This window comes from Marmota monax, unplaced genomic scaffold (assembly GCF_021218885.2).
Source record: "Marmota monax isolate L192 unplaced genomic scaffold, Marmota_monax_Labrador192_F-V1.1 WCK01_AAM20220418_F8-fsc00031, whole genome shotgun sequence".
Classification (NCBI taxonomy): Eukaryota; Metazoa; Chordata; class Mammalia; order Rodentia; family Sciuridae; genus Marmota; species Marmota monax.
The window spans coordinates 8759069-9047426 of NW_026695197.1; positions in this window are offsets into that span (position 1 = coordinate 8759069).

The following is a 288358-nucleotide window of genomic DNA, read 5'->3' on the forward strand; positions in this document are numbered from 1 at the left end:
ACAGACTCTTTCATACACCCTCATGTTTTGTGAGAATAAACAGTAACTCATCTGGCCATAGCATTCATTACACATGGTTTGTGTAGCATCTGAAGTTAGTGATTGAAGAAGGAGAATTTGATTACTCCAGAGCATGAGAACCTTTCAACCGATAATAATTTACTGTCTCTACTAAGTACCTCTGGATGCTTACTGTTGGTGGCGAGGGAATGGGGGGAGAACTACACTATGTTATATACAAGCAGCAAAACCCATTCCTATGAGATCATGTGATCAGGGAGTCAGCTATGTCTGCCACATTGGAGTAGAAGGAGGGCAAAGTTTTCCTTTCCCAATAAGGTCATAGTTTTATTTTTCTTCTTCCACAGTATAAGGCAAGGCACAAGGGAAGGAGCTGTACTTGATGAGGTCATGGGGAAGAGGGCACAGTTATTGGCTATAGGGAGCTTGGAGACCAAAATTAGCATTCTGAGGTTCAGAATGTCCAAATAAGCTTGTGTGTATGTGTTTGTGTGCATGCTTGTGGGAATGAGTGCATATGCTCACATGGTGTTTATATGTGCATGTGTGTGAGTCTACAGGTACATATGTACATGCATGTGCATGCATATATAATAAACATGTTTGTGCATGCACAAATGTTCTGTGTGTAATATTTTATTCTCTCTTATATGATTCTCTGTTCCTTTATCTTCTGTTGGGCAACTATCTGTCTCTACCTATTTAATCTCTATTTTTATAGTCACACTTTAATGAAAACATTGTGTCAGGCACCCAGTTAAGTGCATCTGTGTAATGATTCTCTGAGGTTGCTTTTATAATTCCAGGTTACCTTGAGGGAATCAAAACTTAAGAAGTTGACTGATTTGCCCAAGGTCAGCCAGCTTGTGAGTGGCCCATCAGGGGACCAAATTCAAGCAGACACAGCTTTCTACATACAGTTTGCTTTTAAAGACTTTACTTCAGGGCCAGCGTGTCTTCTTTGCAACACTCTCACGTTTTCCAACATCCCTTTTCAGCACTGCATCCAGAACCTGGCCATGTTCCTCACTGTGTGGTTTATCCAACTAGTGTCCAGTTCTACCATTGGGTCACCATCCTTCTTCCAATGTAGCTTCAGGCAGCATTTTTAATACCTGCTTTAGAACACTGGGTTTCTATTTCCCTGACCTAGTACAGAGCTCATTGATTTTAGACCTGGACTCCACTGTCCTTAGGAATGAACAGGTGTATGTGATACTGGACTTCTTGGGTGCTTCAGTTCAGCCTAAAGCCAAAAGAGGGCCCAGACCTCCTAGGAGGAGCTTCTGAGCCAACAGCTGTCTATCATGTCCACAAACACCTGCAGAGAGAAACCCGTGGCGAAGCTGATGGAGTATGGAGAATTTCAGAGGGTAATGGGAATTTTATATGCAGAATTCCACTCACCAATTCTGCCTGAAATGTCAGACAATTTCACCCTGCCCATGTAGTTGCTCTGCAAGAGAAGCTGCCTTGGAATGTGTAAATTCCCTAAGTGAAGATATTATCTGAGAGGTCTGATACAGAAAACAATGCTTAACTATTAGAAATTTAGGATGAAGCAGTTCATTGGACTAACATTTGACATCAGGTTTAAAATGAGCCCACAAATTCAGAAGGTACAATAACTGGCCTCAAGCTCTATGCCATCTCCTCTTAGGAGATGGTAGCCTGAGAGGATAAAACTACAGACTGGTGACTACCAAACCAAGTTGCCTAATATGGTAGCCATTAGCCGTATGCAGATATTGAACACTTGGAATGTGGCTAGTCTGAATTGAGTGTAAGCGGACAGTACACACTGGGTTTGAAAAAGTATAAGAAAGTGAATGCAAATTATTAATAACTTTCTTTCTATTGATTACATGTTGAAAGGATAAGACTATGAATTTTATGTTAGAGTCTATTGAAATGAATTTTACCTGTTTTTCCTTATTTTGTAAAAATGTGACAACTAGAGAATTTCAAATTACGTGTGGCTTGCATTTATAGCTTTTGTTTCATTTCTATTAGCTAGTGCTGTCCTATAAATACAATACACTGAGGGTCTTCATACTACAGAGAGAGGGTTTTGTAATCATGGGATACCTGTGTGCAGGGTCAATGGTAGGTCACGTGGTATTAGCCTCCCATGGGCAGAACCCACTTGTAATGGTTTCTGGGAGGGGGTCTCTACTGGTGAAGCAATTTGCATTATACATTTGACTTGTCTCTTTCAAATCAGCCATTTGACTTCTAGTCAAGAGTCCATATTCTGTTCTTGAGCCCTATTTCTAAAGTGGTCTGCTTCCCAATTTCTCCCACTCCACGTGTGTACGGATCTCTCTTTTTAACTCCTATTTTCAATTGTTTCTAGACATTTAGCATGATTCAAGGCTCACACAACCTTCCCTGATACATGGAACTTCATACATTCCCGCTCATTGACATTCCTAGGTACTTAGTTACTGAATGATGGTGTTGATCATACCCACTACCCGTTGTTTTTTTTCCTTATGTCACATGTGAAAGTCTTGTATTCTAGGTCATAATTTATCCCCTACCAGGTGGCTAATGCAGAGTTGGTGGTTTAATAAATTCTTTTTTTTAAGAGAGAGAGAGAGAGAGAGAGAGAGAGAGAGAGAGAGAGAGAAAATTTTTTTAATATTTATTATTTTTTAGTTCTCAGCAGACACAACATCTTTGTTTGTATGTGGTGCTGAGGATCGAACCTGGGCCGCATGCATGCCAGGCAAGCACACTACTGCTTGAGCCACATCCCCAGCCTTAATAAATTCTTAATTGATTGCATTAGTGCTTAGCTCCTCCTTGTCAGGTCGTCCTTTTGTACGCCTTCTGGAGCAGGGCAGAGATGGCATAGAGCTTGAGTCCAGTTATTGTACCTTCTGAATTTGTGGGCTCATTTTATACCTGATGTCATTCAGTCAAAATGTATTTAAGCGTTTCATGAAGAAGGGCTCAATAACTTGTGACCTACCTTGACCTGTTGGCTAGCCACCATAAATATGTCCCCTGTGGACCTGACAAGGGACCTGCAATCCTCCAGTAGAGTTGTGTTTCTAATATGCCTTCTCTTTTCCTTTCTTTGTTCTAGAGACTGAGCCCAGGGGTATCTAACCATTGAATCACATACCCAACCCTTTTTATTTTTTTTATTTTGAGACAGGGTCTCACTAAATTGCTTAAGGTCTCACTTAGTTGCTGAGGCTAGCCTTGAATTTGATATCCTCCTTCTTCAGCCTCCAGAGTCAGCCTTGGTTGTCTTTGAACTTGCAAAATCCCTATGAGAAAGTGTGTTTATTACCCCCATGTCTTTGGAAGGAGTGAGGCTATAGGAGAAAAACTGTGAGAAAAAGAAAACTTTAGGGAAATGAGGGATGGGAGCAGCTAAAAATACATTTGGCCTCCTTCCTAAATTTCTTGTGATCTGGCCCTCTCCTGGGTCTAGAAAGAGTTCACATCCCTGCTTTTTCTTTCATCCCCAAAGAGCTGAGGCTGGAGGAATAAACCTTGCGACAGTAAATCAACAGAGCTGAGAGATCAGTCAGTCAGTCAATCTTAAGAGCATTCTTGGATTTGTGGATGCCTTGAGAAGGATGCTTAGAGAAACCGAGGATAGGGTGGTTATTAAAAGAGATTAAAGGGTATTAGCTAGTGCCTCAGCAAGTTATAATTAAAAAAAAAAATGGAATGGAAAGGAAACAGGAGACTAATTTCTCCAGTCACTGAAATTTCAAGGAGGAGTGAGCTGGCCTGTGAACCATTACTGCTTTATATTAATTCTCCTGTATGGTTCAATCTCACCCAAATACATGTCTTTCTCAGTTGGAAATGCCCTAGTCAATTTCCCTATATAATACAAAGAGGAAGCAGCCCGAGAGACAAGTCAGCCACATTCACTTCCTATGGTATTATTCTCTGAAGGATCTTAAATCCTGTTCTGAAAATAAATGACTTGTTTCCAGGACACACCCTTGACATGAAGAAGGGAATTATCACAGTGTCCATCCGGGGAATTTGAGCCCAAAAGAAGTAAAAGACTAGATCCCCCTGGAATACCTGACAGTCAAGTATATTACTAAGTAGCAACTTTGTGGACTGCATTGCAATGATTCAGTCCCTTTTCTGGGAATGAGGACAGCTTAAGAAAAGCAGGAGGACACCTCTCTGATGAGGTTTAACAGAATCTTTCCATCAAAAATCTCACCCACTACAGAAGCTAAATCTCCCCATCAGAGTTTTTGTGTGTGAACTTAAAATATCTCTGTTAACATGCAAACCATCTATGATCAGTGCCACATTTAATTTGTACTATTTATTCACCCTTAAGTAAGGATCAGAGGTCTGAGAACTGATTTTGGAGAAAGAAGTCTAAATCATTAGATTGCTGGGTAACTGATGTCAAAAAAGGATAGTTCTACTTTGCTACTCTGAAATTTTTGCACAAGTTCAACTTTGATTGTTGTTATGTGTGATTTTATTATTTTAAACCATTGGGAAACACGGAGTCTAAAGTTCTTGGCGTTGTCACCCAGAAGAACATATTTTTTTGGAAATAGACACATATCAAGGTTTAGACAAGACAAGCATGGGGTTGAATGGAGGTCTCTGGATTCCTGATTGACGTTTTCCTCTTTAATTCTTATATTCAAGGCTCCATGAATGTGGTATTTCTCACAATGATTTCCTAATCCATAGCAGATTAGCAGCAACATGGGCACAGATAACATGGGCCTGATAGAGGGAGAGAAAAAGGAAAGTTAAAAAATCAAACATAAGATTTTCAAAGGGCACACCAGTCTGAGATCAGCTAAGGTGGGAACTAACAGTGTTTTATGTGTCTGGACTCCCACAGATACCACTATGTGCCTCTGAAACAACCACTGGGTTTCATTTGGGGTGACTGAAAGACAGAAGAAAACATTGCCATTACATTCACCCTCCTAGCCCTAGTTAGGTGCAGAGAGGGAAATGTAGTGGATGGGACTACCAGTAGAGGCAGGAGATTTATGAATATCATCCTTTTAATTCCTCAACATTTCTATGCAAGTAAGCATTATTGTTCCAGTTTTCGAGAAGAGTGAAGTAGGGGCAATGAATGGAGATCAGGCTCATTGGTGTAGGTGCCATAGGAGCGTGTGTGTCTTCCTTCCCCAGTACATTTGCTGTGGGCCACTGGGGTGGTGTCATGGCAGCTTTCTCCCTTCCCACAATCACTCTGTTCTTCACCTCTTTTCGCTCATACTCTCTGCCTCTTTCTGTCCACATTGCAAAGTCATTTCTGTACTGCAAGGTCTAGCTCCAGCTCCATCTCCTCAGGGGGCGTTTCTTACTGCACTTGGCATAACCATTCTGTCTGTCCTATTCCTGCAGCACTGGGGCAACTCTGAGCTCTTGGTGATTGCTCCCCTTATCTTGTGGTATGCATCAAGCTTTATTCTGCACATTGTGCTGGGTTTTGCCTCCTCATCTAAAAGCTTGCTTCCTGAGATCAGAGGCTCTACTTTTTTTCTTCTTTGAGTTCCTAATTCCAGGTGAGACACATTTTTACTTTCATAAGTTCTTGGCTGTTTAGAGAACCCAAAGACAAACATAAGCAGTCTCTGCTGTCCTTGTGGATTTTTAACTAGCTAATGGCCATCTGTGTCCTTGCCTGAGAAACATAAACCCACAAAAGCCTGTTTCAGGAAAGTAAAATCATTTTAAGAGTTCTTTCTATACTCTCTGTTGGCTCTGCTAATGGCACACTTGGCAACCTTCTTGCTTAACCTCTACTGAAGCAGAGGGACATTTTTTTTTCCAAACTTAAAGTCCTCAATGATAGTAAGTATGTTGAACATGCATTGATTAATCTTTGCTGTCCCATAAATTAAGCAGTGCTATCGCAAATTCTTCTCCATATTCTAGCTTCACTCTTCTTTATCTATCCCACCATATCTTTGGCCAGGGTCGTTTTTTTCTTCCCCTTTGTTTCCCTCTCTCTCTCCAGGCACATGCTGAGCCCCACTGGCTGCGTCTCCCTCCACCCCCAGGAGTCACTGTCCTTTGCTAGCATGGACCCTTTACTCCCGTTCTGTGCTGGTAAGGTCACTTGATCAAACTAAAGCTCATTAAAGGAAAAGGCAGAGAAATGATTCAGCATCCTGACCCCAGATATTGTAGCTGAAAAAGCCCTTTGCCTTTTATATTTCAACCTGAATAGGTGTATGACTCAGTAGTGGAAGGATTTGTAGCTGACACTCAATAGAAGCTGCTCTCGAATTTTGACAAATCCCATCTTGAGCCAAGAAGAGAAACAGATATTGATCCTAAGTGTACCTAATTCATCTCTGCACTTGTAATCCCAAAAGAAAATGCCTTCTATGACCAGAGGGCAGTCAATATTTTTTCCATCTTGTAAAATAAATAGCAGTTATTTTGGTGTGTCTTCATGCGTCCGGGGCACCAGAAGTAAACAAAGAGTTGATTTTTCCTCTTTCTACAGTGGAGTTATAATAACTACCGATCCCTTGTTTGGACTAATTAAAACTACATCAAATAATTTGGATTGATGAGTGACTAGGGGCAACTGTATCATACTTTGGCCACATTAACAAGGAAACCTCATTCCCCAGGCTAGGACTGGTATATCTGCTGAGACTCAGCTGGAGACTACGATAAATTGCAAGAGAATTCATTTTAGGGGATTCTCTCTGACTCTGGTAGCATTACAGTTTTAGCCACACCAGGGAGGTGTTCATCCCAGCCAGGGGTCTACTTACAAAGACGGTTTTATTTATTGTCCTCCTTCTTCTTTACCTGTGAGACTAGAGTTAGTTATGGGAGAACTTCCAGAGAGTCAACGGGTCAGGCCAGATAGAGAACAGTTCTGCTTCCACAATCATTCTATATATTCTCAACTCAGATAGAGGGTCACAAGTTGTTGGAAATACTGAAAAACTGATTTGTGTCTATATTGATCTAAGCTCTGCATCATTTCCCAACCACCCCAGGTCAATCCCAAACAACAAACACAAAATCTCTCTGAAATGATGCACATCAAATAATGTGGCCACATGTGGGCAAACCATCTACTCAATTCCACACATTGATAATTATTTTCGTTCTTACACCTGACTAGTTCAATCAGACAAACCATCCTCCCAGCTTCTTGAAGATTAAAAAAAATATCAGAAGTCAAATTTGGGATTACTCAGGACTTTGAAAGGCTATTAGTTTCAAATTACATATCATTTCATTTTGGCAATTTAAAAGAACTATTCAGATTTTCCACAGATTTTCTCTCGGTGCCTTGTCAGAATTATTATTTGAATGCTGAATGCAATGTGAGCCTTACCAAGAGAGGCAATTCTGATTTTCTCATAATCTATCAAAGCTGTTGGGTGCTGGGTATCCCAGTCATCATGACACAACACTGATATGTTTGGAATTTGTGTGCACATTTTTTACTCTCTCACACCTCTCTACCTCCATGGACCACAGACTTTCCCATGAGTATTACTAGTATCGTTGCTGGTTTTCCCAAGCCTCTCATGAGTAGACCTGCAGATTCTGTACCCCAGCTTTAGAAGTCTCCTCTGAATTATAAAAGGTCCAAGGCTTATCCTGCTCATCAAGCAGAAAATTATTAGGTGAAACTAAACACAATTGTTTTTAGTAGTATAACATTTCTTCCTAATATGAATTTAAAACTAAATATTATCAACCTTAGTAAAATTATAAAAGCCCCGAAGCTTTTAAATGTGAATGGGTCAAGTGACATATTTAAATAAAAGTATATAATTTGATGAGGAGTTAGAAGCCCCAATAACTCTCCTTAGCCTTGGCCCAAAGTAACTCTGTGTCCATGGTCAATTCAGATAGTTTTTCAGGGTTTCAGTATCCTCATTGTCAGACAGAGAGTTTGGGACTGGATGGACTCCAAGCCTCCCTGCTGCTTTAATATTCTTTGAATCTATATCTCAAAGGCATGTAAATAAGCCATTTGGGGAGATTTACATTGTTTTCTTTATAACTATAATGCAGAAATTGAGATATTGGGTTTATCATAGCATGGTTAGAACTCAAGAAATATCAAGCTTATTCTGTGAATCTCCTTAGTGGATCAAAGTATTTACCAAGGTTCTTCTTCAATGCTTTTATCTTCTTGGGTCCCCAGGTTGAAAAATGTGGCACATATTTGCAAAACTAACACTCTTACAATATACATTGTCTATGATATTGTATTTCATAACATAGCTGATGCATTGAAGATACTTGAACATATGTACATATTCATGATCATATTCTCATATTATATATATATATATATATATATATATATATATATATATATTTTTTTTTTTTAGAAAAGAACTCAATAGTCTCATCTGATCCCTGTTTTTACAGATGAGACTAAAAATTTCCTGTGAAGAGAAGTTGCCTAAAGCCATCCAAGTAATTAAAAAAAAATGTTTAAATCTGAATGGCTTAGATGCCACTTGTTTAATCCTTGTTTTTTCCCACACTTCCTCATGTAAACTTTTACACTATTGAGATATAAATATATTTTTAGTACCTCTGTTATACACCAATAATTACACCCACCAATAAAAAATGAATTTTAAAGACCTTTACAGATTTACTAAAGATCTTTTAGACTTCAGACCTCCTCTTTAATCTGTCTAGGAGCTGGCATAGCCGGACCCCTTGGTTTGTAACTTATCCAAAGTCACAATGAAAACCCGTGCCAAATCTCCTGTTATTTTCAGAGTTGAGCCTGAAGCAGGGGCTTTTAGAGTTGAGTCTGCATTTGGCCTCTCATAACACGCTGGTGTTATCCAACTTTCTTCACTTTTCCAACCCCTCACTTGGTCTTGGCTTGAATACATTCAATAAATGGAGTCTCCCACTGATGGAAATTGTCAATGCCACCATAAGACTGTTGTTTCTGATTCTAACCCTAAGTCTGATTTCTTGTGACTCCCACTCCTTTGTCTCAATTGGTCCTCTGCTGCGTTGGGTGACACCCACACCACAACACCCTTTTCTTTTTTGAAGACAACCGCAGTGTTCCTGCCACACCAGTCTTCCATCACCAGACACAGCTTTCCTGTTCAATTCTCCCTTTCATTCTTCACATTGTGTTTCCCTCCTTGGGGTATTTCTCATTGTCCTTGGGAAAACATTGTGCTCCAAATGGAACACAACTCCCTAGATGTTCTCTGATCAGTGTAGAGGATAAGGGAACTGCTATTCACCATGAGAAAGATACTACCTTTCCATCAGGCACAGAAACTCATCAGTTTTCACTTATTGCTTTGTTAAGGGGTGATGAATTTGCTCAATCCTTCCCTTGGTTTCTCAGCAGAAGGCAGGCAGAGGAGCAATGGGCTTGATTTCAAGAATCTCTTTTCTGCTAGAACGCTGAAGAGCCTGTCAATATCTTTTCTAGGTGCATTTTGTCAAACCGATATTCCAATAGACAGCCATTAGCACCTCACCCTATGCTTCAGAATCACATTTGGGGGAATTTACTTTGACTGATCACAGCTTGCAGGGATCATTTGGTTCTATGGATCCAATTTTATGTTTCAAAAGCCATTTCCTATCAGTGATGATGTGTGTACCCCTTGCTCATACTGATTTGCAAAGAGCAAGATAGAAATGAGTCCTTTGATTTTCTTTGAGTTTTATCGGAAAAAGAGAACAATCTCTCTCTCCACCTCTCCCCCATCTCAAAAAGAGCCAGTCACTGAAGATAAAAGATATCACACCTCCTAAGAAAACTGATGAGAGTAAATTGTCACCCCATTGACATATCGAGATGGCAAATTGCACAGAGCACTTTCCGGACCCCAGCAATATGGTTGTTTTTCTTTCTAGGAAAGTATCTGATTTGGGAAGTTTATTGTCCCATAGATTGGAATGTGGTGATCCCTCAGATAAAATCATCAAAGGCAGAGTAATTCTGATTCTTATAATAAGCTTCGGAAGTATTTACTTGGGGGCACCAAAAAAAGATAAAATTCCTAAGCAGAGGAGATTCAAGGATATAATTCTGTTGTGCTGGAAGAAGAGTAATATAAGGGAGAAACAGTTTAATAGGCCAAAGGAAACAAAATCCAATTGGTGACAATAACAATAGATTTTACAGGAAAATATGTGATGAGAAAGAAACATGCATTGTTTAGGACACCTGTAGTTAATTATTGCAGCTAAAGACATTAAAATCAGTTTCTTTGCTCATATATCTTCATAGACTGTTTGGCAATATTAAATGACAAAGGCTTAATAATCAAAAGTACTGAGTTAGCAAATGTTTTCTAATTTTAATAACTTCTTGTTGTAATTACCAAGTCTTAGAGTGAAATGATTTAATTAGAAAGTAATCAAGAAGTGTCTACTGTTAATTGAAGGAATTATAAAAGATCTACATTTTTAATATATTTCTGGGGTAATAAAATTAGAGTTTACCATAATTATTTTTAAACCACCCTGATGAGGAATGTTTGATGTGGGAGACAAGTATTTGTTACTCTAAGAGTGACACCCATTGCTGACAATGTGGTGGGTTTACAAGAGCTAATTTTTCTTTCCTGAGAATAATAATAATAATAATAATAATAATAATAATAATAATAATAATGGCTGATATTTATCAAGAACTGCCTACTGTCAGAAAAATGATTCAAAGTAGAAATAACATGTTTTATTCACCAATGTAACTTCTGTGCACAAAACAGGTTCTTAATAGCCAGACATGGTGGTACATAGTTATAGACTGAGCTACTTGGGAGCGTGAGGCAGGAAGATCACTTGAGTCCCTGAGTTCAAAGCTAGCCTGAGCAATATAGTGAGAATTTGCGTTCCCCCCCCCAAAAAAAAAATCCCTAATAAATAATTTGAAATCATTTTAAATGAACACAGATCAGCAACAGTGTGATATGGTCCCCGATCTCACTTTTAACAGAGCTACTTAAACTTACCATGAGAGTCCTGTTGGCACTTGCTCTTCAAGGTGAGTAGACACATTCATACTTGTCCCAAGCTGTATAGTATAGTACACATTTATATTCATATTTGTTCAGTTCAAGTGGCAAAGACCTTGTCACAGACCCTAGAGGACATATTTTCATTATTTGTCTGCTCCTTGCTTGTCCTCATGCTTTCCAAGCACTCAAGCACTCGACAGTCATGGGTATTTGCAGGATGAAAATAAATGTAATAAACCTCCAAAACCAAGGGAGAGGAAAAAAAGAGAAATAAAGAGAAGTTTATGCTAACTCTATGAAAGTAAGAGTGACTTTACTGAATATACAAAGATAAAATCATTCCCTGATGTGGAGTGGAGGAGGTGAGATTTGCCTTTAAGCATCTCGCTGTACAAAACAATCATTATCACAGGCACTGGAAAATTCACCTCTTCTCGGAGATCTCTCATCTCTTGCTGTCCCTCCCAGGCCCATCGTCATAGTATTCCTGCCTCACCATCCACAGTTCTTAGCCACAGTGAATTACCAGGGACTTAATAGTTATCTGGGGTTTAATGACTCTTCGGTGTGTCTTGGACCATCAGCTCCTCCCGGACTCTCATTAATCCCAGGGGCAATGGCTTAGACCATGATCATTATTGCTTTAACAAACACTTCCAGGATACGGGGAGAGTGACTTTCCATTTATCTTCCATGGAAATTCATTCTGCAGGACTGACACTGTCAGCCTAAGAGACACAAGCTATTGTCGCAAGTTAAAAAAAATGGTATTATTACTCTCTGTGCTTATTATATTGAAAGACAAAAGCTAATTAAATGTGAAAGTTCCTGGCTTTCTGGAGACAGAGAAATGCTGGCCAACTTTCTTTTAAAAAGTTTGTTAATACTGTAAGAAAAACTTTGCCATTATACAGGTACAAGCTAGTGAGAGGAAGAGAGGGGTCAGGAGTGAGCAGTGAGAAACTGACAAACTTGAATTAGTATTTCAAAGAATGCAACTTTTAATTGACTAAACTAGTAAGTGAATTAATTAGATAGCTAGTATTTACTCATTAAAAATTCCAATTTGTCATTGAGGGTTTTTTTTAAATTTATATATGACAGAGGAATAATGCATTACAATTCTTATTACAGACATAGAACACATTTTTTTCATATCTCTGGTTGTATACAAAGTATAATCACACCAATTCATGTCTTTATTCATGTACTTAGGATAATAATGATCATCACATTCCACCATCATTATAATCCCATGTCCCCTCCCTTTCCCTCCAACAACTCTGCCCTATCTAGAGTTTGTCTATTCCTCCCATGCTCCCTCTCTCTATCCCATTATGAATCAACCTCCTTATATCAAAGAAAACATTCAGCATTTGGGTTTGGGGGATTGGTTAACTTCATTTAGCATCATCTTCTCTAACTCCATCCATTTACCTGCAAATGCCATGATTTTATTCTCACCTTTTATTTCTGAGTAATATTCCATTGTGTATATATGCCACATTTTTTTTTATCCATTCATCCATTGAAGGGGATCTAGGTTGGCTCCACAGTTTAGCTATTGTGAATTATGCTGCTATAAGCATTGATGTGACTGTGTCCCTGTAGTATTCTGTTTTTAAGACCTTTGAGTATAGACTGAGGAGAGGGATAGCTGGGTCAAATGGTGGTTCCATTCCCAATTTTCCAAGAAATCTCCATACTGCTTTTCATATTGGCCGTCCCAATTTGCAGTCCCACCAGCAGTGTATGAGTGTACCTTTTTCTCTACATCCTCGATAACACTTATTGTTGTTTATATGCATAATAGCTGCCATTCTGGCTGGAATGAGATAAAATCTTAGAGTGGTTTTGATTTGCATTTGGCTAATTGCTAGTGATGATGAACATTTTTTCATGTATTTGTTGATTGACTGTATATCATCTTCTGAGAAGTGTCTCTTTGGGTTCTTGGCCCACTTATTGGTTGGGTTATTTGTTGTTGTTGTTTTTTTATAAAATTTTTTAGTTGTAGATAGACACAGTGCCTTTATTTTATTTATTTATTTTTATGTTGTCCTGAGGATCAAAGCCAGTGCCTCACACATGCTAGGCAAGTGTGCTACCACTGAGCCACAGCCACAGCCTTGTCATTTATTTTTAACTTTAGGTTTGTAGACTCAATCTACAAAAGCTGTTGGCTGTTACTGGTGTAAAAAAAAAAGAAAAGCTAAACTTATGATACATAGATAGAGGTAGTAGGTAGCAAAATTTTTCTCAGTGGAATACACAGTGGTATACACTTGGGATGATCGTCGAAGATCCAGAATGAAATGTTATAGTGTATTATTATTATTAAATAATATGTTAAAATAGATTAATATGAAAAACAGAAAACAAATAGCAATTTAAACATGCTCTTTGAGAGTAACATTAAGCAATAATAAATTCAAGGTATAATTGCATATTTTAAACTATGTCCTAGCATTTACTTCTTTTTTTCTTTTTCTTTTTTTTTTTCTAGCAGGGATTGAACTTAGGGGCATTCGACCACTGAGCCACATCCTCAGCCCTATTTTGTGTTTTATTTAGAGACAGGGTCTTACTGAGTGCTTAGGGCTTCACTTTTGCTAAAGCTGGCTTTGAACTCACAATTCTCCTGTCTTAGCCTCCCGAGTTGCTGGGATTACAGGAATGTCCCACAGAGCCTGGTTAGCATTTACTTCTTAAAAAGAAAATTTCAACCCCCTTTTATAATTCCAGAGTACAAATATCAGGTTTTAGGCTACTCTTATTTTATTTGGAAAAGAAATATTTGCACACATCTTCACAGTCGTTTGTTACAAAGTTTACCCTCAATGTTAGTCTCTCATTTAATAATGGACCAATCTCTGGCTATAAGGGAAAGACTTCTCTTTATTTCCATGTTTTTTTTTCTTTACAAATATTTCTTTATTGATATTGCAGAAACAGGAAGGAAGAATCTATGGAATATCTCCAAGTCTAATTTCTTACCACTGTTGCTCTCAGGAGTCTTGAAACATTTGGAGGAGGCGACATCACAGGATCATTAGGATGCCTATGGCTTAAAGGTACATGAGTCCAGAAGAGAAAGCATGTTTTTCATGTTGCTATTTTTGAAGAGAACCATTTCTCCTTCCCATTTTTTAACATATAAGGCAGATACCACCATAATTTCTTCTTTTTCATAGAATCATGCTTTGAGATAAATCACTAACCTAATCAATTAGTTCTTGATATTGAATTTTTAGAAAATCCTTTTAGAAATTGTTTGCACATAATTTGAGAAATCTGGAGTAAATGTTTCAAGAGGACAGCATGTTTTAAGAATTCAAAGAAACTTTTACAACCTCGAATAAGTATAAGTTTCAATCTCTGTACAATTTTTTTCTAGATGTTTTGTATTAGGACAGCATACTTAATAATTTGATTGTATTTATTTAGTATATGTATGTTTTTCCATATTAATTCAGGACAGTCCTGACTGATTGCTATCAGAACTTAAACTTAGAATGAAATGATCAAATTTATTCATGTTCCAGAATTCCAACCCAAAGAAAAAAAAATAGCCCAAATAACATCATGATGAAAAAAGTATCTGTTTCTCATCTAGTTTTTTAAGGTACTGAAAATAGCTTCTCTGACTCATTTCTACTGTTAATGTTCTGAAGGTCTGTGGATACAAGGTGGAAATCATCATTTATCGACAAGAAAACTGAAGTTGGTGACTTACCCAAGGAGACAAAAGTAAACAGTGATAGTCATCACATGCCTCTTTCGGCATTACCTAAGTTTATTCTATCTATCTCTTGAAAACTGTGGAGTTATCATAAACTCCTTTTGATCTCAGCTGCTTTCAAGGCCTGTTAGATAGATTTACCTCAGATATATGTCCCCCATTTCTCCATAAACATGGCCACTGAATTGTCTCTTCATTTCTTTTCTTAACTATTGTGTTTTCATTGGTCTTCCTGACAATCGACCTTCAATAAACTCCTCAAATATCACCTCAGACCTCTCTTTGAAATTAGGCAACTTACCACCTATCACACATTTCATCTGCGATAGAATGTTTACCTCACATTAGTATGACGATCCATTTATAGGTCTATTTTCTCTAATATTTCTCAAAACATTAGACTAGGTACTATTCTGGTCCTTATAACTGGCAACAAATAAATGTATGGAAGTTGTGTCCATAAACAATTGAAACGAGTAAGATTAACCATTTGAGGATTGGGAAAAGCATGAACTTTCTTACACATTTTCCCAAAAAAATGATTATAAAGGAGTTTTCTTTGCAGCTTGGTGGTCGTCAAAGAAAGAACAACAATAAATGTTGCTTTCATGTTTGAATATAAACTAATGGAAACCATTTCTCAAAAAAAGGTTTCCTAAATGACAGAGTTCTATTTGAGTCTTGAAGAATTGGGGATTGAGGATGAGGAGAAAATCCTTAAAGAGATAATTTCAAGAATTGTCACTCCCATGCACATTCTGTGAGACCTTCCTTTAGGGGTCTAATTCATGACGGAATCCTGGATTGAAGGAAGCACTGGATGTGAACCTGCACAAGAACTGAAGGTGGTTTCTCAGATTTTTCCCATGTCTGTATTTTAACCTACTGGAGATGAGAAAATTCAAGCAATTTTCTCTGTCTTCTAGTCATACCTTTTTATGGTTAATGCTCTTTTTCATTCCTTCTATATCAAATGTGTCCCTGATTTTTCTGGCCACAATATAAGAATTTATGCTTCATTCTCTCCTAGAGATTTTTTTTCTGATCTTCCAAGTCCTTATGCCTGGTAGAACTAGGTAAACTCTTTGTCAAACAGCTTCAAGTTTATCAAGGAAAGCTGTTGTGCAAAAAACATAATTTTAAAACTTTTTGCAAAGAAATTGCTGAAATTTTCTCCCTCTTGTCTAAGTCCAAAGTGGAATGATTGGTGTTTTAAAAGCAAAACGTGTTCAGCTGTCACCAAAGTGATGCAATGTAATCTTCCTGCTTTCAGAAAAGTGTGCACTACAAGATTCATCTGAAATACGGTATGGCTATAATGGAGAACATTTCTCTACATCTAAATTTTTCTGAGAAAAAAAATCATTTTGAATACATTTGGAATAACCCAACAGATATTTGCAAAGTGGGTAGCAACAAACACCTACATTTTAATAATATAAATGAATTGAAAATGACCACATGCAGATGTATGAATTTACATAATTTAGCTTAAAAATATTTATCAAACCTCAGACACCAAAACCAGACCCTTTAATTTTAAAACCAGAGAGATTTCACTGAATGAGCTCCAAGGTTATTGACCTATTCCTAGCTCCATATCTTCCTGGATTGAATTAGTCAGCCACTTGATAGCCACTTGCATGCCTGCTGCTCACACTGACTATGGCCAATGTAAGAGGGTCATTTAGCATGTGAACATGATGACTGACTGGCGTTATGAGGATCAGGATGCCTGGATTCACTGTGGCATAACCTAATTTCCTAGATCTGTGTAGCTTCTTAGAAGCCACCTCAGCTCTGGCCTTCTCAGAGGATAGATGATTAAACTTGTAAGAATAGAATTATAAAGTGTAGTGTGTCTTTTCCATTTTATTACACCAAACATCAGTCCTTGTACCCCATACAACCAATGAGTCCATATTGCTCATTTAACTGTTCAGTTTTTGTGACCATTTTCTTTCTTTTTTTTTCTAAAATTTTTAAATCATTTTTAAAATACATGACAGTGGAATGCATTACAATTCTTACTACACATATAGAGCACAATTTTTCATACCCCTGTTTGTATATAAAGTATGTTCACACCAATTCATGTCTTCATACATGTACTTTGGATAATGATGTCCATCACATTCCATCATCATTGCTAACCCTCTACCCCCTCTCTTCCCCTCCCACCCCTCTGCCCTATCTAGAGTTTGTCTATTCCTCCCATCTCCTCCTCCCTACCCCACTATGAGTCAGTCACCTTATATCAGAGAAAACATTCAGCATTTGTCTTTTTGGTGACCATTTTCTACTGAAAAATCCATATGTCCTGAGGAGCCTGAGAGAAAGACTATTAAACTGAAGCTTCACAGAAGTGGATCTCCCATTCCTTCTAGGCAACATGCTCCGCCCTGGGGTCTATTGCCTCTTGAATTTCTGATTGAGCAGTTTTCCTGTGCTTTACCTATTTTAGGCCCAGGGCACCCTGTGGTTCTTCAAGAGCATCAGGTTGATTGAAACGTCAAGAAGCTCTTTAAGCCACTGTGAACCTCTGGACTGCTCTGATGCTGAATGCCCTTAATTATCCATGCCCCACCTCATAGAGGACAAGGACTCTAGGATACTTCCCCCAACTTTGCCTCCTTTAGGAGGAAGCAGTTTGGAGATGTTGTTGCCCATTTTTCCATAGAAATGGAACATAGAATTTGACAGTGGGGAAATGTAACAGTGGGCTGATTTATGCTTTGATTATAGCCCTTGCTGCTCTGCCACTGTGACTTATTTTTAAAATGGGTAAGTTTTTGTCTCTTCCTTTCCCCCTGATCCTCCCTTATTTCTCCCCTTTTGTAATCTTAGGGGAAAGACATTACTTTTCTTCCCCATTCTAAGCAGAGTTATCTGTCCCTGAGTACACAGTCACCGTAGGAAGGAAGTAATCCTGACTTGGGGATGGTCCCAGAAGATCTCAGAAATGACTATCTCCCAAATTAACAAGTGAATTACAATTCTAGACAGAGAACATGGTGAATGTAGCCTTTGAATCACCTCTTTAAAAGCCCCCAGTTCCTGCTGATAGTCAGAATCACAGACTCCGAAACAGGAGTCCCTATGTTTCTCCTTTACTAACAAAGCAATAAACCATATTTTTCAAAAAATAAGAAGCAGCTCTTTAAGGAAAATATAATTATGCTTTCTCTTGTGGAAGAACATGAGTGAGTCAGATTCATTAGAAAATAGGAGACTTCAATACAGTGAGTCGTCCTCACCAGGGAGCTGAGCTTTGTCAGAGTCCCATGTGCCATTCAGTGAAAGGGTGGAGAGCCCTTGGTGTAAATTCCTTGATGGGGTAACCTGGCACTTAATAGCTTCCATAATTCACTGAGTGTTCTTTAATTACATATTTTTTTAAATGTTTCATCCATTGCTGTGCTAAGCCTGAGCTTTATCCGAAGATAATATGCTCAATTATGTGATGATGAAAATGCCTTACATTTATCTAGATCAGGGTGTTTCAACTTCAGCACTATTGACATTTTGGACTAAATAATTTTGCACTGGGGAAGACTGTCCTAAGCATCACCAGAGGACATTTAACATCCCTAGCACCTACCCACTGGATGCTAGTAATGCCACCTCACACAGAATTGACAATAAAATGAAAGTCACCAGACACAGTCAAATGTCCCTGGCAAGTGTGAGGAGGGGAAAACTTGGTTTAGATCTTTTAACTTTCCAAGCATTCCTGTATTCCACTGGATCTTCACAACAAAGATATGAAAACAAGTTTTGTTATCTTCACTGGAATTCGAAAGAAGAGTTGTAGATAGAAAGAGCTTCCTCAATATCACAATCAACAACCTAGACTTAACTGACATATATAGAATATATCAACCATCATGAAGTGGATATACTTTTTTCTCAGCAGCACATGGATCCTTCTCAAAAATAGACCATATATTATGCCATAGGGCAACCCTCAGTAAATATACAGGGGTAGAGATAATCCCATGCATTTTATCTGATCATAATGGAATGAAACTGGAAATCAATGATAAAAGAAGGAAGGAAAAATCCTACATCACATGGAAAATGAACAATATGTTACTGAATGATCAATGGGTTACATAAGACATAAAGGAGGAAATCAAAAATTTGTTAGAGATAAATGAAAATACAGACACAACATATCGGAATCTATGGGACACAATGAAAGCAGTTTTAAGAGGGAAATTCATCACCTGGAGGTCATTCCTCAAAAAAAGGAAAAACCAACAAATAAATGAGCTCACACTTCATCTCAAAGCCCTAGAAAAGGAAGAGCAAAACAACAGCAAATGTAGCAGAAGGCAAGAAATAATTAAAATCAGAGCAGAAATCAACGAAATTGAAACAAAAGAAACTATTGAAACAATTAACAAAACTAAAAGTTGGTTCTTTGCAAAAATAAATAAGATCGACAGACCCTTAGCCATGCTAACGAAGAGAAGAAGAGAGAGAACTCAAATTACTAACATACGGGATGAAAAAGGCAATATCACAACAGACGCTTCAGAAATACAGAAGACAATTAGAAATTATTTTGAAAACCTATATTCCAATAAAATAGAAGATAGTGAAGACATCGATAAATTCCTTAAGTCATATGATTTGCTCAGACTGAGTCAGGAGGATACTCACAACTTAAACAGACCAATATCAATAGATGAAATAGAAGAAGCCATCAAAAGACTTCCAACCAAGAAAAGCCCAGGACCGGATGGGTATACAGCGGAGTTTTACAAAACCTTTAAGGAAGAATTAATACCAATACTTTTCAAGCTATTTCAGGAAATAGAAAAAGAAGGAGCTCTGCCAAATTCATTCTATGAGGCCAACATCACCCTGATTCCGAAACCAGACAAAGACACCTCAAAGAAAGAAAACTACAGACCAATATCTCTGATGAACCTAGATGCAAAAATCCTCAATAAAATTCTGGCGAATCAGATACAAAGGCACATCAAAAAAATTGTGCACCATGATCAAGTAGGATTCATCCCTGGGATGCAAGGATGGTTCAATATACGGAAATCAACAAATGTTATTCACCACATCAATAGAATTAAAGATAAGAACCATATGATCATCTCAATAGACGCAGAAAAAGCATTTGACAAAGTACAGATCCCTTTATGTTCAAAACATTAGAAAAACTAGGAACAACAGGAACTTACCTCGACATAGTAAAAGCTATCTATGCTAAGCCTCAGGCTAGCATCATTCTCAATGGAGAAAAATTGAAGGCATTCCCCCTAAAATCTGGAACAAGACAGGGATGCCCTCTATCACCACTTCTATTCAATATAGTTCTCGAAACACTGGCCAGAGCAATTAGACAGACGAAAGAAATTAAAGGCATAAAAATAGGAAAGGAAGAACTTAAATTATCACTATTTGCAGAAGACATGATTCTATACCTAGAAGACCTAAAAGGGTCTACAAAAAAACTACTAGAACTAATAAATGAATTCAGCAAAGTGGCAGGACATAAAATCAACACACAAAAATCAAAGGCATTTCTGTATATCAGCGACAAAACTTCTGAAACGGAAATGAGGAAAAACACTCCATTCACAATATCCTCAAAAAAAATAAAATACTTGGGAATCAACCTAACAAAAGAGGTGAAGGATTTATACAATGAAAACTACAAAACCCTAAAAAGAGAAGTAGAAGAAGATCTTAGAAGATGGAAAAATATACCCTGTTCATAGATAGGCAGAACTAACATCATCAAAATGGTGATATTACCAAACATTCTCTATAGGGTTAATGCAATGCCAATCAAAATCCCAACGGCATTTCTTGTAGAAATAGAGAAAGCAATCATGAAATTCATATGGAAAAATAAAAGACCCAGAATAGCAAAAGCAATTCTAAGCAGGAAGTGTGAATCAGGTGGTATAGCGATACCGGATTTAAAACTATATTACAGAGCAATAGTAACAAAAACAGCATGGTACTGGTACCAAAACAGGCAGGTGGACCAATGGTACAGAATAGAGGACACAGAGACTAATCCACAAAGCTACAACTATCTTATATTTGATAAAGGAGCTAAAAGCATGCAATGGAGGAAGGATAGCATCTTCAACAAATGGTGTTGGGAAAACTAGAAATCCATATGCAACAAAATGAAACTGAATCCCCTCCTCTCGCCATGCACAAAAGTTAACTCAAAGTGGATCAAGGAGCTAGATATCAAATCAGAGACTCTACGTCTGATAGAAGAAAAAGTTGGCTCCGATCTACATATTGTGGGGTCGGGCTCCAAATTCCTTAATAGGACACCCATAGCACAAAAGTTAATAACAAGAATCAACAAATGGGACTTACTTAAACTGAAAAGTTTTTTCTCAGCAAGAGAAACAATAAGAGAGGTAAATAGGGAGCCTACATCATGGGAACAAATTTTTACTCCTCACACTTCAGATAGAGCCCTAATATCCAGAGTATACAAAGAACTCAAAAAATTAAACAATAAGAAAACAAATAACCCAATCAACAAATGGGCCAAAGACCTGAACAGACACTTCTCAGAGGAGGACATACAATCAATCAACAAGTACATGAAAAAATGCTCACCATCACTAGCAGTCAGAGAAATGCAAATCAAAACCACCCTAAGATACCATCTCACTCCAGTAAGATTGGCAGCCATTATGAAGTCAAACAACAACAAGTGCTGGAGAGGATGTGGGGAAAAGGGTACTCTTGTACATTGCTGGTGGGACTGCAAACTGGTGCGGCCAATTTGGAAAGCAGTATGGAGATTCCTGGGAAAGCTGGGAATGGAACCACCATTTGACCCAGCTATTGCCCTTCTCAGACTATTCCCTGAAGACCTTAAAAGAGCGTACTATAGGGATACTGCTACATCGATGTTCATAGCAGCACAATTCACAATAGCTAGACTGTGGAACCAACCCAGATGCCCTTCAATAGATGAATGGATAAAAAAATGTGGCATTTATACACAATGGAGTATTATACAGCACTAAAAAATGACAAAATCATGGAATTTGCAGGGAAATGGATGGCACTAGAGCAGATTATGCTAAGTGAAGCTAGCCAATCCCTAAAAAACAAATGCCAAATGTCTTCTTTGATATAATGAGAGCAACTAAGAACAAAGCAGGGAGGAAGAGCAGGAAGAAAAGATTAACATTAAACAGATACATGAGGTTGGAGGGAAAGGGAGAGAAAAGGGAAATTGCATGGTAATGGAGGGAGATCCTCATTGTTATACAAAATTACATATAACAGGTTGTGAGGGGAATGGGAAAATAAACAAGGAGAGAAATGAATTACAGTAGATGGGGTAGAGAGAGAGAAGATGGGAGGGGAGGGGAGGGGAGATAGTAGAGGATAGGAAAGGTAGCAGAATACAACAGTTCCTAATAGGGCATTATGTAAAAATGTGGATGTGTAACGGACGTGATTCTGCAATCTGTATTTGGGGTAAAATTGGGAGTTCATAACCCACTTGAATCTAATGTATGAAATATGATATGTCAAGAGCTTTGTAATGTTTTGAACAACCAATAAAAAAAACTGTACAAAAACGCCAGCCATATCAAATCAAATAAAATTTTCCTCATTTAATGAAAAAACAAAAAGAAAGAGCTTTCATCCCTGACCTCCCTATGAACACTCTTTTGCTTCAGGTATAATAATTGCTCTGTATATGGGCACCAGGTGGAATGCTGACTTAACATACTTCATAATACAGTTGGAATGTAAGCTTAGAAAGGTAAAAGAAAAGAAAAATGGCAATTTGAATATGCCCACACTGAAATCATTTTCCTTCTGTTGAAGACTAGATTGGTATTCCACCTGCTCCACAAGATGTCCCACAGGAAAGAAATGTCATGTACTAATTCATGGTCATGTGACATGTGCCTAAATAAAGTAAACTGCTTAAGTGCTTGTATTATTTTTGAGAGGTTTAAAACCATAAACAATAATCAATAGAAGTAATTTTCTCTAATACTTTGAATTACTATTAACAATTTATAATTTTGTTTTATAATTTTTAAGTAAACAAAATACAAAGAAAGTAATGCACAGGATAAAAGTCTGTTTGCTCCCATATTAGACTTATTCTCCTTCCAGTGTCACTTACTATCATGAATTTGAAACATATTCCTTAGGTCCACATTGACTTTTCTACATAAATATATCTTCCTTTAATCTATACATATACATATGTAAATAGAAACCCACAAATAATATGCACTTTAGCTAAATGTGTATTTTTTTTAACTTGTAGAAGAGCAATCTATTATATATTATGCTTATTTATGACATTTAATGGAGTTAATATTGTGATAGTTATTACAGGGGAGGGGCCTGAACTGGGGCTAAGGCAGCCATGAGAGTACTTTCTCACTTGTTCTTACAATCATGCAGAAAGGTTTCAGACATATTGTTCAGAGTAGGAGGCATGAGTTTATTAGAAGGGATAAGAACAGGGAAAGAGAGACACTATCAAGGGAGGATAAAGTGGGTTTTCTTGGAGAGGAGAACTACAGAACACTCCTCCTGCTCTCCAGTATTATTAGAGGTTCCAGGGAAATTTCCAGATAGTCTTGCCCAAGTCCATCTTGACTTTTGACTGACAGCAGGATAAATTTCCACTGTACATGGTAAAGGTTCAGGGGAACTCTTGGCCACTTCGGTCCATTATGATTGGTTCTAATTGGAAGCTGTTCTTTACAGATTTTATGGTTAGGGGAATTATTCTTATCTCCCTGAGTTTTGGAACCTTTCCTGTCTAAGAGTCACAACCCCTGATCCCACTCCCTTCAGGGTAACTTGTGTTCTTTTCATCAAGCCTGCATTTCTCCTGCAGAGAGCAGGTTATTTGCTGAGGAATGTAACATATCCTATTGACTTAAGCCAGGAAGGGCTACAGTTAAATTGCTTTTTAAAAGAAAGCATGTGGGGGTCAACACAGTGGGCAGGGTTTATAGAATTATCCCTTTAACCTCATGTTCCCACTGCTCATGTCTGTCTGTTACTTATCAGTTGTGAAATCTATCTACTACCTATCTATCTAGTTCATTTTAATTTAATCTCAATTATGGGATCATACTGTAATGTAGGGACTTGTTCATTAATGGTCACCCAGTGTGATAGTAATTTTTCCAGTATTTCAAACAATATTGCAGTATATGTCTTAGAACATAGCTCATGAGACACATATGCTAGGATTTTCAAATGGACATATTTAGAATTACACTTGTTATTTGACCTGAGAATCTAATATAAGGAATAACTGGGACAGAAATTGATGACGACGAGAAAAAATACACATATACATTTTTTGAAAAAATCTTCAGACACAGAGATCCACATTGTGTGTGTGGTGGGGGGGGCACAATGTCCAACAAAGGGAGGATAATATTCCAAAAATCGTTGAAAGTGAAACTAATGTTAGAACCACAGTACATAGAAGGAAAATTGGAACTTGTAACCTTATCAAGTTGACACAGAACTGCAAAAAAGTATCATATCCAATTGAGTTTTATAAAAAAATGCAAGGCCAATTCCTTATTTGCAAATTAATCAATGTAATCTGCTATGGTAATAGTCTAAACAAGAAAAAAACAACAAATACCCATTACTGGGAGTCAAATTATATTTCTTAGCTCTTGTATTCTTGCAGGAGAAAATTTAACCAAGACACAAAATGTAGTGAAGCAAAGTTTATTAGGAAAAAAAAAACACCATCTAAAAAGAGTTCCTTCCCTAGTTTTATTAAGTAGCTTAGGGAAGTTTCCACCCATGCAACACTTCTCAACTTTTTTATTTTTTTTTCCTTTTTTAGATATACATGACAGTAGAGTGTATTTTGGTATATTGTACATACATGGTGTATAATTTATTCTAATTAGAATCCTATTCTTGTGGTTGTACATAATGGGGAATTACCCTGATCCTATATAATTCATATACAAGCAGAAATCCTCAAAATGAAGGAACAAATAAACCTAATCCATTCCTCAACTTTTTACTGAAAGTAGGATTGCATCTGATATTTTAAGTAGCTAGTGCTCATGGTCTTACCCAAGGATATCAAGGTGAAACCCACTGGAGTGGATTTTACTCTTATAATGACATGCTGAAGATCTAAAAGCAAGTCTTAAGTCACCTTGGTCTGCCATAACTGGTTCTAATTAGAACTTATAAAAATTTTATGGTCATTGAACTTTGATTTTAATTATCCTGTTTTTCTAAGTCTTGGAATGTATAAAAGTCCCGTCTTCAGAATACTTGTGTTCTTATTGGTAGGGGGACTCTTATGATCAAGAACCTTGAGAGACTAGCTCTACAGACAACAGGTTGTTTCCAAAGGAATGTAACATATCCTATTGACTTAACCCATTGCAAGGCCAGAATGGCTATAGGTAAATTGCTTTTTAAAAGAAATCATAATGGGCCAACATGTGGTCCAGTTTATAGAATTATCCCCTTAACTTAATGTTCGTACTGCTCAGTCCATCTGCTACTTATCATTACCATTATGATTGATCAAAATTGAAAATAGAGAATGTTTTCATCCTGATGAGGTGAGTTTATAAAAATTCTACAGCTCATTTATCCTTAAAAATAAAAGACTGAATGTTTCCTTTTAAGATTGGAAGCAAGCAGCCATGATGTTCACCAGTCCTATTAACATTTTGCTGGAATTTTTAGCCAGTGTAGGGAAAAGCAAACAAAAACAAGAAAACAAACAAAAACAGAAAGAAAGAGAATACTAAGAGCAAAGGAGTAAGCAAAAGTGTTCTTACTTACATATTACATAACTATTCCTATGGAAACTTTAGAAAATCCTAGGAAACATTTTTTAAATTTCAAGAATTTGAAAGGAGGTTGAATAAACTCACACAGTGCAATGTCAACACACAAAAATAAATTGCATTTATTTGTAGTAGCAGTGTATGACTGGATATTGAAATTTTTTAAAAATACCATTTAAAAGTATTCAATAAAGAAAATTCTTAGGTGTAAATCTAACAATACTTGTATGAACTCTATATGCTGACCCCTGAAAAATCAAGAATCTTCATTTCCTGTACCCAGTTGATGCAAAATGTTGATGAAATATATAAAATATAGCAAAAAAGACCTAATTAAATGGAGTGATAGATCTTGATCATAGATAGAAAGAGGCGATATTGTAAAGATGCTAATTAAGATCCACTTTAGCCATGTAAGGTGGCACACATCCGTAATCCCAGCAGCTGGGGAGGCTGAGACAGGAGGATTGCTAGTTCAAAATCAGTCTCAGTAACTTAGCAAGGCCCTAAGTAACTTGGTGAGATCCTGTCTCTAAATAAAATACAAAAAGGGCTGAGGATGTGGGTCAGTGGTTAAGTGTTCCTGGATAATTCCAAAATTTGTAGAGAAATTTAATAAATCTAGAATAGTTAAAATAGTTCAAAAGAAGTTCAGGGAATTACCTAACATTTTAAGACTAAATATAAAGGTCTGATAATTCAGGCACTGAGGTACTGAGAAAATGATAATCATGTTTATCAATAGTAAAGATTAGAAAGTGAAAACATAAATGTACAAACACAAGACCATTTGATCTTTGACAAAGCCACATAATATATTCAGTGGAGAAATGATAGCATGATAGTCTTTTCAATAAATGACATTGGAATATTAGAAAGTCTGAAGAAATTTACCTTTCCTTGTAGGAAAGTTTGGTGACATATTCACTTAGGTTTAAACGTCTTCATTTTGTTTTTATTGTTGAAAAATACTTTTGCCATTTATGTTACTAAATCCATTAAAAATGTTCTTTAATAATGGAGTATTTATTTTTAGGAACTTTTAACATTTGTTCCACTATCTTTACCCTCTATAGTTTTTGACAAAAGATCAGTTGTTATTCAAATTATTGTTTCCCTTTATCCAAAGTGATTTTTTTTCTTTAGCTGAGTTCAAGATTTTTTTTATTGTTTATTTTTATTATTAGTTGTTCAAAACATTACAAAGCTCCTGACATATCATATTTCATACATTTGATTCAAGCAGATTATGAACTCCCATTTTTACCCCGTATACATATTGCAGATTCACATCGGTTCCACATCCACTTTTTTACATACTGCCATACTAGTGTCTGTTGTATTTTGCTGCCCTTCCTAACCTCTACTATCCCCCCTCATCTCCCCTCCCCTCTCCTTCCATCTTCTCTCTCTACCCCATCTACTGTAATTCATTTCTCTCTCTTGTTATTTTTCCCCATTCCCCTCACTTCCTCTTATATGTAATTTTGTATAACAATGAAGATCTCCTTCCTTTACCATGCAATTTCTCTTCTCTCTCTCTTTCCCTCCCCCCTCTCAACCCTGTTTAATGGTGATCTTCTTCTCATGCTCTTCCTCCCTATTCTGTTCTTAGTTGCTCTCCTTATATCAAAGATGACATTTGGCATTTGTTTTTTTAGGGATTGGCTAGCTTCACTTAGCATAATCTGCTCTAGTGCCATCCATTTCCCTGCAAATTCCATGATTTTGTCATTTTTTAGTGCAGAGTAATACTCCATTGTGTATAAATGCCACATTTTTTAAATCCATTCATCTATTGAAGGGCATCTAGGTTGGTTCCACAGTCTAGCTATTGTGAATTGTGCTGCTATGAACATCGATGTAGCAGTATCCCTATAGTACGCTCTTTTACGGTCTTCAGGGAATAGTCTGAGAAGGGCAATAGCTGGGTCAAATGGTGCTTCCATTCCCAGCTTTCCCAGGAATCTCCACACTGCTTTCCAAATTGGCCGCACCAATTTGCAGTACCACCAGCAATGTACAAGAGTACCCTTTTCCCCACATCCTCTCCAGCACTTGTTGTTGTTTGACTTCATAATGGCTGCCAATCTTACTGGAGTGAGATGGTATCTTAGGGTGGTTTTGATTTGCATTTCTCTGACTGCTAGTGATGGTGAGCATTTTTTCATGTACTTGTTGATTGATTGTATGTCCTCCTCTGAGAAGTGTCTGTTCAAGATTTTGTCTCTTTAATATACCTTAATCTAGTATGCACCTGAAAATATTTTTACTTATAATTATATTTATTGTTAATTATGAAGATTCCTAAATGCATAATTTTGTGCTATGTTTGAATTAGTCTTTAAATTAATTATTCAATTTATAAAAAGAAAGAATAATAGAATGAAACTGCACCTTTAGAAAGTAATAAATTTGATTAACTATGGGATATACCTGTGTAAGCATGAAATATTATTTTTTTCCTTTTCTTTTGATTATTTAAAATACATAAAAGTAGTGGAGCTGTATGTATCTCAGTAGTAGAGCACTTGCCTAGCATGTGTGAGGCACTGTGTTTGATTTTCAGCACCACATACAAATAAAACAAAGAAAGGTTCATCGACAACTAAACAAACAAACATTCTAAAAGTATATAAGGCAAAAATTATAACATTGTGTGTGATAAATGGATTTAGACAATTGCTAAGTTTCAATATTTTAAGTGAAGTGAAATGGATTAAAAATTTAAAGAGGTGTCTCTATTCCTAAAGGAATATTTAAAAAAATAATGCAAAAAGACAAGTACAGATTTCTCCCAAAATTCTAAAATGACACTCAAATAATTTAATAAAAAATAAAAAGTGGAAGAAACGTACTGAGGTCTGCAATTTACTGAACATCAATTTACAAGATGTGTTAATGCATGAATAAAGAATGGATAGGTAGATAGGATGTGATAAAGTAAATAATGTAAATATAAGAACTCCCTATAAAATTATCTCAATTTTGCTATGTAGTGTTTGATAATTTACATAATAAAATGTTTGGAATCACTTCTCCTCCTCAAAATAATCAATAATAATCAATAATCTTCATTTCCTGGACTCAGTATATTTTAAACCCACACACATATTCTGTTCAAACACACATGGCACACTTACAAACATGTGGTGTGTAACAATTCTCAGCCAATTCTTAGTAAAGATCTGATAACTAGTATTATATAGATCAAATTCCCTGACAGCACTGTAATGATATTAGGGATCATTGCAAAAATCTTTAATAATTTTTTTTTTTAATTTCAGAAACTACAATCCACATTTATCAATAAGCTATGTATCAAAAAAGAAACTATAATAGAAATTACAAAATATTCAGAAATTACAAAATATAAAATGTTGTTTTTTTCTTGTTTAGACTATTACCATAGCAGATTACATTGATTAATTTGCAATTAAGGAATTGGCCTTGCATTTTTGTATAAAACTCAATTGGATATGATACTTTTTTGCAGTTCTGTGTCAACTTGATAAGGTTAGAAGTTCCAATTTTCCTTCTATGTACTGTGGTTCTAACATTAGTTTCACTTTCAACGATTTTTGCAATATTATCCTTGATTTGAAACTACAATGTCTTTTAGGAGGAAATTTGAAATCTACAATCTAACATGGATACACAGAAAGAAGAAATAACATCAATGTTCTGAGCACCCCAATTTTTTTTTAAAGTGAAACAAATGAGAAAATAAAGATAAGATCAGAGACTGATTAAATAGAAAACATGAAAAGGAAGGAATCAATCAAATTAAACTTGCTTCTTTGAAAGAAAAACTTACTTCTGCTAAAATTGGTTAAGAATATTAACAAAGACACGCACATGCATATAAAATGGGCACGGGGACATACATAATATGTGTATATATAAAAATGTGAAATACTAGCACATTGAGCAAATCAAGTTAAATTTTTCTGTGGGAAATTGACCAAAAATGAATAATTTTATATAGACAAATACAGTTTACCAAAATTTCATTAATAGACATTTCATACATTTTAAATAATTAACATTTCACCTGCCTAGAAAACAAGCACAGACATAAGTGTTATCAAAATATCTAATATCTATTTTTTAAATAAAAAGCTTTGTAGGAAAAGAATAGAAATAGATATAATCCTTGGCTTACTTTAGGTGTCTAGTATAAATTTATCAATAACATGAATAAAGATAGCATGAAAAAGAAAATTTATAGACCCTAAAATATACATGTAAAAATATCCCAAATAAAATACTAGGAAATCTGATTAATAGCATATAAAAGTTAACAGCTGTGGTAGCAACATCAGTGATAACAACCAAGTAGTTTTTAATCCCAAGACATAAAGAGGGTTCAATTGTAGAATATTTATCAATGCAACTCTCCATATTAATAGTAATAAAATATTTATTACTATTATATTATATAATAATAAAATATCCATGTGATCAATTTAATAGATTAAAGAAAGCATTGAATAAAATTAAAAGCTTGTTCTTAAGTTTAAATAAATATGAACTCTATCAATGGAAATAAACTTCTTCATTTGATCAAGAGGATCCACTAACACCTAGAACAAAGTTAATTTGGGGGGAAGAGAGAGTAAAGCATTCTCATGAAACTCACAACAAACTATCACTGCCAAGTTCTAACTAAAACAATAACAAAAGGAACAGGAGAACGGAAAGAGACGTAAGTATTAGAAAAGAACAAATACATTCTCTTTATTAGTGTATTTTATAAATATCCAGGGAAACTTTAAAAATGTAATTAGTAATGAACTTGTATAGCTAGATGTCACTTTTTAAAACATTTTATGATTTTCATTGTGATTTCCTTCTTAATGTGAAAAGATTGAAAACTTTCTACTTTGGATAGTAATGATTATCACATTCCACCATCATTAATAACCCCATGCCCCCTCCCTTCCCCCCCAACCCCTCTGCCTTATCTGGAGTTTGTCTATTTCTCCCATGCTCCTGCTCCCTATCCCACTATTTAACTAAGAATTTTTAAAATTTTGATTGATTAATGGGGTTTCTTTATTGACTGAAATAGTCATGTCATTTTCTTTCTTTAATCTTTCAATAAACTTAATAAATTCATGTTTCTGATTTTGAGATAATCATGCATTTCTGAGTAAAATGCTGACTGATAATGATAAGATCCTTTCCAATTCACATAAAATTCAAATTTTTTTTGATGGCTCATTTAGGTGTTTTATACTTATACTAATAAGGATGTTTGTCTGCAATGTAATTTTTTAAAAATGTTCTTGTCCAATTCTGGTATCAAAGATATGCTAGAATAGTAAGCAAAACAATAATGGGGCCCTATTCCTGAATTTTCCTATTTCAAATAATTTGCATAGTTGATTATCTCTTTCTTGGCATCTGCATGTTACTTTTACTAGAGTGCTTTCTTATTTTATAGTTCATTTTTTGTTTTTATCATTATGAAGTTTTTAAGTATTATTCTTTCATGGTTCAAAAATCACATTTGCATTTTAATTTATGTATCCTTTATTGTTCAAAATGTTTCTATAAAATCAGACTATTGTTTTTTATCTCATATATCTGTTGATTGATTCTCTAATTAATTACTAATATTGTTTACTTTTGCCTTTTTAATCTTTATTTTTTGATTGTTTCTAGTTAGTTTATTTATCTTATTAATTTTTCCAAAGAAATATCTCTTTTTAATTTTGTTGATACTCTGTATTGTTTCTTTGTTATTTTTTAATTATAAACATTATAAAAGAGCAACTAATTGATTAATTTCTGATCTTATCATTGTTTTTCCTTCTACTTTCTTTGATTTATTCTTTACCTTATCAGTCTTTTGAGTGAAATTTAATTCATTTATTTTCAATCATAATTTTTAATTAATACTTGTATAGCTAAATGTTACTTTTTAAAACATTTTATGATTTCCATTGTGATTTCCTTCTTAACGTGAAAGTTATTTAGCAACCAATTAAAACAATCCAAACATTTTTATTGTCTTGCTCCTGTTAATTTTTAATTTAATGGCCTTGTGGTCAGGCAATATGGGCTTTATGGTATTAAGTGTTTGAAATTGCCTGAGACCAGCTTTCTGACTTCTTTAATATATGGTGACTTAAAACATGCTTTATATGTTCTTGGAAATATTATATAATCTTTATTTTTAATGTAGAATTGGACTAATGTCCATTAAATAACTATTTTTATTTCATTGCTCAAATTTTCCATATTGGTAAAGATTTATTGTCATTTTAATGTTTCAGACCATGATAGATCCATTTAAAAATTTCCTCTATAATTATATATTAGTCATCAGTTCTGAATATTCTGTCAGTTTTAAAATAGCATATTTTTTCATTGAACAACCTTCCCCTCTAACTTATTAATTTAAAACATATTTTTAGTTTTAAAGTAAAGGTTAAATTTATTTATAATTTGTGGCTAATTAAATTTACTCATTTTAAAAATCCATTTCTGTGCTCATCACTGTGAGTCTTACCTCTAAGTACATGTTCTTCTTGCTGAAGTGGATTGTTAATAAGAGTCTATGGGTAATAAACTTGCTTACTATTCATATAACTGAGATTGTCTTTTCAAGAAAACTGGAAAGTGGTCTATGATATTCTGCTCACTTTTCTGACTACTTTCCAGTCAGACTGTGGCTGTTCAAGTCCCTGGGACTTCTCTGAACCTATTCTTATTGATGTCCAGCAATGATCTTCATGGCCAGATGCTATGGAATGTTGTAGTCTTCATCTTCTTTGACCTAGGAACAGCATTTGACAGCTTACGGTCTAATCCTCTTTGAGCTGCATTCCACAGTTCACTTCCATGATACTATGTCTCATTGTATCTGTTGAGCGATCAAAGTCCTGGCCTCAAGAAAATAATGTGTAATCAAGTAAAGTAAGCCAGTTCCAAAAAACAAAAGGTTGAATGTTTTCTCTGATAGGAGGAAAGTAGCAAGCCAAGGAAAGATAGTGGAATGAATCTGACATAGTTTTCCCGTGTATGTGTGTGAAAACAACACAGTGAATCCCACCACATGAACATCCATAATAGAGTCCCACTATCAAAATGGATTCTGTTGACATACATAACTTTAAAAAAAAACAACAAAAAAAGAAAATAATGTGATTCTTTGCTATTTCCCAGGTTGATGGGTGGAAACTTTTAGCCCCATTTCATGGAAAGGAAAGCACTTGACAATTTTTAGCTTTCAGAGCTCAGCTTCTGTTATCACACTGCAGAGGCCTGTGACTACATTACTCCAGTGTAGGTGGCTGACAGGTAATTCTGAATCAGTTCCATCTCCCATTTTGATCTCAAATCCTTACTATGTGTTTCCAAAACACAGAGCTTTTAAGGATACATGTAATGAAATCTCTGAAAATATATTTTAATAAACACTGGATAACAATGAGGGTCTCCTTCCATTTCCATGCAATTTCCCTTCTCTCTCCCTTTCCCTCCCACCTCTCGTCCCTGTTTAATGTTAATCTTCTTCTCCTGCTCTTCCTCCCTGCTCTGTTCTTAGTTGTTCTCCTTATATCAAAGAAAACATTTGGCATTTGTTTTTTAGGGATCGGCTAGCTTCACTTAGCATTGTTATACAAAATTACATATAAGAGGAAGTGAGGGGAAAGGGAAAAAAACAAGGGGGAGAAATGAATTACAGTAGATGGGGTAGAGAGACAAGATGGGAGGGGAGGGGAGGGGAGTTAGTAGAGGATAAGAAAGGCAGCAGAACACATCAGACACTAGTATGGCAATATGTAAAACAGTGGATGTGTAACCGATGTGATTCTGCAATCTGTATACGGGGTAAAAATGGGAGTTCATAACCTACTTGAATCAAATGTATGAAATATGCTATGTCAAGAACTATGTAATGTTTTGAACAACCAATAATAAAAATTAAAAAAAAAACACTGGACAAGACTATGAAGTCGGGGCTTGCTAATCTGTATATCTATAGCCCCAGTGTAATGTCTTGTCCATTGTTTCTTGTGCAAATTTATTAAATAAATCTTAATTTATTCAGATTAAATTTTAGCTTTAATGTAGACTGAGGTGTAAAGAAGATACAGTTGGAATCCATTTTCCTGCAGGTTTTCTTTAGAGTGATTCTATTCTCATTTGTGTAAGTTATGACCATTTGACAAGAGTCCATGAGAAAGAGAATATGATAACCCCTTTGTCAATATCAAGAATGTGTCAATAATGGAAAAACTCTGCTTTGCAGCATGTCCTGGGAACAACAAAGCAGACAATACCCATTATCCATGTGTCATTTCCTGGTTGAGGACATAAAAACAGATCAAGGCAAAACCCAGCACATCTTTAAATTAGTGACACAGATCGATGCCCATATTTCTTAGTGTCATGTTTCATTATGTTGAACTATTTATGTCATCGTAATCCAAAGCATCTTAATGCAACCTGACATCCAGGTTATGTTACATTAAAAAAAAAGAAGAAGCTATTGCAGTTTGTTAATGGGTCAGAAAATATTCTAGGACTCCTTTTCTGCTCAGTAAAGAGTTATCATAAGGGGTTTGTGTGTGTGTGTGTGTGTGTGTGTGTGTGTGCGCGCGCGCGTGATGGGGGGGCAGTCAGCAGGTTGGAGGGATAGTCTGATTTAAAGATTGAAATGTGAGAGACCTTAAATTTGAGTCTGTCAGAAATATCTCCTTAACTTGACCTCTCACCTCTATAGTTTATCTTTGATAGAAGTTTCAAGATTAGTTTTGAGGCAGTAAAATTTTTCCTCATGATAAAGTTTAAAGATGACCAATTAAATTGGGGCAAAGCTCAACTAACTTTTTGAGTGAATGTGTCACACATATTTTAATATTTTACTTAAACACTATACCTTTCAATATACTTTTCATTTTTACCATTTGGTTTTCTTTATTTTCTGAGTTTTCATAACAAATCATCTCTATTACTATGGAATATTTTATATTTTAATAATACTTTATATTTTGGGATATATATGTTGATTCTATTAAAAGTTCTGAATTTCTTCAAGATAGGAACTAACTTATGTCAATTTATTTATTCATAATTGGTGGAATATAATTTCATAGAACAATGAATTTCATTATGTCATATTTGTACATCCAACATAACCATAATTTGGAAACCTTATTCACCTCTATTTTACCTTTATCTCACTTCCTTCCTCTTCTTGATCTGTATGTTATGCTTTACTGATCTACCTTCTATTAAAACTATTATTACTATCTTATGTAATAATGAGTGCATTATAATTACATAAAAACAAATTTCATTGTGGTATGTGTGTACATGGATGTAGCATAAGTTTGGTAGGTTTTGTTCCCAGTGCTTTCCCAATCCCCCCTCTTTTCACAGCCTTTTAATCCCCTTACTCTTTTCTGATGGTCTAAGATAGGGACTATTTTATTGATGTAGTTTCGTGGGTCTCTGAACTTAAGTGTCCATAAATAATAATGTTGTAATATTTAGAAATTTATTACCATGTAATCCTATGATCCTGAATCAGTAATATGCATATGTAACAAATGGAAGAAGTGGAATAACAATATGAAAGATGGTTGATTTTTCATCAGAAACAATGAAGGCCAGAAGACAATGGAAAGACCAGCTTCAAAATATTGTAAGATAAAACAACAACAACAAAAAGCTGTTAACCAAGAACCTATGTGAAGTAAAAGTATCTTTAAAAAACAAGAATAACATAAACTGGGCATGGTGTTGTATGCCTGTAATCCCAGTGATTTGGGAGGCTGAGGCAGGAGGATCCCAAGTTTAAAGTCAACCAGTCATCCTCAGCAAAAGAGAGGTACTAAGCAACTCAGTAAGACTCTGTTTCTAAAAAAAAAAATAATACAAAATAGGGCCAGGAATGTGGCTCAGTGGTCAAGTGCCCCAGAGTTCAATCCCCAATACCAAAAGATAAATAAATAATAAGAACAACATACTTTCACATAAAAAAGTGGAAAATTTCATGCTGAATTTATTGCTAAAATAGAAAATTCATCACACTGAAGGAAAATTATATAAGGTGGATATTTGGTTTTAAAAGAAGGGAGGAAGAAAAACACTGAACATGGTAAATACATAAATTTATAAAAAAGATTAACTTTAAAATTTCTTTTCTTAATTTGTTTAAAGAACAAATGATTCAAAGCAATAATATAATTGTTAGGTAAAGTTACATGTAGAGATAAGAGTATTATGAATTTGTCAGTATGAAGTGAGAAGTGTGAACTGGTAAAATATTAATTCTAAGGACACTGTGAGAAATTAAGTCTACATATGGTGATTCCAAGATCAACAAGGAAAAAGTAATAAAAAGCAATATAGCCAAAAATCCAATAGTGGCAATAAAATAGACTATTAAAACACTCCAAACCAAAAAAAAAATAGATATAGAGTAAGAAAGAGAAATGAAGTAAGAAATAAATGGCGAGGTGATAGATTTAACCTCAACCATGCAAATAATCGCTTTCAATGAAGACGGACTAAATACTCAAAAGGAAAAAATTGCTGGATTGGATAGAAAAGCAAAATATATTCCATTGACAAAAGACAAATGTAAACAGGGTAAAGGCCAAAAAAATGGAAAAAATACATATCAATGCAATAATAGACTAAAGTATTAGCAGCAGTTAATAGAACATAAGCAAAAAAATCATTTAGAATATCAAATCTAAATGATACAATCAACCAACTTGACTTCATTAACATTAACAGAACATTGCAAGCAACAACTGCTGAGTAGACATAATCTTCAACTGTACATTGAACATCACTGAGAAAGATCATATATGGGTTCAAAATATATCTCATAGATGTCAATAAATTAAAATCTTATGTTTTTTGACCACAATAAAATTAAATCATTAAGAATATGGATATATTAAAAACATCCAAATATTTGGAAATTAAACAACATTCCTAAATTACCAATGGGCTAAAAGAAATTATAAAAAAAATAGAAAGTATTTTGAATGAATGATAATGTCAAAATTTAAAATCTGTGTACTTTGTGGACACACTAGCACTATTGTAAAAGAATATTTGCCTTGAAGAGGTGAAGTTAAAAAGCTTAACTATATCACATGAAGATATGGAGCAATTAAACTTTCATGCATTGCTGGTGAGACTAGAAAACAGTACAACCACTTGAGGAAACTAATGGGTCTTATTATTTTTTAAAGTTAAACACGTATGTATACCCTATGGCCCAGCAAGCCTACTCCCATTTAGTTATCCAAGAGGAATCAAGTCATAAAATGATTTATATAATTATGTTTATAATGACTTTAATCACAAAACTGGAAACACTCACAGTGTATTACTAAGACTATGGACCAACAAATCATGGTATATTAATATAATAGAAGAGCATCCAGCAACAGAAAGAACAAATAGCTGATGCTCACAATAGGAGTGAACCTCATCATGTTGTTGAGAAGAAGTTATTCACAAAAAAGTAAATGCATGATCCCATTTATATGAAGTCTACGGAAACTCAAAACTAATCTGTGGATGTTGGAAAGAGATCAGTGGTTACCTGGAGCAGTGGGGAATTGACTACAACGGAGAGCATGAAACATTCTGCAGTGATAGAAATGTCATGTATTTTGATTGGGTAAAGTTTATATGCATGGATATATTTGCTGGGATAAATTTTATGTGAGAGAATATAGTAGAATTTATCATACTAAATGCCTAAAATTTATACAGTTCATTATGTGAAATCTATATAATGATAAAGTCCATTAACAATAATTTGAGAAGCAATTCATGACCTCATTGTAGAAATTCTAATTCAGTAGATCTATGGTTAAGAATCACCTAATCTGAATTTTTAAAACATTTTCCTAGCTGGGTGTGGTGACACATGCCTGTGACCCTAGTAGCTTAGAAGGCTGAGGCAGTAGGATCACAAGTTCAAAGCCAGCCTCAGCAATTTAGCAAGGCCCTAAGCAACCAGCTTAGTGAGACCTTGTCTCAAAATAAAAATAAAAAGGGCTGAGGATGTGGGTCAGTGATTAAGTGCTCCCGGATTCAGTCCCCAGGACCCCAAAAAAGTTGTCCTTAAGCATGTGATGCACCAATGATACACCTAAAAGTACTGACCTGACATAATATCATATGTCCAGAAATGTTGATCACATTTTCTGAAAATAAATGAATTAATCATTAGTTACATAAATTTGTTGCCTCTGAATTATTCTCTTTACTAGGGAAACACATCAACATCTTTTTTTTGCAAAAATGTCAAGTTTTGTGAGCTTCACTCAAACTAGAAAATGGAAATTTATTCCTTCGTCATCTCATGTTCATGCCACAATAATTTCAGCATTCGTTTTTGCCAGTGTGCTCTAGCCGCCTCCCCAAAAAAGCCTCCCCTCAGCTTTCTGTCTGCCTTATTTCCTCTGCAAGCCCAATGACATGAAGCCCTTTCCAACTAGGCTTGTTGCTAGTATCTAACTAATAATGATTTTCCCTTCCCTAAGTCATGTAGCTCTTATTGACTGATCTATTCAGCCTGGCACTTACATACGTACTACACCGCATGGTAGCCACACCCATGTGGCTCTTTTCTCTTCAGTGATATTGCAAGTGCTTATTGAAAACATCTCTGCTTCTCAAACTCTTATAGCCTCTCTTCCTTTCACATATTAATTAAAATTAAAATGCTCAATAATTTTTTTTTTAAATTAAGAATACAGGTTTTTGGGGAAGATTCTAATACCACCACCGACAAAAACTATGTAACTGGAAAACTCGTTTGTCTTCATCCATAAAAGTGGGATTTATAATTCCTTTTACATTGTTACTTTGAGGACTATGAAAGGCAAGAAAGAACATAAATCACTTAGCTGCCTTGTGCCTCTTAAGCAGTTAGTAAATGGTCGTCAGCAGGGTTGTTGTTGTTGACCTGTAATTATTGGGTAGTTGTGACATTAACATTTATATTGTTAAAAAACATATGATTCGAGACTGGAATTTTAAAATTATGTAATCCAATTCATCTGCTACTGTAATTAGGAAACAGGCCAGGGAGGAAGTTGCCTGTCATTGATTATTTTGTCTTAAAATAATTCCAAGCCTTAAAGCTTATATTCTGAGTTACTTATAATGTGCTGCAATGTAATAACATATTGGTTCTATACAGAGAATATTTTCCAGGTAAAATGCTCTGCATTTAGCATGGAAGGAGAACCTCAAAATTTCCTAGCTTTTTTTTTTTAAAATCTGACTTTTTCTTTTAAAAAATAGACCTTAAAAGGTGTAGGAGGTCAAGCCTCTTCTTTCCACTATGCTTTGACAGCACATTAAGATACATAATACATGTGGTCTCAAATAACCATCCATGTTCAGGTCAGCTTCTTTCAGGGAATAAAATAATTTACTTGATTACTTACTGTTCAGTTTGCAGTGCTATTCAACTCTCCAAGTTAAATGCCTCTGACCTATTTTTGTCATGCACTCTCGATCTGCTAAATTCTTGGCCAGCAAATGATATGTCTCACCCAGAAAATGCCAGCTTCCTGATCTGGAAGCCACTACAGCAAATCAGTGAGCCCATTTTCCTCTGCCATCAACTGTGGCACAAGATGCCACGCTGAGTGGAGTTCATACGTGAATTTGCAGATGGTCAGAGAGAAAGGGATGAGAAAGGTGAGATGTGGAATATGAAACAATAGAAATTTTAATATCAAAGCTTTAGGGAGATGATTAGGGCCTATAAAACTGAGCCTTTATGGCATTTGTTGCAATCGTTATATTATCTTTGCTAAAGGGTTGGTCCTGTTATCCTTTGACATACTTTGGGTATACTTTTAAGATCTCTAATCTCCTGGTTGGTTGTTAAGTTACAACCCCCCCCCACTATTTTTATCCCTTGCCTTGGGTTCCCTGGGGTGTCTGTGGTTAAGTGCCCTAAGAGCTGCTGATTATTGTGATTTTAACCAGCTCGATACATTCTTTGCTTTTCAATTTTTGATGTCAGCCCTAATGTGTTGGGCCAAACACTTTGGAACTTGTTAAGATTCTCCAAATAGCTTCTTTGTGCTAGAGAAATCACACCAGTGACAGGCCCTTTGCTCCATCTCCCTGGAGCTTTTATGCATGTGCTATGCCCCCTACTGTCCCCATCACTCTCTCTCACAGAGGAACTGACATTCAGAGCCAGAACCCAGACACCAACAACACTTATTATTTTTTAAAACCTTCATTTCTCTCTGTATTTTTCCCTTATTCCAGTTTGAATGCTGAACATAATAAAGTTGCCAAAACTCTCCCTCCATTGGAGTGAAAACCATTGATTTGTCGTCTCAATTTAAGATTCCTGACTCCAAATAGAAGGATATTCTCTATGGACATAATGGGACATTTAGCAATTCATTCATTTTCTTCACATGCTACTTATTTAGGCGCTCAGCAGTTGGCGGCTTTGATGTGGAGTGGTGAAATTATAAAGACATTACGTATCATAAAAATATAAATGAAAGAAAGCACAGACCCTCTTTTATATCAGGCTAAATTGACTGCTGTCATATTAAGGATATTTTGTTTTATAAATTATACCCGTTTCAAGGTATTCCCTTGCATGAATCACTGCTTTGTCTTTTCTTTCTTTTCTTTTTTTTAAATAAAGCAGGTTTCTTTTCCAATGCATTGAAGTAAAAGAACTCTCAAGGCTTAAGTATTGAAATTAATGTATCTGGTACCAAACCTGACCTGGGATTTGCACTCTTGTGCCAGCAAAGCAATCAAGTCATGTGTGATTTGCCAACTCATGTGTTAAACATAACAAAAGGACTTTGGAATCAAATCTGATTCATGAATTATATTCTTCAACATTTTACTTGCTTGAAAAGTTTCCATAAGTGTAGCTCTCTCTTTAGTATTTGGTCCTGTGGAGCTTAAATTGTTGTTGTAAAAACCTGCTAATCCCTCTAATAACCCATGCTGTGTGTGTCCACCATAAAATGCACTTAATCCTATACCAAGGTTTGGTCTCTGCTGGGTGGGGATGACCAGCAGGAGTAGAGCAGAACTTCCAACCCCAGAACATCAAAGAACCAGAGGTGAGAGTAGTCTGACTGTTGGACAGGTGAGGGAACTTATTGGGTTATTTTGGGAAGGACATGTGACCCTGTGGCCTCATGAAGAGCCACACTGAAGGAAGAGCAGAAGGAGCAAGGCAAGAGGTCGTGGAAGTCAAAGTCCAGAAGAGTTAAGGCAAGAGATTCAGCAGGAAGGTACCATATCATCAGGAACGGTAGGAAGTAGAATAAGACCAGGGCCAGCAGAAGGTCAAATCAGAGCTAGTGGGATTTATTAGGAGTGGTCTGAGAGAGGAAAAGATACAAGATTTCCCCATGACCTGTTATTTCTAAATGTTAGGAAGTCCCTTTCTTATTATTGGCTATTTTGGTTTAAGGTATACTGTGCTTATTGGTCAAGAATAAATATTTAAGAACAAGTACTTCCTAGTATTGTATGATTTGACTGAATAGTGTTTTGTTTAATCTCCCAGAAATGATTGTTGTTAAAATTATTACAATATTCTGTAAAAAAAAAATACATGTTTCCCTCTTCCGTTCTTCATTCCTCCCCTTCTTAGTGGATCATGGTGTTTGTTTTAGTCTCACAACAGAATCCCCTTGACCCCTTGGTCCTTTGAGCTGAGAATTGCTTGGGGTTCCTCAGCCCACACACTGGGACTTGGGGGTAGATTAGCATGAGGAAGTTTCTGCTAATTAGTGATGTATTACCAGATCAGCCCTCTGGCTCCCACCTCTCAGCCTGAGCTCACTCTTCTGCTCCATATTGCCTTCAGTTCAAAGTAGAGCCCATAATGGCTTCGCCACCATTGCCCCTCTCCAGTTGCTCCCTCTTGTCTTGTTAGAGCTTATCCAGTAACTGTGGCACTGATTTTCAAATTATAGTGCAATAAATTCTTAATCCAGTTTTATTTTAACATCTTCATTAATTATGTGGAAGAGGGAGACAACCACCTGCTAATTAAATTTTCAGATGTTGCTAAATTGGGAGGAGTTGCATACCCTGCCAGCAGCCAAAATGCAACATAAAGGAATTTGGAGAAGTTATTGAGGATGTTAAGGGGAAGTAGGTAGGAGGATATTGAGGTTAAGAATGGAAACAAGGACCCTGGGACTCTTGAGAAAGGAAGAATAGCAGCTCCATAATCCCAAGTGCTGGAAGTAGTCTGTACCAGGCCAGTCGTGGGTTGTGATAGAGTCATGACAGGAGGTTCCAGGTGGCAGGGAGACAGCTTTGCATTTTTTTTTCCTTTGAGAAAAGAGCCCTACCCTTTCTCTGGCACCTGTGCCTGATGGTTTGGTTGCAATGACCTTGGAAAGCAATCAGAGTGAGAGTTCTAGCAAGCCAGTGGTCGGAAAAAAAAAAAAAAAAAAAAAAAAAAACTGTAGTTTTCCATCCCTCCAAAACCCAGCCCCCGACTGGACTGGGCATATGGAATTAAATACAGTAAATGGAAGTAGTTTAGACAAAAATAAGAAGAGAAAAATATTTTTTTTCTAGAGAAATGATAATTATTATCAATCTTTGTAAGATAAATTTAACTGAGGTTGATTAGAGGTAAACATGGCATGTGTGAGCAAAGATACTAGAGGAGAATAGCAGCCAAAACAATTAACATGGGTTCTTCCTCTGAGCTGTATTTGCTTCATTTCTTGGAAATTGACTTGGATGGCTTAGTTACTGAGGGCCTTCAGTAACTGATCCATGTCCTAAGAATTAAACACCTTTAGTGGCTTCATTAACTCTCTCAGGGCAGGTTATATGAATTTAGGTGAAAAGAGCAACCACCAAGGCCAAGGCAGTACATTTGAGCACTGTAAATATTGCCACCACTAAGTGGAGAAAGCATTTTCTTCCAGAACTACTGACTGACTCCCTCATACTGATCATGATCTTTCTCTAGTTCCCCTTTAGTCAACTCCATCTTGTAGGCACATAATCTCAGCACTATAAGCTCTATATTTCTTTATTCCTGCTCTCAGCTCCTAATGCCACTGCAGATGCTACTCTAACTCTGCTTCCTTTTGCCTCAACTGTATCTCTGATTATAATGGGGGCTAAGTCAAAGGGTGCAGAGAGATGAGTGTGCAGAGCACAGCATCTCCAGAGTTGGATAAAATCCCATGTCCTGCTAAAAGGGAAAAGATTTCATCACATATGAAAATGTGATCAGTAGCATATTAAGACTTTCTCTTCTGCACCGGCAAGGTAGAGGGAACTGTGACCACGCACAGAGCAGGCCCAGCGGCCTGCTGAGGGGCAGAGCCACCCCCCACCCCCCGTGCCTGCCAGGTGACCACCGACAGAAAAGGCCCAGTGGCCCGCGGTGGGACAGAGCTTCCAATCACTCCTGCAAGGTAGGCGGGCCTGCGACCCACCGGCAGAAGAGGAGCAGCGGCCTGCTGAGAGGCTGAGCCGCCCCCTCCCCCTGCGCCGGCAAAGTAGAGGGAACTGTGACCACCATCAGAACAGGCCAGACCTGCAACAGAGAGACAGAACAGGCCCAGTGGCCTGAGGAAGGGTAGAGCCGCCCCCCCCCCCAGCGCCTGCAAGGTAGGCGGACCTGCGACCCACTGGCAGTACAGCCCCAGAGGCCTGCAGAGGGGCAGTGCCGCTGCCTGCACCTGCAAAGTAGACAGAACTGTGACCACCGACAGAACAAGCCTAGCGGCCCGCAGAGGGACAGAGCCGCCGCCCGCGCCTGCGAGGGAGACGTTGCAACTATACAAGACCAATATAAATATATAGGGGGAAAATTCAATAGCACAACAGTTTCACCAAGTAGAAAGGAACGCGAACAGTATGAAGAGACAAGGAAAGAAAGGACCACAAGCAATGCAGGTCAACTCAACGTTAGAAGAGGTAATAGCTGCAGCAGATGGAATGTCAGATAAAGAATTCAGGATATACGTGCTTCAGATGATCTGGAGTCTCAAGGAAGACATCAGACAGCAAAATCAGACAATGAAAGATCACTTCAACAATGAATTACATAAACAAATCCAAGAAGCAAAAGATCAACTATACAGGGAAATAGAGGTTATAAAAAACAAACAAACAGAAATCCTAGAAATGCAGGAAGCAATAAGCCAACTTAAAAACTCAATTGAGAATACTACCAGCAGAGTAGAACACTTAGAAGACAGAACATCAGACAATGAAGATAAAGTATTTCAACTTGAAAAGAACATAGACAGCTCAGCAAGACTGTTAAGAAACCATGAGCAGAACATCCAAGAAATATGGGATAACATCAAGAGACCAAATTTAAGAGTCAATGGGATACAGGAAGGGACAGAGTTTCAAACCAAAGGAATGAGCAATCTATTCAATGAAATAATACGAGAAAACTTCCCAGACTTGAAGAATGAGACAGAACCCCAAATCCTAGAAGCCTACAGGACGCCGAATGTGCAAAATCATAAGAGACCCACACCTAGACACATTATAATGAAGATGCCCAACATACAGAATAAGGAGAGAATTTTAAAAGCTACAAGAGAAAGGAAGCAGATCACATTTAGGGGTAAGCCAATCAGGATAACAGCTGATCTTTCAACACAGACTCTGAAAGCTAGAAGATCCTGGAATAACATATTTCAAACACTGAAAGAAAATGGGTTCCAACCAAGAATTGTGTTTCCAGCGAAATTAAGCTTCAGGATGGAAGATGAAATTAAAACCTTCCAGGATAAACAAAAGTTAAAAGAATTTGCAGCTAGAAAACCATCTCTTCAAAACATCCTTGGCAAAACATTACAGGAAGAGGAAATGGAAAATAACAATGAAAACCAACAGTGGGAGGTAGGACACTAAAGGGGGGAAAATAATCAAAGAGGAAAACAAACCATGTTTAGTAACATAAATAAACAAATATGGCTGGAAGAACAACCCATATCTCAATAATAACCCTAAATGTTAATGGCTTAAACTCACCAATCAAGAGACACAGGCTAGTAGAATGGATCACAAAACAAGACCCAACAATATGCTGCCTACAGGAGACGCATTTGATAGGAAAAGACATACATAGGCTGAAGGTGAAAGGTTGGGAAAAATCATATCACCCATATGGACTTCGGAAACAAGCAGGAGTATCCATACTCATATCAAATAAAATAGATTTCAAGCCAAAGTTAATCAAAAGGGATAAAGAGGGACACTACATACTGCTCAAGGGAACCATACACCAACAAGACATAACAATCATAAATATATATGCCCCAAACAATGGTGCAGCTATGTTCATCAAACAAACTCTTCTCAAGTTCAAGAGTCTAATAGACCACCATACAATAATCATGGGAGACTTCAACACACCTCTATCACCACTGGACAGATCTTCCAAACAAAAGTTGAATAAGGAAACTATAGAACTCAATAACACAATGAATAACCTAGACTTAATTGACATATATAGAATATACCACCCAACATCAAGCAGTTACACTTTTTTCTCAGCAGCACATGGATCCTTCTCAAAAATAGATCATATATTATGTCACAGGGAAACTCTTAGACAATATAAAGGAGTAGAGATAATACCATGCATCCTATCTGATCATAATGGAATGGAACTGAAAATCAATGATAAAAGAAGGAAGGGAAAAGAATACATCACTTGGAGAATGAACAATAGGTTACTGAACGATCAATGGGTTATAGAAGACATCAAGGAAGAAATTAAAAAATTCTTAGAGATTAATGAAAACACAGACACAACATATCGGAATCTATGGGACACATTGAAAGCAGTTCTAAGAGGAAAATTCATTGCTTGGAGTTCATTCCTTAAAAAAAGAAAAAACCAACAAATAAATGATCTCATACTTCATCTCAAAATCCTAGAAAAAGAAGAGCAAAACAACAGCAAAAGAAGTAGAAGGCAAGAAATAATTAAAATCAGAGCTGAAATTAATGAAATCGAAACAAAAGAAACAATTGAAAAAATTGACAAAACTAAAAGTTGGTTCTTTGAAAAAATAAACAAAATCGACAGACCCTTAGCCATGCTAGCGAAGAGAAGAAGAGAGAGAACTCAAATTACTAACATACGGGATGAAAGAGGCAATATCACAACAGACACTTCAGAAATACAGAAGATAATCAAAAATTATTTTGAATCCTTATACTCCAATAAATTAGAAGATAGTGAAGGCGTAGATAAATTTCTTAAGTCATATGATCTGCCCAGATTGAGTCAGGAGGATATAGACAACCTAAACAGACCAATATCAAGTGAGGAAATAGAAGAAACCATCAAAAGACTACCAACTAAGAAAAGCCCAGGACCGGATGGGTATACAGCAGAGTTTTACAAAACCTTTAAAGAGGAACTAATACCAATACTTTTCAAGCTACTTCGGGAAATAGAAAAAGAGGGAGAACTTCCAAATTCATTCTACGAGGCCAACATCACCCTGATACCTAAACCAGACAAAGACACTTCAAAGAAAGAAAACTACAGACCAATATGTCTAATGAACCTAGATGCAAAAATCCTCAATAAAATTCTGGCCACTCGGATACAAAAACTTATCAAAAAAATTGTGCACCATGATCAAGTAGGATTCATCCCTGGGATGCAAGGCTGGTTCAATATACGGAAATCAATAAATGTTATTCACCACATCAATAGACTTAAAAATAAGAACCATATGATCATCTCGATAGATGCGGAAAAAGCATTCGACAAAGTACAGCATCCCTTTATGTTCAAAACTCTAGAAAAACTAGGGATAACAGGAACATACCTCAATATTGTAAAAGCAATCTATGCTAAGCCTCAGGCTAGCATCATTCTGAATGGAGAAAAATTGAAGGCATTCCCTCTAAAATCTGGAACAAGACAGGGATGCCCTCTCTCACCACTTCTGTTCAACATAGTTCTCGAAACACTGGCCAGAGCAATTAGACAGACGAAAGAAATTAAAGGCATAAAAATAGGAAAAGAAGAACTTAAATTATCACTATTTGCAGATGACATGATTCTATACCTAGCAGACCCAAAAGGGTCTACAAAGAAACTATTAGAGCTAATAAATGAATTCAGCAAAGTGGCAGGATATAAAATCAACACGCATAAATCAAAGGCATTCCTGTATATCAGCGACAAAGCCTCTGAAATGAAAATGAGGACAACCACTCCATTCACAATATCTTCAAAAAAAATAAAATACTTGGGAATCAACCTAACAAAAGAGGTGAAAGACTTATACAATGAAAACTACAGAACCCTAAAGAGAGAAATAGAAGAAGATCTTAGAAGATGGAAAAATATACCCTGTTCATGGATAGGCAGAACTAACATCATCAAAATGGCGATATTACCAAAAGTTCTCTATAGGTTTAATGCAATGCCAATCAAAATCCCAAAGGCATTTCTTGTAGAAATAGAGAAAGCAATCATGAAATTCATATAGATGGAAAAATATACCCTGTTCATGGATAGGCAGAACTAACATCATCAAAATGACGATATTACCAAAAGTTCTCTATAGGTTTAATGCAATGCCAATCAAAATCCCAACGGCATTTCTTGTAGAAATAGAGAAAGCAATCATGAAATTCATATGGAAAAACAAAAGACCCAGAATAGCAAAAACAATGCTAAGCAGGAAGTGTGAATCAGGCGGTATAGCGATACCAGACTTCAAACTATACTACAGAGCCATAGTAACAAAAACAGCATGTTACTTGTACCAAAACAGTCTGGTGGACCAATGGTACAGAATAGAGGACACAGAAACCAATCCACAAAACTACAACTACCTTATATTTGATAAAGGGGCTAAAAGCATGCAATGGAGGAAGGATAGCATCTTCAACAAATGGTGCTGGGAAAACTGGAAATCCATATGCAACAAAATGAAACTGAATCCCTTTCTCTCGCCATGCACAAAAGTTAATTCAAAATGGATCAAGGAGCTTGATATCAAATCAGAGACGCGCCGTCTGATAGAAGAAAAAGTTGGCTACGATCTACATACTGTGGGGTCGGGCTCTAAATTCCTCAATAGGACACCCATAGCACAAAAGTTAATAACTAGAATCAACAAATGGGACTTACTCAAACTAAAATGTTTTTTCTCAGCAAAAGAAACAATAAGAGAGGTAAATAGGGAGCCTACACCCTGGGAACAAATCTTTACTCCTCACACTTCAGATAGAGCCCTAATATCCAGAGTATACAAAGAACTCAAAAAATTAGACAATAAGAGAACAAACAACCCAATCAACAAATGGGCCAAGGACCTGAACAGACACTTCTCAGAGGAGGACATACAATCAATCAACAAGTACATGAAAAAATGCTCACCATCTCTAGCAGTCAGAGAAATGCAAATCAAAACCACCCTAAGATACCATCTCACTCCAGTTAGATTGGCAGCCATTATGAAGTCAAACAACAAGTGCTGGCGAGGATGTGGGGAAAAGGGTACACTTGTACATTGCTGGTGGGACTGCAAATTGGTGCAGCCAATTTGGAAAGCAGTATGGAGATTTCTTGGAAAGCTGGGAATGGAGCCACCATTTGACCCAGCTATTCCCCTTCTCGGTCTATTCCCTAAAGACCTAAAAAGAGCATGCTACAGGGACACTGCTACATCGATGTTCATAGCAGCACAATTCACAATAGCTAGACTGTGGAACCAACCTAGATGCCCTTCAATGGATGAATGGATAAAAAAAAAATGTGGCATTTATACACAATGGAGTATTACTCTGCATTAAAAAATGACAAAATCATAGAATTTACAGGGAAATGGATGGCATTAGAGCAGATTATGCTAAGTGAAGCTAGCCAATCCCTAAAAAACAAATGCCAAATGTCTTCTTTGATATAAGGAGAGTAACTAAGAACAGAGTAGGGTCGAAGAGCATGAGAAGAAGATTAACATTAAACAGGGATGAGAGGTGGGAGGGAAAGGGAGAGAGAAGGGAAAATGCATGGAAATGGAAGGAGACCCTCAGAGTTATACAAAAGTACATACAAGAGGAAGTGAGGGGAAGGGGAAAAATAATATAAGGGGGACAAACGAATGTCAGTAGAGGGAGCAGAGAGAGAAGAGGGGAGGGGAGGGGAGGGGAGGGGGGATAGTAGAGGATAGGAAAGGCAGCAGAATACAACAGACACTAGTATGGCAATATGTAAATCAATGGATGTGTAACTGATGTGATTCTGCAATCTGTATATGGGGTAAAAATGGGAGCTCATAACCCACTTGAATCAAATTGTGAAATATGATATATCAAGAACTATGTAATGTTTTGAACAGCCAACAATAAAAAATTAAAAAAAAAAGACTTTCTCTTCCTACAGCAGAGTTGTATCTATTTTTCTCCCCATACAAGGCTCTAAATCCTGGGAGGATATAGAATATGGCTTCTCTTTTCCTTGTATCTCCCACAATACCTAACTAGGGGTGTACACAAAGCAGGTATCCTGGCTACTGATGGATGATTTGAGAGAAATCCTGCTTCTCCCCACATACCTACTTTCCTTCGTTTAGAAAAACATAGAGACAAATGCATAGACTTCCACTACTCTAATGAAATTAAGGTTGTGGGTTTGTACGGCGTAGTTTTCATCCAGTAAAAGTCAGGTAGCTCTTCCACCAAAAGTACCAGATGGCTCTGCCTAAAAAGCATTGGCTTCTGTCACCTCCCGGCTGCTACCTGGTGAGTCAGGGAGTAGGAGAAATGAAAATAGCCAACCCATAAGTTTAGGATTATATGGAAAGAGGCTAACTGGTTTTTCACCTGATCTTCCCTGTCATTCCTTCAGGGATTAGGCTAAGCCTCTGTATATGTTTCACCGGGGAGTCATTGGGATTACACCTTGCCTTTCTGTCTATCATGCTGACAGCGCCGCAATGTTGACTCGATTTTGATAAGCCCTACCACTCATCATGCAACTCCTTTTAGTCAAAGCAGGTATATAATTTATGGTGCCCAAAGCAGTTGTTAGTGTAAAAGAATTAACTAGGAGGGAGGCATGTGCACCAAGACAGTCCCTGAATCGCTAAGTGGCTATTCCTGCCTGCTTTGTGAGATTTTTTTTTCCCTGTTCCTGTCTCTCTCTAAAGTTCCTAAACAAGGGACAGATACATTTGTCATTCAGATATTGTGTCTTTTCCTGCTTTGGAAAGAGCTTATTTTTTTTTTTAAAGGAGTCTGTTAAATTCAATGTCTGAGTCTCATTGATGGAAGGAACACTGGCGAGGAGGAGCAGGGTTTGGCAAAGACTCAGGAGAGTCAAATTTTGGAGATGCTTGTGAAGTGAGTCAGAGACAAGGGTGAGGGGCAGGTGTTGAGGCAGAAGATAGAGTGAGGCACATCAGGGTTCCAATCTGGTAAAGCTGTCCGGATAACTCATAAGATTCTTTCTCTGGTAATTACAGGCTAAGGTGGAATGAGGAAAATGAGTCAGGCTGAAAGACTGATATCTGTGAAGTTTTCTGTTTTCAAAAATGTTCAGTCTCTAAAGTTCTGCAGCCAAGTGATCTAAGTGTTGTGGCTTGGATCATCCCCCCCACCCCATCCCAATAAAGATATTTTAAATTCTTGACCTCCAGTGTTTCTGAATGTGACTTTGTTTGGAGATATGGTCTTTATAGAAGTAATCAAGTTGTGACCAAATTCTTGGGGTGAGCCTCAATTGAGTATGACTTGTGTCCTTCTAAAAAAGGAAATTGGACACGGACTTGCACACAGGAAGACTGTGTGATAATGGCAGCGAACAGGGTGATGAATCTATAAACCTCAGAGTGCTAAAGATCTCTAGCAGACCACCAGCAGTTAGGAGGTGGGAGATTCTCTTTCACTGCTTCAGAAGTAATCAACCCTGCTGACACCTCGATCTCAGATGCCTGGCTTCCATACGGTAAGACAATACATTTCTATTGTTTAGCCCTAAGTCTGTGTTACTTTGTTATGACAGCCCAGGAAACATTGCCAGGGTAGCTCTACCAGCCCTGTATGGACCCACCCAACCTCTCAGGAAGTCACATTGCCTCAACAGTAACAATTCCCAAAGGGGAATATGATATTCTTCACTTATACAGAAATCTCTATAGAGTTCATCTGAAAAGACAATCAGCCTTGTTCTTTAACTAGGGTTCAGGAGAGGTTAAGTAATTTTGCCCACAGTATACAGTAAATAAATGGTTGTGGTGTGGATAGGATCCAGACCACCTCTTTGATGTACTTTATGATAAAAGCACATTGTTCAGTGGTAGGTCATGATTCACAGTTGCAGGCCGTGAGGGATGTTTCTCTCCTATAACTTCCAACTTTACTCTTCAGCTCTTTTACCTCAATTTGGTCATCTTCTGTCTGCAAGCCCTGTATTCAGCTGCCTTTTCATGTTCTTTGATCCAAAGGCAAAAGTGATTTCTGTGTATAACAATAAATGTTTCGTCTAACTTCCTCAGGGATGAGGTTTCCCAAATAAACCAGTGTTCCAGATTGCTTAAAGTTGCTCTACCAATATTCACCATTTTAACAAATTCAAATGGAATTATGTCTGAAATATATCACACAAGCGTCAGCGGGGTGTTCCTATTTCCTTAAATAGCATTCAAGCCATCATGAGGGCTTAAAATCATTATTAGTATCAGTTGGTACACTGTGCTGTAACACAGACAGTTTCTCACTGCTTTTTCTTCCCAAAGCAGGATCTAAATTGCTTATATTCTGTAAGGTTAGGGTTAGCAGTGAGGGAAAGAATTTTAGATATCCATGGTGACACAAGGAGCTATCTTCAGATGTTGTGGCTTAAAACCATTTCTCCCAAACCTGTGGGTCAGGAACTCAAGCAAAACTCAACTGAGAAGATCTTTGACACCACGTGATGTCAAGTGGGGTCAAATGGGTGGTTCTTCCACCATGAGCTGGATGTGGCTGGGATGTCCAAGATGGCCTCTCATCCCTCCAGGGCTACCCTTGTCTTTGAGCCTCCTTCCTGCATGGCGGTTAGGCTCCAGGACTGAAAAAGCAGATATTGCCAGTCCTTGCAAGTCCTCTAGGGTCAAGAGTTGTAGAAAAGGTCGGGACAGAGAGGTAATCATGGAGCCTTGCCTCTGACCAAAACAAAGTGTCCAAGCTGTGCTTGAAAGGCAGGCTTTTTTTGTCTGTGTGAACAGATGAAGTTAGCACTGGTGGTACCAATTCATTCTTGGCAATGGCAAAATGCACCTTCATTTTTCTCTGGTGGCCATTGCTCCTGAATTTATTGGCATGGTGATTCCTATCTCCTTCTCTTCTTTCCCCTGTTCCCCATTCCTCCTCCTGATCTAGTCCCTCCCCTCCCCTGCCTTTCCTCTCTGCCTTCCTTCTCTTTCTTCTCCTTTTTGTTCTTTCCAGCATTCCCTGATTCAGATGACCAAGTGGATCATGAGAGAGACATATCAGATTTCCAGGCTTAAATTCTGATGCTGGATGCATGTCAGAAATCAGTTTCTTGGTTAATAATGTTTAGCATTTAGAGTAGAGGGCCATGTTGTTGAGGCAGATGTTTAGAAGAGAGTAAGGAGAAGAGGGAGTCGGGGAGTGTGTGTGTGTGTGTGTGCTCGCGCGCACCTGTACGTGTTTGGTGGGAGGACATTGGCTCTTTAATCTGTTGATGTTGACCATAACCCATGAACTCAGAGAATGATAGGCAGAAGGCACCTTGGAAATCACATATGAAGAAAATGGGGACAAGAAGGTAACTTTGCCTTTTCAAGGATCTCAGAAATTTCACAATGGCATCAAAACTAGACCCTAATGCCTCTGCCTAGTAGTCCAGAGCTTTTCCCTCTGCTCTAGTTTATTTCAACTTAAGCACCATCACGTTTAAGAGACATTGAAATTTATCACCCTGCAATAGGGAAAAAAATGGAAGGGAAGAAACAAGGAAGTAACAAGCAAGGAACCACACTAGGTGTCAAGTGCAAAGTATCCCAATGAACCTTCTGTATTTCGAGCATGAACTGAGATGCTGAAATGGAATCATACGATAATATATGAAGTTAGGAATCCACAACGTTTTTCTGTGAAGAACTAGATAGTAAATATTTTAGGTTTTGCAGACCACACAATCTGTTGCCATTAGTCAATTCCACCTTTGTAGAGCCAAAGCAGCCATACACAACTTGTAAATGGATGGTAGAGCTGTGTTCCAATAAAATGTATTTATGAACACTGAGACTTGAATGATTTCCAGGTATCATGAAATATTGCTTTTAAGATTTTTTCTTAATAATAAAATACCCTTCTTAGATAATGGGGTATATAAACCAGGTTGGTAGTTCTACTTGGGCCCAAGGGCCAAATTTTTCTACCTCTATATTATGAAATAATAGAGGAACAAGTGAGTAAAACTGAGAATAAGTTTTGAAATATTAACTTTGTCTAGACTAACTTCTTTTCTCCATCTTTCTAATGTCTAGACTTTCCTGCATGATTCAGCTCAATTTGTACTGTCCTCTAACACACTGTTATCTTTCCTATAAACACATAACTCCCCAAATGTGTACTACTTATTTGTTTTTCTTATCTTCGTTCAGTGGTTACTGTGATATATCTTTGTATTGAGATCTTGAAAAATGTTATCCTTCCTTATTTTATTCCACAGTGCCTAGCACAGTGCTGAATATGTGTCTTGTGGTCTATAAATACTTAATATAATGCATGAAAGAATAAGTACAAGTTGGAGTTAATTCTGCAGTACTCAAATTAATCCTTCTGTAATGATTGTGTACAATGTGTCCCAAAATTATACTAAACTTGCAAGTTAATCAATATAAATTACAGAAGTTTACAATTAAACAATACAAATTAACAGGATTTAGAATGTCGGTGAGCCTATTTACAGTGACACTAGCAAATAAAATAGATCTACATTCAGATTACATTCTAATTAATCAAGTCCTATGTATCATTCAATGTCGTGCTGGGAAAAACACAAACCATTCTAGGTATTGCAAACAGGAGAGTGAAGTTAAAAAGGTAGTTATAGGCTTTCTGTCATCACAGTGAAGAGGGGAATGTTTGGGGGTAAATATGGAGCTGGGGACAAGAGATACTCAGTGGCACAAAGTCACCTCTTTGACTTCTCAGCATCCATATAGACATGCCTCTGGCCTTCTGTTAAATTTTCACATAACAATAATGAAAATATCTTTCTTCCATCTAAAAGATTGCAACTAATCTTCCTACTGACCAAGATTTGCCTGCCCTTTCCAAAAAAAAAGCACAGGCCCAAAATCATATCAATTACTATATATATGCTTGGGTAATGTGAAACTATGTCAGTGACACTTCTGTCTAGCATATTCTGTAGCTTGAAGCTTAAATCCTAAGGCTAAGCATCACCAACACTCTATACAGAAAGATGTAGGGAAAAGAGAATAAGGAATTGATTAACAAATATAAACCTGCACATTAAAAACAATACTTACCATTTCGTTTTTCATTTGAACATGAGCATGAATCTGTATTCAATATTTATAACATCCTCATTTTACTCCCTATCTACTCCACGTTTCATTTGCCCTCAGCTAGGATCACAGTTTGCTAGGGTTCTTCCCCTGGTGGTTAACCCACATTTTACTTCCAATACATCTAAACCTTTGGTCCTGATTCGATTGCCTTGCTGCTGATTTCACTTACTATTAGACTTAGATGTAATAAATGATGCTCCTGAACACCCTGTGGGGCCTGGGAATATTTTATCAGTACCAGCATCCCTTGACTCTCAAACCCCCACCTCCACTTGGCAGAGGGCAAAGAGACTCTCAGTTCCAGGGTCCCACTCCCTCCGCTTTCCCCACTACCCCAACATGTGATAGGTTACTTTTCTTCCCTAATTAAACATTTTGAGCTGCGAGTCATTTGTAATGATTTATGGCAGCTGTGCTTTTGCCAATCTTACACAGTATTTTTCTTATTACTTAATTGTTTTAGCAGTGCTTCAGCCATTAGTTTCTGAGTTCCGAAAACAGGAAACAGAAGTCTTCTATTATAGACGCCTGCCTAATTAGCTCAGAGGCTGTCTAATGGGGGCTATTAAAAATGCAAATGAGGTGTGATCAAACAGTGAAAAGTTTGGTCTTGACAGAATATACTAATGAATTCTCCCCCCTGCAAAATCTACCACCATCCTGAGTGTGGATTCCTCCCTCCCTTCTTGTCCATGGGATATGAATTTTCCTTGGTGACTGATTTCTTCCTTTCTCTCCTGGTCTGGACTACAGCTTAGTGGAGGTTCTTAAGGAAAAGTCCTTATTCCCTAGCCTTTGGGCTAAGGCCATGGATTCACTTCATCAGATTCACACAGAGGTCTTACTTAGTCAGATTCCACCGTCTACTCCCAGAGTTTCCAATTCAGTAAGACTGAGAGTGGCCTGAGAACTAGCATTCTATCAAATTCTTAGAGAATGTTGATGTGCCGATCTAGATTCCCATTTGGAGAACCATTGATGGTGGGCACTATGGTTTCTCGCCTCTACTCTTGACCTTAGAAGCTTCTGTTTTCACTTCCTTCCATGCCATCATTATCCGGACTTTTTATTTTTCTCAGTGCTAGAATCTAACCCAGGACCTTGTGCTTCAGTAGGCACTCTACCACTGAGTAATACCCCCAACCTCCACTCTGAGCTTTTTTTAAAATTAACAATCTAGTGTGGCTTTGTTAAGTCAGATGATGACTCAGTATACCAGCATCATTGTCTAGCACTTTCTCAAGCTCAGTCAGGGTTAAGTGCCCATTCTTTGTGATTACACTGATTTGGTGGAGTATGAAGCTTATTTGGTTGGGGGATCCAATTTAAGACAAAGAATTAAAAAATGAGTATAAATTGAGTGAGGGCCTTGAAATTTCCTAGTTACCATATGCCTATACCACATTATGCTGATTCTCTACATATGCTCCTCAATAGACAGTGAGTTTCTCAGGGTTAGAATTGAAACTTATTTGTCTCCATGGTTCCACATTCTGTGCTGTATCTAGCATGTGGTGGATGCTGAAGACTTGTTTGTTGACTTAATCTGTTTGTGTCCCTTTAAAATCACCATGCTAACTTTGCCCACACCCATCAATTCTTCTCCCTTCCAACAGAGGTGTAGGGTCAAATCTTCCCATGTTACCAGGGCCATTCCTTAGCCACATTCTCTACCATCAACACCATCATTACATGTTGGATCTTCATCAGATTTTTTGATTTGTTGGAGCACTGAAGCCTCTTTCATGCATTTGTATGTTTTCCCTTCATGTCTTAGAGAATCTCTACTCAGTCAACTTCCGTCCCCTTATGGAAATGCCCCCTGAGTCCTTCAGGTAGGAAGAGTCTCATGGTTCACTGTGCAGTCAGTCCTCACTGCACAGCATGCATCAGTCTTTCTTTCTGATATTTCCCTGACAGGTTGGTATGGAAGGATATGTACAAGTTCAACCACGTGGAGTCACTCCCACCTCCTTCTTACTCCTGGCAGTGACCTGGAATTCTACTGCATTTCCTTTCCTTCTTGCACTCTGCTCAGTATCAGATTGAATTCACTCCTGGAAAATAAAACCAACCTGACCTGGCTTTTAGTTCCTGGGACTCCTGCTTTGGTTGTACACTCACCTCCAGAGGACCTGGGAGACTATATGGAGAGCAGAACAAGGAGATGCCATTCTGATTAAAGTGCAGTGTCAGAATCAAAATCCAAACCTTGAAGGAAGCAATTAGAGTCTTCTGCACATTGGGCCTTAAAGAACAGTGTTCTCTAGATTAAAAAAAAAAAAAAGCTGTACCCACGTGCTGTCTTCCTATCTCCTCACTGTGCATTAATGCAAGGGAGACATCCTATTGGCCACAGTTATTATGCTGCTGTCCAAAGCCTGCCCACTGGGTTTGGTTATTTTAAGGTGCCTTGGCAAGTGGCCACCACTCTCCAGGTCTTGCCTCTGGCTGTTCCTTTGCGGCAAGCATGCAAAATGAGATAGGGGCAGTGCAGGCCAGAGTCTGCAAGTACTCGGGGCTCTCTAACAGAAACCCCTGGTCTAAGCGGAAGACCTCTATCAGGCTCCCAAGAGGCAATCTTGCTTTCCTGTCTTCTCACTTTCTCCAGCTGCAAAGTCTGGGCTCCTCAGGGGCAGAGGCTCTACCTCCTTCCTTCACTGCCTCATGCTCAGAATTCTACATCCTCTATCAAATAGAAAGCTGGCCTGGTGAAGTTTTCTTTTCTGTCCTTCTTAGCAGCCATATCTCACAGAGGACCCAAGTTGTGCTTCCATGGCCAGAGCAGAGAGTTCTGAGTCCACGTGTTCACTGCCACTTCGCTCTTCTGGTAAACGGTCTGAGGAGTCTATTGCAGGAGAAACTGGAGCATCAAAGATACAGAGGATGCATCTGCCACCACCCAAGTCATACTGCTTATTCCAGAATAGAGGACCCCATGTGTCCAGTGCTATCCTGGCCTGTCCCATGTAACCCCTCTTCAACTTGCTGCCCTCCATATCCTAAGAACTATGAGACAAGGTGATCCTTTAACCAGACAATTAGCACATCTCTACTGAACAGGATTTATCTTTGTTGGGTGGGAAAGAACTGCATTCAGGGAAAGAGAAAATAACAATGCAGTGTGTAGCAAGCATACAGGGAGGAGGTTTGGTTCCTGTCAAAGGGCAGTGGTGCAGCTGTCAACAGCTCCTGCCGTGCAAGTTCTCTTCCACAGCAGGGGTTGAGATGCAGTCCTAGACAGTTTGCAATCACACAGTGGTTCTTCAGGGCCTTGAGGTGGGAACAGGTGGACACCTCCTGATGACTTGTCCTTCTACCTTCTTTTCCTGTCCCTCTGTAGCCACTGTTCACCACAGGTCTCCTCTGTGTATTCCCAGATCATTTCTTTCCTTAGACTGCCCGCCATTCCTCTCCTTCCCACTCTCTTCTCCCTGGACAAACACTGTCCAGAACTGACAGCCCTAGAGGTGTCAGAATATGGCTCCAAGGCAAGGCATAATCATACAGTGGAGACCCCCTACCTGCGTGGCTCAAGGATGTTGACAATTACAGACCCTCAAGGCCCGAAGGAATCATCTTCTCCAAATGCTTCCAGGGTGAAAAAGACTAGTTTGGCACCTATGTATGGGGATTTAAGAGTTATTTTTGTCCTTGAAGCCTAATAGTGGGTTAGTGGTAATTATAGGAAAAAACAAAGTGGAAATAAAGGGTTTTTTTAAAGATTTTTTTTTCTGGTTCCAGTATTATATTTTGAATTTCCTATTCGGTTAGACACAAGTCCTGAGTTCATGACCTCTATGATTACAGAAGAAAAGGGCCCCTGTGGTCCATGAGCCTATGATTTTCACTTTGTTTCTGTTCCTCTGGCTGGTAGAATTTCTCAGAGACTGTGGAGAAGGGATGGTACCTAAATGCCTGCTTTGCAGGGTGCTGTTTCCATGTCTTGAGTTCAGCTGAGGTCAGGGCACAGGGGGGCCCAGTGGATTTCCCTTCAGCCATGCTTTTCCCAGAGCAGTAGGACCCTGGGACTGTCAGGAACTTTCAGTGGCTCCCTACAGCCAATAGAGAGAAGGCCTCACTGTTCAGACAGACCTTCCATTTTCTCTGCTGAGTGTGTCCCTTCTTTCTCAGCCACTGCATCTTAATCATTCATTCATTTCTCTATTTATTCCATGAACAAGGAGTCACCACCTCCCTCTTTTATTTATTTATTTTTTTAGTTGTAGTTGGACATAATACCTTTATTCCATTCATTTATTTTTATGCGGTGCTGAGGATCGAACCCTGGGCCCTGAGCATGCTAGGCAAGCGCTGTACGCTGAGCCACAATCCCAGCCCCACCACTTCCTCTTTTATGTTCTGGAGGTAGAAACAAGAAGAACAGAGGCTTCTCCTCTCAAAGGTCTAATAATCCAGAAGAGGAACCCAGTAGGTGACGTCTGTGACAAGGTGGTCTGCTCAGAACAGAGGAAGGGCAAGAGAAAGAAGAGATCCATTTCACCAGGAATGGGATGAGAGATGGATGGGCCAGAAAAGTCACAGAGAGAAAGTGACTCTGAGATGCTATTAAAGAAGTGTGAAGGAGCCATTCCAGAAAAAAAAAAAAGCAGTGTCCACTGTGAGGACACAGAGATAATGACCACAGTATACTCAGTAACCACGAGTCAGAAAACAGGTGGCCCAAAAATAAATGTCTAGACAGGAGGGCAAAGGCCAGAGCTTGTAGAGCCACATGTAGGTCTAGGGGAGACATTTGTGGGTGTCAAGTGTGCATGTTTGTAGCTTATAATTGTATGACAAAGAGTATCTTGAATACTTAAAGAAATAGCTCAGCTTTAAAAATTGTTTAAACATGAAAAAGACTAATAGCCTAAAAGACATCCAACTAATGATTTAATAAAAAAAAGTGTAATCTATTTAGAACTTGCCCCACGAGGGACTGCTGATAGTATATGGTAGTACTTTGAACCACCCTGCAATGGTTACTTTTGAGAATCGCAGGGGAGTGACTAATGGGCTAGTGGAGCTCTCACCCCTGCAACACCAGGTGGCTCCTGCTTTGTCCACCTGCCCTGCTGGGATGTTCTTGGGTATGTCCATGCCTGTGATCCCAACCACTGGGGGACACCGGGCTCAGAGACCAGTGTCTGGATTTCCCTGGGCTCCATGTTTCAGAAAGGCAAATCTGAAAAGGACCTCATTTAGAGGCTTGAATATTCCCATTGCAGTTCTGGGTCACAGAAACCCTATAGCAGCTGAGCTGGAAGCAGAGCTTTACAAAGATCTTCAAAAACACCTTACTGAGAAGCTGTGTTTGCTGCTGCCCTTTGCTTCTCCATCCAGAGGTGGCCAGGACCTGCCCTGGGGTGAGAGTATGGGCAGAAGCTATTTCTCCACCTACCTCTCACCCATGACTATCAACACAATTCCTGTCTTCTCTCATTGAACACAAATGCTTTCAGTTTGCTGCTGTTCTGACAATGGTAAACATGGGCTGTTATAGGCACCAAGGAATCTGGCATCCACACAATAGGTGCAGGGGACATGAGGAGCTGAGGAGCTAACTGAAATGACAGAATGGTAGAAATAAGAATGCACAGAAGCTCAAGGTGCAAAAGCCAGGAAATAATTCTTGAAAAAAACGAAGGAGAGATACTGTGGGAATAGTGGGAATTAGTTCAAAATGCATTGATTTTGTCTCAATTTTGATGCTTAGAAGAGAAAGTTAAATGTATACTTGGTTAACTCTCAGAAGTACAAACCATAATTTTTATTTGCAAAGAACCACAGTACACATAGCAGATAGATTACATCTATAGAATTAGCAACAAAGCAAAAGCAGTAATAATAATACTAAAATCGTTGATCGCTTACTAGATGAAATAAGTAGGTCAAGATATGTTACTCCAATAATAATAAATGCCTTAACACCCGATTTTAAAATTGATGACTTTCCTATTGTATGGATAGTAAATCTAAGGGACAGAATCACCTAAGCAAGATGGTAGGGAAAGGAAAGCTAGAAATAAAATACCTGTGGATAAAGATAAAACAGGAAAACACAAAGAAAGGAAATCTAGTCTTGGAAATATTAATATTAATCATGCATAATTAAAGCAAGAAGCATTATGTAATGGTCAGAGAGGGTTTATGAGATGTGAAAGCATTACTTTAAAAGGAATTCCCATAGTGTGAGAAAGCAGATACCATTGCCCTAGTAGAATCTTTTGAAATCAGCTTTGCTCTGAGAGAGAGAGAGAGAGAGAGAGAGAGAGAGAGAGAGAGAGAGAGAGGAGAAAGAAAGCAAAATGAGAAACTAAGATGTTCATCAAGGGAAAGTTAAAAACATAAACTTTATTGTATTCTTTCTTTAAAAACAATACAAATTTTAAGTAGAATGCTTGGAAAATTATTTTAAAAAAGAATGAGAAATTGAAAATACCCCAAGACAGGAGCACCTCCTTTAACAGATTTTCCCCAACAGGGTCCTGAGGACTTGAAGAAGGCTTAACCCTACACAAGGGCTGTGAGGGAGGCAAGAGGGCAGCAGAGGGTGAATATTTGAAGAGAAGACGGGAGCATGGTCATCATCCACTTTTCCCTCACCTAGACCACAATAGCCAGGGATAGGGGTTCTGCCACCTGCCTTGGTTTATCTCCTCAATGTAGCTGAGCAGAGTCCAAGAATTCAATAAGGAAAAGAGAAAACAGAAAAGGAGAAAAGTGCTGCACACAATTCTTGCTCCATTTTTAAGTAATGATTCCATTAGATTTTTAAAACATCGGGTGACATTCGTAACCATCTGAAAAAAGAAATCCAAGGAATTAGCAAAAAAGAAAGGGCTGGGGCTGGGGCTCAGTGGTAGTACACTTGCCTGGCATGTGTGAGGCACTGGGTTCAATTCTCAGCACTATATATATATATATAATATTTAATATATATTTTAAATATATATTATATATTATATATATATATATATATTAAAAGAAAAAAGAAGGGGACGGAGACAAGAAGTGGACAATGCCAAAGTCTCTTTTGTGCCTTTCTCTCCTAACCTCTCCAAGCTCACCTCGGCAAGGATCCTAGACCAATTCCTCAAAGGAAGAAAGAGAGAGCTACCTACATCACTTAAGCCAGGGTAGGCACTTAGCGCTGAGGAGTAAGGTAAAAAGTAAGTTTACTTATTTCAGTGGCTTCCCATTTGTTTAGTCCTGGTTGGGTTACTAAGAGTAACCCCCAAAATAGAGTTAGTCCTGGGGGAGGTATGAGTTGGAATTGGGCACCCTACCTGGAAGGCAAACAAAAAATAAGGCATGTAGGATTTTTTGCATTCATGCAAATCTTCTCAGGCTAGATGTAGATCAATAAATATAGGGAGGAAAAGCCTTTTTAATTTGTGAGTTTTATGCCAGCCATAGCCTTACAGTAACAAAGCCACAACACTCCCGAATGAGTGCTGTTCAGAAAACAAAGTATAGACGTGGTGATAGATGGGAAATATGGCTTAAATATGCTTTTGGCTGTATCTTCCTGATAGTTATGATCGAGTCTGTTTCTCCCCCACCATGCCTGTCATCCTCAGGATTAAATTATGATGAGGATGGTGATTACTGATAATTATCCCTTTCATTTATTTGGCATTTTCTACTTTCAAAAGTGCTTAAACATAGATCCTTTACCACAAGCGAAGAAGACAGGAAGGGTAAATGCTGCTCCACCTATCTTTGAGATGTGGAATGAAGTTATGAGGCAGGGGTCACTCACCCTGGGTCACAGAGCTCATTGAGAGCTCTCAGCTTTTTATCTGTCTCAGGATCTCTCTCTCTCTCTCAATTGCATATATGGTTCATTAGGAGGATGGGCATTTCTTTCCATGTTCATGGATATAATGTGTTTCATTGATCAAAAATTACATTATACTTTAAGTATATAGTGGAATTACCTTTACATCTTTCTGTTTCTGTCTGTATCTCTCACATGCAAATATAGATATGGACATACATATTCAGACATTCTCTTGTGGACTTCAAAGTGTTTTCCAAACAGCAAGACTTCTGATCTTCTTTGTCAGGTATGATGGCTAGAACATTTCATAGGCTTGTCTCTGCTTCCTCTTTCTTCTCTGCATTCTGGATAAAAATTTAGGGATAGAACTGGATGCTGACATTTTATTTAGGAGACTGACTGGGTCTGGAAGTGTGTGCATGTGAGGTGCCACCTGCATTGCGCCTTGGCTGACTGCTGATTATTCTCCATGATCTGGAGCTAATCCCAAGGATTAAGTGAGCATCTGCTCCCCAATGCTGACAGTAGGAAGGGGCCAAGCCATCAGCAGAGCCAGTGGATCAGGTTCCAGCAAAGCAGCCAATGTGGACAGTGCTGCTTCCTTGAGAGTCATGGAGATGTGACCCTGCTGCTCTCTTTCTGCCCTCCTGCATGGTGCTCCGTTTCACCCTCACTGAGTAGAGTGCTGTGCAGAGTGCAAGCCGGGAGATGGGGTCAAACTGCCTAAGCTCATGCTCCTCCTTGCTTCTCTGTATGCACTGTGTGACCTTTGGCAAATACCCATGGTCACTGGGCCTCAGCTCTCTTATGCATAAACTGGAGATCCTAGCAATAACAAGCTGTGGAGAGTCATTGTGCAGGTGGATGTGAGATTCCTCCCAGTACACCTTAGTGACAATGGCTGGTGGGTTGCATACCACTCTGCTTCACCTTTCTTCTTAGTTCTTTGCTCATATTTTCAGTGCAGAAGCTATTGCCATTATTCCAGTACCTAATGATGTTCCCTATCCCCTACTGGACTACTGATTTTTAGTAATAATATCAGGGGGTCACATGCTACTCTGTTTTATGGATCAGAGTCTGCAAACTCCTCCTGGGAAGGTCGTTTCATTCTCTGTAAAGATATACATAGGAAGCAAGAAGAGAGAAAAGGATGAGAAGGAGGGAGGAATTTTTGTTTCCTCCTACCTTCCCTTTGGATGAAGGGGTCTCCTGGAACTAAGGGCTCAGATTCAGCAAAACATCACCAGGGATTCTCTTCAAAAGACCATCATTTGAAAAATAGAAAAAAGACCCTAATTGTGTAATGTGGTTGCAAATCAGAAGGTCAGGCTCCTTAGAAGCAGGAGGTCTTCCACCTCCTTTTGTAGACATAGGGCATTTAACACTACCTGGAGCCTTTTCCTGAGGTGGAGTCATGCATTTCTCTTAACACTCCTGAGAAAGGGAAATTGAAATACAATGCATTGGGAAACTTGGATGATCAGAGTATCTGGAGATTCAGGAAGAGCTGAGGAATGTCATCAACTGGGTCCCAGGTGACTTTCAGAGCACTCAGATACCAACCTGACTCCAGAGCCACAGACCTACCTTGACAGCCTTAGGTGAACTTCCTCACCTGTGTGGCCACAGCACCTCATCTGGACAACTATGGGACATACTGTTTGAACCCAGGGTCTCCTCCAGTCCTGACAGTAGGCGACTTGCCTCAGCCCCTGCAGAGATCTCTGGCTCTGTGCACAAGATAGCAATTGATATTTGCAATTAAAACAGTGAGTCATGTAGAAGGGATGACAAAGGAAGGTTGTTCTGCTTTAGTCACTGCAATAATCCACATATAGGAAGTCCAAGAGCTAAGGAATTCTGCAGAGTTAAGTCTTCCAGATCGCTGAACTCCATGTAATTATAAATAAGAATATCGAATTTTATTCTAAACTTTAAAAATATTAAAGGTATTGTCTTGGCTTTATGGGTCGTATTTATTATTTTATTGTCATTTTTTTCTCTCCTTAGTGAAGAGAGGATGGAGTGAAGAGCTTGGAGATCTCTGGTTGAGCCAGGGCCATCAGGCTGGGCAAGAGCACTGAGGGAGCCAGGGTAGCCTCAGAGCACCTGGGCTGCTTCATAGGTTTTGACTTTTCCCATTGTCCTCCCCCAAGTAACTCCTCACTCCCTCAGACTCTGATGATGCCACTGGGCAGAGAGTGGAAGGGACATGCTATCATGGAAGGAGGCCTGGAGGGGGACAGGGTTTTCCTTCAAGAGAAGGTCAGTTGCAGAGCTGGAGGAGACTAGCTCATTCTCTTTGTGAGTCACACCCTTAGAAGATTCCAGATGCCAGCTTCTCTCATTTGCAATCTCTTATTTTCTTTCTCAGAGGATCTCTAAGCCATTCAATTCAACTTTAAAGGTCAGCTCCTCATAGAGTTGATTGATATTGATACTGATGAAGACTATCCCATCTTAGAACCCACCATACATTATATTTTATAATTCTTCAATCTGGAGAGATTCTGTGCTGAGTGCTAATAAATTAAAAAACATTCGTCTACTGTAGCAATCCAAGATCCTGTTCTTGCTTGGTAACTGAAGACACCTGGCCAGAATCACATATAAATAGTTTATTCCTGGTATAAATTCTACTGGGATGTTGTTCTCATGCAGTGCTCAGCAGATCCAGAACTCTAGGGACCATTCACCTCCTCATAGCCCTTTGCTGACAGTGTCAGGATACATAATCCTAGATGGGTGGTGGAAACTTAATTTGCTAACATGTGGCCCAAACAATGAGATTTCAGCCCAAAGTATGACATGGAATTTATGTCCTTAGACTGTAAAGGAGGCCACATGTACATCATGAAATGACAGTGCCTTCCTTAGAAAGCTTGTATCTGCCTTGCATGGTGTATGACTTTTTGCTGAACTCATGTGGAAATGAAGAATATACCCAGAATATCTCATTATAGGCTATGATGGGATTATAATGTGTTAGCTCAGCTAGACTGAATTCCTTATCCTGTATGTGTTTTCTTAGGTAGTCCACAAAAGAGATTCTTATGGGAGATTTGGAAGGACAAAGGGAAGTAGCAGTCATTTTGTATTTCTCACACATTGTCACCTTCTGTGAACTCATCTTGTTGTGAGACAAGGTGCAGTTGCCCTAAGTCTGGGACTGGATGTGGGTGCTTAGTTCTGGGATAAATGACCCTGCTCTCTGCAGGACATCTTGAAAGTCAGAGGCAATAAGGACTCACATGACCTTCAGTCTGTCCTCAGAATGCAGCTCATGCTTGTGCATCCCAGCTTCTTCTTGCTCCCTATCCCTATGTTAGAGTCTAGCTCACAGGGACTGTTATTGCCCCTTTTTCCCCATAGAACATCACTCTTGTCCATTATGTGTATGGTATTACGCTAGTCAGAGCCAGCAATCGGGAAGTAACCCTTCTCTCTATATGTTACTAAAATACTTGTTTGCGAGAGGGTAGAAAATAAATCCTATAAAAATTCAAGGGCCTGCTGCCTTGATGAAATTTTGAAGTGCCCAGTAGCCTGGACTATGTCAAAATATTCCTTTCAAGATAAAGAACAAGTTGGTGCAACTGATCACAAGAAAGAAGCACAATGGTTATGGCACTCTTTGGAATTTGGAGACAACATTTAGCGCCTCTGTTTGCACTCCTCTGATCATCTACTTAGGGCCAAAAAAAAAAACAAAAAAAAACCTTGAGTTTGGAGGTGAGGCTCAGAATAAAGGATGGCTCTGCAATAGGTCTAGGCTGCCACATTCATGGTGCTGCCACTTGGGTCACATGACCCAGCAGATCTAATGGTGCTTTATGTGTCCATGGAAAATGAAGATGTGTGCGAATATCAGAGTGAAGTTGTTAGGATTTGGGGTTAGAATTATATTCTCTCTCCATGTGTCTTCTTTCCTGTTGAGAGACAGATTTTGAGTTGCTTGTGGGTCTTAGTAGAGACTGAATGTTTAACCCTGGGATACCAAGCTAACCATATGACCTAAATTTCCCATCATAAATTGGGGTTTCTGATATGCTAAGCCATGCGCATGTACAGTATCTACAATTATCAACTACAAGTGATGTTTATGCCATTGGACTAGAACAGGTTTTGAAGACATGAGCCTTAGGAGGTATCTCAGATGCCCATGGCCCCTAGTCCATACTCCTGCTACACTCTTTTCTCTCAGCCTATGACCTCATAGGGAACTGTCTATGACAAGTGAACTGAAGAAGAAAATCATGGCCCTTTGATTTGCAGATGCTCTGCATGGTAAATGCAGCACCCACTACAGTGGGAGTACACTGTAGCTCTATTCCAGGTGGCCCTGAAAGATTATAATGAAGAGAAATCTTCCCAGTGGTACATAATTAAATTATTCCCAGGAGAGACGGCAAGAGTTACATATCTATAACAACTCATACATTATAAATGTCTTAGCTGATATTCAGGAACTTGGAAAGAGCATGAATGGAATATTGGTGACAAGAAGATCTGGGGAAGAGGCATTTTTATTTGAATGTGTACTTAGTGTGAAATATTTGTGCTCCTTGTGAATGATGACTGGAGGTGGATTCTAGCAGGGTAAGATTTTAAAATCACATAGTTAGAAACACCCATTCTGTGGCTACCATTCAACCTCTTTCTCCAGCCACTCCTGTCATTGCCTAATATGTTCATCAACAAAGTGGCCATGGTGGCAGGGATGGACAGTATACATAGGCTCAGCAACATGTACTCCTACTCACAAGGGTGACCTGGCCAGAGTCACTGCTGAGTACCCAATCTGCCAGCAGCAGAGACCAACAATGACATGGCACCATCCTCCAGGGTGACCAGCCAGCTACCTGGAGACAGGTTGATTACATTGGCCTGCTTCCATCCGGAAGGATAGTTCATTGTTTGTGCTGGAAAAAACACTCTTTGTGTGGAATTTCCCTGAATGATACCATAGGTTTTTATTTTTATTTTTTAAATCTAAACATCAACAACAGAGGCCATAAATTTGGTGCATTTTTTATGCATTTTATCCACTGAAAGTTTACTTGCAATGGTTTTATGTACAATTAAAAAAAAATCTAAAGGTTTATGATATTATGTCCAGATTTGTGTTTTATCAGAATGTTCAAATTAAAAACTAGAGAAGCAAATCTCCCAGGACAGGCTAGGTTATACTATTCAAATAGTCTTAAACTTTTGGTTGCATAATGCAACATTTCTTTCTCTCTGCTGTCTGTTTAGGTGGCCAGGGGCTCTGTTTCAAGGTCCAGGTTGACGAAGCAGACACCACTGGAATACTGCCAATCATGATGGCAGAAAAAAAAAAAAAAACACTCATGGAGGCTTATACTTCTAATGACATTGACAGGCCCAAGAGGCTTAAAAAGTTCATAGCTCCCAGAGCCAGAATATTTTGTTGATCAGAACTAATGAGCGCTCCAGAGGTAAGAGAAAGGTATAACTGCGAAGGTCTCTCACCAATGTTAAAGAATGACAGCTGCTTGTAAGAAAAGAGACAAAGGAAAGACTAGAATTTGAGATGGAAGTCTAGGGTTATTTAGTTTAGGGGTAGAGGATCAGTCACACAGTTCTAAGTTTTTCACTGATTTCTAGCACAGATCAGCTTCTGCTCATGGAGCAACAGAAAAATTGTATTCTGTGGATCCTTTAAGAAGGTTTGGTCCTTTAAATTACATTTTATAATGATTTTCAGATCAACTACCTACAATACTGTTGTTTTGTAGGCAAAAAGAACAATCTGTTCAGGTCCCCATTCTGAAAAGACATGTAATAGTAGGGACACAAAGGAATCATTGCAGGCTTTGTTATCATTATAGTCACTATACTCCCAATGGGAGGTCTTTCTAAGTGAATTAAGTCACAAGAAGCAAGGGAGAGAGTCACAGCCTTGCTGGAGAACACCCCACTTATTTAAGTCTGTGTGTTGTCTATTTTCTGCTGTTCCAGAAAAGAATATGTTGGGATGACATGCATCCCTGGATAAGATTGTTTTGAACAATATGAGAAATCAGTGGCATTCAGGCCAAATTAAATCTAATTTACTCTACAAATTGCCAAACTATCAGTCCTATTAAATCTGTTTATTAAAAGGCAGGAGAGTCGGCCTGGGTCGAAAGCTGTGGCTGGGATAATAAGACAAAGATGAAGCCCACTAATGTAGATAAATCATGTTTGATTTCCAGGCCAGAGGTAACCAATGGGAGGGCTTTTGCCTCACCTCCCCTGTCATCGGAGGTGCCTGCAAGATAGTCAGAATGTTCCCAGAGTCAGGCCATCCTGATTGATTCTCATGGCACTGGAAAGCCTATGTCATTGACCTCTATCTGGGGTCATTAATAAAACCAACTTTATTTATCTCTAGTTATCCATTCTATGAAGTGCAATTTGAGCAGGTCTTTATGATTTGTGGTTGTGTGGAATAAGTAGGGTAGAGTGGCAGATAATGGCAGTGGCAGAGGCAAGGCTGAGAGGTTGGGATAGGATACTTTTCATACCAAAGTATAAATAGGGAAGGTAATAGCAGACTGTTAGACCCAAATTATTTGGAGTGATCCATAAAACCTTGTAAGGTTTTATGTGGGATTTCACATGTTAATAATTGAGGTTGTACACATGAGACAAGGGGAAAAGGGCATTGCTAATTAAGGCCTTATTCTTTAAAAAGTCTAAACTTTGTTTATAGCACTCACCTGCTTGGGATGCCCTATCTCAAGGTCTCCAGTTACTAAATCCTACCTCTCATTGGAGGTCAGACCTAAATCATCTCTCCTTTCCAGAAGCCCTCTTTTAATATCCTAGTCCTTACCTCTCCTGTTTTTGAACTTCTGCCCCTGTAGGTATTAAAAGCACTTAGCTTTGTGGTAATCATATCCTTTAACACATTGCACTTTGATGAGACTTTACAAAATATTTCCTTGAAACTTCAAAATACATAATGACCCAGTCACTTGCCCTGGATCACACAATTTTTGTAATCACTCCTGTTTTCCATTGATGTTTTATTCCATTGGAGTAGTTTGATCTTGAAGAAGAAGAAAAGTCACTAAGGTTATGTGTTGGACTGGGTTAGGGGCTGGCTTGAGAACACAGTGTGAACCGTGCTGCTCTTTCTGGGGCTAGAAAAATCACAATCATCTAGTAGGTGCAGGCAGACAGGTTGCCTGAAGCTTCCTGGCTGTGCTTACCAATCCAGAAGAGTGCTCCCCTTCATTGAAATTTGGCCTGCAAGCACCTTCCACAATTCCAGTTCTATGCTGTCCACTTTGTTCCAGGAAGACTTTGGCTCAGACACCTTTATAATGGATACTTTTTTTAAAGCTAGGTATAGGGAAAATGATTGAAAATAAAGGGTGCCCAGTGCAGTGGCCCATGCCTGTTAACTCAGTGACTTGGGAGGCTGAGGCAGGAGGATGGAAAGTTCGAGGCCAGCTTCAGTGACTCAGTGAGGCCCTGTCTCAAAATAAAAAGATAAAAGGGACTGGGGATGTACCTCAGTGGTAGAGCACCCCTGGGTCTAATTCATAGTGACCCCCTCTCTGAAAAAACACAAACAGAAAATAGAGGATAGCCTTGGAGCATAAAGCTTCAAACCCCAGACCTTCATTTTGAGGGATAAACTTGTAGGATTTGGTCACTATTTTGCACGATCTAGTGCTGGGCCCAGGAAACCTCTGGAGGAAAGCTGAGGTGGGAGAAGGGAGGGTAAAAATTGCTCACAGTAATCCAAAGGCTTTATTAGTCTATAATTAGGAGTGATGGGAGGAAGCCAAGTGAGGGAAAATTTAAGCTGAATTGCAAGAAAAAACGAGTCCCTAACAATGAAGAGTATTCAACTGTGGAGGAGGATGACAGAGACAGAGCAGCGGCAGTCACTCATAATTTCTTTATTGGTAATTTGGTCTCTATATTTTGGATGAAATACATATCTGGGAACCATGCCAAGCCATGCAAGGGATGCCCTTTCACCGGAATTCAGGATGAGAGCATTAATGGCTCTGGGAGAAGAAAATGAGATAATCTTGAGAACCAGCTGAGAATGAGAAGTCAAAAGAACAAGATGTTCTCTTAGGTTTGGGTCCTGGTGCTGCACATCATTGGAGCTACTCAGAAATGGAGGCGTGCATCACCAGAGCAGAAACCAGCGATCCTTCTTCTTGCTCCCACTGTCTCTAGAGAGCATCGCTTCCTGCCTCCAACCTCAGAAAAAAAATCTGCGTTCCCAGAGTCTCAGTAGTCCAGGCAATGGGAATTTAAAAAGCTGTTCTAGTCCATGCAGTGCATTTATTTTAAAAGGGAAAAACCAGCAGGGATGGGTTTTTAAAGTAAGGATGCAAAGTAATCAAACTACTTTGCATCACCCTTGTGGTAAGACTTACTTATGAAAACAAACTGTCATTGCTTCTCTCATCTGGTGATTTAAACAGCAGCTTATTCTTTCATGTCTTATGCAGGTGGATTTTTGGGGGGCTGTTTTTTTTTTTCATGTCACCTCTGTTCACAGTTTTTCCAAGAACTTCTACAATCTGTTCTCGACTTAACCATTGTAACCATATCTACACTATTTATTTTCTAATTTAGTTTCCTCAACAGACATGGATACATACATGCCCAAGTATGAACACACTTATCTACACATGCCTTTGCATGCATACACATACGCACTAAAAATACTCTGTGTGTGTAGGGGGCATGGGGTACTTACCATCTTGGAAGTTCAGTGTTTCCGGGAACACCCACAATTTGAGAAAACACTTGTTTTTGTTCAAACTCAATCTACTCATCGTTCTTTAAAAAGAGCCTGTTTTCCCACCTCTGCTAAAGTAGCACATGTGCATTGGTCACTATTTTTACACCTAGAATCCAACTCCACTCCAGTCAGTGCATAAGAAATCCACCTGCCCCAAAAGGCTCAAGTCCAGCACTAATAGAAAATGTCATTCCCAACCACCTCAACAGAAAAGAATCTCACCTTTCTCAGACATTCAAAAATTTGTGGAATAACCAAAGAATGCCAAACACATCTACCTTCTGCTATAGATCTGTGCATTCAGGAGTTATCTCCTTCACTAGGACATACTCATGCTTCACATAGCTTCAATTCCCTAGGATACCCAGCAGGGTCTTCCTCACCTAGGAGATGCTCTTTTTGGAGTACCATTAATAATCAGGTTTAAGATTTTCATCTTATCCCTCCTCTGCTTAGATCATTCCTTCAAGTTTTCATCAGACTGTGATTCCTTTAAAGCTAAGTGTAAGGCCAATGCATTAGGCTGTCACTGATAAGTAACCCTCTCTCCTGCTCTTCCCGAGATCCTTTTGCTGCACCAGTATGTGCTGCTGCTTCCAGTTAGAGTGGTGGCCTCCTGTGACTGGTTCTTCAGGATAATGGACCAAACTCTGCCTTCAAGAAATTTCTCTGGACATCCTAGTTTTGATGAACATTCTGATTCTCCAAGTTTTTATCATAATTGTGATTAAGCTTTACACCATAGCAGATAATTATTTCTGTTTTAAGAATGTTGCTTTTGTTTCTCCAATTAGACCATAAATTCATTGGGGGATACATAAGGCACTGATAAAGGAATTGAACTCTGCATCATCAGCTGGCTACAATCTGACTGGTATTTGTTAGCTGTGGGATCTTGGGCAAACACTAAACCCCTCCCCTCCTCACATTTATCATCTGTAAAATGGGGATAGTGATAGTACATATTTTATAGAATGAAGTGGAAATTAAATGAGTTAATATGTGTTAGTATGTAGATTAGTTTCAGGAGCATAGAAGCTCCTGTGTATGTATACCTCTGTATGCATGTGTACATGTGTATAATGTTATTATCATTATTATTAACAAAGCATAATTTGAATGGGGGTTTTATTTTTTATCTTACCTTCCAAGTATATGGTAGAGTCCCAGATATATAATATATAGTATTTTATGAATATCACTTATTCAATGCCATCAAGGTGCCAAATTAATTCTAAGGTTTAGAAGAGAACAAAAAAAAAGCAATGTTCTGTTTGCAAGGAGCTTATATTTTATTGGCGAAAGATAAATAATAAGTCAATATATTTTTTATATATAACATATAGTATGTTACAATAATTACAATTATATGTGTGTTCTATAGTACCTAGTCATATTGAATATTGCAGTTCTGTATAGATTATGTACAATTATGTACACAGAGTGTGTGATAGTGCGTAATACATTATGATAGAAGTGATTCTATATGCTATAGAAAACATAGCAATGTGAAAGGGAATGAAATGAAGGGGGTTTTTTTTTTTTTTTTTTTTTTTTTTTTTTTTTTTTTTTACAAAGGGTAGTTAGGGAAGACCTGTGTGGTAAGGATTCATTTGATAAGAAATCCAAAGATGGAGCCTGTGGATGTCTGAGAGTAGACTATTCTAGGCAGAGAGAACTGGAAGTGTAAAATCCCTGAGGTTGGAAAGTGTGTTGTCCTATTTGCATAAGAGCAAAGAAGCCAGTGTGGTGTGAGCCCATGAGGGGAAGGAGAAGAGAAGTGAGAAGTGAGGTTATCCCAGAGGGCATCAAAGCATGCCAGGCTTATGGATCATGGCATGAGTTGAACAACAAACCACCTCACATTTACTGGCTGAAATCAGCAACCATATTTCATTATTGCCACAAATCTGCTGATCAGCTGGGAGTTCCAAGGTCCTGCGGGAGGTCAGCTGGGTGTGGCTGATCCTACATGAATGATCCTGGACTGCCTCTCTCTCACAGCATATGATTGGTAGAATGAAGGGTCTCCATGAGCCTCATCTTAAGTCACTCATCTCTTCCAGGTAACCTCTCATCTCTAATAAGACAGACTGGGTTTCTTCACATATTAATCAGGATATATCAATCAACTGGGTCTCTCAAAAACAAAAACAAAAAATAAAAACAAATTAAAACCCCCCAACAAACAAAAGGAAAAGGACAAAGTTTCTGATTTGCAGCATTTGTTGATTTTTGTTGTGCAAGAATTCCTACCATGAATGATTTCAGGTTTCTAGTGGTTGTACAATCCAGATGCAAAATTCCTGAATATTTACCTGATCAACTGTAATTCTATAACTCAGCCAGGCATGCATGTGCTGCTATGCTTTTTACATCTGGGTGCAAAGACATTCCTCAATTATTTCTGCTCCCCATCATAGTTTCCATGTCAATTTTTTCTCTGCAATTTCACTTTTTCTTTCTGAGCTCTTGTCTTCACATTTTGACATTTGATTGTATTTAACAAATTATTTACTTTTATAAATGAGTAGTTCGTTCTGTTTCCTTCATGTGCACATTGAGTTTCATGTGTCTTTTATTTTTTAAGTGTCTCTGGTACATTTAGTATAAGCTAATAAAATTCCTTGGTAAGCCTTATGGTTTCTTAAGTATAAAATTAATTTTAGACATGAAAAAGCTACATTCACAATTCTGTTTAAGATCAATCCCTTTCTATTTGAGGCATGTTGGACTGATGAGGGACACAACCTTTATGTTCCTGAAGATATATGTTCTGCTAGAGAGGATCTATTTGGTGCCACTTGTATCTTTTTGAAGTTTTTTACAAAGGATGTTGTTAGCCACACCCTTCTCTTGTTTTATATAAAGAGGTTGCTGCTTCCTTCTTTGGAGTCCTTGGCTGCAGAAACTGGTGATGAAAGATAGTTTTATTTTCCATTCTGACATATGTCTCCCTCCATATGTCTTTCAAATTTGCTGACAAACAGAATGGTCTCTCTTAAACATATTCCTGTCTTGCAATACATTATACATAGCTAGAAACATCCAACTGGTATTTTTAACATTACATCTGGAGAATTTTTTATTCGGAAACACAAATTCGTTAAGTATGTTTTCTATGTTTCAAATCATTGCCAATGATATATTTTTCCATTGTTCTGACACTGTATGTCATAGGTCTACCTTTATTTTCAGATTCTGCTGACCATTTCCAAAGTCAACGTCGCTGACTGGGCATCATGGTCTTGTCTGGAATCCCAGGTTTTGGAAGGCTGAGAAAGAGGATTGAAAATTCAAGGACAGTCTGGGCAACATAGTGAGATCCTACGTCAAAAACAAAATACAGAAACAAAAACAAACAAACAACAAAAAGAAACCCAAACCAATGTCACATGATTTATTATCTATTATAACGATACCCCACTCGTGGTATTAATTTCACTTTCCATTATCTGTCCTGGTGTAATGAACCACCACAGCACATAATACCTCAAAATAATAGTAGTTTCTATTGATTCTGATTCTGTGGGTCAGAAATTTAGGCTGACATCAAAAAGACATTTATTATACTTGTTTTGCCTGGGAATTCCCATTATGGTTATGGTAATCTGGTGATACAGACAACTTGTCTCAGGTTCTTAGGTTAGGTGATCTTAGATGACCTCTCAAATAGTGGTTGGCTGTGCTTGTCTCCAGGGCGCATGTCTCTGAGGAAAGAAACAGTCTCTTTACATAAGGGTAACAGCATTTCAAGCGAGCAATAAGTAATGCTTCAGCACTTTCCAGTCTCTGCATCATGTACACTGGTATCCTATTGCCCCAAATCTCCCTGCTTCCACCCTTATTTATCTGTAATGTTTTTTCCATGTAATAGCCAGGGAGAAGCTTTTATAACTTAAGTTAGATCATGCCACCATTCAGCTTAAAGTATGAGAGTTAGTTATCCATTACTGTGAAATGAACTACCCCATACCTAGTGGCTTAAATATAAACGAGTTTATATTTGGGTTGGGGTCAACTGAAGGGTTTTCTTCTGGTCTTGCTTCATCTCACTTTTGGCCATAGTCACCTGACAGCTAATGTTCCTACATGACCCAATATGGCCTCTCACATTTATAGTTTGCAGCTGCGATCAGCTGGGCCATGTAACACCAAATACCCTGGGATTCTTCAAATGATGTGGACAGCATTCCAAGAAAGTAAGCCTCAGTTTGCAAGCATTCTAAGGTTCTAGTTATGTCATATTTGTAGATATCCCATTGGCCAAAGAGAATCACATTCTAAATCTAAGAAAAAATACAGGAGGATTCTGTAAAAGGGAAGAATTCAGAAACAAAGAGATTCATAACAGTCCATTACACTCTATCCTCTGGCTCCTGTAATTCATGTCTTTCTCCTACGAAAATAAACCCACTCTTCCCCAGACCTCAAGAGTTTCATTTAATCAAAGAATATGGCTAGAAATCCACCATATCATGATCTTCATTAGGTACAAAAGCCTGTGGGAGCCTGTGGATCTCAGGTGTGTCCTTGATCCAGAGAACTGTGTATTGAAAAGGAAAAAAAATATGCAAATGTCCTCAAAATGCATGCCATATAGTAGGGGCAGAAATACACACATAAAACTAACAGATTACACATCTTGGTCAAGAGAGAACAGAAGACAGAAAGGAGTCCAGGAAGAGAGAGCACAGTGAGAGATCCAGATATTTGGAGTGTTCCAGAAGTCTTGCATTGACTTTTGAGGGGAGCATGTTGTGGAGAAAATTTGAGGATTCTGAGGCCATACTTGATGTGTGCATAGGACTAAAAAGCAGAGGAACTTAACATCATGATTGAGTATGAGTTAGACTAATTATGGGTTTAGGTTAGAGATAAAATAATATTCACTTCCCTGGGCACATTGGAGGCCATTTCTCTTACGGACATTGGTATGCTCTTTCATTCCATATTCTTTGAGTTTTGTTTTATGATCACATAGGATATGGGACATAGTGACTAATCTTGGAAAGCAAATGTGTGATTCCATGTTCAGAGGTATGCCGGGGGCATGGAAAAAAAACTGATAAATCATTTTCAAAGCTGAGAAGAGATTAGAAGTAAGTTCTGTATGTGCAAAAATTATGGCTTAGACACAAGGTAGGAAAAGTAACCCCTTGACGTGCTGTTAGCTGCATTCCTTCAGTGAGTAATCGAAGGATCCAGCAAATGATTTAAAATGAGGAAGGTTGTATACACATTGGGGTAGGCCATGAACCTCATTCCTATCAACACCATGATGTTAAATAGCAATTAGAACATCATGCATTTATTTTCTGCCCCACCCATTGGACCCCTTGAAATCACCCTCTCTTTAGTCTTTATGGCATGTGATAACAGAGCCAAGAATTACAAACCCACCAGATTGTGAAGTTGGAGAACTCTCGGGGGGGGGGGGGGAGTCGCATGAAGGGCACCTTTTTTTTCTGCAGTAACTGACAATTATTTTCAAAGAGGTTTCAAAAACTGCCTCATAAATGTAACATCCCAATCACATACTGATTATTTAATGGGGAGATATGAAAATTCAGTTGACAGAGCTGACACTTCCAGGAGGGTATTTTTCATCTGAAATAGGAAAAGAAAGGCATCTTTGGGAGAAAAGGCCCATGGGAGCACACAGCATTCTGGACTCCACGAGTCTGACTGTGACCCACTGAGCCCCTCACTGACCCCCCACACAGACAAATGGTGCCATAGTCGCTGATTTGCCCTCCTGGAACTGTGTTCCCCTGGCTGGTTTTGCAAATCCTACTCAGCCCTCAAAATCCAGATTAATTTGACCCTCTTCAGGAAAAACATCCCTTGTTTCTCCAGCCCTGTCTTGTGTCTTCTTTTTCTAATTCCTTTGACATTTAAAACTTAAGCCTCGTAATTAAACTCTGAATTCTAAACCAATCTATTGATATTAATAATACGATTTTAACATGGTCTGTGTTATGCACTACTGCTTCAAGTAAACAAAGCTCAGTTCCCAAGGAGAAAAGAATAATGAAAAGAGCTCGTTAAGAATAATTCTGGTGGGAGACATTTCTGACATTGTATCAGGGCTTTAGGGGTTGTGTTTGGGCTAGGGTCCCCTTAGATGACATTTCTGTCATTAGAACAACTTGCCTCTGTACATTGGTTTGTGTATGAGCTTGTGAGCATGTGTTTGAGTTAACCATTCATTACTGCAGAAAGGGCTTTGGATTAAATTTAAATCTAAAATATGTGTTGAATGCATACTAATGGCAGGTTGTTCTTCTAAGTTTGTGTATTTGGCAGGGAGAAGTAGTCAGAGAATGGAAGAAGAAATTACAAAAATGAATCAGGAACCTCATTTGCAATTATCTTACCTGTGTATACATAAGGTGAATGTGTGACATACAAATGGTCCCTTGTGGGCACAGGGGCTGTGCATGGGCATATTTCTAACATGCACATCAGCAGAGTATGGCTATGGTACCTGCATGAGATCTCAAACTCATTGGCTGTTAGATGCCTTACACTCACAACAGGTGCAGAATAGTTGCTTCCAGGGTGATATCTACAATCAGTGGATGAATACCAGAGAGATGTAGGAATAGAATACCAGAATATGTACTAGAAAAATAATTTCTAACATGCAATTTTTGATTTGTCATGGAAGCCTTGTCAGTCTTCAAGCCAGACAGTCACCTGACTCAACTGTGGACTTGAGGTATCTGCAGGGTGAAGATTTTAGAGTTCAGAGGGCTCAGGGGGGCACTATTGTGCTTTTATTCTTTTTTAGTTAATATGTGCTCAGCTAAGTGGATTTGTGAAGGAAAGTGTGGACTGGACAGTGCTAACCATGTGAGCCCAGGCGTTAGAGTACAGTGGACTCAGTCACCACTCCTCTTCCTCAGTCCATTACTAATTGTACAAGAAAAACTACCCAATTAGATCTAAAGAGGGGTCAATCAATGAGCAGGCAAGTAAACTTCATTTTGACAGTGGATAATTAGAGAGGAGTTTTCCACCCCAGTGTGATATTGTTGCCAAAAATGATGATTCAACTTTCACCTGAGCACATTGAAAATTTCAGGAAAAATATTCTGACCTGCTTGACATTTAATAAACTGGAAATTCATTAGAAAAAGTCCAGCAAATATTTTTGCTTAGTAGATACAAGAGATTGAAAAGTTGAGTTTCCTGACAAGATGGCAGAGCCAACTGTGACTGCATTCCTGGGCATTGCATCTTCATGGAGTATTGTTTAAAGCTAGGGCAGCCATAAAAACCTAGGACCATCTCATACTGAAGTCAGCATAAGATGGTAAAATTATTCTATCACAAGATGTTAGAACAAGGCTTTCTGAAATGTGAAGTGTATTCAGTCTCATTGCTTTCACTGAAAATGTTATTATAAACAAAGATTTCAATTTCAGCAAAAAAGTTACTATTAAATCATGATCATAAAATAAAAATGTAAATTTTGGTTATTTCATTTGTTTCTCATATTTTTAAAAGTTATATTTCGGTGCACATTTTTTAATGAATGCAGCATATTAATTTATAATATGTGTGTGCATATCTATGTAAATAGAGCATGCTGTCCCTACATATAAGAAACACACTATATATATATATATATATATATATATATATATATATATGTTTGTAACCAAACACTGTCAGAAGTCACTGAATTTGAAGTCAAGGTTTATAAGGGATGCTATGGCAGATGTGAACCTACTTTTAAAAGTATTTTAAGTGATACAGAATACCATCTGAGGGGTCCAGCACAAGTCTACTGATAAACATGATCAGTTATGACAATTAACTGCAAGCAGATGCCAACAATAGACCTGATTAAAATGAGAATGGTTCAACCTTTCTAGAAGCATGCAATCCAGACTCTTCTCTCTTGAATTCGAGGTCCTACTGCATGACCACTTCCACCTTCCTGCCCATGATCTATTGTATGAACCCTTCTCTCTAACCTGACTGGACATCACTTTGCCTCTCAAATAGACACGGTGCTCACTCACCTCAGACATTTCTTTCCTCTATCCAATCTGAAATGCCCCATTGTGTCCTCCTGACCTTCCCGTTGGATCCAAAACCTACTCATCCTTCAAGACCAAGGTCAGCCCTCTTCTCCTCCTTCAATCTCCTCAGACCACTTTAGCCCACAATTTTCTCTTTCTTTTCTAAACTAATAGCAGTTTCTATCCCTGCCACTCATTTGACAATCAACTATATAATGCATTGTGACAGCTCTGATATTACATTGTGCCATATCGTTATTTCCCTCTTCTGTTTTGAGTTTTTATCTATTTCCCCTCACATTTTGCTTTATAACTGTAACTTCACTCAGACGTCCTTTAATGGCAGGGGTGGCATTTCCCCCTTCTGTTAGATTCTTCCTTAATCTGTGCTCAGCATGCAATTAGATTCAGAGAAAGTGTTTAATAAATATTAGTTGTTCCAATCAAGGTCAGACTGTTCCATCTGATGCTGCATTTCCTCAGAACACATTAGAATAACAAAGTGTCATTACAGGGCTGATATAAGGATCAAATAAACAATATGTATAAAATGCAAGGTGAAGTGACCACCACTTGGTAAATCTTTATAAACTCATATTTCTCAGCATAAGCTCACTAATGAAAATTTTTATGTTCCCAAACTACTTGGTTGTTTTAAAGCAGCAGCCGGATAAGAATGAAGGCATGCTTTATTCCTTCATTCACTCAAATCAGACACTAAAAGAAGAGCTTCTACATTTTTATTTTAGGGTGCCTTCCCTTCTTCTTCTTATATGAATTATTACCTGTCAAGCTATTCTTTCAATGATCAAGAGAAGGGATTGTAATATTCTTGATTCATTGGTAATTGATGTTAATTGAATGATGTTCTGTCTGACAATTCAATACACTGACCACCACGAATTAGAAAAAAAAAAAGACAAATAGACAGACACACCTGCAGTGGCCTTAATCAGACCTGAAGCATCCCACTGACAGATATTTAACTCATTAGTTCTGTTTGGCTGTTGCTCTGACACCATCACTATAATACGATATGAAGTGCTAATTATCACAAAATCCAATGATACAATTTACTGGGAGAGAAAAACCTTTTTTCTCTCTTTATTGGAAGCTGCCTGCTCCCTCTGTTAAATTTGATCAGCATTTACTGTGATAGAAGAGGAGACCACAGCACTACATTTGCCTTGAGCCCTAACTAATGCAAAGAACAGTTCACTCTCAATTCATGTTATTTTGCAGATAATTCGGCACATCACTAGGTGCTTAAGAGTTTCTGTTGGTAATCTAAAAAGACAAAACAAATCTGAGATACCGTATCCTTTCAAATGGGGAGTCTGACGGAGTCCGGTGACAAGTGGGCAGAGGCCAGGGCCTTATTCCTTCCATGGGCTCTGAATCCATTTGTGTGGACAGCACTGAAGACCTGGCCATCCATTCTATTCCATTTCCTAAATTAAATGGGCTGGTCAGTTTCAATATTCGACCCAGGTCCAGATTTCTTAAAAACAAAACCACCATTACTAGGACTTTCCTGAGAGAGTGTGTGTGAACCCTGAAGTCTAGGAACTACTGCCAAGTTCAGGCTGCAGCTCCTGAGCCTACGCCTTTGGAGTGGTGCCAAGGCCTGGCCTCAGAATCCCTGCCTCAACTGGACTTGGGGAGCCTACCCGTAGACCCAGTGACTCAGAAGATTGAGGGAAGAGGATGGCAAGTTCAAGGCCAGCTTCAGTAACTTAATGAGAAAATGTCTTAAAAGGGTCATGGATGTAGCTCAGTGGTAGAACACTTTGCTAGCATGAGGAAGGCCCTGGGTTCAATCCCCATTATGGAAAAAGAGAAATCCTTGCCTCCCCCAAGGGTTAGCATCCTGTGGAAGCTTTAGAAAGTCACCAACTCCTTCTCTTGACCCAGTCAAGATCTGATAACTCTTGAAAAGCATCTCTTTTCCCATGTAGTCAATTAACAATTGAGCAGCCTGTTTGAACCCGAGGGCATCATTAACTTCCTCCATTTCAGCTTTTCTTTGCCAGGAATTCCAGACTCTGTGTTTTCTTCCTGTTTTTCTGCATCTACTTCACTTGGACATGGGATGTGCTCTGAAGTCCTAGACTGGGTGGTAGATGGGGAGTCAAAGACAGAGCGCTGGTGTGTGCAAAGAGACAGCTGGAATGGAGAGGAGGGTGAGAGAGCAGAGCTGCCACAATGCTCCGGCAATGAGCCCCTGTCTCTAGGCCATCCTTCTTACCTCTTTCAATGGCACCCCATTTACTTAATTCCATATTCCTGGAGCTCATAGAATGCAGTCATGGGAGAAGAAAGGCAAGGAAATTTTTCAGGGCACAAACCTCGTTAAAAAGTTCACTTTAACTATGTGCAACGAATGAAATATTGAACAACTGGTATATTATTTTTAAAAGGGATATTAAACAACAGTGCAGGACTGTCTGGTTATATTACAGTGTCTATCTTCTCATGTGTCAGCAACAAGTAACGCTGAAGGAGGCCTAATTATCATATTCACAGTGGTACAGGTAGTAAAACAGTTATGCTTTGCATTGCTCAGGATGTTCAGAGCTGAAATAGATAAACTATGTGGGAGACTAGTAATAGGTAATTATTCTCTACTTACATATTCAGCCTCATAATTCTAAATTAAGGTAAGTGGAAAAAGCTTATAAAATATTCAAAGCTCCTTTATCTTTCCTCCTCCCTCTTATTAGAAACTGTGCATGAATTTGCATAGAATAAACTGAGCTCATAAATCAAAGAAGAAACTGCAAGAATGCTCTTTGTAAGTTATAATTTAAGGTTAACTGTAGCACATTTTGCTTACTGTATTATTAATGACTTTCGTTCACTCATGACAAGATTACATATTAAAAATTGTTGGTAGACAAAACTCAGTTCATAATCAATTTGCTTCTTAATGTGAGCAATCTGCGTGCATCCCTACGGCGGAGGCAGGTTTAGCGAGGATAATGGAAGGAGTGCCTTGGGAAGAACGTGCTCACACTGCTGGGCTCCTTTAGGGGTGTGATTGACAGGCAGCTCCAAGGGGGAATTTAAGGACTGGAGAAGGGCAAGCCCCGATGGCTCAGTCAGGGCTTAGGGCTGCTCCCTGAGGCCCCAGTGACTCCACCCTAAAAGACCTCTTCTCTCCTTCTCCCTGACATCTCATCGTGCTCTCCAGCCACTTGCTGTACTTGACATCTTTTTATCCTCAGAGTCTCATCTTTTTTCTTTTTTTTTTTCTTTCTTTTTTAAAATACAGCACATCTATTTACTAAAATATGTATTGCTGTTCCACTATTAAACCAACCTAAACCTTTTCCAGGTGTTTGTCAAATCAGGTTTTCAGCTACTGTGGTCGCCCTTCTCATTTTCTCCTTCCTCCTTTTCATCTTTGCATTTAGATTTCCAGCCTGTTCCTCTCCTTGCTACTTCCTGGGTCGTGACATTTCTGCTTTTCTTTAGAAATGCTCCTGGTCATTCACTCCCTCCAAGCATTGCCAACAGGCTCCGGTAGCAGCTTTCCGCCACCCCTCCCCACTTCTTGGCCCACCCGAGGGTAAAGTTTTTCATTAGAGCATATTTAGATACCAGCTGCCTTCTAATGCACGAGAGGCAGAAAGACATCTTCTCTCTGGGCTGCAAAAACAGAGAGACAGACACAATGTTTATAAGTATGTTCCTGAAAGTTGGATCTGGTGGGCTTGATACTGGAGTCTTGGATTACATCCCTGGTTCTGCCTTGAACTCATTTTGGTGGGAGAATAATCTGTGACCTGTGCACATTTCTGGGTCTCTTCAAAAGGTATGATAAAAACATGAATAATGTCACATTGAAAGACTACATAGCCTTATTTCATTAGTGATTCCATTCCTAGTATTATAGATTTAGATGATTTGGCATTCATATACCTAGAGAAGGTGTTGGAATTATGTCAAAACCCTTAAGCAAGCTGGAAACACGTGAGTTTTCTGCTTCTGGGGTGGGGAAGCTCTAATGCAGACCCCGTAGTAGCCACAGAGCTGAGAAAGAATTGACAATAGGTTCTAAAACATCTTGGAGGAGGATCCAGGAGGAGAGTTGTTCCTATTTTCATTCTAATTTCTAAGGATTGGATCCATTTCTTGTCTTGGCTTCCATAGCCCAAGAGGCCCCCAACCTCACATCCCCTACACTTGGGAACTGAAAGCCTGCAGAGTGACTTCATGCAAAGCCACAGAAGGCACAAGGAACATTTAAAAGTGTGTCTGGGCAGAACTGGAAAGAATGGAGATGGAGAAACACATCTCTGCATGAGGTTGCATGGGGACTTGGAAAGGGAGGTGACTCAGCTCAGATGTAAAACATCCAGGACATTAATTAAACTTAAATAAAGGAGATGAAATGAGAATCACAAGGGATTCTTTATTTTCTGCTGACCTTTAAATGGAGTGTTCTAGTGTTCTAGTGCATCCTCAATCTTCCTTCACTCTGCTGCTGGGTGGCCTTATGACTCTCACAGCTTCTGTTCCGACTTTTTCCTCCAACAACTCTCCCATCTCTAAGCCTACTCATCTCATCAGAGCTCCAGCCCTGTGCTTTCAATACCCCTTCTCCCCACACCTTATGAATCCACATATTCCCACACAACTCAAAATCACTGTCCCAAACAGAACTCACCTTCAATATCATCTAAACCCTTTGGATTTTTTGTCCTTGCATGACACTGTCATCCTCCCAGCCCTCAAAACACCATCTGCGAATCTTCCTGCTTCACTGCTGCTTCTGCACTCCAGGCCCCCCCAATTCTATCCAGTATCTCCCAGATCAGGCCTCACCTGAAACCCTTGGGCATCACATCAACGAAGGCTCCCAGTCAGGGGTCACTCAGTGGTCTTTTGGTAGTTCTGTTGCTGAAGTTATTAGTCACATGCCTTTCATCTACACTGTCACAGAGTGAGTGACCTAAAAATCAACATTCAATAACATCGTTTTCCTCTTTTAAATCCCTCACTGGCCCTTTGTAGGATACATTCAGATTTTCAGCAACACACAAAAACTTCATGATCATCCTTGGGCTTTCCTTTTTGTTATCTTCTTCTACTTCAAAATTCCAGACTTCCTGAATTCAAATCAAACATTTCTCTCTCTCTTTCCCCTCTACCACTTAAATTTTAGGCAGCAACTCTTTATTTCACATTCAGCCAGAGGCAGAGCTTTTATTTCTGTGATGTTGCTAAAAATGTTAATTTAATTCATTAAAAATGTATTGTGCATCTATTATGAAATTCTAGGAGTTGGGGAAATTGGGGAGTGAAGACAGTTGAGTAAAAGCAGAAAGGATTAGGAAAACAGAGAAGACCCTGAGGACCTGGAGAATCTTCACCAGCGCTCCCCCGCTTCCTTTCTGAGAGCACAGCAATCAGAATCCCCAGGGACTGCTTATGCTGAGCAGAGGCCACTCTGCCCTGGGACCAATTGCAATTCTAGATGGTTTGACCTTCCTTCGAATGAAGACTAAGTAATGGATGTGAACTGATTGGCACTTAAGAGACAGTTTTTTTTTTCAGTTTTGTTAAACTCAGAGGCACTGATACCCAGATCAACACTCGAAACGGAATTCTTGTTACAGTGTTTGTTTTTCCTATGGTTACATAACTCTAGCTGAGCTCACTTCTAAGCTTTTAGGCTCTGTAATTTTCCCAGGTCATTTTGCCATAGGCAGGTGTTTAGTTACTCTATTGCCAAGAGGTCCATCATAGAAAAAGGCCTTCATGTTAATTAAAGTGCCACATTACCTTTGTGCCTTGGGGGGAACTTGAGACTCAGTGAGCTGGGAGAGAGAAGGATCCGTGCTCCACCTAGAAGAGTACTTTGTATTCTCATTTTGCATGGAACCTGCTCAGAATGAGGACAGGGGGAGGAAGAGGGGAATTTGAGAAAAAGGGTACAAGATGGAGAAAATTGGGGAAGAGAATGGGCCTCTGCAATTATGCAACTGGCTGAAGAGTCAGACGAAACTGTAAATATTATGGTGGAGGAATTGCTTAGTGGCTCATTTGTAAGTTACCCCTCCAAAGTCACAAATCATTCATAATTAATTATCAATTGATTGATGCAGACATATGCCATAGGAGTTCTGAGAGGGTGAGATCAATGTATTTTGCGGCAGCACAAAGGGCCCTCAGAGAAGACTAACACTGGGGTGTGGATTAGAAGGCATGGAGGGGTGAAGGTAGGAAGGCAGGGTATGCTCTATGTGATGCAAATTCACAGTTCCCTGATGATCTCCATGGGGTGCTTGCAGACAGCTCCTGAAGCAGAATATGTACCACACTTGTGCATATTCAGGAAACCTTTCTTGAGTGTTGGACTGAAATCTGGATTTAGTCCTCTATTTAGTGTCTAACTCTCTATTTTGTATGGGAGCACATACAGCACCTCTTCATTTCTCCTTCTAACTAATTCCATCCCTCTGGAAGGCACTAACAGCTATGAAAACTTTGTTGAGTGCCCTTCCAGCTCTCTTTGTATGCATTTATATATGGAGGAACTGATATATATTCATGTAGATGCATACATTTATACGCATTTTAAACCCAAATGAGATCATCCACATCTACAGATGGTCCCTGACTTAGGTTGGTTTGACTTATGATTTTTTGACTTTACAATGGTGGAAAAGTATTATGCATTTAGTAGATTCTGTGCTTTTTCAAATTTTGAGCTTTGCCCTGGCTAGCAATATGTGGTACAATTTTCTCTTGTGAGAAAATTGTCCAGCATCAGCGAGCTGCATTTTCCAGTCTACCATGAGGGAAAGAGGTTACCATGAGATTACCAATACTCTTTAGATTGTTGCATTGCTAAGCTATGATGTTTGATAAGTTAAATGTATTAAAATCATTCTTGACTTATGATATTTTCAACTTTTGGGGTATGAAACCTCATTGTAACTTGAGGAGTGTTTACATATGATTCTAATGAGTTGCTTAATTTGTTGTTGCTTTAATGTGTAATTTAATGATTCTTACTTATCAGTTGCCCTCGTCCTTTTTAGTTCTATGGTGTCCAATAATAAGTCTCGGAATGATTTCGCAATATGTTATTGATGGATGTGTAGATTGCTTCCAATTTTTCCCTATAGCAAAAAAAAAAACATTTTGGAACTTATAATTTTAGACAATGTATGTCTTTCTTTATAGGACAGGCTCTTAAAAGTACATTTAATTGTGGGAAAAATTGATTAAATTCTCTAAAGATCTTATGTATAAACTACCAAAATATGTTTGTTAGTGCTTATATTCCCACACTAGTGTTACCTTTTAAATCTGCAAACTTGATGTGTGAACAATGGTATTTAATTATTGTTTTTAAATGCATTTTCTTAGTTACTGGTGAGTTTAAACATCTTCATATTTGATTGTTCACTTTGCTTTTGAAGTTTATTTTTAATACTCCAAAGAAGTCATTTGTCTCCTCTCTACTCCTCATTAATTAGAATTAAGTCAGTTTGACTTTCACTGAATTTTTCCTAAACATCAGATACCTAAGCCGAGTAATGTGAAAGTGTTAAGTGAGTTAAATAATCAATTGATCAATATGTATTCACTAGGCAATTAATGCCTCTAGTCTGTGCTGGATATTGTTGGGGATACAGCTCTGGCTTTTAAGAAGCTTATATGATCTTTTAGGGTGATAAGACTCAAACTGTAATCAATGACATTACCACTGTTTACTAGACCCTAAGGACTGATCAACCAAGGAAGAGAGAGGCTTCCTAGGTTGAGCAGCTGGAAAAGGCTTACTGAAGGAGTATAAGCAGAAGCTTAACCTTGGAGGAGAAATGTTGGGAGAAGGGAGTACGTTTTAGATGGGGCAGAATAGTGTGAGCAAAGGTACCAATTGGCTTTCAGAGGGTAGTAAGGAATGCAGCCATCCTGAAGCAGAGATTATGGATACCTATGGAGTCCATGCCTGCTTGAGCTGCTCTAAGTACCGCCCAGGCCTTTGTTGACTATTTCCATCCTTTATGAGGGACCTGCCTCTGTCTATTCCAATCTTGACCTACCTTTGGGAGGTTGATCCAGGGAGTTTGGCTTTCAGGCCCCAGGTGCAGGAGGACAGATGAGGACAGGGTATACAGTTTCTCCCTTCCAAACTCTACCAGATCCCCCAGGAAGCTGCTGGATCTAGGACCTGCCTGATTGCAGTCCCTAAAGCCTCATCATTTTGTCCAGAGGTGCCATTGCTGCAATTACAATCCAAACCCAGAGTCAATTACTCACTGTGCGAATCACCCCCAAAAGATTGCTTTTTCCTTTTCCATTAGTATCACACATAATTGCACTCTGTGTGGTTCCTAAACTTGTATTCCTGACTTCAATGTCCATGAGGATCTGGGTTGATTATAAAGTCCCTTCATCTCCTATCATTGACCTCACTGACACTTTCCAAAAGGATTTTTTTTCTATTTTATTCATTAATAATGCACCCACCTCCTACCATTAATTATTCAGCTCCTTGTGAGCAAAGAATCACTATGCTTTCCCTGCTGATTTTTCCATATGTTCACCCTTTCTTCTTTGTCTCCTTATTAACAGGGAATGTTAGTACTCCCATGGCCTAGAGTGGTGGGGATGGTTGATTTTTTGCTGGCACCGTGCTTTCTTTTTTATAGCTACTATCTCTTTAGGATCCCACCCTTCCCAACCTTTTGGTCCTTAAGGTTACTTCAGTGTATCTAGGGCATGAACTCTCTTGGGCTTTCTATTTGATGTGATTTTAAGCTGAAGCTAACTCTGCTTTCCCTCTCCCCCTACACCTCACTGTCACTATTTCATGCATTACCAGCCCTTGGGGCTTATTAAATGGGCACAACCAATTCTTCCATCAATAATTTAATAGCTGCTAACTACCATTTCATGAGTTAATAAAGGTGAGAGACATGCTGCACCCTAGCAGTAATAAGGAAAGGGAGAATGGGAAGAGGGTGGGGTGCTGTAGACCACCATGCAGGGTACCAATCTAGCTAGATAAAGGTAAGGGGTAGGCCATCTTCCTTCCATCTTACATCCAAAAAACCAACAGTGACTTTATTCCATATTTGAACCAGAACTCATATGCTAAAGGTTCAGTCTGGCAAAAAGACTCATTAGTGGGAAATTTTGAGCATATTTCAGGAAAGTCAAAATTTATGTGCTCTTGGAGACATTTCACATGAATACATTTACCAGCGAAGGAGCATATGGTGGAATGAGGTGTTTGAAGGACAGTAAGGGAAGGAGCGTGAAAGAACAAAATGTGTGAAAATTCCAGACAAGTTGCTGAGGTTTCTGCCCAGGTGTCTGGAAACTATGAAGTCCTGAAAACTCAAGCCCTAGTGTAGCCATTGGGATGAACAAGCACAGCAGGGGTTTACAGTGAGGCATATGAGGGGCATATGGGTATTGAGGGGGCACTGTGTGGTAGTACAACCAAGTGTAGAGTCCCTGGTGGATGTCAACCTCCAAATATCATGCTAGTCTTGTCTAGTTTGGGAAGGGAAACAGCTCCATCTTTACTTCAGACTATCTGGATTTTTCCAAGGCTGATGTGTGCATGCTGTGCCTATTAAAGGATGAATCCAAAAAGCACAAATTTTTAACTCAAGCTATGCTTCAAAAATGAGAAGTTAAAAGGGCAGAAGAATTTCAACATACAGTGAAGACTATGAATTGTAGTAGGTGGAGTTTTCGTGTGTGTGTGTGTGTGTGTGTTTCTTGGCAAATAAATAATTTATGACCCTTTTTAAAGACAATTCCAGCATCAGTGGTGAAGTTAGAGACCAGACAGTGAAGAATCAAGGAGTGCCTAAATGCTGCAGTGGAGACAGCAGGGGCAAACTATTCTTTCCAGGAATTAGGTAAAGGAGAATGATGGAGAGTTTAATGGAGGATAAAGAGAAGATAAAGAAGACTTTCACATAGAGAAGAGGAGCCATGCTTATAGTTTGACTTTAGCACACTGATACACTGGGGTATTGAAAGTAGAACAGGTGTAGTAAGGTGGTGGAGAATAGGTGCTACAAAAACAGAGGTAGATCATACAAATATTGACCTCCAAGAGCAGCATTGTTTTAAATCAATACATGGTATCATATACTGTGCATGTGAGAGGAATTCATCATACTTCCTTCCAGAGCCACAAGAAAAAACAGTGAGTCGAGCTAGCCAGTCATGAAGATGAAGCTCTTCATGTCCATCCACCATTTTTACTCTCTACTCCTAGGACCCTGCACACAGTAGACCTATAATCCAATCTTACAACAGAGGCATGATACGCAGAGCAACACCTTGATCCCATGGTCCTGGATGCTGTTGCCAAAAAAGAAATTATTTTAATGAAGAGAGGAGATAGTTGAATACAGACCACATGAAGTACCTTCAATCAAGAGTATGAAAGGAAGAAAAAAGCATCAATAAGTGGCATTCATGATTGTGGTAATGATGATGATAATTTATTGAGCACTTCTGATAAAATATCATAGCTGACAGGCTTGAGCACTTGGTGTCAGGTACTAGCCAACAACTTTACCTACTAATGAGTTTGACTTCTTTTCATGAGACTGTTTTATTTTTCAACTCATAACAACAATGACATTTTACTTACATTATCATTGTAATGTAAGTAAGAAGCAATACCATTTTTTCTTTAATTTATTTAAAGTAATCACAGCTTAGAGAGGGTAAGTAATTTGCTCAGGTGCACACAGGTAAGCTGAATTCAATGCTATGTTTCACTGATGTGAGCTACCAAACACTTAACTGTCCTAGAAGCCCTTTCATGTGGTATGGTAGGAGCTGGTCATTGTAGATGAATTAAAATACTGAATGCCTTTTCCAGAAGTAAAGAAGCTTTTTAAAAAAATTCTAATATCTTCTAATGTCTCTCTTAATCAACATTGTACTTTCAACCAAGAAGCATGCTACTCCTTCTGTCTGCATAAACCAGAGCCAAACTGCCTTATCTTGGATTTTCCATTTTTGTTTCTTTTAAGTTAGGCTAAATGTTATGAAGGATGACACTTAGGAGTTTCATGATATTTTCCTCCCTCCCAAACTAACATCTCACTCTCATTTAACAGGGTTTGTTGTGTTTTGTTCTTTTTAAATTGCCTTCATCAAATCTTTTTAATTTAGATTTCATGAAAGAAATGATTATATTACTTTGCATTCATATTTTATTGGTTGATGTATTATTGAATTAAAATGTGTGATTATAATAATAAGTCCAAATGGCAAAAATATGGTTGGTTATCATCATGACTGATTCAGGGAGTGTGGAACTTGTGAGTGGAAACAGAGTGTGCAGAAAAAACAGAGCATTCACTCCCAGTCAAATGCATCCAGTATGACCTGGGTTGAAGAGAGAATACCAATTAATTCTAAGTGTGAGGTAAGTTTCAACTACTATCCCTCATGCTGTTGTGGCAGAGACTGTCTTTTACCCAGAATAAATAAAGTACAAGGTTGTGAAGGATGAGGTCACAAAGTTTCAAGAAGGTTATGCTGTTGAAAGATTGAAGATGTTAAGAGTTGCTTAACATGTTGTACTCACTTTTGTGTATGCATGGATATGGGTATTTTTTCTGCAAATGATTTGTGAGCTTTTTGAAGTCAAATGCAACAAAAGCATTAAAGTTAGAGACAGATTATAAGGGATCAAGGAGGGTCTAAAAAGTGTAGTGGACACAGAAGTTGCAGACTCTTTTTTTTTTTTTTAAGGAACTAGGTACACAGCAAAGGAGAGTGGTAAGGAGTTGAAGTGGAAGAACAAGAGGAGATAAACACGACTTTAGCATGGAGACGGGGGAGATGATGCTTGTAACCTGAAAGTGGCCTGCTGACAGCAAGGTGTATTGGAAGTAAAGGATGAAATAAGTAGTGAGGCAGCAAACAGCCTGTGCTACAAAAACAAAGGCAGGTCATACACATATCAGACCCTAGAAGAGTAGAATTTTTTCTGAGACAAAGGAACATGGGTGTGTGAAACATCTTTATGTCACTGTCACAAAATATCTGAGATGAACAACTTAAAGGAAATATTCATTTTGATTCAGAGGTTTCAATGGTCACGTGGCCCTGTTGCTTTGGGGGCCATAGTGAGGAACAACATCATGATGGCAGCAACAGCTGAAGCACAACTGCTCACCTTGTGGTATCTTGGAGGCAAAAGAAAGAGAGGGAAGGGCCTGGGTCCCAAAATCCTTTTCAAGGGCACCTCCTCAATGGCCCAACTTCCTTCCACTAGGCCTTACCCGCTAAGGCTTCTACCACCTCCCAGTACCACCACGGTCTAGTGACCAGGTCTCCAGCACAGGTTCTTAGAGGGGCATTTAAGATCCAAACTACAACACAGGGATGTGTAAAAAACACTAAGATGGGATTCTCAAACTTTCTGTAACTTTGTTCCAAGGGTCTTAGTTTCATTGTAAGGAGCTTTTTCTGCCATATCTTAAAGAGACAAGTAGGATTTGAAGCATAAAAAAGAGACACTGTTTCATCATTTAGGCCCAGTGAGAATGCTCAAAAAGTACTTTTCTGACTTAGAAAATAAGGTAAAAAGACATACACAGGGTTTAAATGTACAGGCTATTTTTGTATTCAATAAAGATTTTTAATTTTCAGAAAGAAGAGAAAAATAAGGAGGCTTCTCTCTGGGATCCCAGGCAGAGGTAAAGGGCTGGAAGAGAAGATAAATATGAGCCAGCATTAGAAAAGGAAGATCACTCTCCTTAACCCAGGTAGTGGAGACTCACTCAGTATGAAGGAAAGAAGGGTTTAGTTAAGACCTTCTGAGGCTTCTAAGTCTCCTATGAACTTTTTTTTCTTTTCTTTTTTTTCCCCTTTTAAACATCGACCAGAAAGCTTTGTTGTCTAGGAAAGGGTAAAAGGATGTCTGGCTGAATTGGAATTGACAAAACTAGGCAACTCAGACAGGGCAGTCTCTGGAGCAGCCTTTAACCACAAAAGAGATATTGAAGGCGATGCGATCGATAGAGCCGGAGCGGACACAGGAGGAAGATGATGAAACCCATCAAATTCGATCACTGGGCAGGAGTGGTCAGTGTCAGCTTCCTAAGGAAGGGTCACTCGATGTCAGCTTCTATGCAGAAGCTTCCACCTCCCCTGCTGATTACGTTCTTAAGATCATAAAGTTTTAGTGTCAGGAGGAATAACGCATGATGCCTCCTTTGAACTTCTACTGGGGACTGGAGTCCCTTCCACTGGGGCCTGGATGAGTAGTTTCCCTGGACTCATGGACTTCAGACCTGCCAACTCAATTGCCTAAAGTATTCGCCAGGTGCTACCTGTCTCCCTGAAGACACATTCATTTATTCTTTATTTGCTCAGTTGTAATTGATTTCTACCCATAGTAGGTTTTAGGAAATCTGACTACAGATTGTTTGCAGTTTCTCCCTTCAAGAAGCAAAGTCCTTTTTCCCCAGACTTAGTTTGTGATTTGTCCTAACAGGACAGGGAGACAAGTGGAGGCAGGGCTAGATGTCCGGGCCATGTCTGACCCCAGAAGTTTCCAAAAACAGCCAATGTGGCATGGAGAGAGAGGTGAGCCAGATGAGGCCAGCTCCAAACACTGGCCCACACAGTCTGTAGCAACACAGAGGAGCTTAAAATAAGCATTTTAAGACAATGCATTTTGGGGTCATTCAGAGGTGCCTGATGTTTTATTTAAGGATAATTGTAGGAATACGCAAACTGGAAGGGATACAGAAATTTCTTCTGCTGAGTCTCTTGTGGCTGCCAGAGGCCCACCAAATTTTAAGAGAAAACATCAATTATCTTAAAACTGTCCTAATAAATCACAAATCAATCATAGCCTTTTGGTAAAACTCTGGGTAACTTTTTGATTGTACTTAGAAAATATCATTCCAAAAGACTGCATTGTTCCCGGGGATGTGTATGCCAATAGAGGGGCTCTCAGAAGCAAAGGAAAGACAGTGCTCTTTGTCACTGGAAGGGCAAGATAGAGTCTGTTGTGACATCCTGGAGTGGTGGGTGTGCCTGCACAGAGCGAATGTCCCTGGCTATGAGCTCATTTATGCAGCTGTGGTCACCCACTTACTCTCCTTGCTGTTTTCCCTCTCTTCAAACAACCCTTGGATTATCGTTTGACTTTCTAGATTCACTTACCCAAAAGGAAAGCACATGCTTATACATAAGCCCTGACATCTCATCTACTTAATAGTTATATTTCTCATTGTAAATTAATGAATTGGGCTTCTATGTTTTATAGATTGTTTCTGAGAGGTTGATTAATGCATTTGTTGTTCTGCAAGCCTAGGATGCAGAGAGTGGTGAATTTACCAAACACATGCTCTCCTCTCTGGAGTACCAGTTGGACTCTTTGACTTGATACTTGACCTCATTTGTACCTTTTCATCAAACAACAGAAAAGTCCAGGTCCCCTGATGCCCAAGATCAATGTTCTTGTCAGTTTTTCATGTTGTTAATTTTAATACTAGTAAATGTTTCTTGATGATTCCGTAGGTACCAGGCATTGCTCTAGGATTTTATGTGGATTTTTTCATTCAAACCTCACAATGACCCTGAGAGTAAAGTTATTCAAATTTTACAAATAAGGAAATTGAGAACCAGAGAGGTTTAACAACTTTCCTGAGATCACATAGGTGGTAAGAATAAACCCAGGGTCAGACCTGAGAGGTGTGATTTGGAATACTTTCCTATGATCAACAAGCTACAGTGCTGGCCAACTAGGCACACTGATTCCTGTCTCCTTCCCCCTCTACTTAAGAACCATCATGAACATCCATTAGAATAAGATATATTCCATGCTTGTATAATTACATCAGAATGGATTCTACTGTCCTGTATAACTAAAAAGAACCAACAAAAAAAGAACAAATTCAGAACATCTCCAAATACCCATCAGAATAAGTCCAAAGTCATCTATGTGGCTTTGAAGGCCCCTGGCAATCTGATTTCAATCTATTGATAGACCTTCAACTCCCATGTTTCATTTAACATTAACAATCAATCACGTGAAGTGTTTTATATGTCAGAATCCGGCTCTGTGCTGATAGAGAGTCAAAGATGAGTAAAAGACATTGTAACCTAAATAGCAGATAAAACACAAATCTGTAAAATATAGCTCACGGAAAAAGACAGAAAGCAAACGATGCTGCAAACATTTACAGCAGAAGAAACTCACTTCTGAATTGGGGACACTGGTGACATAAGAGAGAAGGCAGGATGTAAGGACACCTCAATGAGGCTTGTACTAGACTAAAAGGAAGGAGAAAACAATTCATTACAGATAAGAAGAACAATGTAAGCAAAGACAAGATCTTAAAAGAACTGTGGTCATTATGGGAACAGAAAACGGGCAAGTGTGATAAGAGCCGAGTATGATTGCAATTAATGTCAAAGAAATAGATTGCAGTTAAGTTGTGGATGGGGTATCAGCGTTAGACTTGAAGTAATGAGTCTAGTCTAAGAATAGAAATTATACATTGTGATTTTAAATAAACTGAATGCTGAAGTGTGGAAAATCGTGGAGATACTCTGTGCAGACTAACGAAAGCAATTGGAGTTAGAGACGACTCATCCTTTGGTTCCCTGCTTCTATCTGGCATCCTGGCAAACCAGGCAGAGGGATTATGCAATGCCACAGGCACCAACTTGAGTTTCCTCAGATGCATTTCGGGTTTCAGTATTTATGTGAAATTTTCAATTGATGGTTTCCACTGTCATACATGCCTGAAATAGGGTGAATAACTATGTCTTTTAAATACCTGAAACTCTCAACAAGATATTAAAGACTCTGAAAAGTTCTAAAGCACAACATTGTTTAGTTGAATTTAATTTTGCAGGTTAATTGCTTCAGAATTTTCCTTGATTCCTGTAACCCCTATTATTATGACATGGGCTAGTATTTCCTTCTGTTGAAGCTTTGGGAGTCTTCCATATGAGTGATGCCCTTCACTAAATAAATGCTGCAATGTATCTTCTCCTCCCATTTGGGGATGGTAGACAGAGGCCAGACTGACTAGAGTGGAACATCTAAGCTCTGTCATTCAGGATAATCCAACAGCATGACTGGGTAAATAATAGAGCTGGGCCAACAATTTCTTATAGGTTTCATGGGACTGATGGCTTGTGATTTCTAAGAGCATTTTAGAAATGAATGGAGCTAATATATTGATAGTGTTTTGCATATACAGAGATTGTTATTGGTTTTATACACCGATGTGTTAGTCTGAATATCAAGCCAGGTTAAGAGTGTGCTGAAATTGTTAGCAGATAATTTTTTCATACCATTGCCTCTGGACTCATATGGCCTCAAATAACATGGCTTCAGTACTGACCTCTAATCTTGAATGATTTGATTAAAAATGCATTTTAAGAGTAAGGAGACATCATCTGGCTTCCAGTTACCCTAAACACCATCTGTAGGTAGAGGGTCAGGATATTGCACCTTTAAATCTGCTACTTTCGTATATTGATGATTTTGAGCTGAAACCATTGAGAAGTAACAGATGTAAGAGAACCTCTCTGCCCTCCTTCTTTCTGCCTAAAAGAATGGCATGATTTTCTCTTTGTAAAGTAACTTCCTTCTCCCTTACCAAGAAGAGGAGTACAATTCTCATTCTCAGAGATGAGTGGAGTCTTCCTAGCAAACCTTACAAAACAACTCTTCTCTACCACAGATTCCACGCTCCACGGTCAGTCACTCTTTCTAGAAGACCAAGCTACCTTTGCGTTCATCCGGCCATCGATCTACAATTTACCAGCCTTTGTTACAATAGTGTGTAACCCCTGGGTCTAACTGCTCCTTTGGGTGTTCAGTTCTTTTCTGTGCATATAAAAAAATTAATTTCAATAAAGAAGGCTTTCCTCCAGTTACTCTGTTTTTCATCAGTTTGATTTTCTGGCTCCTAGTTACTAACCCTGGGAGGGCAAGGAAAAGCTTTTTCCTCTTGTAGGTGTGCAGAAGTCCTAAATCAGGAACTTGGGAAGAAGGGTACTGGTATGATTTCAGACTTTAACACTGTACTGACTGAAGGAAGTCAGCTCCCTTGTGTTTGCTATGGTTTCGTGATATTTGGAAAGAGGATTTTTAGACTAGACCAGGGTCAGATTCTAATCTAGATCTATCACTGATGCTTTATCCACACACATAAGCGCTGCTCTATACTTATGATCGCCAAGGGGCACACAAAGGGATGATGGAGGGTTTGAAATCACACTTCATTCTAAAGAGACATTGGGTATTTGAGTATTTCTTTTTTCTTTTCTTTTTATTTGGTACTGGGGATTGAACTCACTGGCCCTCGACCACTAAGCCACATCTCCAGTCCTATTTTGTGTTGCTTTTGCTGAGGCTGGCTTTGAACTTGCAATCCACTTGCCTCAGCCTCCGAGCTGCTGGGATTACAGGCCCCATGCCCCACCAAGATATTGACTATTTCTATTCTTACTTCCTCATATGAACAATCTGTCCCTAAAGCAAGGAGTTCAGATGTAGCTTGGGAGTGTATGGTTGGAAAATTGAAGGTTTTTATGTTTGATTTCCTGTTAAGTCTCCAAAGCTCTTTCCAGTGATTTAAGTGCCTATCTGATTCTTTGACTCAGCTGTCCATTCTGCTTTTAATGTCTATTCTAACACCTGCTTTAGTTTAGAATTCGCCTTCTGATCTCAGGGGATCTTCCTGAGCTCCAGAAATTGGGGACCATCACTCCTCAGGAAGCAAGCACCCCAAATCCAAGGTACAAATAAAGAAAAATTTGAGCTGGATTTGCAGCTCAAATGTAAAGACTTCAATTAATTTTTTTTCTGTATAAATTACCAATTGGCTAATGGCTGGGGGGATTGAAGGGAAAATAGGCAAGTGGCTTTGTGAGGAACAAAGAGAATAGATGCATGGATAAAAGTACTTAGGGGAGAATCTGGTTAGGAAAAACAATGTGTCTGGCTTAGCATGTAGAGTAAATCTCTTATTCTCTGTTATTGCATTACTTGGACCAAGTTGGCAGTGAGATAGTCAACCAACCCGAGGAATGCCAATATGTCAAAAGGGAACCTTTTCCCTTCAGCAAATAAAATATTAAGAGGGCTCAACGAAAGCCAGTGGGAAGGAGAAGGAGATGAAAAATTAATTTTAATGCATGGGAGACTAAGTAATTCACTTATTTCACAACCTCAATCAATTTTAATATTTTAGTATTTAATGTGAATGTGGTGCCTCTCCAATAATATTTTAAAAGTTGTTTCTCCCTTTTTGGCTTTTGCCCTTCCAGGCCTTTCTGTTTCCAGAGTCATTTATTATTTTATTTTTTTTAGTATCTTCATGGAGGTTTCTGTGGTTCTCATGTTACTCAAGCCACAGGTACTTCCAGTTTGAAAAGTCATAGGATTATCAAATAGGGACCCGAGGCGGTGAAGAAGACACAAAGCCAGCTTTTAGACAGGCTGATTTTTGGAGAGGTCCCTGAACCTGAGTGGCTCTCCAGTCTTCGTGCAGACCATTGTGTAGAGAGCAAAATGGAGTCATTTAGTCATTAGTCCCTCAGATATCAGCCCAAGAGGAGAAGCTGTCTGCCTTTCTCCACAATTTAGACACTTATCTTACAAATTCACCAAGCTCGGTGATTTCTGAACAATGCCAGCTGTTAGGGAGCCATTTCCCTGGCATTTTCCCCATAATTTGATTTGAAAGGAAAAGATTAAACTCAGTCCGACCCAGAACTGTCAGCCCAATGCCCTCAAAGAATTTGACAGGAAAAGGGAAAAAAAAATCTTTGCAGACTCTTTCAGATGAAGAAATCACCTTCACCTGTGCATTAAGGAGAGACAATAAGGCACAATTCATGGGACGGAGGTTGGATGCAGATAGGACCAACAAGATTTCTGCTCCCAGAGAAATGGATTAAAGTGAAGTATAAAGTCGTAGTCCTTCTTAATGACCAACTTTTGGATAATAATAATCTTAAGAATAAAGGTTTGATTGTTCTTTTTTTCTTTTTTGAAACTCAGTGGTACTCAAACACTGAGCTACATTCCCAGCCCTATTTTTTTATGCAATAACTTAATTTTTATTTATTTATTTATTTATTTTATATGGTGCTGAAGATGGAGCCCAGGGCCTCACGTGTGAGAGGCAAGTGCTCTACCACTAAGCTAAAACCCTAGCCACTGACCTACCAAGCCCAATTTTGTATTTTATTTAGAGACAGGGTCTCATTGAGTTGCTTAAGGCCCCTCTGTTGCTGAGGTTGGATTTGAACTTGCAATCCTCCTGTATCAGCCTCCCAAGCCGCTGTGGTTACAGGTGTGCGCCATAGCACTCAGAAGTTTGATTGTTCTTAAGTGGTGATCAGCTGGTATGACTATGTGAGCATTTTAAAGATAGTTATAACAACCTAGTTTTCCAGAGTGTGATGCACTCTTCAAATGTAATACTAAAAATTATGTTTCTTCTTCTAGATCTGAATAAATAGGAATATCAGAATGTTTGCATTTTATTAAATACACATTTTACTTAATTCTTCCATCATATGGCTGGTTTAGATGATAATGGTACCTTTGTTGCTTTGCTCTGGTCATTTATTTCTAGAGATCTTGTTCAAAGATAAGAAAGGGTCCAAATCCTGTAGACCTGGTCACTTTTGCTGCAAAGGTAATGGCAAAATGTGCTATGAAAATTCTAACTCAATAGTAATTTTGTTTAGCTTATACTATCACTCATATTTTTTCAGAATATAAGCATTTAATATATACTCTTTGAGCTTAGTCTTATTGCCATCTGCCTTGCCTTGCATCTCAGTTTATCAAGGGACACTTTGGGGAAATCAAAGTTGCCTCTCTGTCAATAACATCCTTTTAATTTGGGAGCAATTTCCAAATATGTCTCTTTTCTTTTTATAAGTCAGAGTTCAATTATTAAGTATGTTAAGTAGTCCTAGCATAACACATTCCCTTCTTTTCCCACAGATGAAAAAAAAAATGCCAGACATAGGAAATAACTTTTCCAGGGTCATAAAGGTTATTGGTGACCAAGGTAGAGCTGTATCCAGGGCTTCTGTTCCCTATTCTAGCCCATGCTCCATTTCAAAGCATTAATCCTTTAATTTTACACCACTTTTCAGAGTAAGAATATATATAAATTAAAAAATATATATTTATATGTATTTACAAATACAAAATTATATATTATATGTATGCAAGTATGTATATATATATATATATATATATATATATATATATATGTCTAATTTACATGTACATTTGCCTTTTTCTCCCAACTTCTCCCTGCAACATATTATATCTTCATGTTTTCAGTAATTATTCCTTAAAATTTTTCTGTTTCTTCATCCACAACTGTGCCTAGGACAGTACTGACAAAGCATTATGTCCTCATTAATTATTCAGTGAATGAATACTCATTTTTGAGATGATTGCATGCATTTATAGTTTCAAACTCCTCAGTATGTCATTTTATTATTTCCTTTTCCTTTTTTCTTTCTTTTTTTTTTGGTAGACTTCCATTAAACTCAGAGGTCATCTCGTGGCACTGAGACACTGAAATCCATATTCCAATAGTAACTACACACCACGGAATTTCGTTCTGTTAAATAGCGCATTTGACGTTGTTGAAAGATATTGAATCTAAATTTCCCTTTTCATATACAAATATGTTTCCTAAGGAAAAGAGGTAATGAAACAGCAATAAATAACAAAATTTGGCTTAAGACCCCAGTGAGTCCCTTTGTCTTCATTTTCAGTCTTTGAACTTGTGATGGAGGAGAGACATTGGGAAAGGGAAGACCCATGGAAGTGGGCATCTAATAAAGTATTTGAGAGAAATTATTTAAAAGAGGATATTATAGAGGGACTCCAGATTTCAATAGGTGTTACATTTACTTATAAAGCAATAAAATTATTTATTAAGCAATAGAGTTTTATTTTTTGGAGTTCTAGAGATGGAAGGGCAGGTTCACCAAGTTATAACTACACAGTGCAAACCTTTCACGTAAGAGAAACATAAACACACTTGCTCTCACACATACACGCTCATGCACATAAGTGATAATATTAATACTAATAAATGTGTCATATAATAATATTCTTTCTTGGTTCAGTTAACTACTTTGTACTTGAAGGAATATAAGATGGCTTAGGGAGATTCATAAGCTATAACAATATAAGACATTAGGAATAGTAAAGAAACTAGGTGCAGTGGCATAGGGGTCTGTAATCCCAGCAATTTAAGAGGCTGAAGCAGGAGGATGCCAAGTTCAAGGCCAGTCTCAGCAATTTAATGTGACACTCAACAACTTAGCAAGATCTTGTCTCAAAGTAAAAAATAAAAAGGACTGGAGATGTAACTCAATGGCAAAGTGGCCCTGGATTCAGTTCCCAGGGGGGGAAATGTAGGAAACAAAGAAGAATAAACCCCAGAAGAGATTTAAAACAAAGCCATGCTTGTTACACATATCAAAAACATACCATGTAAAAATTTGATTTATGTAGATCAATAGAACTCTAGGGTCAAAGTGTTCTGGTATTTCTACCCATGTAAGTTTAGACTAGTTCATGAATTTGGATAAGATTTTGTATGTGATTTCTTTTAAAATACTTATAAAACATTGTCCCTATCCTGTAGGAACTGGCAGTCTAGGAGGGAAAATAAGACTTTCCCAGTGGAAACAATTAAAATATATTCTTGCAAAAATATATTTGCCCATGCTCCCTCTCCCTGCAGCCTCAATCTTCTTCTCTCTGCTTTGGATCAACCACCCTGCTGTGCCTGGGCCTTTCCTACCCACTTTGTGAAAGATCCCTAGAAGTAGCAAGTGCATTCTGTCCTGCCTCTTCTCACAGAGACATTCCTTCAGAACAGAAGGCTCAGGGTTTCTCCTTCATTGTCACTGATTTCACCTCTTTTTCTTGGCAGTAACCATCTTTTTTGTTGTATTATTCCTTCTGCTATCATTTCTCTTCTGTCTAAAGTCTTGTCCTATCCAAGTTCTTCTCCCCTCCATGATCCTGCCGTCATTTACATACTCCCTAGTAGCTCCTCCTCTGTGACTGCATTTGCCATTCTCTCTCACTCTCATTGGTTGTACTTGGTCTTACCCCCTGGGGTTTATTCTCTTTTAACTTTGACACATGTTTTCATTATCTCCTTGAGAGAAACTCCAGGGGCCTAGAAAAAAACTGCTAGAAGTGGCTCACAGCCTCCCAGAAGCAGTAAAGATTGGGTGATGCAAATTTTACAGGGGAAAGAGTTAAGGCCTCCTAAAAGAATACATCTGTGAAGCACTCCTGGTACTCTCTGATGAGAAGGGAGTCCTGTTGAGAGAGGATACTCCACCAGGCCCGAGTAGGGTCAGCCTGGCTTCCCAAGGTCCAGTGTTCAAAGGTGGACAATAATTTCACTTGTTGAAAACTGGAGTTTGAATCCAAGCTCACATCAAACAAAATGACAGCTGTGGGAATTTTCTGGAAGGGGTTAGGTTCCAGGGTGTCACACACGGATGACACCATGAGGATTGTGCACAGATTGGTGCACAGAGCACCAATTAGGGAGCTCTCAGAGAGTCATGATCAGTCTCCATTATAATCGCTATGCATAGGAATCCTGATTTTTGTTGGCCTTCTCAGCTTGAGTCCCTGTAAGCAGAGCAGCGCCCTATTGCAAGGGAACTTCAATACTTTAGAGAAGTTTGTTAAACTTATTACCAATGTTTTAGCTTTTAGAAAAGGAGGTGTTGAGCATAATTTAAATTTTAAATAGGTTTTCAAGATCATTATCACAGATATGCATTATTTTTTATATTTCATTTAATGATATTATTGGGTTTTTAAGATAAGTACGGCTATATGATTCTACTATAACTGATTTCAAATGTTTATGATTCTTGTCCACTGATAACAACTTTCTGTTGTTTTGCTTCCAAATATACATATATATGAACATGTACAATAATACATACATATATGTAAAATGTAACATATATAATAAATAATGTATTCATATAACATAAAATATATACACATATATCAATAATACTGTATACACGTTTATTTGTACACAGTGTTATATATAATACATAGTGCCATATACACATTTTACTACCTATCTCAGTTGATAAAAATAGATGTGTTCCTTATAACAAGAGTCTCTAAATCCTTAAAAGTCAATTCTTTAATATTGTAACTTTCAGTAAGTTATCATTTTTGTCAAAATAAATGTTGCGGTAGCTTTGTGACCAAGAGAAGCTCAGAACAGTCAACTGCGTAGAGCCTGAGTGGGGATCCACAGAGAAACCAGACCACCCACTGTGGCCCTGTCAACAGGCAACCTTGCCTATAGATGCTGTTCGCAGTCTTTTGGAAAATAGACAAAATGTGGGAACTATGTTGCTTTCTTTTAATCTGAAAATGATACTGATTATGAATTTCACCAGTGTACCAGGTAATCCCATGCCATGACTTGGCGACAGAGCTTTTCCTGGTCCATGGAAATATGTGCCCTTGGATGATCCCTTTTAAAACTTCTTGAGCACAGATTGACCTTGAGATACCGGGGGGAGGGGGGGACAATTGTTTGGGTGTCTCAATTTCATGTTTGTCTTGGCATCAAACATTAAGAATTGGAGACCTCCTGAGAGATAAATCACTTAACCGAGAAGAGTGTTGTTGTTGTTGTTTTGCTTGTAGTCAAACTGAGATGGGAATTGGATGTCTGGAATAGGCAATGGAGCAAGAACAGATAAACACACACAATATGAGTGGCAAGAGTAGAACTAAAGAGTGATGCCAAGAATAAATACTGGCTGCCTAAAAAGAGGGTGCCAAGAGCCAAGTGGAAAAGTACCAAAATCTGTATCAGGAAATAGGAGGCTAAATCAGGAAGCTGGAGGAAAAAGGAAACTCTAGAAGTTAAGCGGAAGCTATGGATGATGTAGGATCTCCTTTGAGCCCCACTCTTGGGCCACAGTCTTAAATGTGTCCCTTCTGCACGCATGCCATAGGCCCTCCCTTCAGCCTGGCACACAGAGTTCTCAAACACCAGTCGATAGCAGACGTTTCTGGAAGCTTTGTGAAAAAAAATAAATGCCTATGTCCAAAACCTGATATACTGGTTTAGTGAAAGAATTGGCAAACACCTTGTCTTAAGGGCCAATAGTAAGTGTGGTTGGTATTTTTGGCCATATGGTTTCTGTAACAGTTTCCTGTCTCTGTCTTTCTTGCACAAGAGCAACTATACTCAATAAGTAAACAAGTCAATAACAAATCTTTATAAAACAGGTGATACACCAGATTTGGCCCAAGGGCCATGGTTTGCTGATCCCTTGTTTGGAGCAATGCAATTCTTTTCTCCAACACAGTGGACTAATCCATATCGAAGAGAAATTGTGAAAACACAGCCCTCCAAAATAGAAAGCCAGATGTTTCTTTTAATAGCCTATAGTTTTGCAGATAATGGTATGATTAGTGCTCAATAGTTTTGTGTTCAAATGTCCTTGAGAGATGATATACAGAACTGTAGTGAAAAATGTAACTTCTTTTGGAAGCTTTTGGGAAAAGATCTTGTTTCCCTCCAAGGAGCTTGATCACCTGCCTGCTCTCCGGTTAAAAATTTCACCTGAGGCAGCTCAAGTCAATGCAAAGCAAAAATGTTTCCTGGTATTGTATTCAAATTAAAGAAGAATAGCTATTACTACCTTTATGGTATAAGAAGAGTACTTTTCCTTTTGATGGTTCAATACTCCTGAGAAGATAAATAACACTTAATCAAGAGGAAAAATGGGTTGAAGACAGAACTATGCAGATGTTTTTCTAGGGCAGTGTCTATTGGTAAAAGTTAAGTGTAACTGGTTATAAAGTCCTTACCAGGGAAACAAGGGTGTATTGGGTTGTGGGATAGGAGTAAGAATGTAGGTTTCATGCTTAGATTGGGGGGATATGTATTATGTATGTGTGTGTGTGTTGTATGGGACATGGTTGTGAAGGCAATTGTGGCATGTATTTATGAAATGGATAGCACTGAAATGAGATGTTTCCAGAGCCACATTAGTCAAAACCCAAGCAATTCCTCCATTAAGGAATCAAATCATCTTTCACCTCTCAATGAGGTGTAATTGGTTTCCTGATTAGCATTTGCAGTCACAAGATTTGCTTCTACATGACTCTCTCAGGCAACCTGCATGTACTTGGAAGAGCTGGCTTCCTGTTACCTACCAATCTCTTGGGGGGACCTAGGCTCCAGTGGACAGGCCAGAGTGAAGCACAGAGGAGTTGCAAAGCTGATGTGTGCTCTGGGGGACTCATGTCTAGTTCTCTGCCCTCCCGTTTGTGCCCCTCTTGAGCTTCCCATATTTTACCTTTTCAGCACATTGGCCAAAGTTTGTTCAGATCTCCAGTTTTTCTTGAGTTCCTTATCTTTTTTAAACAAAAATTAAACTCAATTTACCTTCCATAGGAGAATACTGTGCCTTGGATGGTTCTTGACTTTTGGGAACAGCTAATTAGATAAACAAATTGAAGATAATACCTTTTCGAGTTATTTGCATTTTTTTTCAGTTAAGATATTGCTTTTTATTAAGGGTTTTGTACTCTTTCCTCACAAGGATTACTAATTGGAAATTTCATTAGGAAATAGTCCTAACCACGTCAGTTAGCTGTCACATTTGGAATGGGTTTGGATCAGAATGCTAAAGTTAATTGAATGCCAGGAGACCTGGGTTTTTGTCCTGTCTCACATTACTAAATTAGCTATGCAACTATGTTCCCATTATGGATCTCAGTTTTCTCATTCTATAAAATTACAGTTTGGAATTACATGATTATCATTTCAAACTCCAGGATAAGCTGATTTACACTAAAATATTAATGACTGAAGATGGCTTAATGTGTTAGATACTTCAAATACAGTGGAATTTTGAAAACCTTTAGATCCAAGAGGTTCTCAGTATTCTCAGTTTAGGCACTGTTGATAGTACAGAGATCTTCCCAGTTTCACTAAAATCATATCATGGAGGTAGCAGCTGCAATTGAAGTAGACTCAAAAATGACCAGAAAGTTGTTTCTGTTAAGGATAGAGGCTTGCTTTAATTTCAGTGACGGTTTTGTACAAGATGCAAACATGAACGAATGGGGATAATAAGATGGGCCTTAAAAGCTGGGATTTGGAGGAGGGAGTGGTGTTTTCAGTGTAAACCTCCTAAAAGGTTTTAAGACAGAGAAACTTGGGTCTACTTGGTTTTGGCAGGTAAGTGTTGCCATTTTGAATATATAATCTAAACATTATTCTACATGCTCTTTCTCCTTGCTCTATAATCTCAAAAACTTGTGTACCACTTCAAAGATTTTTTCATTATATAAACAACCATGTTTAGCTACAATACCAGATGGAAGCTAAGAACGGTCTGCAGAGCTCTGTCTTCAGGCTCTTTCTGCTGTCTCTAGATTGCTTGCCCTATGATGCTAGGAATAGTTTTTTTCTCCTTCATTTTTCATACAATATCTGACCGTATATCTTCCATATCTGATAAGAGTCTTTGCTCAAATGACTATTTATTTCTCTTAGAGGAAAGGCATATTTCTTAACGTGTTACTCAGACCATTATGTTTGTGTCTTCATTCAACAGGTAATGACAGCGACACAGGCAGAGGCACTCTGTAGATGTCAGGACTGGTACACACAGCAAAGTCCCTATCCTCAAGAAGTCTGTATCCAGGCAGAGACAGACAGAAAATTTGTAAAAGCACTCATAAGGGAGGTCTTGGAAGTGTGCTCTGGGAAGAATAAAGAAGGGAAAGACTCAAGAGCAAAGGACCAGAGGTGAATGATTTTGTCAATAGGGAGGCGAGAGAAGGTCACTCTAAATAAGGGGCATTTTTTGATGAGAACTGAAGGAAGTAAGAGCATGGTCCAACGGGGTTCCTGGCAGATATGATTCCCATACACTGTTGCTGGCCATTAATCGTCTTCAACCCTGTGCTAAAGTGGCTTTTCCTGCCTGTCCTCTATCTTCTCATAGCTCATTTTTAGCCATCACCTCCTTCGTCCACAAGCCCTCCCTGGTAGAAATATCTTCACCATTTGCATGTTCCATTTCTGTGAAGTGTCCTCCTTACTAAAGTTATTTGAACTTCCCAAATCAATATTTACAGCATCTTTGTGGTCATCTATGGACAGGTGCCTGCACAGAGTGCCGAAGATTTCAAGTCACTGTATGGAGATGTTCCTAGCTGAGGTTGAACACGGTGACACTCTCCCTTCTTATTTCTCCTCTCATATTATAAACATGTGTTCTTTTCATTATCTATATAGTGTGATGGGACCCAACAATTGTGCTGAGTTGCTGTCTTGTGTTCCTGTACAAGACAAACAAGGTTGTGATGTACCCTATAGAGAAAATACATGTATTAATGAAGCTTCATGAAGCATGAATTACAATACTATTGGCTGTGAATTCAATGCTAGTGATTCAACAATATATATAAAATGTCTTTAAATGCAAACATGCATCAAACAAGGACAGGTATTTGATTAGGTGATGAAAATATCATGACCAGAGTGTCACAGGAACCTAATCTTATTTTCACTCTAGAAACAATGGTTTATACTTTATGCTAATTTGGTGCCAATGCAGTGTTCAGTGCCTTTTTAGAACTTTATATACCAGCGAGTAATGAGAATCAGCTGCATCTTCTAGGTCTTGCCTTCAAGTGGATTTACATGGAGTATCTCATATTTTAGTGTTGCTCATATTCTAGTTAATTTCATACTTTATTTGATTTTGAACTCTTCTCAAATTGTTTTTATGCTTCTCTTTGATCCACCATTTTGGATAGATCCTGATCATTAAGCATCAACTATGTGCCCAAAAACTGAGCTTAGAATTTTCATTGTAAGAATGGGGAAAATAAGCATCTGGAGGTTTTGTTTCTAAATTAAAACCCTGAGGTCCAGAGAGGTTAAGTGATTTTCTGAAGGTCACAGTGCAAATAAAGCCAAGGAGCCTGCATTTTCTCCCAGGACTGCCTGGCTCTGAGGCTTATATGTCTCGCACAGTTCTGGGTGCCTATAGAAACTCTGAGCTAAACTAAGTATTACACAAAGAAGACAAGAAGGAGGGAGGGGAAGTCAAGGACAATTCATGCTTTGTGTTGGTTGGTAGCAAAGCTATTTTTCTCTCTGGAAGAAAGAGATGAAAGTTCTGATATTCAAATGCTCACCCACCAGGCACCCTTCAGAATTCCCATCCATCAGCTGGCAAATGGACACATTTTAACGAGCGCAATCGCAACCAAGCAAGTTCTGGCAACAAAATATGCCTCCACTAATGATATTCAATTGTTCTAAGAAGACAAAATGGTCTGAAGTGTAATGAGATGCCAAACACACAAGCGCACAAAACAGGCTGCTCATATTTAAGTCCTTATGTTTCTTGAAGTGAAAACTCATTTTAAGAAGATTATGGTGCATATATTATAAAATGGGATGATATTCCACATTCATGCCCCACTGGGGCCTTGACTGTATTAAAAAAAATGAAAACAAAACCAACAACAACATTTTGTTCCCACACAAGTACTTTGCTAATAGGACATGTGACGTGGTAGTCATTTGTTTGGGTTATTTTTATTGCAGGCTCTCTGAATGCATTCGCTCTTTTGATAACAATACGTTCAGGGAATTTTTTTCAGCCAGGCTTTTGAGGGTGAGACTATTCTAGAAACAAGGAGTGGAGGGTCAAGGCCATGGGATAAAATTGGAAATTAATGAAGTGAGGTAAGAGTTTTAGAATAAAGGAAGGAAACTTGGCCTCCCATGATGTCTTCCACCCACTTTCTAGTTAGAACAAAGCAATGATCTTTCGAGGCAGTATCCAGATTTTTATTGTAGACCAAGTTCTTCTACTCAATGTGTTTATTGGTGGCAGAGATCCATGATTTCAAACACTGTATTATAAGTAAAAGCCTTTGTTCTATTGAAATCCCTCTAAGAACTGTAAACAAAACATATGAAGCAGAAAAAATACCCTTGAAGCAAGCACAATGTTTCTTAAACAATTCAGATCCTCTTTCTTCTCCTTCCTCTTTCTCTTACCAGAAGTACAGTTGGGGCTTCTGGAAACTCCCAAGATCCCAAGAGACTATGCAAAAATCATTAATTTCCAATGAAAGAAGATATTTAAATATCCAGAAAGGAGGGACAGAATGTGGCAAAGAAGGGCATGGGAGTTTGGATCACAAAATCATTGTACCTGTTTCAAAGAGACAGTAGATGGAAATGCAAAGGTGATTCAGAAATTAATCAATGTAAGAAGGAGTCACCACTCCTAAGGGTGGTTTCAGTGAAGTGAGAGCTTATGCTTGACTTATTACATAACTTCATATCTGCTGCCTTAGAAATTTGAATGTGAGTCTGTTTTATAAGTACCAGAGTGTCAGGGCAAAGAGGCTGCCTTACATCTGCGGAAAGGGTCAGTTTGTCTAACTAATATTTGAGAATTTCCTCTGTTCTGGGCATCCTTTGATAATCAAACAACAAAGGACAAATATAGCCTGTCTTGCTGTGCCCATCTTGGAAGTTCATTCCCTGATTTCTCTCTGAACTTCTTATAATTAATCCTTAAATCTTACTTTCTGAAGACATGACCCTTAATCTATACACTTGTCATTATACATTCACACCTCTGGCCATATTTTCATTGGTGCAAATAAATTTTTGCATTTATATATATAAATTTGGGCCCAATAGGAAGATTTCCATTCACTGTTGTCTTTCTGGGATGTTCCTGATTGGGGTTGACTGGTAATAGCATATTATGTGGAACTATTTGCATCCTAGGTCTGACTTCTTTCTTCCTCTGTAAACCAATCATTTGGATCATCCCATAAGACCCTAAGAGGAGGTTAAAGGAGGTAGTGAGTGATAGGGCATCTGTGGCAGTGCCAGGAGATTCTGAGTCTCCTGCTCATGCAATTGTCTTGTGCCTTTAGACCCTTATAAACTCTTTTCTAGTATACAACAGTTTCAGTTGATGATAGAGAGCCACTGTATATCCCCAAATTAATGATTTAGTAGATGAAAAAATACCCAGTTCATGATGTAATTCAAGTTGATAGTTTTGTCCTGTAATCAGATATTAAATCTCTACCAGGATCAGTATTAATCTAGGACATATTTTGTTTTTTTTTTCTGGATGTAAATAATATCTTCAGAAAGGTGCATTACTTTGTTCCCAAATTCTGAGCAATCACACAATGATTTGTCTACTGGTGAATTCCAGAGACTTCATCCAGTACTTCTATCTGCCATAGTTATTCCATGTTCCATAGGAGATGCTGGATAGTAAGCCCTACATGGCAGAGCAGCAGTCACTATAACCTGGAGCAGCCTCAGAACTCACCCACAAATGGAAGGCTTTCAAGTTAGCAGTAATCGGGTTTTGTCAGTACCCTCCAATGGAGTATATGCTGCTTCCAAAATCTAAAGGAACCCCCGAATACATATTTTGTGCATTTTAGTGGTATCCTTTGTAAGGTGAAACTCTACTGTATTCCTAGGAATGTCACCAAAGTGTCATGTATTTTTATGAGTTTTAACTCCTAATCTTTGGCACACCTAAATGTTAACAAGGTTTTTAAGATAATCGCTATTTCCTACTTGTCAAGACCAATCAGAATGATGCCATCAAGGTGGTACACCAATACAATATTATTGTGTGTATGTGTATGCAGGAGTGTTCCATAGGTCCAGAGTCTCTGAAAGCTAGTTTATAACAGAGGTCAGGAGAATTCATATAGCTCTGGAGCACATCAATTAAAGAGTATCATTACCCTGTGAGGTGAAGGCTTCCTGCCTCACTTGATCTTAATAAATTGGTATACAGAAGAAAGAAATTATATACCATTAGCTTGATACCAGGTACTAGGAGGAATTTGCTTTGTTCAAGGAAAGATGCCACATCAGGAAGAGCAGCTGCAAGTCAAGCGACAGCTTGATTTATTTTGTGGTAATCCACAGTCACTTCCCAAGATCTAGCCATTCTTCTCCATTATGAAAAAAGGCTAGTTCAATGGCATTGTGACAGAATTCACAGCTAGTACAAATATCTAGTCTCTTGCTACCAAATGCTGTCATCTATTAATGTCCAGTCAAAATTATTGAAAAATCAGATAGACTTCCAAAGATGCTGAAGATGTTGCCCGAAGCCGAGAAATCAAGTCAGAAGAATTTCTTCTCCCATCTTCTGATAGCTAACTAATACCTCCTTGGGGAAACACTAATAGGAAACTGGTTGACAGAGGTAAGTGGAAAATTTAATTTATAGATGAATAAATTCAGAATTATAGAGAAGAGTGAAGAGCCATTGTGGTGCTATAAGACACTAGGTAAGTAACTGACATTGTTTCTCTTTGCATAATAAATTGGTGTTTGGAATAGACCTTATTAGCTATGTGGCTTATATATGTCTCTGCCTTTCCTGATAGCGTTCCAACACACAGAGCAAGAGGATATAAAACTAATGACATGAGCCTTACAAGACTATGATGCCATTGGAAATCTGTAATGCAGACTTGGAAACTTTCTCACTTTCCTCAAACCAGGAGTATAGGACCATACCAAATGTTGATGTCAATAACATTTAGCAACATGAGAATGGTTAAGATGAGAAATGTACCAGTATAGATGTGGATTCAGAGAAGGAGCTGGGTAACGTGCAAAATTGTGGATTGGATTTAGTTCATTTAAAAAATGTGGTGTCTGGGTAATCGCTCACCCAATAGGAATCATTACTAAAATGTTGTGGCTTCACATGTAGCTCATTCATACAAAGATCATATTTGCAGTAGAACTTCTGTATCACATAATGCATATTAGATTCATCGTATTTACCCACTATTGAATATCACACTTAAAGGCTCACAAACATAGTTCAGAGGATCACGAGATCTGTGAAAAGCCTAGAAATCATCCAAAATCTATATATCACATGATAAAAATGAAAGAATTTTAGTGGGGGGAGGAGCAGGGATAATTTGTATTAATCCACATATTTTCCTTTTTCAGATTTTATGCCTACTACGTTCTTTTCTTGAGTTCATCTTTAATAATGTTTCTTTTCCAGAAGTCTCATTAATACATACTTGAGTGCAGGTGTTCATTAACAATCTTCTCAGTTTTTGTTTGATTAGACATCTAACATTTTTACTTTCACTTTTGAAGGATATTTTCACTCATTTTTGAATTTTATGTTGGCAGGTGCTTTCTTTTGGTACTTCAAGGATATCATTATGGTATTGTCTGGCTTCTGCATATTCTGAGAAATCAATGTTCATCTTATTGTTTCTCATCCCAAAGTGGTGTCTTTTTTTCTCTGGCTGCTTTTTGGGTTTTTGTTTTTGGTCTTTGGTTTTCAGAGGTTTTATTATGACATAGGTAGATGTATTTTCCTTGCAGTTTTCTTTCTTAGGAATTTGTATAGTTTCTAAAACTATGGTTTCAAAATTTTTTTAATCTTTTGGAAAGATCTTAGAAATTATGTTTATATTTTTTTGCCTCATCTTCTCTAGGGCTTACGATTACCCATATATTATATCTTTCACCATGACACAGTTCTCTTTCTCTGTCTTTAGTGTTTTCCATTCATTTATCACTGGCCTTCAATTATTTTCTACTAACCTGTGTTTTACTTCATTTCATTCTAAGCAGTAGTAACCCAATGGCTGTTAAGCTCATGTATCGAATTCTTAATTTCAAGTATTGTAATTGTCAATTCTAGAATATCCATTTGATGCTTTCTCAGGGTTTCCAGCTCTATAGTGAAATGCCTCATCCTGTTGCCTATTTTTCCAAACACATTAGTCATAGTTATTTTAATGTCTATGTCTGATAACTCTAATATCTGGAAAAAGTGTGAGTTGATTGCTGTTTTCTAGTTTTCCTCTGGGTTCATTTTTCTTGGAATGCATGGTTACTTTTGCTTGAATGATGGAGTTTTTAATTAAAAATTTTGTACAGTCTCTGGATAATGTTATATTCCTCCATAAAGGAAGGACTTTATTCTTTGGCAGGCAGTAAAAGTGAGAACACATTACCTCAATTCAACCATCAATTAATTAAGCTGACTCCAAGCTGGATTTCAAGACTTTGTAAGTCTGGATACATCTTTTAGTTGCCTAGTTCTTCAGGATTTGCTGCTGAGATCCTGGGATGGGTGTCAGTGAATCTGTTGGTTGGGAGGTTATGAACTGCAGTTTTCCTGCCACGAGATAACTGGGCACTCTGCCAGATTTTTTAGTTACTTTCAGCTCATCCATTTCCAAGTGTAAGATATCAATTTTATTTTTTCCCACCATGCTTTTCTCACGGATCCTAATCCTCTTCTGCAACCATGTGTATTGCCCAAGTCCAATTTTGGTCTTTCCAGATCTGTGTTAGCTGAAAGCTCTAATGTCTTCTCTGCTTCTTATAGACAAGCTACAGCTCAATCTTTAGTTGTCTACCTACCACTGCTTAAAATTTTCAAAATTTCCCATACTCCCTTTCTAATTAAGATCTTGGTTCCCTAAGATCTAAGGTCTTCATTGACTCAAAAACTGTTTAATGTGCTCAAACAGATATTATATGTTAGTACCTTAACTTTTTAGTTGCTTTCAGAAGAAAAGAATGTTGTTCTACTACAAGCTACCCTGTTATAACCAGAGGTAGAAATGTGTGAGGCTACTTTTAACAGGTATAAAGGTGGAGTGTTGGCATTGGCCTAAGCCTGTTGGTGACCAGGTATGTCTGTGAAACAATGAAAGATGCAAGGGAAAGTTGACATTTATTCATGCTTTTCTGTCTTCCATTATATTCAGAAAAGCAGTGCCTTTATTCTGACTTTTGATGACTTAGACCTCTGATCTACAGTCATCAAGGGGAAAATATGTGTGTACAAAACAAGGTATATATGGGAATCACATTTTTTTGAGCTGTCTTGAGGTTTTCTGATGGCGTGGCACATCATGTATTTGTAAATGTTCAATCAGTACTTAAGAGAAATGTGCATTTTGTAATGTTGCTTGCAAAACTCTATAGGTGGCTGCAAGTTCAAGGTTATTAATTATATTGTTTTTAACTTTTAAATGCTTCTTTTAGTTACCTACCTGTTCTTTTTTTTTTCTTTTTTTATTGGTTGTTCAAAACATTACAAAGCTCTTGACATATCATATTTCATACATTAGATTCAAGTGGGTTATGAACTCCTATTTTTGCCCCGTATACAGATTGCAGAATCACATTGGTTACACATCCACATTTTTACATAATGCCCTGTTCTATCCATAGCTGAAGTGTGTTCAAATGTACCATCTTTTTATTTCTCATGTTTTCCCACTTGTTGTGTTATATTAGTAATTTTTCTTTTTTTAAAGTATTATCTCTATTTTCCAGGAATTTTAATTCTATGCTATTGTGGACATATTTGATTTTATGTGTCCTATGTTTGAGCTTGGCCTGTATTAATCTCTTCTGTTACTTAAATTCGATGTTCATTCCAAACATTTTCCAAAGGCATTGTGTGCAACAAAGCTTCTTATACCTTATATGCTTCATAATAGGTTTATAGCTCTTTTGTTTGAGTGATTGTTTAGATGGATAGAAATTTCAGCTTTAAACGTCTTTCATTACTGGCACCTCTGGATTTAATAGCAGAAGAAATTGTCATATACAAATATTAATGTGGAATAGATCATAAACCAAATGTAAAATATACCATTTCAAAAAAAAAAAACAGAGAAAATTGTTTCCATCTTAGGGTTAACAAGAGTCTGGGAAGGAGGCATGTGGAAAAGTCTTTCAATGAGTACCAAGTTCCTAATAAAAGAAGTAAGTTCTCATGTTCTATTGCATAGTAGGGAGACCATAGATTTTGACAATGACTATTTCAAAATGTTCAAATAAAGAATTTTGATTTTTTTACCACAACTAAATAATAAATATTTGAGGATATAGATATTAATTTATTTTATTTTTTGGTATCAGGGATTGAACTCAGGGGCACTCAGTAACTGACCTACATTCCTAGCCCTATTTTGTATTTTATTTATAGACAGGGTCTCACTGAGTTGCTTAGCACTTCACTTTTGCTGAGGCTGGCTTTGAACGTGAGATCCTCCTGTCTCAGCCTCTCTAGCCACTGGGATTACAGGTGTGTACAATGGAGCCCAGCTGAGATAGATATTTAAAAAAATAGATTAAAATTATGATAATACAAGTGTTGGTGAAAATTAGCAGCAACTGGAGCTCTCATATATTGGTGGTGAAATATGTAGAGTGATAATCCATCATGGACAATAATTCCATGGTTTCCTATAAGTCATACACTTATTATATGATATATAATTTTACTCCTTGGTATCTTCTTGAGATAAGTGAAAATATATGCCTGCTCAAAGACTTACAAATGAATGTTCATAGAAGCTTTACTCATAAGAGCTAGTGAATGGATAAATTGATAAACAAATAATGGTCTATTGATTCAATGGACATCTACCCTGTTATAAAAAGAACAGACTCATAATAAAGGCAATAATTTATATAAAATTCAAAAATATTCTTAGCAAAAGAATCTAGTCATAAAACAGTATACTGAACACTTTCATTTAATATAAAACCTAAAAAAAAAATCTTTATTTTGGTGATAGAAAAAGATCAATGCTTGCCTGGGGTCAAGAATAAGGGACTGGAATTGAATGGAAAATGGTACAAGAAAGTTAAGATTAACTATATTGGATTATAGAGTTGACCTGAATGGTGGTTACATGGATGCATATATTTGTCAAAACTCAATGTACTACATATACTTATATAACTTGCATATTTTAAATTATGTAATTTTGCCTCAATAAAATTGATTTAAGTAAAAATTTTGCAATTCAAAATCAATTTTTATAATTTTTTAAGGAAGCCATTAGATGAGCATAACATGAGATATATGTAATATTATTCCAGAATTCATATGAGAGAGAAACCTGGAAACAACATGATTAACAATTATGGATAATTTCAGTAAATTTGGTATATCCATAAAATACAATAAAAAGGTGATGTAGATATACACTAATTGATATGTAAACATACTAAAAACATTTTAATATTCATTATCTAGTTTAAACTGCACAATAATAAAAAACATTTATAAATGGTCAAAAGAAATATAACTTTGAGTGAGGAAGTGACTTGTCCAAGGACATATAGGTTCTAATTCAATGGTGAAAGTTCTTTAGAGGTTACACATGTGCTTCCTCTGTACCATGATGTCTCTCTTGCTAAGCCCATCAATTTCATCCATCATGCTTCAATCTGACCTGTTTCCTTGAGGTGATAGAGTGCTGACAGCGAGCAATGCAGAAAAGATCTTGTTCATAATGGTTGAAAGTGCTAGGTAATACTCTTCACTGTGGAAACTCAGTGTACCATAGAAACCAGGTAAGAAATTAGGAGATTCAAAGCCATTAATGTGTATGATTGGCATCATGATTGACATACATTAAGTCATAATTCTCACTGAGTCAAAATGTGAGTTCCCTGTTCTCTCTGATACCACTGCTCTTTAGGGAATGTAGGGGCCAATTCCAATTTTTCAGAGGGCCATATTAGGTGTGACCTATAGCTGTATGTATCAGAAGATCAGCTTGTTCTTGTGAAATCAACTTCTCTCCGTCATTGTCTCTCATTTTATCATCTATTCTTCACTATCAAATCAAATTCACTGATCCAATCCCCCTACTTCCTTAGGATCAGTCAGTCAAAGTATGTGCAAGGGAGTTGGGGTGCCTATTTGGAGTTGTTAGAGTCTGAAAGCACATTCCACACCCTCAGTTGCTCATCAGTGTAGCTGAGGGAAGAATTTCTGTAATGTGATACAGACCCACAGACTTTAATATGAAAATCTTGACACCAGATAGGTTTCTGGATTTTTGAATAAAGATAACACAGTATGTACAGTGGGGTCTGGAGCACAAACCTGTGAACAAACATATGCAGTATTTTGGTGAAATTTCCAACTATTCATAATATGTCAGTAGTCTAATGATACTGCAGGAATGGTTTTGCTATCAAGTTAATTCAAGTTGATTTCCAGTAGTTTTTGTTTTTCATTTCCTTATTTTCCTATAGGAACTGTAGGCCACAGAAGCTTCCCAGGAGAGAACTCTTGGCATACTTTTAGCCTGCAGATTGTAGCTCCTCTAGTTTTTCACTTGGCCCTTAATGCTTCTTTTTTCATTCCCAAATTTCAGATACCCACTTTGAAACTTTCTCTTGGGTTTGGATGTGTGTGTGTGTGTGTGTGTGTGTGTGTAGATATGCCTGTACATGCACATACAGCTTTGCTGGAGTGTAAGTTAAATACAATCATACATGATTAGTGATGGGAATGCATTCTGAAAAATGCATCATTAGGTGAATTTGTCGTTGTGCAAACTTCACAGAGCACACTAACACTCATGCAAATACAGTGGACAACCTACTACACAGGTCGGCTGTATACCATTGTATATTAAGACCTGTCATTGACTGAACATTGTTATGTGAAACACAATTATACCTTAAAAATTCACCCATTTTAAATTTATAATTTGATGGGTTTTGTTGTAAATGTGTACAGTCATGAGGCCACTGCCATGTTCAAGTTTCAGAACATTTCCACACTCCCAAATCTTCTTCCTGTATCATTGAAGTCAGCTCCATACCAATTCTAGACTCATGCCAGGCAAATACTGATGTCTTCTTTTGTCTCTGGTTTCTGTTACTTGTTCAAATGTTTTGAGATGCATCCATATCATCATATGTATCAGTAGTTTGTTTTTTCAATTATTCAGATTTCCAAATCTCAGTAATGAATCAAGCATATGTATCACATCAAGCATGTGTATCACGTCTCTGTAATAGAATATATTTTGGCAATAAGAAGATCATGTATTTTTAACCTTTTATACAACTTACCATCTCTGCTCAACATTGGGTGCTTTACTTCCATTATCAACATTAAGCTCCTAAACCCACAGTTCCCAGTTAAGAAGTAGTATTAAATAATGCCGCACACTGAAAGAGTTGTAATTGCTTTTCTCCTGGGTTAACAGATAGTAGCCATGACCCTCCCTGCTGTACATCCAGCTATATGTCATGCAAGAAAGCCTTTTTGATGACGGTCAAGTTGATCATCAGTCTAGACCTCAATGCTTTTTCAGTTGGACCCAAGCCATGGGGAGCTTTGCCTGCCACATGGAATCCAAAGATTCAGAAGTGTGCTCCTTTCCTGAGAATGGAAGGACTAGAACAATATTGGAATTCTGGGGGAAACCTGTTCTTCATCTGGCCAAACTGTAGCTCTTTTTCTATTGTATTTGACTCCCAAGTCAGTTTACTGTCTCTAGGAAAAGGATTCTGAAAGAGATTCTCTTCTGTGTTTCCTTCACACTGAATATTTCTGCTTGAACAGTGACATTCACACTTCAAGGAGTGGGAGAAAACCGAATTGGAGAGTTGGTGGTCAGAAGGAGGGGCCTATTAACTTTGATCTGCCTTCAGGTCAAACTGTACCACACTGGAGGCAGTGAAGATCAGTGATAAGATGGTTTGTCCATAGAAAGGATGATTCATCACCCAATGAAATCCCAGTGAAAATGTCCCTGTGGAAAGGCAGGACCTTAGGAAGTTGCTCTCAGGATTATACAGAGGCTGTGAGAGTAGATGCAATTGTTGCTTATACTTCTTGGCTAGCAGTAGAGCCTGGGTGGGCCAGGGGACAGGAATGACAAGAGATAATGATGCCACCCTTCTAAATCTACAGCAATTTTTGGTCTGTTTCACTTACTATCTTCATTTGACATTTAGATGCTACTTCATTTTCTTGCTCTTGAAAAGTATTTAAAATTTCTGTTTCTACTTTTACTAATCAGAAAAATGGAAATAATAATTACTTTTATTATTATCTCAGAGAATTGAGGTAGACATTAAGCTAGTTAATGTAGGTGATACCCTTAGGATGGTAATCTTGGAGATTAGAAATATCTCAATAAAAGAAAATGTTACCTAGTATTGTTCTTCAGTAGACAGAATGTTTTCTTGAACCTGTAAATTATATGTAGATAACAAAGGGGAGATAATGTGCATACCTTCATTATAAAAATTGGTGTCTTTGTGGACAAAGTTGTACATCTACAGATTATTATTCAAGCCTGGGACATGAATGTGAGCCAGAGAATGAGGAGAACTACTTCCTCCAGTCCTCTGATGGACCTTGAAGTATTACAGAAGGGTCAGTACTTCAAACAGGGGGGCAATGACCAAGGTATTTCTATTGAGGGGATGGCTATACAGGAAATACAGCCTATCCAATCCAGAATTTCTCACATCTCATAACCAGTGTCAAGGGCTTTCTCTCTTATAAGTCTCTTCTATTGTCTGGGAGCCTTTGATAAGAAAGTTTAAACTTTTATAGCTGGTCTTAGCCATCATTTGTAGGAGGCTCCATTCCTGCTTTAGATGTTGTAGTCAAAGTACAGCAGTGGTCACCTGCTGGAAGACAGGAGATGAAAGGGAGGAAAAGGAGTGTTGTCCTCTGAAGCAGATGTTTGCCTGAGGTGACAGGTGATGGTGGGACAGGTAATAAGCCATCCTTGGGAATGAATATCCAGTAAAACACTGGACTTTCTGTAAACTCAAGCAGGAGGAAAACCTAATATTAACTGACTATTTAATTAAAGAAATGTACAAATCTGAAAAGACATTAGCAGGGGCAGGGACAATCTTCAGATACCACATGCTAGCAGTCAAGCAAGAATTGATACTGCCCTCAGTAGATTTTTTCAGGCAAAACTTCTCCCACATCTCAGTTACTCCAGGCTCAGAGTAGAGGCAATAGAGATGCCTACAGATCATCCATCCCTGATGAGACACTATACCCTTTTGTTCTTCAGAACCATAGAATATATGGGTGGTGATAGCACATGTTTCTCACTAGTTGGTTAAAATATCCTAGTCAGATAATCTACTGTATTAACTGCAGGAACAACTTCACTGGGTCACAGTGGGTTCTCTAGGGTTCTACTTGCCACACTGAAAGTATTGACTGAAATCGTGGCAGGGTCAGTGACACCAAATTCCACCACTCTAAACAATATATGGAAAAGACCAACCTAGCACAAACTTCAGGATGAACTGTTAAATGCATCCACATTTTTTACCCTTAAGATGTGGAGGATGAGTTTTTTTGTGTGTGTGAATGTGAGTTTGGGGATGGTTATAGCTGGAGATTCAATTCTCTCTTGAGCTGCCATTAAAACTTTCTTCCTCCACTAACACACTTATCTATATGGAGAGCAGAACAATAATAACTTATGTTTTCACCTGAAGCCCTTTTGTCCCTGATGTATGTTGTTGCTACCAGTTAGCATGGGTATGTTCACCATGGCCAGGCAGACCAAATCATACTTAGGTGCCCAGAAATTTGCCAGAGAACTGGCTTCAAATTTTCCAGTCAGAAAAGAGAGACAAATTCTCAGTTATCTAAAAATTAAAGAAAGCAGAATGTGCTTTCAGGATGCAGGCGCGGTGATTTGGGAACAGAAGAAACACCAAGAAACTATATTAAAATCTAGCAGGTCCCCCCTTCTCTTTGTTTGCTTATCTGTTATAGTTTGTATCCAGAATGTCCCCAAAAGGCTCATGTATCCAAGACTTGGGCCCCAACTGAGGATGCTATCAGGAAGTGGTGGAAACTTTAATAAGAAGTAGGGCTTCCTTGGAGGAAGTAGGTCATAGTGTGTGTGTCCTTGAAGGGTATATCTTATTCCTCCCCTGCTCCCCTCTCTCTCTCTCAACTTCCTGGCCACCATGAGATGAGCAGCTTTCTTCTTCCACGTCCTGGCAGCATGATGTTCTGCCTCCCACAGGCCCAGAAACGATGGAGCCAGCTGACCATGGAATAAAACCTCCAAAATTGTGATCCCAAAGAATTCTTTCCTCCTTTAACTTGCTTCACCTGGGGATTTTGTCACAGTGATGAAAAGTCCCCTAGCATGCTGTCCTGTATTGATGTGAAAACCGATGGGATTGGGCATTCCTGTGATCTACAATATCTTGGTCATCAAACTGGACATGGATAGGAAACTATATTGAGAGCCCCAACAGAAGAAGCCTATATTTGCATTTGGTACTTTCTGTCTACTGGCTGGAGACCCATATCCTCTATTTCCACAGCAATTTTTAACAAAAGCGTGGACTGGACCCTGCCCAGGCTCCCATTCATCTTGCCTTTCTCTGGTCCTAGAACTGCAAGCAAATATTGTATCTCCTGGGAGGGGTTTCTCCAACCAAGATTACAGGGTCTTCTCCAGCTTTGTGAGTGAGACTGCTCAGATCCCCTCATGCTCAGCACCAGTGGACCTCCTGCCAGGAATGGTGCGAGAGCACATTATAGACAAAAAGGCTTCTGTTATCTCCTTTTCCTCAGGCCTCATCTTTCCCCATCCTGGATTATGCCCAGGCCTAAACCAGACTTCCGTGTTTGATTCCAGTGGACTTTGTGCCAAATTTGGTCTAAGGATATTTTAGGCACCAGAATATTTATATTTGCTCTCCTTTGCACTCCTTCTCCTCACACACTGAGACAATGGGGAGAATCACATTCTTCAGGTGTGTGGTGCTGAGATTGTTGTGAGCTCCCACTTAGTTCTCTGAGGGGAACCCACCCACTGCCTGAGAAATTAGAAGAAATGGCAACAGAGAGGAAGATGGGATGATGCTGTGGAGACGGGAGCCTGGATAGAGTGCTCACGTCTATAAGAAGGAAGTTGCCTTATGCTCTGCCATCAGGAGTCCTGGCAATATGCCACTACTTAATGCCTACAATGGCATTGTCACAGGCTCGTACTCTTGTCTTTTGATTTCTAACCTTGCTTTTGTTTCATATGCACATTAGTTCAATCTTCAGAAGTTTATTAATGTACTTTGACACATAATGGTTTTTGCTAAATTTTTGCAAAAAATAAAATAAAATGATATTTAAAGCAGAAGGAGCTCATAGTCTAGTGAAAAATAAGCATTTTTATTTATAAATACTATTATAATAATACATGATAAGGACTTTCTCATCAGTTGCTTAAAGGGGCAATGGAAGAAAATGTCAATTCTGAGGAAATGAAGAGAGGCTTTAGAGGCCATTCAGTTAAGATTTCAAGGAATAAGTGAGAGTATTCTAGCTGAACATGCCCAATGAAGGATTGAAGGGAAAAACAAATTCAGGGCAGAAGAAGACAATGTGTGCCAAAATGATTCAACAGAAATCTTGTTAAGTTAGTAAATTGGTAAGTAGCTCATGATATATTGTGTGGACCAGTACCATGAAGAGAACTGTGAAGGGTAGTCCTATGTGCCAATGTGACTGGACCATAAGGTGCCCAGATATTTGGAGAAACATTATTCTGGCTGTGTCTGTAAGGTGTTTATGGGTGAGATTAATATTTAAATTGATAGAATGGGTAAAGTATATCTTCCTCCCAAGTGTGGGTGGGGCTCATCCAATCTGTTAAAGGCCTAAATAGAACAACAACAACAAAAAAAGCTTGAGTGAAGGAAAATTTGGTCTCTGCCTGACTTATTGAAACATAAGCGTTCTCCAGCCTTTGGACTCTTTGGAATAGGACTAGAGCATGAACTTTCTTGGATCTCCAGCTTGCCAACCTCAGATCTTGGGGCTTCTGAGCCTCCCTAATCACATGAACCAATTTATTCTTTCTTTCTATCTATCTATCATCTGTCACCTATGTCTATCATCTCTTTTCCTGGTTCTGTTTTCCTGAAGAGTTCTGGTGGATTCAAGGACATTAGGTATGCTAGTCTTCTCAGGATGCTATAATAAAATACTCTGGACTGGTTGACAAAACAATTGAAATTTATTGTCTCATGATTCTGTAGGATGGCAAATATGAGATCAAAAGTGTCTACAAATACTTTTCCTGATGAAGGTTTTCTTCATGGTTTATAGATGGCCACCTTGTCACTATGTCCTTACATGGACTTTACTAAGAATCATGAATGCCAAAGATAAATGTGATAGTTACTTTTAAGTGACAAAATAGAAAACTATGGGATTGGAATTGGGATGAGAGAGAGAGAGAGAGAGAGAGAGAGAGAGAGAGAGAGAGAGAGAGAGATAGGAGACACAATATTCCAATTACAGCCAGACTGGGAGAGTAGCAACATGGAAATTGCGGGGGGCGGGGGGGGGCACAATTCAGCCTATAATCCTAGATGGGGGTTGTGAGAGAGGAATATGCATGGTTGGGCCCAGAACAGAATGTGGAAGACTTTTACCTATCTCCTATAAAGGGATTTTAATGTTTATTTTGCCAATGATGAGGAGTTATTGAAGGATTTTAACCGTGGAAAAGAGATGATATAATTTATGTCACAGAGCTTACTTTGATTTCTGGTAAAACAAACATTGACTAGCTATTCCTGAAATATTCTTTGCACATCTGCCAATGGAAATTTGATGACAAATTTAAAAATGAATACCCATAATCTCTGAGACAACTAAGGCAGAAAGAAAGCCATTGCCAGAATCTTAGAGATATTTCAGAACTTATATGGACCATGTAGTTGTACTGAAAAAATAATTTGTGGCTTTTCCATGTAGAACATTAGTGAACATCCTAATGCTTACGGTCTTCTCCTGAGGCTCAACATGTGCGGTGTGTATGCCTGGGTTAGCTATAACACTGGAAGACTATACCAAACCACATTGGTGAAACATTATGAAGTGCGTATAGTTTCCTTGCATCATTAAGTGGCAGAACAAGAGGAGGGTGGACTAGGGGTGCAAACACAGATTGAATTTTGGTATTTTGAATTTGTTTGATGAATCCTGCACAAATAGCATAAGAGATGGGGGAGGGAGATAGAGAGAGGAAGAGAAGGGAAGGGAAAGTAGAAGAGGACACGAGAGGAGAGAAAAGAAAGGAAGGTGAAAGGAAGGAAGTAAAGTGAGAAAGAAGAGAAAGCAAGCTTCTAATATTAAAAATCCTTACAGAGAGACTCTTGGATCTAAAGTTAATGTGAAAGATTAGGTAGCCTTCCCCCAAGGCTATCTATCAGTGAGGGTGCAATATTATATGCAAATGTTGGAAACAAATAAAAATAAAATTTTGTAAATCACATGATGAAACTCACGACACAAGGTTTTTGTTCATTCTGTGCTAGCTGAGTGAGCAAAACACGTAAATAGTGAGTGCCTGACTTGTTCTTGAAAAATGTCATATTCTAGGGCCAGCAGTCTAGGCTGTTAACAAATGTTTACCCTGGAGAAAGCAGGCAGGCTCTGAGGACAGGCTAGAATAAACTGTTAATTCAAGAGGAAGGTTAAGATCTTAATGGTTCTGGGACATTGTTGAATAGATGTGTTTAGGGATGGTAGCTGTAGAGCATTAGAGAAGAGTGGAAAGAAGGAATGTAAAGCAGTGAGAAACTACTAACTCATGGAGAGTTCCAATACCTCAGTTGTATTTCAAGAGTGTGTCATGTGTAGAAAAAGATGTCTAACACACTTCAGATATGACAGGGGACATGTTTTTCTACCCACCTCTTTGTAAGATAAAAGGAACTAAGCTAACTTGGAATCTTAGGTGCTCCGAAGCTGTGATGCTATGGATGGATGACTTATTGGATGGCTTCTATGGTACTCCTGATGCAGTTGGATGAGGACTTGGTTCTTTAATCCCAATATTGTCCTTCAGTGAACACTAGACTTCTATTAGACATGAATTCTGTTCTCAGGTGTTATGTGATATAGTCTAGGAGACAAGGACACATCAGAAAAACTGAACAGCTAAAAACAATGCAGTATCACAAATATATATATATATATATATATATATATAATATGAGTTTCAAAAACAGGGAACCATAAGATGAATTAAGTCTATACTTTTGAGAGAACAGGGATTCAGTTTAGAACAAAGTACTGAAATATAAATGGTAATATTTGGGGGTTTGCAGATTATCCTGTGGGCATTGTGGAACCATAGAAATTTAACAATGTCCTTCTTGATGTGAATTTCTAAAGATAGAATAGCAATTTATCTTGGTTTATATCAAATGGTAGTTTCTCTTATAGCAACCTGTATTTGAATATCATACAATCAGCAAGACATGATTATATTCTTGCTGTTTCTGAAAGTTATGCAATTACCTTGATATTTTTGCACCATTACATGTGAAAAAAATAACCCTATTTTCTGTCCTTTTCTCTCTTTTGGGCTGCTTTTAGCAGTCTGAAAATCAGCTTTCATTTTGACTGCTGCTTAACAGAATTTGATTAAAAAAAGTAAACTAATTACAGCGGAAATGCAGCCCTGCGAAGCTTTAAGAAAAACACATTATTTTGTTTTAGGGTTCAGTTACTATACATTCATTTATCATCTTTATAAGCGATGTGCAGGCGATGATGAATAGGCCCTGGCTTTGAATCAGGAAATGTAAATTATCCTCTTTATTTTTTTCCTTTTTCCTTTTTTTTTAAACAAATAATGAATACTAGTAAATTTGAAGCTAAGTGTTGTGCCAAGAACTCCATGATGATGTAATGCCATGAACACCAGCAAGAGCTGCCCACCTGCTAGTCTGAAGTAGAGAGTACCCCTAGACCAGAGATGTAAAGCTGAACCTGCAGAGTATCATCTCATGGTTTGAAGAACCATCTGGAAGATGGATCTGCCCATCATTGCTCTATATTTCAGCCTCCTTCATGCCAAGTAGCCTTTGCCCTTAGAGAAGTGTACGTGTGGTCTTCAGTCTTCCTTCCTCAGATCTTCTTCTGATTACTTTTTATCCATAGGGCATTGACCATTCCTCTTCCCCATCTAAACAATATTTATCCTTCAAGGGCAGTCCAGGTTTCAGCCTCATTGGAAAGCTTTCTTAAATTATTTGAGAATATAATCAAATCTATTGAGAATGCTATAAATCTTTCAATAGTGTGAGAAATACAATACTTTTACAAGCAGAAAGCTTAATGTTTCCAGATGGACATAATAAGTTTTAATGTTTGGGTAGGATTTGGACAGGGAGACAATGTGGGGAAATATACTCAATAAGATAAGAAAAAAGGATGTCAAATGTATACCATGGTTGAAAGAAGACTGATTCTTTCATGGTCATTATGGTGTACATGGAACTGGAAGTATTTTAAGAAAGAACTCGGGATGTTCACCTCAGTATAAGTTTCAAGTTTACTTTTCACTTATCATTTGATGTAGAAAAACAAATCTCCATTGAGAGAAACATAGGAATATCAATGTTGGCTTTGTTGATGCAGAAAGTTTTACATACTCATTTCCATTTCAGGGGTTTTGCAATATTTACATTAACTTGCATATAGAATGTTTAAGCTATTTGCATATGTTTGGTAGATTAAATTTAAATCCACAATTTACTTACATTTGGGAGGCATTTATGGGTAAAGACATTAGCCACAGACACCATTCACAGATAAAGTTATGTTTTCCTCATTAATTCTTACATTCTTTATAAATTATGTTAATTTGATGTTTATGCAGTGATTTTACACATATTCTGTTTGCTTTTTGGAGGCAAACCCCAAGTTTATCTACTTATTGCAGCACACTGGATATGTGTGTATACTTCCTTTTGGATTTCATTAATTTTTGTTTCTTTTCACTCTCTTTCCTGTTCCAGTTGCTTTTCTTATATCGTCTCTGAAATTGCAGAGGCAATGATTAGACACGTTGGCCTTAGAAAAATAAATAATGGAAAATATGATGCTCTGTTACTTTAAAATGTGGTCCATCTCCACCAACATATTAAAAGTCTAAATATTTTATTGTCTGGGCACAATCTCATTTTTATTGCCCAATCACAGCTCATTGGCTAGGATATGCTGGGCAGAAGAGTGAGCTGGTCAGCTAATGGCCTCCCTGCTGCTAAAATTAACTAATTGTTAAAGTAATAACCATGGACCCTCATGGCCTATTTTAATAGTCATTGGCAATCTGGGAAATTATTTTGCTGCTTTCATTTCAGTAAGTCCTTCTATTGGCCATTTGCACCCCTCTCCATCCCTTTAAATGTCTTCTTGATGAGAAATATTTCAATGAGAATCTGCAGGGTGCTCTGACCAGCCCCTCTAAGTTGCAGTTGGAGTCCATTGTTCCTCCTGTGAAGAGGGAAGGCCATTTCCATTGTATGGATCCATGTATTAAGGTGTTTGTGTGGGTGGCCATCTTTCTAATGCACCAAACTTCTTTTCCAACCTGATCTTCCCTTCTCCATCCCATGGGCCTCCCACATCAATTTGTTTCACATCTTTCTGTGCCCACACACTGCCCATGATCCTGCCTGTCTTTATAATGGAAAGTTGTTTTCTATAGATAATCACCTCTGTCTACCACAGAGGCCAAGGTAGGGGCTCATTCAGTATGAATCTCATGACAGTATTGCATGTCACACTGGCCTCCTGTCCCCAGATGTTTCCTTCTGTACTACCTTGGCAACACTTTTTAACCATGATTAACATTTTGCATTTGCCTTTATCTAGTTGCCTATTGTTTCAAGCATATTCTTTGGTTATTCTCATATAATCTATAAATTTATGTCAAAAAATTCTATAGTTTCTCTTATATCCCTTAGTACCAGGAAATGTGTTGAGTATATTGTCAATGTTTGGTAAACACATGTTGAATTAAATTAAATTCAGTGTGGGGATTTTGAAATTGGATCTGCTGGACAAATTCCCTGTCTTAAATTTCACATGACATCAGAAGAAAAGTTAAGTCCTATAGCCTTTCTTCACTGAAACTAAATATTGATGAATTTTATCATAAACATTAATACTATGGATTCCAGAGATTGAAAATTCTTGATGGTAGAATTTTAAAAGTCTCCAGAAAAAAATATACTTCAAACTTTGTGCTAAAGGGCCTTAATTCTTGAGGAAGATGGTGTGAGACAGTTATGGTGCAAAAGTGTTCAAAAGTAGATGGAGGGCAAGTTAGCTTATTCAGAAAGTTCAATTGGAAGACCTGTATGAATTATATTTTTGCTATTTTTTCACAGGAACAAATGTGTAGGGCCTCTGATATATACAAAGAGTGTGAGTAATTGCAAAGTATTTCTTAATAAAGTCTCCCATTTATGTGGTATGGTGACCAATTCATATAGCTCTTCTCACTTGTATTATTGTGATGGTATTTTATGTTATCCCTATTGATACATGATTTTATTAAAAGTTTTCATGTATATTCAAAAGTATACCATGTTGATAGTATGATTTAAGTTATTTTAATTAGATCAAGACAAGAAACATATCTATTGATACACAATTCATACTAGTTATGGCTCAGCCTGTTAAGACATGCAAAGCTTCTTGGGATTTCATGTTTTTATACTTTGGGTTGGTTGTAGTTGGAATAGCATGGTATACTACGGAAAAGCACAATATAGATTAATGACAGATTTTAATCTAGGTTGCTACAACCACATTAAATGGTCCAGAATCTCTTAATTCCCACATTTCTAACACTTCACAAGGGCTTATAGCTCAACTGTTAAATATAGGTTCAGATTAAAAGAGCCTTTGCAATTCTAGCAACCTATAATTTATGATTCCCTTTGTGTAAGGGCCCCTTTATAGTTCTGAAGATTAAATTAACATTTGAGTTTGATTTTAAGAAAATGTATTTGAAAAACTTTCTCAAAAATTATAATGAGGACTCAGAACTGAGAGTTGTATCCTGACCCCCCACCCCATGTATCAGTATCATCGCCTTAGAAATATAATTATAATGCCTATCAAATTCATTGTCCTCATAGGTTAAAATGGGAGTGGTTGTTCCCTTTGATCTGTTTTGGTAGGTGATCAGGACAAAAGCTGATAATTGGTCAGGTATGGTGGCACAGGCCTGTGGTCCAAGCCCTTCTGAAAGTTGATGCAGGAGGATCTCAAGGTTGAGGCCAGCCTCAGCAACTTAGTGAAAATTGCCAATTCCAAATACCTCAAAAAAAATTAAAAATACTGATAATTATTTATTAAAAAAATGAATAAATAGCCATGGAATGATTCTACCATGAGCCAAAGGTACACAAAATTTTTGAAATCTCTCTTGATTCTTTATATTTCCCTTAACTTCCCTTAACCTTCCCCTTAACTCCGAGCTTGATCTTTGTTAAAAAGAGTTGAGACAGGAAGAACAACACTTTGCCACACATTCTCTAACTGTCATCTTGTGTTCCTGCAGGGAGGTAGAGATTAGAACAGAAAACTCTGAGTCAGCCGGAGATGCTTTCAACCTCAGCGCAGCCAATTACTGGTTGTGTAATCTTGAAATTCTTAGCAACCTCTCAAAGCCTGAGGTTATTCATGTTAAACATGGGGATAATAGACGTACCTGCTTCACAGGACTGTTATGGGATTCTGTGGGGTAATGTGCAATACATCCAACATAGTGCATTACACACAATAACAATAGGCGTTTAATTAATACTAGATATTATTCCCATATTATTATACCGAGGACTACTCAAACAAATGATACTCTGGCATGCAAAAAAGAGTGTGTACAGTGAGCTAGTGTCACCTTGGAAAGCTGATTAGAGATCTACAGTGTCCTGACTGTCGGAGGGAGGAGGAAAAACAAGTGGGAGAAACTGCTGCCTGCCAGGGGCTCTTGGGATGAGCAGGCACTCTCCAGGAAGAAATCACGACTTGCCCTCCTCCAAGAGCCTGGGGGGGGGGGGATCTGTGGGAGCTTTGAGGGGGCTGACGCAGGGATTTAGAAATTCATCAGGAAAAAAAAAAAGAAAACAAAAAGTCCCCTGGAAGAACTCTAGATCTTTGTGTTCAGGAAATAGGTCCTGAGCATGAAAACCACACATACCCCTCCCACTGATCCTGAGATGCCTTTACCTTGAACCAAGTAGACCCCACACTGAGTTCTTCTCCAGCATCCAGAACTTTGAGGGCACTGGAACAGAATTCAAAGAGCACTGGGGAGAAATTCTAGGTCAGATGACAAAAACATGAAACCAGCTTTCTGTTCATGAATGTGTGTAGGTTTGCTCCACTGGTTCTTTTTTTTTTGGGGGGGGGGTTAAGTCCGTCTTTTATTTATTTATTTATTTTTTAAATTTTTTATTGTTGGTTGTTCAAAACATTACATAGTTCTTGATATATCATATTTCACACTTTGATTGAAGTGGGATATGAGCTCCCATTTTTACCCCATATACAGATTGCAGAATCACATCAGTTACACATCCATTGAATTACATATTGCCATACTAGTGTCTGTTGTGTTCTGCTGCCTTTCCTATCCTCTACTATCCCCCCTCCCCTCCCCTCCCTTCTTCTCTCTCTGCCCCCTCTACTGGCATTCATTTGTCCCCCTTGTATTATTTTTCCCTTTCCCCTCACTTCCTCTCGTATTACTTTTGTATAACTCTGAGGGTCTCCTTCCATTTCCATGCAATTTCCCTTCTCTCTCCCTTTCCCTCCCACCTCTCATCCCTGTTTAATGTTAATCTTCTTCTCATGCTCTTCATCCCTACTCTGTTCTTAGTTACTCTCCTTATATCAAAGAAGACATTTGGCATTTGTTTTTTAGGGATTGGCTAGCTTCACTTAGCATAATCTGCTCTAATGCCATCCATTTCCCTGTAAATTCTATGATTTTGTCATTTTTTAATGCAGAGTAATACTCCATTGTGTATAAATGCCACATTTTTTTTTATCCATTCATCTATTGAAGGGCATCTAGGTTGGTTCCACAGTCTTGCTAATGTGAACTGTGCTGCTATGAACATCGATGTAGCAGTGTCCCTGTAGCATGCTCTTTTTAGGTCTTTAGGGAATAGAGCACTGGGGAGAAATTCTAGGTCAGATGACAAAAACATGAAACCAGCTTTCTGTTCATGAATGTGTGTAGGTTTGTTCCACTGGTTCTTTAGGGCCTTGCTCAACTGTGTCTTCCCCCATGAGTTTCCAGAGGTTTCCTCTTATTTCTGACCCACAAGTTCCTGTAATGCTCAGAATCTTTCTGTTGGCATCTGACCCATGTCTAGTTCTGCTAAGCAGAACTGTGATTTCTAAATCTGTGTTTTTTTTTTTTTTTTCTCACCTCCACGGTAAGTTCCCTGAGAACAGTGTGATGCCTCTAGCTACCTGACACTCCAGTGCAGGGTAGTGAGTGTTTCCTTAGGATGTGCACCTTTTAGCACGCGGAAAGATCACGCCAAACACGTAAACAAACCCCCAAAAGAAATGTTGTGAAGAATGCCAAGCCGCCGCCGTCCGTGGTGGTGTTTTCTTCTGTTCCAAGGTAAAAGCTAACTTTGGGCGTCGCGGAGGAAGGGGGCCCATCTGGTCCTGTGACATTTTTTTTTTCCTTCTTCTTTTCTGGAAATATCATCAAAATGGAGTGAGAAATTGTGCTACAAACTGAACAATCATGATCCCCTCTCACATCTGAACGGAAGATTGCGAGAGAGTAATGAACATGAATCAAGTCTGGGCTTGTCCTGCCCAGATTGAGGCAAAACAGGTTTTGCTTTTTTTTTTTTTTAAAAAAAAAAAAAAAAAAAAAAACATCTGCCATAAGGGGATTTAAATTGAGTACTCCTGTTTTTAGAAAAAAACTATTTCCTTACAGGATGTCGGCTTTGATCACTAATCCCTGGAAAATGTCTCAGGAGCTTCTCCAATTGGCAGCGACACTAGGGAGTGGGCGTGGGCAGGTGTGGGGAAAGAGGTGGGAGGGGGCAATTCTTTCATAAATGGATGCGTTCTTTTAAAATAGAAAGACATCTCCCAGAGGCTCTGGGCTCCATGAGACTCTCTGGCTGTTTCCAGCAGTGTGGCCCCGGGGAGACACCTTTAGAAAATGTTTCTTCTGCAGGTCAGCACTTTCCTGCGCGCCCCTCTCCCTGGCCAATGGCATTAATGTGCGTTTGTCAACACCGAATTGCATTTGCCGCAGAGCCGCTTAAGGAGAGGGAGGCACATCGTGTTGCATTTTCCTTGCCTCTCAAACGGGAGTCCTGCTTCCCCCCCAGCTCTGTGCTGTCAGCAAAACCTAACGCGTTTACAATCGGTCTCTTGATCTAAGGTAATTACCTCCAGGAGAAATAGCGCAGGTGAGAACCTAACAAGAGAAGCCGCTGCGGTCCGCGCGGTGGGCTGCTGTCCCCAAAGTGTATCAGACTCGTCAAATTGGTTCAAATTAAATTGACACGGTGCTCTTCCGGGCATCACCGCGTTATTATACATCTCGGAGCCCTTTGGGGCAGTAAATGCCTTCAGAGTTAAGAAGAAACGTACAAAGGAAACGGGCTCCTCCGAGGAGCCAGCAACAAGGACAGCGAGGGTCTCCAGGAGGACACGTTAGAGCTGGCTAGGAGAACATGGAAGGTTAGGTTACTAAGGGAGCTCTCTTTTGGTCTTCTCTCAGCACTTTCTAGTTCCTGCCACTGTGACAGAGGTGTCCCCAGGCCTTAGCCATGAGGCCTACGAACCATTTTTTTTTCTGCCTCTGGCTCCATTTATTTATTTATTGTAACATTTTTTTTTTTTTTTATGTGCATTGTCCAGGGAAGCTACTGCTTCCAGCAACATGGACCTCCGCCTGAAGGGCAGCAGGGGAATTCTAATCCTAGCCTTTCCCCCGCCAATGGCCTGGTGACCTTGGCCAAGTCACTTAACCTCAACACACTGGGGCTGTCGTTTATCACCAAGCAGGGGGAGTGAATGAGGCCCGGATCACCTCGCTGGAGTATCAGGAGGAATAACTAATTAATGATTGTAAAGCACTTTGCAAACAGAAAGTGCTGTACAAAATGCTTAATATTAATAATAAAATGCATTCACTGCAAGCCTCTAGGCGTATGTACAGAAATAACGACAGCAATTAAAGTAACACGCTAACAAAACTCATTAACCCCCAAACCTCCTTCTGACTGTACGTGGCTGTTGTAGCTTCATTGTTTTCTTAAAACTGCCAGGTGGCCCAAGGAGGAGGCTGCCTGGAGGGCACTGCAGCCAGACTCTACCTCACTTTCTAGACAGATGAACACGTCACCTGTACTGAGAACCAGTGTCCCTAAAGCCCCCATCTCCACCCAGGCTTTCCTGCCATTTCCTTATGCAGACCAGCTGTTTCTCTCCGTTTTAAACACCCATTCCTTATATGATGATGGACCTTCAAGGACTTAGTTTTGTTTTGTGTTGCTATAACCAACATCCTTAGGCTTGTTGCTTTATAAAGAAATGAGGTTTGTTTAGCTTATAGTTCTGCTGGCTCAGAAGTCCCAATAGCACTGTCCTGGTGTCTGGTGAGGCCTTCTGGCTACATGACAGCATGGCAGATAAGCAGCTGTGTGTATAAGGATAGCATGTGCCTGGGAGTAAAAGCAAAGGAGGGAGCTGAGAAAGCTGAGCTCACTTTATCAGAACAGGTTTTGTGGTTATTCAATCTGAGGAGGCCTGGCTCACTCCCCTGAAAAAGAATGAACTCCTTCTGGGGGTGGTCCTTCTATGACCTACTTACCTTCCCCTGGATCCACCATCTCTCCATACTGTTTGCGACCACACTTCTATCACATGATCCTCTGGGGGGAAAAATCATTTCCAAACCACAGAAGTGACTCTTCTCCTTCATAGTCTCTATTTCCTTCCACGTATATGTGGCCTTTCTCTACCTGGGTGGTAAGCCCTTCGAGGGCAGAGTTTCCCCATGTCACAGCCCACTCACTCCTACAGGGGAGCAGTACAATGAGGAGCATTTCATGGTCCAAGGACCAAGAAGCAGCCCTTCCCAGCTGATTGACTGGACAGAGGGGCCGGGTGCTATTCAAAATGGGTTTGCCATACTGGGAATTTCTTGTTCCCAGCAAGCTGAAGTACTGGCAAGAAACCCTGGCACGAGGAGAAAGTTAGGATATTGGGGGGAAGGTGTAAGAGGGATAAAGGGCTTTTGACTCAGTTGTTTAGAAAATCCACAGCCGTTGACCTTACAATAAGGTCTTCCCCACCTCACCCAGGAGCAGCTTGACTAAGTTCTCCAAGACTCAAGGTCCTGCTTTTCTGCCAAGAAGCTGCTTAGAAAATCCACTTCCAACAGAAAGTGGGGGGTGGGGAGAGGGCTGAAAAGAGAAATCGAGGAAGTAATATGAAGGGAAAAGGAAAAGGAGTGATATGATATTCTTAGAGTAAGAAGAACCAGGAGCAAGACTGGATGTGTACTGTGTGGTTGTGTGTGGGTCACAGCTCAAGGGGATAGAGGCTGGAATGAAGGGCATAACTTGGGGTTCTCCATTATTGAGGGAAACCCCAGGGGACTTTGTGAAGACAGACTAGGCCCCTTGTCAAAGTTTAATCTGTCCTTTTACTCTGTCATCACGAATGGTTGATTTGAAACAAACAACTCTCCTTCCTTCCTTTCTCTTCTTAATAGAATGCCATTTTACTTTTTGTTTCTGGTTAAATTTTAAATTTCATATCTCACCTGCCCAGAGTGCTGGCTCATGTCATGATTTTTTTGTGTGTGCTGCAATAGAATATGTTACAGAAAATAAAAGTTGTATGCAAACCATATTCCTGAGGCATTGTAAGTCAAAGTTTAATCTGATTTCACCCCGAGTACGATATTGTAAGACAGGGTTTTGATAGGAAACTCTAGATTGATAATCCAAATTGTTTTTATAAAATAGTGACCCCCATATACCACGAGGAACCTGCTACAAATAATATATCAGGAGGGTTTCCATTAAATGTCATATAAAGCCACTAAGCAAATAAGAAAAAGTCGGACATTAGATTTCATTTATTTATAAAGATGCCCTGGAAGTAGCTTCTTGGCAGAAAAGCAGGACCTTCACTGAGTCTTGGAGGACTTAATGAAGCTGCTCCTGGATGAGGTGGGGAAGGCCTTATTATAAGGTCAAAGGTTGGAGAGGAGGACTTTGCTGTGAAAATATTGAACCCCGGTAGGGTCTGGTGCATTTCAGCACCAAAGACTGCGTAGAGGGGAGCGGGAGGAAACAGAGAGGAAAGAAGAAGTTGGGGGCAGAGACTAACTGCTCACAGATCCATTGCTGAGCAATGCCAAGTGACCATAGAAAGATGCAGCAGAACTTGAACGGGAGTAAAGTAAGACTTATGGGACAGGGGTCCAGAGGTCCAGCCTGGTAGAGATGTATTGTGAAGAATGCTCCTGATTTTTGGCAGTTGCTCCATAGATGATTCCCTCCTGTGGAGAACAGAGAGTGATTGTAGACAAGCAGTTTGGGAGATTACGTGTCTGGAGATGACTTCAAGGAAAAAAAAAATTCTAAAATCATAAGAAAAAAAAGTCAAGAAATGATATTAAGTGAGCACATTTCTCTATTTCACAGCCAAATCAAAAACTCTTTGGCTAGGAAACTGATATTCTGTCTCAGAGACTCTTTCTTGAAGGCTGGTTGTGGCTTGCAGAGAAGAAGACAGGAGGGGACCTTTGTGCACATTCTAGGATCCAACCCTACCCCCAATTCATGGTGTAACAACCTTAAGCAAGTCAATTCATGTTAGTCAGCCTGTTCATCCATGAAGCAGAGCTTCTGAGTTAGGTTGTCAGTAGAGTTCTTTCTACCTCTGATATCCAATGAACTCAATAATGATGAGTTTCTAAAAGAGAAACACATATTCCATGACAAATATTCTATGGCTAAAATGAATACTGAGGCAATATTGCCATTTTATTGGAACTGTTCAGAGTTATCTTGATGTGTGCAATTTTAAGGTTTCTTCCCAATGTTTGGGAATGGTCATCCATCAGAAGCCATTCATCAATTTCTGCATTTCTAGACTTTTGGTAAGTGATGAAAATGTGATGGTGCCCCTGCTCTTGAAGAGCTTAGAGTCTAGCTGGAGAGACACATTAACACATGAAAAATGACAAAGATAAGAGATGTCACTAGATCCTGTGCTCATTGTCAAATGAGAGCTACAGACCAAAAGTGCTTTGAGCTTAATGAACTATGAGCTTCCAGCAGGCTGAATGGCCAGAGGCAAAGGAGTTGTGTGAGCTGGTCCTTGGAGAGTAAAAATTCTGTTCTTCCATTATGCATCCCCCTGGGTGCATAATTTATTTTGAGACTGGGTCTTGCTAAGACCCTGTCTCACCCAACAACACATACCCAGCTGCACACACATATACTCTCTATCCCAAGGTCCAACGGTCTTACACAATAGACTCTTACTGAACTTGTGATACTTATCAGAAGAGACAATGAAGAAGTACCAGAGTGGTCAAATCCAGAAGGTACCATCTTATGGGTTATAACCTGGGAGAACTCCCTTAAGATTAAGTACTCATAAGATGCAAAGAACAACCACTAAGCCTGGGGTTTAGAGTCTTAGATCTTAATCTTTAGTCTCTCATTTACTGGCAGTCTGAATTTGGAAAAGTCTCCTATACTAGTTGAGCATAGGATGTTAGATCCAAGAATCTTTCACTACGTTGTTCTAGTAAACTATAGTTGGAGACTGGGTAGAAAAGTCAGGCAACAACACGAAGACTCTGAGTGAGAAGAGATTATTGGCAGAGGTAAAAAATGGCTTCGACAAGGATAGATGTTGGGTGTTCCTGACAGGGATTTCTGTCTTACTCCACAATTAGGACCAGAGTTGGCCTTTCTGAAATGTCCCTTCTACTCTTACAAAAATCTAGAGGATCTTCATCTTTGTGCATTCTACTTTTTCAGTAAACACATTTCATCAGCAACTATAATTACACTGTGCATAAGTGCTGGGCATAATGATGACCATATAATTCATGGCCCAAGCCAGAAAACAATTGAGAGTACAAAGGATCATACTACAATAACAATAATGGACAACAGTTGCCAAGGCCTGTCCCGGGGAACTGGACGTATAATTTCCCTATACATAAAATATTACCCATTCTCCTCAACACATCATCAACTCTTCCTCTTTCAAATTAGGAAGCTGTATGCATGTACCCTCAGCAGACACTGCAGATTTTATTTAAACGAATATATAAAGCAATCCATATAAAATGCTACCTTTTACGAAATAAAGAGTTCCTAGGAAACAAAGACTGCTAAATATCAAAAATTGAAAGTTTAAATTACTTGCAAATAGGACAATACATGTTCGCAGATGGAAAGAGGATGTGTGTATGCACACAAGTTACCTTCTTGCAAGAATGTGAAATTAGGTGATTCTACAGCATGGTCTTTGTGCAGGTGTGTACAGGTGTGTATATGCAGGTGAGAGTATGAATCTGTTGATGCCTAAGGGAATGTGATTCTTGGACTACAAAATGAAAGAAAGAGAGAGAGGAGGGGTGAAGAGGAGAGCTGGGAACGCATATGTGATTTAAACTTATATCCTAACAAATGCAAAACAGGAAGGAAACAGCATTTTAAAGAGGCCAGTAGATAGCATCAGCTCATTAGTGGTTCCATTACAGTGTACATTGGTTTGCTTTCTCTCCTAGTACAAAAAAAAAAAGTGATATATGTGCATGTGGGTATGGAGGAAGTAAATTAAACACAGCTCAAGTTATTTTAGGGTATTCTGAAGATTAACTCTCATCCTTGAAGGTAGTGGAAAGAATTATGAAATGTTTCAGTGTTTTGAAGTAAGCTGTTGGGCCAGGCGTGGTGCACATGTCTGTAATCCCAGCAGTTCAGGAATCTGAGGCAGGAGGATCACAAATTCAAAGCCAGCCTCGGAAACTTAGCAAGACCCTGTCTCAAAATAAAGAATTAATAAAAGGATTTGGGATGTCACTCAGTGGTTGAGTGGCTCTAGGTTCCATCCCTGATGCCAACACACACACACACACACATTTATATATATAGTGTGCATGTACAAATATGTAACAACAAATCCCATCCATATATGCAACAATAATACACCAATAAAATAATGTAGAGGACAAAAAAGGAATTAGCTATTGTACTGTAAATATAATTGGATTCCTAAGTACCCCTTCAGTAGGTGAGGAGTTGGAGAGGGTCACCATAAAAGAAATGGAGGGCTTCCTACCAGTTGGATGGGATAATGGGAGAATCTATCCTGCTGACACAGCATGGCTGTCAATGATCAGAGAACTATGTTTCCATTTGGAAATGATTAAGGTCTTATTGCTCCTGTCTTAGATATGAACAACTTGAAATGCATCTGTTTGATGTAACTAAGGTTGAATGACAACTCTATGCATGTAGTTAGCAATGTTCATTGAGAAGGAGAGAAGAGCACCAAATTTCAGGAAAGTTGAACCATGAGAATTGAGTACTTTGATTGAATTTGATAGCTCTTAATGGGAAATGTGCTGAACTGGCAAGAAAAAAAAAAGAGAGAAGAGAGAGAATGAGATTTGGTAGAAAGAATCAAAATTAAATTTAGTTTAAAAAAAATCTCAGAATTAATCTTGCCCATTTCATGCAGTTAATACTAGAAATTATTTTACGTGAAGAAAGACAATGCTAGAAATAGCAGGATGAAATTTTAGAGGTGGAATTAGAAGAGGGTAATGGAGGAACCTAATTTTCTTTTCTGCTCCAAAATATCCCCAGAAATCATTCTTGGAGTCTATTTGATTCTTTTTTTATGAATGATGAGGCAAGGTTTCCTAGGGAGAATTTCTGAGTAGAGTAAATGAGCCATGCTGTCTGCTAGTCAGTGTGGATGGACTAGAGGAAGAGAAAGGCCCCAGGCCCTGCCCAGATAGGATAGCTGGAGTTACAGATCCTGGAAGGACCTCGGGTCAGCCAAGGAAAAGAAAAACATAGAATGAGGAGGTTAGGACTACAGATAGATACTGCCAATCGCCTAGGAGTGCCAGGGTTTATCCTTGACAAGGGCAACTGGAGCACTGCCGAATAGGTAGCTCCTAGTGATAATGGCCTGAGTGCTCCATCTTGACTATGGTACATGTGGCACATGGGGCTGGCACCAGGCAGCTCTTACTTAGGCTTTGGGGCCTAGTTTGTTACCCATTTCCCAGCAGGTTTATTTTTCTTTTTAAACATTTCTTTAACTGAGACATTCTTTCTCCAGTTCACAGCAGCTACCATGAACCAGGTAGTCACCAATGGTAGCTGTGTATGACAAGAGCCATGATTTCCTCTATGTAGGGTAACTGTCCGATTCTGAACTGTCAGGCTATTGTGCAATAAGGCCTCACTGCTTGGCTGCTTGGAATGCCCGGCAGAACTCTTCTCCCATTTCTTCCATGATAATTTTCTGAGAAGTGGGAAGGGCAAAGGCCCAGAGTGATTCACCGAAGGTGCATATGGTATTCATTCTGCAGAGAACAAATATGGAACAGGAGAAAAAGCGACAGTCGCACCATTTGCATTTGGTATGTAAATTCAAGATACATATTGATTTACATGTATAATTTAGTAACCAAAAGAAAAAAAAAGAAAAAAGAAACCCAGATAGCTAAGTAAACATGAATACCCACCCCAAGCTAAAGGCTGGGCTCGCGGTGGTGTTTGTAAATGGCACTGTGTGGAAGCACATCTCGGCATGCAAATGTGTACAAACTTAAAACTGTTGCTAGGTTAAACAACACCTTTCCCAGGAAGCACAACCGGCTTAGCAGCTTGTGCCATATGCAGTGGTCTCCAGGGCAGAAGGCCCTTTTCTTCCCTTTTAGAGAGGGCAGGATGCAGGATTCCCCCCTGGGTTTTCCTGGATGAAATCCACCTTCATGCTGATGCAGCCCAGATGTATTAACACCGTTTCCTTTCGTTGTCTCCATGCATGAAGCCCTTGAGCATATATTTCTCACAACCTTCAGGAAGAGACTTAAGTGCCTTCCAGGGCGCCATCCTTATCCAAATTTATTTCCTATTCTCACCAATCTTCCCCACACTCAGCCTCAGAACTACTTCCCCCTCCCCCTGGGGGAGTATTTTCCTCATTGTTCTCTGGATAAATATTCTCACCCCTGTGGTTTGGTTAATCTGTTATCATCCAGGAGAATGCCTATTCCTCATCCATCAAAGTCCAATTCATGTCTCAAGTTCAACTTGGACTTGATGCCTCTATGAAGGCTTTATAGAAGCTGCAGCTCTGCTCAGCTCATTTCTCCTTTCTAGTATAGGCCTGGACACTTGTGTCTGGAGTCTTTCTCATATACAGTTGCATGAGACTTCATAATGATTTCCCAAGTGTGGCTCTTGGTTCCTCAACCAAGGAGAATGTTCCCTGAGGGAAAGGATTCCACCCCCTTGACCACATGCTCTTTTTGGCTACAGAATGGACACAGTGATGATGCTTGCACAGAGTGTTATATTTATTGAAAAAAAAAATCCCTGATTTTCCTTCCTAATGCACTATGTCATGATTTGAAGTTTGCAATAGGACACCTTAATCATGACTGCAGTTAAAAATGGGTTAACAGAGGAATGCAGAGTACAAAAAATGCAATAAGGGATGGATTCAGGACATTCCTTCCATCCTTACTTTGCTGCTTTTGAAGAAGAACAATAACATATACATGTCATAATCCAGAGGTTCTGAGCACTAACACTGTTAATGCTTCAGGCAGGATAATTCACTATTATGTGGGAGCTGCTCTACATAATAGAGGATGCTTAGAAGTATCCCTAGTCTCTTTACTAGATGACAATAGCTCCCCCTGTCCCCATGCCTTTACTTTGCAGTTGTGACAGCCAAAAATATCTCCAGTCATTGCCAAATTCCCTGGGGGAGGGGAGGCAAAACCTGTATTAACCCCCCCATCCACACATACTGAGATAGATTGCTTAGACCAGGCTCCAAAATCCTTAAAATATTTGCATCTTTTCAATGGGTTGAATAAACCCTTATGATAATTTAATATGATTAGGAAAATTCTGCTTTCTCCATATTAATTTCTTCTTATTTATTTTAACAGTATTTATATAGCACATATTATGTCCTTAATTTTTACTGTTTTAAGTGTTTTACAAACTTTAATTATTATGCCCATAAAGTAGGTATTATAACTGGGGAACTGAGGTCCAGAGAGATTAAGAAATTTATCCGAGTCATAGAACTAATAAGTGGCAGAACTGGGATCCAAACCTGGCTGCTCTAATTCTCAAGTCAGTGTTTTTAACTAATGTGCTTTTCACAAAGGCAAAAGTTGGTCTTCTCAGGATTAATTATCTCAAATTAAACAAATTCTGTTTTTGCATAATTTCACCAATTCAAATGTGTCTAATTTGGGTATTATTATAACCCCTATTATTTGTTTTAGATACCCACAACTTTCTCTTTGATTAACGACTTGTTTCTCATTGAGTCCTTTCTCATGACTGGGACTGGCACATATGGTTTCACTAGATGCCGGGATATAGAGGGCTGTGAATCAGAGATCTTTGGTATACTTCAGAGTCTGTGGAAAATATTTGATCTGTCATAGCTGAATTAATCCCCAGTTCTCTGTGCCCATGGGAAAAGCTCTAAACTGATTGCTATTTTGTGTTTTCAGCTATTTTATATTGTCAGGCTATTCCCCAGCTCAGAATCTCTAGTGAGTCTTTACTTCCAGCTGCACTGAGAATAACTAGTGAAATGGGTGGTGTTTCCATTATCCGTTATCCCACTATTTTCCACATGGTCCAACTGCTCCATATGGGTCAGCATCCTCACTTCCCACTCCAACGTTCACATGTCCAGGTATCCCTGCTGTTCGTTTCCAACTTGAAACAAGTTCAACAACTTGCATGAATTTCCCCTGTTATTGAAACCTCCGTTTAAACTTTCTGTTCTCCTTTCTCCTGCTTTTTGTGTCATCCAGATTCACTCATAAGGATAAAATCTTATATCCTGCATTAGTTTACGAGGTTTATATTCATCTTCTCAACTAAATTGTAAAGACCTTGAAGGAAAGACCTGTTTTTCTTGTACCTCTACTACTAAGCACAGGGCAGGAACTCAGTGAGCATGTGGATGCCTTGATAATTCTTCATCAGTCCTCATCCTCTGTGTTAGTCATCTTTGCATCACTATCATCAAAATATCCAGCAAGGTCAACTTAGATTAGGAAAGTTTATTTTGGGCTCATGGTTTCAGAAATTCAGTGTATAGATGGCTGATTTCATTGCTCTGGGCCTGGGGTGAGGCGGTACATCATGGCCAAAGGGAAGTAGAGAAAAGCTTCATGGCTGGAGGCCTAGCAGAGGAAATCTGCTCATTTAATTTCATGGTAGGCAGGAAGGGGGGAGAGAGAGAGAACGAGAGAGAGGGAGAGACAGAGAGAGACAGAGAGAGAGAGAGAGATGGGGCAGCAAAGTAGATGCACTCTCCCAGGGCTTGCCCCCAGTGATCCACCTCATCCAGCCAGGCCCAATGGTCTACAGCTACATCCCAGTCTGTCCATTCGAAATAGGATAGATGGATTAGCTCTCATACCATTTCATCTTAGAACATTCCTGTATCAGCACAGAAGCTGTGCGGGGGACACCTTTTACTAAAACTCTAACACCTCCCTTTCATCAAGAACATGCTATTTTCATCAAGTGCATGCCATTCTGCCTAACTCTAGTGGAAGTCAAATTGAAACACAAAGCCGTCCAGTAGCTGAGTTATGACTATCAGTGATTAGCTCTAGGACACCAATTCATAGATGACCAAAGCAGTTTCTAAGAGAAGCTTGAAGCAGGGAGCCATGTGTAGTTTGCATGATGCCAATGCTTACCTGGAAGGAGTAAAATCTATACATATTCATGCTTCTCTTGTGAAAAACACCAACAATGGGCACCAGTAGACTGGCTTTGCTATGGGTCATGTTGAGTGACCATTTGAAACAACTGAGCATGTATAAGAGTAAGGGAGATTTTGTTATCTGCTAGACTTCTAACACCAGAAGATACAAGTGAGAGAAATGATAGATGGAATAAACAAAAGAGTTTTGCACTGGAGTGTTTACTTTCTTTGATGATGACTATGGTAATTGACAATAGTCTGGGCTTTTGGTCATAGTATACATTAACATCTATAGAACCAGAAGTATCACCTCAGGTCAATAAAATTGTTGGAGAATAAAACAGCTAAAGGGAGTTACATAAGTAAATGCCAAGCTTTCTTAAAATATTTTAAGACTTCCTGCTTGCTCTTTAAGACAATTTAGTTTTAGAAGTTACTTGATGCAGGTGAGAGAAACCCTAAATGATATAATACACTGGATTCTGTAACCTAGAAATGAATTATTCATGGAAATATGACATTGATTTTTCCTTTTACTATAACAGCAATTGGTTAACCAAAAAAAAAAAAAAAAAAAAAACACCAAATTTATTGACTGTTTCTTATGCCAGGCATGATGAGAAGCAACTTCTTATAAAGGTCTTAGTAATTGCAAATTTCATTTTAAAAATTGACAAGTGGAAATTTTTGTTAAGGGATAATTCAAAAGGCAAAGCCAAATGAGTATTATTTGTGCACTATTGTTTTAAACACCTTCTTGTATATTAGAATTCACATAACTCAGTATTGACCATTTTTATTTTGTATTTCTCTCATGGGTGGTGGAGATCATGTATCTTCTGGATAGCCTGGTCATTTAGCTATTTTATTTGGATCTTTCTAAAATATTTCAATTTTTTTATGCTTAGAAGAAATCAGTGACCCTGTTTAGTTACAACTTACCAATTTTCTCCACAACTCACATCAACATTTTTGTTAATAAGCTGTCTTTGTTAATGAATTATGACCCATCATTAGAATCAATGGAAACACCACCCATTTCACTAGTTATTCTCTTATCTGGTATTAATCCCAATGTCCTAGGATTATCTGAATTTCCAAATACTTTGCTGTGTTAGTCAGCTTTTTGTTGCTATGACACAAATACCTAATAAGAACAGCTTAGAGGAGAAAAGTTTTATTTTGTTTCATAGTTTCAAAGGGTTCAGTTCGTGTTTGCATGACACTATTACTTGGGGTCTGAGATAAGGGAGAAGGGATCAAAGAGGAAAGGTGCTTAGCTCATGACATCTGGGATGGGGAGAGAGAGAGAGAGAGAGAGAGAGAGAGAGAGAGAGAGAGAGAGAGAGAGAGAGAGAGAGAGAGAAAGAGATATGAATTAATCTGGAAGAAAATAAACCCTTCCGGGGCATGCCCCCAGTGATCTACTTACTCCAACTGGATTCTACCTCGCAGTAGAACACACAGCTATTATGATTAATGATGAGGTCAGATATGTTGTGATTCGGTCATTGCCTATTTATACATGAGGCATTGGGGGACATTCCAGATCAAAACCATAGCATTTGCCTTTGAAGAAATCCAGTGAGTTCGATCTGTCCTCTTTCTCTAAGAGATGATCATGCAACTCTCAGCAATCCTTCTAGGCAGTGGATTTTCCTTTAAATCTGTGGGGAATATTTTCTAATAGATTAGAAGACATCACTTACTTTACGTTCAGAAAGCTGTTCATGTTACTATTGTAGATATGCCTACAGTAGCCAAGATAGTCTGTCATACTTTGGCTAGATGAACTTGGAAAATTTTCTCTAGGAAAAAATTATATGCAAGAAACAATAATTTAAAAAATGAAGCAAAGGAAACATGTGTTTTATTCCTGCTGGAATGACATTCTCTCACAAAGGGCGGAACATGCATGTGACCATCAAAATGAATTTGGTATCATGGCTTTGGAGAAGTGAGATTATATCTCACCCAGTGAGATGCACCTACTTGATTCCCTGGTGCCATTCAGGTTCATACCCCATTATCAAGAATTGGTTTCTTAAATTGAAGGAAATAAGATTATCAAAATATTCACTCATTGATCTGGAAACGTATAAAAACTTTTGTGAGAAAGGCGTCTGTGGGAAATAGAGATTCTTAACGTCAAACTCAATTTCCCCAATATTTTTCTCACTAACAGGCTAAAGTCAAATGACTAGAAATCATGAGTTTATATATTATAAATTTTAGAAGTTTAGATTAAGGATTTGAGGGCAGTCTCAGAATCAGGGTTGTATTGTTAGGTGAATGTTCATTTATATTCATAAGAAAAGATGAAAGAGGCCAACCTTGGTTACCTCCATTACATGCACTCTGGCATATAATGGTTATTTTAATTTTATTATTTAATTTTGTTTTTTGGTACCCTCTGTCTTTTCTAAATTCTTTCTGTGTTTTTGTGAATAGGCATTGTTTTTAGAGACAGGGGGAAATATAATTAAAAAAAAAATCTTCCTTGAAGAAGATTCACACTATGAGAAAGACACGGCTGATGTGATTCAGGATGGTGGAAGAGCAGGGCCACACACACCCTTGAAAGATCAATTTTCCTCTGCTCCTTTTAGCCCATCTCTGTGTGCCCCGCTCTGCACAGGGAACAATGCGACTGACTGAAAAGAGTGAAGTTTGTTCATTCATGGCAACCTTCTAGACAGGAGACAGACACATGGTGAAGAGGTGATGCATGGAGCACTATCAGCACATATCATCATTGTGGAGAAGTTGAAATCAGGCCAAGGGTGCTGTGTGCTGGTTGATAATCTCATTCCAGGATAATCTCACCACTGTTTGCTGAACTTGGACTTTGTTGTCCTTTTATTCATTCATATATTAAATGCCTACTTATTGAGAGTCTAACAGGCACACTGTCCAAAACCAAGGCCGTTAGAGTGAACTTTATGGAAATGGTATCTATAATTCCAGGGATATAATCTATAATCTATAAATGGTATCTATAATTCCAGGGATTACAGTCAACTAATACCTTTTTCACTGTATTTTCCTAATACCTATTCCACTGTATTTTCACTGGTCAGGGGTAGATTAGAATCTCTGTCTGGAAGATAATGTTCCAGAGAAACTCCTAAGTGGGGTCAAATGATAATGTACTAATCCAGTACTTTTTTCCCTTCAGAACTAAGAACAACTTTCCTTTGTTACATTATTTAATGTTAGGGAATTATAGAGACCTTAGAGAATCTATGGAAAATAAGACAAATGAATACATTATTTTAATAGTTTCACAAAATCCCAGAAACCAATCTGTAGAACTTTACAACAATGCTGTAGCCAGAAAGGTCTCAATATCCCCAGTACATATTGAACCCGCTAGCTCACCTAGCAAAGAAAAAACTCTCCCTCTAGAGGTGGAGAATGACTCATATTAAGAGAACCAAGGATTAATAAATAGAGTACTTGAAGAAAGCAGAAATTTTTACTCTTAGAATTACATTCCAGTTGATCTAAGGTTGACTTAACTAAGCCTCTTCTATGTAGAGTGGGCATGTAGAAGATCTAAACATGACTGAAGCTATACCTGCTTTGGGCAACTTTCAGGGACACAAGATAAAAATAATGATAAATTCCATGAAGTCAGAGTATAATAGCACCTAAAACATTGTGCAACACATAGTCTGTGTTCAGTAAATATTTTTGGATAAAATAAGACAATACATCAAGTGTTGAAAGCATGGTGTGAATAAACATCTCTGGTTATTTGGAGAACAGAGATATGACACTTGATTGGAGGGGGCAGTGAGGATTTCTTTAAGGGTGAGCCTTGTGGAGTACATAAAAAAAGAGAGATGGAGTGGAATAAAATGAACATGAAAGGGAAGAGGATTTCAGAAGGAATGGTAGTAATCCAGAGAAGCCTAGGACAGGCGTCAGAAACAAGAAGAGGGGGTAGCTAGAGAGACAGGCTGGGTAATGCTGCAGGGGTTAGAGTTAGGATTAGGGATAGGGGATCATAAAGGCAATTTTAATGGATCTCTTGGTATTAGCACTAGGATTCTCCTTCTCAACTTCTAGATCACACTCAATATTTTTCCAGCATCTCTCACATCCTGATTTTTATTTTTATTTTTCTCAATTGACTTTATTAGTCCCTGTATGTTTCTCTCTCCTGTTTTCTGTTTGTCCTTAAATTATAGTTTGTTAGGAAATACAGCAGCCAGGTGGCATAGTCTATGGGAAAGAGGACTTATATCTCTGCTGCATAATACTTGAATGGAAAAAGAATGTTAAGAAAATTTGATGCATTCATGGTCATAATCTCTTCATATGCTTTTGGGGAACATCATGTGAATGTTGACATGGTAAAAAAAAAGTACATCTAATCCTCATTCTATAATTTCTAGGAGGAAAACTGTCATTATTATGTCCTGGAATAAATTCTAGTGTCTTGAACCTTTAGAACAAAACTTATTTTCACCAGCTTTTCAGTGGTGGAAGAAGACAAGAAGAGTTTGTTAGCTGTGATGGCTACATTGGGACCATGGTAGCCCAACTACATGTAAAATCCCTAAAAATTCTCTTAATCTTTCAGGAATTCTATGGCCACTGTGTTCTCTCACATCAGATGTTGGGATTCAGGAAAGTGCAAGCCACTCTTTGGCTGTTTTTTGTTTTTTATTACTTTTATATTTGAATAATAAATGGTACATATGGGATGCTATGCTAACTCTATATTTTGGGTAATGTGCAAATCAAGATAAGCATATGTATCTTCTTAATCATGTATCATTTCTTTGTAGTGAAAACATTCAAATTTCTTTCTTCAAACTTTTAGAAATATGCATCACATTATTACTATATCATATGTAGTCTTTCCTTAATATGAATAGAACTCTATAACTTATTTTCTATAAATGTAAATGAATACCTGTTGACCAACCTTTCTCCATTACTTTCTCCCCATGCTCTCAGCTTCTATGAGATCAGTTGTTAGATTGAGATCATGCTGTATTTGTCCTTCTGTGCTTGTCTTATGTCACTTAATGTAAAGACCTCTAGTTCTACCCATGTTTTTTTGAATAACAAGATTTTATCCTTCAAGAAAGAGATAAGCTACAGAATGGAATAAAAATATTTCCAAAGTATGCATCTTCCAGGAGGTTAATATCCAGACTATGTAAGGAATACAAATAACTCAAGAGGAAAAAAAAAAAAAACAATGCTACAATCCATTTAAAAATAATCAATTAACATAAACAGACATTTCTCAAAAGAAGCCATGCAAATGGCCAACCGGCATATGAAAAAATGTTTGATATTACTAATCATGAGAAAAATGCCAATCAGAATCACAATTAGATATTACCTCACTCCAGTTGAAATGGCTAATTTCAAGAATACAAAAGCTAAGTACTGGCAAGGATGTGAAAAAAATGAGAACACCTACACACTATTGGTGGAATGTAGATTAGTTCAGCTATTGCAGAAAACAATACAGAAATTCTTTAAAAAAATTGAAATTAGGATTATCAAGTGATCCAGCCAATCCTCTACTGGGTATATGAGAAAGGGAAATTAAATCAATATGTCAAAGAGACATTTGCACTCTCATGTTTATTACAGCACTATTCACAGTATACAAAAAATAGAAACAACCAATGTGTCTATCAGCTGATTAATTGATAAAGAAAATGTATAAATATGCAATGGGATACTATTTAATCATACAAAAAATAAAATCCTGTCATTTGTGATCAGCAATTTAGTATTCCTGCTTTCCCACTCTATATTCCTTCCACCTTTATTCCTTCTTTATCTGTTTCACTTTTCCATGACCCTCACCCTCCTAGCTGTACTTTTAAAATAAAGCCTGCTCTTACATTTTTTAGTCACTGTAAAGTGAACGTGACCAATGTCAGTTTAGAGTGATAACTCACAGGGAAACTTGGATTTTAACCCAAACCCAAGTCTTAAAGAAAAATCTTCCTGATTAATATGACTAAGCTTCCTAGGATAACTCCTAGTTCCCAGAGGATTAAAAAAATTATCTTTGAGTTGGATATAGGCAAAAAGCTCTTGAAAGTGTCATATTTTGAAAGACAGCTTTGTTATCAGATTTTAGAAACCCTATCAGCCAATCCGCATCAGTCAGGATTTTATGTTTTGGTCTAACTCAAGTCAGTTTAGATTATTTCCCCCTCCACATCTTGAATAACACTCACCTGCCTATTCATAACCACCATCAGTGATCACTCACCAAAGATCAGCTAATAAATAATCAAGTTCCTTTGCTTTTCATTAATCAAGATCTATTGTCTTTTTCTCTTTTATTGTTTTTAAATAGTGGCTAGTAAATGTTTTAGAAGTTCTTAATCAAGATCTCTATTTTCATTTTTATGGAAATGTTTGACTAAAACAAAATTGAGTTTGATGAACAAAGCTGTTTGTATTTATTTTTAGCACTTTCTTTCAACTGCCTATAGTACATGAAGAAAGAACAAAACTGTTAAAAGTTTAGTTTTTACATCTACAGCAAAACAGAGAAGACTGGTTGGTGGACACCTTAACAGACTATTCACTTGACCCAATACTTGGATTTCTGCTCTTTTTTCCCTAAAATCTATTCTTGGATCTAAAGAAAGCGCAGCCGTGAATTGGCATCCAGATGGGCTCTAATTCAAGAGATAACCAGAGGGAGGCCCAAATACCCCAAAGCCATGGAATTACACCTTGTCTTGAACAGATGGCACAGCCAGAGACCTGGGATTTCCTGAAATGCAACCAAAAGGAACATTTTGTCTTAGTGCAAATGTGTTAAATATCAACATTATTGTAGAGAATACTCTTCAAAAGCTAACTTCAACGTTGATACAATGTGGGAACAATTAGAAATCTTTGGAATGCTTCTTGCCCAAGTGATGTGTGCAAAGTGGTCCTTTGAGGGGTAAGCAGGAGCCTAGGACAGGTACAAAGCACATGAACAAACCAACATAATTGCACAATCATATCCTTACCACTCCAGGGTCATTGGCTAAATGCAAGCGTATTTCTTTAACAAAATATCTCTTTGTGTAGCCCGTCATCTTGCATTTCCTTCTGATGTCCAAGTAAGTTGTAGCCATTCCTGAATGTAGTAGCAGTAGGAGACAAGGAAAGGTGAGGTCAGGTAGGGTTGGGCATCCTTTTTATCTTTTTGTGTGAAGTGTAACTTAGGTCTGCCTCTGAATTAAGCAACCACTGATACATTATTCACTAACTTGCAAAGAAGCAGTCCCACACCTTCCTCTGCATCTTTCTGAAAGCTGATTTGCTTTCCCTCCTTTTTTTCCATTTTATTCATTGAATCAGACCTTTGCCATCCTTTAGATATCCTCCAAGAGAATGTTACAAAACATCGGAAATTAGCACATTCACTGTCAACTCTTGTTTCACTTACTATTCATCCTGCTGAAAATTTTTTCTTGGGTAGCATAATTAGATATACTTCATATGTCTCCTTATCTGCACAAATCGATTTCTGGTTTCAATAATCCAGATAAACTCACATAATTGTCTTTGATCCTTCCATTTATTACTTAGGAAATAGCTAAGCATATATATGTATGCATGCATACATAAATATAGAGTATATACAGGTGTTACTTATATCTGTTTCTACATAGATGTTGATTCAAAATATATATTTTTTTATAACCCATACTGGAAAGTCGATTAGGACTCAGTATGAAACTCAGCAATTACAATGGTTCAATAATGAAATATGGTTCTCCTTTCCAGGTTTTGGTGCACTCATTTTGTTTCTTCACTGCTAGGCTGTTTCCCAGGGAAGAGCATAACATGATGCCTTCATATCACGCAGTTTCTGCATGAGTGTCTGGGTAGAGCTTTCCCCTCTTATGGAGGTGAGTGTGCTAGGTACTTAGAAAGAAACCTCATTTTCCCTTTACTATTCTGCGAAATCTAAAGCCCAGAACAAGAGGTAAGTTGCTTATTCTTTGTTTCGTTTTCTCTGATTTCTGCACTGTCCTTTGATTCCCCTTAATCCCTAAGGTCCCAAACAAAAGGTTCAATTTTGAACCCTGAGTCTTATTAGATCTAGTGCCATTCCATGTGGGAAGGGAAAGCGAAAATACTCTCCTAAGTACTGTTATCATTGACCATTTCCTAGGTTTGCCAGGGCCTCACTCAGGTGAACATTTTGGAGAGGAGTAAACATGGCTGAGATCTAATGGAGAGAATACATTTATGGTATATAGTTGAGCATTTTACTAACAGGTATTTTGGCACCCATTGATGATTTTTTTTAATTTATTTTTTGTTCTGGTTGCTGTTTGGGTTTTGGTGGAGGAAGGGGATTGATACAATGAGGGGACAATTTGAGAGAGTGCATATATTCTGTCCCTGGAGAAACTGTATGTAGTCATTCTTGCTTCTGATTCCCATTTATTTGAAATTTCCTACCACTATTTCCTCTTGTATACACACATATGTGTTGACAGTGAGTTTGACTTATGTTTATGCTTTCTGAGTTACTCATACTCAAAGATGATATCATAATCATAAAACAACTTTCTAGTAGGCCTGATTCCATATAATTAGTTGGTCAGGTGGGTATTTTAATTGAGTTAGCCATTCAAGGGAAAGTTCCAGCAAATGCCCTAATTTGACATGCTAGTTGTGGGCTGCTTTCCCCCCCCCCCTCTTGTATCAACTATAGTGGCTAATTAGGCAGCAGATTCAAATCTTCATGAATTTTTCAGGTTGATACGTGTTCCTTCCCAGGGCTAAATTGCTGTTATCAGAAGAATGACTCTGGTGCGCCTTGTTGGTGGAATCTGACCTTATTTCTCTATTCAGATTAAAATTAGTTAGGGGACTGTGGCCAACAAGTTCATCTAGTAAATCATGTCTCAGGAAACTGGTCTGCTTTAGAGAACGTCCTTTTCTTGCTCCCTGTGTCACCTCTTCCTGCCTCTGCTGCTGTAGGCTCCATCCGAAAGAAGAAATTCAAGGAAACTTTTACCCAGGATATCAGAAACTTAAAAATTCAGTAGAGAACCTAATTATAAAACTCTTAAAGGGGACTGGGATAATTCCATTCTATGAGCTTTCTGTGCTAACAATGAGGAAGATTTAGTATATATGAATAAGGGACAGAATTTTGTATTAACTGAATGAAAAATAAGGAAAACTGCTTTATTACATGATTTGCATAGCCATATTAGGGATGGTGGAAGAATCTAGTTTTTCTTGGGATGAGAAAATAAGGGCATTCCATTGAACTTTCTCCTCCTGACCTCTAGAAGGAAAGTTGGGGTGCTAACCTACCACGTCACCCCACAAGTTGTTGATTTCCAATGATAGCTGATTAGATTTTGGTATAATTAATAAGACTTATATATTGTTGAAAAAAATCATCAGTACTAATTTTCATAAATTAGTTGTTATTTCCAGTAAGAAAATACCAATTAATAGATTCACTAAGAATTGTAATGAGTGGGCCCATTGGAGAGTGGCATAATAATAAGAGCAGAAAAGTAGTTTCCAGGACGTAGGGTTTCTGCATTACTCTTGGCAACCCCAGGAACTTTCCCGGGGTTGGGGAAAGAGGGACAAAGCAAAACAAAACAAAAACAAAAGAACAAAGGGAATGTGCCTTTCAAGGCAGGAAAGGAAATCTTGAAAAAAAAAAAAGACCTATTTCAATCCCCTCCTCCCTTCTTTTCTTTTGGCAATTGTATTTCCTAGTTTTCCATGGGGAACACACAGTATGGTATTTAGTCTCTTTTCTCCCTCATGATTTGTATATAATTAGGGGCTCGGAAATATTATCCTGCAGCTCTAAAAAGAAGCTGCTATATTGGAATACAAAGGGTCATTTTACTTAGGGTTGTACATACTTTTTAATTAAAAATTATTTTATTACTTTTGTTAAGTAATTAAAATTTACAAGGTGATTTCTCACAAATATTTATTAATATTAAGTTGTTTTTGGCATATACCAGTAATAGCAAGAGATTGCTTTACTCTGCATGTGTAATTAGAGCAACTAAGTAATTATATTTCTTCCTTGAGTACAGTTGACATTATCACATTTTTCTAACTTTCAGTTCACTTTTATTTCTATTAGTGAATTCTTCATAGAAGCCAAGATAAGTGGTGTCTGTTAGCAAGGAGGAAGCTGCTTCTCTTCCTGAGCTTTTGAGAAACAAATACTATGGGCTGTTTGCATCCTTATATGCTTTGTTTCCTTAGATATTTTATTCATCTATGGCCCTGTATCTTGTCATTAGTATCTGGGTGGTTATTAAACCATTTCTAGAGTGTGCATCTTAACTGAAAAAAAAAAAAAAGAAACACTCAATTTTATATATTTGGGTTCTATTCAAATTGGAACATAAGTGGCTTGCCTATTAATCACGACATTTGCTCTGCTGTGTCCTTATCATACCCTTCTCTCTTTTTCTTCCTCAGATATTATCAACTTTCATGAATTCCTCTTTATCATCTGTGAATGCCCTTTATGAGTTCCCAGTGTGCGGGCTTCATGCCATGCGCAGGGACGTCTATGCATTTTGACTTACAATCCTTACCTGCTGAGGGGCTCAGCATCCGATGGAGGGAAGGCTAAGTCAACATGATGATTTCTTCCCCAAATAAAGGGGAATGAAAAGGAAATGCAAAGCAACACACCCTGGAGACATCTGTTATTCTTAACCATGATACAAGATGAAGGGCCACCAATGCAGTGAAGGTTAAATAGCCCTGCCTGGAGCATGCTGAGGCAGTGTCCCTGGTGGATATCTCAGACAATGAAGGCAGAACCCAGGTCTCTGGCCTAAGTGGCACATTCTGAGGAGCAGAACCTGCAATTCTTGTATGGAGAAACAGAAATGGAGCCAGCTTTTCTTGAATGCTATTTGAAACGAATTTTTAGAAGACAGAAAATTGGGGCTGAACAAAGAAGTACACTGTAACCTACACCTTCTCTTTGTGGCCAAAATGCAGTAGCAGGGATCAGACTTATCCTCCATCTGAAACAATCCCCTATAAATAAAGACATTTTTTAAAAAAAAATAGTAGTTTCCAGAATACTAGACATCAGATGCTGATGCCTGTATCATGGGAAACAAATAAAGTAGGCTTGCAGAATCCTAAGCTGACTGCTTTGAGAGAGTTTCAGGTGGTGGATTAAAGAGGAGGGACCCAGACAGAGCCCAGTGGACCTTCTGCATTGAGGAGATGATATTGAGAATATGAGAATATGAGGATGCTTATGTGGCCAGCATTTGCAGAGAAGATTAGTAGAAACGAAAGCAGACCAGAGAGAAAAATCTGAGATCTTCAGAGGTAACTCTTGACAAGTAAGTAGAGTAATCATCAGTATATCCATGAGAGGAAATCCTCCCAGGCCAAGGAAAGAACTGCCCAAAAAGATTAGATGAGAGGACATTTGGGCCCAGTGGGACCAGAAGAGTGTGTCTTTCCACCTGCCAGACTGGAAATTCCAAAAGTTTTGATGCTTTGGTACTGTACTCAGAGGAGTCTTGCTTTTGTTGAGAAGGATATCTAGTAAATGCTGCTGTGGTCTTTCCTAAAAATCCTTAAAAGTAAGGCCCAGCAAAATCAGGGTGTTTCAAGTAACACCATGAACCAGATTTGTAGAAAGCAGGTGAAGTGGGTGGAAGAGAAGACTGTATCCTGGAAAGATCTGCAGAGCTTAGTTTGATTTCTGGGAGAGATAATGACCATGGATGGCTATGAGATCTCACTGCCTCCTCTATCAGCAGCTGAAATACAGCTTCAGGCAACTTCCAGCCTGCCACCAACAACTAATCCTGGAGGAACTTCCTCACTCAAAGGTGAGTGATAAACAAAAAAACACAGAGTTGTCTTTAAAAATGATAAGTAAGGCTGGGAGTGGTGGCACATGCCTATAATCCCAGCATCTTGGGAGGCTGAGGCAGGAAGATCACCAGCTTTGAGTGCCAAGCAGCCTCAGCAAAAGTGAGGCACTAAGCAATTCAGCGAGACCCTGTCTCTAAATAAAATACAAAATAGGACTGGGGATGTGGCTCAGTGGTCAAGTGCCCCTGAGTTCAATCCCCAGTAAGTATCCCCCTGCTCAAAAAAAAAAAAAAAAAAAAAGATAAGTAACCAGGAAAAACAAAAATGAGACCCTACTAAATGATGATATCTTGTGAGAGAACATACCCTGAAAAGTTAGCACACATCAACTGGAGAATGTGATGGAGCACATCACCAAAAATATTTATTTTAGGTAGAAAACAAATGCCTCTATCAGATAACAAGGTAGAATAATGCAGACGTTTCAGAGATGAGAATCGAAGGAGATTAAACCAGGACTGGCATGGCATAGAAAATAAGAGAATGTGGGAAAAAATAAAACTATTACTGAAATGAAGTCCCTATTCAGAGCACAAAGGAGAACAGACCCTGAAGAAAACAAACACCCAATAACAACAACAACAAAAAAAATTCTAAGAGGAATGAACATCAGGATTGAGAACAGTGAGTGAAATAAAATCGAATGAACAAATTTAAAAGGAATGGAAATTGAAGATATAGAAGATAAAAAAGGAGCTTTCAGCATACGCATGAATAGTACCTTAAAAGGGAAAAAAATCAAAATACTATTCTTAAATATTAAAAAAAAGACTTTCCAAAAACTAAAATAATGTCTGAATTTCATTCAGTAGTTTCTTTACGTCCTTTAAGATACGACCCTACATTGGTCTTCACCAGAAAACCTTTTTGAAGAACTCCACACTAAACTCACTCAATTCTTGCAGCACAAATTGGTATATGTTATCATGTGTCTTGTCTCCAATTATTACACTGTTGTTGTTTGTTGTTGTTTTTAGTTTGGATAATTAAGCCATTTTATGAGGACTGGGGCTGCATCTTTCTCCTTTTATGGCCCCTTTTGCATTTTGCTGTGGACCCTGTACAGAGTGCAGTGTAAACAATGGAGCAAATGCACTAAACGCAAATTTTCCTTGAGCCTGGAAGCAATGGTCTCTGTGTGCTGATTTGGCAGTTCAGTTCTGTTACTGAGGGTGCCAGTTACACCTGTGTTACTGATTTTCTGTTGCTCTCTTGAAAGCAGGTGAATAACTAGAGAAGAGCAAATATTTGATCAGGGTATGGGAAGTTGAAATGTATCATTTTTTTTTTCTTTTTCCCTATTGTCAAATATTCTAAGTTAATTAAAGATGCAGGTACTGGTAAGATTTCTGCAGAAGTGAGGGCACTATAGTCCTAGTGTAGGGCTTGTGCCAACTCTCACAGAAAAGTCACTTGATTTTTTTTTTTTTGTTCTGCCGTGTCTTGGGGCTATAACAATTCCTGTCTTGATTAAAGACACTTAATAATTACGTTTTGAATGAAAGAATAATTAGTCTCTATTTCTGTCTATGTAAAATGAAAGGGTTACACTAGCGTGATTTCTAAGAGCTATTTGCAAAAACCTAAAAATTACCTGTTTGCCTCTGATTGGTAAGCATTTATGCTGTGCATTTCAATCACAGCGACTCTGCAGATGCCTGTTGTTTTTATGGAAGATGTGTGTCCCCATATGTGCTGTTTACACGTTCCATGTAGATTTTAATGTCCATCCTAACTTGCACAACTTTTGAGAACAGCCAGACAAAAAGTCCAGAGGGCACACTGAAGGATTCTTACAGGAAGCTTATAGCCTGTCTCCTTTGGCTAATTTGCAAAAGCATTTTTTGATTTAAAACAGAAGGAGGGAGAATCCCTGGGAGAAAACTCACATCCACTAATGTTCCTTCTGGAGTGAGTTATGAGAGGAAGACCCAGATGGATTATACACGAAGGTTAAACTTTGAGACACTAATTTATTGTAAAGGTAAAGATAGTAAAAGAACAAAAAGTGCCCTGAATGCTATGTCCGCGTGTCCTTTTTTTTTTTTTTTTTTGTCCCATGCTTTCCAGTATTTTTAGGATCTCTGAAAGGAATTTGTTTTTCTGTAGAGGCAATGTCACCCAGCTTCTTAAGGAAAAATCTTTTCCCTTTGGAAACAGTTTAAATGACATTCTAATTAGATTCTATAATTAGACAAAAAAAAATAAAATGGACAAACTTTCAAGACATTTCATCTTGAAAAACAGCAAGTCTAATAGAGCTGTTTGGGGAGAATGCTATCAAACATGCAGTGGTGTTCAGGAAAATATTTTTACATACAGTGAATACAGTGATATTATGCCATATTTCATCAATTTGAAGATGCCTATTATGTTCACATTTTGACGGTTCTAGAATCATTTTATAAGCAATTATGGCAGACATTGCTGTGGGTCCAGTTGTCATCATGCGCACATGGATGGACCTGGGTTATTATTCCTCTTGGTATTAGCCTGGCAACTCCAACCTCTCAATAGCTCAGTCACTACACCTTTTAAAAAATACTTGGGAAAGGAATGTATACCCTGATTTTTCCCTGAAAATCTTGTTGACACTAGTAAAATCAAAAAATCATTTTTACCCAACTTATAGAATGGAGGCCAGTATTTGAAAGAAAATTCTGGATCTAAAATGTGGGCATTCTTTTCATAAATGCTACGGCATCAACACACTCAAGGACAGAACAAAAAGGATGACACACGGAAACCTGTTTGTGTTTTTCTAAATATTATTACATTAGCATCTATTTTTTAAATTTTTCTCATCTCCCCTAATTCTGGCAAATGGGTCATTCACCCCCAGAGCTCCTTTTGGTGCTGTTGTCTGAGGACCTGTGAAGGGACTGTAGTAAGTGAACTTAGATGTGACATTTTAAAAACTTTTCATGGGATTCCTCAAAAAGTGTTTCATTAAAAAAGATGTGTGATAGATGAACACATCAATGGTGCCACCCAATGGCCTCTTGATCTCCACACCCTTTGCCATGAGACTCTGCACCAGGACTTAGAACCTATTTCTCTAGCTAGTGAACCTTTGCTTGAACTTCTTTGACCAAAGAAATAACGTGGCAGTGATGGTGTGCCACTTCTGACACAAGACCTTAAGAGGCCTTGCACACTTGTGCCTTTCTTAAGCATGGTCATTCCCATGTGGATGAGCATGGGCTAGCCTGATAGAGGAAGAGTGGCCATGTAAAGGAGATTACAATTGTCCTTTAAGAGTGTGAGAGAACTCAGTCAAGAACATTGTGGCTAGTTTACCTACCAACTGCTGATTGATGATTTCTAATTGAGCTCAACATGCAACAGTAGATTTGCCCAATTCACCTATTGTCTTATAAGCCATAAATATATTTATTGTTTAAATCACGGAGAGATGTGGTCATTTGTTACACAGCCATAGCTTACCGATACATAAGGGGCAGCATATGCTTTGCTCATCAAAGCAGGTCAGCTTGAAGTTCACATGAAGATGCTTTTTCTTAAGATGTTTTGAATCTTTTGAATCCCACATATCATCTATTTCTGCTTTTCCTAGGAGAAGAAGCACTGAAATTCTTTATGACAGGCTGCTCTTGAGATATTTTCAACTTAGTTGGAATCAGGATTTGCCAGAAATGTCGTGAGACAGCTTGTTTAAGTGAGATTTCCTGCTCAGTTTCTTTTTTTAAAAGAAAAAAGATAAAAAGAAAGAAAAAAATAATGATTTTTGGATGTAGTTTATCTGTGCTGGACACATTTGGAAATGTAGCTAAGGGGAATCAATGGGTAAAGTATTGTAAAGTTCTTTAGAAACTTTGGCAAAGTCTTCAAACTACCTGAGAATTCCAGAGATTGGATTTTGAAATATGGTTCTAAATTAATAACACCGACATCACAAATTTCTCCTACAAATCAATCTCTTACCCTTCATAAACATTCTGTTTACAGAATGTTCTGTCTTCCTGTGGCTGTTCTGTATTGAAGCTAGATATGGTCTTTCATTATCATGCTTGTTAATTTTCAGAGGATTGTCCCCATTTCTTTTCAGTCTCCCACTGAAAGGTGAGTTTTAGTCAACTTACTATTTGGTAATATTTTTACATTTCAATTTTCCAATTCAAACCAGGAAACCAGAGAAGGGTATGAATAAAACTTAAGCTATAGGTGCACATTTAGAAAAAAGAAAGAGCAAAGGATGAATATGTATGAACCTTATTTAAAATGCCATATTTATGAGGAGAGGAAAAATATTGGAGCCTCACTTTCCCTTTACATATTTTCAAAACACCACATGGGATTGAATGGGACCAAGTGAAAAGTATAAAATGTGTTGAGAGTGGTGGGTGTTTGAGTGTGTCAGTGCAGTGAAAAGCTGGCAATGTGAATCCCCTGGGGCTTGTGGGTAGGAGGACACACAGAGGGCTTGGGGAGAGGGAAAGACATGGATTCTCTCATGACTTATTTTCTGTGCAACATTTGGCAGAATGCATGTGCTCTTTCTGTGTCGGTGTATTTATCCTAGAGGCCACAATAGCCAAGACCATGAATTGTTCCCTAGTGGGCCAGGGCATGGGCTTGCAATTGTCCCTGCAGTCTCTCCTGTAACACTTGCTCTACCCCTGCATTAAAACCAGCCATGGTGATGTAAAAGGGAAAAAAAGGAACAGAAGAAATATTCAGCTCTGGATATTTTAATTTGGCCAGCACTTATTTTAATCACTCTGTGTCTAGGCTAGTATGAGACCCTGAAAGGTTGAAGCAAGAAGTAGTAGAGAAGGGGGCCTGTATTCTCCAAGGTAACAATCCCTTGTCTTGTCCAGTCCATGAAAAAAATCACACATGTGCACAAGGCACACGTTAGGGGAGTTAGCATTAATGGCAAAATTCTGGTTAAATGAGTCACGTTCAACTGTGCTTTTGAAGTCCACTTGGCAGTAGATATGAATAGCATGTATAGCATGTATCTGTGAATTAGCATAGGAAAGTTTTTTTTTTTGTTTTTTTTTCCTTTGTACCAGAGATTGAACTCAGAGGCACTTGACCACTGAGCCACATCCCCAGCCCTATTTTGCATTTTATTTAGAGACAGGGTCTTACTGAGTTGCTTAGTGCCTCGCTTTTGCTGAGGCTGGCTTTGAACTTGCCATCTTCCTGCCTCAGCCTCCTGAGCTGCTGGGATTACAGACATATGCCACCATACCTGGCCATAGCATAGAAAAGTTTTTTAACAAGTACGGAGTTAAAAAAAAATGTATCAAGTTGTGACCTGTGACATAATACCATTTGCTATCACTATAGATGAACTAAATAAACCTAGACATTCCTATCTTGTAAGAATAAAAAAAAATAATAGAAAAAGACTGGGTTGGCATATACAAAATAGTTACCTCAGTGAAAAAACTAGATGTGGGAGGGTCACGAACACTTGTCAACATGGTTAATCTTATACCAGCTGAACTAAATAAACACATTAAAATAATTAAAATAAGTAAATTATGGACATAAATTATGGGCATGAAATTTACTTATAAACATTTCCCTCTCTTGCATCAGATAAACCAAAACAAAGGCAATTACCTTCAGGTTTCTCATTGTTTGGTTAGAGAAATGAGTTTTGGATATAATTCATGTGTAACAAAATGATGTATGCTCTTTTCTCAATTTCCGTGACATTTTGCTTTTGGATTCTTTACCCTACCTCGTATTTTTTTTTCTTTTTTTCTCCTTCCCTTTCCTGGTCTTCTTCCTTCTCAATGCCATTCAAGTGGGTGTTTTTTTTAAGATTAGTCTCTGTCCTCTTGCCTCTTTTCTGGAAAATGCAACCCCTCCCCATGGAAGTCAAGACAACCACGGATAGAAAGGCTTTCTTCACCTCTATTTCCAGCTTCACTCTTCCTCCTCTTGGGAGTCTCTCCTTGTAGGTTTGCCACCTTTGGGGGACTCAGATTTTCTTGACCCAAATGAACTTCTCTCCCTATCTTCCATGGGTTGCTTATCCTGTATTGATTTCTGTCGAAGATGTTGACATTCTCCAGTGCTCCCGACTGAGGAGCTAGTGCACTCTGAAAGTCCTCCTTTTCCATTTTCCTTACCACTCACAATGCCCCATCCAATCTTGCTTTCCAAAATCTTTTGATCCATGCTTAATCTCTGTCTCAGTTTAGGCTGCTATAATAGAGTGGGTGGTTGAAACAATAAACATTTATTTCTCACAGTTGTGGAGGCTGAACATCTAAGACTAGGGTGACAGGAGGGAACAATTCTAGTGATGACCCATCCACCTGTCTGACTTCTTCTTTTGAATATAATCTCCTCCTCCCACATTTGTTACCACTGTCATGACATCATGTCATTAACCATCTGCCATGATGTCTTCACCAGAGCTGAGCAGATGCCAGGGCCATGCCCTCAAACTTCTAGAACTGTGAGCTAAATTAACCTCTTTAGGTTACTAAGTTTGTCTGACTCAGATATTTCATCATAGTGATGAAAAACTGACACATACAGAAGAAGCTCTTTCTAAAGAGATGGTATTTGAGTCAAGATCTGAATATTAAGGGTACCACCTTTGAGGAAACCTGAGTGCAGAGATTATGGACAGGGTTTACTCCAGAAGAAAAGCACAAGATGTACATGAGTTTGATGTGCTTTTGAAATTGCCAGATGAAAGAGGCTTTCAAGAACAAGAAACAAACAGGGTTGTGTGGAATATCATGAGTCCAAGGGGTGTTGACTATTGAAAATCCCAAGCAGGACCTATTTAAAGGGAGTGAAATTTTGATGGAAATTTCATAAATGAGCTCTGCATGACCAAGGCTTTTCTGACCACATAGACTATATAATACCCTTACAACCTTCCCCTTCCCCTAACATACACATTTCTATGGAGTAGAATTTAAGTTAGATGGAGAAGCAGGGAAAAGAAAAAGGAATTTACCAGGGAAGGGAAGAGATAAGTGAATCAACCACATTTTCCTAATTGGTTTTCAGAGGCATTTGTCGATGCAAGACTGAGACGTTTGATATTCTGGTTGAGTAAGTTCTTGATTCCAGGTCATCAATTATGATAATAGAACAAATCAAAAAGTTTCCAGCAAACAGAAATTCTTCATTTCCTGGCTCCTACTCAACTTTATTGATTGGACCACAGGGTATGACTATAAATTTCATGCAGAAATGCTAGAAACACTTTTGGCTGGACTCTTTGCTTTCTCTAATTTTAAAAATGGTTCAAGGTGCTTGGGACAATTTGGATTATTCATCTTACCCTCTCCTCTGCCCACACACAGAGTCAGGACTTCATCAATAAAGTCCTCTTCACTCTTGTTATAAGAGAAATGACCAGTCATATATATTACTAAAATATTGCATTTGTACAGCCTTCATTTTTCTTGCAAAATAACTCTTGCACTTGTCTCCTAAATGTGAAGATGATAATCATTAGAACCCTTCCTTAAAGTTATAAAACATAGTTTTTTTTTCTCAAATAAGTATTTCTCAGGAGAGAAAAGAGAGCCCTGGTTATATGACTCATTCCTTTTTCTCCATCTATGTTCAGATTCACATAAATGGAGCCACAATATACAGGCCAATTTGAGACCAAAGACCAAAGGGCAATTCTCAGTTTCTCCTGTCACAAGCCAGGCGACATGGTGAGTTGTTTAATTTCTACCAACCAAAGTTTTCCTCCTCTGCTAATATTAAAGTTTATCTGAGGTTTTCAGTGAGTGCGTGTTGTAGCTTTGTAAATGATAAAAACACCAAATAAATATAAAACAATGTAAAGGTAACCAAAAGACTAGCACAGATCTGTTTTTAAGGACCATTTCATCATTATTTTGGAAGGTGCTAGAATTCTGAGAGATTTTATACAGCAAAATCCTGTGGCCTTTGCGTAAATTTAAAACATAATAAAAAGAATATTTAGGTTCATTACTATGTATTGGAGAAAATGCTAAATGTCTTAGATATTTTAACTTCACAACAACCCAATGGGGTAATTACACTTAAAATAAAAATACAGTGATACATATCAGTGTTACATAAGTTAACTTGTTCCCTCAAGGGAACTAGTTTGGGTGCATAAGCATTTGGTGACCCTGCCTCACATTGCCACAGTGCACCAATGTTGGGCTGTAGAAAGAGGCCAGGGTTTTGAAATTTGAGAAATTTCAACTTGAGGCAAGTACCTGTGGATGATGGGGTAGGAAAAAGTGCTTACTTGAAGAGGAGAGAAAGTCAGAGATGAAGTTCATATTCTTGGTTTTGCTTGCAAGTATCACTTTGTAAAATATACATCACTGTTTTTCAGTACTAATATCTTTCTCATATTATAATTTGGTTCTGAGATGAAACAATACCTGCATATCTCCATTCTATCCCATATGGTCCCCCTTAGACTCCATTCTGTGACTGGTACCTAAAGGAAGAACACTGTGACTTTTGTCACCTTCCTTACCCTTATGCTGCCATACAATTACCTCATTTTTTTTCTATGAATCATTTATGTTATTCTCTTGACACCATAAGCTACCACTTATAAGTAAATAATTTTCCTAAGAACCATCAGTGGCCTTTTCCTAGAATTCCATTTCAGATACTAGCTAAAGACTGGGAGCCTAGTAGCTAATAGGTAAAAATTCATGGATGGGTTATATTAAATTGGTTGGGACTGAGAATTAGCATAAATATCTTTATGCTATTTTTTTCATACTAAATATTCAATTTAATTTGGCCCACAGGATGAACTGTTCCCACTATTCAGTGTGAGGATAGTATACATTATTGAGTGGAATGGGAGAAAAAGGTAGGGTAAAGAATTTTTCTGACACTTGAGTCATCTTAAGCAGTGAGCCATGCTTTGATGACTGATTGGAGATAACCTTCAATAAAAGGATGTTAAGCAAGTACCCTTTTCAAAGTAGCTTCTTCTTGAACTCATGTGTGTCTCTGTCTTAGAAATCCCTTTTTAATCCCTTCAGCTAAGACATTCACTTTAGGTAAAACCCACCTTAGTTTGGAAAGCATCTCATATTCTGAAATCCTTAAGAACATTGTATCTTTTCCACTAATTATATCTACTCGTGAAGCCCTTTTCTTCTTTAAATATGAGAAACCTATAAGTTCATATGTTCAGGCTGAATATTCTCAGGGGACAGAGCTCATGTCTACTGAGGTTATCTCTCTAAAAGTGTTTCCAAGGCCTACCTAACCTTTAGACTTTAACTAAGCCCTATTTCCTTGAGGAAACCTGTTCTGAATATTTTTACCCAAACACAAATTTTCTGTCTCTAAATCCCCCTTGTATTTTAAATAAGTATTATTTGCTTCATGGTCTTAATAATTTGAAGTGTTTTATCTTCCAAGTAATGACTTCAACTTTTTTTAAGATCAGGGTCATGAATTAACTTTTTTTTTTTTTTAATATTTCTTGTAGTGCCTAGCCAAAGTTTTGGTGGAAATTGTCCACTTTCCAGTAAATGACAATGAATGAATTTCATACATACAAGTATGAATGAATGAATTTCTCTCTTTGTAATTATGTAATAACATAGCATTCATAATTTCTCCCTGGGAATTTCATTTGGATAGTGGCTTTTTATTGTATAATTACTGCATAAATGATTTCTGTTTCTTTCAACCACAATTTGAAAAGTCAAATTGAGAGAGCAGAATGACTGTCTGTGTGCAAAAAAAGTCTTTCTTTTTCTCAAGAAAATTCAGCCTCTTAGCTTCTTCTACCTGTGCCTGAGAATCTGCCCTCTCTCACTAATAAAAATGATTGAAAAGCACCTTGAAAATACAAAGTGCCATATAAATGCTAACTGAGGCAACAATAAAACAGTAATAATAACTGTTTGCTGATAAACGTCACTTTCAAGCCCAGGGGAGACATTTTGCAGGGAGAAAGCAGAATGGGTCCTGTGCTTGTCCCTGGGCCATGCCTCACTTTGAATACACTGTTCTCCCTCCATTTGGACACCGTCATTCACAATGGTCATGAAATAGTACTGGTATGTAAAATTATTGTTATCACCCACATTGTAGAAAGCAATGTGTTGCCAAGAAATCCATTCCCTGACAACTGCCAGGGTTACTTCACTCAAGTTGATCATTTTGAAAATAAATGGACTTAGGAGGGAATGCACAAGGATTGCTCAGCTCCTATTGGACACAGCTCAGCCCCTCATGTAGCTGCAGTATCCACTCCAGTTTCAATTAGTTCTGGGACAATGTCCATCAAAGAATTGGTTCAGTGTGGACCCAGATGAGTTGTCCACCAACATGGTGGGATTTGAGAGAACAGAGGGAGCCGCTGGACATGAATCTATTCTATGAGTCCATACCTTTTTATATGAGGAAGAAGAAAGCAAGAAAGGGAGATGAGACTCAGGGCAGAATTAATGGGAGAATGGGACAAGAAAGAAATCCAAAAGGTAAAATGCGTAGGAGAGCATACCTGTAAGAGATGAAGAGGGTATTTTAAGGGAAACCAACATGCCCCAGAATCCTGCAGGTTAGAGGAAGTTACAGGGCACTGGAACACCAGGATGTAGCAGTTGAAGAGGAGAAAAAATATGAGAAAAGGGGGTTCAGGCATGTTGAAAACAGTGTTGTCCATACTGATTTTGCATTGATCTTGCCACTGCTTAGTAGACATTTATAAACAGAAAAGTTATTCTAATTTTCCCTTTGTAGGTCCCTCTTCATCTTTACAAGCACCTTAAAGGACCCTCCAGTTCCTTCTAGTTTTTTCTCTAGAGTCAAATAAGCCTGTCCCTTGCCATTGGTACTGCCACAGTTCACCTGTAGGCCCACAGACAACTCACTCTATCTTTCCAAAATTAAGAATTACCTTTAACTTCTTCCAAATTTATTTATTTTCCTGGATTTCCTACCTGCAATTTCTATGTAAGTTCATGTACTTTATTATATGAATTGACTCCTAAAATTATGGAAGCTGATAAGTCCCATGATATTCAGTCTGCACACTACAGTCATAGCAAAGCCAGTGGTATAGATCAAACGCTTGAGAACCAGGAACACTAAGGGCAGGATAAAATAGATATCTCTTGTCACCCAGTCAGAGAGACACAATTCCATCTTCCTCCACTGTTTGCTTCCATGCAGGCCTTCAGTGGATTAGCTGATGCCCACTCATCTAGGTTAGAATCCTTTCTTTTGCTCAGCCTATCAATTCAAATGCTGATCTCGTTTATAAACATTCTCACAAACATACCCAGAGATAATGTTTAAGAAGCTATCTGGGTATCCTGTGGTCCAGTCAAATTGATACATAGACTAATCATCGTAGTGACCAAGACCTTTGATATATTTTGAATTCCCATTCCCAATTTTATTCGCAAAGATAAACACTTTGAAGTTAAAACAAAAAAACACAAAAAACATGGCAGGTTTTATGCTGAGTTTACTTCATGGTGTACATGCTGGGAAGAAGGATGTTTTGAGGTTGGGGACTACTTCTTGGGTAGAGGTGGGGGTACCAGAAAGAAGCTGAGTTTAAGTGAAGGCTTTTCTAGAGAGTAAAAGCAGAAAGTAAGCTTTCATTTATTATCTTAATACCTTTCAGGCCCAAGAACAAAGACATAATGATTTTGCAATATATGATTATATTTGTGCTTCAGTGGTTTATTATTTGGTATCTCCGTGTTTATTCCCCTGAATTATAAGCCATAAGGTCCTCCTGAGGAAAGGAACTGAGTGCTTATCTACAGTGAGGCTGCTGGAAGGAAGGTAGAAGATATCTTCCTTTCTTCTGGAGAAGAGCCCCAAGGGATAGAATGAATACATGAGTCATTTGCACTGCTAAATCCAGCTTCCACTGAAGTAGCCCCTCATCCCTCAGAGTTTCTACTCATGCAAACCAATGCAGACCCCCTTTCTACATACACAAACTTAAGTTGAATTTCTGTTACTGAGACATAAGAACCTTGACAAACAAAAAGATGGAATACTGTGTCCATAGTCCCACAGATGGTCTATGTTGGGGCCAGAGGATATCCCAAGTCTCATACTCCAAACCATTGCTTTATGGATGCCATAATTCCCCTTGGAGTGTGATCCATTTACTCCTTGACAACTCAGCATCAGGGATTTTGAGAGAGACTTTTCTCCCAGCAGCTGATATATTGTGTATCTGGGGAAGGGAAAAAACTCAAGAAGTGGTAATAGGAGCCTAGAAATAACTGTATTTTGGGAGGGGTCAGGATATGATGCTTTTCTATGATTTCCCTTTGTCCAAAGTTGTCTAATTAATTTACTTTTACATCAAAACCCCCTATCTTTATGGAGACTTTTAATGATTTATTTAGACTCCTCCAATGATTACCTGAGGCTACGTTTGCAAAATACAAAAACATCCAACAATCCCCTGGGCCAGGGAATTCTGTGATGACCATGAAAACTTTATAACCCTTCTCTGGGGGTGAGAGAGGATGTAGGCATGGTCTACCCTTGCTGAAGCTGGGGTTATGTGGCAAGAGATAGATTATTCCATATACATTTGAAATAAAATATATGACTAAACTAAATTTTAGTTATGGATATTGATTTCATTGACTAAACCCTCCTCCTTACAAACTCCTTGGTTTGTCTAACAGAAATGTTACCATTTGACCAGGGTTAACTATAATGAGGCTTAGAAGTTCATGCACTGAATGAATAAGAAGGCTACAGGCTTTTCTCTGAGAAGAGTTGTGCAGAATGAAGACATCAGCTCAGTGTGTCTTTTTTGTCCCCAGGATTACTTCCCCTTCAGTTTTTCTTTTCCCACAGGCTTCTTGCTCCCCTCTCAGTATCTGCTCCTAGATTCTTCATTTATACCAAGCTCTAAGTGACCCAAATCAGACTAAACCACAGCTCTCACAAGGGAGATTTGTACTTTGATCACAAAGGAGAACTCCATTTAAGCTAAAAGTATGCATTTCAATGGGAGAATTGCAGGCACAAGCCAACCTGGGAATAGTGGGAGTCACCAGAGTGTTCATCGTGTCCTTGAAGTCTTCTAATGCAGGCAGATTTCAATCAATCCGTTGCACTGGACATTGAAGTTGGATATTTTTCAATTCAAATGGGACTAGAGATAGTACTCCAGCCATTTTGATACATTAGCATTTTAGCTTCAAGGTGCTTTTAGTGCAATTTGAAGCTCTGGGAGTATATTGCTAATGTGTAAGTCCTGAGTGGAGCAGGAGAGGCCAGTGGCTCACTGTGAACAAGGCACAGTGTTCTGGGATGCTGGATGTCAGGAGTGGCAGATCCTGTCCTGAGCTGACCCACCCTAAGAGAAGCAGTCAGCCAGCCCTCCTGCTCCAGGCTTCTTCATGCCTTTGGATGACTTGGGACATGACCAGATATCCTATTTTTATCGATTCTGCATCTTCAGTGACTGTCCTTCTTATCTACTTAACAGACTTTCTCTAGATCCACACATTTATTTGGGTCACTTGCCCACACATGCACTCTCTGTCCATAGTATCCTTCCATTGTTTATATCCAGGGCTTATTCCCATTATTCCAGCTGCCTTGATTGGTAAATTTATTTCCCCCCTGAAAAATAAAACTCTTAACATCTCCACATCTGTATCTATTCAGCCATTCCAGTTATTTAAACTCTTCTATCACCTGAAAAATGGAAGCACTAAGGCAGAGTTCACTATGCAGGATTATTTAGAGGATTGAATTATTTAACATAAATAGATAAAGATAGACTTACTGCAACTTCTTGGCTGTATTTAGAAGAAGCATTCAACAAGTGGTGGCTCCCAGTGGTAGGGATAGAGATTGTGGCAGCAATAGCACCAAAGACTCAAGGGAAATTCTGTTCTTTCTGCACCCTCAACTCAGCCTCCTTAACCATCCTTTTCCATTTCAAGGAGGGAAATATTGACAGGTGGATCAAAGATCCACTCAGCACACTTAGTGTTTTATATTTTCTTAGTGAGCAGATTATTGTACCAAGTTTCTGATTTTTTCTTATTATCTCACTTCTAATTCTTGGGCAAAGAATTGGCCCTTGGAAAAAGCAATTCTTCAATTCTCTTCCAGCTTCTCCTAGCAAAGATTTCACCATAAAGCTGGTTACTTTGTCTTTCTGTCTCTACACACATGCCTGAGTCTATCAGTAGGATGGGGAAGGGTACAGGAGGTACCTATGGAGCTTCATAAGAGGAAGCATGTTTCTATTTGCCTTTCACCAAATAGACCTCCACTGTTCTCAGGTGTTTCTTTAACTATTAACACAGAGGAACTTTGGGGCATATTGTACAATTTTTCCTTGGGTATCTAGCTCTCCCAAAAACTCATTGAAAAGATAGGACTCATCTGAGGTAGAATTCTAGTTGACCAACTTTTTGCAGGTGATAACACCCAAAGCTGATGCCTAACTTTTTAATTCTAACCACCTCCATCATTATTCACTCTACCATTATTATGCCAGCTAAACCATGCCTTCTTCTGCTCAAGGTAATAAAGGTACTTGATTTGCATTTTAAATAGATCATTCTGGTGATAGTATAAAATTAAGTAGGTAAACAACAATCCAAATGATAAATAATGAGAGTGTGGGAATAATAGAGAGGAGAAAACAGAACAAAGAGAAGGCAGGGCAAGGAATGTGAAATGAGGCTGCAGAAGAGAGGGTTCTATGCACCAGGAAGAGATGGTGGCACCATTTGTCAAGAAGGAAATCTAATCCAGTGGCTCAGGAGGCTGAGGCAGGAAGATAGCAAGTTCAAAACAAGCCTTAGCAACTTAGCGAGGCCCTAAGCAGCTTAGCAAGATTCTGTCACAAAATAAAATACCAAAAAAGGCTGGGGATGTGGCTTGGTGGTTAAGCGCCCCTGAGTTCAATCCCTGGTACCAAAGAAAAATAAAAAAGGAAATCTAGGAAGTAATTGCATTGCGTAGAGAAGATGAGAAGATCATAAGCCAAAATGTACATGATGATTCTGGTCTATATATCAAATCTGAATCAAAATATGGAAATAAGTGTCTCTTCTTGGTATCTATAATATTCTAGGTACCTTGTTGTGCCATCTTAACCATATCAAGTGTGCATATTTTACAACATGTACATTCTATTGTTTGTGTCAGAAATGCCCAATCTAATTGATCATTCCTAATGATGATGATTATTTAGATAAACTCATTCATTCATATGTAAAAAGCCAAGAATAACTAGTATTAGTTTTCTTTTTTCCAGAAGTGTTTCATACACACGAATGCAGCTCAGAAAAGTGAACTCTAGTGGTAGAATATTCTGGTTCCTACTAAGATATTGGTGAAATGTTTAAATGTCCATCCCTAACAGGGGTATGTGTGTATGTGTGCAGATTTACTTTGCAATATTATACCAGGAAATTGTCACCTATCGTTTTAGTTGCAGGGCAAACTGTTGTGCCTTCTTGCATGCTTCATTGCCTCTGCACATACTGAGTTAAGAAGTTCAGGAGATAGCGACGCAGGGATACAGCACTGCAGTTTCTGCCAGCCGTGCAAGCACCATACTCAGGGCTGAATTCTGGGTTCGAGACGGGGGAAGGAAGCGGTCCATCTTGGTTCTCTACACCAGTCAGACCACAGAGGAGGCCAGCAGCCACCATGTTGGAAAGCTGACGTCACCATCCCTGTTTTCGACTGACTGCAGCTCATTCAGCCATAGAACAGGTAATTTCTTTTCCTTTTTTTTTTTTTTAAATTTTTTATTGTTGGCTGTTCAAAACATTACATAGTTCTTGATATATCATATTTCACAATTTGATTCAAGTGGGTTATGAGCTCCCATTTTTACCCCATATACAGATTGCAGAATCACATCAGTTACACATCCATTGATTTACATATTGCCATACTAGGGGAGGGGGGATAGTAGAGGATAGGAAAGGCAGCAGAATACAATAGAACAGGTAATTTCAGGCTGCCATTCACCTTCGGCTTGCAGACAGATTGCTTAGGCTCAGTGCCTGGGGGCTTCTTAGAACATGATCTTATCGGAGCGAACACAGAGCGCCGGGCCGAGTTCCGGCTCCCGGAACCGCCCTGGCCCAGGGCTGGGGAGCCTGCGGAGGCTGCTTCTTGGACCCTGCTCCTATCAGAGCATACACCAAGCACTAAGCGGCCGAATTCCGGCTCCCGGAACTGAGCCCGCGGGGACTGCTTCTTGGAGCCTACACTTATAGGAGCTTACACCGAGCACGGAGCGGCCGAGTTCCGGCTCCTGGAACTGCCCTGGCCCAGGGCTAGGAGCCCACGGAAACTGCTTCTTGGTCCGGGTCCTGCTGAGGGCCAGTCAGGACTCATCTGTTGCTTTGGTTGCCCGGCAAGGGGAACGAAATGCTGCCATTCGCATAGGATACCAACATGGCAGAGATCTGATGTCATCAGAAAGCGGTGGAGGAGAGAACTTCATCAATACCAGCGGCGACAGAAACAGTTGGTCTCCTGGTAGGGGGGGTTAGGCACAGACACCCGAGTCTCCTCGATTTGTTGTCGAGCCAGAGGGGAGGAGCCGGGCCGCCGCCAGCGCCCGGAGCAGGCCCAGCAGCTCGCCAGCGTGGTGACCGTGTGACCCCAATTGGAGAGGGGGCGAAGCGAAGCCGCCACCCGCACCCAAAAGGTGGGCAGACCCGCGACCAAGTGGTACATGGGCGTGGTAGGAGGGGCAGGGCAGAGCCGACGCCCGCGCTTGCAAGGTAAACAGACCTGTGACAGACTAGCGGGTCAGGCCCAGTGGCCTGCCAGCGTGGTACACACGTCACCCCAACTGGAGTAGGGGCAGAGCAGATCCTTCTCCCATGCCCGGATCAGGCCCTGCCGGTGTGGTGGCCACGTGACCCCAATTGGAGTGGGGGCGGAGCGGAACCACCACCCGTGCCCGCAGGGTGAGCAGACCTGTGACCAACCTGCAGATCAGGCCCAGGGGTCCACAGGCGTGGTAGGAGGGGCAGGGCAGATCCGCCGCCCGCGCCTACAAGGTAGGCAGACCTGCGACAGACCGGCGGATCAGGCTCAGGCCCAGGAGCCTGCCGGCGTGGTACACACACCACCCTAATTGGAGTAGGGGCAGAGCAGAGTCACCGCCCGTGCCAGGAACAGGCCCAGTGACCTGCAGGCGGGGTAGTCACAACACCCCAATTGGAGTAGGGGCAGAGCAGAGCCACCACCCGTGCCCGAAAGGTGGGCAGATCTGCGACGGACCAGCGGGACAGGCCCAGTGGCCTGCCGGTATGACAGACACGTCACGCCATTTGGAGTAGGGGCAGAGTAGAGCCGCCACCCGCGCCTGCAGGGTAGGCAAACCTGCAACCGACCGGCGGATCAGGCCCGGTGGCCTGCCGGCATGGTACACTCATCACCCCAATTGGAGTAGGGGCAGAACAGAGCCGCCGCCAGCGCCCAGAACAGGCCCAGTGACCTGCCGGCGTGGTAGCCACGACACCCCAATTGGAATAAGGAGAGAGTAGAGCCGCCGCCCGCGCCTGCAGGAAAGATACGCAAGCAGTATAAAAAGACAAGGAAAGAAAGGACCACAAGCAATACAGGTCAACGCAACTTTAGAAGAGGTAACAGCTGCAGCAGATGGAATGTCAGATAAAGAATTCAGGATATACATGCTTCAGACGATCTGAAGTATCAAGGAAGACATTAAACAGCAAAATCAGACAAATCAGAGAAAGGAAGCAGATTACATTTAGGGGTAAGCCAATCAGGATAACAGCTGATCTTTCAACACAGACTCTGAAAGCTAGAAGATCCTGGAATAACATATTTCAAACACTGAAAGAAAATGGGTTCCAACCAAGAATTGTGTATCCAGCGAAATTAAGCTTCAGGATGGAAGATGAAATTAAAACCTTCCACGATAAACAAAAGTTTAAAGAATTCGCAGCTAGAAAACCATCTCTTCAAAACATCCTCACCAAAACATTACAGGAAGAGGAAATGGAAAATAACAATGAAAACCAACAGTGGGAGGTAGGACAGTAAAGGGGGGGAAAATAATCAAAGAGGAAAACAAACAATGTTTAGTAACAGAAATAAACAAATATGGCTGGAAGAACAACCCATATCTCAATAATAACCCTAAATGTTAATGGCTTAAACTCACCAATTAAGAGACACAGGCTAGTAGAATGGATCACAAAACAAGACCCAACAATATGCTGCCTACAGGAGACGCATTTGATAGGAAAAGACATACATAGGCTGAAGGTGAAAGGTTGGGAAAAATCATATCACTCATATGGACTTCGGAAACAAGCAGGAATGTCCATACTCATATCAAATAAAATAGATTTCAAGCCAAAGTTAATCAAAAGGGATAAAGAGGGACACTACATACTGCTTAAGGGAACCATACACCAACAAGACATAACAATCATAAATATTTATGCCCCAAACAATGGTGCAGCTATGTTCGTCAAACAAACTCTTCTCAAGTTCAAGAGTCTAATAGACCACCATACCATAATCATGGGAGGCTTCAACACACCTCTCTCGCCACTGGACAGATCTTCCAAACAAAAGTTGAATAAGGAAACTATAGAACTCAATAACACAATTGATAACCTAGACCTAATTGACATATATAGAGTATACCACCCAACATCAAGCAGTTACACTTTTTTCTCAGCAGCACATGGATCCTTCTCAAAAATAGATCATATATTATGTCACAGGGCAACTCTTAGACAATATAAAGGAGTAGAGATAATACCATGCATCTTATCTGATCATAATGGAATGAAACTGAAAATCAACGATAAAAGAAGGAAGGAAAAAGCATACATTACTTGGAGAATGAACAATAGGTTACTGAATGATCAATGGGTTATAGAAGACATCAAGGAGGAAATTAAAAAAATTATTAGAGATAAATGAAAACACAGACACAACATATCGGAATCTATGGGACACATTGAAAGCAGTTCTAAGAGGAAAATTCATTGCTTGGAGTTCATTCCTTAAAAAAAGAAAAAACCAACAAATAAATGATCTCATACTTCATCTCAAAATCCTTGAAAAAGAAGAGCAAAACAACAGCAAAAGAAGTAGAAGGCAAGAAATAATTAAAATCAGAGCCGAAATTAATGAAATCGAAACAAAAGAAACAATTGAAAAAATTGACAAAACTAAAAGTTGGTTCTTTGAAAAAATAAACAAAATCGACAGACCCTTAGCGATGCTAGCGAAGAGAAGAAGAGAGAGAACTCAAATTTCTAGCATACGGGATGAAAAAGGCAATATCACAACAGACACTTCCGAAATACAGAAGATAATCAAAAACTATTTTGAATCCTTATACTCCAATAAATTAGAAGATAGTGAAGGCGTAGATAAATTTCTTAAGTCATATGATCTGCCCAGATTGAGTCAGGAGGATATAGACAACCTAAACAGACCAATATCAAGTGAGGAAATAGAAGAAACCATCAAAAGACTACCAACTAAGAAAAGCCCAGGACCGGATGGGTATACAGCAGAATTTTACAAAACCTTTAAAGAAGAACTAATACCAATATTTTTCATGCTACTTCAGGAAATAGAAAAAGAGGGAGAACTTCCAAATTCATTCTATGAGGCCAACATCACCCTGATACCTAAACCATACAAAGACACTTCAAAGAAAGAAAACTACAGACCAATATCTCTAATGAACCTAGATGCAAAAATCCTCAATAAAATTCTGGCGAATCAGATACAAAAACATATCAAAAAAATTGTGCACCATGATCAAGTAGGATTCATCCCTGGGATGCAAGGCTGGTTCAATATACGGAAATCAATAAATGTTATTCACCACATCAATAGACTTAAAAATAAGAACCATATGATCATCTCGATAGATGCAGAAAAAGCATTCGACAAAGTACAGCATCCCTTTATGTTCAAAACTCTAGAAAAACTAGGGATAACAGGAACATACCTCATTATTGTAAAAGCAATCTATGCTAAGCCTCAGGCTAGCATCATTCTGAATGGAGAAAAACTGAAGGCATTCCCTCTAAAATCTGGAACAAGACAGGGATGCCCTCTCTCTCCACTTCTGTTCAACATAGTTCTCGAAACACTGGCCAGAGCAATTAGACAGACGAAAGAAATTGAAGGCATAAAAATAGGAAAAGAAGAACTTAAATTATCACTATTTGCAGATGATATGATTCTATACCTAGCAGACCCAAAAGGCTCTACAAAGAAACTATTAGAGCTAATAAATGAATTCAGCAAAGTAGCAGGATATAAAATCAACACGCATAAATCAAAGGCATTCCTGTATATCAGTGACAAATCCTCTGAAATGGAAATGAGGACAACCACTCCATTCACAATATCTTCAAAAAAAATAAAATACTTGGGAATCAATCTAACAAAAGAGGTGAAAGACTTATACAATGAAAACTACAGAACCCTAAAGAGAGAAATAGAAGAAGATCTTAGAAGATGGAAAAATATACCCTGTTCATGGATAGGCAGAACTAACATCATCAAAATGGCGATATTACCAAAAGTTCTCTATCGGTTTAATGCAATGCCAATCAAAATCCCAACAGCATTTCTTGTAGAAATAGAGAAAGCAATCATGAAATTCATATGGAAAAATAAAAGACCCAGAATAGCAAAAACAATGCTAAGCACGAAGTGTGAATCAGGCGGTATAGCGATACCAGACTTCAAACTATACTACAGAGCAATAGTAACAAAAACAGCATGGTACTGGTACCAAAACAGGCAGGTGGACCAATGGTACAGAATAGAGGACACAGAAACCAATCCACAAAACTACAACTATCTTATATTTGATAAAGGGGCTAAAAGCATGCAATGGAGAAAGGATAGCATCTTCAACAAATGGTGCTGGGAAAACTGGAAATCCATATGCAACAAAATGAAACTGAATCCCTTTCTCTCACCATGCACAAAAGTGAATTCAAAAAGGATCAAGGAGCTTGATACCAAATCAGAGACACGCCGTCTGATAGAAGAAAAAGTTGGCTACGATCTACATACTGTGGGGTCGGGCTTCAAATTCCTCAATAGGACACCCATAGCACAAAAGTTAATAACTAGAATCAACAAATGGGACTTACTCAAACTAAAAAGTTTTTTCTCAGCAAAAGAAACAATAAGAGAGGTAAATAGGGAGCCTACATCCTGGGAACAAATCTTTACTCCTCACACTTCAGATAGAGCCCTAATATCCAGAGTATACGAAGAACTCAAAAAATTAGACAATAAAATAACAAACAACCCAATCAACAAATGGGCCAAGGACCTGAACAGTCACTTCTCAGAGGAGGACATACAATCAATCAACAAGTACATGAAAAAATGCTCACCATCTCTAGCAGTCAGAGAAATGCAAATCAAAACCACCCTAAGATACCACCTCACTCCAGTAAGATTGGCAGCCATTATGAAGTCAAACAACAACAAGTGCTGGTGAGGATGTGGGGAAAAGGGTACACTTGTACATTGCTGGTGGGACTGCAGATTGGTGCAGCCAATTTGGAAAGCAGTATGGAGATTTCTTGGAAAGCTGGGAATGGAGCCACCATTTGACCCAGCTATTCCCCTTCTTGGTCTATTCCCTAAAGACCTAAAAACAGCATGCTACAGGGACACTGCTACATCGATGTTCATAGCAGCACAATTCACAATAGCAAGACTGTGGAACCAACCTAGATGCCCTTCAATAGACGAATGGATAAAAAAAAATGTGGCATTTATACACAATGGAGTATTACTCTGCATTAAAAAATGACAAAATCATAGAATTTGCAGGGAAATGGATGGCATTAGAGCAGATTATGCTAAGTGAAGCTAGCTTATCCCTAAAAAACAAATGCCAAATGTCTTCTTTGATATAAGGAGAGTAACTAAGATCAGAGTAGGGACGAAGAGCATGAGAAGAAGATTAACATTTAACAGGGATGAGAGGTGGGAGGGAAAGGGAGAGAGAAGGGAAATAGCATGGAAATGGAAGGAGACCCTCAGGGTTATACAGTGGAGGGGGTAGAGAGAGAAGAGGGGAGGGGAGGGGAGAGGTGGGGAGGGGGGAGGGTGGATGATGGGAAAGGCAGCGGAGCACAACAGACACTAGTATGGCAATATGTAAATCAATGGATGTGTAACTGATGTGATTCTGCAATCTGTGTATGGGGTGAAGGTGGGAGTTCATAACCCACTTGAACCAAAGTGTGGAATATGATATGTCAAGAAATTTGTAATGTTTTGAACAACCAACAATAAAAAATTAAAAAAAAAAAGAAGTTCATCTATATGACCCTCCCTCCCTCCCTCCCTCCCTCCCTTCCTTCCTTCCTTCCTTCGTTTCTTCCTTCCATCTTTTGTTCCTTCTTTTTGGTTTATTTGAAAAATGGCTGCATGGATAATATACTTCTAATTAAACATTCAGTGTTCTTGCAAGTATCATACTTTGTGATTTAAAAGTAATATGTAATCTGATTAAATAAGTGATATATTTGTATTTTCTTTTAATTTTATTAAGCAGCTATTGATTTTTTTGTTGGTCAATAACAACATTTATTAAGCTGAAGTTATTGTTCATCAGTCAACTACAAACTTCCAAATTAGGTCATTAAAACATATTAACTATAGATGTGTATATACTTACATTCTTGAGTTTCATTTTATTAGCTTTAATACTAAAGCAGCATTCCTGATTAGTATCACAAACCAGAAGCATTTATCCAATGTATTATCTAAATTCATAGATTGCTTTAGTCACTACTAACAGTTTTTTTAAATTCTTTTTTTAAATATTTATTTTTTAGTTGGACACAATATATTTATTTATTTATGTTTATGTGGTGCTGTGGATCAAACCAGGGCCTCGAGCATGCTAGGTGAGCGCTCTACCGCTGAGCCACAACCCCAGCCCACAGTTTTTTTTTTTTAATGGAGAAATTTTCATGGTATGACATAGTATATTTGCTGAAGTTTTATCTTAAAGAGCAATACCTGACTCACCCTTGCAATGGATGTGACAGACAGTCTCCTTCTTGCTATTTTTTTTTTAATTTACAAGCTTCTTCAGATGAAAATATTTCCCCCTTGGTTGATAAGAATGTTGCCTGAGATTGTCAGGGTCAGATGTGCAGAACCCCTCAATATTATCTTTTTGAAGCTTCCTCCCACTGTTGGGTTTATTTTCTACAATATTTCTCCCACAGATATGATTATAAGAAACTTTATACGCCTATGAGACCTGAGAATTTGTCCTCTACAATTTGTAGGTAGTGAAAGTGTTCATGCCTTCTAGAACATTCTCCCCTCTGATATTCATCTGTTTATCTTACTGTCCCATAATTCCACTATGTTTCTGTCCTTGGAATTTCTTCCTCTTCAGTCTTCTTTCAAAAAGCAGACAGATGTATAAAACTCACTGGATCTTTTTTCTATGAAAAATATAGTGACACAAGAAATTAAGAATTTTTTGGGAGGAGTTGGGGAGAGAGAGAGAGAGATAAATATTGATCTTTTTTTTAGTCTCTAGACAATTGTAACAGAGAGGGAATGATAGCAAGAGGCTATAACAATGTTCTTTCAGCCAGTTCTAGGAAGTCACTCACCACCCTTGTCCCATATCTTGAAAACAAATGGCAACATTTGGAGAGTAGGGGCATTTATAACTGCCCCGAATGTGACAAACCATGAAATATTTGGGCCTATGAAATTAGCTAATCAAATGATGAAAAAACGTTATGGTTTTTAACTATTTTGTTACAGTGAACTATTATAAATGTTTCACCAACATAAAAATTAATAACAAAGGTAAGATGTAAGTTTTTTTTTTTTTTTTTTAATGGAGAAACGTGCCATTTCTACTTCAGACTGTTCCTCTCTTGTGAGTGTTCCTGTTTGTTTTGGTAACTGTAGGTGCTATACCTGGGATGACATTGGGATAAGACTCATCTCTAACCCACTTTGCTACTATTTCACTATGCTGTACCTGTGGTCTATGAGTAATGAAAGGAACAATAAAGAAGTTTATTGTTTAGGGTTAAATAAATACCATGTTGGAAATTCAGGGTTTTATTGATGGTAGATGAGAATAAAAGAGTACAGTATTTCAACATCATCTCTATCATCACCATCAGCACATCGACATCATCACTATGGTTACTACTATCAGCAACATCCTGACCATCACTACCAACACCACCACAGTGCCTTTTTCTTCCTTTCCTCTGTCCGACACTCTTTTGAGATATCCTTTCTCACTATAATTTTGTACCAATCTGCAATGCTATGAGGTTCTATCCTCCTTCATTTTCTTTCAAAATAATACATCTTTTTTTATATAGAAACCATCACCTCCTTAACTTCTCCCCAATAGTCCCAACATAGAGTTCTTTCTCTCTCCTTCAGCTTTTGTTTATATTGTTTTTGTGTTTTGTATGATGTTTTTATGAGATGCATTGCTATTAGTATAAATGGATTATTTCTCCAGCTAAAGAATGAGAGTCTTTCTGGGAACATGGTTGTTGGACAGGACAGTAACTTAGTTAGGAACCACAGCCTCTCCTGTCAGAAATTCCAGAAAAAAATCCAAGAGAGATCCAAGAAGGTCTGAGATTTTCAACTCGGAGAAATCTCTAGGGAGAAAAAGGACCATTGCCATAAGACAAAAAGGAGTTAGACATAGAAATATCAACTCTGGGAAAAATAGTTTTTTTTTATGTGGATTCTGGTGGGGTAGGAGCACGAGTTGGGATGGCGGATACAAAATTACTTGAAGCATGGTGTTTGTTATTTCCCCTTATTGGTTAGTATTTTGCAAATGCTGGAGGGGATTCTATTGGGAGTCAAGGTCCTACAGGAGCAGATGGTTAAAGAACTAGGAGAATCTAAATTATTTTATTGTGGTAAACTTTTACCCATAGACTTCTAAGACCAACAATTTATCTATACCTATTATAGACTAGAAACTATTTTAAACCATTTTTGAGGTATAATTTGTATAAAAATGCTGAAAGTACTTAATGTATCCAATCTGATGAGTATGGATGCAAATATGCACCCATCAAACTATCACCAGAATCTACATCATAAATTCATCCATCACTTCCAAGAGTTTACTACCACCATCATTATTTTATTATTATTGTTGTTGTTATTGTTATTTTTCAAAAAGAAAACTTAACCTCAGATCTACCCTGGAATACACTTTGGAAACTTTTTTTTTTCTGTTATATTGAATACCCTCCAGCATAAGGATTATCATTTCCCTTCTACAATGAAACTATCAAGTCTCAGAGAAGCTCAGCAATGTAATTCAGGTCACACAACCCATAAGGATGTCTGGTCTTGGTCGGGGTCCTAAGCCTCTTTTTATACTCACCATTCTTACAGAATTAAGAGAGCACTGAAGGTTTCTATGTCTCCCTTCAGTTTAGGACCTATCTTTGTATAGTAATCAGGTTTATTTCACTTCTGAAGCTTTGGTTTTATAAAATCTACAACCTCATCAATAACATGATAGTGATGTTATGGAGAAAGTAGCTTTTACAATGCAGATTTGATATTTTAAAACGACAGTAAGATCATCCTTTTTTATAACAAGATCAGACCAAATATTCTGCTCCCTCCTCTCCCTTTGTGATGGGAGAAAGCTTATTCAAGGCCACATGATATAGGGTGTATCATGGGGACAATATTCTTATTACTTAATATTTAAAAGCAATAATTTCAGGATACTTAACCTCATAGATTTTCTAATACAGTAAAATTAAATAAAAAAACACCCTAAATGCAGCTGATATAAGCCCTTCATGTGCAATTAGCAAATATTAAATAGAAACTTTAATATTAGCATTATTCTTTATGCCCCAGTGAGTGGAATATTATTTAAATTGATATGACATAAGAGGATATAAATAATTCCTAAGTGTAAATTTAAACTGGAATTTCAGACAGAGTTTGAAATCAGTGAGTATTATCAATTCCCTATTTCCCAGTGTATCATTTATTACCAGCCTGAAGATTTTTTTTCAAAGAGATTAAATTAGCATTAGGGCAATGATAAACATTATAAATAAATACAAAAATTGCTATTCTGGAAATCTAGTTGAAAAGAAAGTAAATAAATTGGTGTGGTATCAAATTCTATCTTCCCTAGAAGAGGTCAGAGTTCCGAGCGCAAATAATCCTCTCTAACTTATTTTGCAATCAAAAGTGAAATATATTAAAGCCTGAAAGTATAATTTCATTATCTACTATTCTAGATACGCAAAGTAAGATTCAGAAATAGCTGTGGCATGAGAGGAATTCCAATTAGTTTCACTCCACTAGTTGGTCAAGCAGAGGAGAAGCTGGAGTATTAGTTGATTTCTGGGTGGGAGCACTTTCTTCAGCTTAGGTGGAGGAGGAGGACTTGAAGGTAGCTATGGTGAAAACTCTTCTTTCCAGACAATTCTCTTTTTCTGGTGTGTATGAAGTTCTCAGTGTTCACGTGAGGTGGTTAAGATCACTTGGCCAAATAAGAATTTGTCTAATCTAATTTGTGTCCTGGAGTGTTTTCTGTCAAGACAAATAGAATATATGTTCCCGTACCATTTTCATATTAAAGATATGCTGCAAAATGGTGACAAGATGGGGCTCTCCTGAGTCATTTATGTGTGGAAAATCAATACTTCCTGCTGTTCTTGGTTGGGGCCATCTTGGTTTCATAACTAAATGTAATGGAGAGCCACCCACCTGGAATTACTTGAGGACTACCCAGAATAACAGTCAAACTAAAATACCTATGGTATACCACAATGCCTAGAATGTCCACTTCTAACACATATTCTGAACAGCACTATGTGTCCACCACTACTGTATTTGAAAGCAAGTAGGAAACAATTAATAGATTTTAGAAATAAACACCATAGGCATTCTCTTAAAAATGGGTGTTTCTTGCGACTACGAAAAAAGTGAATAGGGAAGAAGAACTCAACAAATTATTGGAGAGTGGAAATGATGATAGAGTGATAATTGACCAGGCAGAGGAGAGAGAAGGAAATTCTGTGTCCTTTTGAGATTTACTAACAAATTAATGAGAATATATGTCCTCACCCAGAATGGCTCAGAACAAGGAGGCATGAAGCACACTTGAGTCAGGGAAACTAAGCAAAAATTTGCACGAGGTAAAAATAATACTCAAGCACCCTTTTTCCTCCCCCTGGAGATTACCTTTTCTTCTACATCACTACTTTCTTTCTTCCTAACTTTCAGAGGAATCCTCAGAAATAAAAATAAACCAAATAGGTATATATAGAGACATCAACTATAGTGCACCACACAAAAAAAGGACAATTCAAAGATTATAGGAAACCTAAAAGTTGGAGTGAAAAGTGCCTGTCCCTATTTATCCCCATCTCCATAACACAAGCAGGAGAACAGAGATGTTATTGACGTAATACAATGATCCAAGTGTGGCAGCAAATCCTACCAATCTTGATGTTTGAGTTCCCACTGGAAAGACCAGTGGGAATCTCTCTCATCCTAGAGTCAGCAAGACCCATGGAAGCACTTAGAGCTTCCCATTAGCTTTCCTATCCCTTTAAAATATAAATGCAATCAGGAATGACTAGGCTTTTGAGTAAAATCTTCAAAACTGGAGACAATGAAACAACAGCAACAATAGCAATTACAAATATAAAAGACCCAAAGTGGGCCAAACGTAGGCAAAGAAAAATGCCGATGACCAACATATATGATATATAAAAATCTTGTGTCACAACTGCAATAGAAAGAGATGGTAGGAGAGAGAGATATGCATGGGGAGAAGGAGAGGATGGCAAAACCAAAACATTCCTCATGAAAGGGTAGTCATAGTGATGCCCGATATCATAAATAAAGATATGCAGTATGAGGATATTAACTTATATAATGGAAAAATATAAGACCTACTTAAAATAAAGACTGTAAAATAAGAAGGAATTTATTGTGCTTGCTCTAGAAAGCAGAACTCCTGGTAGGACAGATAGAAACAATCAGGAATGTTATTTTCTCTATCAGGTGTTTTGTGTTACTTGCATTTTAAAATCATGTACATGCATTTTAAAAAATAAAATACTGAAAAAAATAATTATCTCTGGATTATAAGTCAGCTTCACAGATTTTTTTTTATGAGAGTTTATCTGTCTAGGGTCTTTCTTGTTGTCAATCTTGGTCACATTCCTAATGATGAACACCCCTGATAGCCTTTGTGTGTGTGTTAAACCCCCCAAAATATCTGAGGCAGTACAGAGGGATGTAGGGAGGTTCGTGCATGCTGGGCACACTCTCAGACTGAGGTATTAGGTTTTATGCATCACAGCTCAGTTAACCTGTGGCTTACAGTTGTCTTGATGCCTCTTAGAGCCCAGACCTGGTGTTCTAGTTAGTACTTGCAGGGTCTGGTTGTTGAATAGCCTTCTCCATCCGCCTCCTTTCCCATAAGCTTGGGCCTGACATTTCTACCTGGATGCTCTCTAGTGCCCATAGGCAGTTTCCATCTTTGTTACAAGGGATGCAAGTTGGCCTGATTTAGACCATTTAGAGGACTGACAGCTTGACAAGATTCTGTGAGTTCTCCCACCTAATGACAGACCTGAATTCTGGACTCATCTTAATTGCCAGCAATGCCATCCACAGATGAAAATATTCTCAATCCTGCTTCCTAGCTTTCTGATTATTAATATATGGCCCCATGTCCTGGGTCCCAGGACTGAGCCTATTAATCTAACTTGATGTTGAGGAGCCGACCACTGAGCTCCCCACCACTGTAACTTCCTCTGTGATAAGATCACATTCCTTCACCTCTATCCTACCCAGTTTGAGCTTGTTTCCTCTCTCCAAATGGATGGTTGATCCATTCTTCTTCCAAATGAAATACTGCTGAAAAATCAGATACAGTCCAACATAGCACATGCTTCCTTCCTCTTTAAAATACATTAGGTATTAGTGAAAAGAAAAACAAGCAGTGATTTATATTTAAAGTACAGGTCAAATAATTCCATGATACATAGTGGACATCTGGCCTGAAAAATATGACAGTAAGTTCTTGGAAAGTTTTACTGCTTCCCTGTGCTGCCTGATAAGTATAAAACTGTATCTCTTTTTTCTTTATTATTTTTTTAATTTTCCACCAGCACATATGGTGAAATTCTACTATAGGCTCCAGGCTTCCCATTTAACCTCAAAAATGAAGAGAAAGCAATTCAGTAGGTGGTTAAGAATGTGTCATAGGCACAAACTCAGCTTAAGGCATTATGAATTTTCTGTGGAGAAAATGCATTTATTCATTCTGCTCTAAGTCAAGATGGCTGAAACCTATTATCTCAAACTTTGAAAAAAAGTCCCCTTTGGGATGTGAATAGCCTATGAAATATTTCAGTCAAAATATGAAATTTTTGGAGAAAGTGAGGGTCCAGTTGAAACTAACAGAGTGGAGTTTAGGCTTGCAATCATCAAAGCTTTCTCTGAACCTTCCAGATAGAAAGGGGCATGGAGAGTTAATGGGTGATATTATACTAATTATTATTGTATAGCATAAGAGGGCCAATCTATTTCTGTAGAATAATAGAGCTAGGATGAGATTCGACAGCATCTGTCACAATAAATGCAAATATATAGAGAATTGACAATGAGCCATGATCTCATAAGTGATTCTATTTTCCATCTGAATAATGACAATGCTGCATTTCAAGCTCACATGACAGATACCTTAAGAGGCTTTCTGGGGCCTGCACTGGAGACCCTTTCTAACTGCATTTGCAGGAGTGAATATATTTGGACTTGGAGGTTTCTAAAATATTTTATGTCCCTAAAGAATTTCCTGTGCACTTTATTTTTTTAGCTTACGTTTCCAAAGCATCCCTGTTCACAGGCATTTTTAAAGTAGTTTTCACATGCTCACCTCTGTGATAGCAGCTTACAGAATGCAGATGACCATTATCCACCCTAAAGGAGCTTACAATCTTATTGGAAGAGACATGGGTAAAACTGATCATATAATCTCAGTGCAAGACAAAATTTAAGTGTGTGACTGTGCATGCTACAGTAAGTGCTGTTTTCAAAAGATTATAGGCTGAGAAGTTCAGGAGGGTGTTCCTAGAAGAGATGGACTTGAGTGGTGTCATGTAGGGTGGAAATGGCTCCGAGAGAGGTAAGAATGGAAGTGAGAAGACTTGAACAAGCACCTATGCAGAAGATGCAGAGGGCTACAAAGACTTTAGGTAAAGCATCCTCAGAACCACTGGTGGGTTGGGTACAACCCCTGAGCCTGATTACTTGCATCTTTCTCAATTGCACGTGGCCCTTAATCTCCTTTTTGTTCCATTTGTGATAGAGAATAGTATCCACTTAGGGCCTTTCTTGAAAACCAGTGGATTGAGAAGCAACATACTCTTCCTATAGTAATGTAGGTTAATATAAAGATGAAGCAAGAGACTGGGCAAACATTCCCATGTGCCTTGCAGTCTTTTCTAATATTTCCAGAGGAGATAGAGGTTTGCGAAAAAGAGACACTTGGTAGTATCCAGTAACACATTGATGTTCTGTGTCAGATCAACCACAGACTTCTTTCTTCTTTCCAGTCTGGTGAGATGTTAATTAAATATTAATTGAACCCTTCATTTCCCTGACCCCATTAGGTCACAAATGTTTTCCCAATTTCTCTCTTTTTTATTGTGTCTTCTACTGGGACTCTTCTGCCTGGAAAATTTTCAAGCAAATTTCTATGGCACCACCCATTCTCAAAAACAACCATGCTTTTCTATCCCAAATAAACAGACTCGTTTTTGTTTGTCTTACAGTTGTTTGTAACAATAACTGTAAGAAAAAATAGTTTCAAGTTTGTAGATATACCACTTGCTAAGCACTAAGACAAGCTTATCATATGCATTTGCTTTATGAAATTCTGTATTGAACATATGAGAAGATGCTGCTGTGCCTGTTCAGAGAAGGCAATTGCCTATCCTAAAGTCAAATAGCTAAGTAAGTGATAGATTGCAGACTCAGGAACTACTAAATGGGTGCTCTTTCTACTAAATTGCATCTTCATAGGACAAAGAAATATAGCAACATGGGACAAGTTTAAAAATCCCAGGGGGCTACCAAAAGTGCTCAAAGCACCCAGAAACTCCTAATAATCAGCACATGACATGAACCATATTGACTCAATTTCAATAGGATCTGAAGAACTGCACACAGCCCAGAGCACAGGTCATCTTTGTGTGAAGTCATTGCAAGTATAATTCAGGTTTACTTAACTTTACAAGTCAGACTTTACCCATCATCGCTTCCTTGCCCTTCAATTCAGTTTAAGAAAATTGGACCCAGCTGAGATGAATGGGTACGGCCACTTCCTGTGTTAATAAGGGGAATTTGAGGGACAAAAATGTAAACCATTAGCTTTAACTAAAATTGTTAGGGCTATGGAAAATGGAAGGGATGGTCAGTTTATGGAGGGCACAGAGAAGAATTCAGACATCATAAGTTTGTGTTGGGGCTCAGTATCTCTGAGGTACATGGCAGCAGAATTGAGTTTCCCACATGAACCCTGTTTGCATAGAAGACTAGATCATAACTTGAAAAAGGTTTTACTTGGAGAGTGGACATCAATCCAGGTTGCTGTAAATTATAGAAGTTTGCAGTCTGATTTTTGTCTTCCAGAACCTGTCTTTCCCTGTCTTGAATATCCTGAATATCCCATCTAAAAGCCCTGGATAAATCAGCCCCCGGGCAAAGGGGATAAGTCCATATCTGGCTCTTGGAAATTATCACCTGACCTTGACCAGGTGGAGACCACGCATTGCAGCTTTTAGTTCTTGAGAGCAATTGTTCATTCAAGCCCCAAACACACTTCTTTCTATCCTGACCCATTTCTCTCTGCCTGAAGCAGATTCACCAGCTTGTTTTTTAAAGACAGATCAGAATCTTAAATCAGTGTTCCAAAATTATATACTTACTTTAGAATTTCTATGGTCTGTTAGTAGATGTTATATAAAAAGAAGTTTCTGTGAGTAAACATGTTTGGGAAATGTGGGACTAATCAAAGATAAAACATGAACAAGGGAATCAATACCAACCTCTAAAGAGAACTGGAAAGAATGGATGGAGCATTCAATTGAACCAGGAGCACTTTTTTTTAAAATAAAAAATGTCAAACACAAAAATTCAATGTTATTTTGTATTTTATCTGAAAGGTAGGTATAAGAGTATTCATTTTAGACATGTGTGGTAGCACAAGCCTGTAATCCCAGTGGCTTGGGAGGCTGAGGCAGGAGGATCATCAGTTCAAAGGGAGCCTCAGCAACTTAGTGAGGCCCTAAGCAACATAGTGAGACCCTGTCTCTAAATAAATACAACAAAACAAAGCATAAAAAGGACCGGGGATGTAGCTCAGTGGTTAAGTGACCCTGGGTTTAATCCCTGATAACAACAAAAAAGAATATTTATTTCATTAATATATGTAGTTTTTAGTACATATAACATTTCATAATTAAAATATATAAACTTATTTTAGTTTTTAAAATATTTTTTCAACAAAAATTTTAATTACTTTGCATTTGGAATCTATAGCAGGGGACTATAGCACCTGATATTTCCTAACTAGTTGACCAAAATCCTTTTAGAAAGGATTATTCCTGAGGACTCTTGTTTTCCGAGACACACTTTAAGAAATGCCCTAGGAGACACCAGTATTTCTTATTTACTTTTCTGATGTCTATTCTTCATGTCATTGTTGGCCATTGGCTCTCAAGCTGGAGCTACCATCTCAGCAGATTCTGTTCTGCCCATCAGATTCCTACCAGAGGCGGCATATGATACTGATTGCTTCTTATTTCAAAGGTTCTGTCTCTCCATTCAGAGTCTGATCACTTTCTAAACACTCCTGGCTTTATATTTATTTTAAGAGCTGAAATGATGTCCAGAATTTAATGAATAGTCTTTCTCTCCATACTTCTTTCCCCTCTCCAGATATTCTTTGAATCCTTACTTAGGTTGAAGACCTTCACACATGCTTCCCCTTCCTTCCAGGAAAGATGTTTTATAATCTCAAAATATTTTAAGCATATAGAATCTATAATAAACTTAGTCTTCTAAAATGGAAGTCGAGAATTATATTCTTATAGAGAAAGTTCTTTTCTGTTTCCTGCTCTGTATTGAAATTATATTAGTCATCAGCATATAAGTTTGAAAGGCAAGGTTTGCCTTTGTCAAGAAAAAAAAATTAGGTAATGAACTGAAGTAAAATGTTCTTAAGTATAATTTAGGAAATAAATGAAGTGACTATTAATGTCACAAAATGTTTGGATCGTAGGTCAGTAATGGAAGAAAGGTATGATGTACTTGGAATAATGTAAGTTCAGGTCTGGGGCAGGGACTTGGCATGCAGAATAGACTCTACTGCAGACTTGATGTTTTGATAATTCACTTCAGTTCTTTGGCCTGGGATTTACTGTTTAAAAAGGAGTTACCATAAAATGTACCCTGCATACTTCATAGTGTTGAACAAAGGAGAGAATACCTTAAAAGACTTAAGAAATTCTGAAATATTAATGAGTGAAATGCGGTAGATACTATTATAATTTCTTAAGATTTTTAAATTGAATACCTTTTGACCAAATTTATGGGACTGAATGTTTCTTCATAAAAGGCAGGGTCATAAGACTTTGGTAAAAGGCATTTGTTTTTTGTTTGTTTGTTTGTTTTGTTTTTTATTTAACAAAATTCTTATTTGAGAGAAGGCATAGTTAAGAGGCTAGTCATATAAGGAAGTGAATATACTGTTTAGTAAAGAATTTAGAAGGCCAGGTCTTAAACCATGTGTACTGTGTCAGTTCTAGATAAAGACCTCTAAATCAGTCACCAAGTTAAACAACGCCTGATCTTCTGCATCTCCAAATAGACTATGGCAGCGTGGGAAAAATGATCTTTGTCTCTATCATTGGATGCCTAATAGATTGGCCTCATTGGGGTGTGATGTGAATCAGTTTTGTTTTGGATTTTGCGGAACCATGTTGAAGATGAGATGAAAGGAGGTTAAAAAAAAAGAAAAACATTCCCCACACTCTCCTTTCCTCCATTACATTATTACATTTGTTACCCATTCCTGGGTTGAGGCTGCATCTTCAGCAATAGTCACTAATGAGGCATGTGTCAAACCTCTACTTAGAGCAGGGACCAATTAGCACCCAAGTATATGGGCTCCATTAGCCTGAGCTTCAACAGAACCGGAGGAAAACATCTACAGATTGCAGGCTACCAGTTCTACCCTTTAGAACAAATGGGCATGCTTTATGAAACACAGGCTATGTTTCCATTCCTCATTTAGGCAGAGGGGAGGGTAAGAGAAGGAAAAGACTCCTTTCTCTTCCTCAGCTTGCTCCAAATAAAAATGGGAAGATATCACTTGTATAAAAAGTACAATTAAAGCATAAACATTGACATATAATCAAAGAAAACATAAGTGATATAATAGGTTGAGGAAGAGTACCTGATTTTTGACAAAGGTAAGCCAAGAAGGTTTTGGAGAAGAAGTGATGCCTCACAGGGAATCCTGGAATGTGGATTGTTACAATGGAAAAAAGACAGGCATTTCAGTATTAATGAAATCATACAGCTGAGCTTTTTCTCCATCTGTACTTACCTTGGTAAGGGTAGTACAGGATGGGGTGGTTAAACTTTGTCAATCCAGTTCCAGAAGCAAATGAGCTGTTCAAATTACCCTACCACTTCATAAAGGTACACAGATGGCTCTAAAGGAAAATTACCTACTTCACAGCTTCTGTTGACTTGGATCATGATTGCTTTCCTTGATGCTGTGCATCTGAAGTCAGGGAAGCCATGACTAGCCTAGATTAACTTGCAGCATATTAAACAATTTGGCTTTTAGTACAAAGTGGCAGGTTTCAAATATAGACACTCACATCTAGATATTCTATCAAGAATAAAGGAGTCTCTAAGGCGTCTTTGGGGTTTGTTCTATTTTCCTGCATATATTTTTATCTTCACCTCAAACTTCTCTGTGCCATGGATCCACAGTAAGAGTTGGCAAGCAACTGCCCACAGGCCAAATTTGGCTTACTGCATTCTTTTTTTTTCTTGGTACCAGGGGATTGAACCCACATGCAATTAACCAGTGAGCTATATCCCTAGCCATTTTTGTATTTTATTTAGAGACAAAATCATGCTGAGTTGCTTTAGGGTCTCGCTAAATTGCTGAGGCTGTTTGAACTCATGGTCCTCCTGCCTCAGCCTCCCAAGCTACTGGGATTACAGGTGTGTGCCACTGCACTCAGCTTGCAGTTTTTTGTAGGATTTGTTTTTTTTTTTTTGTAGTTTCTGCATTTTTATTGGAACACAATCATACCCATTCATTTATATATTGTCTCTGGCTGCCATCATACTACAATGGCAGAGCTGATTCTTTGTGATAGAAATTGTGTGGCCCATTCCATAGTCTATAGGAAAATACTGAGGCTCGGCAAGTTTCTAAGTCAGCAGGGACACAGTAGCTGGTGTATGTAAAGGACATCATGCCAAGGACAGATCTGGCCTTTTATGTATCATTTCATCTTCTGTTTACCACTACCCAGCTTAGGAGTTATTGGTAATCCCTTTTAATCATGAGAAAATTCACTCTGAAATTTTTAAGTAGTATGTCTGAGGGCCCAAATTGAGGTCTTCATGTCTCCCAATCTATCTTGTTCTTTGCAGGATGTTCTATTGTTTGAACAAAAATCAGTATTTGTAAGAAAAAGAAAGGTTGAAGGACATTGTGCCAGTTTGTAATTTTTGAGGTTTGGTGTTTTTCTTTACAACCAAGATAATTCAATGTTATTTAACTAGGGGAAAAACACCCCACAAATACTTAGACCCTCTTAGAGACATGTTTCAGAAGAGCTCCACTTTTTATGGATGCTCTGACCTTTCTTGTTGTCTTTCTCTTTCAAATTCTCCACAATAAAAATGAATTCCTTCTATGTCCAATTAAGTTGAATGAAAAAAAAAAGATGCCCTTGTAGTTGTGAATAAGCCTCTTAAGTTGTTGGACATAAGTTCTTTCATTTGTAAAATGATAGAAAATCATAGTTGTCAATTAAGTAATGGATTAAGTAATGCTACAAGTAGAAAAACACTTAAAAGTTACTAAGATGATATAAATATTTGGGTATATTCATATTCCATTTACAGGTATATGTCTGAACAAATAGAATGTAAGTGAAATAATGAACAGAATAAGGATAAAAGAAGTGGACAGTAAAATGTGGGGGGCAGGGCGGTTAGAGGAGAAAGAAAAAGGGTAGAATAAATTCTAGAGAGATTTGTGCTAAAGGTGAACTTATGAAAGAATTATGACAAAGCCATGGCCAAGAAGGAACAGAGGTGACAGTCACATGCACGAGCACAGCTCTGCATGGAATGAGGGAGCCAGTTCAAGGCTGGCCATGAGTTTGAAATTGTCTTTTAACAGACTTTGTCACTATGGGCTTGGCATGGCACCAAACCAAATGGGGAGGCCTTGAACTTAGGTGATTGGAGACTACCACATTGCTTAGGTGTGCCAGGCCTCAGCCAAATATTTTATGTTATTTGTCTTTCTCAATTTACTTTTTCATTCTATACCCACAACTGTGAAAGAAGATCACTTTGGATAGTGCTGTTTGTCCCAAGTAATAAGAAATTACCTTGATGACCTCAATAAGATTGGTGCTTATTCTAGCTGTCATATTTGTTTAATCTGTGGGTTGTATAGCCTAGCATCAAATTCAAGGCTTTGTACATCTTCCCAATCTCAGCCCCAACTTTACCTCCACTTTTCCTTCCAGGAAGTCTGTGCCTCACTCAGACTGTTGTCCCCAGTGTGTGCTGTTTGCAGAACTAGTCACCTATTAAACCAGTTGCAGGGTATCTGTCAGCAACAGCACTTTAACTTTGTTTGAGTTACGGCACATACACTTAAAGATAATAAAAGTGTTCATTCTTGACAAGTTTATTATTCAAAAGCTTTCCTATACAGACTGTGTTCTCTCCAATCATTCTGAATCAGTGAGATTTCACAGTATTACCTTTAGTATCTGTTCTGCCACGATACTCACCAATATTTAAATCTCATTTAGGGAAGCAATTCAGAGTCTTTTGAGTGTGAGAAGTATAATAAAAATAAATAAATTCCATTCTTCCCATAGTTTACCTTATGGCCTATATGTTAATCACCCAAAAATGTCCACAAGCCTATAGGAAAACAAGTACTTATTTAAAATCAAAGCTGCTTGAATTCCAGATGGTTCGAAGTATATCTTAATCTATCTTGAGCAAGTCCCCTAATTCTGCAGGAACAAATGGTGGAATGTTATTAAAATGTTAATTAGTTAAATTTAGTCCCCAAAGTATAAAGAAAACAAAATTGCACCTACATGATTTTATTTTTACTAATGGGGAAAGAAATTCTGATATATAAAGAAATGAGGTTATTTGAGAGGAAGAAGAAATACATGATGTGAGTTTTAGATTAAAATATCCAAAAGTGTGAAGTAAGTTTGAACAAAATTATTGGGGTATATTTACAACCTATTACATGAAGCTATTTTCAAAATAAGCTATTTTTAATCTTGTCTCATGAGTTCTTTCTTTATTCAAATGGAAATAAAGTGATAGAGCTGCCAATAATGGAACGACTGGTTTTGCACAACTTGATTTTTTCCCCTATTTTTCTAGCTACTGAAATTGAAAAGGCCTTCAGAAGCTCCTGGAATCTTCAGATCATTCAGCCCTTCCTACAGGAGGAAAGCATCTTTCTTGTCTGATATTCCCCAAAGAAAAGGCAGACCTAGTCTCCCTACTTTGAGCATCTTGAGTATAAATCTTTAGATGGTGATTGTGTAGCTTCAAAAGAGCCAATAAAAAAGACAAACATCAAGATACAACACAGTTTATTAATGAGAGACTTCAGGGTAGATCAGCTTGATAAGAATTCAAACTTTCCTCTCGTCGTTGCACTTTGTTTATAATTGGTTTAACTGCTTCATTTTAACCATATGTTTGCACTTGATTTAGTTAAAAGAAAAAATAGTTGGAATTCATTTAATAGGTTGAATCACATACTTACTAAAAAGTTTTGGTAATGGGGAGCCAGTGAGGCTTTGTGAGCAGAGGTTTGATGTTATTGGACTTCAGAGAGGTTAAATTTGGGTAATCTACTTAATGTAGAGGAGGTGATTTTAACTATCCCATTATGGTAGCTGTGTTGTTTAAAGCTGCTGCTTTTGATCAGTGTGTATCTTCTAGTGCTACTCAAATTACTCTGCATAAAATAATGCTGATTATGCTTCCATATGGGGTGATCCTCTTGGGCATCCTAGGGCTGTCCTGAGCAGCTAATGCTCAGAACAAATCATGAAAGTCAGAACGAAAAAGTGAAACACAGGTAAAGACCCCAAGCTTGTGAATATTATTGGTAGTGTAAACACTACTTTTGACCTAAGGGAACTGGTTGGTCTATGATAGAGTCCGTAGAATAGATAAGCAGTGATTGGTGAGACTCAACTATTTATTAGAGGTGGCTCTCAAAGTATATAAGAAAGCAAATAAATTAAATTTTAATTCACCAAAATTAAGTATGTTTGACTCTTTAATTGTTGGGTTTTAAATAAGGAAAGATGGGTAAAATCTAATGTTCTTTTTTATGCTTTCAAATATGCTCAAATTTATTATGCTGTACTTTGAATGTTTTTTTTTTTAAATATGCTGAGATTTGAACATCACATAGAAGAACCATTCTTGGTTCTGAAACATTAGACTTTGGGGAACAGGGAAGAGAAGAAGAGTCTTTACATCTTTTTTTGTCTCTATAGATCATATGCATAAATATATTTTTTCCCAAAGATTTTAGAAACTAGAAATTTATCCCTGGCTATCTGTGGGCAGTGGTTTCTGGAGCCCACATATAGAAGAAAGGCCAATTTATTATCTCCTGAACAACAGGCTGACTTGACTTATATTTATTATTCATTTGGAAAGTCTAAGAAAAGGCTACACTTGTATAGAACATGGAAATGTGTGTCTTCCTGCCTGGAGCGATGGTACTCACCCAAACTTGCCATTAAGAATGTGAGCTAATCAAGGAAAAAGAGGTAAGGGCTGGAACATCAGATAGATCTAGGGAAGGTGGACAGAAGAAACAAATTCTAAGAAGGTATTTAAAGAAGAAGGACAGATTTGTCTCTATTTGTAGATGGACTAGGCGAAGCAGATGGTTGTTACTGAAGTGTGAATTTAGGCAGGCTTCACTCCCTCAAATTATCTCTAATTCTGGCCAATCATTATATCAGAAATTCTTATCACCAAGAACTTCTAAGTTGAAGCACTGGTCACTAAATTAAATGCAAAGTTAACTGGAAAATGCCTAAATGTATAGACATTCTATAGGCTGTTTTCCCCTATATTGCTAGTGATGCTTCCATTTTGTTCAGGAATGGGATTAAATATTATTAGATCCTTCCAGATCTTATATGGGTAGGTTATTTACTTAGATCTGACCAAAGAGATGGGAGCAAGATTCTGTTAGAATAAAATCCTCAGAAAGATGCTTCCTCAATGTGACCATGAAAGGTAGTGCAAAAGACCAGCAGTAATTCTGGTTCTAAGCTTTGACATCAACATAGCAATCATCTATCACAGGACCTTCTGCTGATCAAGGTGAATGTGTGTGTGTTACAGCCACTAATGACTCATTATTCTATCACACAGCTTACCTGATATACCTATTACTAGAACTTACTGGTAAAACCTTAATAGTTACTAGTCTTTGAATCCATCTCCAATGGAAAACAGGGGTATTTGTATGAATGAGTCCTCTCTCCTTGGATGTGCCCCAGCATTTGAAGTCTCACTCAGTTGGCACTATTTTGTGCCATGCCTTATTATCTTTTCTATATGTAAATAATAAATATGTTAAGATAGAAGGCATATTTAAGATACTGGAAGGTTTATGATGTTAGAGAATTTGAATAGGTAGAAAGGTAGGTAGATATCTGTAGATAAGATTCTCCTCTTAGAAAATATTTCACAAAATTGAAATTTTAAAATTGGGCATCTAGTTAAGTTTCACCATCATGAAATTCTAGAATATAGCCTTGCTTTCTAAACACATGGCTCTGTGTCCTAAGTAAATAACAGAACTCCAGTGTTTCCTATTCCAAAATCATAACAATTTCTTTTCTCTGATGTTCTTTACATTTTCAGAAATATAATATTTATTCATTAAAATGGCTAAGAATGTCCAGCTTTCTAAGTGACTCTTAGGTGTCACTGTCTGGGGCTTCCTTCTACTGTCACAGTCCATCATGCAAAGGTATTTCTCTCCCAGTTTTACTGAGAAGTGAAGGAGCCCAGAATATAGGCTGTAGAGACCACTGGAATCACTTTACCTGTTTCTCACTATTTTGAGGTCTACATAGAGAGCAAAAACTTTCAAATGTTTCAAAGAAAACATCTTGAAACATCAATGAATCTGATCTACTTAGTGAGGATTTACTTCTGCAGACCAAACACTTTGTATCTTGTATTTGACCCCAAATGGGTTTACTGTAGATTTATTGAAGCTAAACTTTGAAGAGCTCTAACTTTCATGAGATTCTTCTAAGGCACTCTATCTACTTTTGTATTCTCTGAATTAAAAAAAGTTTCTCTCTGCAATTGCATGAGCTCTCAGTCCCACAAAACTTAATTCGTAAGGGAATAAAAATGTAAGGAAATCATAGCCCCTTCTCTAAAACATCTAAAATGCTTGTGAAGTGACAGGTATATACTTAAATATGAATGCACAGAAGAGAATGTGTTCATTGCCATAGCAAAGTCAAAAGAAGTGAGTGGCAAGTGAGCATTGTCAGTCTCTTTTCATTTGGGTGCTATCTGAGCTTCATGGAGGAAATGACTTTGGAGTTTGCAAAATGAACTTATTTTGTAGCAAAGAACAATCAACATTGGGTATTGTAGGCAAAGGCAACAGCAAATGATCTTCAAGGATCACAGCAATAGGGGAGGGAATTGAAAAGGAAGCTTAGGACACTTTCATGTAGTTTTTTAAAACTTTATTGTGTGTCAATTACAAAGAAAAAAATGAAATAATAAAAAAATTTTCAAATACAGATAGAGTGAGAAGAATAGTTTCAGACAGCTTCTCAATTGCCTCTTCTGTCATCACTGGGCCCTTCCAAGGAAGATGCATACACAAATGTTGGATTAATTTTTCTGGATTATTCTGCTCTCTTAATGCTTTGCCCTTAGATTTCCACATTATAATAGCAATCTGATATCTTTAAGCAGAAAGTATTTCATCCAGCTTTTCTAATTGCCCTATTGTTAGGGTTTATTTGAATTACTGAAAGTAGAAGTCTTGGAGACTTAATTTTTATGTGAAAAAAAATCAAACTCCATACCTCCTGTACCTGGGATCATACCTCAGAAAACAATTAAAGCAGATGGGACAGCACGGTAACTGATCGAGTAATTAGAAATGATATGGTTTTAATCCCATCACAAATTTTTAATAACTGTGGGTCCTCGTGGAAATTACTTTATTTCTCTGAGTATGAAAGTACCAAGATAAAAGTGATGTCTGCTTTTGCAGGCTAGCCTGCTAACTGGAGTTTACATGGTTTAGACACCATCAAGTTCTTTTTGTGCCTTATCTGATATTATTTTTTTTTGCAAACTTTCTAAGATAAATAATGTTTTGATGTAAAATTTCAGAGGAAGTATTACAACAAAGATACTCAGTAATTACCAAAATAAGAGTCCAGCTAGGACTCTGTGCTCCTGAGGTAGGCTGCCTTGCCAGACCAGGTTTCATTCATTTTAATTTTTCTTTTTCTACGAGTCACATATTTATGCTTAGTCTGTTTTGCCTGCTATTCCACATGTTTCACAAAATAATAAACCATGTAAAAAAATTACCCTCTTTATGTGACCCTCCTGATTAGCCCTCCAAACCTACTTTTTGATAATGTTCCTGGAATTCTGATGATTTAATCAATCCCCTCAAATTTTGAAAACTACAAAAATAACCAATATATATGTTTTTAAAGACTGAAAGTTATTAATGGACAGATTTGTGGTGCCTTTTCATTTCATTTTTTTTGCTGTTTAATCATTTTGAATACTTTCTCATTCTGAGCCAAATATCCTTAAAATGAAACTCTAGTTTTATTGGTTTTTCCTGCCTTACTCAATATAAGCTCCTTTTTTATTTTTTATTTTTTAACCTTAAAACTGACATTAGCTGGGACTAACTCAGTTTTGTATCTTTACTGACAAATCCATATTAATAACAACATCAATACTGTATTAAACCTGAACTATGGGAATAATTTGTAATCATGCCAAAATTAATAACATTGTGTATCACCCAGAGAGCCTCTCACGGAGGAGAATGAAATGGTTATTAACTTGGGTTATTATTGCAGCATTATAGACATTTAAATAGGCTATAATTCTAGAAATTTAAAGGTCAGTTTGATTTATTCAATTTAGTTTGTCATATGTTTGGAAAACTAATTAAAATCACAAACAACATGGTTATAACATTTTGAATGGTAGGTTGGAAATCTATATTTTGAGTCACAATAGGGAACCATTTCCTGGGCATGGTGCACACTCTATATATGTGAAAGGGGCACCTTCATTCATCTTCATGGTTGGGTCTAGGAAGGCACATTTCATGGCAGCATTTAGACACACTATCTTTCTTGTCATGGACATCCTGCATCAATACACTGTTCTTCAAGCCTTCCAGTGACTATGGGAGAGGCATTAAACTATTAGGTGCCACTGCTTTTATATAATCTCAACATCTAAAATGATGTCTCAGACCCAAAGTCTTTTCTCTTCATCTGTTTCTCATATTTATTGTCAGTGGAAATATGTGGTTTTGTTTGAAATAATTTCAGTCTGGAGAGGACTGATACAGCAAATTTTGCAGGGCAATGTTTTGAGTTATGTTTGTTTTATAGGAAAAGGAAACATGATAGGACATTGAAGCCTGAGAAGAGAAGGAATGAAAGACAGATTCAAAAAACTTATGTGAGAAGACCACATAAGAGTAAATGGGTGGGTGTAAAAAATATGTGGTTTCAACTGTTATTAATATGAAAACTGAAACATTATATGTACCTCTTTTCTCATGTAGTATCTACCTAAACTCTCAGAGAGAACAATTCAGACATGGCTATTACTATCAATGGCAAAAAAGAAATATGGGGGATGAAATACCAGTATAATTAAAGGGCAATACATAAAGAAAATGTGAACCAGGTCTTTGGTCCATCCTAATGGATATGACTGGAAGGAAATGAAATAATAGATTTGAGACCAAGTTTCAAGGTACCCTCAACATTTAGCTGCCTTACATGACTGTAATTATCAAGCTATATCTTATAGCCATATAGCTTCTAAGAAGTCCTTAAATTATTTGGATGACAACTTTATGATCCCCAAAGCAGAAGCTTCAGCCATATGAATATCTACTTTGGGTTGACTGCCTGGTGACAAGAAGGGACTGATGGCGCAAGGGAGAGATGAAGGAGATGAAGACAGGAATGGGATCACTAAGATTCTGACCCCTGGGGCAGATTGGTAAGTGTGCTAATTGTAGACACAGTGTTTCCAGATTTGATCTTTGCTGAAAATAAACCCATAGCTGCTTTCTTAGGAGCTATTTTTTTGCTCCATGTAGGATGATTAAAAGATCCATATGCATTTAAGAAAAGTGCCTTTTGAACACCTACTATGTGAGTAAAAGGGATAGTGCAAAAAATGCCACAGTTCTTAAAGATCATAACCCAAAAAAGGAAAAAAAAATAAACCTCCATGAAAATATTAGAGCCACAACTAGGCATTCTTTAATAAACCTTGAGTGTGTGTATTCAGAGGTAGAAAGATGGAATACAAACCAAATTGCCATGGGCAAAAGATGATACAACTTATTTGATGTCAATTATCAAAGGTAAAATAAGAGACAGAATGAGAGTGTAGCCCTTTTCAAAACTTTGTCTCTGATACGAAGGATCAAACCTCAAAGTTATAACTGACAGTTAAGGGGAAGATACTCGAAAGGCATAATTTATGAATTGTACTGAAGACATGTAAAAATAAAAGAAAACTTAATTTATGGACTATTTGGGGAAAAAGGAACCTAACGTCCAAGAAAATTCAAATCTTAGATGTTATCTTCAACTGAGAATAGGGAGGCAAGCAAGGCAAATGGTTTGCCACCATACATGTGACATTGTACTGCACACATTCTCATGCCAGGCACTGTCTAGTTGTCATTTGAAAAAGGTACAGTGATGATAGCTTGGCAACTGACTTCCTTAACAAGTGTTCTAAAGCACAATATGTAAAATCAAGAATCAATAAATGGGATGGATTCAAACTAAAAAGCTTATTCTTTGCAAAGGAAAACACCAAGAATGTGAAGAGAGAGCCTACAGAATGGGAGAGAATCTTAACCACACTCACTTAAGATAGAGCACTAATCTCCAGGATATTAAAAGAACTCAAAACACTTAACACCCATAACACAAATAACCCAATCAATAAATGGGCAAAGGAACTGAACAGAGACTTCATAGAAGAAGAAATACAATCGATCAATAAGTATATGAAAAAAATGTTCAATCAGCAGCAATTAAAGAAATGCAAATAGAAACTAAGATTTTATCTCACTCCAGTCAGAATGGCAATTAGCAAGAATACAAGCAACAATAAATTTTGGTAAGGATGTGGGGAAAAAGTACATTGATACATTGCTGGTGGGGCCACAAATTGGTGCAACCACTGTGGAAAGCAGTTTGGAGATTCCTCAGAAGATGTGGAATGGAAGCACCATTTGACCCAGCTATCCCACTTCTCAGTTTATACCCAAAGGACTTAAAATCAGTGTATTACATTGATGCAGCCACACCAATGTTTATAACAGCTCAATTCACAATGGCTAAACTCAGTTCACAGTAGCCAACCAAGATGCTCTTCAACAGATGAATGGATAAGGAAAATGTGGTATATATGCACAATGGAATATTACTCAGCTTCAAAGAAGAATGAAATTATGGCATTTTCAGACAAATGGGTAGAGCTGGAGGATATCAAGCTAAGCAAGACAAACCAATCCCCACCCAGAAAAGGTGGAGTGTTTTCACTGATACATGGATATTAATTCACAATAACCGGGTCAGGGGGATAGGGAAGAATAGTGGTACTTTGGGTTAGGTAGAGGGGAGTGAAGGGAGGAGAGCAGGCTGGGGGTAATATTAGAATGAATTGGGCATTATTATCTATGTATGTATATGATTACATGACCAGTGTGATTCTACACCATGTACAACCAGAAGAACGAGAAGTTATACTCCATATATGTATGATGTGTCAAACTGCATCCTACTGTCATGTATAACTAATTATAACAAATATTAAAATACATTTAAAAGTTCAAAAATGGAAGTAATTATATAAGGCTGGTGTTCTAAAGGACTGAAACAAAAACAAGTTAGCCATCAGGAAAAGGAAGAAATTGCTTTAAACTCTTTTTTTTTTTCCATGCAGAAATTCACTATGAAGAAAAGAATCTTGAGATGGGCGTTGGTGGATATTTAGGATTAAAACAACTCAAGGGAGAATGTGTGCCAGAAAGGCATTTTGCATTAACAACTTGTAAAAATTTATACCCAATAACTAAGCTCTGCATTTCTTAGATGCTGAATATTTTTTCATATGTTTGCTGGCCATTAGTATTTCCTTTCTTCTTCTGAGAACTGTCTGTTTAGTTCTTTTGACCATTTATTTATTATCTTTTTTTGAGTTCTTTAAATATTCTGAATACTAATAAACTCTGGCCTGAAGAACAGGTGGAAAAGAATTTCTCCCATTCCTTGTAGGCTCTCTCTTAATGCTTTTGTTTCCTTGAAAGAAAATAAAGGACATATTCCAAAAGAATGAAGAGGAAAAAAAGGTGAAGAAAAGCTCAGGAAAAGGCATTTTATAGGCATGGGGGGAGCAGTTAAGGAAAACTGCAAAGCCTTATGAGTAACTAGAAATTCCAAGAGGGAATGATTACACTGAGCCTTAAAAATCATTAAGAGTAAATGATTTGCCTGGCATTAGAGAATGAAGGAAGTGAAGGGGACCCTCAGTCAGGAGTGCAGGCTATAGAGGAATTCAGACAGGGCAGAACTGTAGCCAGACTGGGAGGGAGCAGGTGAACATCTCACTTACATGCTAAATTTTTTGCCAGTGCGTCCTATTAGATAAACCTAACTAGAACCTGGGGTCCAGGGAGGCCAAGTGACTGAACCACAGGGGTGAGCCTCTCAAGGGACACAGTAGGGTACAGGAAGGTGAAGAGTCCATTTGGGGAAGTAAGTGAAGAATAACCAGAGCAATCAACCCCCTTTTTTTTTTCATCCAGATCAGAAAGCATTTTTGAAAGTCAATATCATTCATGAAATATTTTTTGACATCAATTTAAAAACAATTTTCAACTTAGATATGGTGGCCAATAAAAATATATATATATATAACTGAAATTAAAACACCTAAACACCTATTAGCACATACACCTACACAAAAACACAAGTATGGACACAACTTGAAATATGCTTATTATGGAGTAAATGAAAATGATAATTGCAAGCAATTCATATTTAATGATGTGAGTCCAACACTTTAAAACCTGCAGGAAGCAGGTAAAAGGATACACAAGGAAAACTTGAAAGTCTGAAATTAATTTACTGGAAGGAAAAGGATAAAATTAGGGAACACAAAATTGTCATTATTTTCAGATAATGTGGTTATCATTCTGAAAAAAGCAATAAAACTAATTAGGTATACATATTATTTTAAAGAAAGTATGGCGATTTAATATATACGACAAACTTTAAATACTAGTACAAATTTAACAACACCAGCAATAATCAACCAGAAACCATAAGTAAAACTAAAGTATGATTCACAAGAGCAATAAAAACTATAATGTATCTAAGAATTAAACTCAACAAAAAATAATAAGTTCTCTTATAAGAAAATTTAAAATGTGAAGAAAGTACACAGACGATAATTTGAATGCATGAAAAGCCTATATTCTTGGATAGGATGATTAAATATTATATGTATGTAAATTATCTCTCAATTTAGTCTATAATTACAATATGATCCCACTAAAATATAGAGTTGGATTTATTGTTTATCATAGTGAGCTTAATATAAAATTTACATGAAAGAATAAAAATCCAGGAAAAATTAAGTAAACGTATAAAAGAAAACTAAGGTTTGTGGGTGGGAGTGCATATTCATATGCAAAATTATGATGTAATATAAATTTTAAATAATATGAAAACAAAACAGTAGTTTTCTTATAAGGACTAAGAACAAAAGTACCAGGAAACACCATGAGTAGCAGAGGTATTTACTCATATGTTTGGGATCATCATATAAAATAAAAGTGTCAGCACAAATAGGTGGGGGAGAACAAATTCCTACGTGATTTTGAAAAAATGGTTCAGCATATGGAGAATAACAAAACCGGATTTCTGCATATATACGGTAGATGGTAGATTCTAGTTTAAAAATTTACATATGAAATAAATGGAGTAAAGCATTAGAAATATGTAGGAGTACAATATCTCTGTGATGTATGGTTGATAGAGACTTCAAAAATAAAAATTTAAAAGCACAAACCACTGGGGATGGAAAGGTACAGCAATATAGATAAAGGATAATATGTTATGACAAAGCAGAGTTTATTCTAGGAATATAATGTTGGTTTAACATTCAAAAATCAAACAACATAATTCAACATGAATGGAACAAAAGAGATAAAAACATGTGATCTTCTTAATAGATACAGAAAAATATTTGACAAAGTTCAACACATATTCACGTTGAAAAAATCAGAAAACTGCCATTAGAATGGAGCTTCCTCAATTTAAAAATTCTGTAGATAACATCATATTTAATGGTCAAGAACTGAGTGGTCCACTCCTTAGCACAGGGAACAAGGGAAATCTGTCTGCTCTCACCACTTGATCTTCACATTGTGCAAAAAGCATTAATCAGTGCAATAAAGCATGCCAAAGAAACAAAAGGCATTCAGATCAGAAAGGAAGAAGTAAAGCTGTCTTTATTCACAGATATGATGGTTCATGTAGAAAATCCTAGGGAACATACCAAAACCTAACAAGGGAATTGAGCCAGGTCTCAGAATACCAAGCCAGTATAAAATAAACTGGATTTCTGTAGTTGTGCAGTGAACTTAGAAAATGAAATTGATTAGGACAATTTAATGGTTTTAAAATAATGAATAATTAAGAATAATTTTAATAAAGTATATGCAAAATCATACACCAAGAAAAAATATATTGAAGGAAGCTCTAAAAAATGGAGAGATATACCATGTTTTTAGATTAGAAAACAATATTATTAAGATGTACATTCTCTTTGTTTAAAGATTCAACCCAAGCCTGATCAATAACTCAACCAGATTTCTGTATAAATTTAAAAACTGATGCTATAATGATATGTGCAGGCAAAGTACATATAATAATCAGAATAAGTCTTAGAAAAATAACAAAACTGAAAAACTTAAACTGCTTGATTTCATGTTTAATTAAAGCTACATTCATTAAGAATTTTCTTATAGTTTAAGGATTAACATATAGATTGATGAACAAGTATAAAGTCTGGAAATATATATTATATGCATACACATACTCTATTCACATGCATGTACATACGTATATAAGCATACTTCTAGACTCTAAATTGTTGTATGTTTTTGTGTGAGTACAGGCAATACATGCATACATGCACTGGACAAATATTCCCAAAATTGAGAAATGAGGCTGATGAACAGTTAGTGCTGGGATAAGTGAATATACCTCTGGAAAATACATGAAATTTGATTTTTGTTTCATATCATTTAATAGAATTTACATAAAATATTTCATAAATTTCAGCTTAAAAACTCAAATTATGAAACTTCTAGAGGAAAATAGAGAAGGTTTTCATAAGGTTGTAGCAGGGCAACATTTCCTAAAATTGTTAAAAAAAAAGAATAATGTTTGACACAGAAAATGTTCTCTTTTCAAAGGATAGCATTAAAAATTTTGAAGTCAAGCCACAGGTTGTCATAGAAAATTTGCAAAATATATCCAATAATATTCTTTATACAGAGAGGTATAAAGAACTCAAGAGTAAGAAGACAATTCAGTAAACTATGGTTAAATGATTTATAGGAAACCGTATACAAAAGAAGACATACAGTTTTAAGCATATAAAAGGATGTTCAGTCTCATTAATCTTCAGAATTAGTCAAATGAAAATCACAAGTGCCTACTGCATTCAATGAAATTTAAAACGCTAATCAAACTAGATGTTGGCAAAGACATGGAGCAACTAATATCCTTTTGTTTTGTCAGAATTGTAAAATCGCAAAACCACTTTGGAAAAGTTTAGTAGTTTCTTCTAAAGTTGAAACATACATTTTCTATATACTTAAAGTTCTTTACTCAATACTAATTGAATATTTTTACATGAAGATTTTTACAAAATTTTCAAAAATCCTTTATTTCTTCTTATTTATTTGTTCAAATTTAAACATAAGTATATACACTCTAGGGAACACAACATGATACTTGGAAATATGTACATGTGGTGGTATGTCTAAATCATGCAAATTAACACATGAATTACCATACATACACATATTTTTAAAATAAGAGCCCTTAAAATCTATTCTCCTAGTATTTTTCATGTATATAACATATTAATACTAACTATAGTTACCATACAGCACAATAGATACTTTGAAGTTATTTCTTCTAAATGAAATTTTTTATCCTTTGACCAACATGTCCCCAACCTTTCTTTCTATAAGTTTGACTTTTATAAATTCCACATATTGATGAGATCTTGTGGAATCTTTCTGTGTCTGGCTGATTTCACTCCAGGTATATTCACTTAACTAACGACAGGATTTTCTTCTTTTTATGACTGGCAACTATTCCACTGTATGTATATGAATACATTTTCTCTACTTATTCATTTGTTGATGGACAGACATCTATAAGATTAGTATCCTATCTTGGATACTGTGAACTATGCTGCAATGAATATGGTAGTGCAGATATTTCTTAGAAATATTGAGTTCATTTCCTTGGATAGTATATGCACAAGTGAAATTGCTGGATAATATAGATTGAGAAAACTGGATATCCAAATATGGAAGAATTAATTCAGACCTTTATCTCATACTATATACAAAAATCAATGCAAAATGGATTAAAGTCTTTAACATAATAACAGAAACTATAAAGTTACAGAAAGAAAACATAAAGTAGTTCAATGAATTTGGTTTAGGTGATGATTTTTTGACTATAGCTGGAAAATCATGAGATACAAAAGCCAAAATAGACAAATGGGATTACATAAAGCTAAAAATACATCTTTACAGCACAGGAAACACTAAAAAAATGAGAATACTTTCTATGGAATGAGAGAATATCTGAAAGCTATGTATCTCCTAGTGGGTTGGTATCCAAATAACTCAAGGGTAAGAAAACAAGTAACCTGGGGTAAAAATGAGCAAATACCTAAATATACATTCTTAAAAAGAAGAAAGATAAATGGCCAATAGAAATATGAATGAATGCTCAGCATCACTAATCATCAGGGAAATATAAATTTAAATCACAATGAGATATCACCTCTCATCTTTTAAAATTACCCAAAAGACAGAAGGTAACAAATGATGACAAGGATATGGAGCAAAGGGAACCTTTGTACACTGAGGATGGAAGTGTGAATTCATTCAGTCACTACAGAAAACACTGTGGCCGTTCCATGAAACATCAAAAATTGAAGTACCAAAGTCCCTTAACAATATTCTGAAAATAAGCAAAATGTCAATTATCAAGTGAATAGATAAACACGTGGTGTATTTATAAAAAAAAATCACTAATTATCTAGGTAGTACTGCTAAATCTATTATGCTAAGTAAAAGAATTTGGACACAAAATAGTACATCTGTCTTATTTATGAACTCCTAGCATAGACAAAACAACTCTTCCATTGGCAAAAGTGCATCAAGAGGTTGCCTGGAGTTGGCAACGGTGAGAAACAATTGCACAATGGAATCTTTGGAGTTACTGGAGATGTTCTATGTGGTTACATGTTTATGCATTCTCAAAATTCATTGAACCTGGATATGGTGGTGCTTATATCTAATCCCAGCAGCTTGGGAGCTGAGGCAGGAGAATAGCAATTTAGTGAGGTCCTACGCAACTTTGCGAGACCCTGACTCAAAATACCAAAAGTAAGAAGGACTCAGAGGTTATGTGCCCCTGGGTTCAATTTCTGGTACCTAAACCAAAAACATAACCAACCAAACAAAAAACTCATTGATGTGGGAAGTAGCATGGGAATACACTATTGTATATAAACTGTGCCTGAGTAAAGTGTATTTATAACACTAATTCCTAAAAACTTTTCAAAAGAAATGATTAATTTGATTGAACTAAAATTGTTTTCCATTCAAATAACATCATATGAAAAAATTATAGAAAAACATGTGGCACATTAGGGAAGATATAGCCATGGATTCGTAGCTAGGATAGGCAAATAACTCCTTCATATCAATTAGAAACAGTCCGCAACTTAGAAAATGGATGAAGAACATAAATAGGAAATTTATAGATCAAGCAATCCAAGAGACTGAAATTCATATCTAAAAATACTCAAATTCCCATTGGAAAACAGTGAATGTAAAAATAAAGCACAAAATATAAATACATCATTTTCACCTACTAGAGCCAACAGAAATGATAAAAGCTAGATAATCATAATTATGGCAGTGAATAATAAGGCCATGCAAGAACTCTCCTGCCAGTTTGGTGAGCAAGGGGAGAGTCAACTATGCTGGAGAGCACTTATTGGCCCGTAGGGTATTGGCCTTCGTAGACTGAGAGAAATAAATTATGGCCTCTTGCTAAGAAGATGACTTTTCCCATATCACCTTCTATATTACTGGTGGGTTTTGCTCAATCTCATGTATAGGGAGAGTAAAAACCCTTAAGTTTCTGTCCATTTGACTCTTTCACTCAACCATTAAATTGTGCCTCTTTCTGTCTACTTTAATGCTCTTTGCCTTGAATTTAAACCTGCCCACCATTAGCAACAGACATCTGATATCTTATGCTTTGTATTTGTCTCATTGGCCTTTGTCTATATTTTATTCTCCTCAGTTCCACACCACTAAGTTGGTAGTGTTTCTTTTTAATTTAACAGAGGTTTGGGTTTTATCTTATCATCCATACCAACAGTTTTGCTTTTTCTATCAATGGGTATGTTTAACCTACCAAGTTGCTTGACTTTTATTGAGAATAACTGATCAATTTATATTATGAAACCTATTTTAACATATTTAATTCTGTTCTCATCTACTTAATGGATGAAATAGAAATAGAAAAATTCTTCTGAAAGACATAATAGATGACTTGAAAAGACAGAAAACCATTGTTGAAAAGGTCTACTCACACTAATGAGCACAAAATTTTTCTTCAGTTAAATTAAAAACATTAACATTGCTAAAAGTTTAACATTGTTCTAATGAAAATACAACCTGATTTTTTAATCAAGTGGCATTTTTAGTTTGCATGGGAACATAAAGAAACCAAAATAGTTGGAGAAAATCCAATTAAAAAAGTAATATTTATAATGTCAGGAATGTAGCTCAGTTATAGAACACTGACCTGGCATGCACAGGGCCCTGGGTTTTATCCCCAGCAAAACACATACACACACTCACACACACATACACACACACACAGTAATATTTATGATGAATTCACTTTCCCCTGACCTAACATTCTCAATCCCCCAGTACTGCTGCCTAGAGACAAGTAGTTTTAATTGTTTTAAGGCATATATTACAATCTCAGAGAATGCACATTTACTAGTTTTAGATAATATCTTGCTATCATGGGTGGAAATTTGGTTCTTATTTCCTGCCTCCCATTAGTCTTTCCCTTTCTCCACAACAACTATGCAACTGTGATTATACACCTAAATAGAGGCTAGTTAAGAGTTATTCCTAGCACAGCCACCTAACCAATGTGCTGGGTACATGGGTTTTCTTGAATGCATTTGCTTTAGTGGGAATTTCTAATGGATTTTTTTTTCTTCCTCTCGAAATGATTTTTCTCTAATGGTCACTGTATAGAAACAAAAATGTTCACTGCATCAATTATTGTATCAATTGCCATTTTTCCCACTTGCCTTTGCTTCTGGAGGCCCATTTTGCCCTGTCCTGACCTGGGTATTTGGTATGCCTATATGCAAGGCCGTAATCCTATGGTGTGCCTAGAAGATCTCCTGGATTGGGTGCCCAGTTTCCTCTTTTGCTTCCTGATTTTCCTAGAGTAAGAATGTGCTTTCAGGTTCTTGCAGTACTAGAGGAATCTCTCATACAATATTGGATGCTTTGTCTCTTCGACTATTCAATTTCTCTAGACAAATTTGTTAGAATTTGGCTCTAAGGTGGAAGAGCCACATATGTCAGAATAAGCCACGATCAACTCCCAGGTTCCAACATCACCACCTTATGTATCTTCAACCACTCACTTCATTTCAATTGAGAACAACGTTCTATTATTGTTTTCTGAGAATAAATATCAGGCTGTCTTTGCACTAACTCAAGGACAGAGACTAGGAAAATAAGAGAAAGAGGAAGGGGTGGATATGTCACCTGGTTTACTTGCTTGATGCACAGAATTTAGTCATCCCTTTTGTTGTCAGTTCTAGTTGTCACACCTGCTGTCTGGCAACTGAGCCTTCACCAAGCCTGTTTAACTATAAAGCATCGCCTAAAAGTGCTTGTGTTGGGAGTGTGCTATTCACGGTAACAATGTTCAGATGTGAAATGATTATATTATGAGAGATATGACTCCATCAGTGGATTAATCTATTTGATGAATTAATAATTTGAAAGGATACTGTACTGTAACTGTAGGCAGGTGGGGGTAGATGGAGGAAGTAGGAGATTTTATTTCGTTCCTGGCGCTCTCTCTCTCTCTCTCTTTCTGTTTCTTGGCTGCCATGAGCAGAGCAGCTGTCCTCCTCCACACCCTTCCTCCACAATGTTCTTTCTCACCTCAGGCCCAGAGCAATGGAGTTGGTTGACCACAGACTTAAACCTCTGAAACTGTGAGCCCAAAATAAATTTTCCTCTGCAAAGTTATTCTTGTTAGGTATTTTGGTCACAATAATGAAAATCTAATACAGAATCCAAAGCCTCTCCATTCTGAATGCTCGAAGGGCAACCATGTTCCATGCTCTCCAGCCATCTCTGGATTCTTGCAGAGAGGTACGTTTCATTCCTCTGATTTTACCTGCTCACACATTTCTGTTCACTGTCATCTTCCCCAGGTCCCTGCACTCTCTTCTCCTTGGTGCTGCCCACCCCCTTCATTATTATCTGCTTATTCCTTGTCATACCTCAAAGCTGTCATTTCAGTTTTACAGCAATGTGAAATGAGAACCTGCTGGGTATGCATTCATGTATGGAACTCTATAGCATTTTATTATATAGTGAAGCAAGTCACCCCAAAATACTCTTCTTTTTCTAATTTGTCTTGGCTATTATTTTCTATTATTCATCCACACTGAGTTTAGAATCATTTTGTCAAGTTCAAAGAAAAAAATCCAATTGGAATTTTAATTGGAAATGCATTAAATTGATTAACTTGGGAATGATTGCTTTTTATTTTTAATTAAATTTCCAAGCACTGTTTTTTTTTAAACTTTGCTAATTATAAATTTCTAAATTTATTGCATTTTTTTGTCAGAACCTGGCCTCAACAATTTCTCCTTTTCCAAAGCAGTACAGTAGATAAAGACTGTTCTTAGCATCATCTGGCCCCGTGCTTTACAACGTGCAGGGTCCTGAGTTAACAGTATCAGCATCAACTGGCAGCTATTAGAAATGCCAGTTATTGGGCCCATACCAGATACAATGAATGAGAAGCTTTGGGAATGGGGTTCAGAAACCCACCTCAGGACTCAGATGCACATTAACGTTTGAGAACCACTAAATTTGACATCTGACTGGTCATACAACATTAGGAGGAATAGTATTTTAAGCTTAAATTTTCTTGTATGTAAAATGGAGAAATAATCACATAAACTTCACAGCACTGTTAGTAGGTATAAAAATGTTAATGCGCATGAAGCATTTAGCATATTTCCTGGCCCATCACTAACTGAATGAATACTAGTGGTCATCCTAACTATTACATTGTCATTTTGTATTTTTGTCCAATAAAAATCATGGCATCATAAAATTTTTGTCATAATCAATTTTGGCAAGTGTTCAACGTGATGTAAAATATTCTCTTTGTGTATGGAATATGAGAATACTATGAAAATAGATGTTCTAATTTTTAGAGATATATACTTACTCATATATATTAATTATTTTGTCCATTGGACAATTAGAAATGATTGCACATTTTGTTAAACTTTCCCAAGACTATTGCATTTCTGTAAAATATTTATTATAGTTTGAAATTGTTTGATATGTATTATACCCTGTTACGCTGCATGTTAGCTCCCTTTAGGTGTATCTTCATTGTGAATTTCATTTTTATTCATAGTGAGTGAATGGTACTAATCTCCTGATTTTGAGGTTTTCCATATTATCATCGCCCTTGTGTTCACTTTGTTGTAGTTTAATTAATACAGTTTTACTCATTCTTTTAATTTCGTGAATTTTCTTGTCTTTTTAACATTGAAGTATTTTCTACAGGTATCATATATTTTTTTCAAAATATCTAAAAATTCATATTTTATGTGAAAGCAAATCTCCATTAGGATTATGATTGTATAGCTCTTCTAGATCTGCATTCATTGTATTTTCCTGGTAATTCAGTCTTGTTTCTCTATTTACCTAACTTTTCCTATATGTACAATTTTTTTTTGTTCTCACTTATTTTGGAATGTTCTTTTTTTCATGACTAATAGTTACTTTTACTGTTCTCAAAATTATTATTTAATTCTCATCTTTCTAAATTTCAGTCTTAGAAGGAAACCGCCTCTGTGACTCATTCCTGAGATGTTATGAAGTACAATGTACTTTTGATATTGTCATTCAATTGTATTTAATATGTTTTTTAAACTGCTATTGATTGAATTGTATCTCCACTAAATTCATATGTTGAAGCTGTAACACTCAATGTAATTGTATTTGGAGATAAGTCTTTTAGAAGGCAATGAAGGTTAAATGAGATCAGAAAGATAAGGTCCTACTACAGTAAGATTGGTGACTATAGGGGAAGCACACAACCACTGAGCAAAGGCCATGTGAAGGCAGAGTAAGAAAGGCCATGTGGACATTAGAAGCAGAGGCCTCAGTAAGACCCAGCCATACTGACTCCTGATCTCAGACTTCCAGCCCCCAGAATGTGAGAAGATACAATTCTGTCACTTAAGGCACTGAGTTGGTATTTTGTTAAGCAGTCCGATAGACTAATAAATGCACCAATAATTATCACTATATTCTTTTTACACTATCTTGTTTCTAGAGAAATTATTAATATTTGAGCTCTGCTTTAAAACTATTTGCAACAGTCTTTGAATTTCACTTAAATTTCTTCATGATGTTTTCTCTTTTTTGTTTATCATAGTGAAATGTACTATATTTTTCTTTCTTTCTTTCTCTCCTCCTCCTCCTCTTCCTCCTCCTCCTCCCCTCCTCCCCCTCCTCCTCCTCCCCCTCCTCCTCCCCCTCCTCCCCCTCCTCCTCCCCCTCCTCCCCCTCCTCCTCCTCCTCCTCTTCCTCCTCCTCCCCCTATCTAAAAGGGAGGTTACATTTCTGAAAGGACCTTTAAAAAAGAGAGACAACTTGGTCATGTGTAATATTATCAGTCTTCACAATGTTTTCCTCCATAGAATCTAACTCTCCACCTTAATATTTTACTTTGCTAACAAGAATTTAGATGGCAACATAATCTTTATGTCTTTGAATATTGTGTACTTCTTTTCTTAGTTTTTCTTAGTTTTGCAAGCACAAGGGAATTTGCCAGATGTGAATCTAAGTGTAATTTTTTTTCCTCATTGATTTTGTTCTAAAACCTGTGGGTTTTTAAATCTGTACCTAGCTTTCTAGAGCTAAAGAAAGACTTACCTTCCAGTTTAGCTTTCATTCTTTATTCAGCATACCTTGTTCTTCCTCCTTCTTTAGAAATATTCTCTATTTGTACATTTTTGACCCAGTTGGAATTCTCTTATCATCTGTTTCAGGATGCTGATCTCTGCTGTCTGAGACATTTTCTCAAGTTTGGTCCAAATTAGTGATTAAATATCTTGCTGTTTAAAATTAATTATTTTTTACACACTCTGCCATGCTTCTTCTTTTTTTTTTTTCTTTATTTTCTATGTACCCGAATTGTCTCATTAATTGTTCCTTCCTTTTATTTTGTAGAATTTGCATCTTATCGAGGTAGACATCTGTCTCTTTTAGAAGAGACCGTGGATTCTTGCATTCTATTGAGAAAGCCAGGCTCTTGACTCTACAAGAGATGTTTTCCAGAGGTTTTCCATCTAAGTTCCCTTCTCATTTTCTAGTCTGCCTTTTCTATTTTTTCATCTTATAACAGGTGTGATGTGATGCAGCCACATATTTTAGACCTAGCTATAAATACACATTGTTCTGCATTTCTTTTGGCTTATTCTGAACACTTTTCACTTTCCATCCGATGTGCATTTATTGCAGATTTCTACCACAGGATCTTCACTTGCTACTACCCATGTTGGGTTGGTGACCTTCCAGGTTGAAAGACTAATGGAAATACGGAATTGCCATTGTACTCATGAATCCACATTCTTCTGACATCCCCTTCCCAACACCATACCACACGCAGATTTCTACTCACGGTGAACTTTATTCTCCATGTGATAATACGCACACATAAATGCTTACAGGTTTTTGAAGAATTTCTGTCTACCAAATAGAAATAAAAATTGAGTGGTGAGAGACCGAGTCCTGGATGCCTCAAGTTATCAGTATGTCTGCAGAACAACAGAAAATATCCAGTCCTCTCACTTTTCATCTATGAGTCCTGGTCTGGTAAAGGCTGAAGGATGAGGTGACTTCTTATGCCTAGAGAGGTGATTTTTCTTTCATGATTCAAAAATTGTGGTGAATTATGTGCCAATTTCCCCTAACACCAACATTTAAAAAGAGAAAAGTGGGGTCCAGAGAGGTTAACTAAATTTATCAAAGTTGCAGAACTGACAGGTGATTTGAGGGTTACCACCAAGGTTTGCACTCAGCACACTTTTTCTTAATCACACACTAAGCTGTCTTTCTTAAGACAAGTTTGTTCACTGATAAAGCAAAGGAAACCCTAATGATTTGAGTATTCTCTGAAATCACTGAAGAGTACTTCCTGTCTAAGAAATAATACCTAATTTTCATCCTGGGTTTATATAAAATAGCAGCATGATTCAATTTATGCTTACCCACATGTTGTTTATCAAACAGAACTTCAATGCAATGCATTTTTACCTCCAGCTCATGGGAATTTGTCTTGTTCTGACCTCTTTTAATTCACATTGCTTCCACTTCTTCATCAGTTCACTCATATACTCTATCACATGCTTTGGGGCCCTTGCTTGGGCCTTGTCTCTGAAGAGGGTGCCCAACATACTTGTTGGAACAGGCCATGCTTTATTGCTTCAATTGTTCTCCCATGCCATCTAGCATAAAATCAGGCCCCAAGGAAGTATTTGCAGTACAGCCTCGCCTAGGGTAAAATACTCAATCAGCATCTATCTCTGGAGACTCCTTCAGGAAAATTAAAATTTAATTAATAATCTAGTAGCAGCTGCATTTTTCTTAAGTTGGCTCAAAATAGCTTTTGTTTACCTTTTTGTTTCCTCTCTTTCCATAGACAATTTTTTACAGATATTAAGGTTTCTTGTTCAGCAAACACTTCATGAGCATTTCCTGTGTGCTCCGCACTGGGCCACTCTACTGGGAAACATAAAGGAACAAGATGCAGTCCCCATTGCAAATGCTGTGCGATTGAGCAAAACAGACATGTACATAAATGATGTCAGTCAAATTTGGGAAATTTTCCAATGAAGTTATGCACTGCAAGAGAAGAGATCAAATAATTTAATTTGGGGGAGTGTCAAGCTCTCAAACTCATTCTTTTCAGAGAACAAAATCCAGCAAAAAAAAAAAAAAATCCAATCCCAAAGTACTAATAAAGCCATGACTCTCCAGGGACTTAGAAAAAATTCACATATGTGTGTGTGTATGTGTATGTGTGGGTATATATATATATATATATATATATTATATGTATATAAATATATACATATATGTATATATACATATGTGTGTGTGTCTCTCTCTCTCTATATATATATATAGACACACACTCAGCACACTTTTAGTGAACCTTACCTAATTCTACTATTTGGGAGTCTAAGGACAATGGGACCTCAAAAGGGCATCACTCGACCATGACCAATAGCAAAAGAAATAATGAACATTTTACAATGATGAAAAAATAAATCCCTTTCCTGTGTCCTTCTGAATTTACTTTGACTAGATATTGAACAGGCGTTTCATAGATTCAATACATCACAATGTATTAAGTGCTGCTAGGCTCCCGCCACTCTGGCTGCCCTGCTGTGGACCGTCTCTTTCTGTTTGCATCTTGCCCGTCCTTTGTGCATATAAACTAAGCGTCTCCATTTCTGCTCTCAGAGTGTACCATGCCGCACAACCGAGATTTCAAGAACAAATATCAACAGTGGCTAAGCCAAACATATCTTGTCAAGAGAGTGCCACTGCAGTGTAAAGATTGATTTGTCGAGGGAGGTCTTGCATATAAGTAGATGTGAAGGCAAGGACTGAGGTTAACAAGTTTCCACAGTGGGAGTTTATTTATAACAAAATAACAAAGGGACAGTTCTGCCTCTACCAATTACTCTCCATCTCTTCCTGCAGCCATTACCTGGCAGCTGTATTCATCACCAGGAGTTGACCAATGGAAATCCAGGTAGAACTCCGTAGAGGAAAAGCTTGCCCTCAGAGTTTGTTTTTATTTAAGTTAGCTTAACTTCATGCCAGTCAGGACAGTTTGGGGACAGTATTTGTGCCCAGCTCAGTGCTTAGATGAACAATAGGAAATAAAAGAGAAAGTGAGACATGGACAATTTAAGGCATTTAGAGACCAGACCCACAGACATCGCATTGAAGAAAGTGTGCAATGAGGAGTTATTTGTATAAATTTTGAATACTGAGCACAGTAGATCAGAGAAGGGAGAATCCTTTAGGCCTGGAGCAGTGAGATATGGATCAATGTAAATGGTGGCTCTGGCATTGGTACTTGAGGGGCAGGTAGATTGGGAGCAGCTTGCAGTTGATTACATGGTTACGTGTGGAAGGTAACATGTGTCATCATCCGCAGTCTTAGTAAAGTGTCAGAATTAAGGACAGGACCAAATGGCTGGATGCATAGGGTGAACAGAATGACATGGAGGTGATTTGATTTCGATCTACCCATTTAACAAATATTTGTTGCATGCTCTAGGAGCTAGGGATCAACCGGTGTGTGAGATCCAGTTTCCACCCCCCCAAAACCCTGTATTTAGTGTAAAATACAGTTAGTGACAAGCACTTGGTCAATTATACAAAGATGAGATAACTATTGCAATATGGGAACATCAAGAAGGGACATCTAAAATGGATTTAGAAATGAGGAGAACTTTCTATAGGAGTTAATATCGGAACTGAAAGAATGTGGGGGTAGAAGGAAAGACAACAATTATTCAAAAGCTTCTGGCTTCCAAGTAGCCAAAGACTCTAAAATTCAGTAATCAGACACACTTTATCTTATAAAATCACTGTCCTCAGAAAGCTTCTTTTCTGAAACTGCTCTTCCCAAAATGGCAGTAATTCAGATCAGGGGTCTATAATCGACTAGACCTAAAATAGGAGTTGGTCTTTTTTATTTTTTTGTACTAGGGATTAAACCCAGGAGTGTTTTTATCACTGAGTAACACCCCCAGTTCCCTTTATATTTTAATTTGAGACAGGGTCTCCCTAAGTTGCTGAGTTGCCGAGGCTGGCCTCATACTTGCTATCCTCCTGTCTTAGTCTCCTGAGTTGGTGGAATTAGACTTGAGCCACTGCAGCTGAAAGAAGTTGGAATATTCTGTTCAAGATCAGAGATTCTGTATCTTGAAGTCCCACCACAGGACTTCAAGTTCATAGGGCAACAATCCTGCAGTTGCCTCAAGACCAATGACCTCAGAAAATCAAAATCACTGTTTGAGTGGCATAATACCTTTAGAATCTCAGGGATAGGTAGCAGTGGGGGAAAGAAAGTTAGGAGAAGGCTGTTTCATAACCTTCGCTCCAACTGATCTCCTGTATGTCAAGACTGATCTCAACCATGGCCAATTAGCTCTCAAATATTTGCCCTTGGGCAAGAGGTGGTTGAGGGGGAATATGTAAACAGCACCAATTTTCCAGTTATGGATTTTAGATTGCATGGTGGAAGAGAAAAAAACTAAAGCAGAAATTTTTCAGAATTGCCCTCTGTCTGTGAGTTCATGGCATGTCCCTCATTCTCCTTATAGTCCACAGGCCAAAATTTTCACAGCCTGGAGAGTGCCAGAGATATCTCATTAAACTCTGATTTGTCCTAATAATCTACTGCAGCCTCATCCTTCCTTCAAGTTCATCTTCTTCCAATTTAGCCCTACATATTTGCCTCTGGCCTTCCCCAGGGTAGGGCTGGTCCTTTTCCTGATTCTAGCATGCAAATTCCATTCCAATAAGGCTCTGCCCACCTGGAATCTTTCATTGTCCTCTGGACTAGAGATGCCATCAGGTCATACTTCCTTAATACCTGATGACATCTTGTCATTGGAATGAACTCTGTTAATAACTTGGAAAGGTGAAGAGGTTATCAGTGAAACAGCAGGGCTTAGATAGTTTTTCTCTAATTTTTCAGTATTTACCAGTAGCCAAAAAGGTCTAATCACAAATGAAGATGATAATTCATAATTAAACAAAGAATAAATGTATAGAAAACATTCAAGTAAAATTGAGCACAGAAAGTTAGAAAGGAGAATAACAACTAAAAAGGAATATACATATTATACATATATTATACATATGCAGTGACATAAACTATGCATGAATACCTGTGCATGATTAATTTCCATTGTGGAAATATCTATTATGTATACGTATCATTTGTCAAAAATGCTCATATTTAAATGTATTTTGTAAAATAAAATCAAAATTTTTGAATAGTTTAAACTTTTTCATGATTATATTGTGAAAATGCATTTTATTTTTCTGATATCTTAAACAGAGCACAGTTTACATCTTTTAAAACAAGTATTGCTCTCTACTTCATACAGCTTGCACTTTGCTTCTAGAATTATTGACGACAGAGTTGCACTTTTTGAGTGCTTGTAAGTTTCTAGAATTTTCTTATTCCCAGATTGTTGTTTTGAGTGTGCTTTTTCATTGAGCAGACTTTTCCTTTTAATCGGATGATGCTAACATGCTTTGGTGTTAGATGGTTAAATGTTACCCAGTCATAAAGTGAGTGCCAACAGGTCATAAACCATGTCCAGGTGTCAAGTGTCTAGGTATGATGCCTGATTTTGGCAATTGCTCTTGAAACCAATGAGTTGCTGTTCTGTTGAATTCCAGATTTTTATTTCTAGTGTTAAAGTTCTGATTGTCCTCAGCTTGATTCCAGAACAATAGATCATTACTATTTTTAATGTTGTAGCATGAAGGTTTATTGGCTTATAAGAGATATGAAGTTATAAGAACTAGAGCCAGGAGGAACCTAAGTCTCAGTGAGTCATTCATCTCCTTGGAGTTCAATTATTCCCAGATTATAAAACGAAGATGAAACAGAAGACTCCCTGCTCTTGTGATTTACTGACAGGGTTGTATGGAAGTCATCAGAGAGTAGAGTTGTAAGTTTCTTTTTCAAATAACAATCCATTTTCCATTTTGTGGCTTGGGGACTAGAGGATATGTTTACCTTTGACACTAGGGCCATTTGGACCTTGTCTTTTCTATATCCCTAGAAATGATTGTTTACACAGAAGCAGTGCCAGACAAATGAAAGCTATCTCAATCTGTATTTGAAAGTATAATGATTAGACGAGAGCTCTTTTGGAGAAAATCTACAGCAGGTATAGAAGTATCAGCTTCTCCCACTAATAAATGTGTGTTGGACAGTGGGTTTTCAAGCTTGGAGTTCCTAGTACACTAAGGCATCTTGGCCCATAAGACTTCAGCTGTTGAGTTAATAATAATGCTGGGAAATATCTCAGTCATTACTGCTGGTACCCACCATATCCAAGAAGTTATTGCAATTTCCCAGACAAAGGGTGCAGTAAGAAAAAGAGAGGAGGAAATGGATTGTTTTACATTTGCAGCCCCATTTCTTTCTTTTGCTTCATAGGGGACTAATTACACCTCCTTTTTTCTTACCTTTCATATTTTCTTCTCTTTAGATATCATTCAACATAGTGCACTGCTGTTTGAAGAATACCACCCTGGAAACATATACCTCATCTCCTGTGATCACTTCCGTTTTATTCCACTATTGAAAAGCTGCCCGCAGTCTAGTGGCACCTTGCAGGGAGAGCTTTACAGAGAAATCCACAGAAGCAGGAATGGGGGAGATAGACCATTTCCACCCAATTTGGTTCCTTTAATTTTTTTTCTTTTTATTTCTTTTACAAACTACGAATCACCTGCATTTTCTGGGAAGATCCTTGGGGAAGGGGCACAGACCAGATGAATTCATATTCCTTCTCTGAGTTCCAAATCTCTTCAGGAAGAAAAGATTCTTCCACATGAAATAGACCATAAACAAAAGGCAGAGTTTTCATGTAGCCTTATTACCTGCTTGATTAGGTCCCAGTGCTTTGCTTTTTATTATTCATTCATACGTTCATTCATGCGGTCACCCAGTGAACGTGAATTGGGAACCCATTAAAGGTGAGGTACTTAAATGCCCAGTGTTTTGAATGACAGGAACCAAGTCAAGGCTGGCAGTGATGAGCTCCTACAGACTCCATAAACCACTCCACAGACATTTCAAAAGTAGCAGTTTCCCCAGGAAGCCCTAATTTCCAGGAGGCCAAAGTTTTTGTTTAAGTTTTGATTTAAACCATTATGTCCCAAGTTTTCAATTCTGCAAAGCTAATAAATATACAAATATTATTTCAAAGTTGCCGTGATTGGTGTATTTGTTACTCAATGTATAGGTGTACTGCAACTGGGGTAATGGGACAAATTGTGTGTGTGTAGTGTGTGTGTGTGTTTTCACTCCCTTTCTCAACATGGATTACTTCCTTCTCCTTATTACCCAAATAAAACATATACAACATCCCCAGCATGAAAGACACACCTGGACAATTCCTGATTTTGTCCCCAGGCTTGGTAGTCATTAATAGCTTTGAAGGACTAATGGGAACATGCAGTTTTATCCTAGAATATCTTATTACTGAAAATAGTTCTAGGAATGATTAGGAGAGAGGTAGCAAAGCTTAAGTTTCATATTTTTTTTTTCTTAGCTTGTTATTTTTTACAGCCAAAATAAAATGGAGTCTGAGCAAAGTTTATACTAATGTTTTTAAAAACTGGAGTACTATCACCCTAATACATTCTAATCTTTCAATTCTAATTGGACACAAAGAAGTCCACAATCAAGCTTTATTTCTTATTTCTAATTGGCTGTAAACTAGTAAGCAAGTGCTTCTATGAAACTTCACCCATTGAGAGCATCTGCCTTTGCAGAATCACAAATTTAGCTCATTATAGCAGCCCACCTGAAGTGCCCCCGTCCCCTCTCAATAACCGCAAAGCCAATTACGTTCACGTATTTGTTGTGCTGGTTTGCTTTCAACGTCAAAAGCTATAAATCTGAGAAGATAATGCACATTCTTGTGTGTGTATGTGTGTGTGTGTGTATATGTGTGTGTGTGTATATATATATATATATATATATATATATATATATATATATATATATATTTAATTTTAGGGAGGATCCTAGCCTAAGTCATATTTCCCCATGCAGGTCTCTCTTCAGTCAGGCTTCTGTAGTAAATTCTTGTTTCTCTAGGTTTTTTAACTCAGTCTCTTCTTATTACTGGAATTACTGTTGCCTACCTATTTTCTCACTGCTGTATTTCAGCACAGTCCTATGGCATAGTCACAATTTTATTTAAACACCACTTTATTTCTACGTCTCTTCTAAGGAGCAGAGTCATTGGGGTGGGGTGGGAATGACAGTTTTATTTTGAGATGTGAATAACTAGTGGTCTACTTGAAAATTCTCTCTCCCATTCTCGAAATCTTTTCCACAAGCAATAGGGAAATCCCTCAAAAATTTGGAATGGAACCACCATTTGATCCAGTTATACCACTACTTGGTACATATCCAAAGGAGTTAAAATCAGCATACTATAGTGATGCAGCCACATCAATGTTTATATCCACTCAATTCACAATAGCTAACTATGGGACCAGCTTAGTTGCCCTTCAATAAATGAATGAATAAAGAAAATGTGTTGTATATATACATAAGAGAGTATTACTCAGCCATAAAGAAGAATGACTTTATGACATTTGCCAGCAAATGGATGGATCTGGAAACTATTATGCTAAGTAAAGTAAGCCAGTCCCCACCAAAGGTCAAATGTTACCTCTGATAAGTTGAAGCTAATCCACAATAAGAGCAAGGTTGGGGTGAGGGGAAGAGCAGAAGTGCAACAAATTAGACAATGAAGAATGGAGATAAGGGAGAGGGAATAAGCAAAGAAAAGACAATGGAATGAATCTGACATAATTTTCCATGTACATATATGAAAGCTACACATTGAATCCCACTACCATGTACAGCCATAAGAATGGAACTAGAGTAAGTTATATATACAATCAGATATATCTTATATCAAGAATAAGATATATCCCATGCTTGTATAATTATAGCCAAATGGATTCTGCTATCATACATAATTTAAAAGAACCAATAAATTAAAAACAATTAGAAACCTTTTCCACAAGGACACTTGTCTCAGTCCATTCTTTCGTAGGGCTTTGGGAATGTTTATATTCCAGCCTAGGACTTAGGTTTCTTGAAGGGAGGGTGTATGTTTGAGATCTTTTCATGTCTCCCTCTTTCTCCATCCCCCATTATCAAATTGCTTTAGGCATAATCGATGCTTCAACAAATGTGCACTAAATAGATGAACTCTAGCTGCCTCCTCTTATTTCTTCCTTTCCTGTCCCGAGTTGTTATGTCAAATGCAGCAACAACAACAAAAACATATAAAATATATAAATAACTACGACAGCAACAACAAAAATACCAAAAAATAAAAACGAAAACCAAGTTGGGATGTCCCAGGAGAACAAGCCCTGCTGGGTGAATGAATTGTGCTTGAGTACCTTTCATTTCTTGGATGCAATTCACACATGCTCTGCCTGAGAGGCTCCAAAGCCCATTTCTTATTAATAATATTGAGGACTGTTATTTGTGTCCTTAGGGAGGGTAGGGTACATGTCACCTTCTAGGAAAGCCTCAGTTAACCAGGAGGAAATGAGCCATACTCCTTAATGAGAACTGTTCATTCCCCTATTGAAGAAGGAAGAGGAAAACACGTTCACATCAAGGAGTTAGTAAAATAGGAGGTAATGAAATTAAACAGAACCACATTGGTAGGCCATTGGGAAGGAACAGTTTAGGATGAGCTCCATTCTCCAATTAGTAATCCATCTTTATATTCTGCTCTTGACATGCAGATGACATTTGTGGGTTTTATCAATATAGATGCGCAAGTCATTTGTGACTAAAATGTTTAAAACTTAGATAATATCATCAGGGTCTCCAGGTTTATAAATATCCATATTCTTAAGAGGAGCTCAAAACCTTAGGGAAAAATAATTAACAAAATATTATTTAACAAATAAAAATTGGTGAGGCTGGTAAAAGAGTTTCTTTATCTTGTACCAGTGTTGCTTCCCTGGACCAGAGATGAGGGACTTCATGACAAGTTTTCTTCCTTCTTGGAAAAACTGAGATAGTAACTATTGCCATTATCTTTCTCTTCCTCCTAGCCTCTCTCCATGCAGAGAAGAGCAGCCAATTAGATGGTCAGAGTCAGATGCCCACTGGAACTTGATGAGAATCATGTAGATTCCACCCTGACTTTGGAAGCTGCCTACATGCTAGACTGGTCATCAGGGTGGTGGTCTCTTTTCTGCTTCATTTTCCCTTATGGAATATTCTCCACTGAAGGAAAGAACCCATCTGAAGCCTCTCCATTTCAAATGGTCAATAGAGGAGGTGCATGCAGACCTGTAGAATTAGCTGACCACAGTTCATGGTTAATTGCACAAGATGCCCTGTTTGGTTCCTCAAGCCTCAGTTGTTTCTCTGAGCATATTTTACTCAAAACTCTATTTATTAATCACTGTTTCCAAATCACTAACAAATTTGAAGGTTTTAGTGTAAATTTGCCTAGTTATTCCTTTGCCTATTCTCTTCATAGATTAAAACCTGGGCAGGGAGAAATGGTACAACCATCATTGCTAATTGTTAATCCTCAGAAATAGTCAAATCTGAATTAACCATTTTCTAAGTCAACTTTGTTTTTTCTGTATTATGATTCCAAAGAGGAAATAATTTACTGAAGTAAAACTAAAATATAAGATTTTAAAATTTTTTTTTCAGAATTGGTCACATTGGGATTAATTTCTAACCTCTTAGAGCTGAGAATGATAGGGAGGAGTAAGGGTTTGGTGGAAAAGAAAAGGAAGAAAATTCTCTGTTCACCATAAAAATGGGAGAGTCATTTGACTAGTGAAATGGAATAGGATTTCTGGAGAGTATTGAAGACCCACCTGAAGTATATAATCATATGTTAAATGGGAATCAACCAAGAAGTTAATATAAATCTTATCAGTAATTATGCAAGTTTTTTTCTTCTCCTTTATCGAAGAAATAATTACTCTTCTTGAATTCCACCTCTATCCTGTGTGTGTGTGTGTGTGTGTGTGTGTGTGTGTTACATGTGTACACATTGTCAACATACATACATAACCCTAAACCTAATACTGCTTAGTTTGTCTGGCTTTGAGATTTAAATTGTATTAAAGGTGTTCTTTGGTGACTTAATTTTGTTCTATACAATATTTATTAGCTACATCTATACTGTTGCTTAGGGATATAATTCATTTATTTCCACTCACTGTATAGATTTTCATTGTTTTTGCTATTACAAAAAGTGCTGTATGGCTTTTCTCATGCATAGCTCTTGGTGTATATGTGCAATTTCTCTGAGTTATTCACCTAAGAATAAAATTGCTGGCTCATTGAGTATACACAGTTTAAAGATAATGCCAAATAGTTTCCCAAATTGGTGGTAAAAACTTATACTCCCTTCTTTAATGGTTTCTATTCGTTGCTTAGATACAGACACTAAAAGAGGAAAGGATAGGTTCAACTAGATTGAAGCTTGGTCCAATGTGTTAGACCATTTTTTTTTTTTTTGCTGCTATAGCAGAATACCTGAGATTTGGTAATTTGTGAAAAAATAGAGTTGTATTTTGATTTTGCTTTTGACAGCTGAGAGGTTCAAGAGCATGTTACCAGTTTCTGGGGAGGGCCTTATGATACCTTATCCCATTGAGGAAGAAGGGTTAGGGCAGGAGAGCACTTGTGTGCAAGGAGATATAAGGGCGGGACTTCCTTTGGTAACAACTCACTGTTGTGATATTTGACCTGCTCTTGTGATAATGACCTTAATTCATTCATAAAAACAGTGCCCTAATGGCATAAAACCACCTTCCATCAAGCCTCATCTCCTAACACTAATACAGTGGCAAATAAGTTTCCTCATGAGTGTTGAAGGGGACAAATATTTGAACCACAATGAGCAGGGGTATAACAGAAGTGACAGGGGAATTAAGATTATATCAAAGGAGGACTATAATGGTGTTGCTTGGGAAGGAAGCTAGGGAAAGTATGACTTAAGTGAAATAGGAATGAGAAAGGAATTGTGTGACCTTCATGAATTCCAGGTTTCCTTACCTTCAGCAAAGAGCTGCAGGTGGTAAGTAACTGCACCCTTGGGCACAGAGTCAAAGGAAATTCTAAAATGGAAGCCTTTGACTGCAGATGAAGGGAGAACAGTGTGTATGTAGATAGAATTGGGAGGAGGCAGCAAAAACTTCTTGGAACTATCCAGATGTATATTTTTTGCTTTGTAGTCAGAAACTTCTCTGAGGATGTATAAAAATAGTGAAATCTCACAAGCTATGAACTTTTGCTTTTGAGCACATTTGCATGGCTGTGGCCAAAATGAGAGGGGTGACATTGTAAGTTTAAACTCTTAAGAATATCGGAACTCAGTAATGAAACAAGGACAACAAGATCAAAAACAAAATAACAAAACGAGAGAATGTCTAAGAAGTTTGAAGAAAGTCATTCAGGTCACAGTTTGAAAAATAAGAATGCAAAATTGTAAAACTAAGTTCTACGATAGAAGGTACTATAAGGGTGTTTGTATGGAGTGATAATTCCTTTGTTTAATAACTTTTTATTAGTACATTATAGATATACATAACATTGGGGCTCATTTTGATATAATTATTTAAGCACAGAATATAATTTGCTCCAATTCACTTCCCAGTACTTCCCCTTTCCCTCCCTTTCTTCCTCCCCTTATTCCCATTTCTTTACTCAACTAGTCATTCCTCTATATTTTAAGAGTTTTTTTTTTTAAATTGGTGCATTATAAATATACATAAAGGTGAAATTCATTATGGTATACTCTTAAGTGTGCATAGGACAGTTTGGTCAGTTTCATTTCACATTCCCTCTCTTTTCCGTTTCTTCCTTCCTCACCCAGAATCTCTTTCCTTTAACCCAAGGAACTCTTATTTTGTTTTCATGATATTTCCTGCCCCCTTTTCTTCTCCTTTATTGGTCTAACTTCCACATATGAGAAAAAAATTCCTTGACTTTCCAGGTCTGGCTTATTTAGCACAATGTCCTCTAGTTCCATTCATTTACCAGCAAATCCTGTAATTTCATCTTTTTTATTTTTATGAGTGAGTAAAGCTCCATTGTGTATATATACACCACATCTTTATCCATTCATCTGTTGATGGGCATCTGGGCTGGTTCCATAACATGGAAATTGTGAATTGTGCTGTTATAAACATTGATGTGATGGTATCACTGTACTATGCTGATTTTAGGTCTTTTATATAAATTCCAAGGAGTGGGATAACTGTGTCACATGGTGGTTCCATTGGAGTGGTGATTCTTAATTTTATCTGGCAAAGAATTGGAGATTCAGAGGAAACTGGTCTCTCTTCTGAGGACAAACTTGGGTATCAGAAACACCATAATTTACATTCTATTTCAGAGCCTCAGAAATTCAATTTTTTGATGCCCTCCTCTGAGCCCTGGGCAAAAGCATCACAAAAGGAGAATTTGTGCAAGTCTGAAAGTATTGTTCTGCAGGGAAAGGCCAGGCCTGGAAACTGGGGTTTCAGAAGTCTGGTAGCCCCCCAACTCGCCATGGTAGGTGCTGGTAAGCAGTTGTATTCAAAGACAGCAAAAGAGATATCTTACCTTAATTCATTTTTTCCAAAGAAGATATTTATGTATTTTATGTGCTACCTGAAAACACAGGTTAGACCTCTTATTATATAAGGTCATAGTGGCTGATTTAATCATTTCATGTCATGGCTTCTTTTTCAATTTATCATTAGACATAGCACATCCAGGCTTTCTATTGTGAGCTATTGTCCTGTTTCTGTCTTGTCCCCCTTAGTTGTTAAGTGCCCGGAAGGCATAGAAAGTTTCTGTGTAGAGCCTCTTCCCCATCACCCACCAGTGTCTTTATACACAAAGATGATCAAATGATATTTGATGCTTGATCAATTACTGATTGTTCAGTGAATTAAATTTAAACAAATAAAAAATAACTTTGTTGAACAGATTCTGGGTATATCACTATTTTGGTGTTTTCTTGTTTTGTTTTTTTAATATCATCTTTTCTTTGAAGGAGAGACTGACAGAGCCCTAAGCTGAAAAGAATGAAGTATACCCAGCTAATATGTTACATAGGCAAGGTTCCGCTGCTGGGAGTTGGAAAATAGTAAGTTGGAAATGGGAAAGAGTCGGGAGAGTAAGTGGGGCAAAGGGGGTTATGCCATTGGATAAAACCAGAAAGTTTTAACAGTTTCCACCAGCAGTTAAAATGCAGTGTAAAAGAGGAGCTTTCTCAAGATTGAGGGTGATGGGAATGGAATGGGAGACACTCAGGGAGATAAATGAATGGGAGAGATTTATTGATGAAGCATGTGTAGAACTAAATGTGGAAGTTAAAACAGCAGAAAATGAGGTCCAGGAGAGGAAATTGAGGGAAGAGGCAGCATGTGCCAGGGGAGGAGGAGCCAAGCCAAGGGAGCAAAGTGAAAGCAGAGCTGGGGCTGGCAAAACCACTCCTCCGAGCCTTGGTGCTCACCCCTGTGCCCTGACACTAGGAATGTGATTTGGGTCTCAGAAATTGCCTTGGGGGAATATCAACTTATGCTTCCTATCATTCTCTCGATCTGCATTTCTGAATATTGTAGGTGCCCAGTGAATGTCCAAATAAGAGAACAGCTGCAAGAATGGTTTGTTTGCATGTCTTAAAAGTGGACTTTAGAACCAGTGTTAATTTTAAGATTTACTTCATGCTGATTCTCAGAAAACTGAAGCAAATCTTAAACTATAAAGATAGCAGCGAGAGAGGGGCACCGATTATAATGGAATTTACTGTGTTCCTATTTCACTTTATAATTCATATTTTATCAGAGGTGCTCTCATCTCCTTTGGGTCAATGGAACTAGTACACTTGGGAAAGAGGTGACGTATGGAGTGTTGGAGGATTGGGGGAAATGGGGACCAGGCCCTGGATCAGGTAGATGAACATTCCACTGTGCTCTTAACCTTTAATTTTTGTGTAATAAATTACTCTGAAAGTTCATGGTTGAAAAACAACCTTGGCTCATCCTTTTGTTGGGGTAAGACATGGATAGAACAGGAGAAATGTCCATGGTGATCTCATTCACATCGCTAGGATCTCAGCTCTGGACTTTTGCTTATCTACACAAATCTCATCATGTAGTGGTCCAGCCTCACCCTGTAGGTGGCAGCACCATTCCTGAGGGCAGAAGTGGAAACTGCAGTCTCTTGTACTCCAGATCTGGGAACCCAACAACCTCATTCCACACCATTCAGTTTGACAGAACAAAAGACCAGGCCACAGCTGGAAAATATGAACTGCATCTTTTAGGCAGGAATTTTAAATTACTCTGGTCAAAGCATCACTGTTTAGGGACATGCTCTAACCTTACTCTTTCCATTTAATAAATTCAATCTTGAGATAACAAACACAAATGCATTTCAGTCAAGCTATTGGGATCTATTATAATCATACTAATGTAATAAGGAATGACCATGCAAAAGTGACTTGCCCACTCAAAGCCAAAGTTTTCTCATTTATAAAATCACAATAATAATCACCTCTTAGGGCTTTTGTAACACACTTGTAGAAAGATGCTTGAAGAATATAGGTAGTACTCAATAAATGAAACATTATTATTTTGAATGTTCTTATTACCGTAGTTATTAACATTATGATTAATAGAACAATGTGAACTCCACAGGGTAGGAATTGTCTCTGTTGGTTTAAACTTTATTTATAGCAGTATCTGACATGCAGAGAATACTCAAATTTTATTTGTTAAGAGTTACATTGATTGAATTCATTATTATGAAAATAATTGGCACGTGAGTGTTCAATGCATATGAGTTACTCTCTTTTTAAATAGCAACTACTATGATATCTGTTTGAAAAATCTTTCCATCCTTCATCTTTTGCATATGCTGTTTTACATAGTGTATTAAATGTACCATGCTTCTTATATATGCAGTGCAAAACTGATGAATGGCCTCTGTCCTCGCAGAGTGCAAACCTCACGGAATCCACAATAAATATGCACTTGGAAAAGTAAGAAGTGTTTGCTCTCTGTCAAATCATTGGTTTCAATAGCAAAGTTCTACATATGATCTGTGGAGCAATTTTTCAGAGAACATGGTATCTGGAATGGCCGTGGAGAGATTCAGAAGAGAAGGTGGGAAGTTTCCAAAGCATAAGTAGAGTTTCCAAAGCATAAGCTCTGGGAAAGGACTGGGCTGGATGTGATGGAAGCATTGGGGAGGTCAGAGAAGAGATTTGGAGACAGACTGAACTCTGCACTTCAGGCTCAGTGTCAGGAGCCACTGAATACATGTGAGGAAGCCTGAAGTTATCATGAAGTGCATTTGTTTTTTTTTTTTTTTAGTTATGTCTTTTTTTTTTAATTGGTTGTTCAAAACATTACAAAGCTCATGACATATCATCTTCCATACATTTGATTCAAGTGGGTTATGAACTCCCATTTTTTACCCCAGATACAAGTTGCACAATCACATCGGTTACACATCCACATTTTTACATAATGCCATATTAGTGACTGTTGTATTCTGCTACCTTTCCAATCCCCTACTATCCCCCCTCCCCTTCCCTCTCATCTTCCCTCTCTACCCCATCTGCTGTTGTTTAATTCTCTCCCTTGTTTTTTTTTTTCACCTTTCCCCTCACAAACTCTTATATGTAATTTTGTGTAACAGTGAGGGTCTCCTTCCATTTCCATAGTTTCCCTTCTCTCTCCCTTTCTCTCCCCCCACTCGTCTCTGTTTAATGTTAATCTTTTCCTCATGCTCTTCTTCCCTGTTCTGATCTTAGTTGCTCTCTTTATATCAAAGAAGACATTTGGCATTTGTTTTTTAAGGATTGGCTAGCTTCACTTAGCATAATCTGCTCTAGTGCCATCCATTTCCCTGCAAAATCCATGATTTTGTCATTTTTTAGTGCTGCGTAATACTCCATTGTGCATAAATGCCACAGTTTTTTAATCCATTCATCTATTGAAGGGCATCTGGGTTGATTCCAAAGTCTAGCTATTGTGAATTGTGCTGCCATGATCATTGATGTGGCAGTATCCCTATAGTATTCTCTTTTAAGGTCCTCAGGGAATAGACCAAGAAGGGCGATAGCTGGGTCAAATGGTGGTTCCATTCCCAGCTTTCCTAGGAATCTCCATACTGCTTTCCATATTGGCCGCACCAGTTTGCAGTTCCACCAGCAATGTACAAGTGTACCCTTTTCCCCACATCCTCGCCAGCACTTATTGTTGCTTGACTTCATAATGGCTGCCAATCTTACTGGAGTGAGATGGTATCTTAGGGTGGTTTTGATTTGCATTTCTCTGACTGCTAGAGATGGTGAGCATTTTTTCATGTACTTATTGATAGATTGTATGTCCTCCTCTGAGAAGTGTCTGTTCAGGTCCTTGGCCCATTTGTTGATAGGGTTGTTTGTTATCTTGTTGTTTGATTTTTTGAGTTCTTTGTATATTCTGGATATTAGGGCTCTATCTGAAGTGTGAGGAGTAAAGATTTGTTCCCAGGGTGTAGGTTCCCTATTTACCTCTCTTATTGTTTTTCTTGCTGAGAAAAAACTTTTTAGTTTGAGTAAGTCCCATTTGTTGATTCTAGTTATTAACTTTTGTGCTATGGGCGTCCTATTAAGGAATTTGGAGCCCGACCCCACAATGTGTAGATCGGAGCCAACTTTTTCTTCTATCAGGTGCAGAGTCTCTGATTTGATATCTAGGTCCTTGATCCATTTTGAATTTACTTTTGTGCATGGCGAGAGAAAGGGGTTCAGCTTCATTTTGTTGCATATGGATTTCCAGTTTTCCCAGCACCATTTGTTGAAGATGCTATCCTTTCTCCATTGCATGCTTTTAGTGCCTTTATCAAATATAAGAAAGTTGTAATTTTGTGGATTGGTCTTTGTGTCCTCTATTCTGTACCATTGATCCACCTGCCTGTTTTGGTACCAGTACCATGCTGTTTTTGTTACTATTGCTTTGTAGTACAGTTTGAAATCTGGTATCGCTATACCTCCCGATTCACACTTCCTGCTTAGAATTGCTTTTGCTATTCTGGGTCTTTCGTTTTTCCATATGAATTTCATGATAGCTTTATCTATTTCTACCAGAAATGCCGTTGGGATTTTGATTGGCATTGCGTTGAACCTGTAGAGAACTTTGGGTAATATCGCCATTTTGATGATGTTGGTTCTGCCTATCCATGAACAGGGTACATTTTTCCATCTTCTAAGATCTTCTTCTATCTCTCTCTTTAGGGTTCTGTAGTTTTCATTGTATAAATCTTTCACCTCTTTTGTTAGGTTGATTCCCAAGTATTTTATTTTTTTTTGAGGATATTGTGAATGGGGTGGTTTTCCTCATTTCCATTTCAGAAGTTTTGTTACTGATATACAGGAATGCCTTTGATTTATGCGTGTTGATTTTATATCCTGCCACTTTGCTGAATTCATTTATTAGTTCTAGTAGTTTCTTTGTAGACCCTTTTGGGTCTTCTAAGTATAGGATCATATCGTCCGCAAATAGTGATATTTTAAGTTCTTCTTTTCCTATTTTTATGCCTTTAATTTCTTTTGGCTGTCTAATTGCTCTGGCTAGTATTTCAAGGACTAAATTAAATAGAAGTGGTGAGAGAGGGCATCCCTGTCTTGTTCCAGATTTTAGCGGGAATGCCTTCAGTTTTTCTCCATTTAGAATGATGCTAGCCTGAGGCTTAGCATATATAGCTTTTACAATGTTGAGGTAAGTTCCTGTTATCCCCAGTTTTTCTAGTGTTTTGAACATAAAAGGATGCTGTACTTTGTTGAATGCTTTTTCTGCATCTATCGAGACGATCATATGGTTCTTATCTTTAAGTCTATTGATGTGGTGAATAATATTTATTGATTTCCGTATATTGAATCAACCTTGCATCCCAGGGATGAATCCTACTTGATCATGGTGCACAATTTTTTTGATATGCTTTTGTATTCGATTCGCCAGGATTTTATTGAGAATTTTTGCATCTATGTTCATTAGAGATATTGGTCTGTAGTTTTCTTTCTTTGAAGTGTCTTTGTCTGGTTTCGGGATCAGGGTGATGTTGGCCTCATAGAATGAATTTGGAAGAGCTCCTTCTTTTTCTATTTCTTGAAATAGCTTGAAAAGTATTGGTATTAATTCTTCTTTGAAGGTTTTGTAAAACTCCGCTGTATACCCATCTGGTCCAGGGCTTTTTTTGGTTGGTAGTCTTTTGATGGCTTCTTCTATTTCTTCCTTTGTTATTGGTCTGTTTAAATTGTGTGTGTCTTCCTGACTCAATCTGGGCAGCTCATATGACTTAAGAAATTTATCGATGTCTTCACTGTCTTCTATTTTATTAGAATATAGGGTTTCAAAATACTTTCTAATTATCTTCTGTATTTCTGTAGTGTCTGTTGTGATATTGCCTTTTTCATCCCGTATGTTAGTGATTTGAGTTTTCTCTCTTCTTCTCTTCGTTAGCATGGCTAAGGGTCTGTCTATCCTATTTATTTTTTCAAAGAACCAACTTTTAGTTTTATCAATTTTTTCAATGGTTTTTTTTGTTTCAATTTCGTTGATTTCCGCTCTGATTTTAATTATTTCTTGTCTTCTGCTATATTTGCTGTTGTTTTGCTCTTCCTTTTCTAGGGTTTTGAGATGTAGTGTGAGTTCGTTTATTTGTTGGTTTTTTCTTTTTTTGAGGAATGAACTCCAGGAAATGAATTTCCCTCTTAAAACTGCTTTCATTGTGTCCCATAGATTCCGGTATGTTGTGTCTGAATTGTCGTTTATCTCTAAGAATTTTTTGATTTCCTCCTTTATGTCTTCTGTAACCCATTGATCATTCAGTAACATATTGTTTATTTTCCATGTGATGCAGGATTTTTCCTTCCTTCTTTTTTCATTGATTTCCAGTTTCATTCCATTATGATCAGATATGGTGCATGGTATTATCTCCACTCCTTTATATTTACTAAGAGTTGCCCTATGGCATAATATATGATCTATCTTTGAGTACGATCCATGTGCTGCTGAGAAGAACGTGTATCCACTTGATGATGGTTGATATATTCTATATATGTCGGTTAAGTCTAGGTTATTGATTGTGTCATTGAGTTCTATAGTTTCTTTATTCAGCTTTTGTCTGGAGGATCTGTCTAATGGCGAGAGCGGTGTGTTGAAGTCACCCATAATTATTGTGTTGTGGTCAATTTGACTCTTGAACTTGAGGAGAGTTTGTTTTATGAACGTTGTTGCACCATTATTTGGTGCATATAAATTGATAATTGTTATGTCTTGTTGGTGAATAGTTCCTTTTAACAGGATATAGTGTCCTTCTTTATCCCTTTTGATTAACTTAGGTTTGAAGTTGATTTTATTCGATATGAGTATGGCCACTCCTGCTTGCTTCCGAGGGCCATGTGAGTGGTATGATTTTTCCCAACCTTTCACCTTCAGCCTGTGTATGTCTTTACCTATCATATGAGTCTCCTGAAGGCAGCATATTGTTGGATTTGTTTTTTTGATCCAGGTTACCAGCCTGTGTCTCTTGATTGGTGAGTTTAGTCCATTAACATTTAAGGTTACAATTGAAATATGATTTGTACTTCCAGTCATGTTTATTTATTTATTTATTTTAGTTTGGCTAGTTTTTACTTTTTGGTTGTTTTCCTCCCCCTTTACTGAGATACCTCCCGCTGTTGGTTTTGGGCACTGTTTTTCCATTCCTCTTCTTGTAGAATTTTGCCCAAAATGCTTTGCAGTGCTGGTTTTCTGGCTGCGAAATCTTTTAGCTTTTGTTTATCGTGAAAGATTTTGATTTCATTGTCAAATCTGAAGCTTAATTTTGCTGGATACAGTATTCTTGGTTGGAATCCATTATTTTTCAGCGTTTGAAATACATTGTTCCAGGATCTTCTCGCTTTCAAAGTCTGTGATGAAAAATCAGCCGTTAACCTAATTGGTTTACCCCTGAATGTAATCTGCCTCCTTTCCCTCGTAGCTTTTAATATTCTCTCCTTGTTCTGTATGTTGGCTATCTTCATAATTATATGTCTTGGAGTTGGCCTATTACAGTTTTGGATGTTTGGGGTCCTGTAGGCTTCCAGGATTTGGCAATCCATTCCATCTTTCATCTCTGGGAAGTTTTCTAGGATTATTTCATTCAATAGGTTGTCCATTCCTTTGGCTTGAATCTCTGTGCCTTCTTCTATCCCAATGACTCTCAAACTTGGTTTTTTGATGAGATCCCATATCTCTTGGATAGATTGCTCGTGAGATTTAAGCATCTTTTCAGTATTGACTATATTCTTTTCAAGTTGATAAACTTTGTCTTCATTATCTGATGTTCTGACTTCTACTTGATCTAGTCTATTTGTAATATTCTCGTTAGCATTTTTAATCTGGTTTATGGTTTCTTGCATTTCTAAAATCACTGTTTGGTTTTTTTTTAAGATCTCTATCTCCTGGTAAAGCTCGTTCTTTGCAGTTTGAATTTGTTTGTTTAGTTGGTTTTCAAAATATACTTTCAATTCTTGGATTTGCTGTCTCATGTCTTCTCTAAAATTCCGTTCCATCTGAGTTAGGTATGCCTTGATTTCTTTCCCTGTCCATGTTTCTGATGCTTCTAGGTCCTCCTGTAGATTTAAGTTGTCCTGCATTATCTGTACTCCTTTTTTCCCTGTTTTTTTCATGTTGTTCACGTTACTTTCCAGCTCTGTTTGACTGCTTTGTAACTGCTTTCTCCTATACATTTGTTTTGGCTTTGTTTATATCTGTTGTTTCTCCTTTGTGGTGGGAGATTATGCCTATAGATGTTGGGCTTTATTGTACTTTAGAGCTGATTCATTCAATTTATAAAGGGCTTCCGGATTTTGTATGCATATAGTGATTTGTTTTTTGTTCTTAGGACTTTATGTTGGGTGCTATGAAGGTATAAGGGTTAGTATGTCTTGGCTACTTTAGAAGATTGCTCTACTGAAGGGGGATGCTAACCGTCAATTGGATCAGGGTGTTGGTAGTAGCTAGGTATTTAGGAGCACTATAGACGGCCTCGAAACATTCACCTGTTTGCATTTAGACAGTTACACGAAATGGAGGACGTAATGCTTGGGATGAAAGTTGGGGGGAAGGGGAAGGAAGGTGCTCTTGAAAAGAAAGAAGGAGGGGGAGTTAGATAGCATAGAGGAGAATGGAAAGAACAATAAAACTTGGAAGGGGAGAGAAAGAGGGAAAAAGGGAGAGAAAAAATAAAATAAAATAAGAAATAAAATTAGGTCTTAGAGATCCATTTTCTTCTCTTCCCGTAGGCAAAGCTGTGCCCTCCGGGCTGAGATTTGCCCTCAATGTGTCAACAGCAATCCCTGTAAGGAGGCTCCTGGGAGTCTCTCAATCCTGTTGGTCCAGAGCCCTTTCACTTCTACAGCCCCTCCTCCCCTTCCTCCTGCCAGCCAGCCAGGTCCTGTGCACCGGAGGAGGTTCTCCAAGGATTTGGTTACACTTTCAGCCCTTCTGGGTGCTCTATTTCCCTAATGACTGAGCACTCTCTCTGTCATTCATCTAAGCCCCAGTGTTGTGGAGCTGTGTTCTGGGAGTCAATAGTTTAATTTTTCCAGACCCCTTTGGTGGGCACACCTTCGGAGTCTGGAGGCTAAGACCATTGGTGTCACCACTGGTGGTAATGGAAGTTGGGGGTCCAGGATCCCATCTGCTTCCCTCAGCTCCTACAATCACGACCACTCCACTGGCAGTAGGAGGAGTTGGGGGTCTGGAGTGTCCTCTGTTTCCCTCCGCCCTTACTGTCACGCCCTCTCAGTTGGCGGTTGGGGGAGTTGGGGGTGGGGAGTCTTCTCTGCTTCCCTCGGCCCCTACAGTCACGCCCGCGTCACTGGCAGTATTGGGAGTTGGGGGTTGAGAGTCCTTTGGCCCTTACAGTCACGCCCACGGAGAGATTTTGAAGTTTCCCGGTTGTTTGTATCTGATGCGGGTGGGAGTCACACACCTGCTAAAGTAGATTCCGCTGGGAAGGAATCTCTTTGGCCGAACTTTGGTGACTTCCCCTCTCTGCAATGGCGGGCCCCTGCCTCCTTGCTGGAGTGTCCGAAGGGAGGGGTGGAACTGGCTTGTATGAAGTGCATTTGTGTTTGCAAATTCAAGATCAATTGAAGGGTGCACCCTGAAGGAAGAAGCCACACTGATTATCTGACAACAGATTCTTGGTTGCTCTGAGTCAACGGGAACTGACTTGAGGAGGTGATCTGAACCCAAGGCCCTAACTAGGCATCTCCTCCTCTGTTTGCCTCTCACTTACACACGGAAGATCAAAACTGCAGCTTTGCAATATGTGCATCCCACTCTGATCTACTTCTTGTCCCCATTTCCAATTAAAACAGCAGTTATTGAACTAGGTATCTTGGATAGGTGTGAAATACTACAGAATTTGTAGTAATTAATGATTATTATGATAGCTATAAGTTATTAATGGCAGAAAGAGCAAGATAATGTCATCATTACATCTTTATAATGGTGTGAGGGGGCATGAAAAAAACTTAGCAATGGCCATAATGATCACTCCTGTAATAGAAAGATAGAAGGCAATTAGATAATAGATCTACCGAAAAAGAAAAGCTGGAAAGTGTTTGAGAAGATGTATGAAGGTGGAAAGTTGTATGACATCTGGGAAGGTAAAAGGGGAATAAAAAGCATCATTCTAGAGAGAACACTCCACTCAAGTAGCATATCCCCTGAAAACATCAGCACTGGTTTGCAAAGCTGCCTGGACTCCAAGGGACCAGAGTGAGATGTCGGGGTTTCCCTCTTGATTGGAGGGGGAGAAAGAAAGGGGTCGACAATAGAGATCACAGCACTTCAATGCAAAGGTATTGAATTGCATTTAAAATCCCAAATGTGAAACTATACATACAGTAAAGGGAAAAGAAGACACACAGGTTATATTCCTATTAAAATGAATTATAAAGTACACATATCAAATAATATAAATCTTTAGTAAAGGATTTTTAACAGTCCTAATAGTCATTTTGTGTACCTTGATGAAAAGATATCATATAGAAATAATATTCATGTTCTCAAATTGATTTATGAATTGGATACTCCAGAACAGATTAGTTTTTTTTTTTTTGTACTGGGAATTGAACTCAGGGGCACTTTACCACCGCGTTACATCCCCAGTCCTTTTTATTTTTTATTTTGAGGCAGAGTCTCACTATTGCAGTGGGTCTCACTAAATTTCTAAGGGTGGCTTCAAACTTGCAATCCTCCTGACTCAGCCACCTGAGTAGTTGAAATACAGGTGTAGAATAAAAAATTTTAAACATTATTAATGTGTTTACTGACTTGACAAATTCTCGAGTGTATTTGACAGGGAAAATGTATATCTAACGTATTCTTTAAATAAGTTACTTTTAAATAGTTTTTTAAAAAGTGTAACATGAAGGTGATTTTCCAGATACTATCACATACTAAAAGCTTTTATAGTTTAAACAATGGATATAAATGTAAGATAAGCAAATGTTAGAAAAAGCAAACTTAGTTATAGAATTATGGAAATTTTTCTACTTATAGCTGGTATTTCAAATCAGGACAGAAATAATAGACCACAGAAACAATGTTTCAGGATATTTGAAAATTCATTTAGAAAAATGACCCAAAGAGCATTTATGCATGGCTTATGGACAATAAGTCAAAAACAAAAGCAATTACAGTAACATTTAGTATTTATAATGATCTGCAGGAAACTGTTCTCATAACCCTGATAAAGAGAAGGGCACTTTGAGTGAGATACAAATACAGATGTCAAAAAGTGCTGAAGAAAATGATGAATTCAAAAACAGAATAACCATTAAGAAAATAAAAGACTTATAAGGAAGATTACAATATTTCTAATCTATATAAAATAATATAAAAACATATAATGAAAAAAATAGGACAATTCAGAGAGAAAACAACAAGGGCCAAATATTTAAATGATCTATTTTTAAGAGAAAAATGACAATGGAAAGTAAATACAAAAAATGCTAGATTTTACCTTTAATACAAAAAATGAAAGTTTAAAGATATAACCATTGGATAGGTAACAAAATACAATAATCTAAAGTGGAAAACATAGAGGAATTAAATTTTAATTTATCTTTGGTGACTGTGAAAAAAAAAGATAAAAATATTTTTGTAGATTTTATTATTATTAAAATTGAAAGCAAAATTAACTTCTTTGAATTTTAACACAAAAATAGATTTGCTCCTTCCTATGGTCTTGTAATGTATGACCAACCATATGCACATATGATTGCTTAGCCATTATTTTGTTAGCAGACATTTCTAGACATTTGCTCCTTTCCTTCCCAAGATTGGTAATTTGCATCTTTTCTCTTTTCTTCTTTGTTGTTAGAGGTTCATTCATTTTGTTGATCTCTTCAAAGAACTAACTTTTGGTTTCACTGAAAAAAAAAAAAAAAAATATATATATATATATATATATATATATATATATATATATATATATATATATATATATTTCGCCATGACCAGCACTGCCATTAATTCAGAAACTGGAGGGGCAATAGGAGATGAAGAAAAGACAACAAATGCATATTGAGAAAAAACGGGGCCAAGTAGGCAGACAAGCCCTGATGAGGCTTGATTGACACTTTCTTTACACAAAAGCTTAGATTGTTGATTTGAGACAATTCTTTTCTAATAAAGGTATTTGATGCTACGAAACACCCCCTAAAATCTGCTTTAGCTGCATCATTTATTTGAATATGTTACATTTTCATTTTTGTTCAAAAATTATCTGTTTTATGTTGATCCACTAATTATTTATAATTATGTTGTTTAATTTCCAATTGTTTGGAGATTTTCACGCTACCTTTTCTATCATCAACTTGTAATTTAATTCCATCATCATGAGAAAATATACGTGTTATATGATTACAATTCGTTTAAACTTCTTAAGTTTTGTTATATGACACAGAAGACAGTCTATTACGGTGAATATTCCATTGTGTATTGCATTGTTTGGTGGAGTGCTCTTTAAATGTCAGAACTAGTTGATTGATGAAGTTAGCCAGTTCTTTATATCCTTGCTGACTTTTTTCTTTTTCTTTTCTTCCTTCTTCTTCTTTTTCTTTTTCTTGTACCTTTCTCTCTATCTCTTCCTTTCTTTCTACTAATTCCATCTATTGATGGAAGAAAATTGTTCCAATCTCCAATTATAATTGTGGATTTGTTCCTTTTCATTTTTTTTCCACTTTATTTGTTTTAAATCTCTCTTGATAGGTGCATATGCATTCTGGATTGCTACCTATTCTTGAAGAATTGAACTTTTCCTTATAGATAATATGTATTTTGTTCCTAATAATTTTTTTTGGCTTTTATGACTCTTTCGCCTCATATTATTTTTCACTTAGTTTGTGGGGGTTGAGGGTATGTAGTACATTCATGGCATTTCTTTTCTATAATTTTAATTACTTGTGCTTTTATATTTTGAGCTCCTTCAGTTACCTAGGCACTATGTGACACTGCATTGCATGTATGTTGGTTTTAATCCATTGTCTTTTTAAAAAGTTGGCATATTTATGCCATTTGTATTTAATGTATTTTTTAAAACATTTAGTTTTAGGTCTATGCTTTTATTATTTTCTGTTTTTCATCCTGTTTTTCTTTGTCCCAACTTTCTTTGGTATTATTTAAATATTACTTAACATTCTACTTTATTTTTATGCCTCTCACTGTATTGCTTGGCATAGAATTTTAATGAGTGTTGTATATATTACAATATGCATACTTAATTCTCCTATTCATTATTTTACTGATTCAAATGAAATATAGAACCATTAGTAAGTCTTACTACATATAGGTCCCTTTATTCTATCCCCATTATGTCATATAGTGGCCTGATTGACATTCACATTGACAAGTTTTATATCTTTTGACAAGTTTTGAAATTTCCAACCAAAATTAATTCAAATATCTTTTGCAGAAACACTTTATGTTTTCTCTTCTGGAATGCAGGGTTCTGGATCCCTGTTCACTTTTAAAACTTTTTTGTCTTTTTATTGTTTGTACTGGGTAATATCTATTGAAATTTTAAGTTTTTTGAGTCTTGCCCATCACTTCATTTCATTATTGTGTCTACCCAGAGGTTTTACTGCATTTCATTTTGTTTCTTATATTTCTATTGTATTTGTCAGGTCTAAAATTTTCATTTTGTTCTTCATTGTGTTTTCTGTTTCTTTCTTGAGACATTCTAATTTTCTATTTATTTAAATAGTACCAATGTTTGTGTACTGAAATATTACAACTACTTCAAAGTCTTCATAATTCCAAAATTTGTGCCATCTCCGTATCTCCATTTGTTCACGGTCTTTCTCTACACAAATTTAGATATTCTAAGCATTGCCTGTGATATTAGATTGAATAATGACATTGAAATATTATGAGATGCTGGATATTGTTTTAACTGTACAGAAGATGTTTACGGTTTTTAAAAACAGGTCATCAAAGTAATTATGGATAGCCTGCAAATTCTTACCTGATTAGTTTTTAAGGCCTGTACTGTGCTATTAGAATGTTTTCTGCACATGGTTGGGGTTGTGGCTCAGTGGTAAGAGCACTTGTCTAGCATGTGTGAAGCACTGGGTTTGATTCTCAACACAACATATAAATAAATAAAATAATAAAAAGGTAGTCACATTACTTTATGAAAAGAAGAAGAAGGAGGAGGAGGAGGAGGAGGAGGAGGAGGAAGAGGAGGAGGAGGAGGAGGAGGAGAAGAATGTTTTCTGCATGTGACAACCCAGTGACTTGTGTGAGTCTTGGTGAGAATATTTGTACAAAATCGATTATCCATGTATAGGTATGTCTCTCTCTATATTCTCTATCCTGATATTTTGCTTTTTGTTTTAAAACCCGGTTCTGATTATTCTAGCTTTTACAGTGTTGCGTAAGTACAAATTCTCCAATTTTGTTCTTTGTCAAATTTTGTATTTTTACTTTTCCAAATAAATTTTAGAATAACTTATCAATTTTAATACAATTGCTACTGGAACTTTAATTGAAATTGAATTACTTATATCAGTATTTTTGAAGACAATGAACATCATCTTAATAGTACAGAGTTTTTCTCAGTGATATAGCACAAATCCCTACTTATTTATTCTCTCGGCAATATTATTTTTATCATAAGTCTTGGACAAATATTGTCAATTTTATTTCTGAATTATTCATGCTTTTGATGCTATTGAAAATGATACTTCATTTTTAAAAATATCTTTTTTTTGAATAAATGAAGATAAATTTTAAATAGTTTTATTGAGTTATGATTAATATACATAAAATTCATCCATTTGAATTGTACTATTCAATGCTTTTTGTTTTATTTGTAGACTTGTGTAGTAATCACCACAAGCTACTTTTAAAACATTTTATTACCTAAAGAAACAAATTTCATTTCTTTCAGTCCTCATTTTCCTTCCATTTACCTCCAGCCCTGGGCAATCATAATCTATGCTCTGCCTCTATAGATTTCAATTAAATTCAAAAGATTTCAATTAATTGAAATAAAGCACATAACATGTAGTGTTTTGTGGATGTCTTTTTTCACATAGCAAAATGTTTCCAAGTCCTATTCATGCAGTATTTATTTTTCAGTCTGTCATTATTTATCAGTCGGTCATGAGTTTTTCTTGCCAAATACTTCATTGTATAAATATATCACATTTAAATTCTCCATCAATCAGTTAATAGATATTTTTATTGTTTCTATTTATTGGCTGCACTTTGGCCACTATAATAATGGTGTCTTAGGTATTTGTGTATATGTTTTTGTATAGACAAATTCTTTCATTTCTGTTCCAGAAATGAAACTGTGATAGAACATGCTTTATTGTTTGGTAATTTTGTTTGACATTTTGAGTAAACATCAAATTTTTTCCAAAGTGATTGCACTATTTTTTATTCCCATGAATGTCCAAGATTTCCATTTTCTTCACATCCTTATCAACACTTATACTTAACCACTTTTTAAGTATTCATCATAGAAGGTATGAAGTGGTACTTAATTGGGGTTTTTGATATTCTTTTCCCAATTGGTTTGGATGTTGAGAATTTCTCCATGAGGTTATTGGTCATGTGCACAGCTTCTTCAGAGAACATATTTATTCAGTTTTTAGAGTTATTTTTCTTTTAATTAAAGAGTCGTACTTATTTATTTTTTATTTTTTTATTTTTTTGGTACTGCATAGTGAATGCTTCACCACTGAAGTGTACCCCAGTTCTTATTTTTATTTATATTTTATTTTGACACAGAGTCTTGAGAGGCTGAGACTGGCCTCAAACTTGTAGTCCTCCTGCCTCAGCTCCCTTAATTGCTGGGATTACAGGCATGAATCACAATGGTAAGCACAGTCTTTTCATTCTTAATGATATAATTGCAACATAAATAATTTAAATTTAGATAATATAAAATCTACCAGTGTTTTGTCTTGTTACTTGTGCTTTTGTGTCATATTAAAAATGACATTGTACAATTCAAGGTCACAAAAATTGGCTCATGTTTTTTCTGAGCATTTTATCCTTTTAGCTCTTACATTAGGTCTATGAATCATTTTGAACTTTTTTGGGGTATGATTTAAAAGGAAGACATAGAGTGTGTGTGTTTTTTTAATTTTTTATTGTTGGTTATTCAAAACATTACATAGTTCTTGATATATCATATTTCACCCTTTGATTCAAGTGGGTTATGAGCTCCCATTTTTACCCCATATACAGATTGCAGAATCACATCAGTTACACATCCATTGATTTACATATTGCCATACTAGTGTCTGTTGTGTTCTGCTGCCTTTCCTATCCTCTACTATCCCCCCTCCCCTCCCCTCCCCTCCCCTCTTCTCTCTCTGTCCCCTCTACTGTCATTCATTTGTCCCCCTTGTATTATTTTTCCCTTTCCCCTCACTTCCTCTTGTATGTACTTTTGTATAACCCTGAGGGTCTCCTTCCATTTCCATGCAATTTCCCTTCTCTCTCCCTTTCCCTCCCACCTCTCATCCCTGTTTAATGTTAATCTTCTTCTCATGCTCTTCAACCCTACTCTGATCTTAGTTACTCTCCTTATATCAAAGAAGACATTTGGCATTTGTTTTTTAGGGATTGGCTAGCTTCACTTAGCATAATCTGCTCTAATGCCATCCATTTCCCTGCAAATTCTATGATTTTGTCATTTTTTAATGCAGAGTAATACTCCATTGTGTATAAATGCCACATTTTTTTTTTATCCATTCGTCTATTGAAGGGCATCTAGGTTGGTTCCACAGTCTTGCTATTGTGAATTGTGCTGCTATGAACATTGATGTAGCAGTGTCCCTGTAGCATGCTCTTTTTAGGTCTTTAGGGAATAGACCAAGAAGGGGAATAGCTGGGTCAAATGGTGGCTCCATTCCCAGCTTTCCAAGAAATCTCCATACTGCTTTCCAAATTGGCTGCACCAATTTGCAGTCCCACCAGCAATGTACAAGTGTACCCTTTTTTTGTTTTGTTTTTGTTTTTGTTTTTTTACATATTGTCATTCAGTTTTCCCAGTATCATTTATTGAAAGAAATATTTTATTTTTATTTTCACAGAATTACCTTGGTGCCTTTGCCTAAAACCAAACTGAAAAAAATATGTATGGTTTTATTTATGCACTTTCAGCTCTACTATGTTGATCTATATGCCTATTTTATCCTTATTCTAGTATTAATTGTCTTGAATACTATAAGATTATAATAACCATTGAAATTGAGATGTTTAAGTTCTTCAACTTTGTTCTATTTTCAATATTGCTTTGGCAACTCTGGATTCCATACATTTCCAAATTAATTTTAGATCAGCTGGTTAAGTTGATATCAGTCTGTACTATTATAGTAAGCATATTAAAGCTGTAGACCAAATTTGGAAATATTCCTGATCTCAAACTTACTGTGTCTTTTGACATGAGAACATGGGATAGGAGTACTTTTCTCACATTGACATGTTTTTGTTTGTTTGTTTATTTGCTTTAAGATCTTAATTCTCTTACTTTTAGGAAACTTTGTAAATTTATTAGCATTTCTACCTGAACAATTATGAAGAGCATGTACAAAGTTTACCTTAATCTTTTTTTTTCCTGATCTTTATGCTCTTTCTTTTCTTTAATTATTTCTAATATGTGTAGTACAATGTTGAATAGAGATGGAAAAAGCTTATATGTTTGCTGCGTTAGTTGGTTTTTGTCCTTGGAACCAAAATACTTGACAAAATTAACTTAGAAGAAGAAAAGTTTATTTGGCTCATGGTTTTGAAGTTTCAGTTCATGGTCAGCTAACTTCATTGCTTGGGCTGGTGGTGATGCAGAACCTCATGGTAAAAATAAGCAGAAATATAACCCAGTTCATGGTGGTCAGTTAGCAGAGTTAGAGAAGGGAAGACTGCAGAGAAGATGAATCCTTCCAGGGCACATGCCCAGTGATTTCTCTCCTCCAGCCATGCCCCACCTGGCTACAGTCACCACCCAGTTAGTTCCTTCAAACTAGGATGGACTGATTAGGTTACAACTTTCATAGTCTAATTATTTCACTTCCCTCATTAACACAGAGTTTGTGAGGGACACCTCATATCCAAACTACAACACAACTTGTACTGATCTTAAGAAAAAAGCATTCAGATTTTTGAAATTATCAATTTGCTGTTAGCATGGGTATTCCATAGATATCTATGTATTAGATTATGAAAGTTATTTTATATTTATTATTAAGAGATATTCTTAAGAATGAGTGCTGAGTTTCGTCAACTATGTTTTAGGATCTGTCAGGATGAGCACAATTATTCTATTATTAAGGTTGCTTACATCAGGGTTTGAATATTTTGCAAAATGTATTTTTTAATAAAATTATATGTACACACATATGCACTTACATAATGTAAGTTTTATGTGATAGTGTTTTAAATTCACAACTAAATTTTAAATTTTTATCTTCAGTATAGGCTCCTATAATACACTCAGTAATCTAAGATAATGCAAATTATTTTGCACTGATGTGTGTGTGTCTCTCTTTGTGTGTGTGAGAGACAGAGAGAGAGAGAGAGAGAGAGAGAGAGAGAGAGAGAGAGAGAGAGTGAGACTGTATAAGAACATAATATAAATTTGTGACTATATTATCAAATTTTATCCATTGAAATACTTCTTGGTAGAAAAAGTTAAATTGATGTAGATCACTCCCTAAACCAAATTAAATAAATGAAAATATGCAAAATATCCAATCATTGACAGTAATAGAATTCAATAACATTAGATTTCTACTACTCCCACCAACTTAGTTTCTCAAAAATGATAAATATTAATGGTAAATCCTGGAGTAATTTCTCAACTTGTAGTCTATCTTGTTAGAGTCTAAAAAGGGAGACAGTTCAAACTTAATAGGAATGGGGGATGGTGGCACAGAAAAGTAAACTTGATACTATATGGGATCTCAAATGAAGTTATGTATGTAATTTTTTTTTCTTTCTGTTCTGAGTTGTTGATGTTCAGGATTGGTGACAAGAAAACTAGACCAACAAATTTAGAGAATGTGGCATGTATAAAGAAATCACAAATGTAAATCCTGGGTATAGACAATTTCTCATAAAAGACAGCTAAATTTCAATGATTTAGCTATAAAAACTAAACCTCGTTGATGTATTTTCTACTTGAATTTTGTGTAAATAGGAATTGGGTAAATATTGAACGGCTTCATTTAGTCATCAGAAACCTCATTCTACTCCCCTCCACGTTGTTCTGATTATTTTAACACACCCTAAGTCTTCAGTTAAGTTTCTAGAGATTATACAGGATGCCAACGAGCCAATGGTATATATCTTTCCAGGAATTTTCTGAAAACATGCCATTTCTTGGGTTGAACTAAATATGGGGCTTCTCCAAAATACAATATTAGCAACATTTTTTTTTCAGTTTTGTGTAAGGCTTGATGACTCTCAATCTCTGACCCTCCACCCTCTCAGTGCTGATCAATGTCTGTTCTCCTTGAAGGTCAGGGCTTCTGCAGACTGCCTGGATTAAGGTCTTGATGTCAGAGCCTGTTATCTCCTCAGAGCCCCTAATGCCATTAGCAAGAAAATGAAAGAAGCTTCCAAACAACCTTCAGATCGATGCTAACGTTATAACTTCCAACAGCTGCTGCTCAGCTTCTTTATTTGTTAAGACCTCCTCCTGTGTGGAACTTTCTTGACTCCAGTTTAATTCTGCCAATTCAACAAAGATGTTTAGAGCAGCTGTTCTGTACATAGGCTTGGGCAAAGCTTTGGAAAAGTAAAATGCATAGGATGGGGTGCATCTTTCCCTCAAGGTAATAAGCATCCAACTAGAAAGAGAAACATCACAAAGCATTTGTAGGGCTGTGTGTGGCCAAGATAAATTCAGATAACTTCAGTAATAAAATAAATTATTTTGGGGCTGAGAGTGTATCTCAGTGGTAGAACCCATGTCTAGCATGTGCAAGGCCTTGAGTTTGATCCCCAGCACAGCAAAATTTCATGTATAAAATTATAATATATATAATTTGTGTAGGTATTGTTGAAAGGAAGGATTTGAGGAAATTACTTCCACATGGAAGTAATAGCCTTGGAACCCAAGATTGTGATTTCTTTTATGACAAAAGGCTGATTACTCTTCAATGAATTGTATTTGCAGGTTCTCCAATCAATACTCAGCAGAGGAATGACATAGAAACTCCCATGGAACAATTCTACTTCTACTTGAGGGTGTTTTCTATCTCTTGCAGTGAAGGGAGAAAATGAAAAATTCTAAAACTTTCTAAAAGCTGCTTTCTTTACCTTAGAAAATACAAGGTAATAGAAACATAGTCCCCTTGTGTGTGTGTGTGTGTGTGTATGAAACGGTGATCAAATAAATCCTATATCATATATATATATATATATATATATATATACACACACACACACACACACATATCTGTATGCATATACATATATGTACGTGTATGTACATGGATTTGCCTGCAAACACACACATATACCTGTGCATGTATTGTTACATGTACATATGCATATATATATACACACACATACACACATAGAGACAGAGACAGAGACAGAAAAAGAGATATCAATAGGAAGGGATTTTAGCATTCTAGTAATCCTTCTTTGCATTGTTGACGCTGCCAGTCTACAATAGTGTCTGCCTAACCTCCTTTAGATGATCAACCATGACTGATGTATTCAAGCTTTACCCTGAGAACACTTCTAGGAAGAAATCATTGAAAATTCTCAACAATCTGGGCCATATTCTTCTTTTTCTAATCTCATTTTCCTTTCTTATTCTGTTCACATCTTCCATTACTGACATATTCGTGTCTGAAACATCCTTTGGGCATGATATAGGATTTATTTGATCACCGTTTCCTTACCTTGAAGGCTCTTCCTTAATGTTTTCTCCTCTTAACTCATATCCTTTTCTTCCTATTCCAGTTCAATGTAAGCTTGCTGGATCAAGTCTTTGCTGAGAGTTCCCATCTATGGTGAACTTTAATTTCTCTAAATTTCTGCATGCTGACTTTCTAAAGCATTCTTTTAGGACTTATCTAGTATCTTCCAGAATTTCTTATATCGTGGTTCACACTCATTTAATTTTCTTTGTTTGAGTGTCTTTCCATGTGTGCTAATCTAGATTCTCCTATGAGAACATAAGTTCTTCTGTATAGGACATATATTTTCTTCAAATTATTTTTAATGGTAAATAATTTTTGTGCATTTTAATAGGGTACATTATGGCAATTCAATATGCATATACAATGTGAAATAATCAAATCAGGAAAATTAAACATTTTATCTCTTTACCATTAATATTTTTCTAGTCATTTTGAAATATATCATAGACTATTTTTTATAGTGATCTTTTGAGATATAGGTATAATTTCTTCCCTTTGATAGAACCCAGTACATGATTAAATGTTTTTAATGTTTTTGTTTTGTTAACTAGTTTATTTTTCATATATCATTTTAAAATATTTTAAGTAAACTTTATTGAGATATGAAATCCATTTAAATATATTCTCCCATGTAACCTCAAAATATAACCTCTCCATTATCCCCCAAAGTATCCTTCATCCCTTTCTCATTTCCCTATCATAGACTATTTTAACCAACTCCTCTGTGCTAAATAATAATAATAATAATAATAATAATAATAATAATAATAGATTCCTCCACTGTGTGTTTCTTCCTTCTTATTGAACTTCTATCCATCCACCCTTCACCTTCTCTCTAGTCTCTAACTACCACCACTCCATTTTGTTGTACTTCAAGGATAACTTACTGGTTTCCACAGGTGTGTGTGAATATGTAATATTTGTCTTTCTGTGTTTGGCTTGTTTCACTTAACATAATGACTTCTAGTAGGACATGTATTTTTATCTTATGTAAATTTATATTACATTGCTCCATCAGTTTCTATTGAATTAAAAATAATAATAGAAGACATTTGCAGAGAGACAAATCTTTTACTTAAGTATTTCTTCACTAAACAGAGATGAAATGTGCATTTCCTGCTTGCTTTTTTATAACCTGAACTACTAAAGTGTGATTTTTCAAGAATTTATGCAATTTAAACAATTTTTAAAATATGTCTTGTTGGATTCCATACTCACCTGATTTATCTCCTACTCTTTGACTACTGCATTCTATACTTCTGTTTTTTTTTTCTTTCACCAAATTTTAGAGTTCTACTCTTAAATCTCCACTATTTGATACCTATACTCATTCTCTAGGTAATTTCAACTTGTCCAATGTCTTTAAAATCTCTATTGATTTTCAACCTATGTCTAAATCCAGAGGACTCTCCTTTGAATTCTATGAGCTGTACATCTCAAATAGATATAGAGTTGACAGTAAAATTTCAGACTAACTTTGTATGTTCACATTTAAAATACTGGTCATTTAAAAATACAACAATTTTTATGGACTTGGGAGATCCCAAACTTTGTAAACAGAATAGTATAATGAATTCCCTGTAATCATCACACAGCTTCAATTACTGTCAATATGTCCCATCCTTATTTCATGCATAATTTTCTATCCTTCCTATTATATTAATTTTTGAACTATTTTAGGTAAAATTTATACACTGAAATGCAAAATGTTAAGATCACATTTTTTTGACAAATGAATACATATGCATAATCAGCACTATTATTGAGACTTTTATTGTTTTGTCAACATGGAATTTTTCCTTCATGTCCTTTCAAAATTAATCACTTAACCTCACCCAAGACCATCATAAGTCAAGACTTATCTGTATTGTTCCATCTTTAATAGTTCATTTTTTATTATTTCAGAGTAGTCATTGTATGAATAAATCACAATTTGTTTTTCATTTATATTAATAAACATTTCTGTTGTTTTTAATGTTTGTCTAAATGAATTAAGCTGCTATGAATATTCTTTTTTATGTGATCATATGTTTTCATTTGCTTTGGAAATAACTTAGTAGTAAGATACTGGGCCATAAGAAGGTGTATGTTTAACTTTATAAAAGACTTCTGAATTTCTTTATAGAGTGATTGGATTGTTTTATACTCCACAAGTAGTAAATGGGTGTTTAGGTTGTCTTTAGTCTTTGAAATATTTATTGTTTCCAGTCTATATAATTTTTAATATTTTAGTGTATGTTTACTATTATCTTCTTGAGCATTTAATTAACATGATGAGAATTCTTCATATGCTTATTATATATAAGGAAACATTTTCTTATATTATATCTGTTTAATTCTTTGCCCTTTTTTACAGATTTGGTGCTTTTTTGTTTTAAATTTGTTTGGCATTCTGTAGGAATTGCCATTTTCCAGAGATTCACCAAATTGAGGACCAGAGAAGGAAAAAGGAAAGGAACCTAATATGTGTTCTTTAGACCTTTAAGAAAATATAAGGTTGGTCTAATTTTATTGAAGTTTACTCATGTCTATGTTCTTAAGGGATATTGGTTCTTAATATTACTATTTTTTGTAGTATGTCTGTCAGATATTGAAAAATGGTTGTTGCCCTCATATGGGTTTGGAAAGTTGTTTTTTTCTTTTTTATACTTCTACCATATTTTCTAAAAGAAATTTCTCTTAAGTAAATATTTGATATAATACTCTAATAGGACTTGAATTTGTGTATGTGTACAAGAGAGATATTCTGATTAGAACATTCTAGCAACTGAATTCCTGTGGCGACCTTCCTTGTCTTCTTCAGGTTGTATTAAAACATCATTCTCATTGAGTTTTTCTCTGCCAAACCTCTCTAAAATGGCTGTCCCTCATCTCTCAGCCTTCTTTGTGGCTTTAGTCTTTTCCTATTGAACATGAGAATTATTTTAGTAATTTATTTTGCTTAGTGTGGATTCCCTTCCCTTCCTAACACTCATTAAATTATAAATTTCATGAAGGCAGAGCTACTGTTGGTTTTGTTTTTGTTCTGTTCCTATCTCCTAGAGTAGCACCTGACATTCTGCTAATGACTTGACTTAAGGTGACAGATAATCTCAGGCCAGGGTATTTCTTTTGCACTTCTTGGTGATGTTCATTTAATAATCCTTTAATCTTCCCTGATAAATGGTGAACTAATCTTACCTGAAGTACCTTTAAATGAAAGTGATTTTGCTTGCTCCCTGGGTACCTTGTTTCCAGAGTACTAACTGTCCTAATAGTCACAAAGATTTTCCTAATAATTAACATAAATTCTCCCTCTGTTGAAACAGAAGCCCCATTAGCTCCCACTTTGTCCTTGTTGACTAATGAGAATAATTGGTCTCCGTCCTTTTTATAGACTCACTCTTCTGTATTTGTGCATATCTGCTGTGCTTCCCCCAAGCCATTGGTCAAGGAAGTGTGTCAGGAGATGGCCACGTGGGGACCAGCCAGTCCCAGAACGGGCATCAGCAGTTCATCTCTCCACAACAGAAATGAATGAAAGAGATTTTAAACAGACAGTGAGTTTATATGGAGAAGGGGCCCATATGGGGGTTGGATTCCAATCTAATGTTGACAAAAAGATTTCTATAGAATCTTAAAACTTGTGAGCCGCTACTAAAATGACTTGAGCTTTGATTTTGACAGTGAAGATGAAAGCAAAATCTTCTCTGGATGCCTTCCTTCTTTCCTCAGAAAGCAACTTTCTGTTTGTCAAACTTTGTAGATGCTTTTGTAACTTTTCACACTGTTTCCAGTCACCTTGCGCTTAATAAGTTTTTCAAAGAATCGATTCTTATAATTTTGCAGAATATTCTATATATTCAGTTGGCCATTTTTCATCACCTTAAATTTTTATTATTTGTTTTTAGGAATATAAAGATATCCTTTCTGGATCCAGTTGCTTTCTCATTGTTTTTTTTTTAAAATTATACCCTCATTTTCACCACCAATATGCCTTTATATTGGGAAGGAAAGTCAAAGAGTATACAAAGAAATAATGACACTTAAATGGTTAAGTCAACAGGAATGAAGGATAGTGTGATCAATGGAAAGCATCCTTACTTATAACTGGAAAGCATGGTTTAAAATTCCTTTTCTTTCACTTAATAACAGTGTGGCCCTTGGGAAAATTCCTTACTGAGCTCCAGTTACTTCATGTTTAAATGAGGTTTCAGGCCAGATTAACTTTGAAGTTCCTTTTAGTTCTTCACTTTTATAGTTCTGCAAAGGAGAACAGCTCCAAAAAATCTTATTACCCTAATGTTTAAGTTTATTATCCATGCATTTAATGTTAATTAACAAGATTGGTGGAAAGCTATTATGAATTAGAGCTCACAGTAGTGTGTACTAGAAAGTATCCATATGAAAAAAAATGGGAGCAAAGATGAATTAATATTAACTCTATTCTTTTCACATTGATGAGATAAGTATTATTATTTAAAATTAATGGGATTAACTTATTAGTGTGAGTGGGCATGCATTGAGGAACTTTCAAATTTTTTCTTGGAGCTCTAAGTTGCAAGTTTTGTCCTTAAATGGTAAACAAGATGCTGATATTTTATCTCAGGTCAAAATTTCAAGCCCTGTCAAATGTGTGGTAGGGGAAACTTCAGAGTTACAGCTGCTTATCATTCATGACTTGTCACCCAAGATTAACACCATTGACTAGAACGAAGCTGGTGACACCACATAAAAACTTATGATGGTACTCACTATAAATCAAAAGTCACAGCTGGTCCACCTGAGTCCTGTTTCCTGTTGCTTCAACACTTGTCTACATCATTTTCGAGAAGGTCAAGCTGCCAGCCATGTCATCTCACTGTACAGTAAGCCACCACCTCACCTGTCAACTCACTGCATGATACAGGTGAGAAAATTTGGAAACAGACATGGAAATGGGTGAAAGTCTTGATATTTCACAGGATTAAAAGCAATTTAACAGTATTGTGAATGGGGGAAGACTTTGGGAAGAGCAGGTGTGGGCAAAGAAGATCATAAATTTACTTTTGGACATTTCAAGTTTGAGGTGTCTATTAGCAATCCAAGTAGAAATGTCTAGAAGGTGATAAAATATTTGAGACTGGCATTTAGGAGAGAGATCCAGAGTATAATATTTCCCAAGTGCTGTCTTGGCCAAGGCTTGAAGTATAGCTAACAATTCTCATTTCCCCTTGGCAGAAAATTTGTTAAACCCTTATCCCAACTACTTTCTTTATTAGGTTATCGGACTCGTGGATTGTAGTACATGCATAGCGATCCATGAACATCGAATGCCCAGGAGAAACAATTTCTTTCTTGGGCTCTCAGAATTATTCAAGCTACTTAGTCCCTGGGGAGCCAATGAAACCTAGCTCTGCCATACTTCCCATATATAAGAGCCTCCCTGTACAGTTCCAGCTTCCTGTTACTCTGCAACCTCCTGTAAGTAACAGAGCTCTGCCTTGTATCTATTCCATTGGGTTCTCTGTTGTGTACCATCATTGAAAGAATGCAAATCTTTTACGAGCAACGACAAAACTGAAAATATAAATGTGGGGATCTCTAGATCTAGACACAGTGTATAATACCCGATAGGGGCTAATTTGGAGCAGCTTGCAGACTCATCTTTGATGTTGCAATGTTGAGTGTGTAATTCAGCCTAGGAGAGCTGGATGGTGGATATCACTTGAATTTTCTACTTAAGAGGCCTTGTGATATGCACATCAGCTTGGGAACCTGAAGGTAACTATTGGCATCATTGTTATTTCACCCCTGCTGGTGTTCCTGCCACAGGGGACAGTTTGATGGGAAAATCATAGGATTTGCTAACATAACTGATAAGGATCAGAAGATCAAGCTGTAGATCTGTGCATTTAAAGAAATACCAACCAAGCTCAAGAGCAAAGGAAATCAATTCCAAAACATGTAGTAGATGGCCTGATAACCATAGGTAGAGCCCGTTGGTAAAATGTTAACTGACTTGGAGATATATATATATATATATATATATATATATATATATTTGCCTTTGAATTCAAGGTGATAAAAAAGGAAGTTTAGAAGCAGCAAAGTTTCACCAGTGTGTTCCACTAAAACACCTAGAGAAGAAGAAATCTTTTGGGGGTCTAATCTTTAGCTACCTCCCCCATACAAAAATTCATTCCCATATATATATATATATATCATATTCATACCAGCCTCAAGTCTGCCTTTAACTTTCTTCCTTCAATTGTAGAAGCGCAGAAATTCTTGCAAAAATTTGTCCTTTTCATGCCAGAGAGCTGTTGACAACATGGGCCCTGCAAGAACTGCAGTAGGGTATCCTGCTTGCCTTGTTTATCATACTCAGAATTGCTGACTGTGTTAAAGCTTCCATTTAGATTCATGTGTGGCTCTGCTTTGGCTAAATTTATTCATGGGTCTTTGGTTCATTTATTATTATTTTTTTTTATCTATGCTGTATCTGGAGTAATTACCTCTATCAGCTCACTGATAGGCATGTCCTACCATTAGCAAGCCCTTCTCTCTCTTTTGTATTTATCATATTTTGTCAATCATTGGGAAATGAACTCACCATAATTCTTTCTTAACTGGAATTCTTTGTCCATATTAAGTCAAGCTTATCTTTCTCAACTTTGAACATTAATAACAGGGAGATGTTTCCCTCGCCAGGCACTATGATAGTTCTTGTTCGTATGCATTCATGTAGGTAAGAAGTGAAAAAGAATACATAAAACAGTATGGGAAGCAGGGTGACTTGAAATGATCCCAAGACAATGTTTAATTGGACTATACCATTGTCCAGTTATTTAAACTGATTTTGGCTTTCTAGAAGTGGAATATCCAGCCTTTGGCCACTGCATAATAGAAAATGATCATGTTCTATAATTTTTTTGGAATATCATATCTGTAGGAATCTCTCATCACAGAATAACTTCCTTGGCAAGGAGTGTTCCCATATACTCTCACCTATCTCTGGGGTCTCCTAAGATGAGAAGCTTAGGCTGAACTGTGTTCTAATTTTTGCTCATGGCCATCTGGGGCCTCCCATGTTCACTCTCTGCCCCTGTCTTTGCTTCACTTTGCCCTTCCCTATTCTTTGTCTTTCTTGTCTTTGTTCTCTTTCTCTGAGGACCATTCTGCCTCACTCTGATTTCCTTTGACTTTGAGTTATAATTTTCATTTTCTGAATCTAATTTCTCTCCTATTAATTCATAAAGGATGATTGGGGTAACAGAAAAAAGGATGATCAAGATTTGTAGAAATAAAGAGGTGATGTATTCATTTTTTTTTTCCCAATGTCCCTGCTGACTTTGGAAAGTGGCACCCATTTTCAGTCCTGTGATTCAGAAGAGAAAACTCTGAAGTGGAAGAAGGAGCCACTAGCTATCAACACTGTCCCTGACCAGCTGCACTGAAATGTGACTGGGACAAGGAGATTAAAGACCATTCATCTTTTCAGATGTCACCCCTCTGGGCCCACAGCATTTGGACAAGGAAACTCAAAAACCTTCATTTTAAATTCTGTCTCCACAATTCTGTTGTAATTCTTTGTCAAACAATCTGCTTAATATTGGGATTTTAGGGATACCACAATAAATCCCTCTTCAATTTATAACCCCCATTCTCTAATCATGGATGGCTGGAACTTTTTAGCATAGGGCAGAGAATTTAATTCCTTAATTAGAGATAAGAGGTCTGAGCAAATTTGCCTGGAAGAGGAATCCATACTCTGAAGCCAATATCTTATATTCAAATTCTTTTTACAAAAATTTAGAGAAGGTAGGGATGAGAATTTCTGAGACAGATGCCTTCCAGAAAAAAAAGAGGGAAAATGATTTAGCCAAAAACTCTTGCATTTTGTAAAAGAAAATCTTTTCCTACATGATAAATTTGATAAGCACAGGTTTTAAAAATTACAAAATTTTGTGAATTTTAAAACTGAGATATACTTTATAAAATGCAATTAAAAGTATGATTGTGGGCAATTATATGCACAAACACACACACACACACACACACACACTCAAATACACATACTGAAACACATGCACATAGATAACCCCAGATGCTCAGGGTTGGGATTAACTGTGAGGACTGAGTGCATTTAAGGTTTGTTTGGCATGGTTAGTGACTGACTGGTATTCATCAGGAGAAAATACGCTTTATTTTGCTGGAAATTAGATTGTTAAAAAAATTCTATAAACTTTGTTACCTCTACCAATTATTCCTAGTTAACATAGAAAAAAGATGTAGTTCCTCTTTACTTTGTGTGTTTCTGTTGATGTTTTGAAAGCCATTACTTTATATCTAACACCTCCCTGTTTAGCTTAAGATATTTTGTCCTTCTAGCTTTAAATATTAATAATGGAACTCAAGGATGAGGTAAAAGCACTATACAGATGAAGTACAATATAGCAGGGAGCTCAGAGAAACTTGCTATGGCATGTACAATTTGTCTAAGAATTTCTCTGCCTATATGACCTATTCTTTCTGTATTTTTCTTTCTGTACTCAGTTTTATGTGTGTATTGGATATTTAGTCAAGCCCTTTTTCTCATTTTGTGTGTTGTTTTATTTGACTTCTTTTGACTTCAGGGCAATAAAACAATTCCATATTATACTGCAGTGATGAGTAATGACATTACAATTTTCAAATAAACAAAAGCCTATATATTAATGTGTATAGAAGCTATCATAATTGCCCCCAACTAGAAACAATCCTTCAACAGATGAAGATTTAAACAAATGTGTTAGCATCCATATAGTTAAATACTACACAGCAAAGAAATAAAACAAACTACTGAATTGTATTACCAAACAGATACATGTTAAGTGTATTTTGTTAGGTGAAATGAGACAAATGCAAAGAATTCATACTTCATGATTCAATTACAGATCATTCTGGAAAAAGACAAAAACTAAAGTACGAGAAAATATGTAGTGTTTTCCAGTGATTAGCATAAGTTGACTTAGTAAATAGTAACAGTGTAAGACATTTTAATGTGATGAAAGTTTTTTCAACCATAATCACCTACCACTGTGTTAGATATATGACTCTAAGCACTGATCAAAATCCATACAGTTGAACACATCAAACACTAAATGTTATAAAATGTTAAAATGTTGTCTGAGTTATCAGTTATCCTACAATAAAATATGAATGTGACAAATAAAGCTAACTATATTACAATGATGGAAAGGGGTAGGTGGATAACTGACAAAGGTACTCTGAAAGACAATGATTTGACTAAATACTGTAAGAATACAAAGAAAAAGAACCATATATAAACATTGTACTGTAGTTAGTAACTTTGTTTCTTATTGGAAGTGGGATGGTCTATGGCTTAGTAATTAGTGCAGTATGTAATTTACAAAGATAATAGAGTTAATTAAACAAAGTGTAGATAATCTGAGTTTCTCATTGTCAGAGGTAGAAGTTTCAAATAAGCAAGGAGGAAAGGCTGAAATGACCTCTGATTTGCTGCAGTCTGAGTGGACATTCAAGTATGCATGTACCTCAGTACGAGAAGGATAGAAACAGAAATTTAGATGTGTGCAACAGGTGTGAGTACGTATGCATTTATTTCCTAGAAGCAGTGTCAGCATTAAGCACACTTAGCACCCTATCATTGTTTCTGACAGTCTTGTCCAATAAGGAGACCCAAAGCATCTTGTAAAAATGACCAATTCTAGCTTTGGAAGAGGGGAAGGACAGATATGTTTAGAGCATCTTGTAATTACAAAAGTAAAATGTTAAAAAAGAAAGAAAACATCAGAAACATAGTCAATCTGATCTGCCAGAGTCTAAATACCAGCAACAAAAATGATAGTCCTATTATATACAACCCAAAGTATAAAATAGATATGCATATTTTATACACACACACACACATACACATAAACACACACATATGCACCTAAATACAGGGAGGAGAATGCACAAATCTTACTCAGAGAATCATCTACAGAAGAAGAGAAATAAACACTAAGGGAAAATATACTGCAAATATTCGTGTTTGAAATTTTAAGGAAGAACAGTAGAATTATAACCTCAAATATTTCCTCTATTTATTAATTAATACAGTGGTTTTAATATATGATCACACATTGTGAGATGTTCTTTTCTCTGGGAGATGGAGTTTCATCTTTTTATTCACTGTGCGTTGGCTGAATTTTGTGATTTTACATTTAATGAATAGAATTTGGAAATAAAAAATAATTAATGTTACATAGGTGGGAATTTTACAGAGGCAGACATCAACTGAGTTTAGTGATCAAGTTCGCCATTGCCATTGCGGAAAGTAAGTCATGTTAATACTCCGTCCCCTCTGGCGATGTTTATGGGAGAGAATTTCACTCCTGTAGCATTCTTCCTTAGAATTCACAACACAGGAGAAACATCATCTAAACTGAAAGTGAGAGATATTCTATAAGGGTCAAGGTCACGAAAAGCAAGAATAGACCAAGAAACTGTCAAACCAGAGGAAACTGCATCATGATGACCTCATACAATGTGGTATCTGCATGGGAACTTGGAATAGAAGAAAGATACTAAGGTGCAATCTGGCAAAACTAAACAACATCTGTGGTTTAGTTAAATGATTTTGGCAATGTAAATTTCTTAGTTTATCAGATTTATTATGTTTACGTAAGATTTTAACATTTTTGGAAGTTGAACAAAGGGTGGATTGTCACTTTCTGAACTACCTTTGCAAATCTGTATTTCAGGATGAAAATTATAAAAATAAGTATGAATTAGTGTTTCTCTGTACTCAAATTGTTTTTGTTAGTGAATTATTTTGGCCTGCTGTTTCTTTATAGGAAGATTTTTATCTGTTGATTTATTTTATTCATTGGTTATAAAATGATTTTCTGTTTTGTTTTGAGTCAGTTTTAATGTTTAATTTTTCTGAAAATTTATCCATTTTCAAGTTTAATTGAAATAAAACTGTTCATTACGTTTTCTTATTCACTTTTTGATCTAAGTAGCACCTATCATTTCATCCTTTTAAAGGGAATTTGTTCTTTTTTTCTTAATCAGTTTCATCAGAAATGTGTATTTTGTTTGTCTTTGAAAATGCAGACATACACACTTTTAGCTTTGGGAATCCTATCTAAAGTATCATTGTTTTCCATTTAATTAATTTCTGTGTGTTGTATTTATTTTTTTTAACATTGACTTATTCATTCTCTTTTCTTTAGAAATAGTCTGCTGTCCTTTCTCTCCTTTTAATATCAATGATGTTTATTTGATAGTTTTAGACTTTATTTTTTTTAAAGGAGAAATTTTAAAATATTTTTTAAAAAATAAATGAAAGCAGAATGCATTATAATTCTTATTACACATATACAGCACATTTTTTCATATCTCTGGTTGTATATAAAGTATGTTGACAACAATTCGTGTCTTCATACATGTACTTTGGATAATGATGTCTATCAACATACCACCATCTTTGCTAATCCCCTGCCCCCTTTCCTTTCCCTCCCACCCCTCTGCCCTATCTAGAATTCATCTATTCTTACCATACTCTCCTTCCCAACCCCATATGAGTCAGCTTCCTTATATCAGAGAAAACATTTGTTATTTGTTTTTTTTTGGGGGGGGGATTGGCTAACTTCACTTAGCATTATCTTCTCCAATGTCATTCATTTACCTGCAAATACCATGGTTTTATTCTCGCTTGTGCATGCAAGGCCAGAACTCTACCAACTGAGCTATATCCCCAGTCCTTAGTCTTTCTTCTTTCAGAACAAAGCTAAGGCTATACATGTCCAATGTTTATTCCTATAATTGTTTTCCAAAACTTTAAGGTCTGAAAAAGTTAGAAACATTTCACAATCTCTATTTTAATTTCTTTTTTGACCCCTGAGTTATTTTAAATGTTTTTTATTGAGAGCCACAACCAAGTCAAGATGGTTCCTGGCATTTTGCCAGAAGGAGTGGTTGAGAAGTGATGCCAGCGAGCCATTAAGATGATGATAATTAAGTTAATCTGTGTATAATTATTAAGATAATGACTGATTGCTGTAACTGGATGATGCTAAATTGAAACAAGCTGTGTATTCAGTTGTGTTTATAAACCTCTGCTGTCCGGCAATAAGGCAGCTCCTGCTACCTCAGGTGCCCACTACTTTTGAGTTCCCATTGAGTTCTTGAGGAGTTCCTGTTGAGTTCCGGTTGTGTTCCCGTGGGGTTCCGGCAATAAAGTAGTTCCTGTTTTGAACCTACAAGTGGCTCCTGACCTCCCAGGTATTTTGTGCCCAGCCAGACTTCGGCAGTTTTTTTTTTCCTTATTTTTGAAATATATGTGGTTTTTGTGTTTAGCTTTTTGCTATTGATTTCTAGGTTAAGTGCATTGTAGCAATGAATATGGCTTTTATTATATCAGTCATTCTAAATTTGTTGAAATTTGTTTCATAGCCAAGTATGTGGTTAATGTTTATAAATGTTCCATTGCATGCTTGAGAAATATGTGTTCTCTGTGGTTAGTGGATATGCTGTCCTATGCATGCTCCTAGAATCAATCTTTTTAATGTGTACTTTAAGTCCTTTATATTCTTTCTGATTGATCTATTAATTACTGTTATATTAAAATATCCTACCATAATGATAGACTTTTAAAACTTATTCTAATTCTTTTATTAGTATATTTTAAGTCTATGCTACTATAGTTATAGATGTTTAGAATATTTTCTTTTCTTACGAACTAATGATATTTCTATTATGTATGAATTCCTTACATGTAAATTGTCAGATACTTTCATTGCCATATGATTTTTCATCTTGTAACTTTCTCTTTCCCATATGATTTGTAAATGTCTAAGTTGCATATAAATAAATTTTTATTTCTTTTAATTTCAAATATCCCTTATTTTTACTAGAAAACATTTATTTGAAGTTATTTTGAAAACAAATGTGTTTACATCAATGTATTTTTACCACTTTAAAAAGTTTGCCCTATGATTTTCAATTTATTTTTCTCATTGTTAGTATTTTTTAAAAGATTGATTGTTTTGTTCCCAAATTTTGGAAGTTTAATAATATAATTATGTCTTTCATATGTTTATGGTGGAAATTTTAAGAAACTTCTTTCATCTATAAAAGTCTAAAATTAATAGGTTTTGTCATTTCTTCCTAAAATAAATGCGAAGATCTTAGAACATAGTATCTCCAACCAGTGTACTCTTACATCATGAAATATGTAAGTACTACACTTACCAAATTTTATTTATGAATGAAATTATTATTTTACAACTATCCCAAATTTGTTTGTATTATGCATACATTTAGCTCTTTGTTTTTTTCTGATTATTTCTTTCTAAACTTCTTATCTCCCCTGTATAATTAATTCCTGTCAACCCAAAGCATAATCTTTTGAATATATGCTAGACTTTTCTTCAATAGGTATAACACATTTTTCTAAAATTTAGTTCATATGAAAAGGCCTTTATTTTTATCCAATGCTTAAACATAATTTCATTACATTTACATTCTAAATTGACACCTATAGTCCCCTCAGTAAACTGAGTAACTTTTACCAAAGTGTATTCATGTCTATTCTTCCTTACAAAGAGTGAAACCTCAATTTATCACTGTTTTCAGTTTGGGAACCTGATCACTGGCTATTTTATATATCTCTCTTTTGAAGGGATTTTGAAGTTCATCCATTATATTTAATGATGTGGGTTTCTTTTTATCCCTCTTTGTCAGTCTGGCTACATAGAAGATATCATGGAAGAAAAATCTCATTGTTTGCACAGGATAAGAAAAAGCAGTTTGGAAAAGTACCAGAAGGATGGTGCCAGACCTCAACAATCTCAAACTAGCAGGAGAATCAGATTTTCACATACCACATTATAATACTCAGAATGTCTAGTTCTCAACAACAACAACAAAATGTAAAGCATATAAAGAAGCACAGAAGTCTGGTGCATAATTTGACAGAAGAGTTTCAGACCAAGCCTAGATTTTAAAATGAGTGGGCAAAGGCATTAAATCAATTGTCTTAAATGTGCCTTGTGAACTAAAGAAAAATCACAGACATAGAGTGAAAGTCAAGAAACTTATCACACACAAGGGATTCCCAATAAGATTAATAGCAGATTTCTCATTAGAAAAAATGGAGGCCAAAAGGAGAATATATGTGTATTACTGAATAAAACAAACAACCAAGCAAAATCTATCAGCCATGAATTCTGTATGTGGTAAAACTATGCTGCAAGATAGATTAAGATATCTCCAGACTTGAAAAAAAAAAAGCTGAGAGAGTTCATTATCAGTAGATGTTACCAGTAAGAAATGCTGAGAGATCTTAGTTAGAATAAAATATACTCCATTTTTCTATAAATATGTCAAACTGACTTTACTGTCATGAGTAACCAAAAGAGTAAATAAAAAGCAAGCAAGAAAGTCTCTTTCAGAGTCCATTGGTCTGAAATGAAAAAAAACCATGAGACAGTAATGTAAAACCAAAAGAAGAAACAAACAATAGTAGTAAAGGTTACTATATCGTTAAAAAGAAACTTCAGTTTTTGTATATTTTTAGCTTGTAACTCCTCTGTTTGACCTATATGACCGAAAAACCAAACAAAGTGAATAAAACTATAGCTATAAATCTGTGGACTATAAATATGCCTTTGTTAGAAAAAATAATAGGTATACAATGCAGAAAATGTAATCTGGCAAAATAATACCAAGGGGGAAGAACAGGATCGTATGGGAGTATTCATAAGATGTTAAAAATTTAACTGGTATTTTTTTAAACTAAATTGTTACAAATTTAATACGTTTATTTTATTCTCCAAGGGGAACACTCAGAATATAACTAGGAAATATACAGAAAATAAAGAAGTAAATAAAAATGATTATTATGGTAACAAAAATAAAAGCAAATTTGTAAAATGGAAATAAAGGTTTATCTCTTCACAAATTTCTATTCTAGGTTGAATATAAATTTGAATATGAAATTTCATAGTATAAAACTAGAAAGACTAAACAGGCATGTTTATATACATAAATATTTCCTATGATATAATAAACAGCAAAGTACAAAGCAATGATAGCCTTGACTTTAATAACATTAATAATTAATTTAAAAAGTATTATAGATATACCTTCAGCTCCTGGCTAAAATGGAGAAATAAAGACCAGATTTATCTCACCCAAATTAAATATATAACTAAACATAATATGTAAGAAACATATTTCAGGTAATTTGAAATCAGACAACAAAGAACAGGGTATCCCTGTCATGGAAAATAAATACAATAGAACTTAAGACAACTTAGCTTGTTGTTTGAGGAGAACTCAAGGTCACAAGAAGAAATTGGGGATTTCTGAATCCCCTGGTTTGAACTGATAGAGTTGGAAGGTCAGAAAGCATCAGAATTGTGTTCCAGCATTGCAAGAGTTGTACAGAGGAGAGTTGTATATGTGTTTAGGGTCTCTCTTGAATCTCCAACTAGAATTAAATTTGAAATTCATGAAAGACATTTATGGGTCTCTTACAAATATTTGGACAATATGAAATACTTCTAAAATTTATAAAGCGTTTCAAGCAAATATAAACAAAAAATTAATGCAGTTAATCAGTGTTCAAAGGAAAATGTAGATCAGCATATGCTTTTGTTAGAAAAGATAAATAAATATTTTCAATGACCTCAGCATCTTCTTTAAAAACTCGAGTTAGAATAGTAAATTAAAACCAAAAATCATGTAAGAAGGTTTAATTAAAATAATAAAGATGAGAGCTGAAGTCAATGAAATGAAAAAGAGAAAATGTCACAGAAAACTGGTTTTTAGAAAAGATCAATACCATGATATATTTTCTGCCACAAGGCCATGAAAAAATGAGAAACAAATTATTATTAGCAATGAGAGGAAAAATGCTAATAATTTTACTCTAATAAATTCTTCAATTTAGAAGAAATTATAAAATACGAACTACTAAATTTTGCCAAAGAAGAGATAGGTAACATGCTTGGCTTATATGTCAAACTTTTTTTGTTTAAAAAATTTACATACAGAAAAATCCAGGCCTATATGGTTTCACTGTAAATACCAAACTCATAAGTAAGCAATAATACAAATTCTACATAAACTTTTCCAAAAATGGAAGAAAAGGGAATACTTGCCCTTTGCTTCTCTGATCATACTATACTGATATGGAAAAGAAAACCACAGACCAAAGAATCTCACTAATACAGACACAAAATTCCCTACATGTTTTTAGTAAATTATTTATAACAACATATAAAAAGCATAATATATTACAGAAAATGGGCATTATACAAGAAACCCATAGTTGATTTAACATTTGAAAAAATAAACATATTTCATTACAATAATAGGCAAAAAATAAAAACAAGATGACCCTAATAAATGTATAAAAAGAATTCAACTCCACTATCTATTCCTGATTAAAAAGAAAAATAGTACTTTCAGAAATTTTGAGTATAAAGAAGCTTTGCAAACTGATAGAGGGTAGCTATGAGAATCAATAGTTAACTTTATTGAATTTTGAAAGCCCTAAGTTCAGGAAGAAGGCAAACATTTTCACACTTACCACTTTTATTCAATATATAACAATTAAGATTCTCTCCAGTGTAATTGGCCAGAAGAAAAAAAAAGGCACCCAAATTGGGGGGGGGGGGAATGTAAGAAGAAAGGAAAAGAAAATCTTCATTTTGCAGAAGACATCTTCCATTTCAGAAAATTCTATGGAATATGCATTAGTAAAAACAGAGTTTAAGAAATGTGTGGTACAGAAGATAATCTACAAAAAATCAATTGTATTTCAATATGCTAGAAATGCACAATCAGGAATTGAAACAAGAAGTCTAACTTACAAAAACATCAAATATAAAATGATAATGAATGTGACAGAAAGTTTACAGATCTTGTAGATTGAAAACTACAAAACATTACTAAGAGAAATTCAAAAGGACCTAAATGGATGGAAAGTCATCCTGTTTTACTTGGATTGGAAGATGCTATATTGATGTGAATGCTTCCCACACTGCTCTATTAAATGAACTTCCAATTAAAGTCTGTTAACTTGGGTCTCCCATGCTCAGAATGGGGCATAAATAAATAAATAAATGAATAAACAAACAAATAAATAAATAAACGAAGGAAGGAAGGAAGGAAGGAAGGAAGAAGAAAATTTATACTACTAAATGCAGATGTGAGTCAGAATAGTTTTGTAAAAGCCCCTAGGTGCATATGCAGGACTTATCCTGAACATATTGAGTGTTCTGAGGTATAAATATTGAGAAGCTTCCTAAAAGGTTAACCCCCTTGCTAGATGTCAAGATGTTCTTTTCAGGATTCAGCTCAAAGTAAATTGCCTATGAATGGAAAAAGAGGAGCACAGCCTAACAGAAAACCTTAAAGTGATTTTTTTTGTGTGTCTGTCCTCAATGCTGCATACATATAAGTAGAAGCACTTTTGCCTCTCCATAAAGCCTTGCTTATGTTACACCCACTTCTGTCTTCAGCCGTGATTTACTCTGAATCCTGCCTCACTTGCTGTAAAATGCTGTGTCTGTAACACCTCAGTGAAATCTCCTTTAAGTAAAGCATTCTTGCACCTACGCTGTTGCTCTGAAAGCTGCCATCTGGTCTAATTCAACTCTATTTTAAGCTCTTGAATCACATGACTTAAATCCACATAAGTGTTGATTGTACATGATTGCCTTTATTGATTCCTGCTTGGACTAAACTTATTTCAGAGCCTCCATCCAACTTTAGAAGGAATTCTGTTGATTTTTTTTTCTTTCTTTTTTCTTGTTTTTGCTCATTCAGTTCCTCTGGGGCTTAATACTAAATCGTCCCTTCTTCTTTTCTAATGCTATGTCTACAAAGATATTGAGCAGCTGAGTCATGCAATGATTCCACTGGAAATTTGGTTTCCTCAAAATCCCAAATGTCTGAGTCCATCCATCATCACCCCACCCACCTAAACTCAGTTCTACCTCTTAATTGCCAAACAACTACATCATTACTATCCCTGTCTCTTGGGGTGGGAATAAATGACATTGATGCTTTGGGATTTCTATCACCTATAGAGCCTGCCCATTATTTCTTGGTGATTTTCACATCTGTTCCTGCCTTACCATTCCCTTTGTTGTCTCCACCCCAGAACAGATGACTGTCTTATCCTATTCAAGTTTTGCATCTATCTGGCTAGTCTTCTAACTAGTCCCTGGATCAGCCTCAGTCACTCAGAAATTCCTTGGTGAGTTGCGGGAGCCCAGTGTTATTAAGAATTTGCCAATGATTCTGAATCTCAGTTCATAAAACTACTACTTTTCCTATTCTGTATTTTGAAGCTTTGTATGTGTCTTATTATCTCCCATTCAAGAGAAGTTAAAAAGAAATCTTCCTCACCCTTTTATTCTTCAGAGAATCTTACATATGAGAGTGTTCAATAAAGTCAGCAGCAGCAAATCAAGATAATTTAGGGCCAGACTGGGGTTGTAACTCAGTGGTAGAGCATTTGCCTCTCACGTGTCAGCCACTGGGTTTGATCCTTAGCACCACATAAAAACAAATAAATAAAATAAAGTTATTGTGTTCATCTATAATTTAAAAAATATTTGAAAAAAACAGTAATTTAGGGCCACCTTACATTGGCACAATTGTAGGTAATGCCCGGCCCGAAATATCCTTTATTGCCAGTTCCCCTTCCTCCATCTATTGAATCATTCACTCAAGGTCCACTTCGGAGTCTTCACAGCAGTCATCCCTCATTCATATTCTTGCTTTGCCAAACCCCTAGGGTGCACATCATCTGTGCCAAACACTCTACAACTCAACATTGAACAATTCTTCCCAAGTTAGTCATTTTTTTCTAACTACCCAGGAGTATTCTAATGTATCTTCCTTCAGCTTTTATAAAATTAGTCTGAACATTCTGACAGTGCTGAACAAATATTTGTTGCTTATTTTCTCAATGCATACAGATGTGACTTGCATTTGAATTCATGTTATGATCCCTTCCTTAAGACCCAGTATTCACAAAGCATTGCTTCAGGTGTTGTGTTGGTATGAGCAACCCTTTGAAATGTTTAGGAAGGATTCCAGTGCCAAAAACAGATGATGTATAAATTAGCCCCCAAAGGGTTTTATCATTAAGAAAATTAAAGCTACCACTGGGAGTTAATCCATCTGTCTGCTGGAGAGTGTTGCCTTGTCCAACACTTACAAGTAAAGAGCACTTATGGGAACAAATGCTACTGTGCTAGGATTCAGTGAGATCAGGAAGCTATTTGGGTTGAATTCCATCCTCCCATCTCAAAAGGAGTCTCCTTATCAATGAGTGATGATGGTACTTGAAGCAATCATCCAAGCTGCCCATAGTACACTGTTATTTGCAAGAATGGAATGTGCTGAACTCGGTAATAAGAATCCTTCTAAAATTTTCTGTGAGGTAGTATTATTAGGACATATTGAGACTTGGAAAAACCACAGTTTAGTTATGGTTCTGCTACTCACTGTGTGAACTTGAGTAAATCAGTCAGTGGTATTGATCCTCAGTTGCCTTATCGGACATGGGAAGGAAGCGGTGGAGTGTGTGGCCAGATGTGGAGGCCTTCTCTAGCTGTCCTTTATATAATAACACTGGTTATATCTTGGGATATAAGTTGGGGAAGAAGTGGTATCTTTTCCTTGGTGGGATGTTTAAGTGCACAAAGGTAAAAGTGCACAAGTAGAGGTATGGGTGCCCATGGTTCTGCCTTCGTGGAGGAATTGATGGCTGAGCATGATAATGCCAATGAGGTAAACAGCAGCAAGGGCTGTGGGAGTTTGCCTCTCCTAGGTTTTGTTACATAAAGCACAAATCCATCTCTGGTTAAAATATATTTTTAGCATTTGAAAATGGAGGAATTCTGACTGCTAACCTCACACTATAAACATTTAAATGTAATTGTAAAATGATGGAGTTACTTTAGGGGTTAGTTAATTAGTATGGATCCCCGTTTCCTAGGAAATGTGAATTATGAAATCTGAAAACACTAGTGTCTAGGGTCATTGTAAAGGTTGCAAGAGAACCATGGAACAGCTTTGAGTAAGGAAAATTTGGGTGTGTTTATTAATTTACCAATTGGTAGAGGATTAATGAGTAATGATTAGATATCATGGAAAGGATAGTGTTGGTGTTTAAAAGGGAGTGTCGGTGTTTTCCTGTTACTCCACAAGTTAGTTGTTTGCTAAGTCATGTTTAGTGGAAGACAATTCTATATGTAACTCCAATTTGATTTTTAAATTTAATATTGTGATTATGAGATTTGTCTGTAGTGATGCTTGTAGCTCTAAGTCATTTTTTTTCTACAACATAGCATTATTTAAAAATACTAAAATGTCCTATCCATAAACTTCTAAATTTTTTCAGGTTTTGTTATTATCAAAATTGCTGCTAAGAACTTTATTGGTCATATCTTTTTAGGCTTATATCAATATCAGGTGAATTTTGAAACAGTATATCTAAGTATTGGAATTGCAAACTTATAGGATAAAGTCATCTTAACATTTTTACATTTTAGTTGAAAGAGATGGAACAAATTTACATACCCAATAGCAGCATGTAGAGGATCCCTAAAGTCTAGTTTTAAACTGAACATCTAAGTTCATTTTTTCTATGTACTTACAGATGCTTGATATCTTCAAAATATTACACTGTAAGAATAGAAGGCAGAAAATTCGCTTTTCTAGATACCAAGACTTAAAAATATAGTAATTCATATTATGTGATAATCACATAGAGATAGACAAATATTTCAATAATAAAAATCTGAGGAAAATTAAAATGTATAATAGAAAATAGAAAACAGTAAGTAATCCTATTTGTAGTTTTGCAAATAGAACATATCGAATGTATCTCATTATGTATTAATTTTTATTTAATAACTGATAGTATTTGTATATTTACTTTCTTCTCTTACATATAGAGCCTTTTTTCTGCTTTGTCTATTTATTTTGTGGATTTATAATTTGTACAAATGTGGTTTGTTTTACAGGTTCTAAACCTTTTTCAGTTTACATGTGTGTTAAATTCTTTCAATGCTCAGATTGCTCATTCCATTGTCTTTAAGATGCCTTTGATGAATGGAAGTTCTTACTCGTAATGCAACTGAATAAATATATTAATATTTTCCTTTTTGGTGACTACTTTCATGCTTGAGAAATCATTTGATATTCTAATTTGAAAGACTTCTAATTCTTGGGGAGCTGAGGTGCATGCCTGTAATCCCAGAGGCTCCAGAGGCTGAAGCAAGAGGATCATGCATTCAAAGCCAGCCTCAGCAATTTAGTGAGACCCTAACTTAGCAAGACCTTGTCTATAAATAAAAAATATTAAAAGTGGTTGGGGATTTAAATCAGTGGTCCAACACCCCTAGGTTTAATCCCCAGTACCAATAATAAAAATAAAATAAAAAGACTTCTAATTCATTTATAGTTTTGACTTTCATTATTAGGACTGTAATTTTGGATTTGATGTTAGGAAATATAATACGTTTTAGAGTAACAATTCATTTCACTAGGATTACTTACTTACTGTTTTTTCTATTATAAATTTTAATTTTCCTTAGATTCTACTATTGAAATATTTGTCTATCTCTATGTGATTATCACATAATATGAATTACTATATTTTTAATCTTGGTATATAGAAAAGCAAATTTTCTGCCTTCTATTCTTACAGTGTAATTTAGCTATATTTGATCTCTTTTAACTTAGTTAAATTTATTTTTAAACTGATACATAAAAACAAAGATTGTATAAATTCATGAGGTACCATATGATATTTGAATACCTGTATACATTGTGAAATGTATATATATGTGTGTGTGTGTGTGTGTGTATACCTGATTAAAACATTTAAACATTTCACTATATGTGTGTGTTTATATAAATAACACACACACATATAATAATAAGTATTTGAAAGATATATATCTTTCAAATACTTATTATTCTTTATGGTGAAAATATTTAAAATCTCTTCTTCCAACTTTGAAATACAGTACATTATCATTATCTCTAGGCAGCATACTGTGCAATGCTTCTTATTCCTATGTAATTATAACTTAGTACCCCTATTATGACTTTGAGATTGTACTGGCTTTATAAATATATTGATTAATGTGGGTGAAATATCTAAATTATAAATTTTCCTATCCAGGGATATAGCTCCCCATTTGTTTAGGTTTTTGATTTTTTGTTTGTTTAACATTGAAAGATCATCAGTTATATGTATATTTCAAGACACAGGGCTTTCTCTTTCTTCTCTGAGTTGTAATCCCTTTTCTTGGGCTGAATGTATTATTGCTAAATTATAGACTTCAGAATCAGTTCTCAACTTTAGAGTGACTACATTCTTGATCAAATTGCTCTGTTTTGGAATGTATACACAAATTACATTCATGAAAAGAATGACGTTTTCTCATGTATTTTCATAAGGCTAAAACCAAAAGTCTCCTTCATGGTTTTGGATACAGTTAGTTGGTTAAACTTTGTAATTTATTTATTTAGGTATGATACATTATTTTATAATTGCCTTTTTCTATGTTTGCTGTCATATAGAAATAAAACTAGCTATAGTATATTAATTTGATTCTAGAGATGTTCAGAAACTTTCTTATAACTTCAACAATTTCTCATGTACATTTTTACTTATTATATATTTGATTATATACTGTTCAAACAATTATGTTTACTCCTTTATGAACTGCATTTTTTTCGTGTATGTGTGTACATGTGTATGCACAAGTTAGTGTTTATGGTATAATATGGAATAAAAGTGGTTATAACAGATATATTTTCCCTTTTTTGATGGTAAAGAAAATTCTTTAATCAGGCCTTCATTTAGTATAATGTGTGTATGTTTGTGTGTGTGTGTGTGTGTGTGTGTGTGTGTTGGCCCATGTCTTTGGGTGGAGCCAGTATGATCCCCTAAGTGACATAGCTTTCTCTGCAGTTAGACCATATAAAGCTAATTTCCTCTTACCTATCATATGCTCATTTCACTGTTAACTTCACATTTACATATTTAACCTACATTCAACATGATTTTTCTTTTCCTCTCATCTCATATTTTACTGAATTACTACATACTTTATATCCTGTGGGAAGAATCACTGGAAAGTAGAAATATGAAGATCTAAGTGTACAGAGCTATGGAGGAGTGCACATTGTATCAGTGTGACATGACACAAAAATTTATTACATAAAGAGCTGCCTTCAGATAACCACAGCAGAGGTTTTGTCAGATGATGAGCATAATTTGCCCTCAAATGAAAAGTCAGAGTCTCAAATAAAATAAAACTAGTGACAAGTCAATCGTTAATTAAAGTTCCAGAAGCTTGGTTTTAACAAGCAGCTAAATGCTTGTTAAACTCACTAGTGTTCAGTCTACACAGGCCAAGTGAGGTGGGGAGGTGGCAGAGCATAATTCAGTCAGTAAATTAACATATCCTAGCACAGCTGATGGTGTTCCAGGAGTGATCACTACGAATTGGAAGATGCCTTAGGTCACGTGGTCAACCTCTCATCTAATGGAAGAAGCTCTTTTGTCATCATAATCTTCCTAGTGGTGTTTTGTTTTAATTCACTTCTAACTTGATGAATGTAACCAAAGTTAGATGCATCAGCTTTTGGAAAAAAAAATTCAATTACAAGGAAACAGATCATGTATGGTTCTAATACTTCCAAAAAGTTAGCTTCCAACTGTCTGTAAGAGATATACATAAAAGCAATCTCAAAAGAAAATAAGCAATTGGAAAGCAATGTAGAAAAAAAGTAAGAAGGAGTAAAACAAGGGCTTGGATTGGTGGCTGGAGCCAAGGGGCCAGCTATTGAGTGTGCATGGGGGAGGAGGAGTTTATTATCCTCAAATCAATGCCCAGTTTACTCATCCTAAGTAATTTCTCTAGTATGCATCAGGAAAGAGCATTACACAGAGCTGGGGGAATCATAGATCCACATAAGGTGACATGCGGATTGAACTCAAGCTAAAGACACGGAGTTATGAGAGACAGCTTCTATAAGAGAATATATAAAGAAGATGATTTCACGGACTTCTGAGCTCCAGTTTTTTTCATCCTTCACTTTCTCATAGGTATGTGTCAACAGTGGATAACATGCAGGATGGTTTTCTTTATAGACTCCACACTTCATCAGCATGAAAAATGTTAACTTTTTCACTTTTGGGGCTCCTTCACTGGTGTACTCTATGGCAAATCAATATCCAATATGTTTAAGTCATATTTTCATCCTAGACCATTCTGTAAATATGGTAATAATTTATGGGTCAAATTAAAAAGTGAGAAATTGTCAGGCTGTTTGCAGAGTGGATGTGTCATTTTGTTAGGGATATGCTGAGGTGAGGGTGTGACTAGGAAGGGTCTGGAAGAGGAAAGTCTGTAGGGAATTGAATTGTCTTGTGTCCTGTTGCTGGTAGTGGGTACATGAATCTATGCATGTGTTAAAACTCATAGAACTTTACTTCCATATGTAAGCTTAAAAACTTAAATAAAAACATACAAAGGCACACCACTTTGGAGTTTACCAACAGTCTTGCAAATCTGAAAAACACAGATTTTCACATATATTAGAAATTTGGCTTAAAATTGGAGCCAAATATCATCAATAAATCACTGCTTAAGAAGCTATTGGTTTCACTTTCTTACTCTTTATCTTTTATATTTATTTATATTTAAAGATAGTATTTCAAATTATCTAATGCCCTTTTTATTCTGCATTTGAATTCCCACTATTTATTTTTTTTAATTGGCATTTCTGTTAGTTCTGAGAGGTATAGACTCAATCCTACAGTCCTGGGGAATACTCACATAATATTTCAAAGATAGGTGTGGTAGTATTTTCATGGATCACTTTTCACATCTGAGTCATCACAGAATGTAAATGAGGGTAATAGGTAGTGAAGAGAGGGCACAAAATATATAAGTACATTCTTGATATAAATTATCTGCCGTAATGTCCATAGAAGGCAGTTCATATGTACACTTAGGCTATTTTTATCCCAGAGATCCTTGTTTTTACATTGTCACTGTACTGTAAAAACAGCATGCCACATCTCTCCTGTCCCTTTAGTAATGATACTAATGCAGTGTGATAAAAACACATGCTGGGTCATATGTTATATGTTATGTATTCCTAATTGGTCATTTGTAAGATGCTTAATAATGACTGAAGCTCCACTGTGTCTAATATATTATGGAATAAATGTGTCAAAACACAGTGGCATGCTCTGAAACTTTATTTTAAAAGAGGCAAATCATACAACCCAGATGCCATTATCTGTGCCTGATTTGGGCAGCAATGGGATTCAAGTAGCAGATGATGAAAATCATAAAATTGGGATATCTTTTTGCTTTAGAAAAAAAAGAGGCTGAATCTGCCAGTTTTGTAGCTGAGGCTCAGCTTAGACTCACTTCAAATGGAGTTACATTGATAAAGTAGGCCAGTGCCATCATTTGTTGGCCAGAGAGCAGGAAAAAGATTTTCTTAAAAGATCTAATCTGTGACTCCAAATTGCTGCCACATAAATAATGTCAAAGGAAGAGCCTGCTCTGTTGGTATAGCTATTCGCATGAGTTGTCAGGCTACCCAGGATGGGCATAACCCTGCAAGGAAGCTGTGGGGAGGCTTGCTAAACCAAAGGATGACATGTGTCATTGTCAGCAGCTTCATTAAATTCTTCTTAAGAAGTAGAAGCATAATGAACATTTTAGGAACAAATCTGGAATAAAAGACAGATGCAATTAAATCCACGCATACGATAGCATTTATCTTCTTTCTGATTTTTAGACAAATACATTTCTATCTTATGATTTCGAACAACTCTCAAAATCTCATTTTTTTTCATTCTTTCGCCAAATATGCATTCAGTGCTTTCTATGTTTTAGGCATTATAGGAGGCTCTGGAAAGACACTGGTGAGCCAGTTGTACTTCCAACTAAAATTATTCTTTCCTTGAAAAAGTCTTTTAATTCCTAGAATCTGGGCCTCAAGTCTGAGGCATTTCTTTCATATGAATATATGAATCTATTTGTGCTTTCATGTATTCACAAATTCATTCTAACATTGTTTTCAGCTTATAGTTACTGAGCTTCTGTTGAAGGCAAAACCTGTTGGTTTATTTTAATGTCAGGCCCTTCTTATGAATTGTATTCTAAACTCTACAGTGATTCATTAGACAGCTACTAATTGACTACTTATTTTCTTTGCCTTCAGTTTTTTTGATAATTAACTCTTTATTCCTTTCATACTAAGATTGTAAAAAAAATACTTATTTGTTCTTTTTTTTTTCTGAAATTCTTTGGTCCATGCCTTGGTTATGGTCAAGACTAATTTTTCACCTCAATGTGATCTTCACTTGAATCAAGGGTGAATCAATGGTGCTCAGTTTCATCAATGATGTTTACTTACAGATTTAGATTTCTAATTGAAAATATACTTCTCATTGTCCTTTTTCGCTTTCTGTCTTCTCAACTATGAGTGAATTATGATCTCTGAGTGAAAAAAAAAGATCTGGAAATTAAGGCTGTCCATTACTAGGTGCCTAATTTCATCTGTGACCCTCATCACACTCATGTGCAATGCTAGATTTCACATGTCTTCATTTAAGAATACTCTACAACATGTTTTCAGACACCATCTTATAAAATAAACACTTCCCTGAAACTTGTACTTGATCAAGTTTTAATAAACCTGTATATTAAATTTTTTACATTATTTCATAATTAGAAAAATTTTAGGTGTATGTCATTTTATGTAAAATGAACTATATCAATATTCCTCCCTTAGTGCAAAGCATGTCATTACTATTATTGTTTTTATTATTATTTTTTTATTTGATAAAGGGACAACTGTTCTCCAGAGATTGCCTGCCAATTACTTCTTTCCATACGCAATTTCAGATTCCCAAGTACAGGAAAGCAAAACAATGAGTGTTTAGGGTTTAATTTTTAATAAAAAGTTCCCCAAACTCAATTAAATTCTTAGTGAATCTTGAGTGAAAATGAAATATATTAAACCCCAAGAAGCAGCCGCAAATGTCTAATACATTGGATAACAAGGATTAGAACGCTGGTTTGGGATCATATGCCTTCGTTTGGTTATTAGACGTTAAGAATGGGATTTCAGGAAGCTCTCCTAGATGCATTAGTCCCAGTAAAGTACTTACCAGATAATTCATTATAGTCTTTTTTGGAGGGAGGGGGGAGGGTTGTAATTTAGAAGAATGCAATTAAAACTGAACTTGATAATTAATTCTGAACTGGTGAGAACTAGTTCCAGAGATTATGACTATAATGCTGTGTAGTCATTGATATAAATATTCATGAGGTTTCATTGTTTTATGGTTTTCTCAAGCACACAGCTTATCTGAAGAAGTAAAATTAAAGTACCATTATTTAACATTACAATGCAAATAAGAATCAATGAAGAAAGAATAGTTAATTCATTAGAGAATGTGAGTACATATAGGCACATGTGGAGACTTTTCCATATATGTTTGAATACAATGTCTTCTAAACATATGAATTAGAAGACTGGCAAGAGAGAAGAGAAAAAGTGATATGGGTAAACAATTCTGGATCTTAATCTGGTCAACACTGGGTGAGTGAAATTCATTGAAATCGACTTAACCTACCACCAAAAATCAATCAACATATAAAACTAATCGTGTGCAGCAGAAGAGAGAATGAGAAAATTGTCTTTCTTATTCTATTTCTATATTTTACTGAGCCATAATGCCATCATATCTGACCTTGAAGCAGATTCATCTATAACATGAAATTTTCAAGTAATCTGATAGAATAAACAGGGTATGATGAATGGATGAATGGATGGATGCATGGATGGAAACTACAAAGAGCAAAGTAGCCAAAAGCAGCCAGCTAGGAAAATTGAAATCAGTGGGAGGAGAGGAAGTGGCAGAAAAGAGTACAATTTCAGACTGTAGTCTTTGATTTAATTTTATTTAAAAAAATTCCATCTTAATGGGATTCTTATAATTACTATTTGTTTATATCCATGAACTTGATGAAGAAAGAATCAGCACAAATAGTATATTCACTGAAAACTTTATACAAATTTGAGGAATATTTAAGCCTCTGTACTGGTATGTTCAGTTCATTTATTGTTAAGCACCACAGAGTCAAATTCAGTATTGTGTGATTAAGCTGCATCTGTCTCTGTGCAAGCACTCACCATATTTCTTTAAGTTCAGCAGGTGTTTTTCAAAGAATCGAAAGGATTTTGCACAAAATTAGTGCCTATAATAAAGCAAGGCTGATGAAGACACAGCTTTTTATATCACTGATATATTATAGTTTCTTTCTAATAAATGTCATTTCTAGATATTTCAAAACCTGAAGCAGATTTGCTGACTGCACTGTTTTAAAGCATATTTGCTGTGCCTTATTGCTAAGATGTTCTTTTATAGACATACAGTTTAGAAATTTTATTTGACACTGTTGACTACTAAATTAGCAGCTTTTCAACTTTGCAAGACTTCTGTCAGACAATTGAGATAAAAGATAGGATGCATCACTTTTGCAGTAATATTTTCTGGCACTGTCCTAAGGCAATCTGAGATATATTAATTGAGGCCTCAATTTGAGAAACAAATGCAAATAAGGTTATTTTTTGTGTTACCCCATTCCCAGCTTTTCTGTCTGTCTCTGTCTCTGCCTCTTTCTTTCTCATACCCACAAAACTTAGGACAAATCAAACTATAAATATGCAAATCTATTCATTTTTAATTACTGGTATTTTATGGTTTAGTATTGCAAGATTCTTCAACTGGAAGTTTTATTAGAGGAGTCCATTTGGCCTCTTACTGACAGAATGCTTTTTGTTTTTTTGGGGTTGGCAATTTGAATCACTCTGATGCTGTATCTGGGAAATTGTGTTCATTTGGTGAGAGCTCTGGTTTTATGAAATGCATGTACCATGGGGTCAAATCCTTAGCTCATCATCCAGACTTGCTGTTTTCAGTGAGCAACAAAAAGAGTCAGATCTCAATTCTACCCACAGATGAAAGTGGTAACACAAATGTTCTTAATCTATAGGTAAAATGAGCTCTGAAACATGGAAGCAGAAAGGCGCAGGACAAGTTACTTATGGAACCCTAATCTGGACCATAAGGTACAAGTGTGGAAAGAGGCTGTCCCTCTTATTTCTGATATAGCCCACAATCACAATCAATCATTTTAAAAATCCAATTCTGTGAGAGAGACTGATGGTCACAAAGAGAGAAAAAGAGTAATATTAGCTATAATGCCTTTTCTGATGAGTTTTGTTGAAAGATCTACATCCATTCAAAACTAGTTTCTATTACTGACTATGAACCTATACCTATTTCATGTGTGTGAGTGGGGAAGGGCCACTAAAAAAATAGTTTCCGCTTTAAAATTACTTCTAAATTCACACATGAAAAAACCAACAAACAAGCAAAAAAAAGAAAAAAAAGCAAATCAGAAGAATGTGGGGTGTTATGTGCTAATGGATAATCAGTAGAGGTATCAAATCCCAATTCCAGAGAGATAAGAAGTCAAATATTCAAGCATATAGTCTCTATTAAATGAAAGGTGAGAGAGAATCAAAATATATGAGGGCAGAAATAATATGGAAAGCAAAGACAAGGGTCTTCTTTCTCCCCTTAAGATGGAGAAAGTTGTGAAGGATAATGCTCCCATCCTTACAATTAGAAAAAGCTGATTAAACTACAAATGGCAATGTTTCAAGAGCCCATCAGGATGTTGTGGTTACAAGGCCACCAGACAATCAGAAATGTGTAGTGTAACTAAACTTTCCTCCAAGGAAAAAGGAGACATGCAAATTGTTTCATTTGTGGTAGTACACAAGGAAAAGAGGCATCTAGTCAACCACAATACAAGCAAATGAAAATTAATGTGCTGAGATATTAACAAACTACCAAAGTTCAATGTGTGGATAGCATGTCAGTCTAAAATATCCAGGGCCATCAGACGGAAGGGAATTTTCACTGGCATACGAGCTCATTCCTACGGGCCTTCACTAGATGTTCATAAGTAGTATGTGAGATGGAAGAGATTCTGTTGCTGGTGCAAGCATGCAGAGCTCATCAGCTATTCAGTGGGATAGGAACAGGCAAACTCTATCATGCATTATTTTTTTCCAGAATCTTTCCTATGAACCCAAAAGCTACTTTGAGAGTCAACAAAGTCTATGTAATTTTGAGTAGGGAACAAACACTGTTTGGATCTTAAGATCTTCTTCTGATACTAAATGCAGATCTCCAGCTTCTGGAAGAGACATAAGAAACTATCTCTGAAGACTAATTGTAGAAACAGAGCAAATTCAGATTGTCACAAGGAAGAAAGCCCTGTGTTACCTTTTCACTACTGTGAAAAGTTCCCGAAAGAATCAACTTATAAAGAGAAAATGATTCTTTTGCATCAGGATGTTAAAGCCTTCATTCCAGGATAGGTTGGTACCATTGCTTTGAGGCCTGTGGTGAGATACCACATGATGACAAGGAACATATGGTGGAGCTATCACCCACCTCATAGCCAGAAGGTGAAAAGTGGAGAGAAGCACTGAGGTTCAAGAATCTCCTTCAAGGGCATACTCCCAGTTTACCTGAAGATCTCCCAGTAGGCCCCACCCCTGAAAGTTTCTACTGTCTCACATAGCATCAAGCTGGGGATGAAAGTTTTAATACATGGGCTCTCAGGGGACACTCCAGACTGAAGCTCTGACACCCTGAAAGCCTGTCTCTTAACATCCAATGCATAGGGTTTCTTTATAATTCTGATGGGGTCAGAACAATGGTCAACACCATTGTCATGAACATGAAACTAGAAAAAAAAAGTTTAGCATTATGGTATTAAAAAGAAAGATATTTTTTCTCCCCTTTGGAAGAGTGATACTAAGTTGATCGAAGGGTGGAGCACCAACTCAGAAAATCTCACCAGTATCCAGTACCAGGGTTAAGGTCCTGTAGAAGAGAAACCTGAAACTGTTGTCACATCAAAGGTAGTGTTACCAATAGCAGCTCCCAAATTCGAATCAATACTGGACTAAGTTTACTGAATTATCTATATTTACATATTGATAGAAAGAGAAGCATCTGTTTTCTCTGAGAAAACACTTTTTACTTCAGTCTCTACTGTCATGGCAAGACAAGTAGAAAAGCAAGGAAAAAAAAACAACAACAACCCATTAATTCATTTTTAAGAGATAAAGCAACTAAAGCAACCAGACCCAGAGATGGCACAGATGTTAGAACTCTCTGAGAAATCTTTAAAAATATCTGTGATTCAAATGTTACTACTGGTTCTTGTGGGGGAAATGGGCAACACACATTAACTAACAAGAAGTTAAATTAACTGTATCTGGAAGCTTTGAACTCAATATTGTCTGAAACCCAGAAGTGCATGTCAGTACAAACTGAGTTTCAGAACAACTCGGCTAGTTTGGGTGGAAACAAGAAATAACAACTGTACCTTCCAATGATAAGAGTGTGATAAGATCCTGGTTTTTTTTTCTCATTCTCTCACCACCTAGCAGCTTCAACAGAAGACTGCAGTGACTACAATTCTGAGATAGGGGAATATTTCTTTCCAGGAGGCATATTAGACAAATATATTAAACTCATTGCCACTTCTGTGATACTCTGATTGCTTGTCTTCTTTCTAACATCCCTCTCCTGTTTATTACAGTATCTTCAAATAGCCTTTCTATGCATTGTACACATGTTTTATAGTTGGAGTCAGGGAGAGTAATGTTTTCTAACTTTTTCTGATTTTCTTCTCTGAAGCTATGAAAAATATCAAAATGATCATAAACAAGATTACATATAAAAAGTATTCAATTCAACCGGTTTGTATAGAAAAAATCATCCCATTAAATGTTTAAGAATGTGGCAAGTTCTAAAATGAATGTTTTATACTTTTACCTCAAGAAACAAATTAGACCAAAAGTAAGAAGAAAGATGTAGATAACAATAAGATCTGAAAATACTTTTTAACTAATACCAAAAAACTTAATGAGATAGAGGGAGGGAAAGAGAGGGAAAAAGATAGAAGAAGGAAAGAAAAAGTAAAAGAAACAAGGAAGGAGAAAAATGGAAAAAAATAATGAACCCCAAATGTGTGGCTTTTCCACTTAAAAAATGGAATTGATAAGAGTGTGTACAAAGTGATCAGAAAAAAAGAGAAGCCATAGATGACAAATATCAGCAATAAATGAGGGATCGTTAACAGATTTTGAAGATTTAAAATGATAATTTTATGATAATACATTTGATTACTTGGATGAAATAGATTATTTGAGATAAACTCCTAAAGTTTAATTAAGAAGAAATAAACTTTATAGTTCTATATTCAGTAAACAAAATAAATTCATAGTTCAACCTCTAACTACAAAGAAATGTCCAAGCTTATATAGTGTTAGTCAGAAATTATGATAAAGACAATTCTATTCAGTTCATAAGAAAACTCTTAAAGTCTCAAACTCCTTCACTATATATATATATACATATATATATATATATATATATACATATATATATATATATATAATCCAGTAATATATAAAAATAATACTATCATATTAAGGATGGTTTTGTTTTATTTTGTTTTTTCAATGGGCTGGAGATCAATGGAGACTGCTGTGTGTGAGGCAAGCATTCTGCCATTTAACTACATCCCCAGCCCTTTTACTTTAAGGGTCTCACTAAGTTGTCCAGTTTGACATCAAATTTGCAATCCTCTGCCTCAACATTCTGAGTGACTAAGATGAAATAGGTTTTATGACATGAAAATCCAATCCTTGACAAAAGTTTTAAAATTAATCAATGTGATCTTTCATATCAACAATGCAATAAAGAACAAATGAATGGTTATTTTAGTATGGGCAGAAGAATACATCTAGCATATACTGTAGGCATTTATGATAGAATAATATCAGAAAAATAGGTATTTTATTAGTTCCCATTTAACATATCTCTAGGTAATATCATTCTTAATATTATAAGATTAAATACTTCCTTTTAAAGATAAAGATGACTAGTTACAAGATGAATTCAAATTGTGGGAGTCCTTAAAATAGAATGAAAGAAAGAAAAGGTGTGCTGATTTGACAAGATAAATAAATGATCTTCATTTACTGATGCTATATTTATCTATGTAGACTATGCCCAAGTATGTATGCATATATACATATATATGTATATTATATAGATATTATATATATGAACAATTGGAAGTAGAAATTTTAGAAAGTACTATTTATATGGCATCAAAATATGACCCTATTTAAAGATAAATTTAGTAAAATTGTGCAGTATTTGACAAAATCTATAAAACATTGATGAGAAAAACTAAGAGAAATAGATACAGAGATAACTGTGTTTATAGTTTGAAAGATTCAAATTCCCAATATGTCAATTCTTCCAAAATTGATTTATATGTTCAATGCAATCCTAGTTATAATCTCAGCAGGCTTTATTGAAGAAATCTACAAATTTATATTAAAATTTTTATTAAAAGTGAACTAGAACAACTGAGACAAATTTGTAAACAAGAGATGCTATCTTGTTCTTAAGTGTTGCCTGATATTTCAGCTGATATGTCAGAAAATAAGACATAAACATATTTTGTTTTGCTGAATTTATAGTAGAATTTGAATTCATATTCTTGTCAGATTTCCTGTATGGAAACTGGAAATTGACTGCAAAACTATGTAAATTTTCATATTGGAAAAAGAGTGTTCAAAAGAATTTATGTAACTATTCTTACCAAATCCCCAAATGCTTTTGTCAGCAGAATTGGAATCAGCCCCTTGGGCCTTTCTCATGCAATACAGCCTATAATCACATGTCCTCATTCAATTACTTTGTATGGTATTAGAAATTTCCTTTAGGTCCTAATCAATTTCTACTGTCTTCAATACACAACTATGGACAGATCCCAGTATGGCCCAGGATACCTATTACAAACTCATATCTGGGAGGAGTCAGCTTAATCTAAAAATAAATATGAGATTTTTCTATTGTGTATCATTATGAAAAGATTTAGAAAAAGATGTAGAAGGTGCTTGATTGAGGAATGATGTATTTCCTGGCACAAGTGCACTTACCAGAGACAGTGAAGAGTAGGTGAGTTCCCACAGTTAGAAGAGACCCCAATATTTTTTCCTCATGAGTGATTTGAAATGTGGTGGTCTCGGCTAAATTAATGTAATATACTCCCATGTATTCCTTTATTTAACTCAGAGGAAGGAATTTGAAGGCTTTGGTAAATAGAATTAATAATGTGTGACCACCTCTTTAGTGAATTCTCTAAGAGGGCTCAGAATATGTTCCCTATACTATGACAATGGGGAACACTTGAAAGTCTCAGTATCAGTGAAATGATTGACTTGGACAGCATATGAACTGAGAGGTAACAGCTACTGATGTGAGCTCAGTACCTTGTGAATCTAAGGGAACCCTGAATGGCAAAGACCAAGTAGCCACTGTAGGTGGAAATGACTATAGAAAAGGCTACTGGTCAGCAGAGGTTATCAAAGTGACTTGGCCTTTTGGAACCTTCTCAGTGATGAAGTTCCCAGGACCAAATAAATGGACACTTTGCTTAGTTGCTGTTTGAGCTGCATAACTCAGAATCCATGTTTGATTATTCAGGTCTTTAACTGAGTTCATATGATAGAGAATAATGGCCCCTCTTCAAATTCTCAGATCTGAGTCACCTCATGGTATCAAAGCTTCTGAAATTAAAATGAGATTTCATTCATTTGAGGAAAGATTCTATAATAGATCATAAAGTGTGTATATTTTAATCTTCCTAACGTTCCCCAAGATGACCTAAAACAGTTAGACAATGGGAAAGAGGAAACCCCTAGACTCTTTGAACAAACTAAAAGTCTCTAGAACCCAACAAGCCAGTGAGGTCCTTCTGTCAGAGGAGATTCAGTGAAGGATTGGATGCTCCCTGAATTCATGTTGAGACGATATTTTCCAAAAAGACTAATACAAACTAAACTTTACAATATTTGTTTGGAGCAAGTTCAAGTATAATGATTTTCAGGAATGTGTGTTTTAAGTGTGTGAAAGTGTTGAGGACATACACAGAAACACACCTATACATACACATATGTATGTACTTACAAAAACATGTATGCCTATACACAAACATACACACATATATAAACACACGTATATACACACACATTTATTTTGGTCTTGGGAAATTCATCAAGATGTTACCACAGGTCATATTGGGGAAAGTTAGGGAGAAGACTAAATTGTAACCACTTCTGAATATATTATAGGGCCTTCTCACAAAGGAATTTAATGTCCTTTTAATTCAAGAAGCTCCTGATCTGTGAACTGACTTGTCTGAAAATTGGGTAAGTGCCATCAGTATCTATCATGTGAGCTCAAATAAGGACTCTGGTCACCAAACAGGTGTTTTACAGAACAAGTAGAAAGAAAGTGGCTGTTCATTTATTTTTGATCCTGGGAACTTCATGTATAGAGATTAGAGACAAAGTAGAACTTCTTAACTTCTATTTAACTTCGCCTTTTCTGCAAATTTCTTGTTTCCTTCATGGAAGAACAGAAGTAACATTAATAGGTTCTATGTAATTGCTGAAGGAATTTTGCAAAACATCTTGCTGCCTCAAGTAAGTTGAAGATTGAGGATTGAGTTTCATTACATTTTAGGGGTCTTGGGTAAAAGTCACAACTGTGGTTCTTCGTGTTCTTCAAAGTACTTTGAATAATAAAACATGTAATGGAAGACTGAAATACCCTGATGACAGGTTGTTTTGCAAGGGGAGAAGAGAATTGTGTTTTTGACTACTTGTGAACCTTCTATGGAATTACAGAAAGTTTACACAAAAAAATATATATTAAAGAGGGGCTGGGGTTGTGGCTCAGCAGTAGAGTGCTCGCCTAGCACTCTAGGCCCTGGATTGGATCCTCAGCACCACATAAAAATAAATAAATGGAATAAAGATATTGTGTCAAACTACAACTAAAAAATAAATATTAAAAAATAATATATATTAAAGAGAGAGCTTAAGAGTACAAATCATTGGAAAATCCATGACCACAGGACCCAATATTCATTTATTAAGAAGAAAAATGAGGCATGATTTTTCTTTGCTACTGAATTGTTATATGGGACAAGTCAGATAGGTTTGATACATTTGTATTTTAGCAGAGCAATTGGCAAGGCCCCTATTGCAAATGATAAGAAAAAAATGAAGTAGTTGCATAGTTAATAACTCAGATCAGTATGGGTTGTAAATTCATAAATGAATTAATGTAAACACTGAAGAAGGTTTTCAGTGGTCTGACAAAAGACTATGGGGAATTTGCATTTATGGCTCAATTGAAATGCAAAATTTTGTTGTATGAGAAGTTTAGATACTTCTGCAAAAAAGTACAAGTTGTTGTATATTTACTTTGACCTCACAGTTTAACTGCCACAAAGGAAGTTATCAAAAGATTTGAACTGGATGGGAAACAAGACTTTAGGAATTAGGATAAAGTTGTTGTATCCCTATTTTAAAATCATCAAACAATCCTGATTACTCAAATCCAGTCTTCACACAGTAAGAAAGATTTAGAGAATCAAAAGGAAATTGAGTCTAAGAACCATACCATTTAAAGATTATTTGAGAAAAATTAGTGATCTCTTTTTTTATTATTGGTTGCTCAAAACATTACAAAGCTCTTGACATATCATATTTCATACATTTGATTCAAGTGGGTCATGAACTCCCATTTTTACCCCATATACAGATTGCAGAATCACATTGGTTACACATCCACGTTTTTACATATTGCCATACTAGTGACTGTTGTATTCTGCTACCTTTCCTATCCTCTACTATCCCCCCTCCCCTCCCCTCCCATCTTCTCTCTCTACCCCATCTACTGTAATTCATTTCTCTCCCTTGTTTTTTTCCCCTTTCCCCTCACATCTTCTTATATGTAATTTTGTATAACAATGAGGGTCGAGGGATCTCTTTTATAAATAGAAAATTAAGTGGAAATGTGTGTGTGTGAGTGTGTTTAAATGAATTTTAAATATATAAAGTTTGTTGCACACTGAAGAAGTAAGAATGAACTCATCACTGGTCCATGTGACAAAGAGAAGCTTGGAGAGAAACTATCAGGGAGATAGAATAAAGCTCCCAGGAAGGAAATACTTTAGAGTTAGAGCTTTCCATGGAGGGAAAGTGGAGTCTTCACACATGCGAAGTCATCTCACTGGAGGAGAGCAAATTTAGGATTTTCAAGTATTACATGTATGAGTGGCAGGAATGACCTTTGGGCTTCCTGCCAAAGTTAAAATTTGATGACTTTCTGACTACAAAATTATCACAAAACTTCACCTCCGCTTTTTATTCCCCCTGCCCTCTGTTCCCCTTGTTGCTCTTCCCTTTTCTATTTTGTCTTCAGCAAAGTCTTCTGAGAAATCCGCTTGGATTCATTTATTCTAGACATTCAAATTTAAGATTTGACCTCTCCGTCAATGGTTACCAGACTATAGTAGCACTAAATTACTTCATTTCTGATTTGATTTCATCTTGTATTTCCCAAGATACACCCAAGGAACTTTGTTTTCCTAGACGCACTGATTCTTTTTTAATAATACAAGCATTTATTGTGTGTCCGGGGTGAACAAAGCATTACAGGAAGAGGAGGGACTTGGAGAAATAAAATTGTGCCTCCTGCCTCCACTCAGATGCCTATGTCAAATTGTCCAGATGGTAGGCTTCTGATTTTTTCCTGAACAGAAATCTGCATTTTCTCTAAATATCACTGCTAAATATTACTTAAGATGCCTCAGGCATTCATTTAAATTTGAAATTATCAATGATATTATGGTCCATCTAATATAATTCATATTTTTCCTAAGAATATCAATGTTCAAGTGCACAGCATCTTCTCAAACTCTCAGAACTCTTTCTTGTTGCCTTACATGAAATTCTACCTGATGGAGCTGGAATTAAATCAGAAGTGTCTTCATGTCCAAATATCTAGGTTTCTTCTAGAAAATGTGGACAATAGGATCGAAGGTGTTGACGGGCAGCAAGTGCTTTCTTATAGTTCAGGAATAGTTCTCCAAATCAATGATTCTTGAAGTCCTGCCTGTCCTTTAGCCTCATTAGAATCACCAGACAAGATTACCATGCACAGATTCCTGGGTCTCTTTGCAAGAAGTTAGCTGCTTTTGATGTGTGGTTGAAGGCTGAGATCTTTACACCCACCTTTCCCACCTTCTTTCACTGCCACTGTGAAGGAGACATTGAAAGTACATTTTGCTTTTTCATTCCTGTATTAAAATTTTACTGTGATGTTTTAGAATTTGGGGCTTCACACTATTCATGAGTTCCTTCAGTAAACCCCACTTAAAAACTTATGTTTCTGTTCCTTGTTCTGTTCTCAGTGTCCACTTAGATTTATTATACATTGCTAAGTACTCATGTTACCTTGAAATTTTTTGCTCTTTTTTCAAACTTTTATTTTGAAATAATTATATATCCATATATCTATCTATATCTATATCTATCTATCTATCTATCTATCTAGGCTACCACTTGGGTGATATCATGTGAGTACAAACCTGAGTTCAAATTTTTTTTTCACAGAAACCTGGAACCTGAATTTTTTTTTTCAAATTGTCTCTCCTCCCCAGTAGATTTTTATTTACAGCTTGGTTTGGCAATGGGTTGCAAAACCTCTGACCCATAGCACAGTTACAAATCTCAGGTGCTAACATGCCTACCTAAGAATAATTACCTACTCTCCTCTCTCCTTCTCTCTTAGGGTGCTGTCAGTAGTCCATTAAGACTGAAGGTTTAAGTCCAACGAACATCAATACCTTTCTTTAGGCATGTGTTGAATGTCACTTGTGCTGCAAATTATCTCTGACAATGTGTTAATCTTGACCCCGCAACTCTATAGTGAAATACTGAGAACATGGACTGTGCCCTCCCAGAGCAGCTTGGAACGTGGTTTCTTAAAACTGCATTATTTAAAATTCAGAGAGTTAATGTGGAAGCACATGGAGCAAACCCCTCCCCTATCATATTGCCTGTCTTCTCCCATAAAGTGGCTAATGAAAAAACAAATCCAGTTATTCTAGCCTTCTTATTCTAATCTCTATAGCAGTATTTGTACAAATGGTTGAACCAGAAATAGTGATTTTCTTCTTGATGGCCATGTGCCTGGGGAGGGTTGAAAGGAACATTCCTCTGTGTTGAGAGTTACATTGTAAATGGGTGATGAAGAGTGTTTTGGGGGCTTGAATTTAACTGATAAGTGCATGATATTGGGTTTGGTTTTAGCAAGCTGGATTCTACTCTTTCTTTTAATACTCACTTTTATGATTAGTATTGTTGTTTTAAACAACTATTTCTAATATTAAATTTAACTAAATGATAACTAATAAAGATCATCCTAAAAAAGTTTCTGAACTTCATGGGCATGACTAAGCCCTTGTTTCTCTTCAATAGAACCACTATTGTCAATGGGTGCATGCATCCCATTTTTTTACAAAATCTTGGGTAGTGCTTTAGTCAGATTTTATGCTGCTGTGATTGAAAAACCCAAACAGCACAATTGTACAGGAAGAAAGGTTTATTTATGGGCTCATGGTTTCAGAGGTCTTAATCCACAAGCTCTATTCCTCCAGGTGAAGCAGGGTATCACAGCAGAAGAGTGTGGCAGAGGGAAGTAAGCTCACATGGTGATCAGAAAGAAGAGAGAGGTCTCCATTTGCCAGATACAAATATATACTACATAGAGAAGCCACCAATTCTCACTCCTCCAGCCATACCCTACCACTTCAGTTACCATTCAGTTAGCCCCAGGAGGGGATTAATTCACTGATCAGGTCAAGGTTCTCAAAACCCAATCATTTCTTCTCTGAACCTTCTTGCATTGTCTCATATGTGAGTTTTGGGGGACACCACATCTCAGCCATAACAGGTAGATTCCTTAACCCTGACAAATTTAGGTTTCCATGGTGTTCCATTTTGAATTACTATAACAGAATACCTGGGACTGAGTAATTTATAAAGAACAGACATTTATTTTCTCACAGTTTCTGGAGGCTGGAAAACACAAGGTAAAATCACCAGCATTCAGTGTCTGATTGGAGCCTTCTCACTACCTGCTCACATGGCAAAAGGCAGAGCATGAGAGAGAAGCTACTTAAGCTCCTTAGGATGCTTCTTTCAAAAGGGACTTAATCTCATTAACAAGAAAGGAGCCCACATGACCTAATCACTTTTTTAAGGCCTTGTCTCTTGTTTCTGTCATATTTGCAACACTTGAATTTTGTAGGGGAGACATTTAAACACAGCACGTGGGTAAAATGCAGAAGCTGTGTTCTTCATCTGTGTCCCAGGCTGTACGAGAGATGTAAATGAGATAACTAACTTACACAAGTACTTTGAAAAGTCCATGAAAATGTAAATGTATTATAATATGGATGAATATTAATAATAACAATTATAAATGTGAAATAAAATTAAATATACATTAAATAATAATACATTTTCACTCTAATTTAAAAGCCTTGAGGGTAAGGACATTATGTCACTGAAGTTTTGGAACCCAGTGTCAAAGGAAATATATGACTGCTCAAGAAATAGGTACTCAATGATTAATTATCTGTTTAAATTTCCTTTTTACTAAAAATCTCATTAATCCATTCACATAATTTTCAGTTTCTGATCTTTGGAAGAGGACTAGGATAGAAGCAACTTTTGCATATACGGCATATATTTTTAGGGCTGTGCATTAGTCTCTGGTTGCTGTAATAAAATATTACAAACTGATCCTCTTAAATATCCAGAATTCATATCTCACGAAATAGAAGGTTTGAAAGCACAAGATCAAGGTGCAAACAATGTAATGTCATTTGGAGGACTCCTGTTTTGGCTTCTAGGTGACTGCCACCTTGCTATGTTATCCCAAGGGCTCTTCTTTGTGTGCACAGAGAGGAAGAACAAGCTGTCTGATGTTTTTAAAGGCCTTATGGGATCTCTCCACCATGCCCCCATCCACAGTGGGGGTTAAGTTCCAAATTGTGAATTTGGAGAGGGGTTGCAAAGTATATGATAAAGTACTATAAACTGGGTGACCTGAAAAAATAGAACATGATTTTCTAGTTATTGTGGGGGTAGGAAACTGAAGTCAAGGTATTAGAAGGGTTGATTTCTTCTGTGACCTCTCTCCTTGGCTTACACATGGCTATCTCCTCTCTGTTTCTCTACATGGACTTTGCTCTGTATTTTTCCATGTGTTAATTTGTCCTTTCTTATCAGGACACCAGTCATATTGGATTAGGGCCAAATTTAAGCTCAATTTAACTTAATTGTTTATTTAAAGACCCGATCTTCAAATACAGTGAGGTAATGGGTGGGGGGCCGTAGACCTTCAACATATGAGATTTTAAGAGACACAATTCTGCCCATAAACTGGTACAAAACACCTGCAACCTGGAAAGTACTTTTATGTCCATTCAAACTGATGCCTTGCTTTGATCAGCAAATGCTCAATTGATACATTGCCAGAAAATAACCATTATCTCTTCATTTATAAACGAGGGCGCCAAAGGACAGTCATTGGCTGTGTGAGCTCATGTCCTAATATTTACTTTAATGTAATAAAACACATTCTTTAAAACTATATCCCCAGGAAGTCCATGAACCTGCTCGGTAAAGAGCTTGTCGTCTTTGTGTCCACCTAACCTTCAGTGTGAATAGACGTCCTGGTATAAAATTTTCAAAAGATTCCTCAATAATTCACATTAATCACTAATTTACAGAACTGTCCCTCTTCAGTTAACTTAAATCAGTAAAGGATGTTTTAAATTCCATCCTCCACCCCCTCCCTCCCAAAGAGGTTTTTCCTGCCCTTGTGAGTTCATTCAGTCAGACAGAAGAGGACCTGACTGGCAGCTTTTTTTGGTATACAGAGCTGCCTGTAAGAGGCCGGTGTTATTAAAGTTGAGTTTTGACATTTTCAAAGTAACATTGGAAGATTTTGACCTCTTCTTCTGGAATTGGAAAAAAGAAAGATACTGAGGAGTCTCAATTCACCTGAGGTGGTATGATCCTCCCCACCCCACCTCCTTTAACTAGAGAAAATTTTGGTTGTGTACCTTTAAAATGAGATTTACTCTCTTTTATAATTAACTGTCAAGAATAAACAAAAATAGTCTCCTGGATTTTAGCTCTCACACATGCATTTTCTAGCCTGAGGAGCGACTTCACACACAAGGTCTCTGCCGCTCACCTCTCCCCATCAGCACCCACAATTAAGACTCATTAAGATTTTCCTCACTTCCATCTTTCAAGGACAAAAATAATGCAAGCTATTACCATTTGTTTTATTCTAATAGGGAAACCCATGGGGGTTCTGTACTGAGAATTTCAGAATTTTCTTGTTAAATCATGGGGCTGAGAAATAATGAGCTCTTAGCTTAATTTTCCTTGATCTTTGTTTGTAGGTATATAATGTTTATTCTCTTGAAGTTTTATAATCTTTTAGGCAAAGTTCACTTACTTTCCTTTGTAGGCTGGGTCAACTCAACAGTTCTATTCTTCTATCTGTGTTGGATCAAATGTGTTGCCACTTCTTAGAAATCTCCAAATCGCTAGGCGTATGTGTAGTAATCTGAGTGGGAAGGTGAGTACAGGCGGATCTATATGTGTGCATAAGTTTTTTTCTGAGTATATATTCATGCACTTTTAGTTCATTATGAGCTAAATTTTCATCAGCCACCAGCTAAGATTAAGGAACAAAATAAGTATTTTAAGATATTCTCTTAGCCCCTCCAAAGTCCCAAGAAATCTTGTAATAATCTGACATTATAATTAACTCTATCTTTTCCCATTGAAAGACAATACAACTTTTCAAATTATGCTATTGACCTTGAATGAGCGGTCTCAGTAAACTTGAAATGATGAGACTCAATCCAGAATACCTGCTCTTAGACCTCCTTTTAACTATAATTCATGAAAATATGCAAACATGTGAATACCATACACACAAATGCTTGCATGCTAGAAAATAGACTACTTCCTTTCGCCATTATTTCTCTACTCATGAAATCCTAATAAGTTTCCATTTTTTG